The sequence below is a fragment of the Salmo salar genome, chromosome 05, assembly GCF_965601325.2.
Source record: "Salmo salar chromosome 05, fSalSal1, whole genome shotgun sequence".
Taxonomy (NCBI): domain Eukaryota; kingdom Metazoa; phylum Chordata; class Actinopteri; order Salmoniformes; family Salmonidae; genus Salmo; species Salmo salar.
Window position 1 is genome coordinate 65,575,377 of NC_138295.1, and position 288,358 is coordinate 65,863,734.

The 288,358-nt window shown below is 43.2% G+C and overlaps 10 protein-coding genes and 1 non-coding gene across 40 annotated transcripts in view; 6 read left to right on the forward strand and 5 right to left on the reverse strand.

Moving 5' to 3' along the window:
• The window catches only part of LOC106605542 (protein spire homolog 1), a 61,471-nt gene extending 36,644 nt beyond the window's left edge, over positions 1-24,827 (reverse strand). For 2 of the 3 annotated variants that reach the window (XM_014201320.3, XM_014201321.3), the window contains exons 1-3: positions 24,286-24,827; positions 16,035-16,063; positions 1,172-1,408 (exon numbers count right to left, since the gene is read on the reverse strand). In XM_014201320.3, coding sequence (XP_014056795.2) covers positions 1,172-1,408; positions 16,035-16,063; positions 24,286-24,637 — 618 coding nt within the window. In that variant the 5' untranslated portion in view covers positions 24,638-24,827. The remainder of the gene's footprint in view (positions 1-1,171; positions 1,409-16,034; positions 16,064-24,285) is intronic. The other variant, XM_014201322.3, reaches the window with a different exon arrangement.
• Positions 19,849-19,921, forward strand: trnar-ccg (transfer RNA arginine (anticodon CCG)). Its single transcript has one exon. It is a non-coding gene; the product is annotated as a tRNA-Arg (tRNA).
• A 1,744-nt stretch (positions 24,828-26,571) lies between the features above and the next one.
• Positions 26,572-38,628, reverse strand: LOC106605527 (V-type proton ATPase subunit C 1-A). Of its 2 annotated transcripts, none has more exons than XM_014201272.3 (13): positions 38,481-38,628; positions 37,885-38,073; positions 36,019-36,086; positions 32,653-32,738; positions 32,109-32,203; positions 31,762-31,853; positions 31,470-31,568; positions 31,307-31,375; positions 31,038-31,130; positions 30,826-30,919; positions 30,513-30,610; positions 30,222-30,348; positions 26,572-26,684 (listed from the first exon to the last, which is right to left on the reverse strand). In XM_014201272.3, the coding sequence occupies exons 2-13, from the start codon at positions 38,014-38,016 to the stop codon at positions 26,589-26,591; spliced, it is 1,149 nt and encodes a 382-aa protein (XP_014056747.1). In that variant the 5' UTR covers positions 38,017-38,073; positions 38,481-38,628; the 3' UTR covers positions 26,572-26,588. The 2 variants fall into 2 exon arrangements, with proteins under 2 accessions (XP_014056747.1, XP_082831538.1); XM_082975412.1 differs by lacking the exon at positions 26,572-26,684 and adding an exon at positions 27,351-27,482.
• A 3,852-nt stretch (positions 38,629-42,480) lies between these two features.
• Positions 42,481-51,771, forward strand: LOC106605528 (antizyme inhibitor 1). Of its 2 annotated transcripts, none has more exons than XM_045718582.2 (12): positions 42,481-42,689; positions 44,853-44,975; positions 46,342-46,737; positions 47,187-47,360; positions 47,730-47,902; positions 48,033-48,167; positions 49,013-49,094; positions 49,224-49,298; positions 49,529-49,691; positions 49,871-49,986; positions 50,234-50,448; positions 50,722-51,771. In XM_045718582.2, the coding sequence occupies exons 3-12, from the start codon at positions 46,636-46,638 to the stop codon at positions 50,834-50,836; spliced, it is 1,350 nt and encodes a 449-aa protein (XP_045574538.1). In that variant the 5' UTR covers positions 42,481-42,689; positions 44,853-44,975; positions 46,342-46,635; the 3' UTR covers positions 50,837-51,771. The 2 variants fall into 2 exon arrangements, with proteins under 2 accessions (XP_045574538.1, XP_045574537.1); XM_045718581.2 differs by lacking the exon at positions 42,481-42,689 and adding an exon at positions 43,764-44,071.
• A 5,426-nt stretch (positions 51,772-57,197) lies between these two features.
• Positions 57,198-65,689, reverse strand: LOC106605529 (Krueppel-like factor 10). The gene is made up of 4 exons (XM_014201274.3): positions 65,505-65,689; positions 60,968-61,216; positions 59,943-60,804; positions 57,198-59,624 (listed from the first exon to the last, which is right to left on the reverse strand). Exons 1-4 carry the CDS (start codon positions 65,544-65,546, stop codon positions 59,353-59,355), a joined length of 1,425 nt encoding a protein of 474 aa, XP_014056749.2. The 5' UTR covers positions 65,547-65,689; the 3' UTR covers positions 57,198-59,352.
• Positions 65,690-76,803: 11,114 nt separating this feature from the next.
• LOC106605530 (E3 ubiquitin-protein ligase UBR5) lies at positions 76,804-123,395 on the forward strand. Of its 24 annotated transcripts, none has more exons than XM_082975413.1 (58): positions 76,804-77,088; positions 80,154-80,198; positions 80,357-80,438; positions 80,697-80,773; positions 82,941-83,063; positions 83,717-84,011; positions 84,281-84,440; positions 84,750-84,899; positions 85,654-85,865; positions 86,124-86,240; positions 88,164-88,429; positions 88,772-88,889; positions 89,051-89,256; positions 89,484-89,593; positions 89,980-90,092; positions 90,404-90,565; positions 90,786-90,897; positions 91,036-91,190; positions 91,315-91,512; positions 91,828-92,038; positions 92,333-92,459; positions 92,769-93,016; positions 93,202-93,325; positions 93,614-93,711; positions 93,946-94,103; positions 94,244-94,335; positions 94,483-94,629; positions 94,773-94,891; positions 95,030-95,156; positions 95,488-95,626; positions 95,957-96,117; positions 96,342-96,581; positions 96,786-96,909; positions 97,103-97,214; positions 97,317-97,472; positions 99,112-99,144; positions 100,001-100,258; positions 100,493-100,764; positions 101,219-101,436; positions 101,580-101,813; positions 102,049-102,122; positions 112,149-112,321; positions 113,777-113,911; positions 114,292-114,506; positions 114,828-114,948; positions 115,413-115,797; positions 115,956-116,043; positions 116,640-116,750; positions 117,946-118,090; positions 118,332-118,462; positions 118,730-118,790; positions 120,568-120,746; positions 120,928-121,012; positions 121,126-121,281; positions 121,597-121,710; positions 122,035-122,218; positions 122,484-122,569; positions 122,683-123,395. In XM_082975413.1, exons 1-58 carry the CDS (start codon positions 77,027-77,029, stop codon positions 122,893-122,895), a joined length of 8,817 nt encoding a protein of 2,938 aa, XP_082831539.1. In that variant the 5' UTR covers positions 76,804-77,026; the 3' UTR covers positions 122,896-123,395. The 24 variants fall into 24 exon arrangements, with proteins under 24 accessions (XP_082831539.1, XP_082831549.1, XP_082831544.1 ...); XM_082975423.1 differs by having other exon boundaries at positions 122,035-122,179; XM_082975418.1 differs by having other exon boundaries at positions 115,413-115,785.
• Positions 123,396-123,815: 420 nt separating this feature from the next.
• Positions 123,816-136,309, forward strand: LOC106605532 (protein LYRIC). 2 transcript variants are annotated; one of them, XM_014201296.3, is made up of 12 exons: positions 123,816-124,362; positions 124,530-124,652; positions 125,211-125,292; positions 127,034-127,231; positions 128,230-128,292; positions 128,516-128,674; positions 131,001-131,063; positions 131,342-131,475; positions 132,096-132,212; positions 132,423-132,533; positions 132,760-132,877; positions 135,361-136,309. In XM_014201296.3, the coding sequence occupies exons 1-12, from the start codon at positions 124,030-124,032 to the stop codon at positions 135,426-135,428; spliced, it is 1,569 nt and encodes a 522-aa protein (XP_014056771.2). In that variant the 5' UTR covers positions 123,816-124,029; the 3' UTR covers positions 135,429-136,309. The 2 variants fall into 2 exon arrangements, with proteins under 2 accessions (XP_014056771.2, XP_014056772.2); XM_014201297.3 differs by having other exon boundaries at positions 132,099-132,212.
• A 460-nt stretch (positions 136,310-136,769) lies between these two features.
• LOC106605533 (lysosomal-associated transmembrane protein 4B) lies at positions 136,770-147,668 on the forward strand. The gene is made up of 7 exons (XM_014201298.3): positions 136,770-137,204; positions 137,984-138,095; positions 139,227-139,300; positions 139,676-139,798; positions 139,989-140,087; positions 142,907-143,002; positions 146,336-147,668. The coding sequence occupies exons 1-7, from the start codon at positions 137,112-137,114 to the stop codon at positions 146,417-146,419; spliced, it is 681 nt and encodes a 226-aa protein (XP_014056773.1). The 5' UTR covers positions 136,770-137,111; the 3' UTR covers positions 146,420-147,668.
• Positions 147,669-148,694: 1,026 nt separating this feature from the next.
• Positions 148,695-159,476, forward strand: LOC106605534 (matrilin-4). Its single transcript, XM_014201303.3, has 12 exons — positions 148,695-148,837; positions 150,240-150,379; positions 152,160-152,368; positions 153,172-153,535; positions 154,133-154,261; positions 155,231-155,353; positions 155,753-155,875; positions 156,043-156,165; positions 157,172-157,582; positions 157,715-157,867; positions 158,648-158,740; positions 158,985-159,476. The coding sequence occupies exons 2-12, from the start codon at positions 150,241-150,243 to the stop codon at positions 159,038-159,040; spliced, it is 1,923 nt and encodes a 640-aa protein (XP_014056778.1). The 5' UTR covers positions 148,695-148,837; position 150,240; the 3' UTR covers positions 159,041-159,476.
• Positions 159,477-161,381: 1,905 nt separating this feature from the next.
• Positions 161,382-164,936, reverse strand: LOC106605535 (E3 ubiquitin-protein ligase rnf146-like). Its single transcript, XM_014201306.3, has 3 exons — positions 164,851-164,936; positions 163,581-163,643; positions 161,382-163,414 (listed from the first exon to the last, which is right to left on the reverse strand). Exon 3 carries the CDS (start codon positions 163,400-163,402, stop codon positions 162,344-162,346), a length of 1,059 nt encoding a protein of 352 aa, XP_014056781.2. The 5' UTR covers positions 163,403-163,414; positions 163,581-163,643; positions 164,851-164,936; the 3' UTR covers positions 161,382-162,343.
• A 3,166-nt stretch (positions 164,937-168,102) lies between these two features.
• On the reverse strand, positions 168,103-192,913 carry LOC106605536 (R-spondin-3). 2 transcript variants are annotated; one of them, XM_014201308.3, is made up of 6 exons: positions 192,102-192,913; positions 182,617-182,808; positions 182,081-182,224; positions 181,659-181,805; positions 181,165-181,350; positions 168,103-169,194 (listed from the first exon to the last, which is right to left on the reverse strand). In XM_014201308.3, the coding sequence occupies exons 1-6, from the start codon at positions 192,193-192,195 to the stop codon at positions 168,956-168,958; spliced, it is 1,002 nt and encodes a 333-aa protein (XP_014056783.1). In that variant the 5' UTR covers positions 192,196-192,913; the 3' UTR covers positions 168,103-168,955. The 2 variants fall into 2 exon arrangements, with proteins under 2 accessions (XP_014056783.1, XP_082831562.1); XM_082975436.1 differs by lacking the exon at positions 192,102-192,913 and adding an exon at positions 188,171-188,297.
• Between the last annotated feature and the right edge of the window lie 95,445 nt (positions 192,914-288,358).

Consider the following 288,358-nt stretch of genomic DNA (forward strand, 5'->3'; position numbering starts at 1 on the left):
GCTGGGTGGATCTAGTATAGATTATAGTCTCCACTACTGAACATGCTGGGTGGATCTAGTATAGATTATAGTCTCCACTACTGAACATGCTGGGTGGATCTAGTATAGACGATAGTCTCCACTACTGTACATGTAGGGTGGATCTAGTATAGATTATAGTCTCCACTACTGTACATGCTGGGTAGATTTAGTATAGATTATAGTCTGAGCACTACTGAACATACTGGTGCTTTTAGTATAGATTATAGTCTCAACACTACTGAACATGCTGGGTGGATCTAGTATAGATTATAGTCTCCACTACTGAACATGCTGGGTGGATCTAGTATAGATTATAGTCTCCACTACTGAACATGCTGGGTGGATCTAGTATAGATTATAGTCTCCACTACTTAACATGCTGGGTGGATCTAGTATAGATTATAGTCTCCACTACTGAACATGCTGGGTGGATCTAGTATAGATTATAGTCTCCACTACTGAACATGCTGGGTGGATCTAGTATAGATTATAGTCTCCACTACTGAACATGCTGGGTGGATCTAGTATAGATTATAGTCTCCACTACTGAACATGCTGGGTGGATCTAGTATAGACGATAGTCTCCACTACTGTACATGTAGGGTGGATCTAGTATAGATTATAGTCTCCACTACTGTACATGCTGGGTAGATTTAGTATAGATTATAGTCTGAGCACTACTGAACATACTGGTGCTTTTAGTATAGATTATAGTCTCAACACTACTGAACATGCTGGGTGGATCTAGTATAGATTATAGTCTCAACACTACTGAACATGCTGGGTGGATCTAGTATAGATTATAGTCTCCACTACTGAACATGCTGGGTGGATCTAGTATAGATTATAGTCTCCACTACTGAACATGCTGGGTGGATCTAGTATAGATTATAGTCTCCACTACTGAACATGCTGGGTGGATTTAGTATAGATTATAGTCTCAACACTACTGGAGGAAAGACACATACACAACAATTGCAGGCTCCAGTACCATAACCCTGACCTGATCACCACCATTTTGTAGTTGACTGCGCTTGATGGCTTGACAGCAGAAAACCTATTTCATTATTAACCCTGCCATTCACTCATGTAGTGACATTTTGGCTTTTAATCATCAACCACCATCATCCCCCAATCAACAGCTGCCTACCCTCAGGATGTCCCTGTAGCCACGAACATTACAGATGTTGATGGGGTCGTCTTCGGCCTCCTCCTCTTCCTCCGTGGCCTCGTAACCTTCGTCAGGGCAGGCGTCTCTCTCGGCCTCACCCATGTTGGTCATGAGGTCTATGAGCTGCTCCAGGGGTGGGCTCAGCTCCCGCTCCTCGCTCTCCTTCAGCCCGTAGTCCAACGCCTTGTAGATCATGATGCCCAGAGACTCAATCACCTGAAGGACAGGACACAAGCAACAACACACACTGGGTATCATTATATTGCCATCCATATACAGTGCCTTCGGAAAGTTTTCAGACCCCTTCACTTTTTCCACATTTTGTTACGTTACAGCCTTATTCTAAAATGGATTAAATAAAATAGAAATCCTCAGCAATCTTCACACAATACCCCACAATGACAAAGCAAAAACTGTTAATTTTTGCAAATGTATAAAAAAACTAAAACAGAAATACCTTATTAACATAAGTACTCAGACCCTTTGCTATGAGACTCGAAATTGAGCTCAGGTGCATCCTATTTCCATTGATCATCCTTGAGATGTTTCTACAACTTGATTGGAGTCCACCTGTGGTAAATTCAATTGATTGGACATGATTTGGAAAGGCACACACCTGTCTAAATAAGGTCCCACAGTTGACAGTGCATGTCAGAGAAAAAACCAAGCCATGATGTCGAAGGAATTGTCCGTAGAGTTCCGAGACAGGATTGTGTCGAGGCACAGATCTGTGGAAGGGTACCAAAACATTTCTGCATCATTGAAGGTCCCCAAGAACACAGTGGCCTCCATCATTCTTAAATGGAAGAAGTTTGGAACCACCAAGGCTCTTTCTAAAGCTGGCCGCCCGGCCAAACTAAGTAATCGTGGGAGAAGGTCCTGATGGTCACTTTGACAGAACTCTAGAGTTCGTCTGTGGAGATGGGAGAAACTTCCAGAAGGACAACCATCTCTGCAGCACTCCACCAATCAGGCCTTTATGGTAGAGTGACCAGACAGAAGCCACTCCTCAGTAAAAGGCACTTGACAGCCCACTTGGAGTTTGCCAAAAGGCACCTAAAGACTCTCAGACCATAAGAAACAAGATTCTCTGTTCTGATGAAACCAAGATTGAACTCTTTGGCCTGAATTCCAAGCGTCACGTCTGGAGGAAACCTGGCACCATCCTTACGGTGAAGCATGGTGGTGGCAGCATCATGCTGTGGGGACATTTTTCAGTGACAGGGACACTAGTTGGGATTGAGGGAAAGATGAACAGAGCAAAGTACAGAGAGATCCTTGATGAAAACCTGCTCCAGAGCGCTCAGGACCTCAGACTGGGGGCGAAGGTTCACCTTCCAACAGGACAACGACCCTAAGCACACAGCTAAGATAACGCAGGAGTGGCTTCAGGACAAGTCTCTGAATGTTCTTGAGTGGCCCAGCCAGAGCCTGGACTTGAACCCGATTGAACATCTCTGGAGAGACCTGAAAATAGCTGTGCAGCGACGCATTGTCATTATGGGGTATTGTGTGTAGATTGATGAGGGGGAAAAAACGATTTAATCAATTTTAGAATAAGGCTGTAACGTAACAAAATTTGGAAAAAGTCAAGGGGTCTGAATACTTTCCAAAGGCACTGTACGTTCATCATAGGCATCCAAGAATCATGCCAAAACGACAATATCTTCATGTTTTGAATAAATGGATTATGAATAATTTTCCTTGATTTGTGTTATTCAGCTGTTAATCTCCTGGAAAACAACAGTAAATATGGGTTTGTGTCTTCATTCCCTGTTATGTAATATATATAATCTCCTTTCATTATCCTGCACAAGACTGTCCCATGCTTTCAGCTGTAGCATGTGCTACACAAACACATGACCCTTTCATTCAAGTGAACAACCCAACCTTTAAAAGCAAGGCAGACCTTAACAGATTAGTCAGTAATAACGTGACTTGACTGAGCCAGCAGAGAACCATTATAAACTGGATGCTGATTGGCTGACAGCCGTGGTATATCAGATGACAAAACATTTATTTTTACTGCTCTAATTACATTGGTAAACAGTTTATAATAGCAATAAGGCACCTTGGGTTTGTGATATATGGCCAATATACCAAGGCTAAGGGATGTGTCCCAGGACCCTCGGCGTTGTGTTGTGCTTAAAAAATACCATACGCTATATATATTGTTAGGTTCTAATTCTCAGAGTAAAAAACTCTATGGACACTATGAAAGCTTAACCAGGTTTATTCTACCCAGAGGATCAATACAGCTGCATTCAGACAAAACATGTTTCCACCAACACAACTATATATACTCCAATTTAGGCACTCCTCCTTCTCTCCAATCCTTACATCTATTATGGTTCGACAAGAAGAGGAAGTAAGACAAAGTAATAGGGTAATAAACCATAATTTCTCCCTTAAGGGGATCTGACCTGATCTCAACCCCTCATTTGCCTAATCCACAGATGTCCATCTGTATCCCCTATAGCAATCCTGTGACTTCCTCCCATCCACCCAGCACATTCCAAAGCCATCTGGCTCCTACAGATAACCATTACCTTCTGATGTAAAAACCAGTCTCTAGGATAGCAATGTTCCAAGTTTAACCCAGAATTGAACAATATTTAAGATGATAAAAACAACAAATATTCAGGAGCTTCAGAGGAGTGATTTAAATCTTATGCATACATTTATTAAGTCAAGAATATCGGTATTGTTTTATGCTTAAGTCCAGTGCTTAATTTGAGCCGGATCCTCTCCCCCCACCCCCACTTCATCATGTATTTCCTTATAGAATCACAGCAGCGCAAAGGGTTCTGGAGGAGCTGTCTGTTCAGAAAGAAATGAAATAATTCAGAATAGCCTACTTCACCATGGCAAAGCCCAAAATATTGCCACAGAGGATAAATAGCTTATTTTAAAAATAGCCTAGCTGTGGAGTGTAGCCCAATAACAAGGCCTAGCCTACAGTTGGGAATGAGCTGCAAATCTGTCAGTAAACAGCATGCAGACAAAACTGGCCTTTCGCAATATTTCAAATAGCCTACAATCACGGGAAAACACAGGTTGGAAAGCAAATGTCTCCTGCTGAAAAGAGATGACTCTAATCTGTCAGCTGTAGGCGATCAATATACAGTGCACTCGGAAAGTATTCAGACCCCTTGACTTTTTTTCACATTCTGTTACTGTACAGCCTTATTCTAAAATTGATTAAATTGTTTTTTTCCCCCTCATCAATCTACACACAACACCCCATAATGACAAAGCAAAAACGTTTTTTTTTTTTTACATTTTTGCAAATTCATTAATTAATTGAAAAAAAAAGTATTCAGATCCTTTACTCAGTACTTTGTTGAAGCACCTTTGGCAGCGATTACAGCCTCAAGTCTTCTTGGGTATGACGCTACAAGCTTGGGACACCTGTATTTGGGGAGTTTCTCCCATTCTTGTCTGCAGATCCTCTCAAGCTCTGTCAGGTTGGATGGGGAATGTCGCTGCACAGCTATTTTCAGGTCTCTTTAGCCTGTCATTTAGATCGTTTGTTCGGTATTAGGGTGCTTTCAAGACAAATGGGACTCGGGAAAAAAAAGGTTGAATCATGACGTCAGTGATCTTCAGTTCGGAAACTCGGAGCTCTAGCAAGAGGCTAGAGTTCCCCACTTGGAATTCTGAGTAGGATGACCATTCAAAACAAATTTTCCCAGTGGAGCTCGTTTTTTCCCAGATTTCACAAATGTCTTGAAAGCACTGAAGTCTGACCCAGTTTCGATTTCCCAGTTGTATTGAACGTGGCATTAAAAAAGATTATACCAAAGTCTCCAGTCATGTAAAATGACTTAGAATTGCATGAAATGCGTTTATAAAAGGCCAACAATGTTAGGGACCATAGGCCACAAAAAAATGTCCCATGTGTGCAACTTCTGTAAGTGCCTCTACTCTACTGCTCTATGTCACTACGCAAATGTGATGATATGCATGCAATGCTTTATTATAAATGTGATTTTTTTTCTTATGCGTTCCTCAGAGCTCCCCATGTCAATGCTCTCTCACACTCACTTTTTGTTCCTGGACCCCCTGATTTACAAATGAAGGACCGCTTAAGTCCAAATTTAGTAGGTGTGTGAGAAAGATGTTAGCAGTCCCAGTGAATGCAGTGAAGCGGCTTCCCTTTGTTAATCAGGTGAATCTGGCCTCTGAATGGCAGATCATGGAGAATGAGGCCAGAGCTGGCCTAGCGTGCCAAGCCCGAGACAAAAGACTGACTGAGAAATCACACCGGATTACACTGCAAACTTGAATGCTGCTGATGAACAGTGAGAAAGGAGAGAGAAAAAGACAAAGAGGGGGAGAGAGAAAAAGTAATGGAAGGACAGAGAATAAAGATAGATAGAAATAGGGAGGGAGAGAGAAGGAAAGAAAATTAAGTGAGAGAAAGGAAGAGAGAGAAAAAGAGAGCAAGAAAGTAAGAGAAAAGAGGGAGGGGTTTGGTGTGTTTTTGTAGATCAGACTTCATGGGCAAGGTCACAGGACCCTGTTCAGATCAATAGTCATCCAGGAGGATTCATGTGAGTGGATCTGTCCTGACCTCCTCTAGAACACAGAACACTACCCTGGCTCAGTGGGAACCTGGGGACCTCTGCACCCTGACGAGGATAAGCCCTCTTTGTCTGGCTAGACCCCACCCTGCCCTGCTCTTCCCTACCTTCCCTCTGATGTTACACCCCACGTCACTCTCCACTCTCTGCTGTTACACACCCCGCCAGAGACACACAACAACACCATCTCTCCCCTGTGCTATGAGACCAGTCACTCTCAAATCGAAAATACTAAAGTCCGCCTATAAACGCTAAGCAGCTTTCATCAAGACTGCATTGTAGAACAACCCAAAGTGAACCTAGCTCTGATAGGCCCGACAGACACTAGGCAAGCCAAGGTAAGTCAAGATGAACCTCAAGCCTCTATTGTTGAGGTGTGTTTGATATTGTTCCTTGCTAGTCAAAGGTCAAAGTATGAACTATGCATTGCATCCAGTCTGAAGAGCGAAGACAGAACAAAGGAATCAGAACACTGAGAAGAATCCCTCAGAAGAATGATGCACCTAATAAACATGTAAGGAAACTTCTAGAGCATGGACAATAATGACTCACAGTTAAGTCCTTCCGGTTTTCAGAAAAAGACGTATGAATGGGAGGTAGCCTAAATCGTAGGTAGATGCCTAAACATTGACTGTGCAGATTTGATTGATTCCAGCTCTACATAGACAACCCCAGGATCTGAGCAGCTTGTTACTGTGGGGGAAAAAAAGTATTTGATCCCCTGCTGATTTTGTACATTTGCCCACTTACAAAGAAATTATCATTCTATAATTTTAATGGTAGGTTTATATGAACAGTGAGAGACAGAATAACAACAAAAAAATCCAGAAAAACGCATGTCAAAAATGTTATAAAATGATTTCCATTTTAATGAGGGAAATAAGTATTTGACCCCTCTGCAAAGCATGCCTTAGTACTTGGTGGCAAAACCCTTGTTGGCAATCACAGAGGTCAGACGTTTCTTGTAGTTGGCCACCAGGTTTGCACACATCTCAGGAGGGATTTTGTCCCACTCCTCTTTGCAGATCTTCTCCAAGTCATTAAGGTTTCGAGGCTGACGTTTGGCAACTCGAACCTTCAGCTCCCTCCACAGATTTTCTATGGGATTAAGGTCTGGAGAATGGCTAGGCCACTCCAGGACCTTAATGTGCTTCTTCTTGAGCTACTCCTTTGTTGCCTTGGCCGTGTGTTTTGGGTCATTGTCATGCTGGAATACCCATCCATGACCCATTTTCAATGCCCTGGCTGAGGGAAGGAGGTTCTCACCCAAGATTTGACAGTATATGGCCCCGTCAAATGATGCGGTGAAGTTGTCCTGTCCGCTTAGCAGAAAAACACCCCCAAAGCATAATGTTTCCACCTCCATGTTTGACGGTGGGGATGGTATTCTTGGGGTCATAGGCAGCATTCCTCCTCCTCCAAATACGGCGAGTTGAGTTGATGCCAAAGAGCTCCATTTTGGTCTCATCTAACCACAACACTTTCACCAGTTGTCCTCTGAATCATTCAGATGTTCATTGGCAAACTTCAGACGGGCATGTATATGTGCTTTCTTGAGCAGGGGAACCTTGCGGGCGCTGCAGGATTTCAGTCCTTCACGGCGAAGTTTGTTACCAATTGTTTTCTTGGTGACAATGATCCCAGCTGCCTTGAGATCATTGACAAGATCCTCCCGTGTAGTTCTGGGCTGATTCCTCACCGTTCTCATGATCATTGCAACCCCACGAGGTGAGATCTTGTATGGAGCCCCAGGCCAAGGGATATTGACAGTTCTTTAGTGTTTCTTCCATTTGCGAATAATCGCACCAACTGTTGTCACCTTCTCACCAAGCTGCTTGGCGATGGTCTTGTAGCCCATTCCAGCCTTGTGTAGGTCTACAGTCTTGTCCCTGACATCCTTGGAGAGCTCTTTGGTCTTGGCCATGGTGGAGAGTTTGGAATCTGATTGACTGATTGCTTCTGTGGACATGTGTCTTTTTTACAGGTAACAAGCTGCGGTTAGAAGCACTCCCTTTAAGAGTGTGCTCCTAATCTCAGCTCGTTACCTGTATAAAAGACACCTGGGAGCCAGAAATCTTTCTGATTGAGAGGGGGTCAAATACTTATTTCCCTCATTAAAATGCAAATCAATTTATAACATTTTTGACATGCGTTTTTCTGGATATTTTTGTTGTTATTCTGTCTCTCACTGTTCAAATAAACCTACCATAAAAATTATAGACTGATCCTTTCTTTATCAGTGGGCAAACGTACAAAATCAGCAGGGGATCAAATACTTTTTTCCCCCACTGTAATTGATAGCTATAGCATGGTTTAAGTAGGTAGGAGACAGGGTGGTTTTAACAGCAATAAGTGCTATTTATTCCCTCAGTCAGGAGGAGAGCCAACACAAACATGACTGTTCTAATGATTCATCACACTCTCCTTTCTTCGCAGACTTGTGACTAAACTAAGTGAAGGAATCGGGAGGAGGGAGGAAGGAGTGGGTGTCAAGAGATTGTGGATTTTAACTGTGCAGTGAAGCGCAGCCATGAGCAGGTAAAACAACATCAAACAGACTGCCTGTGTTCGTCACATGGCTGTCACAGAGATGACGAGAAAGAGAGCGAGAGCGAAAGAGAGAGAGTCAGCTGATCACGGGGCAGGGAATGGTTCTGTCACACGCATACACGTTTTCTTTACACGCAATCCAGCCTTTCCCTGTAAATACCATACCAGAAACACACCCTTCTGAGGTCAACATGAATATCTTAATGTACCACACCCTACCAAGGTTTGAAATAGTCCAGATAGATAGAACTACTGTGTGTTAGGATGCCTCTGTGCAGCTTTCTGTCATTAAAGCCCCCATGCAGTCTTTGTCATTTATTTTCATATCATCACTGTATGTCATTTATATCACTCTGTGTGTTTATTTAATGAAAATAGCTCCAAAATATATCTTTTGTATAATTTATTTCCCTGACCCTCTTTTGGCCCTTGAAATGCTCCTACACAAAAGGGCATTATAATATTTTTTTCACAATTTCAGTGTTATTTCAACCTAGTGTGGAAATATAATAAAAAAACAGGAAATCCTGTTTTTAACTGCACTGCCCCTTTAACACCTTCTTTGACCATGGAGACTTCTCCCTCAAGCCTCTTCCTAGACCTCGGCAATGGGCTCAACCTGTTTCCTTTCCACAATCCCATTCCATCTCTTACTTTTGATTCCTGAGAAGGGCTACAATGATTGCTGTGGGATAATGGATTTTTATTTTACATAACCCACTGCCATAACGCCCTGGCTTCAGTTTACCCGTGTAAACTAGCATATTGTGTCTGTAATGAATACAATGGGAGACAGAGAGCTGGTTTCAAGCGCAGGGCACAGCAGGTGTTTATTGTAAAGGACCACAGGAGGAGGCAGGTAGCTGGGTCCAGGGGCAGGCAGAAGGTCATACACAGTGGTCCAAAAAGGCAACAGTACAGGCAGGGAAAAGGCTAGTAACGTCGTCCAGGAGATCAGGCAATAGGTTGATAATAGGAAATCCGATAGGCTAAAGTACAAGCAGGGAATAGGTGTCGTTAGTGAGGCAGACATAAACTATCATACACAAGAGGATTAAATTACAGTAAACACAGCACTCCGAATAGAAGTGTGTCATAAAACAAACAATACCTCACAATGATGGGGTGCAAAGAACTGAACTAAATAGTGTGTGATAATGACATACAGGTGTGTGAACAGGTGGTCAGAATTCTGGTGATTGGGATCTGGAGAGTGAGCTGCGTTCAGGGGATCTAGGTGTTTGAGAGTGTAAGCTGGAAAGTGGGCTGGAAAGTGAGCTGTGTTCAGGGGACCTACGTGTTTGAGAGTGTGAGTTGGAAACAGACGTTACAGTGTCAAGTTGTCTTCAGGTTCAGAGTGTTTAATAGTCACAGGGTTGCAGGTGTGATTGCAGGGTACAGTGAAAATCTTAGTCTTCGAGCTCCAACAAGCAGGACTAAGTAAAATAAAATAATGAAAATGGTCATTTAAAAACAACAATATAAATCATTAAACCATGGAGTGGTTATGGTCAGTGGGACTTAATACATTCAAGATCACATTTCATAGTACAAAACCTCAGGTATAAACAATGAATAACTGAAGGCTTAACAAACCACTCCAGTTGGGAGAGGAACCTTTAATCTTGTCTTCCCATATCAAGCCCAGGGTTCTGACAGGAGAGTGAGGGAGTAAAAACACTCTCCTCAGGATAGGTTGTTCTCAGCTTGTCTCTGCTCCACTGGCTGTGAGAATTAACTTTGCATCCCAAATGGAACCCTATTTCCTATGTAGTGCCCTAAATGTGATGTTATTTGGGACGCGACCTACTGTAAGGCTGACAGTTCCACTGCCCTTTCTCAGAAGGCTATGATAGGTCACTAAGTTTGGCTCACAACAAGGAAAGCTGGGAAAGAGTCCTTCATAGGGTTGCAAAAGGAGGGTATGACAGGAGGTTGGTGGCACCTTAATTAGGGAGGACAGGCATGTGGTAATGACTGGAGCGGAATGGGTGGAATGGTATCAAATACGTCAAACATGGTTTCCAGGTGTTTGATGCCATTCCATTTGCTCTGTTCCGGCCTTTATTATGAGCCGTTCTCCCCTCAGCAGCCTCCACTGGAGGTTATATTATTGGAAACTTTCAAAAATTACCAGAAAATACCAGAATATTGATAACTTTCAAGGATTTTATGTAATCTATCACAAGACATCTAGTGACCATATTGGGTATCAACGGCGTCTGTAATTATATCAAATCAAATTGTATTTGTCATATGAGCCAAATACAACAGGTGTAGACCTTACAGTGAAATGTTTACTTACAAGCCCTTAACCAACAATGCAGTTTTAAGAAAATTCCTTAAAAAAATAAAAGAAATAAAGGTAACAAGTAATTAAAGAGCAGCAGTAAAATAACAATCGCGAGGCTATATACAGGGGTACCGGTACAGAGTCAATGTGCGGGGGCACAGGTTAATAAAGGTTATTGAGGTAATACGTACATGTAGGTAGAGTTTTTAAAGTGACTATGCTTGGACCTAGACTTGGCGCTCCGGTATCGCTTGCCATGCGGTAGCAGAGAGAACAGTCTATGACTAGGGTGGCTGGAGTCTTTGACTCTATGTCAATATCTCTTTGTTATAAATATTTTGGTGTCAAACTGGTAACTTTGGTCCCAAAGATAAACCAAAGACAAGATACCGAAGATTCCAATAACTTTGGTAAATTACCGGTAGCTTACTAGCTTTGTAACCCTAGTCCTACACTACAAGGGTGTGTGTAGATATGTGTGACCAAGTGCAAATATGAAATGGCACCCTACTTCCAATCCCTACGCTCTGGCACTACTTTTTTTCCAGCGAGTGGTTGAGAGTAGTGCACTATAGGGTGCCATTTCAGACGCTGACGACATGTAGTAGCCTACATGGTACTTCAGTGCAGGGCCAGAGCTTTGCTATTAGTGTGCTAATCAATTATTTGAATCGGCGCTAAAAGGTTTTAGATAATTAAACTATTGGAGAAAATAATAATTTGGGGAATGAAGGGTTTGCAATTATACCTCTTCATTAGTCCTGTCACAGGAAATAAATCAGACTGCACAGCAGCCCCAGTAAACATGAAGTCCTTTAGCTGGCAGCAACCTAACAGGAAGCCACCGTCAGACCATGTGTTTCTGGTCTGAGTGGTTTTTACATACCATCAACAGTAGTCTCTCCTAATAGAATGTTACAAAAATCTAACATAGTACTTAGCCAGAGCACATAATATTGGGTTCTGGCTTCCAAGAGATACACTACGTGGCCAAAAGTATGTGGACACCTGCTCGTCGAACATCTCATTCCAAAATCATGGGCATTAATATGGAGCTTGGCATTGTGCATGGTGATCTTAGGCTTGTGTGTGGCTGCTCGGCCATGGAAACCCATTTCATGAAGCTCCCCAGGAACAGTTCTTGTGCTGACGTTGCTTCCAGAGGCAGTTTGGAACTCGGTAGTGAGTGTTGCAACCGAGGACAGATAATTTTTACGTGCTACGCGCTTCAGCACTCGGCGGTCCCGTTCTGTCAGTTTCCATTTCACAATAACATCACTTACAGTTGAACGGGGCAGCTCTAGCAGGGCAGAAATTTGATGAACTGACTTGTTGGAAAGGTGGCATCTTATGACAGTGCCACGTTGAAAGTCACTGAGCTCTTCAGTACAGGCCATTCTACTGCCAATGTCTGTCTATGGAGATTGCATGGCTGTGTGCTCGATTTTATAAACCTGTCAGCAACAGGTGTGGCTAAAATAACCGAATCCACTCATTTGAAGGGGTATCCACATACACTACATGGCCAAAAGTATCAACAGTAATACTAAAGATTTCCATCATCACATAATGTGACCCATTGTAAAAACACCTATAACTGATCCATGTGTGTTTTGTCCACCTTTATTTGTGTCAATGTTTCTGAGAAAGGCTACATAAGGGGTGGCCTCCTGTTACAGAGAGACAGTAGGATCTGTCCCAAAAAGCACACTATTCCCTATGTAGTGCATTACTTTTGTAAAGACAGCAGAAACACTGCAGGTGACGTCAGACACAGAAAAAAACTGCCAGCCACCTGCAGAGCTCTGAACTGAACTGCTACCTCGGCTGATTTCTGTTGGGATTATGTCATCTAGTTAGCTCTCCTCTCCTTTCCCTTCCCTTCTCCTCTCTTCTGAATCTTAATCTTCTTCCTTGGGGAGAGAAATCAGGGAGGGCCATCTTCCAGACTTTCTGAAATAAGATTTAATAAAAAGCACACAACTTCACATGGAGGGGGCTGCCTAAACAATGGAGCCTGAACAACATCAGAAGACCTGCCTCCATCTCTCACAATGTGATCGTTTTATAGGGTTGTCATTGGATAGAGAACTGCTAGAGCGTTGAGCCAGTAACCGAAAGGTCACTGGTTCGAATCCTCGAGCCGCCAAGGTGAATATGCCATTCTTCCCTTGAACAAAGCAGTTAACCCCCAAACAACAACTGCTCCCCGGGCGCCGATGACGTGGATTAGGACAGCCCCCTGCACCTCTCTGATTCAGAGAGGGGAAGACACATTTCGGTTGAATGCATTCAGTTGTGCAACTGACTAAGTATCTCCTTTGCAAGAAATCAATCTATACAATACATCATTGATGAATGACTCCACCGCTAATGTCTGAACTTGGTTTGAGGCAGTCAGCAACGGATTGATGTTGCTTTTATTGTTATTGTTTATTTTTAAATATCTGATTTGCCTCCATTGTGTGTGGCTGGCCTGGCCCTGCTGAGAATCTGTGACCATACCTGTCTATATACCTTTGAGCTGTGTTTCTAGGTTCTGGGCCTGGAGCCATCAAGCCTCTCATTGGGAGTGGGTGTATAGGGGGTGGGTAGTGGGAATGTGCACACCTTTGGGTCCCGGGGACCAGGAGTGAGAAGCACTGCCTTTGAACAATGTCAGAATATCCATGACCTTGAATGTACCTGACCCTCTGACCTATTTTAAATGTATGTACATGTAACTGTATGAAGCAATCTGAAATTGTAAATCCTTAAATGTGTAATAACTTGAAATATGAAAACTGGGAGAAAAAAACGTAATGACTAAATATATCAACAACGAAAAAGAGAAGGGATTGATAGCAGAGGAGGGAAGGCAGGAAACCCTTTGATGTTCTTTAATATCATCAGATAAGGGTTTTAGAATAGTTTTGATGATCATTTCATAACAGAGTTTATAGGTAAAGTAGAGGGCCTTGCTTTAGAATCAAAGCGGTGATTTGAGAGAAGGCAAGAGGAGAGACGTTGTGCTCAACCACATGACCTCTGAATCATATGACTGACGTTCAGCGCCGCCTGAGGGTTGGGCCGACACGCCCCCTGATCCCCACACACCCACTTTAACACACATTAAAATTAAACTAAACCCATCAAACTAGTTTCAAGATGGAATGAATGGGAATGTTCATCATTTTTCTGACAAAATATTCAATTATACTATTCAGCAGCTGATCAGAGAAGACAGTTTTTCCTTTGATCGTGTAGTTAATCATTCCATTCAGACTATTTCCAATAGAGTTCTCGTTTACATTAAACACCATGCTGTCTGACTAGTCATTACTATGTTAACTGCCATAATCTTTCCTCCTCCAAACTTCAAAGGCTTACTCTTAAAAATCCCCCTCCCTGAACAGCTGAACTATAACAGAGAAGAGAGGACCAGCCTGCCTGGAACATAATGCAAGTATGAAACATAACCCAGCAGTAAGAAACAGTAAGAGTAGCAAGATCACGACACCAGAAAGGTTTACCAATGCTGGAGGCGTCAACAGTAGTGTTACCCAGAGGACTATCATTCTTCAAGAGTCACAACGGGGTTGTTTCCCCTTTATGTGACGTGTTCTACCCCTGTGCTGAATACCAGGGAAGCGAACCCATGACTAACACTAATCTACACACAAAGCAACGTGCTATCTGCTAGCTAGCCAAAATCCTGATTTGAGTTGGCCTGTGAGCAACATTATTTTAGTTCTCATGGAGGGTGACGTCACTGCACTGTGGGATACCTAGTTATCATCTGCTACATTTATGTGGTTCTACTGTACCTCCACTGTACTCTCAGTGTCTGGAACAAGGGAAAGTGGCTCAGCAGTCTCTGTCTGTCTGTCTTCATGTAGTACATTGTGCCACAACAACACAGGTTCATATAGTTCAGTGTCAGGCAGCAGCATAGTAGAGATTGAATCACGCCAGTGACAGTGTTGGGGAAGTGGTGTGATCCAATCACAACCAATGTTTCTGAACTAAATTGTCCACACACACGAGCTGTAACGTAATAAGACTGCTGGATCTGCAGTGATACGGTGGCAGTCAGAAGAGGATGTTGGAATGAGGATAGACTTTCCAGTATTTTCTTTTCCTCACCCAGGCTCTCACACATCACATCAGACTGACTGCACTAGGATAACCCATTTCTGCCGTAAAGCAGCTTGGCAGGGATTTTGTTGACGCAGTTTCACGGCAGGCAGGCAGGCAGGCAGAGGCAGAGAGAGAGAGAGGCAGAGAGAGAGAGAGGCAGAGAGAGAGAGAGAGAGAGAGAGAGACTCAGTGTGTGTGTTCTATTCTCTCTCCACCTGCTACCAGAGATCCATTACCAGGCAATCCCACACTACTCCAGGACTCCCAAAGTTCCACCCCACTGAAGACAGATTATTGGTGTTCAACAATACATTTAGCCTGCCCTGAATACATGCAACACACAGTAAACTGCAGTCATGTAGGACATTGATGGGAAATAGTTTCCTCATTTTATATGCTCTAATACTACTAGCATCGTGGTAATGATGATGATGAACTAACACAGAAATATGCTAGCTAGCCACATCACCTGATACACAGAGAACAATAGCTATTGCTCCTCTTGAGCAGTAACCTCCTCCCCAGGCTGTGTGCAAGACTACTGGAACAGCACTGCTGTTTGCCCCTGAGAGGATAAATACAATTGTATTGAATGGAATTGAACTATTCCCATCACCATATCAGCTGGAGGAAGAGGCTGAGAAGAGGTTGCTGGGAAGGTACATTACAATATAGCGCTCTAATTAGCCCTTTAGATGTCACCCAGAGACAACATCAATGGGGAGAGCTCGCATGGTGACATTCATTTGGCCAGTCAGTCAGACCAGCTGAGAGCCTACAGAGTCTGTAGTGAAGGCCTATCTATCACTGATCTCCAAATAGACTCCATCATCGCTCCTGTCAGGATTTTGTTCTAGGTGTTATGATATATATTTTTTCCAGATGTTCTTGTTTTAGTGAATGTCTGCTACTGTATTTGAAACTGCTTCACTGTCAATGACAGTCCCATGTTACACATAGTGTAGGTGTGGTCATATCCGTTCTCTCTAGTCTAACCACTGAGCTAGATGCTGTGAATGAGGTGTGCACTGCACAGACAGTGTGGTAAAGTACTAGTAAAACCACCAGCACAATGTCCCTGGCAGCAGGTTGAGTGTCAGGCATGTCATCAAGCAGGATTAACACGCCCTATGCTTGTACAGATAGTACCCATCCACCACTGTGACTGTTGCCGGGCCGGTTTCGCCAGGTATAATTCCATTGGAACACTGTCGGTCCTCCTGCTCAACATCTCTCATTCGTATTATTACAGACATCTTCCCAGAAACAAGGAAGTCAGAGACATGCCACTCACCTCTGTTGATGTGGCTGGGATGGATTTACCTGTGGAGACAAAGAGGAAAGTTGTGATCAACAGGGAATTTATGACTAAAGCAAAGCATCTTAAAATACATTGGCTTGGTTATGAACTGGATGTGAAACTATTTGTGACTGAGAAGGGCTTATGCAAACATGATGAACTCTCAGAGCTACAATAAGATGTTAACAACTGGCCCAGCCAACTCATGACAAAAGAGAGGCATGTATTGTTTCATGCTAAACCTTTACTGTATCTAAAACAGAGGCCACAATTCAATCAATTGCAGGTCAATTAAAATGTGAAAATAATGCCGCTGGGTCACTCAGACTGTTTCCGTACACTGCTTCTGAAGGACAGATGTATGTGTCGATAATTCAATATGACAACGTCTGCAGAGGAAGCAGCATACGAGACGTCAGTTTTAACATGGTTAACAGGTTAACACCTCAGATACAGCCTGAACTTTCTTATTGAACCTGCAGTGTGTTTTCCCCCTTTATCTGGTTTATTGACTTCATCTGGGCCTAATATGTCATGAGATACTGTATGCATTTAGGTCTCGCACATGAACCACTCCTGGGCTGCTGACTGCAGTTGCCATGGCAACTCACTGGGAAGTCAAACGCCCATCAGCCCGAGTCAGAAGGTTGACGAGCAACAAAGGCTCCGGAGACTCCATGATGGAGTCACTAAGTGGCCATCAGCCATGAAGATAATCTGCTCAGTCAAACAAGGTTATTATTATCAGACCATTAGAAAATGAAAGCTGTTTAATCCAGTGAGGCGGAACCACCATCTTGAGCAAAATAGGTAAAGTACAACACAAGTGCATTATAACACAGACTACCATGGGTCTAAACTTGCCTATATGCTCTAGCACAGTAGTTAATAGGGCCAGGATTATTTATATGACCGTAAACCTGACCAGGAAAAACAGGGTCCATGGAAAGAGAAGAAGAAGGAAGAAGATTGAGGAATGTGTCATGAAGACAACATCATTAACTGGGTCACAGTCAATGAAAGCAGCAGTTCATTCTCACCACTTGGTTGGTGGCATGTGACTACTGATGACACCCCGCCTCTGCCTCTCTCACTGCCTCTACATCTGCCAGGCAGTCTCTCTCACTGCCTCTACCAGGCAGTCTCTCTCACTGCCTCTACATCTGCCAGGCAGTCTCTCTCACTGCCTCTACCAGGCAGTCTCTCTCACTGCATCTGCCTCTACCAGTCAGTCTCTCTCACTGCCTCTACATCTGCCAGGCAGTCTCTCTCACTGCCTCTACCAGGCAGTCTCTCTCACTGCCTCTGCTTCTACCTCTGCCAGTCAGTCTCTGTCACTCCCTCTACATCTGCCAGGCAGTCTCTCTCACTGCCTCTACCAGGCAGTCTCTCTCACTGCCTCTACATCTGCCAGGCAGTCTCTCTCACTGCCTCTACCAGGCAGTCTCTCTCACTGCATCTGCCTCTACCAGTCAGTCTCTCTCACTGCCTCTACATCTGCCAGGCAGTCTCTCTCACTGCCTCTACCAGGCAGTCTCTCTCACTGCCTCTGCTTCTACCTCTGCCAGTCGGTCTCTGTCACTGCCTCTACATCTGCCAGGCAGTCTCTCTCACTGCCTCTGCTTCTACCTCTGCCAGTCAGTCTCTGTCACTGCCTCTACCAGTCAGCCTCTGTCACTGCCTCTGCCAGTCAGTCTCTGTCACTGCCTCTACCAGTCAGCCTCTGTCACTGCCTCTACCAGTCAGCCTCTGTCACTGCCAGTCAGCCTCTGTCACTGCCTCAACTTCTACCAGTCAGCCTCTGTCACTGCCTCTGCCCGTCAGCCTCTGTCACTTCCTCAGCCTCTGCCAGTCAGCCTCTGCCAGTCAGCCTCTGCCAGTCAGCCTCTGCCAGTCAGCCTCTGTCACTGCCTCTCCCTCTGCCTCTGCCAGTCAGTCTCTGTCACTGCCTCTGCCAGTCAGTCTCTCTCATTGCCTCTGCTTCTACCTCTGCTAGTCAGTCTCTCTCACTGCCTCTACCTCTGCCAGGCAGGCTCTCTCACTGCCTATGCTTCTACCTCTGCTAGTCAGTCTCTGTCACTGCCAGTCAGTCTCTGTCACTACCACTGCCTCTACCTCTATCAGTCAGCATCTGTCACCGCCTCTGCCTGTCAGCCTTTGTCACTGCCTCTCCCTCTACCAGTCAGCCTCTGTCACCGCCTCTGCCTGTCAGCCTTTGTCACTGCCTCTCCCTCTACCAGTCAGACTCTGTCACTGCCTCGGCCTCTACCAGTCAGACTCTGTCACTTCCTCTGCCAGTCAGCCTTTGTCAGTCAGCCTCTGTCACTGTCTCTCCCTCTACTTCTACCAGTCAGCCTCTGTCACTGCCTCTGCCCATCAGCCTCTGTCACTTCCTCAGCCTCTGCCAGTCAGCTCTGCCAGTCAATCTCTGCCAGTCAGCCTCTGCCAGTCAGCCTCTGCCAGTCAGCCTCTGCCAGTCAGCCTCTGCCAGTCAGCCTCTGTCACTGCCTCTCCCTCTACCTCTGCCAGTCAGTCTCTGTCACTGCCTCTGCCAGTCAGTCTCTGTCACTGCCTCTGCCAGTCCGTCTCTGTCACTGCTTCTACCTCTACCAGTCAGTCTGCTTTACTGCCAGTCAGCCTCTGTCACTGCCTGTCAGCCTCTGTCACTGCCTCTACCTCTACCAGTCAGTCTCCTTTACTGCCAGTCAGCCTCTGTCACTGCCTGTCAGCCTCTGTCACTGCCTCTACCTCTACCAGTCAGTCTCCTTTACTGCCAGTCAGCCTCTGTCACTGCCTGTCAGCCTCTGTCACTGCCTCTACCTCTACCAGTCAGTCTCCTTTACTGCCAGTCAGCCTCTGTCACTGCCTGTCAGCCTCTCTCACTGCCTCTCCCTCTACCTCTGCCAGTGAGCCTCTGTCACTGCCTCTGCCAGTCAGCCTCTGCCTCTACCTCTGCCAGTCAGTCACTGGCCCTGCCTCTACCCGCATACACACAGCTAAAATTAATCAATAGACTTCATTCAAGAAACTTCTGGGTTTGGCCTAAATGTTCCTCCAAGCCACCACGTCATCGTCATGAAATGTTCATTAACTTCAATAACGTGACCAAGCAGATGATTTTTTGATGACCCTCTCCACACACACAATGACAAGCTCTATTGTAATGCAACATCCTGCAAAACAACATGTTCAAATCATTTGCTTGTGACTGCCCCATTCATTGATGAGAAAAAACAAGATGGAAGCCTGATATTTCAGGACGTCAACAAACCTACTCACAACCAATGGTCCTTATTTTCAAATCCAATTTATTTTAGAAAGCCTGTTCTATATGGGAAGATGTCACAAAGTGCTATACAAATACCCAGACTAAAACCCCAAACAGCAAGCAATGCAGATGTAGAAAGAAGCACATTGGCTAGGAAACACTCCCTCGAAAGGTAGGAACCTAGGAAGAAACCTAGAGGAACCAGGCTTATTTTGACACTCAAAGTAAGAAAAAACAATTTGCTTTTGTTACTGCCATGCAGGAAACAGACAACGGACAAATCCTGTTATTCTCACACAAACTGGCTTCATCATCGAAGGAAAGAAATCTGATACAGAGACCTGGAAGCTGATCAATACAAGGCCTCAGACACACAGAGAGAGGAGGAAATCACTTTCCTTTCCACCTTAACCTGTGCTCTCTCTCTCGCTCTCTATCCCCCTCTCTCTCATGCAGTGTATTATCCATCCCACAGCTACAGCGTGACAATCTAAACAACCGCGAGGACACAGTAGACATTATGACAAATGGTGAATAAGTGATCCAGTGGCCTAATGGTTAAGGCATCAGCCTCCGGAGCTGGGGATTGTGGGTTCAAGTCCCACCTGGGTCTGTTGAAAGCAGCTGACCATTAGATCAAAAGTTCTTTCCAAGATCTGCTTGCATGAATTTGGTAGTGTTAATCACTGTCAGTACTAAATTCCTAATTGCCTGATGCAAATAGTGAATTCCAAATGAAAGAGTCAATAGTAGGAGACCAGAAAAGTGACAATTGTGACCTTATGCCTAAACTGCCAGTCCTGTACTTCACAAAACAATCTACTATTTGTCCTTCCCTGTAGAGCATGGTGTTTGCAACACCATGGTTGTGGGTTCGATTCCCATGGGGGGCCAGCACAGGAAAAAAAAAATGTATGAAATGTATGCATTCACGACTGTAAGTCGCTCTGGATAAGACTGTCTGCTAAATGACTAAAATGTAAATGTATCAATCTGGTAAGATCGGGAAATGGAGTAAAAGAGTAGCTAGATCTATTTGGTCAGTAGGAATAGTGACGGGGTTGGTGGGTCTGTGACAAACTGGCTGGAAGAATGCTCTGTTTCTCTGAACACAGCTGATATGCCTTGGGGGAGACCCCTTGCTCTGTAGCCCAGTTAACCAGACATCAGAGTGGTCAGTCCTGAGAATCCATCAAATATGGATATGATGTAACAAATCAGTGTAGAAAGATATTATTATGGATTTAAGGCACCAGAAAAAGAAAGGCGTCGTAAGAATAAAGTTAGTCTATCTACATTAACTCAGATGATTAGCTTTAGTCATATTAATGTAATAATCAGATGGATAAAGTGTAATAACACACGTGATGATACCACATTTAATAACAGCATTGTCTGTAGAGTAGCCATCCTCAGACCAGTAGCAAACCATGCAAAACCTCCCATCCCCAATTACTATTACTGAGTTACTAATACATTGCCAGGCACGTCAAATAAAATACAGTACACCACAAATTTCACCCTTACTATGCAGTCCGTTCATAAATGCCAAAAAGGTCCCGTGTGTCTCTGCTGGCAGAGGATGGTGCTTGCAACGTCAGGGATATGGGCTTGATTCCCACTGGGGACCAGTATGAAAAAGTACGAAAATGTATGCACACACTGGATAAGAGTGTCTGCTAAATGACTCAAATGTAAATGTAAAAAAGCTGTTTAAGCATGGAGTACATTGAGTCCAAAGCAAATATGCCATCAAATTGACTCAGCACACATTGACTCAAGGTGTGTAACTGAGTAAGAGCTAGGGTACAGCTTCCCTGTGACACCATGGGTAAATAAATAAAGACATATTCTGGGTGAAATTGAGTCTGCTTCTGGGAATCTGATTACAGGATACTAGCCAGGGGGAAGACCGACAGGAACTCTCCACGAGCAAAACAAGACACATTACTTGTAATTCATAGTCACTTTCACAGGTAGCCTGATGACTCACAGTAAATTATTTCACTGCTTTGTTGTTCGCTACATACTTTAGTCTGAGACTGTCATCATTGAAATAGTTTGTGGTGACGAGCGGCGTTGTACAAAACAAAGTCATTTGCGATTGGATCATCTTTAACCAATTAAATTTTACATTTTAGTCATTTAGCAGACGCTCTTATCCAGAGCAATTTACAGGAGCAATTAGGGTTACGTGCCTTGCTCAAGGGCAGGTCGACATATTTTTCAGCTAGTCGGCTCGAACCGGCCCAACGGTCTTACCCGCTAAACTACCCGCTGCCCTATCAGAGTATGAAAGCCAATGACAAATATTCAAGCCACCGCTTTACCCATGTTTGTTCTGGCTTTGGCCAACCCATTGGTTTCTGTACCAATCAGACGGCCCCCAATGTGTTCGCATTCGCATAATCTAACGTAGCAGGTGTAAAATGAACGTCTGAAACTAGATCCCTTACATACTGGACCAGACGAGAAGAAAAAAAAACTGTCGTGGAGGTTATATTCTGCACTGTTCAACCAATCCAGTAAATGTGGAGGAGGAGTTAAGATTGTGTTGCCTTGTTAACGTCACAGGCTCTCTTTCCATTTCCTGAAAACCGGACAGAGGCTAGCGTTTGGCCGGAGCAAGGAGGAGTATGGGTAGCCAAGCAGTTCCAAAGGCACACCCAGACTACACACATCACTTGCTGTGTCATATCAGGTGTGACACAAGACAATGTCAACAGTTTAGCTAGGCCCTAGCTGTTAAGGCGTAAGTCCATCGATGACTACAGTGATGATGATATGGCTTGGGGCCATCATGCAGTCATGCCATTGGTTGAGGGTCTTTGTGGCAATGAAAGCACTCCATAAAAAAAGTCCAAAATAACAAAAAAGAAGGTTGATAAGGGGCCACATATTATCAGTCAAGGTAGCCTACTCCACCCCCCCACCCATTGTACAGTGGATTCAGACCCCTTCAGGAAAGTATTCAGACCCCTTGACTTGTACCACATTTTGTTACATTACAGCCTTATTCTAAAATTGATTAAATTGTTTTCCCCCCTTATCACTCCACACACAATACCCCATAATGACAAAGCAAAAACAGTTTTTTTTACATTTTTGCAAATGTATACAAAAAATACTACTGAGTCTCCTCTGCCTATCCTCTCAAGCTCTGTCAGGTTGGATGGAGAGCTGCTCCCGAGTGGTGCAGCAGTCTAAGGCACTGCATCTCAGTGCAAGAGGCATCACTACAGTCCCTGGTTTGAATCCAGGCTGTATCACATCTGGCTGTGATTGGGAGTCCCATAGGGCGGCGCACAGGTTTGGCCGGGGTAGCCCGTATTTGTAAATAAGAATTTGTTCTTAACTGACTTGCCTAGTTAAATAAAAAAAGAGTGTCACTGCAGAGCTATTTTCATGTCTCTCCAGAGATGTTTGATTGGGTTTAAGGCCGGGCTCTGGCTGGGCCACTCAAGGACATTCAGAGATTTGTCACAAAGCCACTCCTGCATTGTCTTGGCTGTGTGCTTAGGGTCATTGTCCTGTTGGAAGGTCAACCTTCACCCCAGTTTGAGGTCCTGAGCACTCTGGAGCAGGTTTTCATCAAGGATCTCTCTGTACTTTGTTCCGTTCATCTTTCCCTCGATCCTGACTAGTCTCCCAGTCGCTGCCGCTGAAAATCATCCCCACAGCATGATGCTGCCACCACCATGCTTCACCATAGGGATGGTACCAGGTTTCCTCCAGATGTGACGCTTGGCATTCAGGCCAAAGAGTTCAATCTTGGTTTCATCAGACCAGACAATCTTGTTTCTCATGGTCTGAGAGTCCTTTAGGTGCCTTTTGGCAAACTCCAAGTGGGCTGTAATGTGCCTTTTACTGAGGAGTGGCTTCCGTCTGGCCACTCTACCATAAAGGCCTGATTGGTGGAGTGCTGCAGAGATGGTTGTCCTTCTGGAAGTTTCTCCCATCTCCACAGAGCAACTCTGGAGCCCTGCCAGAGTGACCATCGGGTTCTTGGTCACCTCCCCCGATTGCTTAGTTTGGTCGAGCGGCCAGCTCTAGAAGAGTCTTGGTAGTTCCAAACTATTTCCATTTAAGAATGATGGAGGCCACTGTGTTCTTGGGGACCTTCAATGCTACATAAATTAGTTTGGTACCCTTCCCCAGACCTCTGCCTCAACACAATCCTGTCTCAGAGCTCTAGAGACAATTCCTTCAACCTCATGGCCTGGTTTTTGCTCTGACATGCACTGTCAACTGTGGGACCTTATATAGTCAGGTGTGTGCCTTTCCAAATCATGTCCAATCAATTGAATTTACCACAGGTGGACTCCAATCAAAATGTAGAAACATCAAGGATGATCAATAGAAACAGGATGCACCTGAGCTCAATTTCGAGTCTCATAGCAAAGGGTCTGAATACTTATGTAAATAAGGTATTTCTGTTTTTTATTTGTAATACATTTGCAGAAATGTCTAAAAACCCGTTTTCACTTTGTCATTATGGGTTATTGCGTGTCTTGATGAAAACATGTTTTTATTTAATCAATTTTTGAATAAGGCTGTAACATAACGAAATGTGGAAAAAGGTAAGGGGTCTGAATACTTTCCCGAATGCACGGTATGTCACTCTGGGCCGCAACAAATTGTGCCATGGAAATATGTTGTTTTTTCATTTTCTCAGTAGGCTATTTTATAGAGTGTGAATGATGAACATGAACATGTGATGTGTGACAGGGATAAAACAACAACACCTGAGCCAGCTGACTAAATGCAATAGCCAACAATTGGAAAGCATGACATATGAATCTAGCAGTCGGTGTCCAGCTGCCTTGTTGACCTAATTTCTACATAAATAAAAAATTATTACAGATTTTCTCATTCTAGGAACTGGTAATATTACCAATGTGTTGGAGAAATGAAAAAAAGACTGAAAAAAATCATGAACGGATTGCAAAAACATCATTACATAATTATTGTACCTACCATCACTGCCTTCATATTGTAATTTGACAGCTCCGTCTTTCTGAATCCTCACATCCCGTGGTCCCTCAATCCTTTTCGGAGTATCCACCACTGATGCACCGGTAGCTGGGCCAGAATTCCTCCTATGTCCCTGAACCAGGTTTATGCAGCATTGGTAACACACTGCCCAAGCCTGCTCTTCGTTTATCGGTTGGCTGTAGAGCATTAAAATCTCCTCCAAAGACAGTTCACTTCCCCCTCTTTCCTCCATTCCGTCCATTTTTGCCATCCCGGGATACGGCGTCTCATCTCGCTGGACCGCAGCAGGGCCGATCAGCTCTCCGCTCTCGTCCGAATCTCGCCGCTTGGCCATCCTTTCATTCTATCGACCGAGAAGGGCCGGTGATGACACTAATAAACGGGGAGCCGCAGATAAACAAACGATCCGGGCAGCGTGAAGACATCGGAAAAGATGCGGTTCCCTTGCAACAGCAGCACCACCACGGACAATGATTATTATTTCCCCCGCCTTGCAGTGTTTTCGTATGGGTACCAGTCATATGACGGATTGTTTGCATGGTCTAAACGCCTGTCAGGTTTCGGTCGATTTCAGAGGAATGCATACATAGGTGACATGCGCAGCTAAAGGTTGTTATTTCCCACTTTCCCTGTTATTTTGTGCCATCTGCTGTCCAATTTGATAGAGTACGGTGTATGTGAATACATCTAGGCTACTCTGGCAATTATGTTATGCTCTCAAACAAATACTATTTCACAATGATGGATTTGGGAGCACATTTCTATTCATATTGAATTCCTCATATTAATGTTTGAAGGCAGGGATTTCTTAAGGGTTATGTACATTCCTACTTCTCTATGGAGGAACTTCCTCTAAGTACTGTGCCCTTAGTTCTGCAGAGGCCAAGCATGACTCAGTCTCTTTCTCTCTCACAACTGTAAACTTGGAAGATTCCTGCAGGGCCTGGCCGTTCATTGTAATATGTCATGTTAACAACCTTACCTACAGATATAGCCTACCAACACAGACAACCTCTAACCCCAATCACAGACAAAATACAGACAATTTTCTTCATATTCACTGTTTTATCTATTCATGGCATTCATAATGCTTACACATACATATATATCTCTTTTAACATCAAATATACACAACATGAGAACACACAAATATAGCATCTTTGTAACACTATTTGTTGCCAAGGTGAACCAATACCCCAGGAACATGTACCAGATGTGCTTGGATGTGCAGGTAAAATAACAAATTGGTCACATACACAAGTATCTATGAATAGTACCACTCAAAGATGTAGCTATCAATATGCACAACACAGATGTGGAATGATTGAAAATGCATAAACTATCATAAATAAATATTTAGAGATCTTATTTGTTTCAGCACACAGTTAAAGGCCCAATGCAGCCGTTTAATCTCAACATCAAATAATTTCTGGGTAACAATTAAATACTGTGATTGTTTTCAATTAAAACATTTTAAATGGTCAAAATGTAACAAAAAATAGAATTTTTGCAAGAGCAATTTCTCAAGCAAGAATTTGACTTGGACTGTTTTGGATTGGGGATGGAAAAACTGTAAACTACATTTACATTTTAGTCATTTAGCAGACGCTCTTATCCAGAGCGACTTACAGTAGTGAATGCATACATTTCATACATTTTTTTTTCTTCCCGTGCTGGCCCCCCGTGGGAATGGAACCCACAACCCTACACCATGCTCTACCAACTGAGCTACAGGGAAGGCTGTTATTGGCAGAGAGGTTGGGAATACTTTCATATTGGTCTATTCATTAATTTGTCACCAGTCAGGCGAAAACTCCATCCCACCAAAACATGCTGAAATTTGAGTCTTACACTAAAATGGCCTTATTCCACAATATCGTTCCAACCTCAGTGTGGAAATCTATATAAAAACACAGGAAAATCACATGTTTGACTGCGCTGGGCATTTAAATGAAGTGTACTTTCATTATGCTGTTTAAAAAGAAATCTGTAAACAAAACCAACTAAATTTACATCAAGCCATTGTTTGTCCTCAGTTTGTACAGATAGAGGGGGTCACTTTAAGTGCTTTAAACCACAAGGAATGAGCATGCACATCTGAGGAGAGCAAGGATAAACAGTATCACCCAGACATGAGCAAAGCAGAGGAGGATTAGAGGAGAGAAGATAGCAGGGCAGAGAATGGAGAAAAGAGCAAGACTGGGAGAAAGATTTACGGGAAAACACAAGTTAGTTGGTACTCAGCATAAAGACAAGAGAACAGAGGGGTCAGGTACAGTGAAAATCTATTTAAAGTCCAGCAGGTTACAGTCTATCTTGTAGTAAACATAAGGGTAGTACTCCTGCTGGCTCAGGTTCAGACCAGGGATATCCATGGCAGACTACAAGAGAATAAAGAAACAGAGACCATTAGCTTACGTGGTAAATAACATTAACACCACAGGGATAATGTGGTTGTCTAACAGGTCTGCTGAACCAGACCATATCAATCTCATTTAGCTAATGTACCAGAATTTTTAATACACAACATTTGTTTGGCATCGCAATGCCTCATTACTACAAAGATACAACAGGTATTCATCTGGGCACAACAGGTATATACACTACCGTTCAAAAGTTTGGGGTCACTTACAAATGTCCTTGTTTTTGAAAGAAAAGCATCTTTTTTGTCCATTAAAATAACATCAAATTGATCAGAAATACAGTGTAGACATTGTTAATTTTTTTAATGACTATTGTAGCTGGAACTGCTGATTTAAAAAAAATATATATATATTTTTTTTTTTAATGGAATATCTACATTGGCGTACAGAGGCCAATTATCAGCAATCATCACTCCTGTGTTCCAATGGCACATTGTGTTAGCTAATCCAATTTTACCATTTTAAAAAGGCTAATTGATCATTAGAAAACCCTTTTTGCAATTATGTTAGCACAGCTGAAAACTGTTGTTATGATTAAAGAAGGAATAAAACTGGCCAGCATCCCGGAGTCGCCTCTTCACTGTTGACGTTGAGACTGGTGTTTTGCGGGTACTATTTAATGAAGCTTCCAGTTGAGGACTTGTGAGGCGTCTGTCTCTCAAACTAGACACTCTAATGTACTTGTCCTCTTGCTCAGTTGTGCACCGGGGCCTCCCTCTCCTCTTTCTATTCTGGTTAGAGCCAGTTTGCGCTGTTCTGTGAAGGGAGTAGTACACAGTGTTGTACGAGATCTTCAGTTTCTTGGCAATTTCTCACATGGAATGGCCTTCAATTTTCAGAACAAGAATAGACTGACGTGTTTCAGAAAAAAGTTATTTGTTTCTGGCCATTTTGAGCCTGTAATCAAACCCACAAATGCTGATGCTCCAGATAATCAACTAGTCTAAAGAAGGCCCGTTTTATTCCTTCTTTAATCAGAATAACAGTTTTCAGCTGTGCTAACATACTTGCAAAAGTGTAGACATTGTTAATTTTTTTATGACTATTGTAGCTTGAAACGGCAGATTTTTAATGGAATATCTACATTGGCGTACAGAGGCCCATTATCAGCAACCATCACTCCTGTGTTCCAATGGCACGTTGTGTTAGCAAACCCAAGTTTATCATTTTAAAAAGCTAATTGATCATTAGAAAACCCTTTTGCAAGTATGTTAGCACAGCTGAAAACTGTTATTCTGATTAAAGAAGGAATAAAACGGGCCTTCTTTAGACTAGTTGATTATCTGGAGCATCAGCATTTGTGGGTTTGATTCCAGGCTCAAAATGGCCAGAAACAAATAACTTTTTTCTGAAACACGTCAGTCTATTCTTGTTCTGAAAATTGAAGGCCATTCCATGTGAGAAATTGCCAAGAAACTGAAGATCTCGTACAACACTGTGTACTACTCCCTTCACAGAACAGCGCAAACTGGCTCTAACCAGAATAGAAAGAGGAGAGGGAGGCCCCGGTGCACAACTGAGCAAGAGGACAAGTACATTAGAGTGTCTAGTTTGAGAGACAGACGCCTCACAAGTCCTCAACTGGAAGCTTCATTAAATAGTACCCGCAAAACACCAGTCTCAATGTCAACAGTGAAGAGGCGACTCCGGGATGCTGGCCAGTTTTATTCCTTCTTTAACCTCTTGGGGCTAGGTGGGACGCTAGCGTGCCACCTGTGGTGCACTCCATCAACAGCAGGTGCATTTCAAGAGCGGCAAATTTGAATCCAAATAAATGTCAAAATTCAAATTTTTCAAAAATACAACTATGTTACACCATTTGAAAGATAAACATCTCCTTAATCTAACCACGTTTTACGATTTCAAAAAGGTTTTACGGCGAAAGCATAAATTTAGAGTATGTTAGGACAGTACATTTACAAGAGTTGTGTGTAATGTTTTGTCAAGTCAAAGACAGGGTCACCAAAACCATAAAACCAGCTAAAATGATACACTAACCTTTTACAATCTCCATCAGATGACACTCCTAGGACATTATGTTAGACAATGCATGCATTTTTAGTTCTATCAAGTTCATATTTATATACAAAAACAGCGTTTTACTATGGCATTGATGTTGAGGAAATCGTTTCCCTCCAATAACCGGCAGTCAAGTCAGCGTCAGAAATTAAATAATTAAAATTAGAAAACATTGGTAAAATATTATATTGTCATTTAAAGAATTATAGATTTACATCTTTTGAACGCAATCAACTTGCCAGATTTAAAAATAACCTTACTGGGAAATCACACTTTGCAATAATCTGAGCACTGTGCCCAGAAAAATACGCGTTGCGATACAGACTAGACGTCATGTTGGGGAGATCTAAAATCGAAAATACTATGTAAATAATCCATTACCTTTGATTCTCTTCATCAGATGTCACTTCCAGGTATCACAGGTCCATAACGAATGTAGTTTTGTTCAAAAAAGCTCATCATTTATGTCCAAAAATCTCCGTCTCGTTAGCACATGATGTAAGCCAGCCGGACTTCTCGTCATGAACGAGGGGAAAAAATATATTTCCGTTCGTTCAAACATGTCAAACGTTGTATAGCATAAATCATTAGGGCCTTTTTTAACCAGAACATGAATAATATTCAAGGTGGACGAATGCATAGCCTTTTATAACGTATTGGAACGAGGGTACCCAACATGAAGTAGCGCGCCAGGTGTCTAATGGGACATCACCGTTCCATGGCTCTTGTTCGGTCAGATCTCCCTCCAGAAGACTCAAAACACTTTGTAAAGGCTGGTGACATCTAGTGGAAGCAATAGGAAGTGCCAAAATATTCCTAAACCCCTGTGTTTTTCAATGGGAGAGGTTTAAAGTCAATACAACACATCAGGTATCCACTTCCTGTCAGAAAATGTCTCAGGGTTTTGCCTGCCAAATGAGTTCTGTTATACTCACAGACACCATTCAAACAGTTTTGGAAACTTTAGAGTGTTTTCTATCCATATATAATAAGTATATGCATATTCTAGTTACTGGGTAGGATTAGTAACCAGATTAAATCGGGTACATTTTTTTTATCCAGACGTGCAAATGCTGCCCCCTAGACCCAACAGGTTAATCATAACAACAGTTTTCAGCTGTGCTAACATAATTGCAAAAAGGGTTTTCTAATGATCAATTAGCCTTTTTAAAATGTTAAAATTGGATTAGCTAACACAATGTGCCATTGGAACACAGGAGTGATGATTGCTGATAATTGGCCTCTGTACGCCAATGTAGATATTCCATTAAAAAAAAAAGATATATATATTTTTTTTAAATCAGCAGTTCCAGCTACAATAGTCATTAAAAAAATTAACAATGTCTACACTGTATTTCTGATCAATTTGATATTATTTTAATGGACAAAAAAATGTGCTTTTCTTTCAAAAACAAGGACATTTCTAAGTGACCCCAAACTTTTGAGAGGTGGTGTATTTCAGGTCTAATTACTCACATCGATGACAGCTGCAGCGCTGCTGTCCAGGTGTTTGTAAAGGTCATTGAGAACCTCCCTCAGTTTCTTCATGTTCTTCTTGTTGGGCTGGAGCAGCATGGCCTGGAAGTTCACAGGCAGCCCATATCTGTGGGAGCATGGTCAGAGCAGTTCAATCACTAACAGCAGGCACAGCACACAGTCAGATATTTTATTTGTATTCAGGTTGACTTCTTGTCACTACAAGCATCTTGTCACTCACTACAAACATCTAACAATTGGACGACTGTTAGTACAGTGTGATCGTCATACCTTAAGACAGACTCCACAAAGACCCTCAGAGCCTTGATGTGAATCCATGCGATGAAGGCCTCACTGAAGTTCACTTTCAGCCATCGCACCAGTGGCCCCTGACAGAGGGAAAATAACACTTAGGGTTAGAGGCTCCATCCACCCCACTGTGTAGCTAGTACTGTCCAATAGTTTCACCCACCCACCCCATCCCAGAATGGTTGCAGGGATGTCCGAACACTAAGTGTACTTGCAATGAAACATTTCTTTACAGTGTAACGTTGCAGTCACATATACTTTGGTCAGGCATCACATTTCCAGTCATATGACTTACAAACTGCTTCTTCTTGTCTGTGGAAAGACGTGTCATCTCCTCTTTGTCAGCATTCATCTCCTGCTCGTTGTACTGGAAGTCCCTGACTGTGTACCTGATAGAAACAGCAAGATAATTACATATTGAGAAGAGTGAGTGTGTGTGTGTGTGTGTGTGTGTGTGTGTGTGTGTGTGTGTGTGTGTGTGTGTGTGTGTGTGTGTGTGTTTCTTACTTGTTCTCTCTGGCCTTGTGTCTGAAGTCATCAATGGCCTTCCTGAATAGGGTGACGCTGAACAGACCACTGTCATGGTCCTCAAACAGCAGGCTGTAATAATGGGACAAACAGAACAGTCAGACAGGCATGATGGACTCACAATGAAATAATTTCCTGAGCAGAAAATACTAAAAGAGATATGAAAGATATGGATTGAAGAGACTATGTACTGAAGTAGTTATTTTAACATGCATTCACCATGGGCTCTGAATCTCCCATATACTTACTTAGTGGATCGGGGTACCACCATTTCAGACAACGTTTCATAGGTCTTCTGCCAGTCAGCATAACTCGTCCTAGAAGGATCCGGAATTGTTAGACAGCAAACAGGTGTTATAAAAAAAACTTAAAATATGACACTGTTGTAAACTGGGAAAAAGTTGTACTTACTTTGGTACAACCACAAGCATAGTGATCAGATACTCTGAGTCAATCACAAAGTCCTCCTTCTTGACAATGTCAGCCAGACTCCTGGTCAGCAGGCTCCCCCTACAGACAACACGGTATTGCATGATATATTAATGATAATGTAAACAAATGTTGAAAGAAACACTTGAACAAAGCAAATATGCATTGGAAGACTTTTCCTCAACACCGGTTCAAATAGAATTCTCAGTGAAGGCATAGATTAGCAACAGTGGAAAATATAGTTATGCCCTCGAGCAAAAAAAAATGGACTCACGCGTTCTTCCTCTCCAAATTCTGCAGGTTCCCTTTCAGGTTGTTGTAGGCAGACGCTCTGGCCTTCAGGTCATTGTCAATCTGGCTTACTTGCTGTAGAGAGGAAGAGGTTAAGTACTCAGAATGCGACCCACGTAAAAACTGTGCACACAGTGTTTAACAACAGATTTACTCAAGAGGTAGAGGAAATACAGTTGATTGATACCATTGAAATATCATTTACTTGTTGATATCTATATACCTTCATGCGCTATCGAAATCATGACAGTTATAAAAAAAAAAAAAGGGGTTCCGTCTAGCTAATTATCAAGAGAATCAGAGGAGGAGGGGGGTAGGAGAAAGACTTGCCTTGGATATGATATCAGAGATGTTCTTCAGTGACTGCTTGATGGGGTACTTGGCCATGTCCCACTGAAACCGTGTGATGTAGGTCACCAGATCCACTAGAGGGAATCAAAGCATTGTTATTGAGGGAAGGACTTGTTAGAATGAAGTTTTTAAATTATGATGCATGGCTTTATGGGTAATTGCAAGATACTCTTATCAACCATTTCTAAATGTGCTGGTAATTCCTTAGTATTAACAGGTTAAAAGGATAATTGCTTAGTCAATCAATGTGCACAGTAGAGGTAGCAGCACACTTCCTGGATTCATTGTTTTTCAGGAGTCCTTTGTATGTGATGATAACTAGCTAATATCTAATGTCCTCCATTGTTTTCACTTGTATGTGATGATAATGATAGAAATAGAATGACTAACTTGAAATGGGAATGGCCATTCTAGTAATTATATGTATGCGATAATAACTGCCTCCATTGTTTTCATACCAGTATCTTGTATGTGATAACTAGCTGTATTGTTTTCATATGAGTAACTTGTATGTGATAAGTACCTCCGTTGGCCAGCAGGTTCTCCTGGACTTTGTCTCGGCTGTCCTCCAACACATCAGCCATGTACTGAGACACCTTCTTCACCACACTGTGAACAGCCAGGGGACATTCACAGTCAGGGCACAGTCAGCAAGCCCTCATCAAAAGGGGATTATAAACTGGATGATTCGAACTCTGAATACTGATTGGCTGACAGCCGTGGTATATCAGACCGTATACCACGGGTTTGACAAAAGTTATTTTTACATTGGAAACCAGTTAATAATAGCAATAAGGCACCTCGGGGGTTTGTGATATATGGCCAATATACCACAACTAAGGGCCGTATCCAGGCACTCCGCATTGCTTCGTGTTAAGAACAAATCAAATCAAACTTTATTTGCCACATGCGCCGAATACAACAAGTGTAGACTTTACTGTGAAATGCTTACTTACAAGCCCTTAACCAACAGTGCAGTTCAAGAAGAAGAAAATATTAACCAAGTAGACTAAAATAAAAAGGAATAATAAAAAGTAACACAATAAGAATAACAATAACGAGGCTATATACAGGGGCACCGGTACAGAGGCAGTGTGCGGGGGTACAGGCTAGTTTAGGTAATCTGTACATGTAGGTGGGGCCGAAGTGACTATGCATAGGTAACAAACAAACAGCGAGTAGCAGCAGTGTACAAGGGGGGGTATCAATGTAAATTGTCCTGTGGCGATTTTTATGAATTGTTCAGCGGTCTAATGGCTTGCAGGTAGCAGCTGCAGAGGAGCCTTTTGGTCCTAGACTTGGCGCTCTGGTACCGCTTGCCGTGCGGTAGCAGAGAAAACAGTCTCTAAAACTTGGGTGACTGGAGTCTCTGACAATTTTATGGGCTTTCCTCTGACACCGCCTATTATATAGGTCCTGGATGGCAGGAAGCTTGGCCCCAGTGATGTACTGGGCCATTCGCACTACCCTCTGTAGCGCCTTACAGTCAGATACCGAGCAGTTGCCATACCAGGCGGTGATGTAACCGGTTAGGATGCTCTCGATGGTGCAGCTGTAGAACCTTTTGAGGATCTGAGGGCCCATGCCAAATCTTTTCAATCTCCTGAGGAGGAAAAGGTTTTGTCGTGCCCTCTTCACGACTGTCTTGGTATGTTTGGACTATGATAGTTCGTTGGTGATGTGGACACCAAGGAACTTGAAACTCTCAACCCGCTCCACTACAGCCCCGTCGATGTTAATGGGGGCCTATTGGCCCGCCTTTTCCTGTAGTCCACGATCAGCTCCTTTGTCTTGCTCACATTGAGAGAGAGGTTGTTGTCCTGGCACCACACTGCCAGTTCTCTGACCTCCTCCCTATAGGCCGTCTCATCGTTGTCGGTGATCAGGCCTACCACTGTTATGTCGTCAGCAAACTTAATGATGGTGTCGGCGTTGTGTTTGGCCACGCAGTCGTGGGTGAACAGGGAATACAGGAGGGGACTAAGTACACACCCTTGAGGGGCCCCAGTGTTAAGAATCAGCGTGGCACACGTGTTGTTGCTACTCTTACCACCTGGGGGTGGCCCGTCAGGAAGTCCAGGATCCAGTTGCAGAGGGAGGTGTTTAATCCCAGGGTCCTTAGCTTAGTGATAAGCTTCGTGGGCACTATGGTGTTGAACACTGAGCTGTAGTCGATGAACAGCATTCTCACATAGGTGTTCCTTTTGTCCAGGTGAGAAAGGGCAGTGTGGAGTGCGATTGAGATTGCGTCATCTGTGGATCTGTTGGGGCTGTATGCGATTTGGAGTGGGTCTAGGGTGTCCAGGAGGATGCTGTTGATGTGAGCCATGACTAGCCTTTCGAAGCACTTCATCGATACCGACGTGAGTGCCATGGGGCGGTAATCATTTAGGCAGGTTACCTTCGCTTCCTTGGGCACAGGGACTATGGGGGTCTGCTTGAAACATGTAGGTATTACAGACTCGGTCAGGGAGAGGTTGAAAATGTCAGTGAAGACACTTGACAGTTGGTCCGCGCATGCCCAGCGGCTTTGTGAATGTTGACCTGTTTGAAGGTTTTGTTCACATCGGCTACCGAGAGCGTTATCCCACAGTCATCCAGAACAGCTGGTGATCTTGTGCATGCTTCAGTGTTGCTTGCCTCGAAGCGAGCATAAAGGGCATTTAGCTCATCTGGTAGGCTCGCGTCACTAGGCAGCTCGCGTCTGGGTTTCCCTTTGTAGTCTGTAATAGTTTTCAAGCCCTGCCACATCCGACGAGCATCAGAGCCGGTGTAGTAGGATTCGATCTTAATCCTGTATTGACGCTTTGCTGAATTTGATGGTTCGCCATAGCCAATAGCCGTGATATATTGGCTATATACCACACCTCCTCTGACCTTATTGCTTAAATACACCATGCTTTCATATAGCACTCTGCTCAAGACATCAAAGTCTAAGCAGACTGTTCATTGGGCAGGGTATGAGTGTTTATCCATCTATATTCTACAGCACCAGACTAACAACTGTGCACATTATACAGTATACATTTGAAAGACCTTTTTAATGGAAAATGGACCTGTAGGCCTACTACTTATTATTCACAGAAATAGATTCTAACTATTTTTTTATTTTTTTTTAGCACTGTAGTTGCCTTCCCTGAACCAAAATGATGCGGATAATACTTCATATGATTACATTCCAATTGATGTGTGATCAGTGGATGACGGAGAAAAACTAAATTCCATGCAATGACAGAATGCTTGATGTCAATAAGCCTCAGGCTTGTTTGTCTACACAACTGACACCTAAAAACGCTGTCAGATTAAGCAAATCCAAAATCAGTCTGTAAAGTTGTTACTTTGGCATAAGCTTTCGCATCTTCAAATTTCCTACAGACGAGTTCCAAAACAAGGCTGATATTGACCTATGAGAGGTAACTGGGTTGCTAATGTTGGCATTTTTTGAGAGTCAATGTCTACAGAGGAAGCAGGGCTTGCTTAGTATGTGTGAATTTTTGGAAGTCAAGATTTTCCAAGGATTATAAATAACTTCAAACCAACAGTAGCACACAAGTCATGAGCGATAAATATGACTGAGTAAAGAGATGCTGGTGTGTCACCAAACTGTAAATTGCTAACTTTAGTCTGTGGGCCTGCTAGCCTCACGTTGGTGTGAAATTCCTTATTGTAGCAAGGTTAGGGCCACGGAGGGATTACAGAATTGACTAGACTCTGAAGACATCAGACTCACACTGGTTTGTGAGGCACTTTGACAAAAATAATATGTCTATCACAACACATTCACAATGGACAAGCTGTATAAATACTAATGAATTTGATATTTTGTACAGTAATCCTGAAGTGATACTTAATGTTCAAAGGGGAAATTGCAGTGTAGTAAAAAGCCTACCCTTCAATAAAGGAGTCCAGTTTGGCCAGGTCATCTGACAGCCCAACTAACACATCTAGCGTCCCCACCTGTTAATGCAAAAAGGACAAAAGGCCAAACATGTCAAAGCTTTGATTCAAACAGTATTTCCGCTACCATCATATACCCAGGGTGAGCCCATTTTATAGATGGGGTGAGCCCATCGGTTTCATTGGCTTGATGCCAGAGGCCTAAATGTTGCTTTGAGGGCCTTTGATCAAACTAGGGCCAACTCAAACTAGAGCAAAGACTGGATGAGAGTCCTGAGGTCAGGGGGTCTGGATGTGCTGCCTGCCTGCGTTTTGTTTTCTCAGTGACATCTGAGAGTCAGTCACCCAGCAGTGACATTCAGGGGCCCGTGTGCTTTGGATGGCGGCGCTTTTGTCGGGACCCCTTCATGCGTTGCAAAATGTTCCGTCGCGTGCCGTGTACACCAAGTGGCAAAAGGGGTCAGTAGGGTCACAGATGCTAACCATCAACCATCCTCTAGGGACTCTGGATACTTTCCCTGAAATATAATGGCCATTGAATTATTTTGGATGGATGGCACTTCTGGAGTAATGAAAGGAGAAAGCTTTGACCCATAGCATTATTGGTGGGCGGCCCTCTCTTGGCAGGTTTGTTCTGGTGCCATATTCTTTCCATTTTTAATAACGGATCTAATGGTGCTCCGTGGGATGTTCAAAGTTTCAGATATTTTTTGGGGGAGCAGTGAGCGGACAATACTTATTTCTCCATAGTTGCTTTTGGAGTAATATGGGGAATATGATTTCATTTGCGAGTAAACTATAGCAATGTTTCATGGATGCCTTGTTCCACATAGGAATGTAGAGGAGCTAGTAAGTATACTGAACAAAAATATAAACACAACATGCAACAATTTCAAAGATTTTACTGAGTTACAGTTCATATAAGGAAATCAGTCAACTGAAATAAATTCATTAGGGCCTAATCTATGGATTTCACATGACTGGGCAGGGGCGCAGCCATGGGTTGGGGAGCCAGGACCAGCCAATTAGAATTAGTTTTTCTAAAGACAGAAATACTCCTCAGCACACTCCCATCCCTTCCTCAGATGATCCCGCAGGTGAAGAAGACGGATGTGGAGGTCCTGGGCTGGCGTAGTTACACGTGGTCTGCGGTTGTGAGGGCAGTTGGATGTACTGCCAAATTCTCTAAAACGGCGGCTTATGGTAGAGAAATTAATATTAAATTCTCTGGCAACAGCTCTGTTGGATACTCCTGCAATCAGCATGCCAATTGCACAACACAATGTGGCATTGTGTTGTGTGACAAAACTGCACATTTTAGAGTGCCATTTTATTGTCCTCAGCACAAGGTGCACCTGTGTAATGATCCTGCTGTTTAATCAGCTTCTTGATATGCCATACCGGTTAGGTGGATGGATTATCTTGGCAAAGGAGAAATTCTCAGTAACAGGGATGAGAGAAATAAGCTTTTTTGTGCATATGGAACATTTCTGTGATTTTTTATTTCAGCTCATGAAACATGGGACCAACACTTCATGTTGCGTTTATATATTTGTTCACTTTAAGTTAGTTGGGCGATATGGCCATTTTCATTCAATAATTTTCTCATTTTTGATGGTATATTTGAGTAGTGCATATTGGATAGCAACAAGTGAATTCTAAGTATTTTATAAAATTCTCAACCAAACTAGGAGAACTGACAGTGAAGTTGTAACTTTTTTGATATTTAGCACTGTCAACATATTGTTATAGACGGTATTGTAAAAATCCATACCGGTATTCACAATCTATCGCCCAGCCCTACAAGTTAGTATGGTAATGTAGTAGCTACTATCTATGGCTATTGCTGCATGCTAACCTTGAGGTCTGGGATGTTGAACTTGTTGTTGGTGGACAGGTTGTTGTTGCGGGTGGTGGCCACCATCATCTGGTCCCATGTCTGCTGGCAGGTCTTCTCTCCAGGAGCTGAGATCAACCAGAACTCTGTCATGGCTACAGCTACACACTGATTACTACAGCCTCACAACAGAATGCACAGAGATGGGTGCTGTAAGACAAGAAAAAAAACATTTCTAACTGTTCAACAGGACTTCATTTGTAGTACAATATTATCAATCACAACGTTATTCTCTATTTCATGTTGATACATCAGTAGATAAATGGTAGCAAGACAACATTGACTGCTATTTAATCAATCTCTGTCTCCCCAAACCCGTCTTATATACGTGTTGCTGATATATCTGGTTGGCTAGCGAGCATGCAAGATAAAGGATATTTGTCTTCCTATGCTTTACATCAAAAGTTGCTAACGTTAGCTAAACCTCACTAACGTTACTGCAAGTGCCATTCTCAGTTAATTGAAACATGACCCATAGCTAGCTAGCTAGCTAGCATCACATGATATCAAGTAGATTTACAGTAAAAATAAAAAACGACAGTTTTCACATTTCTTACCTGAGATCTAATGACAAAACTATTCGAACACTAATCAATTACTACCGTACAATTCCTATGGTTCAATATTCATAATTGCCAATCAAATCGTAAGACTGAAGATCTTTCCAGTAGCATCACATTCATGTCAGCTGATCAGATGAGGAACAGAAAGGCCTCTCGTGGGGGAGGGGAACTTTTTGAAGTCACGACATTTGACAGACGACCTCAGCTGGTTTGGAGGAGATACTACAGCATCGACATTTCAAAACAGAGTAGGACGGTTTTTTTCTTACAGAAATCGTTTACAAAAAGTAGCAGGGTTGGGGTCAGTTGATCCATTTAAATTTAGGAGTGCTATTTATTTACAATTAGTAATTTTAACCATTGAATTGGAATTGTATGATCCCCTCAAGAATGTACTGTACTTCTTGTGGGGGTACAGGCTATGATATTCCATAATCTCAGTGACATTCTTACTATCTTAGTTCTGAGGACACAGACAGTCTCAAATGCCCAGTCAGCTGGAATTTGGGATGTAGACGTTCTATATTTGGACAGGAGTCCAGCCGTTTCCTGACTCTGGGTGTCTCCCTGCTCAGAATTCAAGGAAAACCCCACAAAGGGACATGTTTATAGTTCAGTAGGTCTGGGGTGCATTGTTTGGGATACAATGCCTGGTCTGGCTGGAGCCAGCCGACCAGCCAACCCCTCAGATCAAACGACAGGCCAAGGACCAGGGTGGGCTGCCCACTGTTGGCCGCAGGCCAGTCTACAAGGACATTTCTGGGCACATGGACTGTAATCACTCTCTCATTTGGGCTACAGACACGCAGACTGGGTCTGGGTCATTGAGTGGGGATGATGATGTGAGGAGAGGTATTAACTGAGTGTGTCCTCAACAAAAACTACCTCTAATAGAAGTTAGTCATACAGTGTGAGAGCTCTGAAAAACCTATGGATGAAGGTCATTGCTGCAACTTTGTGTATTTCAAAGATGAATGTCAACATTCTCTATCATTCCCATCTCAGTTACATGGTTTAATATATCCAAAGCATTACACAGAAATAGAGCACCAAGTTTGTTGTTGAGTCCTACCAACAGCAACATGTCACATGCTCCCTCCAGTTCTAATGCCTTGTATACAGTGCTTAACTTTACATATCACATGTTTGAACTTTTACCCATGAGTTTGAGTGACCATGACACTGACATTACATCTTACTACAAAAACATGACATGATTAAACTGTAAATTACAAAATAATATACAACTACACATTCCTTATACTGTGTACAAACTTTCAAGACCCATGTAGTGTCCTCAGTTTCTTTCAGGTTAGTTCTATTTTCCCAGCTAGTTATTCTGAGCCTTCTGAGGGACATTACAGTAAATCTAATCTAGTATGTCTGAATTATTATGGACTGCCTAGGGCAGAAAGGGGGAGCAAGGTTTTAAAGAGGGAAATTGTGTGAGATAAGCATTATCTTGTATTATTGTTTCAGTGGCAGATTGGATCTGTTTGTCAACCTCTCTGATACTAGTGTTACAAGGCCAACATGTCCAAGGCTCGAGTCCAGAATCAGACTCATTGACTTCAGGAAGATGTTAGAGAGACTTGAGGAGAGAAGGATACTGTAGTGCTTTTACAGTTTCCTTTTCAAGGTGTCTATTCAGAGTTGTAACCTGTAAAACACTTTTTATATATAGAATAAAATAGAATACAATATTGGTATTTTATAGTAAATTAGCAGAATGCAGTAGCTTTTATTTACTGTTATTTACTGGATTTACACAGTTTTATATTTGTCCCTGCTCAAAATTCAGCTCAGAGAAAAGGTCTGGGAAGAGGTAGTTTTACTTATCAACATTCTTTGGCAAATGTGTAAGGCTGAAACACCATGGTGTAACTCACAGCATTAGAAACAAGTACTAGATCAAGACCCATTGTATAATGTAGGGACTAATGATTGACTATATTCATTTGGATTTAGCCATTTCAACCTCCCCATATCTCTTCTACACAACAACAAGTGGAGTGATTCACTTGACCTACCAAAGGCCATGTGCTTAGACAACCACTGTGATACCAGTTATTCAATGAAGAATTTCCCACAAATTTTCCACTAGGTTCACTGGTCTTGTGATGTTGTGCTTTGTTGCAGCGTAACATAACACTATCTAAGAACTGTGAGGAATACCTTAATTTGTCCTCAAATGTAACTATTATATTTTTGTTGGGGGTGTAGTGATTTGAAAAGGCAAATAGGATGGATACTAATGAACACAAATAGGTTTCCCTTTTATAGGAACAATAACAACAACATACATTGGTTATTGATTATTTTAAGTCCCACTATGATTTATCATCACAATCCATTGAGTCCTCTGGTAAAATAACATGGAGCTTTCATTGTGTGTAAAATATGTGGTGTTTGCTCATGCAACAGTAATTGTGTTCATATCATCTGGCTGTTGGTCACACTAAATAACTCTGTGTATATAACGTGGGCTTCAGTGGGGTGATATTTTGATGTAATCTGGCCCCGGTTTGCAAATGAGAATTCCAGTTGCACAATGCACGCCACTGGAGTGTTTTCACTCACTGTAGGCGGTACACACTACGACAGCAAGTGTGCTCAGTGTTCTGGGCTATTATGATCACAACAATGGAAATCAAACATTATGTTTTTCTGGAAGCCACTTTAGATGCTATGTGTGATTATGATTAGACTCAATGCATACCCTCATCTACAGTCTTGGAGAACAGACACAAAGCTCGGAACAGATTCTTTTGTGTTGTGGTCCATAGGATAAACTTTCGCTCTCAAGTCTTGACAATTGGCCAAGAAACATTTATGTTTGAGCAAAACAAACAGAACCATTGTGTATTTTTCCCTTACCAATACCCATAGCTCATCTGACATTATGAGTTCACACTCCTCTAACCACCGTCTATCTAAGATAAACAGGCCACATGTGTGGGTTTGGACTTTGCACATAAGCTATGTACCGGTGGCTATTCATAGGAGCTAAGTGCATGTCCTAAGCTTACTCCATCATTATATAATAAGGAATTTAAATCATATTTGGTCCTTTGCAGCTAAATACAAAGTGATCAGGGCCAATTGAGAATCATACGGGACCAATAATAGTCTCATAATTGTTCTTAGATATAAAGAAATGATGTACATTATTACAGTTTGAATTGCAATGTAATGTTTGAATTGTAATGCATAAAGACACATAGTTATCCATATATTTCATTTCAACGTTCATTGTTCCCGCCCTGGATGCCTCCAATTTTGACCAAAGGAACATGTACTGTGGACATTTACTGTGGTTGCTGAAAATGGACATTGAACACAAAACAAGACAGCTTATATGGATTCCTGTAAGACAACGTGTATGAAAATAAGAAAGGGTACAATAACAGTAGCCTGTTTTTATATATTCTAAATATAATATTTAAAAAAACAGTTCCCAGAATATACAATTTAACGAAGTGCTATTTTCATTCTCACATGCACTTAGCCTATCAACTGATAAACACCACTTGTGAAACCAGGTATGGGTGATATGCTGGTGGTGTGTCTAAGCTTTAGGAGCCATGACTAACTTCTAAAGGTGATCATAGCCCATACCACAATGTAAACACATACAATCTCTGTACGCAGAGAGCAGCATAGGTTTGTGGCTGCAGGAGAAGCAAGTTTTAGGATAGTCTGGATGGCTGTTCAGACAGATCCCTGATGACTACACTAACTAATTACTCTATGAATCCATTGTCTGTAAAAAAAGATACATCACAACAAAATGTAACATTACCTACATAACCAAGTTATCATTGAGACAACAGTCAACAGGTAGATAAAAACAAAACCTGTCAAATGAGTCAATTTGCAGGTACTCAGTCCCCCTGTCTGAAATTACATTCATTGAGTTTTTCCAATTTGGAATAGACCTCCTTCTACACCAATAGGCAAGAAGGGTGGCGTGTAAATTCATCTGTGGGTAATATACTCCTTTGCGTCTTCAGAGGGAAGCAAAACTTCACAAACTCTCGGCAGACAAGGCTGAGGTTGTTAAAACACCTGCAATCTAATTTCACTCTGTTGAACTTGAAGCATGTGTTGCCAGAATACAAGATAGGAGTACCAGTGACAATTTGTGGACAACATTTACATTTATCGCCGCGCCATGGGAAAAAGCGTGAAGACGTAACCAAGGTAACAATACTATCTGATTGAGACATTACATTCTCAGAACCATAGTAGTCTATTCTGGCAATAATTGAATATAATATAAAATAATATAAATAATATAATATTACAGGGGAAATCTGCATTTCAAACAATAACAATCCACCTATCCCGCCACTGTTTTGGTAAATAGCTGAGGAATGGGGCTGGAGAAATAAAATTCATAGACAGAGCTATGGATGAAATAAATGGTCTGACCATATAAAAATGACTTTTGAGGCTATACAGTGTTTGTTTAAAAAACATGTGGTAAACAAGCTTATATTTCGGGTTATGATAGGGTAAGGCAGTTGAACTAAGCTCATGAGGCATTTATGAGTTATTTTTCAATAATCGATAGGTAGAGATCGTTCATTTAAAAGTAACAAACATTTTATGTAGCAATCGCAGATTGCTCATTTAAACTGCTTATCCTTAATAAATACAAATAATAAATAATATGAGTTTGATTAAACATAATTCTCAGCATATTAATAGCATAGGTATAATTGTATATATTATCACAAAAACTAGATATCATACATGAAGAAAATTAAATAATGCTTAGAAATAAAATACAAGCCAATTTGCCTACCACTCTCATTTGCTTTGACAGCTCGAAAACCCCGCCCATCTGACGTCATTTTCCGCTCCCCTTTCTTTCCAAAGATTTTTATAACCAAACCAAGATAAACCACAGCCTGTCGTTTCCAATAGGAACAAATGAGTCATAGTGGGCAGAACAAGCAAGGAGGTGGGCAGAGCCAAGCACAACCTAGCGAGATCCTATTTTCCTGTGCTAGCATACGTCTGCATATTTCCGTTAGGGAACTCCTACTGTATGAAGTGCGCGTGTGCAATAACTCAATTCGCCTTTGCACTCCTTATAAGCAAAACGATTTTTAAAAACTTTTACAAAGGGAAAAGTCTACAAAACTTGTTCCACTCTGTTCAAAACAGATTCTAGTTTTGGGAACAGAAAACTGTATTGAGATCAAATGTTTAATCGATGAGAAAATGAGCAGAATTTCGGCCAAAATCCATCTCCTTCCATCTTCTCCCAATGCTGGCCGCTGGGCTTCCTCTCACTACCAGATTTGGTAGTCAGTGGAAACGCCAAGCGAATGCTTCACATTTATACATCCGGTGAAATATCTGTCTCATTGTTCTATCTGTGTTTCTTCCTCTCTCTCGACTTCGGCAGTTTTGCTCGCTGCGTAGCTTCGAAAGGGTTCGATTTAGCTTCAAATCTCGATCTGCACCTCCGCTTTGATGGCATTTTTTCTTTCCTATAGTGCCCCCGCCACTCTTTGAAAATTCCACCTAAAAGGAAAAAACGATCCACCCCAAATATTGGGTTTTATTCTCACGTAAGTACCTTCTCGCTACCTAGCTTGCTTGCTAACTGGCTAGGTAAGTGGCTAACGTTAACTGTTTAAGGAGGGAAATTAGCTAGCGTTAGCCGCAGCTAGCTACGTTAGCTAGTTAGGTAATGCACGAACTAGCTAACGACTGACTGTCATTATTGTCGTCATTCATCAAAGTTATTTAGCTAGCTATTTTAGTTTATTATATATTATCATAGTTAGCTAGCTAACTGTGCTAGCTAGATAATTAACATTAGCTACGATTAATTTGAAAACGTTATCGGGGTGTTTCTAGCTAACTAGCGAATCCTTAGACGCCATATAACTAGCACTCGCAATCTTATTTACAGCCATTTATCACACAGGGTTAGCTAATGTTCGCCTGCTGAGTTGGCATGTAATGTAAGTTAGCTGGCTAGCTATGGACGGTTTGTTTTGACATTTTAGTGCTGTTACTTTGAAAACCACAGTGGTAGAATCAATAGCTATTTAGTTGAGGTTGGAACTTAGTTAACAACATTTAGTATATTCGACTATATAAGGTACAACGTGGCACTTGCATTCATTCATAATTGAGAAATGATTTAGGATTATGAAAACCATAACAACCTAAAAAATAAAAATAAATCACACCTGTTATAGCTATGAAAACCACCAGTCCCTAACAATCAATGAACCTATGTCTTGCTTTCCCATTCAATATTTAATTTGATCTCATCTAATCCTTAGAGCCAGCTTTGCCTCTTTTTCCTCTTGACTCAACTGTATCTTGTCTTCTGTGCAGGTGTACAATTACTACCCAGAGGGCTTAGGGGCGGCTCTCCGCCGAGAGCCGTTCGACTTCAACGCCGAGCCACCTTGGGATCCTAGCTGATAGTGGGGGAGCTCCATCTCCTAACTCGTCCATGTGAGTAGACATCAGGTCGCGTAGGAGGAGTAATGATCTCGGTTCAGTTTAGCCTCTTAGATCATAATAATTATAAAACACTATGGACAGGGGGACCTTGATCCTAGATCAGCACTCCTACTCTGAGACGCTTTGTGAATATGGGTCCAAGTCACGCTGACACCATAATAACCCAAACATGTCCTTGTGGTGACTGTTGAAATAACAATAGCATAGTGTTGTGCTGTGCTACTTTTATCTGATGCTCTCTGTCCCTGTTTTTACTGGTGACTGGTTAGATCCAGTAACAGAGAGGAGGGGCCACTCGGCTATGAGTCATAGTTGTAACACAATGTTTCCCGTCTTCACCTGTAACCTAAATATTCTGATTTCTTTGTGTATGTCATGTTGTAAGCCTACTGTTAGATTTGTGATATGCTTTTATTTCCTCCCAAGTCTTTACCCCAATGAAGTTGGTGGTCTGTGGAGTTAAGCATTTTTCAAAGTTGCACAAACTAATTGTGCATTAACCAAAAAGAGAGCATCATTTGTGTCCTTTGATCATTTGTGTTAATTGTAGTGGGTGTTGTCAGTGTTTTCAGACTGCTGAGATGTTCTGTTCTTAGAGCCATTCCAGCTTGCTATCATGAAGCTGTCTCTGTGTTTTTGAACTGCCAATACGAGGCTCCCAGCCACAGAACAGAGACAGGTATACACAGCACCCTTATGATCACAATAGTCCAACCTGGCTGTGCGACACTGCACCCCTCTGATCACAGACAGTGTTCTGGTCCAGTCCAGCCGTCAGACATTGCAGTCTGTGAGGCTAACCAACCAGACATTGTGTCACTGCACACACCCAGGCCCACAGACCCAGGCCCACAATGCTCTACTGACTGACGTATTATGTAACATTATCGAATGCAGAGATCTGACATCCCATGCCGCTGGTATTGTACGCAGATAATGCCATCAAAAGAAACCTTTATGGGTCACTGCCAGTGGGATTAATCCTAATTGTCGGGAGTAATTGATGGTAAGGTAAACAAACTCCATGCCCCAGAGATCTTGTTTTCACAGTGGCTGTCCAGACACCCAGGGCTTCCCATACGCAGCCCCATAACGTGATTTCCACCTCGACCTCTGATTGGCTGCCCTCACAACTATCTTGGTTCACAGCCGGTTCACAAACCATCCTAAAGGCTTAACTGGTCAAACTAAGTGTAACATGCAGAGAAAAGTAGACCAACTGCTTTTGCCTTTTTCTGTAAAATAATTCCCTTTTTCTTCCCCCTGTTTTTGTAATGATTAGATGGAACTCATTTTCCCCATCCACTTCAATAGTTAGGGCTATATTTCACACTGCCTCTCTTCCTGTGTTTTCCAGTTTGCTGCATACTATCAAGGACCCCAGGGGCTCAGAGAGAGACCACTTCACCCAGGGGCTCAGAGAGAGACCACTTCACCCAGGGGCTCAGAGAGAGACCACTTCACCCAGAGGATCAGAGAGAGACCACTTCACCCAGAGGATCAGAGAGAGACCACTTCACCCAGGGGCTCAGAGAGAGACCACTTCACCCAGAGGATCAGAGAGAGACCACTTCACACAGAGGATCAGAGAGAGACCACTTCACCCAGGCATAATTCTTTATGACTGGCAGATTAGCAGACAACAGTTGAGATGAAGGGACTAGCTGACGAACCAAACTACTCCGTCGCCCTGCTGGATGGAGCCACGGCCCTCAGCGATGTGGTTGAGAATCACATTTATGAACAAACACTGGTAAGTACTGTGAAGAGACATTCTCTGTACATTAAAATACTTGCACATTTTGAAGTCTTGCTACTTTATAGCGTATCGAAGTTGTGCCCTTGGAAATGAGATTAGTTGATTGCCTAATCCAGAAATAGATTGATAAATTCTAGCAATCACCACATAAATAAATTGATTGAGGATGTGACAAGTACAATGCTGCTGTGTAAAACTGTGTGCCAGTCTCGTCCCACTTGGTTGAAGTGGCAAGTTAATGAGTCTTTAATGCTGACCACATTCTATATGCTTTCATTTCACACCAGTGGAAAAATGAGGTTGCGGATCGCTCTTATGTAATTGTGTGTTGGATGAGAGACAGTAAGAATAATCAGTCATTGTGTACTTGACAGATTCAGGTGAATGACATCATAGCATGCGCGCCAGTAAACCTGTCGTGTCATGTTTTTTCTCCCTCTCAGGCTGAGAAGAATGCGTTCTTCGTGGCAGACTTGGGGGTCCTTATGAGGCAACATGTTCGCTGGCGAACCCACATGCCCCAGATGCGTCCCTTCTACGCTGTCCAAGCCAACAGCAGCCTGGCTGTCATTGAGATCCTAGCTGCTCTCGGCACTGGCTTCATCTGCACCAGCAAGGTGCCTGCAGTGCTCTCTCCCACTACTGTCATAACACTGCAATAGCATAACAGACCTGTCCAGATCAAATTGCATTTTAGTGTAGACTAACATACTGGTCTTTTTCCATGGCTTTAGGATGTGTTTTTCAGTTAAATACGTTTTTATAGATTCTTGGCTTACATCAGTTGCAGCTTCTCACAGCTCTGATTACTATTATTTTGTTGGGCCAATTACTGCTTTATAACTGCTTCATAAGTCGATTGGCCTCTACTCACAGAAAATAGGAAGGAGCGCCATCTAGTGGAGAAATGTCTCGCTGCCACAGTGCATTGCTCCTTCACAACTTACAGCTGTAATATCAACGTTGTTGTTTTTGTGTCTTTTCAGTATGAGTTGGAGCTTGTGCAGGGCTATGGCGTTCCCTCTGAAGACATTATCTACAGCGGTGTGTGTAAGCAGCTCTCCCAGATCAAGTACGCCGCTAAGAACGGCATCGACTTCCTGGTGTGTGACAACGAGGCCGAACTACGCAAGATCGCTCGCTGCCATCCCCGTGCCAAGTAGGTGTCCATGTAACTGTTATTAAACCGTTATTTTAAAAGTCTATATTTCATACTCTCTACAATACAACTACAATGGCTATAGATATGAAATACCTGAAAACGATCATCTCCCTCCATCTCTGCTCAGACTGCTGCTGCAGGTGGCCACAGAGGCTTCCAGCGAGGGTGATGAAATGGGCATGGCGTTTGGCTCCAAGCTGAAGGACTGCAGACACCTGCTGGAGAGCGCCAAAGAGCAGGGCCTGCAGGTGGTGGGGGTCAGGTGAGTCCTCCTGCAACGCCACCCTTCCTCTCTAGTCAGAGTTCATTATTATATTCTAGGTTTTTCTCTTTTTTTATTCTCTTTTAATTAAGTGCTAATAAATTAAACTGTATGCAAACAACAGAATTGTATGCCTGTCAGTCCAGTACTATTTTCACCCTGAGGAGAAAATGTTTTACTGTATCATCGGGGATTGACCATTGGACAATTCAGCAGTATTTTTTTTGTTTGCCTGAAGAATATGGTCACTTGAAAATAGTTGTTTACACCCAAATTGCTGTAACTTGTCGGTCACGTAACAATAGGGAGGAAGTAGAGAGATCTGTTTTACGAGCCTGTTACATTGGACGTATAACTTTCGTAGAGTGTGAGACACTCCTATTGTAAGCGTGCCGGCTCCCCAAGAGGTTTGCGCTGCTCGAGCTGAACTACGTTCTGGTTCTATTTTCAAGATTTCAACGTGCAGCTCACAGCCGAGATCAATAGGACATAGTGGCTAGCGCTCTGCGCTCTGACCACACGTCAAGCTTCCAGTTAAGCAGGTCAGAATCTCCACTGTAGCCCCTACGCTTGGCTACTGGAATTCAGTTTTTTATTTTTATCACCTGCCTAATGAAGCTGCTCGGCTGCTGTAAATTGGCCGTCTTTCACTTAAACAATGGAGATGAACCAGACAATCAGTTTTAGGTTTACTGGAGTTTTTAGCAGTTATGTTGTTTAACTTTTTTTTCTCACTTTGGGTGACCTCAGCAGGCTCAACTTGCCCAACTGCTCAGTTTACGTTCCTCAGTCAATCCCTGATTATATGGTATTCTCATGATGTCATCATTATCCCCATGATTCAGGTTCCACATTCCCAGCTCCTGTGACGACCCTCAGGCCTACAGCCATGCAGTGTCTGACGCTCGCTGTGTCTTTGACATGGGGGTGAGTTAGCTAGTGCTTACGTTATGGGACTTTGAATGTGCATAATATGTGAAGGAGACAGCCAGAAATATGAACCACCCTGCTGTTATATTTAGTTTTGGAGTTGACTTTTTGAAATGTTGTTTTCAGGAGGATATTGGCTTCAGTATGACACTCCTGGATATTGGAGGTGGATTCAATGGCTCAGAGACTCAGCTGAAACAGGTCACTATTGTATAATAGTTAGCTCGTTACATAATACTGATTTAGATGGATTACTCAGTCAGTCAAGGGTCACAAACCACTTCACCCTCTTTCTGACGTCAGGCCTGTACTAGTAATGTATTTTTCAAAGGAAAGCCTTCACACAGCTTACCTTTGAATTTGAACAAGCACTCTCTATAGAATGCCTGTTAGGCTGAAGGTGCTGACTGTTTTTTCCCCTCTGGTAACAGATTAACAGTGCAGTCAGGCCGTTGTTGGACCTGTACTTCCCTGCATCGTCTGGCGTCTCCATCATGGCAGAGCCTGGCAGTTACTACGTGTCCTCCTCCTTCACCCTGGCTGTCAACATCATCGCTAAGGAAGTAGGCGCCCGGGATCTTCATGGCAATCACGGTCAGTGGCAGTACCTTCTCAATACCTAGCATATGAAGTCAAATGCATTTCCGTGGTGGGCTGGTCAAAATCAGTGCTATAGTAAACGTGGTTCAGCAGACCTAGATGCTCCAGTAGACCAGCACACACCTTTTCTACTATTGTGTCTCATGACTCTTGTCTGCCATACCTCTTTACAGATGAACCATCTCCCAACGATGAGCCAGAGTTCCTGTACTACATGAATGATGGTGTGTACGGCTCGTTCACTAGCAAGCTAGCAGACAATGTGATTCCAGCCCCGGCTCTGCCCAAGGTGAGTTTTGGCTTCAGGGCTTAGTAAACTGCATGTAAATGACTAGTGAAATGCATGAAATGACAACGATTCTGCATTTTTGTGATTTTTGCATCACCAAGCAAAGTTAAGTTTAATTCAATTTCCTATCTCAAGCACCCTGGAGTCAATATTAGGCTGCATCCCAAATGGAAACCCTATTCCCTATTTATTCATAACCATGGCCCATAAGTCTCTCTAAATGACTCTGTGTCACTGGATGTTCCAGAGCGGTGTGTCCGAGGATCCGGTGTTTGCCAGCAGTCTGTGGGGTCCGTCGGGTGATGAGCTGGACCAGGTGGTGGATCAGTGTCTGCTGCCAGAGCTCAGTGTGGGAGACTGGCTGATCTTCAACAACGCTGGGGCCTATAGCCTGGGCCCTCCGTCCACTTTCACAGAATCACCCAGACCCCCCGTCTACTACACCATCTCTACTGGAGACTGGTAAGAGACAGACGAATGTCAGGCTGGCACTGTCACTGTTTGAAATGGGGAGCTGTTGAGGATTTGATTTGATTTATTGTTTGAGGTGAGTTTCCCCCATTTAATGTATGTAAAGTGCTTTCACCATCTGGAAAAGTGTTACTAATATTTATTTGGGACCTACCGATTTTTATTTTAACAGTTGTGTGCTGCCATTGACTTTTTGCTGCTGTTTTTTTCTATATTGTTTTGGTAGAATTCTTTTCAACAAGCTTTGTTTTTTGTTGTTGACAGGTTTGAGATGCAGGACGCTGGTATCACCCAGGACATCAGCATGAAGAACTTCTCTCTGGTCCCCTACTTCCTCCACTCCAGCCAATCAGACGAAGCCCTGTCGGTCCCAGCTTAGGCTAGCTGAACCAATCCCATGTCTCTGCTGTGCTGACCTCACCTGGTCAACATTCCAATGGGAGGAAAAGACTGAATGGTGCTTGCTGGCTAAAAGCTTTTTATTATTCATTTCATAAGGAATTGAGCTTGGGGGGGGGGTGTGACAAGCCCTATACAGGATGTTGTTGGATCTCTCAAGGAGGTGTTCCTTCCTTTCCACATTCAGTAAAATAGTATGCAACAAAATGGATGAGTCTGTAGGGATGGAACTCCCACCTGTGTGGGTATCCCATGCGGTTACAGTTTACATACAGTAAATACATACAATGGAATTTAAAAGTTAATATTTGAAACATGTATTATATTGCCTATGTCTCCTTTTGCCAGTCTTGTAAATTCAATTGTCTACCTACTCAAAGTGGAGCAGTTAACAAAACCTGATGTTTTAAAGCCATTTTTGGATGCTTTGCTAAAACATATTTATGTTTATTTATGCTTTTGTTGGTTGTTTTTTTTGTGCTATGAATATCTGATCCCCTGGCACTTATGATCAGTCAGTATTTAAAAGGTGGCATACAGTAGCCAATGATGCATCCCAAATGGCACCCTATTCCCTATTTAGTGCAATACTTTTGACCAGATCCCTATCTAGGGAGTAGTGTCATTTGGGATGCATATAACAGTACAGTGCCTCAGATGAAGGGGAACTCTATTTGACTCAAGCAATATGAGTACAGAATATCATTCACCAAACATCTCGTTGATAGGGAGCTTGTGCTCACACTCTAAATATAGACCGTCTTGAGACTATTATCATAATGCAACATTGATGTTTCATTTGTTTTTTAAATCCCTCTTCCTTACATGTCTCTGTGGAAAGAATTGTCCAACATCTGTGAATTGGTCTCCAGTTTTGTCTAAAGTAAATTAATATAAAAGCTCTCTGAATCATAATGTGTATATGTTGTTGTTCTTGCTGGTAAAATGTGGAATTTTCACCCACTGCTTATTCACAGCGTTGTTATACCGGCAACATGAGCCACTATACGCAAACATACTCAGCGGACAGTTTATTAGGTACACCCATCTAGTACTGGGTCGGACCCCTTTTGCCTCTGGAACAGCCTGAATTCTTTGGGGCATGGAAACATTGATCAATTGGTATCAAAATATGTTATTGGTCACATACACATTTAGCAGATGTTATTGCGGGTTTAGCGAAATGCTTGTGTTCCTAGCTCCAACAGTGTAGTAGTATCTAACAATGCACACATGTAAAAGAATGGAATGAAGAAATATGTAAATATTAGATCGAGCAATGTTGGAGTGGCATTGACTAAAATACGGTAGAATAGAATACAGTATATGAGATAAGTAAAGCGGTATGTAAACATTAAAGTGACTAGTGTTCTGTTATTAAAGTGGCAGCAGCCTCTAAGGTGTAGGGTTGCGTAACCGGGTGGAAGCCGGCTAGTGATGGCTATTTCACAGTCTGATAGCCTTGAGATAGAAGCTGTTTTTCAGTCTCTCGGTCCCAGCTTATATGCACCTGTACTGACTTCGCCTTCATGATGATAGCGGGGTGAACAGGCTGTGGCTCAGGTGGTTGATGTTATTGATGATCTTTTTGGCCTTCCTGTGACATCGGGTGCTGTAGGTGTCCTGGAGGGCAGGTAGTTTACCCTCGGTAATACGTTGTGCTGACTGCATCTCCCTCTGGAAAGCCCTGCGGTTGCGGGCGTAGCAATTGCCGTACCAGGAGGTGATACAGCCCAACAGGACGCTCTCAATTGTGCATCTGTAAAAGTTTGTGAGGGTTTTAGGGGCAAGCCAAATTTCTTCTGCCTCCTGATGTTGAAGAGGTGCTGTTGCGCCTTCTTCACCACTGTCTGTGGGTGGACCATTTCAGATCGTCAGTGATGAGTACGCCTGGGAACTTGAAGCTTTACACCTTCTCCACTGCGGTCCCGTCGGTGTGGAGAGGGGCGTGCTCCCTCTGCTGTTTCCTGAAGTCCATGATCAGCTCCTTGGTTTTGATGACGTGAGAGGTTATTTTCCTGGCACCACTCTCCCAGGGCCCTCACCTCCTCCCTTTAGGCTGTCTTATCATTGTTGGTAATCAGGCCTACTAATGTTGTCATCTGCAAACTTTATTGAGTTGGAGGCGTGCGTGGCCACACAGTCATTGGTGAACAGGGAGTACAGGAGGGGGCTGAGCACGCAACCTTGTGGGGCCCTTGTGTTGAGGATCAGCGAAGTGGAGGTGTTGTTTTCTACCTTCACCACCTGGGGGCGGCCGGTCAGGAAGTCCAGGACCCAGTTGCAAAGGGAGGGGTTCAGACCCAGGGCCCCGAGCTTAATTATGAGCTTGGAGTGTACTATGGTGTTGAATGCTGAGCTATACTCACTGAACAGCATTCTTACATAGGTATTCCTCTTGTGCAGATGGGATAGTGAAGTGCGATGGCGATTGCATCGTCTGTGGATCTATTGGGGCGGTAAGAAAATTAAAGTGGGTCTTGGTGTAAGGTAGAAGTGATATGATCCTTAACTAGCCTCTCAAAGCACTTCATGGAACAATGGTGGACATCTTGAAGCAAGTGGGGACAGCAGAAAGGGATAGGGAGAGATTGAATATGTCTGTAAACACTCCAGTCAGCTGGTCTGCACATGCGCTGAGGACGTGGCTAGGGATGCCGTCTGGGCCTGCAGCCTTGCGAGGGTTAACACGCTTAAATGTCTTACGTCGGCCACGGATTAGGAAGACCCACAGTCCTTGGTAGCGGATCGCGTCGGTGGCAGTATGTTATCCTCAAAGCGGGCGAAGAAGGTGTTTAGCTTGTCCGGAAGCAAGGTCAAGAGACCTAACGTGTGCCAGGAAAACATTCTCCACACCATTCCGCCACCATCCTGCACCATTGACACAGAGCCATAGACTCGTGATGCTTACTCGAAATCCTGACTGCCATCAGGATGACGCAACAGGAACCGGGATTCGTCAGACCAGGCAAAGTTTTTCAACTCCTCAATCGTCCAGTGTTGGTGATTGCATGCCCAGTGGAGCCTCTTCTTCTTGTTTTTAGCTGATAGGAGTGGAACCCGGTGTGGTCATCTGCTGCAATAGCCCATTCGTGACAAGGACCGACGAGTTGTGCGTTCCGAGATGCATCCTGCACACCTCTGTTGTACGCTGTTATTTGCCTGTTTATGGCCCACTTTTTAGCTTGCACGATTCTTGCCATTCTCCTTCGACCTTTCATCAACGAGCAGTTTTCGCCCACAGGACTTCAGCTGACAGGATGTTTTTTGTTTGTCGCACCATTCTTGGTAAACCTTAGACACTGTCGTACATGAAAAGGCTAGGAGGCCAGTTGTTTCTTAGATACTATAACCGGTGCGTCTGGCACCGACGATCATAACACGCTCAAAGTCGCTTAGGTCACTCGTTTTGCCCTATCTAACGCTCAATTGAACAGTAACTGGATGCCTGTCTGCCTGCTTTATACAGCAGGCCACATGAATCAGTCTCTGTAAGAGCAAACCAATTTCGGGAAATGTGCTGGTGTACCCAATAAACTGTCCACTGAGTGTATATTCTAATAGAACAGGATGTGTTGTCTATTTTTGACTGAGGATAACAATGTTGAGTAAATGGTTGTATGTTTACACTACACAGAAAGTGAATGCCTCTCAATGGAAGGAAACTCCGGTGAACTCTCACCTACTATTCAACACCGCCTTGAACTGACACAGATACGTGCCCAGATAGAGGAGTATACTACAAAGCAGGATCAATGAGCTTTGGGCAGCTAACTTTAATAAACAACCAGAAATAACAGTTGATTTTCTGGTTCATTAAGAATGCTAAACATAGATACACTTTATATACAAAAGTATGTGGACACCCCTTCAAATGAGTGGATTTGGCTATTTCAGCCACACCTGTTTCTGACAGGTGTATAAAATGGAGCACACAGTTATGCAATCTCCATAGACAAACATTGGCAGTAAAATGGCCTTACTGAAGAGCTCAGTGACTTTCAGTGTGGCACAGTCATAGGATGTCACCTTTCCAACAAGTCACTTCATCAAATTTCTGCCCTGCTAGAGCTGCCCCGATCAACTGGAAGTGCTGTTAATGTGAAGTGGAAACGTTTAGGAGCAACAGCGGTTCAGTAGCGAAGTGGTAGGCCACACAAGCTCACAGAACAGGACTGCCGAGTGCTGAAGCGTGTAGCGAGTAAAAAAACGTACCTGTCCTCGGTTGCAGCACTCCCTATCGAGATCCAAACTGCCTCTGGAAGCAACATTAGCACAATAGCTGTTTGTTGGGAGCTTCATGAAATGGGTTTCCATGGCCGAGCAGCCTCACACAAACGTAAGATCACCATGCGCAATGCCAAGCGTCGGCTGGAGTGGTGTAAAGCTCGCTGCCATTGTACTCGAGCAGTAGAAATGCGTTCTCTGGAGTGATGAATCACGCTTCACCATCTGGCATTATAATGGACGAATCTAGGTTTGGCAGATGCCAGGAGAACGCAACCTGGCCCAATGCATAGTGCCAACTGTAAAGTTTTGTGGAGGAGGAATAATGGTCTGAGGCTGTTTTTCATGGTTCAGGCTAGGCCCCTTAGTTCCAGTGAAGGGAAATCTTAGCGCTACAGCATACACTGACATTCTAGACGATTCTGTGCTTCCAACTTTGTGGCAACAGTTCGGAGAAGGCCCTTTCCTGTTTCAGAATGACAATGCCCCCGTGCACAAAGCGAGGTCCATACTGAAATAGTTTGTCGAGATCGTTGTGGAAGTACTGGACTGGCCTGCACAGAGCCCTGACTTCAACCTCATCAAACATTTTTGGGATGAATTGGAACGCCGACTGCGAGCCAGGCCTAATTGCCCAACATCATTGTCCGACCTCACTAGTGCTCGTGGCTGAATAAAAGCAAGTCCCCGCAGCAATGTTCCAACATCTAGTGCATTGCTATTCAACTCTTACTCTATGAGGTCCGCAGCCTGCTGGTTTTCTGTTTTACCTAATAATTAATCGCACACACCTGATGTCTCAGGTCTAAATCAGTTCCTGATTAGAGGGGAACAATGACAAGAAACCAGTGGAAGTGGCTGCGAGGTCGAGATTTGAGGGATCTATTGGAAAGTCTTCCCAGAAGAGTGGAAGCTGTTTTAGCAGCAAAGGGGAGACCAACTCCATATTAATGCCCATGATTTTAGAATGAGATGTTCGACAAGCAGGTGTCCACATTCTTTTGGTCATGTAGTGTATGTGTTATTGGTTGTTGAGTCAATTAGACCATGCCCATTTCAAGTTTATTTTTCTAGCTGGCTAACTCCTTTATCTTGCTTTGTAGTATACCCCTCAGTTCAGTAACGCAACACATATCCTCTCACAGTGTGGTGCCAGGACAACAACCTCGCCCTCAACGTGAGCAAGACAAAGGAGATGATCATGGACTACAGGAAAAGGAGGGCCGAACGCCCCTATTCACATTGACGGGCTGTAGTGGAGCGAGTCGAGAGTTTCAAGTTCCTTGGTGTCCACATCACCAACAAACTATCATGGTCCAAACACACCAAGAAAGTCATGAAGAGGGCATGACAATGCCCTTTCCCTCTGAGGAGACTGAAAAGATTTGGCATGGGTCCCCAGAACCTCAAAAGGTTCTACAGCTGCACCATCGAGAGCATCTTGACCATTTGCTTCACCACCTGGTATGGCAACTGCTTGGCATCCGACTGTAAGGCGCTGCATTGTGTACAGCCCAGTACATCACTGGGGCCAAGCGTCTTGCCATCCAGGACCTATATACTAGGCGTGTCAGAGGAAGGGCCAAAAAATTGTCAAAAACTCCAGTCACCCAAGTCATAGACTGTTCTCTCTGCTACCGCACGGCAAGATGTACCGGAGTGCCAAGTCTAGGTCCAAAAGGCTCTTTAACAGCTTCTACCCCCAAGCCATAAGACTGCTGAACAATTTAAAAAATGGCCCCCCGGACTATTTACATTGAACCCCCCCCCCCCACACACACCTTTGTTTTTACACTGCTGCTACTTGCTGTTTATTATCTATGCAGTCACTTTACCTCTACCTACATGTACAAATTACCTCGACTAACCTGTAACCCCGCACATTGACTCGGTACCGGTACCCCCTGTATATAGCCTCATTTATTATTATTTTATTGTGTTACTTTATAATTTTTTTACTTTATTTAGTGAATATTTTCTTAACTATTTATTGAACTGCATTGTTGGTTAAGGGCTTGTAAGTAAGCATTTCAAAGTAAGGTCTACACCTGTTGTATTTGGCAGATGTGACAAATAACATTTGATTTGAATTCAACACAAATACAACAAACTAGTAAAGTTTTACACATTTTATTTCACCTGTAACAAAACAATGAAAATGTATATAATTTAGTCAAGTTAAATATACAAACTTTTCTCTAACATTCTTTCTTTGGCCAAACAATTCTCATGAATATTAAATATACAGTGTATTGAACACATTCACTTGGTAGAAAAACAATTAATGTACAAGATCTAATAGTTAAGCATAGTTTTGCTATCCATAATGGTAATTTACTTATTTGGTAGGCTCAGAGACTCAGAAAGAGTCTATTTAAGGCTCTAGTTGTTCACAGATTTGACTTCTACATTTCTGTACTTTGTTCCACACTTTGGAGGTTGCCACAGAAAGAGCAGACAGTTGCCACCACTACAACCACATGCAAAGAGGTTGATCTTGTCTTGTCAGTAGTTTAAAGCACAGTTGTAAACAATAATATTTGTATAATCTTCAACAAGTAAGAGTTGATCAAACTTAATGTAAATGAGTAAAACCCTGCTATCATTCATCACACATTAAACTGCCAATAACAACGTAATCTCAAGTGGACCTGAATGAAATATGAAACTGTAAGTCAAGAAACTTTAAACATGTCGAACAACTTTAGTTTTTTAAAAATTCAACATGTAATTAATTGCATTGATGTGCATTGAAGTCTTCAGTGAGCAGTATCACAGTGAATGAGTTCCTTCCCATCTAATGAAGAAACAGCTTATTCTACAGTGTCTTTAAGGTGGTGAGGGTAAGTAACAACATCTCCACCCTGCTGATCCTCAACACTGGGTCCCCACAAGGGTGCGTTCTCAGCCCTCCTGTACTCCCTGTTCACCCACGACTGTGTAGCCATGCACGCCTCCAACTCAATCATCAAGTGTGCAGACGACACTACAGTGGTAGGCTTGATCACCAACAACGACGAGACGGCCTACAGGGAGGAGGTGAGGGCCCTCGGAGTGTGGTGTCAGGAAAATAACCTCGCACTCAATGTCAACAAAACAAAGGAGATGATCGTGGACTTCAGGAAACAGCAGAGGGAGCAGCCCCCTATCTACATTGACGGGACAGTAGTGGAGAGTTTTAAGTTCCTCGGCGTACACATCACGGACAAACTGAAATGGTCCACTCACACAGGCAGCATGGTGAAGAAGGCGCAGCAGCGCCTCTTCAACCTCAGGAGGCTGAAGAAATTTGGCTTGTCACCAAAAACACTCACAAACTTTTACAGATGCACAATCGAGAGCATCATGTCGGGCTGTATCACCACCTGGTACGGCAGCTGCTCCGCCCATAACCGGAAGGCTCTCCAGAGGGTAGTGAGGTCTGCACAACGCATCACCGGGTGAAAACTACCTGCCCTCCAGGACACCTACACCACTTGATGTCACAGGAAGGCCAAAAAGATCATCAAGTACAACAACCACCCAAGCCACTGCCTGTTCACCCCGCTATCATCCAGAAGGCGAGGTCAGTACAGGTGCATCAAAGCTGGGACCGAGAGACTGAAAAACAGCTTCTATCTCAAGGCCATCAGACTGTTAAACAGCCATCACTAACATTGAGTGGCTGCTGCCAACATACTGACTCAACTCCAGCCACTTTAATAATGGAAAAATTGATGTAATCAATTTATCACTAGCCACTTTATATAATGTTTACATACCCTACATTACTCATCCCATATGTATATACTGTATGCTATACCATCTACTGCATATTGATGTAATTAAATGTATCACTAGCCACTTTAAACAATGCCACTTTATATAATGTTCTCTTACCCTACATTACTCATCTCATATGTATATACTGTACTCTATAACATCTACTGCATCTTGCCATCTTGATGTAATGTATCACTAGCCACTTTAAACAATGCCGCTTTATGTTTCATACCCTACGTTACTAATCTCATATGTATATACTGTACTCTTACCATCTACTGCATCTTGCCGTTCGGCCATCACTCATTTATATATTTTTATGTACATATTCGTATTCATTCCTTTACACTTGTGTGTACAAGGTAGTTGTTGTGGAATTGTTAGGTTATATTACTTGTTAGCTATTACTGCATGGTCAGAACTAGAAGCACAAGCATTTCTCTACACTTGCATTAACATCTGCTAACCATGTGTATGTGACAAATACATTTGATTTGAAGAGTTTATTCAGGGTAGAGGATGAAGGAACGGTGCCGAAAACACTGCATGTGTAACATCACCGCTGTGACAGACTCCCATCTGCCAACAGGGCACCTTCTTGGTGGCCAGGTGTCGACGGGTGTGCTTGGCCAGGTGGTCGCTACGCATGAAGCGGCTGTGGCACATGGGGCAGGCGAAACGCTTCTCTCCCGTGTGGGTTCTACGGTGGCGTGATAGCTCATCGGATCGGGCGAAGCGTCTCTCACAGCCTTCCCACCTGCATTTGAAAGGTTTCTCACCTGAACAGAACACATAGAGGAAAGACTAGTGTTACAGCAGGACACACACACAGTCAGCCATACAGGCTAAGAGGGTGATTACCTGATCTTGTTATTACGGCATGTAAGGTGGTCTTTGAACGTTGTGGCTTTAGTGCAATTACAGCACTAATAAGGTAGCAAGAGGAAGCCAAAGAAAAGAACACTAACTTAAAAAAAAACGGAGATAAGCTATGTTGTTATTCCTACAATATGTAATACTTGTGTTACTTGTAAACAAAAAGGCCACTACCTGAATTTGTAACATTTAAACCAGACTCCCCACCAGCCCTGTCTTACCTGTGTGAGTCCTCATGTGAGCCTTGAGGTGGGAGCTCTTAAAGTAGGTCTTGCCACAGTCCTCGTGGGGGCAGATATGGCTGCGGACTCTGGACACCTCAGCGGGCTGCAGGCTGCTCCGCTGGACCACTGAGGTGAAGCCTGGCGCTGGGGCGATGGCTGGCAGCTTGGTGCCACCAGATGTCAGCACTGACGGCTGGATCCCGACAACTGGCCGGGGAACCAAGAAGATGATAGGGCCCTTTGTCACCTGGTCGCCCATGAAGAAGACTGAAGGAGGACCAACTGCTGCTGACTGTTGTTGGTGACTGGTTGCCGCCACCATGGTGGTGGTAGCCATTGAAATATGACTGTTCGTTGCAATTGGCACAGCAGGTAGTATCTGGCAATAAACCGGAACAGGAGAAACCCTACAGTTGACAGGGGACACCGATGTAGGTTGGTGGAATTTACCAACAGAGGCTGGCAGAGTCACAGTAACCGGAGCCTGGATGGCAGCCGGTTCAGCAGAGGAGTCAAGGGGTGTCATGTTCCCTTTGGAGTCCCTGCCAGATAGCCTATCTGCCAGGGGGTTGTTGATGCTGTCTGGGCTTGGCTGGGGCTGGGGAGGCAGGGGTTGGGTTAGTCTGTGCTCCAGGGGGGCGGCTGGACAGATGCTCCAGCTGCAGTGCTGTGCGTCTGCAGTGTGACGGATCACACTGGTGGCCTGTGATCGGGGCTGGCTGACCATCTGTGGCTGTGTCAAGCCCTGCTGTGCTGGCTGTGGGTTATGGCTCTGGCACCAGGAGGTCTGTACTGTCTCTGGAGCAGGATGACTGTGAATGGCCTCAAAGTTTGGCGGGCTGTATGGCGGGGTCATACACTGAGACGGAGGGGGGAAAAAACCTGAAGTGGTTACAAAACGATATCATCTCTACATTGTGTGAGGTGATATTTATTACATTTCACTTAGTATGGAGGATTATCACAGTGAATGTATGTGACAGAACTTGAGAGAACACACACAAGTATAGCAGGAAATTTACCAGAGACTCACGGACCTCAGCCGGGTCAAGTGAGAGACGAGAGTCATCCTCTGAGAAGTCAGAGGAAGGGGTCAGAGGTCGGAACTGTCTATGCTTGAAGCTCCTGGACGTCCTGGCTTTCCAGTGGGTGTTCATGAACATAAGAGCCTCCACCGCCTCCATGTCTCCCACGGCCATAGGGGGACACTGGGACTCTTCATGGTTCTGACTGCCAGGAAAGTACAGCTCATCAACTTCCATGGTGTCACTCTGTTAACAGATAAAGGAATATACACTGAGTGTACAAAACATTAAGAACACCTGCTCTTTCCATGATATTGACTGACCAGGTGAATCCAAGTGAAAGCTATGATCTCTTATTAATGTCACTTGTTAAATCCACTTCAATCAGTGTAGATGAAGGGGAGGATACAGGTTAAAGAAGGACATTTAAGCCTTGAGACAATTGAGACATGGATTGTTTATATGTGCCATTCAGAGGGTAAGTGGGCAAGACAAAATATTTCAGTGCCTTTAAACGGGGTATGGTAGTAGGTGCCAGGCACACTAGTTTGTGTCAAGAAATGCAACGCTGCTGGGTTTTTCACGCTCAACAGTTTCCAGTGTGTATTAAGAATGGTCCACCACCCAATGGACATCCAGCCAACTTGACACAATTGTGGGAAGCATTGGAGGCAACATGGGCCAGCATCCCTGATACAGGGCTATTGAGGCCCAGTGCGCTACTTTTGGGGGGGAAAAGGGAGGGGGAAAAGTATTTGATCCCCTGCTGATTTTGTACATTTGCCCACTGACAAAGAAATGATCAGTCTATAATTTTAATGGTAGGTTCATTTGAACAGTGAGAGACAGAATAACAACAAAAAAATCCAGAAAAACACATGTCAAAAATGTTATAAAATGATTTGCATTTTAATGAGGAAATAAGTATTTGACCCCTCTGCAAAACATGACTTAGTACTTGGTGGCAAAACCCTTGTTGGCAATCACCGGAAGGGGAAAAAAGGGGGAAAATCTTGGGTGAGAACCTCCTTATCTCAGCCAGGGCATTGAAAATGGGTCGTGGATGGGTATTCCAGCATGACAATGACCCAAAACACACGGCCAAGGCAACAAAGGAGTGGCTCAAGAAGAAGCACATTAAGGCCCTGGAGTGGCCTAGCCAGTCTCCAGACCTTAATCCCATATAAAATCTGTGGAGGGAGCTGAAGGTTCGAGTTGCCAAACGTCAGCCTCGAAACCTTAATGACTTGGAGAAGACAAAATCCCTCCTGAGATGTGTGCAAACCTGGTGGCCCACTACAAGAAACGTCTGACCTCTGTGATTGCCAACAAGGGTTTTGCCACCAAGTATTAAGTCATGTTTTGCAGAGGGGTCAAATACTTATTTCCCTCATTAAAATGCAAATCATTTTATAACATTTTTGACATGCGTTTTTCTGGATTTTTTTGTTGTTATTCTGTCTCTCACTGTTCAAATAAACCTACCATTAAAATTATAGACTGATCATTTCTTTTTAGGTGGGCAAACGTACAAAATCAGCAGGGATCAAATACTTTTTCCCCCCACTGTACCTAGTCCCTGTGATCCATAATTATCCTTTCTCCAAAGACATACAAGCTCATTAGACATTAGTTGAAAGGTGATATTACAAATATCAAAAGTTTAAAGTGAAATATGAAATGATTTTTGTCAATTACTTTTCCGTCCATAAAGAAGCAAAGAAAATGATGATTGGAACAACTGTCATTATTCTTCAGCTGGTTAATAAACACAATGCTCATACTGTACCAGTATCTTTTCTCTATACACTTCAGTAAATCTTTAGATACCTAACATAATTGATTTACTTGTCCACCAATACTAACAGAACATGTAAATCAGGGATTGTCAACTGGCCTATTTGTAGGCTTATGGATCATGGTAAAATTTCTAAATTTGGTTGTGCATCAGCAGTTTTTCTCTTGATATGTCAGTCACTGACAGTCACTCAATTAGCAATGTCAGCTAACAATTTTTTGAGTGGTAAGTTAGTCTAGCCAACTATCTAAACATAGTAATCATGGCCGAATACCAACTGGGTACAGAGGGCACGTACCCAGGGGCCCTAACCTCCAGGGGGCCCCCATTGATTTTGTTAGTCACTGTCACTCAGATATAATATAAACATAGCATTAGTCATTGCAAACTGTGTAGAATTGCAGGAAATTCACTTTCAAACTGCTAAAATGTCTCTCCACTCCATGGCAAAATGAGTAGAACTGCATGAAATTTGTTAGAAAATGTCAACATTTTCTCTCTGCCCTATGAGAACTGTGTAGAATTGCAGAAAACTTGCTTTAAAACTGCAACATTTACTCTATGTTTTTATTTAACTAGGCAAGTTAGTTAAAAACAAATTGTTATTTTACAATGACCGCTGGGCCAATTGTGCGCCACCCTATGGGACTCCCGATCACGGCTAGTTGTGATACAGCCCAGGATCGAACCAGGGTCTGGAGTGACGCCTCTAGCACTGAGATAGACCGCTGTGCCACTCAGGAGCCCCTATGTGCAATGGCAAAATGTATAGAATTGCAATAAATGAACTTTAAAACAAAAAAAATGTATCTCTGCTGTCAAGTAAACAAGTAAAATGTTTTGCTCGCTTAGGGCCCCGAAAAAGCTAGGGCCAGCCCTGGCTAATGGTATAATACATTTACTATAGTTAAGAGAGTTCAGTCATTTAACTGCATAAATGGATTGATTGCTCAAATCAGTTGACTGCATGTGTGGGTATGGATGTGGGTACGCAGACCCGCCAACCACTGCGGCCCCTCATGAGGAGTTCAGAATTTGTGTCTCCCCCATCAAAGTTCAGAATTTTGTGAACTGTGAGTGATCGGCAAGTGTTTCCCAGCACTTTGGCCTTTTACACAGTTACCCAGCAGATGCACAGGGCGTGCTGCTTATACAAACAGTCCCATGCCCCCTCCCACAGGCTATGTAGAGAGATGCGATGGGACTCAAATCTACTGTCCTTCAAATTCAACTAAATCTCAACATCCACTTATTATGTCCGGACCTCTGGCAGTCTCTATGGGTGTGCCACAGGGTTCAATTCTCCGGCCGACTCTCTTCTCTGTATACATCAATGATGTTGCTCTTGCTGCTGGTGATTCTCTGATCCACCTCTACACAGACGACACCATTCTGTATACGTATGGCCCCTCTTTGGACACTGTGTTAACTAACCTCCAGACGAGCTTCAATGCCTTACAACTCTCCTTCCGTGGCCTCCAACTGCTTTTAAACGCAAGTAAAACTAAATGCATGCTATTCAATCGATCACTGCCCGCACCTGCTCGCCCGTCCAGCATCACTACTCTGGACGGCTCTGACTTAGAATACGTGGACAACTACAAATACCTGGGTGTCTGGTTAGACTGTAAACTCTCCTTCCAGACTCATTAAGCATCTCCAATCCAAAATTAAATCTAGAATTGGCTTCCTATATCGCAATAAAGCATCCTTCACTCATGCTGCCAAACATACCCTCGTAAAACTGACCATCCTACCGATCCTCGACTTCGGTGATGTCATCTATAAAATAGCCTCCAACACTCTCCTCAACAAATTGGATGCAGTCTATCACAGTGCCATCCGTTTTGTCACCAAAGCCCCATATACTACCCACCATTGCGACCTGTACGCTCTCGTTGGTTAGCCCTCGCTTTATACTCACCGCCAAACCCACTGGCTACAGGTTATCTACAAGTCTCTGCTAGGTAAAGCCCCGCCATATCTCAGCTCACTGGTCACCATAGCAGCACCCACTCGTAGCCCCCAAAGCCAATTCCTCCTTTGGTCATCTTTCCTTCCAGTTCTCTGCTGCCAATGACTGGAACGAACTGCAAAAATCTCTGAAGCTGGACACTCATATCTCCCTCACTAGCTTTAAGCACCAGCTGTCAGAGCAGATCACAGATCACGGCACCTGTACATAGCCCATCTGTAAACAACCCATCTATCTACCTACCTCATCCCCATACTTTAGTTATTTATTTATCTTGTTCCTTTGCACCCCAGTATCCCTACTTGCACATTAATCTTCTGCACATCTACCATTCCAGTGTTTAATTGCTGTATTGTAATTACTTCGCCACCATAGCCTATTTATTGCCTTAACTTACCTCATTTGCACTCACTGTATATAGACGTTTTGTTTTCTTTTGTTCTACGTATTATTGACTGTATGTTTTGTATATTCCATGTGTAACTCTGTGTTGTTGTGTGTCGAATTGCTATGCTTTATCTTGGCCAGGTCGCAGTTGCAAATGAGAACTTGTTCTCAACTAGCCTACCTGGTTAAATAAAGGTGAAATAAAGAAATAAAATACATTACTAAACAGATATCAAAAAGTTCTGTTTACATTCTAAACGTATTTCAAAGAGATAGATGCACTTTTTTTTAAAGAAAATTTCATCATCCAACATCACCCTAACGTTAGTGGTTTCCTAAATACTTCAGTGAGAATTAGGATTGTAGCTACTTACATTGTTGTGGTGCTCGACAAAGGACGACATACATTTTCTCATATTCGAAGACAATGTATCGAATGTAACTTCACTGTGTTAATGAAGTGATGTGACAGTCGGACTTGTGGTAAATGTTACAATATATGTTTCTCTTTTCCCTTTTCTAGTTCCATTCAGCCATAATTTCAAATACAGTGGATACAGAGGGGCCGGTCTCTACGTTGAGCCAATCAGACACAAATATGTACTAGACAGGAACCAATAGAAGAAGAATCAACGCGTGATCAGGGGCTGATGTGGTCCGTGGAAACAGCGTGGTACACAACAGCATCAGCGTGTGAAAATACCGCTGCGAATCCTCTTTTCCGAGTTGAGTGAGTCACATAAAACCCCTAACATGACGAATTGTCGAATTTTGAAAGATCTCAGTTTTTTCATTCTACTGAACAACATCAGTTGTATACATTAGTTGTTATATTATATTACATTCGTTTACACACCTGATATTGTTATTATATTTTTTTAAACATTCATTTTTTTAAAGTCAAGAAGACTTGATTTATAAAGACTAAATCCAATATTATATAGCAGACAGGTCTCATAGACCAGACATAATATAGTAAACGTAAATCCAGGATACCAAATTTGTATGATATATTACATTTGGTATGGTTACATAAAACAGAAGGAGGGTGGTTGGGTAGGTGTATAACATGAACATCTAGCAACTCAAAGGTTGTGTGTTCAAAACTCATCATGGATCTCTGCAGCATTTTAGCTAATTACCAACTTTGCTACATTTTAGCTACTTTGCAACTACTTAGCATTTTAGCTAACCATTCCCCTAACCACAACCCTTTTAGCTAACCCTTTCCCAAACCTTAACCCTTTTAGCTAACTCCTAACCCCTACCCCTAAAGCTAACGTTAGCCAGCTAGCTAACGTTGGCGTTAGTACCCACCTAGCTAACGTTAGACACAACAAATTGGAATTCGTAACATATCATACGTTTAGCAAATTCCTAACATTGTACATTTTGCAAATTCGGAACATGTTGTATGAATTGCAATTCATAACATATCATATAAATTGTAATTCATAACATATCGTTTGAAATGGATGATGGACATCCACAAATTAACACATACCATACGAAACGTAAGATATCATACTAAATGGATTGTCTCGGATTTACAAACAGATACAGATTAATACGAAATGCTCTGAGACCACATTGCATATATACTATCTGGTTTTGATATCTGGTTTCCAACAACAGGAGAGTTGCTGGTTTGAATCCCAGCTGACAGGAACAATCTGGTGGGAGTTCAAGTGTTCCTGTCATTGTCCCCTTGAGCAAGGCACTTAACTCTACCTGCTACAGACAAAAGCTCTTTTACAATATTCCCTTTAACCTCAAGGGATTTGAACCTGGATAGGTAAAGGCTAAATTGTATTTATCTAGGCAAGTCAGTTAAGAACAAATTCTTATTTATAATGACGGCCTACCGGGAAAGGTTAACTGCCTTGTTCAGGGGCAGAACGATAGATTTTTACCTTGTCAGCTCAGGGATTTGATTCAGCAACTTTTCGGTTACTTGCCCAACACTCTAACCACTAGGCTACCTGCCACCCCAATGTGGCTGTGTACAGAGAGAGACATCACCCTAATAAGTGTCTGTGGTTTTTGGACTGCTGCCCTCAGTAGGTCTGGTAGAGTGTTCTATCCTGCCAACAGAGATGGGGGGGTCTATCTGTTCCCTGTATGGATAAGGTAAGTGTCAGCTGTCTAGACGTTCCTCCATGGGTCAGAGACTGGGAACAATGGGAGGCTGCAGACAGAGACAATAGTGAAACATACACACAGACTGCTTCCCCAAAGGCCTCCTGTTCCCTTAACAATGCACAACTTTTGACCAGGGCCCATAGGGTAGTGCACTATATAGAAAATAGGGAGCTATTTGGTACACAACCACAGCCAGCTGGCACGGCATCTCCAGGCCTCTGGGTGGTGGTACTGTCTATCTGACACTGAATGATAATATTTAACATCTTACCTCCATTAAAATAACTGACTATAAATCAAATAAGAAAATATTTTATTCAGTCCAGTCAGTTGTGACTCACTGGACTCTTTCCATCAAGTACAGTGTTCCTTAAAAGAGTTAACTCCATTACTAGTTCACTGTATCACAGTATCATGTAGTGTCAATGCACGGTCTCTAGACGGCCAGCGGTCTCTAGCTCTGGGTGCCAAGCTTATGTACTGTACATCTCGGCCAAATAGTGTGTCCTAGATTCAAGTTGTAATGCAAATAGATGGGGTCGTATCTGGAGTGTTGGGCTAACTTTGAGGCTTGAGGCAACTGTGCCAGTACAGTATCTTGTGATCAGAACCTAATAGGCTATCTGAGCTGCTGCTGTTCATCTGAGATTATTGCTGGAATGGAGGCGTGGCAAGAGGGCCTGGGCACAGTCCCTGAATTCATCCCTTTTTCTCAGAAGAAGTGACCAGGAAAAGCCCAGCAGCGTCCATCCCTCCCCCTTTCCCACGTATATGCCAGCAGTCACTTTACCCTGAACTCTGAAGCTGGGTTCCTTATGAGATCGTAGTGCATGGGGGTGGAGTAGTGAGAGGTGGTTGCATGCCTCTAGACCTAGACGGACCCATAATAGATTACTAACATTAACACTAGACGCAGACTTATTCTAGTTTATCCCACACTGACCGGTCCTAAACTAAATCTTTAAAAAAAAGTCCCAGCTAGCAGTACAGATGAGTTATTTTAAAGCCTCACTCCTTAGTGAGCTATCTTGTTACTGAGCTGGAAATAACTCATATTTATTGTGCTGGCCTGAGTGACAAGAGCTGGTGTCGTCACAGCTGATGTGGGCTTGTTTAGTGGTGGTGAAATAGCAGTGGAGAGAGGCTCAGCGTTTGGTCTTCAGAGTGTGCATTGGAGGACTGTAAAATGTAAATCTTAAATCCTGGAGACATTGGCACTGTTTACTGATACCTTCCCCCTGTGTGAATGGGTGAGACCTCGTTTCAAATAGTATTCGTTTTCTTTCAAATACTTTTGAGCATTTCAATTAGTCCACCTGGAATGCCAGATGGGTGACGTTTGTACTTTTGGGGCTATTCTATTGGTTCCACTGTGCAAGGCAAGCTCGATCAAGTGCAGCTAAAGTTTTTGTTGTCTATCATTGTAAACAAATATTATTTGAAACCAGGTGTGGTGTGGATTACTTTAAGTAAAGGACATCAGGGTTTTACTCCAAACACTCCCCAACACAATATGGCTCTAACTACAGTATTCCTCCGCTTCTTTACTGCCCCATCAAATTAAGCTTTTAAGTGGCTAGAAAATGGCAGAGGTTGTAATCTGATCTAAATTGTATAACCAATGTGAATGTGAATATGTGAGGTGAAAGTTGAAGGATGTGCACTACATTACTTTGCAGTGGCACAGCAAGTTCCCTGCTGTTTGTTTTATTATCAGTATGTCCATATTGATCCCCATTTTAGGCCATTTGATAACACATTGACCCGTAATCTAAAAATAACAGTGATATTTCTATGTTCTTCTTTGAGTTGGCTCTGATAAAGGGTTACATTTAGGATTAGTGGCAACAGAGAGGTACTGGCATGGAGTTCAACCACCTCAGGATAGGAATACACAGAGGCACACAGTGGATTTCTGGAAAAGCAGCATGTTTTGGCGACAGTTCCACCAGCTATACAATCTCAGTTAAACTCCTGTAAATTATCCTGCAGGTGATATCTTTAGGAAAATGTCTTGTCCTTGCAGTTAGCAAGCATAATCTGCAAAATATATACACTACCGTTCAAAACTTTGGGGTCACTTAGTAATGTCCTTGTTTTTGAAAGAAAAGCATGTTTTTTGTCCATTAAAATAACATAAAATTGATCCGAAATACAGTGTAGACATTGTTAATTTTATAAATGACTATTGTAGCTGGAAATGGCAGATTTTTAATGGAATATCTACATAGGCGTAAAGAGGCCCCTTATCAGCAACCATCACTCCTGTGTTCCAATGTCACGTTGTGTTAGCTAATCCAAGTTGATAATTTTAAAAGGCTAATTGATCACTAGAAAACCCTTCAGCTGTGCTAACATAATTGCAAAAGGGTTTTCTAATGATCAATTAGCCTTTTAAAATGATCAACTTGGATTAGCTAACACAACGTGCCATTGAAACGTAGGAGTGATGGTTGCTGATAATGGGCCTCTGTACGCCTATGTCACGACTTCCGCCGAAGTCGACCCCTCTCCTTGTTCGAGCGGCGTTTGGCGGTCGACGTCACCAGCTTTCTAGTCACCACCGATCCATGTTTCCCTTTTCGTTTTGTTTTGTCTTGATTACACACACCTGGTTTCAATTCCCTTATTATGTTCCTTATTTAACCCTCTGGCTTACCTTTCTGTTTTGTCCGTGATTGTTCGTTGTCAGTGGTTGTTGGAGGTGTTTCTCCTCACACTGTTGTTTCCTGTTGGAGATTTTGCTTGCGTTCTTTTGAGTAAACTAGACTGTTTCACTCAAACCTGTGTCCTGCGCCTGACTCCGCTACGTCTCCAAACCCAGGTCGTTACAGTATCACGGACCATTCAAATGGAGTCAGCAGGCGCAGACAGCCCTCCTCTCCCAGTAGAGGAGCGCGTCCAGCAGCACGCAACCATGTTGCAGAGTCTCGGGACAGCCATGGATCGCGTGCTGCAGACCATGGACAGATGGGAGAGAAGAGGATTTCCCATCGACCCAGCCACACCACTTCCACCCGCACCTCTACCTACACCCATGCCTACCCATCCGTCGTCAGGATCCAGTGGGATTCGGCTCTCGCTCCCGGGAGCGTATGACGGAACAGCTGCCGGGTGCCAGGGGTTCCTACTCCAGCTGGAGCTCTACCTGGCAGCTGTTCAGCCGGCCCCTTCGGGACGCGAGAGAGTGAGCTCCCTCATCTCCTGCCTGACTGGAAAAGCCCTGGAGTGGGCCAACGCCATCTGGGGAAGGGAAGGCCCAACTCTGGATGACTATGATGACTTCTCCCGCCGCTTCCGGGCAGTCTTTGATCATCCACCTGAAGGGAGAGCGGCGGGGGAGCGCTTGTTCCATTTGAGACAGGGGAAGAGGAGCGCTCAGGAGTTTGCGCTGGATTTTAGAACTCTGGTGGCAGGCGCGGGATGGAATGAGCGGGCCCTGATCGACCACTACAGGTGTAGTTTGCGAGAGGATGTTCGTAGGGAGCTAGCCTGCAGGGACACTACCATCAACCTGGACCAGCTGGTGGACTTATCTATCCGGCTGGATAACCTGTTGGCCTCCCGCGGACGTCCGGACCGGGGTCCGTTAGTTCCATCCCCCAGCTCCTTAGACCCAACACCCATGGAGTTGGGAGGGGCTGCGATGAGGGGGGCCGGAGGGGGGACCATTCCCTGCACTAGCTGTGGCCGCAGAGGGCACACTGCTGGTCAGTGCTGGGGAGGTTCTCCAGGAAGTCGAGGAAGCAGGCGGAACACTGGTGGTTCATCTCAGATGAGTAGGCACACAACTCACCCAGAGCCCCCTGTTGCTCACATGTGGTTACCTATAGAATTTCCGGGGTTTTCCCCGCATTCCCAGCATAAGGCGCTAGTAGATTCAGGCGCAGCTGGGAACTTTATTGACCGTTCCTTGGCACATAGATTAGGGATTCCTATTGTTCCCGTTGATGTTCCCTTTCCTGTACATGCCCTAGATAGTCGTCCTTTGGGGTCGGGGCTAATTAGGGAGGTCTCAGCTCCCATGACTATGATAACGCAGGGGGGTCATGAGGAGAGAATTAGTCTCTTTTTGATCGACTCTCCTGTGTTTCCCGTTGTGTTGGGTCTTCCCTGGTTGGCCTCTCATGATCCTATTATTTCGTGGCAACAGAGGGCTCTCAAGGGATGGTCCTGTCAGTGTTCAGGGAGGTGTGTAGGTGTTTCCTTAGGTGCCACTACGGTGGAAAGTCCAAACCAGGTTTCCACCATGCACATTCCCCCCGAATATGCCGATTTGGCACTCGCCTTCTGTAAAAAGAAGGCGACTCAATTACCACCCCATCGACCGGGGGATTGTGCGATAAATCTCCTGGTAGGCACTGCACTTCCCAGGAGTCACGTGTATCCTCTGTCACAGGAGGAGACGGCGGCTATGGAGTCATATGTCACCGAATCTCTGGGACAGGGATACATTCAGCCTTCCACTTCACCTGTCTCCTCAAGTTTCTTTTTTGTGAAGAAGAAGGATGGAGGTTTACGCCCGTGTATTGACTATCGAGGTTTGAACCAGATTACGGTAAAATACAGTTACCCGCTGCCTCTCATCGCCAGTATGACAGAGTCATTGCACGGGGCGCGCTTCTTCACAAAATTGGACCTCAGGAGCGCTTACAACCTGGTGCGTATCCGGGGAGGGGATAAGTGGAAGACGGCATTTAGCACCACTTCTGGGCACTATGAGTACCTCGTCATGCCGTATGGGTTAATGAATGCTCCATCCGTCTTCCAATCCTTTGTGGGTGAGGTCGTTACAGCCTATGTAGATATTCCATAAAAAAATAGGCGATTTCCAGCTACAATAGTCATTTACAACATTAACAATGTCTACACTATATTTCTGATCCATTTGATGTTATTTTAATGGACAAAAATGTGCTTTTCTTTCAAAAACAAGGACATTTCTAAGTGACCGAACTTCTGAAAGGTAGTGTACATCATCTGAATAATCAGTATTTGCTTTTTTTCTGTCATCCAACTATTTTTACAACATCTTAACAATGTATTTAATCACATAAACTAAGCCCCCATATATAACGTGGCTTGCCACTGACAATTCAGAATACAAAAATGCAGATTACCTGAAGTGAAAGTAAAAAACAAACTGTATATTTGTTATAAACCTGTTATAACCATAGACCATAGAGGTTATAAAACAACATAAAAAACTAAAACATGTTCACCTCACATTTACTTTATGTGTACGCCTAGTACCAGACCAATGGCCACATGAACCAGATTTGTCCTCATGTTTTTCTTTTTTGTAGAAACATTTCGCAATACCGCTGAGAGAAATGTCAACCAGATGTACCAAATCTAACTTTACTGAAGAAAGCAAGTGAGTGTGAAGCAGATCACAGCAGCTGACTCTCTGGGAATTTTGCAGTTTATGTTGATGCTGAGGGAATGAGAGAGTCTGTCAGATGAAGGACTCTCTTCACTCATTCACCTCAGGGGCAGGCAGAGAGAAGTGGAGCGCTCTCTATTCCCTTCTTTTCCACTCCTATACTCTAAGGGGCTGTACAGTCATGAATTTCAGAGTATTAGTAATTTCCGCTACTGTATAGGCTGATGAAGAAAGTGATGACAAACAGACAAACCTGTAGCATTACCTATGTGCCTCTGTCATTCAAACGAGCAATTGTATACAGTTTAGATAATTTTATACCCCGAGAACACAGATGTATCCTTTTCCATTTGTGTTGATTTTTAACACAGAGCATATACTGTATCTTTTATTTTTGGAGAAATATAGAAATCTTTATTTTATGTATTAAATTCCTTCATAAATGAATTCTGAAGTACTATTTTTTTAAGAAACAGGCAAATACGTGTGATTTGACAAAGCGTTATCGGGTACTAATCATACGGGTAGGATTAGGGCCCTGTCTCTGGGATACTCAATCAGCAGCCAACAACACACTTCTCAAAAGGTGAAAAAAATCAAATAAAATCCAAATAATTAAAAGGTGAAAAACAAAGCCTGCCATCTGCTGGTATAAAAAAATAACTTCAAGACCATAGGTCTATACTGCTGAAGCTGTCAAAGCTGTTTCTAGATGAGTAGGTACATGCAATCAATGCTTCTGCTACATAATAGAGTTATCTAAAAAACTACACCAGGTCTATCAAAATGTTTTAATTATTTTTCTTCAAAAGGATGTACTGTAACATATAGTCCCACAACACTGGAGGCATAGCAAAAGCCGGTCATGTTTTTATTGCTGTGTGGAAATGTAAAAACAGGCTAAAATAATTATACCATTGATTCCTGCTGCTATGCTTCTTTTGGGGATTCTGCCATAATTAGGCCAACACAGCACTCATATCCAGGGCAACATGAATCAAGCAGCACAGGAGTGCCTTTTACTGTAGCTAGGCTGGCCTAAGGTTACTCTGCTGCTCTATTGTCAATTTCCTTAATTTCCAATTATTTCAGGAAGAGGAACTGCATTTTTAATCTGTATTGTATTTTTAACCCACCATATCCAGTGTCCCTTTGGTTATTCTGGCTCTTTATATATTACATTTTCATGTATAGATATTTAAATATCAATAGGGCCGGATTACTGAACAGGCATGCAGGGCTCTGACCCCCAGCCCCCCCCCCCCAAAGAATTAACAAATTGGGTTGTGCCCCCCCTGTAGGTCGGGGGCCACCCAGAAAACTTATGATAGCAAAATGTGTAGAATTTAGGACTTCAAAATTCTCTCTCATCCTCATGGTAAAATGTGAGCAATAACATTAGATGAGCTATAAAACAGCACATTTTTCTCTCTGACCCATAGAAAAATGTGTAGACATGCAGGAAATTAGCTTTAAAAATGCAGCGTTTTCTCATAACCTCCTGACAAAATGTCTAGAATAGCATTATAAAACAGCAAATGTTTTCAATGTGTTTAAATGGAGGAAGTAATAAATAAATAAATGCATTAAAATACAAAACACTTTTGAAAGAACATAGGACACGTATGATTTTGACAGTGGTTACTGAAGGTCTATAGACAGGTGTTATATCTGTGGACCTTTTTCATTACGCCACTATACCCACTGGGCAAAAACTGGTTGAATCAACATTGTTTCCACATCATTTCAACCAAAAAAATGATTCAGTCAACATATACAATGTGGAAAACTGATTGGATTTGCAAAAAGTCATCAATATAAGAGAATTTCGTATTTTATTCACACAACTTTTAGCTTAAATCCTATGACAGGGTGAAATGTTGGTTGATTTCACGTTGAATTCATGTTAGTTGACAACTCAACCAAATGTAATTCAAAACTAGGCGTTTAATTGAAGTCTGTGCCCACTACGTAATTCCTCTCTTGAGCTGTGGGGATGTCAAACAGCAGAGGGAGCATGGGGATTATACATGGCATGGGATACAGTCATTGGTTAATATACACCTCCACAAAATCCATATTGGACAGTGATCCTCAATCTCCATGTTATAGTATCCACATACACGTTTGCATAATGGAGAATGTTTATTTTTCAGAAAAGTAATGACAGAGTGGAAAGGAAATGTCTGAATGTAAAACGTGATTTTGTTTGCTCTATTGACCCAGTTTTGTCATTGTCAGAGGAAGCACCTATTATCATTGTTTGCTAAATCCCCACAGAGCTCCAAATTTATTATGGATTATCTCAAACATCCTTGGATTTGTTGGCAGCGTTCCTTTGTGCATCCTTATCTTGTACCTGGAGGCATTGTGTATAATCTTCCTTCTTAGGGAGGAGGTCAGAGACCTGGCCGGGTGGTGCCAGAATAACAACCTATCCCTCAACGTAACCAAGACTAAGGATATAATCGTGGACTACAGGAAAAGGAGGACCGAGCACGCCCCCATTCTCATCGACGGGGCTGTAGTGGAGCAGGTTGAGAGCTTCAAGTTCCTTGGTGTCCACATCAACAACAAACTAGAATGGTCCAAACACACCAAGACAGTCGTGAAGAGGGCACGACAAAGCCTATTCCCCCTCAGGAAACTAAAAAGATTTGGCATGGGTCCTGAGATCCTCAAAAGGTTCTACAGCTGCAACATCGAGAGCATCCTGACTGGTTGCATCACTGCCTGGTACGGCAATTGCTCAGCCTCTGACCGCAAGGCACTACAGAGGGTAGTGCGTACGGCCCAGTACATCACTGGGGCTAAACTGCCTGCCATTCAGGACCTCTACACCAGGCAGTGTCAGAGGAAGGCCCTAAAAATTGTCAAAGACCCCAGCCACCTCAGTCATAGACTGTTCTCTCTTCTACCACATGGCAAGCGGTACCGGAGTGCCAAGTCTAGGACAAAAAAGGCTTCTCAACAGTTTTTACCCCCATGCCATAAGACTCCTGAACAGGTAATCAAATGGCTACCCGGACTATTTGCATTGTGTGCACCCCCAACCCCTATTTTTTACGCTGCTGCTACTCTCTGTTTATCATATATGCATAGTCACTTTAACTATACATTCATGTACATACTACCGCAATTGGGCCGACCAACCAGTGCCCCCGCACAGTGGCTAACTGGGCTATCTGCACTGTGTCCCGCCACCCACCTCTGTCCCGCCATACGACCCGCCAACCCCTCTTTTACGCTACTGCTACTCTCTGTTCATCATATATGCATAGTCACTTTAACCATATCTACATGTACATACTACCTCAATCAGCCTGACTAACTGGTGTCTGTATGTAGCCTCGCTACTTTTATAGCCTCGCTACTAGCCTGTCTTTTTACTGTTGTTTTATTTCTTTACTTACCTATTGTTCACCTAATACCTTTTTTGCACTGTTGGTTAGAGTCTGTAAGTAAGCATTTCACTGTAAGGTCTACACCTGTTGTATTCTGCGCACATGACAAATAAACTTTGATTTGATTCTAGGAGAGGAGACTGCTGTAATTATCCTACCTCTTGCATCAGGACCAATATAAAAAAAACAGTAGCAATTTCCTTTAAACTGTAGTCTACTAATCCTAGACATCATATATGAACACATTCTTGTCTATTGATGTTTTGTATTATGTCATTCTGTGTTACGTTTCATGTTTTGTTTGGACCCTCAGGAAGAGTAGTTCCTGCTTTCGCAACAGCTAATGGGGATTCTAATAAAATACCCAAATAACACACACTCAAACTCTGAGTGAACCCTTGGTGTTATTTTATTGTTCATTTTTATTTAGGGTAGATTTAGAGACCTATAATAGGGAGAGGCTCCAGACAGTGTCCCTGGGGGAACTGTTTTTGTCTTACTTGTTAGACTTTTGGCAAAATTGGCAACCAATGTATGTAAAGATGTTATAGAGACAATGTCTGAAACAAAACATAGATCATAAAACTATTGCTTTCTATCCAATAAACGTATCACTATCCAATAAAAATGTTAAAATAGCACGAGCTAGACGTCTACAAATGTTCATTTCCTTTCTCTTCATTGCCTTTCTTCTCTAAACCAATCCCGTTCCGTTTAACATATTCCATGTTTCTGTTCAAGGTCCAACCAGCGTCCAGTTTTCGTGTGTGCTAGCGTTAATCAACATACAGAACGAAAAAGCTTGGTAGAGTTAAGATGGCGGCATGTGGGTGAGGAGGCTGTAGTTCTAAGCTCGGGATTTTTTGTCAAAAAATATTTATATGAATCCATACATATACAGATATCGAGAAAATAACAATTCCCACACACTTGACACATTTGTGTGTTAATTTGGATCGGATCCATGACATCCATACACTTCGTGGTTCACCCGTTGCCCGGGACTGAGGACCAGCTCAATGACAGGTATTTGTTGCGGGCGTGGAAAATAAGGGTTTAAATCAATATATATGTGTAGGGTGTGGTACCCGACGATTATCTATTTGTTTCGAAGAAATATTCATATTGTCATGTGTATTTCAATCGAACGATTTTCGACCACATTACCGTACTTGAAGCAAGGCCCGGCATCTTGAACAAGCCTCTTCAACGTAGCTAACGACGTTAGCTAGCCTGCTAGGTTAACAAGCTAGTTAGCCAGAGCTAGCAGCAGTTAACGGAGCTGTTTCGTTCGTTCTCTGACTCTGCCTGGAATGATTGGCCGATGGTCAAAGTTGAGACGGACAATGCGGGTTGGGGGATGGGGGTGAAAAAGAGGGAACGTCTGTGATTATGGCATTGTAATGATCCGTCATTGTTTGTTTTTTTGCATTTGACAATGTGTATGTCATGTCAACTACCTTTTGGATATCTTATTGTCGACTATCCAGTTGGCTAGCTCAACGGAACCATTGAAGATGTAGCTAGCTAGTTAAGTGGCTAATAAGATAGCTAATATGTTAGCTAGTCATTGCTAGGTAACGTTAGCTAAGCTAGCCACACTTGTGCTAATATGTTTGCTTGCTAGTTAGGTACCGTTATGCAGCCAACCAATTGTAAGTTAATATTGGATTGCTTATTTGCTTCGATTTAGTAATCTAGCCAACCAACGACGTTAGTCGACCAACTAATATTGTTCCTCGTGAATAAACATCAGCTCGTTTTCACCTCATATTCTTAATCTCCAGCATCCAAACCAGTGTCTACATACAGTATGAGAAAACAGCGTTTTTCTATGATCTGTGGTTTAAAAATATAAAGGTCCTACAAAATGATTATCTGTGACATTGCAGATAAGATTAAAAGTAAAAAAATGGTGATTTTTCAAAACCTGCAAAGAGTTTCTAGGCCAAAGGTGTATTTTCTTGGTCCCCATATCACCGCGAATCTCTCACAGTTTGAAAATCACTGTTGAAGATGTCATCGGGTAGCTAAAACTTTAACTTTGTATTATTTTATAAGTACAAAACTTAGAAATGCGCCCTTTTCACATATATGCTGGACATAATAAAAATGAGGTTGAAAGTGGTGGAGTTGGCCTTTAAGTTACAAAACATTTTTACAGACGTTAGTTTGAGAGGCAAGGACTAGCTATGAACAGTAGACTGTGTATTGTGACCTGTATTTTGCTCTGCAGGTGATTTATAGTAAACTTATTTACATCATCTATTGAGATTGAACTGATTTAATGGGCCGTTCTACTTTAAGACAGAGATTGGGACGTTGGAAAAGCACATCTTGAATGACCTTGAATTAAAATCCAGGATATGACATTTGAAGCTAGGATTTTGTACTTGTGTGGAGTCCAGGGTCTGTACTATTGGCCACCTGCTTTGGCCTAATTGACCAAGATGGTTCAGTTGACTTGACTGGTTCCTAATACAATCATGTTCACTCATCTTGCGATAGAATTTGCTGATGTGGAATGACAATCATTCCCCAAGTAAGCTATATCTTTTACAAGCCGCTAGCACAGGCAATGGCATGCATTCACATTTGCTATATGGTCATCATGTGCTAATATATCCCCCTACTGCTCAACTGCAGTTATTTGTCTTACCAAAGAGGTGTTTCTTACCTTAGTTGTCAAGAGGCATACTTTTATCCCAAATAAGATATTTGCTTACAAGAATAGGTTGTGACTCACAATACGCCAGTCTTATGGACTGCTCGTGCCTCGACTGTTCAGGATGTCTTTTCATGACCCGGCTGAGGACACATTCTTCTCTGACCCACATGGATAGAACAGTATTTATTATTTTTGTACAGGTTAGGAGGGGAAATTAGGTTTAGTATACGTGAACACATTTCTTGCAGACTAAAGGAGCCCTTCAGTCCTGTTGATGTTGGTTATTAATGGCTCTGGGTGGTGTGCCTCATATATCAAGACAGTGTTGCTGGCTCATTGTTTATCTTCTGCAGAGGGACTGGTTACTGTCACTGGACAACCGGCTGGGCCATGCCATAAGTCATTGCCATCCATTGGCTTGTCCACTGGGCTTGCTTGACAGGAAATGTCATTTGGCGTAGGCCTATTACTTACATTTTCACCCCTTACATCTTGCATTCAACTGTCTGATAGCCTTTCCCCCTTTGCAACAGGTAATATTGCATCTTTCTGCATCTTTCTGTGGCTGACTTTTTGTATGATAACAGCCTTTGTGTATTGACTTGCTCCCTTGAGTATATGGATTAATTAAATGTTTGTTCATTTCACCTGTTTCCTGTCACCATTAACCATTGTTGTACTTAAGCCATTAGAATGAGAATCAATGCTTTCAGTAGTGTAGCCTATAGCAGTTGAAGCTCTGTTTAAACAATTGTTGATCCTATTTGACCTGTCATTTCATAGCAGGCAAAACGAGTAAGGCATGTGCCTGGTTCACTCATTGAGAGAATAGATGCTAGAGCTGAAACAAGAAGTAAAGCTGTCAGTCTGTCATGTTTTACGTGACATGTTTTTTAAACTTTGCTACAATCAAATATTTTGCTAGTCTAGAATGGTGACAGTTATGGACTTGTACTAAATAATAACTCTGCTCAACTTGTACTAAAAAGAATGGTCACAATAGTACTGGTGTCTCCTCTGTTGGATGTAGCTCCGCGCATGCCCTGTTTCTTTGACTGGGGGAATGACTTGCCCACTAGTATCCTCTGCATGAGTGAAGGCAACAGTCCCAATGCAGTGCAGATGTTTATACACACCATGCTCTAACTGTTTAGCTTTACTGTTATTTAGATGTTATTTTGCAGCTGGTGAGTAATTTTGATACTGTTGTCATCAGCATTCATGTATTTGAGATTCTCATTGGACTTCTTGTTAATGTCGTGTAAGCAGATGCCATGCTCCTTAGTCTACACAGAGTACAGACTAGTAGAAATGTCCTTATTGGCCATGGATTTCCAGACCATGAATTGCTCAAATTCACACCGTGAACGGAAATGAACGATCTCACTGTCAATGTTTTTTATTGAATTTTTATACTTAACAGACTTCGTGAAGTGTCGGAGAAACTCAACAAATACAACTTTAACAGGTAAGACATTAATATTTGTTTATTTTAACTGTGGAATTATCAGCAAATGTATTATTCAGCCATGTCTTTCAGCAGGGACCACACTCCACAGATATATATAGCGATCTTATAGCTTTTCTACATGTTAACATTCACTACATTGTCTGTCTCCAATGCAGTCATCCACACCTCAACCTGCTGGAGCAGGCCACCTTAAAACAGTGTGTAGTTGGACCAAACCATGCTGGCTTTCTGCTTGAGGTAACATCAAAGGATTTATGTATATTACAATCAATAACATTTGAGCTGTACTGCCTCTACATTTGATGGAGATTGTGATTTCAAACGGCACCCTATTTCCTATACAATGCACTACTTTAGGAACAAAGTCAAATGTCCGCTTTAAAAAAAAAAAAAAAGAATAAGAGCACAATAAATAATTATATTTTAGTGTATTTTTATGTGACACGCCATCACCTTTTCTGTTTTGATAATATGGAGAAATGTCTTTCTTTCCAGGATGGACGTGTGTGTCGGATCAGCTTTGCTGTCCAGCCAGATCGTCTGGAGCTGACCAAACCAGATGGCAACGATGGGTGAGACTGTTTACACTAGGAAAATAGTTTCATCCTAATGGAGTACAAGAGAACTTTCTATACCAGGGGTTGCATTAGCTTTCAGAAAGCGGCATTTTCAAAACATATACCATAAAAAAAATCGGCGTTTTAAACCATTTCACCTGCGTTTTTATATTGAAAATCAAGTGTTTGTTTTTTTTGGCTTCAGTAGAGTGATAAGGGGTGTGCAACTACATAGTTTTTCTTCACACAAAATACATTATTGCAACACATTCGGTATAATTTTTTTCATCATATGACCACAGAAGTGCAAAGCTATTTGGCTAGTAAATTAGTTTGCAATGAAAAAGCAAGGTATTTTTTGCAAAAACGATGGGTGGCCATCATATTTGTAATGTTTGTCATAGGAAATGTAGCTGGCTACATTATCGAATGTTTTGTTTGACGTTAATCTTGCTTTGTAACTTGTTACTGTAAATACTACACCGGAGGAAAGTACCGTTCACGTCAGTCAGAGCGCTTCTGGCGATCCACTGAGGGAGAGCAAAGATATTTCATCCGAGTGGAGAAGTGCAACTTAAGCACAAAATGAGTCCTTTTACATTCTTGATTTAGAGTGAACCCTGACTGAAGCCGAGCAGAGTTGACAATAAGAAGCGTTTTAGATCTGCATTTACAAAACGCAGCAAGATATTTTGTCTGCCGTGACTCCTGCATGCTGAAGCCTAGCAATGGTGAGTCCTGCGAGTTACGTTCCACTGAGTTCTTACTAAGTACTACTGCAGGCCTACTAGTAGAACGGGTTCATGATGTTATTACTTGGTCACTTAACACACTATGACAAATGAAAGACCTTCATGGACAATGTATGTTTTATAGATAAGTAATTGGTCTTTTATTCCATTTCTGCAATTTATTGTCCCCCAAAAAACTAGGCAAAACAAAGCTCGCAATGGTATCTTAGCATTTAGGAAATCTAGGCCGCGTTCTGAAAGCCAATTGCATTTATGAATCTGCTCTTTGCTTTTCTTTGTTTTATTTTGTATGAGCAAGAATGCCTTTTTAGCTGTTGCTAGGGTTTGTGTTGGTGGCCAGCATGCATTTGTGAGATTCATTGATACCATATATGTCTTATCAGCAGACCAGCATCAAACTGTGAACTCGGCCCTGTAGTTGCAAAGCATGCAAGTGAATCAGCCTGAGAAAGACTGGTGTATAATGTGACTGGTTTACTTTAAGCTTTTCTGCAGAGCACATGTTTTGTTGCCTGGCACGGTGAAATAAGCTGAACTTTTCAAAAGAAAATGAGATGGTTTCAGATGGTAATAGCTTTGCAGTCAGCCGCATTGTGGGTTACTGGAAAGCCTTACTGTGGAAACGAGCACTGCACATTTTCAATCAGTAGCTTTGACAGCTGACTGAACAAAGCTTCCACTCGGAATACTATCCAGTCACACTCCGCACAATGCATTTCAAGTTATTACAGTGTCATACTTGTGTAATAAATGTTAAACAAATGTACATTTTTACAGGTTATTTATATTTTATTTCTGCAGAAGTCTGCACAGTTCCTTTCATTGTTAGGCCTAGTATACTCAGTTGCTAAATAAAACACTTCTATATTTTGTGTGTTGCTGAAATGCCTAATAGATTTTACTATCTGCATTCTTTCATTGGGAAGCAATTCCCAATATATTGACACACTGTGTACAAAAGAGTCATGGGTTTGAATCTCAGACCGGACAATGCTATTATGGTCAGTCTCAGGCATTGCTCATGATTTGGTGGCAAGTATGTAATGCAATTGACTTAATTAAACGTAGACTGCAGCAAATTCATACATCTATGTACAATAGACATCACATTTAACACAATACACTCCGATCATATCATTATCTTATTGTAGGAGTTAGCAATCGCAGCCCTAAAAAAAAAACAAGAACCTTTAAAAAGGAATAAGTCTTGAAGGCGGAACGAGTTGCAGCCAATTCTGATTCCCGAGGGTGTTGCCATGCTAGCCTCCATTTCCCCTGTTGTTTTTAACCTTAAACATAAAAATGTAAAAGCCCTAGACATGGGCCCCAACCTGGGATTTCCACTCCCAGGTTGTCTTCTTAATCTTTGGTCCCATGTGGGTCTACTAGGTTTGTAGTAACTGATCTGATTTCCCGTCTTTTGTTTCCAGTTCAAAGTTGAGTGGCAGTGGTTCAGGGACAGGAAGGAGCTCCAGGCCAGGCAGGACTAGTGATCCTCCCTGGTTCCTGTCTGGCTCTGACACACTGGGCAGACTGGCAGGCAACACCCTTGGGTAAGTTCTGGCAGTAAGGGCCCTCAGGGAAAAACCTCCCCTAGACACACTCAGGTAAAGTCGTTATACGGCTTCATGTGCATTAGTGCCACTTAGGCCTAGACAAAGACGGCTGCAGGAGGACTGCTGAAGGCATTATTATTATTATCCAGGATTCAGGTATTGTCCATGTAAAATGAGATGGCCCAGTCAAAATCGTCCTTGTACCACAGAGTTGTCCTGGAAATTGGGACCTTCAAACCAAGGCAGCAGCAGCAGCTCTGAGGTTAAAGGCATAAACATAAAATGCCTATTGAGTTTTGATAGAAATGTGCTGTGGGCTGATTTTTGAATGACACTAGGTGAAAGCAATCTACCATCCTCCATTGTTTTTTCCACCTTATTTTTTCTTCTTACCTTACTGGCCCCTTAATTATGAGATTTAATGTGGTCAAATTCATCTCTCAAAAATGACAAACGACATTTGCTACCAAACTATTGCTTCCAAATTGCGGTATGCATAAATACCCTAGGACCTCTGCTCTCTCTGTGAAAGCCAGCTGTCCCACGGATAATTGCTAATCCAGTGTGCAGGCAGGCAGCCGTGTGTTGAGTTGAGACTTTCTGCTGTGTGGCTGACTGCTGTGCCTGACCTTCGCCTTGTGTTATAACAGGAGTCGCTGGAGCTCCGGGGTGAACGGTGGATCAGGTGGAGGAGGAGGAGGAGGTGGTGGTGGTGGCGGTGGCAGCAGCAGTGTAGGAGGTGCAGGGGGAGGAGGTGTAGGAGGAGCTGTCAGTGGAGGAGGTGGTGGTGGAGGCTCCTCTGGGAGGTCGTCTACAGCTGCCCGGGACTCGAGACGTCAGACCAGGGTGATCCGCACAGGGAGGGACCGGGGCTCTGGTCTCCTGGGCAGCCAGCCCCAGCCTGTCATCCCTGCCTCAGTCATCCCAGAGGAACTCATCTCCCAGGTTAGATCCCCTGCCTGTCCTCAACTACATTGATATAAATTCTGGAAGTGACCCCACCATATGAGGGTTTCTTATCACTGAATATACCATTTTAAAGAAACACTTAACAAATCAGATTTGATCGGTTTATTGCTTGACCAGAGCCCCTCATTAATTATAACAAGGTCCTCAACACATGGCCTTCACTTCTCTCTGGTGCTCAGTCACCATCGTCACAACATGGTTGATTTCTGGGTGGTGATCTTCATGTTGCCTCCCCTCTTCCCCAGGCTCAGGTGGTCCTCCAGGGGAAGTCTAGGAGTGTGATCATCCGGGAGCTCCAGAGGACCAACCTGGATGTCAACCTGGCCGTCAACAACCTACTGAGCAGAGACGATGAGGACGGTGACGATGGCGATGACACAGCCAGCGAGTCCTACCTCCCTGGAGGTACCACTTTATTTCAACTTGATGTGTATTCTTCAGCTTTGTCTCATTAAGATAATCTCTATTGCAAGAAAGACTCAAAATGGCAGCTTTGTATGAAGGAGCAGAGGGCTCTTCAACAGTTTGGTCTGACACTGGGGTTATGTGAAAGCTTTATGTAGATAGTTGGTATTTGCCACATTTGTGGAACCAATGGAGTTGTCCCAAATTCTAAATGCAAAAGTCTCTATTAACCTATGGGTTTGACCCTTGCCTGATGGGACAGTAATAGTCATGTCATAAACATCCCTCTCTTTTGTGTTGACCTTACAGAGGACCTGATGTCCCTGCTGGACGCTGACATCCACTCAGCCCACCCCAGTGTCATCATCGATGCTGACGCCATGTTCTCTGAGGACATCAGCTACTTTGGCTACCCTTCCTTCAGACGCTCCTCCCTGTCCCGCCTGGGCTCCTCGCGAGGTAACTGACCACACGGCACTCAGAGCTGCTGCCTAGGGACCATCATCCTCTTCTGTAGTCAGGAGGTTGAGATTGAAATCATATTTCTCTTCCTAAATAATAGTAGTTGTAGTAACAAGTTACCTTATCTGTTACTTAAATGGATGTAAGATTACTTTTCACCATACATAGTATATGCTTTTAGTTCTCTGATAGTTGAGGTATATTGTTAAAGTCAATGCTAGTCTTTCCTTTTCAACCTGTCGGCAAAGCCCGTGTGTGGTGGTGTGAAGGTGTGAAGGTGTGTGGTGGTGTGAAGGTGTGTGGTGGTGTGAAGGTGTGTGGTGGTGTGAATGTGTGTGGTGGTGTGAATGTGTGTGGTGGTGTGAGGGAGTGTGAAGGTGTGTGGGGGTGTGAAGGTGTGTGGTCAGTGTGCTGCATGGCCATAATACCTGTTCTTCAGTGAGCCCTCTGAGAAAGGCCCGCTAGACCCTGTCATTACAGGCACCACTCCACTGCAGCCTTATGCTGTAGGATAAACCCTCTCCCTCGTAATGCATGTCTGTCTTTAATCTATCCTGACCTGTCCTCCTACCTCACATTTCAACATGTGAGCGTGCAGACAGACACCACTATTAACTAACTTTCACCTTTTTACTGCCAAAACCCTCTTATTTGCATAATTCTAAAAACAAATCTCTTTAATTTGTTGACGGGTCTTCCCCAGAGAGTGGCTTACTTTTACCCCACTGGTGTGACCCCATTGCCATACCAGTTCTCCTTCTTCCCTTAGAGCGTGACTCAGAGCTGTTGCGTGAGCGCGAGTCTGTGTTGAGGTTGCGGGAGCGGAGGTGGCTGGATGGGGCCTCATTTGACACGGAGAGGGGCTCCACCAGCCGCGAGGGGGAGCCCAGCCTGGACAAGAAGAACATCCCCGTCCAGAGCCCTGTCTCTCTGGGCGAGGAGCTGCAATGGTGGCCTGACAAGGTGGGAGGATGGGGACATCTATGGAATAATTTGATTAATGGGAAGGTCCACTCTTTATGGTGTTCATTCATTCAGATGTGATGTCAATAAAGCTTGTTCAGGGAACATGACGGCATTCATTTATCACGTTAATGGATTTCCCACTTGGTTCATTTATATCAATATGTTTTAATAGTTTTCGCTAGGTCTACATGCTCAATATTGTTTTGGGTTATATGCACAGATCAGGTTAGCAAATGTTTCTGTGTTTTGGTCCAGGATGGTGTGAAGTTTGTGAGCATCGGGTCCTTGTTCTCTGAGCTGGTGGCAGTGAGCTCTAAGGGGGAACTCTACCAGTGGAAGTGGAGTGAACCAGAACCATACAGAAACACACAGGTAAACAGCAGTACTGTACAACAAGCCAACAGGACTGATTGCATGAAAAATGTGAAGGATTCAGCAGCAGCCGTCATCAAATAAAATTTAAATGATTTATCAGAGACCAGTGCTGTACACTAAGAACACTAGCTCTCCTCCTGATGGCTACTTTGCAAATAAGTGTTTTCATTTAAAAACACGTTTTATTTGCAAACCCACCTCATATATATATATATATATATATATATATATATTAATTACAGTTGAAGTCAGAAGTTTACATACACTTAGGTTGGAGTCATTAACTTGTTTTTCAACCACTCCACAAATTTCTTGTTAACAAACTATAGTTTTGGCAAGTCGGTTAGGACATCTACTTTGTGTATGACACAAGTAAGTTTTCCAACAATTGTTTACAGACAGACACCATCACAATTCCAGTGGGTCAGAAGTTTACATACACTAAGTTGACTGTGCCTTTAAACAGCTTGGAAAATTCCAGAAAATGATGTCATTGATTTAGAAGCTTCTGATAGGTTAATTGTCATCATTCGAGTCAATTGGAGGTGTACATGTGGATGTATTTCAAGGCCTACCTTCAAACTCAGTGCCTCTTTGCTTGACATCATGGGGAAATCAAAAGAAATCAGCCAAGACCTCTTGTAGAAAAATTGTAGACCTCCACAAGTCTGGTTCATCCTTGGGAGCAATTTCCAAACGCCTGAAGGTACAACGTTCATCTGTACAAACAATAATACGCAAGTATAAACACCATGGGACCATGCAGCCGTCATACCGCTCAGGAAGGAGACGCGTTCTGTCTCCTAGAGATGAACGTACTTTGGTGCAAAAAGTGCAAATCAATCCCAGAACAACAGCAAAGGACCTTGTGAAGATGCTGGAGGAAAGAGGTACAAAAGTATCTATATCCACAGTAAAACGAGTCCTATATCGACATAACCTGAAAGGCCGCTCAGCATGGAAGAAGCCACTGCTCAAAAACCACCATAAAAATGCAAGACTACGGTTTGCAACTGCACATGGGGAAAAATATCGTACTTTTGGGAGAAATGTCCTTTGGTCTAATGAAACAAAAATAGAACTGTTTGGTCATAATGACCATCGTTATGTTTAGAGGAAAAAGGAGGAAGCTTGCAAGCTGAAGAACACCATCCCAACTGTGAAGCACGGGGGTGGCAGCATTATGTTGTGGGGGTGCTTTGCTGCAGGAGGGACTGGTGCACTTCACAAAATAGATGGCTTCATGAGGAGTGAAAATGATGTGGATATATTGAAGCAACAGCTCAAGACATCAGTCAGGAAGTTAAAGCTTGGTCGCAGATGGGTCTTTCAAATGGACAATGACCACAAGCATACTTCCAAAGTTGTGGCAAAATGGCTTAAGGACAACAAAGTCAAGGTATTGGAGTGGCCATCACAAAGCCCTGACCTCAATCCTATAGAAAATGTGTGGGCAGACCTGAGAAAGCGTGTGTGAGCAAGGAGGCCTACAAACCTGACTCCGTTACACCAGCTCTGTCAGGAGGAATGGGCCAAAATTCACCCAACTTATTGTGGGAAGCTTGTGGAAGGCTACCTGGAACATTTGACCCAAGTTAACCAATTTAAAGGCAATGCTACCAAATACTAATTGAGTGTATGTAAACTTCTGACCCACTGAGAATGTGATGAAAGAAATAAAGTCTGAAATAAATCATTCTCTCTACTATTATTCTGACATTTCACTTTCTTAAAATAAAGTGGTGATCCTAACTGACCTAAGACAGGGTATTTTTACTCAGATTAAATGTCAGGAATTGTGAAACTGAGTTTAAATGTATTTGGCTAAGGTGTATGTAAACTTCTGACTTCAACTGTATGTGTGTGTTTTTTTAAAATATTTTTTTATATATATTTTAAATCAATTCCTCTTCCAATCAGAACCCTTCTATCCGCCACCCCCGGGTGTCCTTCCTGGGCCTGACCAATGAGAAGATCACCCTGCTGTCTGCTAACAGCATCAGAGCCACCGTGGCCACGGAGACCAATAAGGTGGCGACCTGGATGGATGACACCCTGAGCAGTGTGGCGTCCAAGCTGGAACACAGTGCCCAGGTCTACCCTGAGCTGCAGGGGGAGCGCATCGTGTCTCTGCACTGCTGTGCCCTCTACACCTGCGCCCAGCTGGAGAGCAGCCTGTACTGGTGGTGAGTTACAGCAGTTAATCCTCTCCTCTCGGACAGTGGCACACCTGGGTGCAAATGGTGTTTGTTTTTCTTGAAATAGTTTGTGCATTTTGATTGAGCTTTCCTGAAGTATCAGATTGGCTGGATTTGCACTGGGATTGTGCCAAGCAAACTCAATCAAGTGTAGCTAAAGTATTTGAAAGAAAACAATTACTAGTTGAACTCAGGCAGTGGCTGCCCAGAGGCCCTCGCTCTACTCAAATGTCCAGTGCAAATGTAGAACTCGGTCCTTGGGAGATCTATGCGTACAAGAAGGTTAAGCTGGATGTTAGTGGTTTATGTTTTGATATGTTGTTTCCTCAGGGGTGTTGTGCCTTTTAGTCAACGGAAAAAGATGCTTGAAAAGGCTAGAGCCAAGAACAAGAAGCCAAAGTCCAGTGCCGGCATCTCCTCAGTACCCAACATCACCGTGGGAACGCAGGTGACAAAACATAACATAAATCCAAGACTATTGGAGCATTAGAACCCTGTGTATAAATGTTATTTTCTTCATCCTGAAATGTTTTTGTTCTCTGCACCTGTGAATCCGGTTGGATGTCTGTTGCGTACACTCGTACACTGCTTTTGAACGAATGTGAACAGGTGTTTGTGTCCTCTCTCCAGGTGTGCCTGAGGAATAACCCCCTCTACCACGCCGGTGCCGTTGCCTTTTCTGTCAACGCTGGGATCCCCAAGGTGGGACTGCTCCTTGAGTCTGTCTGGAACATGAACGACAGCTGCAGGTTCCAGCTGCGATCACCAGAGAGCCTCAAGAACATGGACAAGACCACCAAGACACAGGAGATCAAGTGAGTTAGCTTCCATTTCAGAGAGCAGCTGGTCTCAATTCGCTCCCTTTCCTTTTGCCCTAACCCTTCTATGTTTGCAGATTTGCAAATATCAGAGTTAGGCCCAACGGGAAGGGGTATGGAGTGAATTGGGTCCAGCTGTTCCCTTTTTTAAGCCACTACAAATGTAAATCAATGGCCCTCATCTCCAACACTCATGAACTCAGTCCTACCCATTCTCTCCTTAGAACGGAGAGCAAGCCGGAGTTGGTAAAGACTGAGATGGGGCCCCCTCCTTCCCCGGCCTCCACCTGCAGTGACACCTCCTCCATCGCTAGCAGTGCCTCGCTGCCCTACAGTACGTCACATTACTAGCTACTATACTAACCTCTGTCTTGCTCTAATATTGTCATGACTCATTTGCCTTTGAAATGGATGGTGTGGCAATTGCAGGTCTCTTTTTATTTGTATTTATATATATATGTGTCTCTTGTTTGTTTTGTCTCAAGTTGTTGTATCTGATAATGGAATCTGCCATATCGGCTTACAAGACATGGGTTAAATACTTTTTTAGCTTGCCTGGTACAATGGAACCCCAATAGATGAGTGCTAAAAGTGCAAACCCTGCCCATCTTGCACAGCGGACAAGCTAAATCAAGCACACCTCAAGTATTTTACATGTTTGTTAACCCAGGTCTGGTCTGCTGTTGTATAAATATCCTAACGTGTCGTCTGCCCTTACAGAACGAAGACGCTCAACCCCGGCTCCCAAAGAGGAGGAGAAGGTGAACGAGGAGCAGTGGCCTCTTCGGGAAGTGGTGTTTGTGGAGGATGTTAAAAACGTCCCTGTGGGAAAGGTGGGTGTGGCTACAGGAAGGGATCAGACCCTAACACACTCTGGCAGGCTGGGGGATAGACACCTTTGTTTTTATTAACACAAAAATATTTAGTTTTATCACATATTTGATAGTTATTTCTTGAACCTTATAGTCTATATTTTTCAGAGTAATTTTATATTTCTGTTTTCATTTACATTTAATGAAATGCCTAAGAGCAGAACTCAAAGCGGTAGTATCATGTTTTGTATCCTGTGGATTGTTTGTCCGTTGTGTTATTTTGGTGTCTTCACGACGGCCCTATTTGCAACAGCTCCATCTTTTAACTTCAGGTGCTGAAAGTGGACGGTGCGTATGTAGCTGTGAAGTTTCCAGGGACATCAAGCAGTGTGAGCACACAGCCGAGTCTACCTAGTGCTCCAGCTCCCATCACTGACTCTGACCCCTCCTCACTGCTGCAGGACTGTAGGCTGCTCAGAATAGATGAGTTACAGGTACGACTACTGGACGCTCACTTACACTCACATACTTATAACATTATAGTGTAGTTATTACTCCCATACAAATGTGTTATTTCAGTGATGGTTTAATGTTAGTGCAATTATTTAATGAATCTAAGCACAATTTTACAATAAAAGTATCTGTCATTGTTGTATTAGATCTGTTGAATAAATGTTTGTCTAAAAACTGGTGCCCCTCTCGTTTAATCAACAGGTGGTGAAAACTGGTGGAACTCCTAAAGTTCCAGATTGCTTCCAGCGTACACCTAAAAAACTCTGCATCCCAGAGAAGGCTGAGATTCTGGCTGTGAATGTTGACTCCAAAGGTAAGAATACATCTGCATAACAATACAATGTAGTAATTCATGTTGGTGCCGAATGCCGATAATGTATTTGTGTTTTAAGTGTGGAAATTAATGAATTCTATGTGTATTTCTGACTTGCTGTGTTTTCTGCCCCTTCAGGAGTCCACGCAGTGCTGAAGACTGGTAACTGGGTGAGGTACTGTATCTTTGACCTGGCCACAGGCAAAGCAGAGCAGGAGAATAACTTCCCCACCAGTAACCTGGCCTTCCTGGGGCAGAGTGAACGCAACGTAGCAATCTTCACCGCAGGACAGGTCAGCACTACACTACTCAATACAACATTTTCTAATATAGTCATGTATTGCGAGAAGGTTGTGTGGGCAATTGCATATCCAACAATTTCCCCATTTTCTAAGCACATTTTGATTTTATTTCCAGGACTCTCCAGTCATCCTTCGGGATGGAAACGGCACAATTTACCCAATGGCCAAAGACTGTATGGGCGGGATCCGAGACCCTGAGTGGTTGGACCTGCCGCCCATCGCGAGCCTGGGCATGGGGGTGCACTCCCTGGCCAACCTCCCCACCAACTCAACCATCAAGAAGAAAGCTGCTATTATCATATTGGCTGTGGAAGTTAGCAAAATTATTTATAGTTCAATGGGAATTATTTAGTTGATGGTCAATTTGTTACTGGGAGGCTCATAACTTTTGCAGGTTTTCCTAGATTGACCTTACTTCTAGACAAAAACATGCTCAATATAGGATTTACATTGAAAGTGCTTTTTAACCAAGTAAAATACTGTTTTTAACCCAAGGAACCGTCCCTTATTGTATTCTTTTGATGACTAAATGCTTTTTGTATTTTGCATGTTTTTATTCTCGCTGTAAAGTGTATTGATACGCTGTGATGATGCGCATTAAATAACATTCTTCAACTTGTGTTTCCAGAAGCAGACGTTGATGCAGCACGTGCTGCGTTGTGACTTTGAGGCCTGTCGTCAGTACCTGGTGAACCTGGAGCAGGCTGTACTCCTGGAGCAGAGTCCCCACGTCCTCCACTCCTTCCTGGGCCACCGCTGCGACGGCAACCGCAACATCCTCCACGCCTGCGTCTCCGTCTGCTTCCCCGTCAGCAACAAGGAGACCAAGGAGGAGGAAGGTAAACCACGGCTAGAGTGCTGGGTGGTGTATACAGCGAGATGAAACCTTGCTAAGTCAAACAAATGGAGTTCTACCTGAAACACAATCATATCTGTTCTACACAATATATTCCAATCTGAACGTTCTGTGAGGTTACACCAGCGTCGAGACTCCTGAAGTCTCCAAAGACGCAGTGTCAGTTTTGAGCCATCCTCTTATCTTTCCCGTCTCCTGTTTGACTTCCATTATATCACCATTCTCTGCCTCCCTGTGTCTGTATATGTGTGGTAACTGTTGGGCTGGTGCTTTCCAGAAGCTGAACGGTCTGAGAGGAATACATTTGCAGAGAGACTGTCAGCAGTGGAGGCCATAGCCAACGCTATCTCTGTGGTGTCTAGCAACAGCTCTGGAAACAGGACCGGCTCTTCCAGCAGCAGAGGGTAACTAACTTATACAAATCTAAGTGTACTGTTTTTTAAGTTAACTATTTTCTTTCAGGGTACATATTCATGATGAAAAACACTAAAGAACTGGATTAACTGATTGTTCCGTAATGCACAATAAGTGAAATAATTTTACTGAGCCTATTGGCTTTTATCCAATTAGAAAATCAGAATTCCTGTCAGGATGCCATTTAAGACACTTGAGACCAAGAACACTATCTTGGTGCCCATTTATGTCTACATGTCAGTCCCATTGTGTCTTTCCACCACTCATGTAACCTGTTAAGTGTGTTCTGTCTGGTGCAGGCTGCGTCTGAGGGAGATGATGAGGCGCTCTCTGAGAGCTGCGGGGCTTGGCCGTCACGAGTCTGGCCCCTCCTCCAGTGATCACCAGGACCCTGTGTCCCCACCCATCGCTCCTCCCAGCTGGGTGCCTGACCCCCCTCCCATGGACCCAGATGGTGACATAGACTTCATCCTGGCCCCTGCAGTGGGATCTCTCACCACAGCTTCTACAGGGACCAGCCAGGGCCCCAGCACCTCCACTATACCAGGTCAGATGCCTATCTAGATAACGCATTCCTCAACATACAACCACACCTAGCTAGCTACTATACCAGGTCAAGTACCTAGTCTGTGTGGTACTAAATGTCACCCAATTCTCTGTTTAGAACACCTCCCGCACTCTCCCCAATGTCTCTAATGACCTGCTCCATCCCTGTTTCTCCTCCTGCCCCAGGCCCCTCCTCCGAGCCTTCGGTGGTGGAGTCTAAAGACCGCAAGGCCAACGCCCACCTCATCCTCAAACTGATGTGTGACAGCATGGTTCTCCGGCCACACCTCCGCGAGCTGCTCTCCGCCAAGTAAAGACTCATTGTTGTTTTTTTCTTCTTTCTTTAAAAAATGGAAGGAGAGTTCCGTTCTTCTTTTGTCTATGATAGAGGCAGGTGTGATTTGAAGGGGAGATTTTGATGAGATTGAGAGACAAGGCCAGTGGGTCTGGGCAAGCCTTTTTAATTTTATAACACAGTAATGCCTTGTTTCATTAAAATACTGAACTAAACTATTGCTCTCAAGCTCAAAAGATGCTTTCTCTTGTTTGACCCCCTCCCCCCTTTCTGTTGCTGTTCTAAACTCTGTGTGTTTGACAGGGATGCCCGTGGAATGACCCCATTCATGCTGGCAGTCAGCGGGAGAGCTTACCCAGCTGCCATTACTGTTCTGGAGGCTGCGCAGAAAATGGCCAAGGGTACGTCACTCACTACACCGTTCATGTCTTTGGTTGAGAAAGAGGAGACTTTGGCAGTGCTACTAATGGATATAAACGCTGACAAGCTGATGTAAAGACATCTGAAGTCATTCATTTATACACGAAGGGATTTATATATGTGCTGTGTTTAAGGAGAGCAGAATAAATACAAAAAATGGGGAGATACTACCAAAATCCAGATTTTAATATTCCGTTGCAAAACCTGTTGTGTAGTGGGAGAACCCGGCATGACTGAGAAGGTGGATGCAGACTCTGCGTTCATGGAGATGATTTGTCCCTCGGGGACCAACCCTGACGACTCTCCTCTCTACGTCCTCTGCTGCAACGACACCTGCAGCTTCACCTGGACAGGAGCTGAACACATCAACCAGGTGAGGGACACACACACACCAAGTGGGTCACTTGGGAGGACAATGCAACACGCACAACAAATGAGTCAGCCGTTCACACTGGTTTGCCTTTTCACAGATGGGAATCTTTGCTGACCATTTACTCTCTCTGTCCCATCTAGGATATCTTTGAGTGCCGGACCTGCGGCCTGTTGGAGTCTCTCTGCTGCTGCACTGAGTGCGCCAGGGTGTGTCACAAAGGACACGACTGCAAGTATGTACTTCACTCGCCATCCTGGTGTTAGTGGATTTTATTACTTACGTCCTGGTTTTATACTGTTGTAATGTAATGCATCACTGAATCTGATACAGATGATTTGCACCAGGCCTTTAATGTAAATGTTAATGTCTTTCTCCCCAGACTCAAGAGGACCTCTCCCACTGCTTACTGTGACTGCTGGGAGAAGTGTAAGTGTAAGACGCTGATTGCTGGACAGAAAGCTGCTCGCCTGGACCTGCTGTACAGACTGCTCACCACCACTAACCTGGTCACCAGTCCAAACAGCCGGTAAACACACACAACGACTGACTGTAGGCTGTGTTTTGTGTTCGTTGTTAACACATATTGTTTTTAAATCCAATGTTGGATCTCTTCATTCAATCTGGGGCTTTAGTAACGTGTTTTTCCTTTCCTCTCTGGCTGGCCAACAGGGGGGAGCATATCCTTCTGTTCCTGGTGCAGACTGTTGCTAGGCAGAGTGTGGAGCACTGCCAGTACCGGCCCCCTCGCATCAGAGAGGACAGGAACCGCAAGGCTGCCAATGCAGAAGGTGGGTGGAGGTTTACTAATGTTGCCAGGCCTGGTTTCACTTCAAGCAACACTGAAAGTCTAGCATGATGGCTCAATGTTTATTTTCATTCGCATCAATTCTCTATTCTAATAGTTTGTTGTCCTCCCTGTGTGTCAGACTCTGACATGCCGGACCATGACCTGGAACCTCCACGCTTCGCCCAGCTGGCCCTGGAGAGGGTGCTGCAGGACTGGAATGCTCTCAAGTCCATGATAATGTTCGGATCCCAGGAGAATAAAGACCCGTGAGTTCTCTAGCCCTGCCTGCCTTCACCAGCTCAGTGTCACCTCTCAAACCTCTCTCTGTCCATCCCCCCCAACCTCTTCCTTTTTATCCCGCCATCCCTCCAACCTCTTTCTGTCCATCCCTCCAACCACTGTCTGTCCATCCCTCCAACCTTTCTTTGTCCAATCTATACTTCCATTACCTTAACTATTTTAGACAGCTGAAGCAAGCACGCACATATTCTTCAGGAAATGTACCATATCGGATGAGCAGCTGTTTTACCAGGTACGAGTCCTCTTAGCAGTGTCACATTTATAACTCTGGCTTCCTGGTTGTGTTGTGCGTTCTAGGCTGAGTGCCAGCAGCCGTATCGCCCATCTCCTTCCAGAGGAGCAGGTGTACCTGAACCAGCAGAGTGGCACCATCCGCCTGGACTGCTTCACACACTGCCTCATTGTCAAGTGTGCCCCTGACATTACAGTAAGTCGGGTCAGTCTAACCCCCCTTAAATTACTCAGAGCTTCTGGAGTCAGTCAACCACAGTTGTAACACCTCCAGGACGCACCACCCATCTTCTGTTGCAAGTCCTCTCTCTGGGTCGGATTCTCACACAGATTAAGCCTAGTCCTGGACTCCACCTATTTTTTTTGAGAATTGAATTTGGGCCAGAGAAACTTGCCCAGAGGGTACACCACCTCCTATCTATGTGGCAAGTGCAACATTACCCCTCTAGGTGTTCTAACTATGTGGAGTAAACCTTGAAGGTGGTCCGTGTGCGTTAGGTAACTGTCTCTGGATCTTCTCTGTTGTCTCCTGTAGTTTATTGACACCCTGCTGGGGACCTTGGTGAAGGAGCTGCAGAACAAGTACACTCCTGGCCGGAGAGAGGAGGCCATCGTCGTCACCAGGAGGTTCCTGCGCTCCGTGGCCAGGGTGTTTGTCATCCTCAGCGTCGAGATGGCCTCGTCCAAAAAGAAAAAGTATGACTGCCAAATCCAGATTGATCTCCATTTTCCTGTTGTACAGGCTAGTCCTTTAGTCTAGCTGGTTTTAAAGGACTGGACTAGTTCTTTTGTAGATTTAAACAGATTGTATTTGTCTTGTACTGCTCCCCACTCCTAGGTGAATATAAACATAGCAGCAAGGACTGATTTGATACTTCCAGTTGTTTACATCTAATCTCCTTTCTCGTTGTTTCTTCCAGTAACTTCATCCCCCAGCCCATTGGGAAGTGCAGGCGTGTGTTCCAGGCCCTGCTGCCCTATGCGGTGGAGGAGCTGTGCAACGTGGCGGAGTCTCTCATCGTGCCTGTGAGGATGGGCATCGCCCGGCCCACCGCCCCCTTCACCCTGGCCAGCACCAGCATCGACGCCGTGCAGGGCAGCGAGGAACTCTTCTCTGTGGAACCCTTGCCACCGAGACCCTCCCCAGACCAGTCCAGCAAGTGAGTGGTTTTACTCTGTGTTCGCACAGACCGACATGCAGACCGTGTTCCCCAGCTCTGTTGATTTGGAGGTCTTTGTGACCTTCCTCTGGGGAAAATATATCTTGGGAAACACTTCTGCCATGTATAAATTGGTTTAAAGTGGCTTGGATTTAAACATTGGCATTGTTAACTCAAATGGTTTTGTTTGCCTGTATGTGTCAGTTCTAGTCAGACTGCATCGTCCTACATCATCAGGAACCCCCAGCCTCGCCGCAGCAGCCAGTCCCAGCCGGTCAGAGGGAGAGACGAGGAGCAGGATGACATTGTGTCTGCTGACGTTGAAGAGGTGAAGAGTCTCACTAGAAAAGGAACATATCACTTGGGGGGGGGGCGGCGTGAAATCAGGGTTGCTGTCAGTTTAATTGGAATTTCAGTTTACTTCTGAAATAGACTGAATTGAAATGGAATTGAGCCCAACACTTGATTGTCATGTGCTTTCTCTGTACTGATTCCCAGCTGTCTACCTCTGTCTGTGGCAGGTAGAGGTTGTCGAGGGCGTTGCCGGGGAGGAGGATCACCATGAAGACCAGGAGGAACAGGGAGAGGAGAACGCTGAGGCAGAGGGACAGCATGATGAACATGATGAGGATGGTGAGAACTTAGGCTGGACTCCATCTTTTTTCTACCACTAATGTGGTAGAATTTTACAATCTTTCTACAAATGATTAACGATGATGATGATGGCGGTTGAAGAGGGTGATGTCCTTTCCTCTCTAGGAAGCGACATGGAGTTGGATCTGCTGGCTGCCGCGGAGACGGAGAGTGACAGCGAGAGTAACCATAGCAACCAGGACAATGCCAGCGGTCGGAGGAGTGTTGTCACCGCAGCAACTGCCGGCTCCGAAGCAGGTATTATAATTCACACCATTCTTTTGTTTTCACATTTTAGATTAAGTCCTCGTCATTTTAGTTGAATTGAAATTCCTGGGTAATTTTCTTCTGTAATGTGGCCACTGGCCAGCCACCCGTCTAAATGACCTCATTTAACCTCTCTGGGCTAGGCACCCTAGTCAACAGCCAGTCGAATCACGTGGTGCGAAATACAAATACCTCAAAAATGCTATAACTTCAATTTCTCAAACATATGACTATTTTACACCATTTTAAAGACAAGACTCTCATTAATCTAACCACACTGTCCGATTTCAAAAAGGCTTTACAGCGAAAGCAAAACATTAGATTATGTCAGGAGAGTACCCTGCCAAAAATAATCACACAGCCATTTTCAAAGCAAGCATATATGTCACAAAAACCAAAACCACAGCTAAATGCAGCACTAACCTTTGATCTTCATCAGATGACACTCCTAGGACATTATGTTATACAATACATGCATGTTTTGTTCAATCAAGTTCATATTTTTATCAAAAAACAGCTTTTTACATTAGCATGTGATGTTCAGAACTAGCATACCCACCGAACACTTCCGGTGAATTTACTAAATTACTCATGATAAACGTTCACAAAAAAACATCATTATTTTAAGAATTATAGATACAGAACTCCTTTATGCAAACGCTATGTCAGATTTTAAAATAGCTTTTCGGCGAAAGCACATTTTGCAATATTCTGAGTACATAGCTCGGCCATCACAGGCTAGCTAATTTGACATCCACCAAGTTTGGGGCTCATTAAACTCAGAATTACTATTAGAAAAATTGGATTACCTTTGCTGTTCTTCGTCAGAATGCACTCCCAGGACTTAGCGATAATATTCCAACCGGGCAACGTTGTATTCATTCAAAGATTGAAAGAAAAAAAATTGATAAGTCTCGTGACCGCGCATCTCAGTCTCACTCTCCCCAGGCTGACCACTTACAAACTCTTGTCCTATACTTTGCCCAGAGACAGCAGACATCCCATTCCACTTTCTGGCGGCTTTAGAGAGCCAATGGAAGCCTTAGAAAGTGTCACGTTACAGCACAGATGCTGTATTTTCGATAGAGATGCAACAGAAGGACAACAAATTGTCAGACAGGGCACTTCCTGTATGGAATCTTCTCAGGTTTTGGCCTGCCATATGAGTTCTGTTATACTCAGACACCATTCAAACAGTTTTAGAAACTTTAAAGTGTTTTCTATCCAAATCTACTAATTATATGCATATTCTCGTTTCTGGGCAAGAGTAGTAACCAGTTTTTAAATCTGGTACGTTTTTTTATCCGGCCGTGAAAATACTGCCCCCTAGCCCAGACAGGTTAACGATCCTACCTGGGTTCTAGAGACTGCTAAATGGAAATCGCTTTCTGCCTCACCACCCTCTTTAATATTCAGTTGCTGTTCAGGCTAACAAATGTATTTTTCTGTCACATTATCACCAGTCTTGACTGGTCGTCACACCAGCCAGTAAAAGGGAAGAGGCCCTTTTGATACATTGTTCTTACCACTGTTGACAACATGGCTTAAGACTGCAGACAAACTAGTCTACTACTAGGGCTTATTACTCCATGAGTATCATTACTCAATACTCAATGTATTTCATTTGCAGGAAGTAGAATGTCCCTGGCTTTTCAAAGTGTTGGTATGGGCTGTTTTTTACTACAATGCATAATATGTCAGGGATAGAGTGACATTTTTGAGGTGCACACATAGCTTATCCTAAGGAGTTCTCACAGCATTGCCCTCCTCCATCCTTACACATCACCATGGTTCTCATCAACTAATAATGTCTTACTCCCAAGTCTAACTGTCTTGTTGGCGTTTCCCCTTGAATAACAAACTAATCACTATCTTTAGTCTTGCTAACTGGTGTGGGGTTCCTCCCTGGTGTCCATCTCCATTTTGCCTTTCATTCTTTGTTTGTGGTTGCAATTGCTTTTGAAATGGCAGGAAATATTTATAATTATGGTGTCTTTTCCCCTCAGACACTAAGATCACTCAAAAATAAGACAAACAATAGAAATAAAAACCTATGATGGAACCTATGCCTGTGATCGATCTGGATTTAGCTCATCAGATTGGATTAAATGCATAGCTGGAAACAGAATGAATAAAACAAGAGTCCCCATTAAAGTCAATGATTAGTCTGTTCTCTTCATTCTATTTCTATGCTGTTATTCCTATCCTATAGGCGAAATCAGAACTTTCGAAAAAACTGCGCCCTGGTGTAACTGGTACTTTAGCCTAATTTGAACAAGAAGCAGCGTTGTTTGAGCTGAGTTGAGCCTCTTAATGTAGCATGGTAGCTAGCTATCAGTGGTGATATCTGGTCTTGTGGTGGTGTGGAACACTAACCTGCACTCCTGCTACCTGGCAAGGTGAGCAGCTGCTCAAACTCATCTCTCCTCTGTTTCCCCATCCTCTATCTCCTCTTCCTCTATTTCCCCATCCCTCCTCTCCTCCTGTCCCCCTTCCTCTTCCCATCCCTCTCCTCCAAGGTGCCAGCAGTGTCCCTGCCTTCTTTTCAGAGGACGACTCCCAGTCCAACGACTCGAGCGACTCGGACAGCAGCAGCAGCCAGAGCGACGACGTGGACCAGGAGACCTTCCTATTGGACGAGCCCTTGGAGAGGACTACCACCGCCTCGCACGTCAACAGTGCTGCCCAGGCGCCACGCTCCATGCAGTGGGCCGTACGCAACACCCCCAGCCAGAGAGCCACGGGCAGCGCCCCCTCCAGCTCCTCCACCCCTGCTGGTCAGTACTAATACTACTACATGCACAATCTAGGCCGTACGCACCAGCACTCTCATATTGACACATCCAAGATGGACTGCATTTAGGACAGTCTTGCAATGATTTAAAATATCCTTTGTCATTCTATCGCAAGAGCATATTGGACTGAGTCAGTGGGATGTTTTTTGGTGTCATGTTCTGCTGGGTACTATGTTGGTGAGGTCTGTCTGTGCTGACGCTCATGTCTCTGCCCAGCAGCGAGCTCCACAGGTCTGATCTACATCGACCCGTCCAACCTGCGGCGCAGCAGCGCCATCAGCACCAGCGCGGCCGCTGCGGCTGCAGCTCTGGAGGCCTCCAACTCATCCAGCTACCTGACGTCAGCCTCCAGTTTAGCCCGGGCCTACAGCATCGTCATCAGACAGATCTCTGACCTGATGAGCCTCATCCCCAAGTACAACCACCTGGTCTACTCCCAGTACCCTGCTGCAGTCAAACTCACCTACCAGGACGCTGTCAACCTGCAGGTGACACAGACCCACACACAGATCACATTGCGGGGCGGCAGGTAGCCTAGTGGTTAGAGCGTTGGACTAGTAACCGAAAGGTTGCAAGATCGAATCCCCGAGCTGACAAGGTAAAAATCTGTTGTTCTGCCCCTGAACAAGGCAGTTAACCCACTGTTCCTAGGCCGTCATTGAAAATAAGAATTTGTTCTTAACTGACTTGCCTAGTTAATGCAATTTTTTAAAAACCTTTATTTATGTTACCTTCCAATGGTCACATGTTAGTGTCAAAGTGTTTCTGGAAGTATTTTATAGGGTAATTATTCTGTTGTACCTATGGGATAAGAAGCAATACAGACACCTTCCTGAATAAATTGAATCAAACTGTTTTGATGAGATGCACATTTTGACTTTAACACTACACAAGTGTTATTGACGTGACTGAAACAACCTTCTCTGTGGGTTAAACCACCAGAACTTTGTTGAGGAGAAGCTGATCCCTACGTGGAACTGGATGGTGTCCATCATGGACTCTACAGAGGCTCAGCTGCGTTACGGCTCGGCCCTGTCCTCAGCAGGCGACCCCGGACACCCATCCCACCCCCTCCACGCCTCGCAGCACTCTGCCCGCAGGGAGCGCATGACTGCCCGCGAGGAAGCCAGCCTCCGCACCTTGGAAGGACGCAGGTCTGGGTAAAATAAGTATAACCCAAAATAAGAGAATCGAATGCTTAATTGGCAATCAGCAGTGTTTCATAGGCCCCCACTAGTTTGCAATTGTTTATGGATTATATTTCAAGTCACTATCTGTGCTGACGTGTGTTTCTTCCTCCCAGACGTGCGGCCACTCTGCTGACAGTGCGTCAGGGGATGATGTCAGCGCGGGGAGACTTCCTGAACTACGCCCTGTCTCTGATGCGTTCCCATAATGACGAGCACTCTGACGTTCTGCCTGTGCTGGATGTGTGTTCTCTCAAACACGTGGCCTACGTCTTCCAGGCCCTCATCTACTGGATCAAAGCCATGAACCAGCAGACAACTCTGGACACAACACAGATGGACCGCAAGAGGTACTGACTCCCCTGGAATAGATGGACATGTTTACACTGACTCTTTCTCTACTGTCTTTTCTCCATTCCTCCATGGTTCCTCACCTCTGACCTTGGCTTCTTCTGCAATGCTTTTTGAGAAGGACATGAGGAATCAAGGAAAGCCTAATTGAGAAGGAGCCACTGACTCACATTAGAAAATGACCCGTATGTCAATGACCCGCGTGTGATTTAACTCTATTCGTTTACCCCACAGGAGCCGAGAGATTCTGGAACTGGGACTGGACAATGAAGATTCTGAACATGAGAATGACGAGGACACCAATCAAAGTATGAATGATATGCTTTGATATTTGTATGTTCTATTTGAAGTGTTATCATACAGGTGTCTTAACCTATTATTTTTCATCTCAGTTTGATTGAAAGCCGTTTTAAGAGTGAGTTACTAGTCCATTGCTATATGGAGCACTGTTGGGTTGTTTTCTGGTATTGGAAGGGAGACAAGCCAGAAGAAAGACAGTTGGGTAGAAACGAGGCAAAAAGTAGAGGGCAGCTCTCAACGGTATAGTTAAGATTAGACAAACAGTTTTGCCCATTTTGAGTCACTTAAATCTGACAAACGACACTTAAACTGTTAGCTCAATCAGCCACCTTTAGTCACTGTTAGTGTTGTGAAAAAGTATTTGCCCCTTTTCTAATTTTCTCTGCTTTTGCATATTTTTGATACTGAATGTTGTCAGATCTTCAACCAAAATCTAATATTAGATAAAGGGTACCTGAGTAAACAAATAACACAATTACATACTTATTTTATAAACAAAAAGTTATGGAAAACCCAATGCCCTTGTGTGAAAAAGTAAGTGCCCCCTTACACTCAATAACTAGTTGTGCCACCATTCACTGAAATGACTCCAAACAAACACTTCCTGTAGTTGTTGATCAGTCTCTCACGTCGCTGTGGAGGAATTTTGTCACACTCTTCCATGCAGAACTGCTTTATTAACTCAGTTACATTTGTGGGTTTTAAAGCATGCACTGCTCGTTTCAAGTCCTGCCGCAACAACTCAATTGGGATTAGGTCTGGACATTGACTATACCATGTATTCCCAAACTGGAGTATGTGCAATGCCATCAGGGGTACGCCAAATAAAAGTGATTTCACACCAAAAAATATATAAATTCTTCACATTTTCAAACAGTATATTTTATATTAAAAGGAAAGGAGGACCAAGGCACTCTTCATATAATTGATTAAATTATCTTTATTAGTATGGCATGTTCAATAGAAACAATGTTTTAAAAAATCCGACGCGTTTCGGCTGCTTGGCCTTCGTCAGGGAGTACAAAGAAATAATACAATGTTCTCTTTTTAACAGCTTTTCCAATTAACCCTAATTTGAAGAGGGAGTGGTTAAAATTGATTGGACATGCCTAGTAAGCAATACTATACTCACTTTAAAGTGAAATACTGTAGCTATGTTATCATAAAAATGTAACTCCAAGCTAGAAGTATCAGAACACTTAGAAAGGTAGTTCTAACCTTAAATATGGCTGGGAGAAGTGTCAAGAATAAGAAAGCAATATATTCCATAGTACACTAGAACACAGCAAAACATGAACAACAAGAGTCTAAACATAGCTGAGGGCAATTGAGCAAAATGTCCACTAGATGACAGCAAATGGACCCATCACAACCCTACAGGTAGGGTGAGAAATCCATATCTTCATTTAAACCCGGGTATTTAGTGGCCTGTAGTTTGTAAATCCAATAACTTTCCCTTTGGTTTAACTGTTTAAGACGGTCCCCTTTTCTAATAGAGGCCAGAACATGATCAGTACCCATAGCTTGTAGGGAGGCAGGGTTGCCATGGTGTAAGGACTTGTAGTGCCTTGCCATGGGGTAGTCTTCATTGCCTACCCGTATGGCGTACTTGTGTTCCGCTAGGCGATCTTGTGTTCCGCTAGTCAAATAATTAACATCCAATCACATTAACCATTACTCTCTCGCAGGAAACCTTCTCTTGCGCAGACATTTAGAAATGAAACATGGCAATTTGAAAACTAAGCCAATTTTTTTTTGAGCGAGAATAAAGACGACTTTCGAGTAGTAAGACATGTATAAAATCAACATATACCATTAATAAGAAGGTGCTAGAAGCGTCTTATATGGTGAGCTACTGCAAACCCCATACTATTGTGGAGGACTTAATTATTCCTGCTGCTGGCTGGGACAATGCTGGGGGAAAAGGCCTAAAAAAAACTATACAGACAATATCTTCATCAAACACTTTTTCACGACGCATCAGTGACATGGCAGGAGATGTTTTGAAACAATTACTCCTTCGTATACAAGCCAGTGAATTATATGCGTTACAGCTGGATGAGTCAACAGGCGTGGCGGGCCTGGCTCAGCTCCTGGTATATGTCCGTTACGTTTATGGGGGGTCAGTTAAGGAAGACATCCTCTTCTGCAAACTACTGGAAACCAGGACAACATGAGAGGATATTTTTAAGGTACTGGACAACTTTTTGACATCAAATGGACTTTGGTGGTCAAGATGTGTTGGTATCTGTACAGATGACGCAAAATCCATGACAGGGAGACATAGTGGAGTGGTAATGTGCGGGCGAAGCAGTTGCTCCAGACGCCACTTGGGTACACTGCAGCATCCACCAAGAGGCTCTTGCTACCAAGGGAATGCCTGAATGCTTGAAATATGTTTTGGACACTACAGTGAAAATGGTTAACTTTGTTAAAGCAAGGCCCCTGAACTCGTGTATTTTCTGCATTATGAAATGATATGGGCAGTGACCATGTAACGCTTTTACAACATACAGAAGTGCGCTGGTTATCAAGGGGGAAAGTATTGACACGTTTTTTTGGAATTTAGAGACGAGCTTAAAGTTTTATTTACTGACCATAATTTTCACTTGTCTGACCGCTTGCATGATGCCAGTTGTGTTAGAAATTCGTCATATCTGGGTAATGTTTTTTTCTTGCCTGAATGATCTGAATCTAGGATTACAGGGACTCGCCACAACTACGTATATTCAATGTGCTGGACAAAATTGAGGCTATGATTTAGAAGTTCGAGCTCTCTTCTGTCTGCATTAACAAGGACAACACACAGGTCTTTCCATCATTGTATGAGGTTTTTTTGTGTGCAAATGAACTCAAGCTTACGGAAAATGTCAAATGTGATATAGTGAATCACCTGAGTGAGCTGGGTGCCCAATTACGCAAGTACTTTCCCGAAATGGACGACTCAAACAACTGGATTCGTTATCCCTTTCATGCCCTGCCTCCAGTCCACTTACCGATATCTGAACAAGAGAACCTCATCGAAATTGCAACAAGCGATTCTGTGAAAATGTAATTTAATCAGAAGTCACTGAATAGGGCTGCGCTCAGTTTCTTGCCTTGGCAAATCGCGCTGTTAAGACACTGATGCCCTTTGCAACCATGTACCTCTGTGAGAGTGGATTCTCGGCCCTCACTAGCTTAAACTAAATACAGGCACAGTGTGGAAGATGATTTAAGACTGCAATGTTGGATTGTATTGGAGAGAGTCAGAGTTATGTGCATCCTTTCAAGCACACACTTCTCATTAACCTGTGGTGAGTTAGTCACAGTTTTTAATGAATAAGGTTTTATACGTAAGATGGTTAAATAAAGAGAAATGATTTGTGCCCTGGTCCTATAAGAGCTCTGTCGCAACCCGGCTAGTGGGAAGTGACAAACTGACTCTTATGTTTAATCAATGTATTGTATAGTGTGTGTGTGTGTGGCAATGATGGCAAAAAAACATTTGAGTGCCCTGACCCTGGTGCTAGAGGGGGTACGCAGCTGGAGGTTGAATGTTTGAAGGGGTACGGGACTATAAAAAGTTTGGGAACCACTGGACTAGACCATTCCAAAACTTAAAATGTGTTGCTTTTTTGCCATTTTCATGTAGACATGATATAATATAATACATAAATAAAAATCAATTTAGTGTCAAATAAATGAAACATGTTCAATTTGGTTTAAATAATGCAAAAACAGTGTTGGAGAAGAAAGTAAAAGTGCAATATGTGCCATGTAAAAAAGCTAATGTTTAAGTTCCTTGCTCAGAACATGAGAACATATGAAAGCTGGTGGTTCCTTTTAACATGAGTCTTCAATATTCCCAGTTAAGAAGTTTTAGGTTCTTGTTATTATAGGACTATTTCTCTCTATACCATTTGTATTTCATATACCTTTGACTATTGGATGTTCTTATAGGCACTATAGTATTGCCAGCCTAACCTCGGGAGTTGATAGGCTTGAAGTCATGAACTGCGCTGTGCTTCAAGCATTGCGAAGAGCTGCTGGCAAACACAGGAAAGTGCTGTTTGAATGAATGCTTATGAGCCTGCTGCTGCCTACCACCGCTCAGACTGCTCTATCAAACCATAGACTTAATTATAATAACACACAGAAAAACGAGCCTCAGGTCATTAATATGGTCAATGATGTTTATGGTTAGGTACATTGGTGCAACAACAGTTCTTTTTTTCACAAATGCGCTTGTTAAATCATCACCTGTTTGGCGAAGTAGGCTGTGATTCGATGATAAATTAACTGGCACCGGATCGATTATTTGCAACGCAGGACAAGCTAGTTAAACTAGTAATATTGTCAACCATGTGTAGTTAACTAGTGCTTGTTAAGATTGATTGTTTTGTTTTTATAAGATAAGGTTAATGCTAGCTAGCAACTTACCTTGGCTTCATGCTGCACTCACGTAACAGGTGGTCAGCCTGCCACAGTCTCCTCGTGGACTACAATGTAATCGGCGTCCATAAATGCGGATTTACCGGAAAAAACAAAAAATAATCATTTTTTCTTTTTTCTTTTATATATATTTTTTTTTTTAGATTTTTTTTTTTAATGAAAACTTGAAATCGGCCCTAATTAATTGGCCATGCCGATTTTTAATTGGTATACCTCTAATCTAAATATTATGTGTGAAATGCTTGATAGTGTATGTGATGTAAACAGAGGTCTACTTTCTTGGGGGCCTGAATATTGACTGGTTTTCATCAAGCTGCCTGCTCAAGAGGAAGCTTCTTATTGTAACCAGTGCCTGTAATCTGGTTCAGGTTATTAATCAACCTACCAGGGTGTTTACAAACACTACAGGAACACAATCATCCACATGTATCATTCACATTTTTACTAATGCTGTAGAACTTTGTTCTAAAGCTATATCTGTACCCATTGGATGCAGTGATCACAATATTGTGGCTATATCCAGGAAAGCCAAAGCTCCAACAGCTGGGCCTAAAATAGTGTGTAAGAGATCATACAAAAGATTTTCCTGTGATTCTTATGTGGAGGATGTTAAAAATATTTGTTGGTCTGATGTGATTAATGAGGCGCCTCCAGATGCTGCACTTGATGAATTTATTATATTGCTGCTTCCAATTATTGATAAACATGCACCTGTTAAGAAACTGACTGTTAGAACTGTTAAGGCTCTAAGAATTGAGGTATTGAAAAACTGTTTGAAAGAGATGGGGCAAAAGGAGTGGCTAATAAGTCTAACTGTACATCTGACTGGCTTACTTACTGCAAATTGAGAAATTGTGACTGAACTCAACAAAAATAAACTTTATTATGAAGCCAAGCTCAATGATATAAAGAATGATGGGAAAACTTTGGAGTACTTTTAAATTTTAATTATGGTCAGAAAGACATTCGACTCCATCTTTCATCGAATCAGATGGCTTATTCATCACAAAACCATTTGATGTTGCCAATCATTTTTGGCAAAATGGGCAAACTTAGGCAGGAAGTGCCCACGTCAAACAGTGAGCAATTATATTCATGCATAAAAAAAACAAATGATGAAAGAAAAGCAGTGCAGTTTTGAATTTTGTAAAGTTAGTTTGGGAGAGGTGGAATGATTTTTTTTTTTAATGATCCTTAATGACAAACCTCCTGGCATTGACAACTTAGATGGAAAGCTACTGAGGATGGTAGGAGTGGCTATAGTCATATTTTAAATCTGAGCCTAGAGGATAATCTTTGTCCTCAGGCCTGGAGGGAAGCCAAAGTACTTACGCTACCCAAGAGTGGTGAAGCGGCCTTTACTGGTTCTAACAGCAGACCTATAAGCTTGCTGCCAGCTCTTAGCAAACTTGGAAAAAATTGTGTTTGACCAAATAAAATGCTATTTCGCTGTAAACAAATTAACAGACTTTCAGCATGCTTATAGAGAAGGGCACTCAACGTGTACTGCACTGATGCTTGGTTGAAAGAAACTGATAAGAAGATTGTGGGAGCTGTACTATTAGATTTCAGTGTAGCCTTTGATATTATTGACCATAACCTGTTGAAAAACTTAAGTGCTATGGCTTTTCAACCTCTGTCATATTGTGGATTCAGAGCAATCTATCTAATAGAACTCAAAGGGTGTTCTTTAATGGAAGCGTCTGTCAAACATGTGGTGTACCACAGGGCAGCTCTCTAGGCCCTCTACTCTTTTCTATTTTTATCAATTACCTGCCACTGGCATTAAACAAAGATATGTGTCCATGTATGCTGATGATTCAACCATATACACATCAGCAACCACAGCTAATGAAGTCACTGAAACCCTTAACAAAGAGTTGCAGTCTGTTTTGGAATGGGTGGCCAGTAATAAACTGGTCCTTAACATCTCTAAAACTAAGAGCATTGTATTTGGTACAAATCATTCCTTAAGTGCTATACCTCAGTTGAATCTGGTAATGAATGGTGTGGTTGTTGAACAAATTGAGGAGACTAAATTACTTGGCGTTACATGAGATTGTAAACTGTCATGGTCAAAACGTATCGATTCAATGGTTGCAAAGATGTGGGGAGGTCTAGCCGTAATAGAGATGCTCTGCATTTTTGACACCACACTCCAAAAATCAAGTTCTGCAGGCTCTAGTTTTGTCTAATCTTGATTATTGTCCAGTCGTGTGGTCCTGTGATGCAAGGAAAGACCTAGTTAAGCTGCAGCTGTTCCAGAACAGAGTGGCACATTTTGCTCTTAAATGGAGTCAGATGGCTGATATATAAATACTATGCATGCCAGTCTCTCTTGGCTAAGAGTTGAGGAGAGGCTGACTGCATCATTTCTTTTCATAAGAACCATGTTGAAAATCCCAAATTGTTTGCGTAGTCAATTTACACACAGCTCTGATGCGCACACACATACCCCACCAGACATGCCACCAGGGGTCTTTTCATAGTGCCCAAATTCAAGAAAACGTACAGTATTATATAGAGCCCTTATTGCATGGAACTTCTTTCCATCTCATATTGCTCAAATAAACAGCACACCTGGTTTTAAAACGCAGATAAAGCAACACCTCGCAGAAAAACGCCTCTCCCCTATTTGACCTAGATAGTTAGTTTGATATGTTGGCTACGTGTGCCTTTTTAAAAATGTATGTAGTTCTGTCCCTGAGCTGTTCTTGTCTAATGATGTTCTTCTGTATTATGTCATTCTGTATTATGTTTCATGTTTTGTGTGGACCACAGGAAGAGTAGCTGCTGTTTTTGCAACAGCTAATGGGGGATCCTAATAAAATACCAAATACCATCACAGTCACCTAATCATCCCCAGCTTACAATTGGCTCATTCACCCCCCTCCCCTGTAACTATTCCCCAGGTCGTTGCTGTAAATGAGAATGTGTTCAGTCAACTTACCTGGTAAAATAAGGGTTAAATAACAAATAAACATGCTTGACCATTGGTTAAAGTTCTTACTGTGGAATGCAATGTTTGGTTTTTGCCAGGCATAATGGGACCCATGTCATCCAAAAAGTTATACTTTTGACTCATCTGTCCATAGAACATTCATTCTTCAGGTGCTTTTTGGCAAAATTGAGCCAACTTTTTTTCCCATTATGTCTGGCGAAAACCAAACACTGCATTCCACAGTAAGAAACTCCTACCAACGGTCAAGCATGGTGATGGTTTGGGGATGCTTTTGCTGCCTCAGGACCCGGATGACTTGTCTTAATTACATCTAGACGTTCCGCTAGCGGAACACCTGCTCCAATATCCAATGATAGGCGTGGCGCGAATTACAAATTCCTCAAAAATACAAAAACTTCAATTTTTCAAACATATGACTATTTCACAGCATTTTAAAGACAAGACTCTCCTTTATCTAACCACACTGTCTGATTTCAAAAAGGCTTTACAGCGAAAGCAAAACATTAGATTATGTCAGCAGAGTACCCAGCCAGAAATAATCAGACACCCATTTTTCAAGCTAGCATATAATGTCACAAAAAACAAAACCACAGCTAAATGCAGCACTAACCTTTGTTGATCTTCATCAGATGACACACCTAGGACATTATGTTATACAATAGATGCATGTTTTGTTCAATCAAGTTCATATTTATATCAAAAACCAGCTTTTTACATTAGCATGTGACGTTCAGAACTAGCATACCCCCCGCAAACCTCCGGTGAATTTACTAAATTACTCACGATAAACGTTCACAAAAAACATAACAATTATTTTAAGAATTATAGATACAGAACTCCTTTGTGCAATCGAGGTGTCCGATTTTAAAATAGCTTTTCGGTGAAAGCACATTTTGCAATATTCTGAGTAGATAGCCCAGCCATCACGGCTAGCTATTTAGACACCCACCAAGTTTAGCCCTGACCAAAGTCAGATTTACTATTAGAAAAGTTTGATTACCTTTGGTGTTCTTCGTCAGAATGCACTCCCAGGACTGCTACTTCAATAACAAATGTTGGTTTGGTTCAAAATAATCCATTATTATATCCAAATAGCGGCGTTTTGTTCGTGCGTTCAAGACACTGTCCGAAGTGTAAATAAGGGTCACGAGCATGGCGCATTTCGTGACAAAAGATTTCTAAATATTCCATTACCGTACTTCGAAGCATGTCAACCGCTGTTTAAAATCAATTTTTATGCCATTTTTCTCGTAAAAAAGCGATAATATTCCGACCGGGAATCTGCGTTTAGGTAAACAGACGAAAGAAAATAAAGCATGGGGTCGACTCGGGCACGAGCCTGAGTCTCACAGTACTGTGACCAGCCACTATCCAAACGCGCTACTTTTTTTCAGCCAGAGCCTGCAAAGCCACGATTCAGCTTTTTGCCGCCTTCTGAGAGCCCATGGGAGCCGTAGGAAGTGTCACGTAACAGCAGAGATCCCCTGTAATGGATAGAGATAATCAAGAAGGCCAAGAAATTGTCAGACAGGGCACTTCCTGCATGGAATCTTCTCAGGTTTTGGCCTGCCAAATGAGTTCTGTTGTACTCACAGACACCATTCAAACAGTTTTAGAAACTTTGGAGTGTTTTCTATCCAAAGCTAATAATTATATGCATATTCTAGTTTCTGGGCAGGAGTAATAATCAGATTAAATCGGGTCCGTTTTTTTATCCGGCCGTGAAAACACTGCCCCCTAGCCATAACAGGTTAATAGAAGGAACCATGAATTCTGCTCTGTATCAGAGAATTCTACAGGAGAATGTCAGGCCATCTGTCTGAGTTGAAGCTGAAGCGCATCTGGGTCATGCAGCAAGAAAATGATCCAAAATACACAATCAATTCTACATGAAAATGGTTAAAAAGCAACAAATTTTGAATGGCCTAGTCAAAGTCCAGACCTAATCCCAATTGAGACGACATTGTGGCAGGACTTGAAACGAGCAGTTCATGAAGCCACAAATGTTGCTGAGTTAAAAGGTCTGCATGCAAGAATGGGCCAAAATTCCTCCACAGTGACGTGAGTGACTTAACAACTACAGAAAGCATTTGATTGCAGTTAAAGGTGGCACAACCAGTTATTGAGTGTAAGGGGGCAATTACTTTTTCACACAGGGGAATTGGGTGTTGCATCACTTTGTTAACCAAAATGTTTACTTATTTTATTTGTAAGCTCAGGTTCCCTTTATCTAATATTAGGTTTTAGTTGAAGATCTGATAACATTCAGTAGCAAAAATAGAGAAAATCAGAAAGGGAGCAAATACTTTTTCACGTCACCGTTGGTCATGGCTCTCCAAACCTGTTCACGGAGAGCTACCCTCGTCGGTTTTCTCTCCAACCCCAGTTAAGTAACCTGATTCAGATGATCAACTAGCTAATTATTAGAATCAGGTGCGTATGATTACAGTTGCCGTGAACCTACAGGACGGTAGCTTTCCAGGAACTGTTGAAGAGCCCTGATGTAGGTGATGGGTAGTGATTTGAACTATGTATAGTTGTTTTTTGGTCAGTCTTTCCTTGTTGGCTGGTCTTTCCCAGTGGTCTTTTGCAGTGTGGAGAAATGCAGGGAAGCAGTGCTGACCTCTCTCCCTCTCAGGTTCCACGCTCCAGGATAAGGAGGATGACTCGGTCCCTGCTGAGATGGGACAGAACCACCCGTTCTTCCGGCGCTCTGACTCCATGACCTTCCTGGGCTGTATCCCCCCCAACCCCTTCGAGGTCCCCCTGGCGGAGGCCATCCCCCTGGCAGACCAGCCTCACCTCTTGCAGGTTAGCACATTTTTCATTTGCACTGGTCGTTAACAATAAAACGTCACAATACAGTGCAGAGCGTTACGGTCCAGCTCGACTAAAACCATTGACAACTACATGCTGTTTTTAAGGGATTGTAAAATAAATGTTAACTATTTGGTTTTTATATCATCACCTACTGAAGAGTATAGTCAGAACTACACAGTTTAGATTACTCCACATTTAGCTCTATCATCAGAGTTATACAGCAAGTAACTGCATGCTTGTCATGATCAGTCAACGTCAATTGATCATGTATTTTCAGATTCGTCAGGGTAGCCTATCATTTGGCATGTAGCTAGCTAAGTTTCACTTAGCTTGCTTCATCAGAGGTTAGGCTTTTGGAAGAGCTTGACATCGGCAAGTCCTTGTCAAATTGTCATTCGGACTACTGTCTTCACCTCTATAGATGCCAAGTAAATGAAACGATATAGACTTTTAGTTTATCCCCTGAAAGTTAGCTTGTTAACTAGCCATATTGATGTCATCTGTTATTGGCTAGCCAATTTGACATGGTCCATAAATCATGTCTGTTAGCAGCAATTGTGATTAAACACCAAAAAAATGTTAAAGGGTTAATGTTAGGTAACTTCACTAGGTAGGCCTACGTTGGTTGGAGAAAAAAGTACATAAGGTCTACTTACCACTATGTTTAGCCAAGTGTACAAAGTTTGTACCTGTGGCTTGCAAAGTAAGTCATTATCAGCTAACAATAGGCTTACATCGGCAAATGCGCCCTTCTGCTGCTTGACAGGCAGAGCCCACAAAGGATGGGAAATTAACCGAAACCTCTCATACTTATCAGGTATAGTTCACTTCTAATTCAATTATCCAATTAATGGTGGCTAATATTGAGATATTGTGAGTCTACCTTCACGTATCTGAAATTACATGTTCAATTGATGTTTACCGATCATGACAAGCATGCAGTTACTTGCTGTATAACGCTGACAGAGCGAAATGTGGAATAATCTGAACTGTGTAGTTCTGACTATACTCTTCAAGAGGTGATGATATTAAAACCAAATAGTTATAACATTTATTTAACAACCCCTTAAACGGATTTTAGTTGTCAATGGTTTTAGTGGAGCTGGGGGTCTCCTTGCCCCCCGCAGGCAAATCGAACGTTCGGAACCTTGATGTAACATTTGATTGGTAACTACCTATAAGAGAGATTCAAATAACAAAGTGGAATTCAAGTGACATGTGCAGGTGAAGTCCTAACGGGCTCCCAAAACAGCCTGTGTTACGACAGTAATTATGTTAAAACACAGCTATAGAGCTTCTTTGCCTACTTATACCTTTATGGAGCAAGCTGTGCAATCTAGTCTAGAAGTCAATAAATCCACCACTACCAATACGTTGCTAATCTGTTTTTTACTTTGTTACAATAATATGACACTGCAACTTATTTTACATTTTTCTACCTCCCAGCCCAATGCAAGGAAGGAGGATCTGTTTGGCCGTCCTAGTCAGGGCCTGTACTCGTCCTCGTACACAGCAAGCAAAGGCCTGGCCGAGGCCACCCTGGACCGCAGCTGCCTGGAGGTTAACATGGGCTCCTCTCAGGTATACATAACGCACTGCCCGCCCTGACAACACACCAGCCCTGCTCTAATACGCTTATCATGCATCCTTCCTTTATCCCTCATCCCTTCAATCAACATGCATCCTTTCCTCATCCCCCCCCTTCCCTGCTTTCTTGAAAGAATCACTGGTCTAACATGACTGGATTGGTGAAAGCAATGCAATCTGGAAAGCTTGCTAACGCCAATCCATGTTAGATCAGTGATTAGTACTTCATGGAAGGAAAAAGAGGAAGGAGAGATGCATCAAATTATTGGTGCAGGGCCACGGTCTTCACAGTACATTTCCATCCTAAAACAAAAACATTCATTATAGCACCATTCATTATAACCACAGCTGTGTTGTCCCCATGGATCCCACAGATCCTACCCACCAAGATGTCCTACTCAGCCAACCTGAAGAACGTGATGAGTATGGAGACTAGTCAGCGCGGCCGAGAGGACCAGCCCATGGACCAGGAGCTAGTGGCTCCAAAGCCAGGCCCCTCACCCCACGACCTAGCTGCCCAGCTGAAGAGCAGCCTCCTGGCTGAAATAGGCCTCACTGAGAGCGATGGACCACCGCTCCCTTCCTTTAGGTATGGTACACGTGTCTTAGTGGCTAGTAAATAAATGAAAATCCCATCTAGGTTTGCTTTCTCAGTTCGCTCTCGATTTGCTTTAGTAAGGAAACAATGAATATAGTTATATAGTAAGGAAACAATGAATATAGCTTATATAAATAAAAATGTTCCCCACTCAATTCTCTCCCTCTCTTTGCCTATTACAACTGCATATGTAAATGCTCCTTACTCTCCCGTCTTTGGTATTAACAAGAACGTAACATCGTTGTGCCTTCTGTGTTCTCTAGACCCCACTGTAATATTAACCAGGAAGTATATCATCTCTGTCCTCTCCAGACCCCACTGTAGTTTTATGGGGATGGTGATCTCCCATGACATGCTGCTGGGCCGCTGGCGTCTGTCTCTGGAGCTGTTCGGACGCGTCTTCATGGAGGATGTTGGAGCAGAGCCTGGATCGGTATGCACACTCAGGGATTGGTGTTTAAACACTTATATTTACAGTATTTCTCCAACCTCAAACCATTAATACAATGAAATCCACAAAAATATACAGCTAGACACAAAAGAAAGAAAAATAGCATTATCAAGATTGGCTAGAAAGTTTGAATTGCCTGGCTGAGCTGTTGAACAGCGCATTGATCATTCAAATGGAACTGTTAAGGCTTTACCTGTGGATTATCGTGAATAACTAATGGCTATCAACCAATCAGAATCCCGGATCCAAATGTAAGTTTTTATTACAGTAGACGAGTCACTAAGGCACTACAGATTTCTGTCCCCAGATCTTGACAGACAAACATGTAATAAAGAAAAGTACAATGACCAAGATGAGATCAGGACTTAAAAAACATCTGTTAAACATTAGAAACAGTTGAAGATCTAACCAGACATTTAATCCTGCCTGTCTGATCCCGTCCCCAGATCCTGACCGAGCTGGGGGGCTTTGAGGTGAAGGAGTCTAAGTTCCGCCGGGAGATGGAGAAACTCCGTAACCTCCAGTCTCGTGACCTGGCCCTGGAGGTGGACCGTGACCGTGACCAGCTGATCCAGCAGACCATGAGGCAGCTCAACACCCACTTTGGCCGGCGCTGCACCACCACACCCATGGCTGTGCACCGCGTTAAGGTCACCTTCAAAGACGAGCCGGGCGAGGGTAGTGGTGTGGCCCGTAGCTTCTACACGGCCATCGCCCTGGCCTTCCTGTCCAATGACAAGCTGCCCAACCTGGACTGTGTGCAGAGCGTCAGCAAGGGCATGCAGGCCAGCAGTACGTGTCATCACGATTACAACTCAAGTATGACATTGAGTATGAAACTACTAGCGTCAATTTATTAATTAACTCAAATGGCAGTTTAACATGGTGGTGGTGATAACTTACTACTACCACCACTCTGGGGGAAGCAAGAGGAATTTCAGAATAGAACAGAGATGTATATCTTTCCTAAAGTCTCCCTCTGTGTGTAGATCTGATGCAGCGGCTGAGGAACAGAGACCGGGAGAGGGAGCGGAGGAGTGGAGGGCTCCGAGCCGGCTCTAGGAGAGACCGAGACAGGTGAGACATACCTCCCTGCCCACCAACCCTGTGGTTGTAGTGTGTTGTGGGCTATTAGGACATGTTGCCTTTCAGAAAACATTTGACCATCTGTTAATGTGTTAGGCTGGAGTTACACAAAGCCACCTTTAAGCAAATTTAGTTGCATTTAGAGGTCGCAAGTGACGTCTCAAGCAACTTTGCTGATACACTAAGTAACTCAAACGTGATTGAAATTGTGTGCAACAGCCAATCAAATTGAAGCTGCATTGTCATATGGTTTGAGAAGTCGTAACTCACCTAATGTCATCTGCTGCAGTACATCATGATTTTACTAAATTGTTTATCCAACCGCATGGTTATTGTATAAGAATGGATTTGGACAAAATGCTGGCTGTACAATTTAGCTAGATAGTGAAAATGAAAATGTTATTTAGCTAGCTAGCAACGAGCTAACCAAGCTAGCAATGAACGAAGCTAGCTAGTGCAGTTCATGTTGGACATTTTTAGTTGAAACTGGTCTGAGAGGTCTGGGTTCACTTCAAAAATTACATTTATTGACTACCAAACCATGTACCTTAACCATGACTTCCCATAATGCCAATATTTATTTACAGCTCCCGTTTGGCTAATGTCTCTTCTACCAACCTTGATCGCGGTTCCCGCAGCACTGACAGCTGTGTTGACATGACAACTGGGTCGGAGTTCCGAACCTTCAAATGGATCATGTGCGAAGCATTCATTTTGATTGGCTGTTGCTTGCAACTAGTGCACAGAGTTGAATTTTTTGGAACTTGATGCAACCACGTTGTAGATTAATTGCTTATCAGTTGCTGGGGGTGTTACACAAAGCAATCCAAATGCAACATAGTTTGAAAGTTGTAACTATAGCCTTATACATCTCACAACTGAAAAAAAAAAAATGTACACTACTGAGCTGAGCCGAGCCTAGCTGACCTGGTTACGCATCCACCATAGTTTCTGGCCTGCACTGCATTGTCTCACGTCGGATAACATGGCGGCCGTCTGCACTGATCTGTCTGATCTCGCAAACACTCATGGGATAGCTGAAAAGAAGTCCGGCTACAATATGCTGTCCTAACATTCAAAAATGTTACCAAGGTGTGACATCGTCCACTGAACCCTCTTTCATCCTCTAGTCAGTTAATCTTACCAAAAACTATAAACCTGTAGCTAATGTTTAACAAAAATGTAATGAGCAAGTCTTCACAACCTAATTCTATTTCTAGCGAAGGTGTATTGTGGTGGTAGAATCCGTATTTATGAAATTCTATATGTGTACGAACATTCCTAATCCATCCATATGAAAAGACAAGGATGCTGACACCAGTTCACACACTCAATGCTGAAAACTCCCTCTAGCTCTAGCAATGCACATGAGTTTTCGTGCTATCTGTTCTGCTGTGATAAGCGCGCTGAGTTCTACAGCACAGCTGACTGCTCTCTGCAACGTTATCGTGTTGGCCAAATGTTACAAAGTAGCGAGGCACAATGGCAGCTGTCAATCAGATGCATGCAGATTTCTTAGAACAGTTCAATAACTTTGGTTCTGTACTTCATCAACAAGCTGTTAAACTAGCTACTGTGTGACCATTCAAACAAGCTGGTACTGGGCTGTTAGCTGGATCATGGTTTGCCGTAGTAGCCAGGGCGTCATAGCTACCGAGAGCGGAGCGATTTTCAGAATTAGGTACTACTGTTAGGCGGATGAGCAAAATCCAAATTTTATAGATGAGTTCCACGTCCTACAAGACCGATCGGTTGAGGGACCAGCATTGCGTAGGAGTGACGCGATCTGGCGTAAGACAATGGCCTGCACTGGCCAGTTTGGTTCGGGTCGGCACGATGGTGTAGAACGTTTGAGGGTGCTAGCTAACCTTCCCTTCTGTGTGTGTGTTCCAGGGACTCGAGGAGACAGCTGTCCATTGACACCCGGCCCTTCAGGCCAGCCTCGGAGGGGAACCCCAGTGATGAACCTGACCCCCTGCCTGCCCACAGACAGGCCCTGGGAGAGAGGCTGTACCCCCGTGTCCACGCTATGCAGCCGGTACCTACCAGCTTTACAACAATCAAACGAGGGCATAAATTATAGTTAAATTATCTATCATCTGTAAATGCAGTATCCATTCATTATCTATTCTATAATGCGTTTTATTTTGTATATCACACACACACACACACACACACACTATCAACAAGGAATACTGTATGTGATGGGTGGTGAATAAGTGAAAACCTCAGGACAGTCTACATAATGTGACTGACTGGTGTTGTTCCTTCCTCTCCAGGCGTTTGCCAGTAAGATCACAGGGATGCTGCTGGAGCTCTCCCCAGCCCAGCTGCTGTTGCTCCTGGCCAGTGAGGACTCTCTCAGGGCCAGGGTGGAGGAGGCCATGGAGCTGCTCATTGCACATGGAAGGTATAGTACAGTGTCCTATTCACCACTCTAATTTTGTTCTCAAAATGGCACCCTACTCACAGTGCACTACTTTTGACCAGTGCCCCAAATGCTATATAGGGAATAGGGTGCCGTTTGGGACGCATCGTCACCCTACACAATTTCAAGGATGCCCTCTTGGCCAGGTCTCCCTTGTGAAAGTGTTTTTTTTTTTTACCTCCAATAGGACAACCTGGTTTGATTAAAAATAAAGGATACACTGACTAAAACCCCTCTCTCCTTCCAAAGGGAAAATGGTGCTGACAGCATACTGGACCTGGGTCTCCTGGAGGCTCCTGAGAAAGCACAGGTAAGCTTCAGCTCTCTGTCTCCGGTCCCAGCATGCCTCAGCTCTGTGGTCCAGGAACACAAGTCATTAGACATGCCTGAGAGAAAGTTGTATGAAGAATAAAAGGAATGTGGCCTTCAGCCTTAGGACATTAATTTACTGGTTAGATTTCTCTGAATGTGGCTGTTTTTAGAGGTTTACTACAGCATAATATAAATATTCACCTCATGATCACCCACTGATATTATGCTCTAATAGTAAGTGCACTCCATCAACAGCAGGTGCATTTCAAGAGCAGCAAATTTGAATCCAAATAAATGTCAAAATTCAAATTTTTCAAACATACAACTATTTTACACCCTTTGAAAGATAAACATCTCCTTAATCTAACCACGTTTTACGATTTCAAAAAGGTTTTACGGCGAAAGCATAAATTTAGAGTATGTTAGGACAGTACATTTACAAGAGTTGTGTGTAATGTTTTGTCAATTCAAAGACAGGGTCACCAAAACCATAAAACCAGCTAAAATGATGCACTAACCTTTTACAATCTCCATCAGATGACACTCCTAGGACATTATGTTAGACAATGCATGCATTTTTAGTTCTATCAAGTTCATATTTATATCCAAAAACAGCGTTTTACTATGGCATTGATGTTGAGGAAATCGTTTCCCTCCAATAACCGGCAGTCAAGTCAGCGTAACAAATTAAATAATTAAAATTAGAAAACATTGGTAAAATATTATATTGTCATTTAAAGAATTATAGATTTACATCTCTTGAACGCAATCAACTTGCCAGATTTAAAAATAACCTTACTGGGAAATCACACTTTGCAATAATCTGAGCACTGCGCCCAGAAAAATACGCGTTGCGATACAGACAAGCCGTCATGTTGGGGAGATCTAAAATCGAAAATACTATGTAAATAATCCATTACCTTTGATTCTCTTCATCAGATGTCACTTCCAGGTATCACAGGTCCATAACGAATGTAGTTTTGTTCAAAAAAGCTCATCATTTATGTCCAAAAATCTCCGTCTTGTTAGCACATGATCTAAGCCCGCCGGACTTCACTTCATGAACGAGGGGAAAAAATATATTTCCGTTCGTTCAAACATGTCAAACGTTGTATAGCATAAATCATTAGGGCCTTTTTTAACCAGAACATGAATAATATTCAAGGTGGACGAATGCATTCTCTTTTATAACGTATTGGAACGAGGGTACCCAACATGAACTCGCGCACCAGGTGTCTAATGGGCCATCATCGTTCCATGGCTCTTGTTCGGTCAGATCTCCCTCCAGAAGACTCAAAACACTTTGTAAAGGCTGGTGACATCTAGTGGAAGCAAAATATTCCTCAGCCCCTGTGTTTTTCAATGGCATAGGTTTAAAGGTAATACAACACATCAGGTATCCACTTCCTGTCAGAAAATGTCTCAGGGTTTTGCCTGCCAAATGAGTTCTGTTATACTCACAGACACCATTCAAACAGTTTTAGAAACTTTAGAGTGTTTTCTATCCATATATAATAAGTATATGCATATTCTAGTTACTGGGTAGGATTAGTAACCAGATTAAATCGGGTACATTTTTTTATCCAGCCGTGCAAATACTGCCCCCTAGCCCTAACAGGTTAATGTCAACATTTCAGCCTTAGCAACCTTTCTCAAGACCAGTCACTTATATTTTACTGGGTGGCACTGATTTTAATTATTTTACGCTGTAATAATATAATTTGTCAATTATTGTCAATTGTGAATAAAGTTCCTCATTTTCCTGGTTGTTGCAGCAGGAGAACCGTAAGCGTCATGGCTCCACCCGTAGTGTGGTGGACATGGAGCTGGACGACCCTGAAGACGGAGATGACAACGCTCCCCTGTTCTACCAGCCCGGGAAGAGAGGCTTCTACTCCCCCCGGCCCGGCAAGAACACGGAGGCCAGGCTCAACTGCTTCAGGAACATCGGCAGGTAAGTCCTAGTATCCAGTTTCCTTTATAGTGCAACCAGGACCCATAGGGAATAGGGGGCCATCTTGAGTGCAGCCAATATTTACTTGTATTCAGGGATAAAACAACTAAATATTATGTAGCCTACCTCAAAGAATTTCCAAGTATTTAATTTTTAAAAAATCTATTTTTTTCTTCTCCAGAATACTAGGGCTGTGTCTGCTGCAGAATGAGCTCTGTCCAATTACCTTGAACAGACATGTCATCAAGGTGCTGCTCGGCAGAAAGGTAATGAGTACCACTGTTATATGGGCACTGTTGTACACTGCTATATGGAAACCGCTGTATCTGGACTTGTACACGGATATAGTTCTCATCAGTATGTGTGTGTCTGTGAGCAGGTGAACTGGCATGACTTTGCCTTCTTTGACCCGGTAATGTACGAGAGCCTGCGGCAGTTGATCCGTCACTCTCAGGCTGGAGAGGCGGAAGCTGTCTTTGCAGCCATGGACGTGGCCTTTGCCATAGACCTGTGTAAGGAGGAAGGGGCTGGACAGGTAAAGATAACTCATGGGGAGAATATTTCACATAGTCAACTCAGGAAGATTTTCAGTCCCGATTTTTAGTATATATATTTTTTTCGTTATATTCTTGCAATTGCCTCTGACTGCATGCTCTGGTTTTAATGCACTCTGTCACAACTGTCATTTCACTGTACTTGTGCATGCGACATTAAACATTTGAAACTGCAATGTTTTGCATTTATCAGAAGTTGACTGTTTTGAAAAGCCTTCTATTCTGCCGTCTAATTGTGACAGAATGTTATGAAACATGGCATTATATTATTAACATGCTGTCCATGGCTATATCAGGTGGAGCTGCTGTCAGGTGGGGTCAACATGCCTGTGACTCCTCTCAACGTTTACGAATACGTGAGAAAGTACGCCGAACACAGGATGCTGGTGGTTGCCGAGCAACCTCTTCATGTGAGTTGTACAGTAATGTCTCATGTAGCACTGTATACAAGTGAATTACCATTTTCTATAATAAGGGGAACCAAGTGGGGCATTCTGTATTGAGTTAGGTCTAAAGTTAGCCTGGTCCCAGATCTGTTTTTATTTTTGGCATGACAATGACCATAGGAGTTTCCAAAACAGAATATTGGACACCAGTCCAGTCTAAAGCTGGAGAAGGGATAAACCTAGATGTGTACAGGGACCATATTGTAGCGTGTACATGTATAAGAAAGGGAAGGGTGTGTACTGTAATGATGTTGACGTTTAATGTTAATACTGGTTTGTCTCTCTCAGGCGATGAGGAAGGGTCTGTTGGATGTCCTTCCTAAGAATGCCCTGGAGGACTTGACAGCTGAGGACTTCAGGCTGCTGGTCAACGGCTGTGGAGAGGTCAACGTGCAGATGCTCATCAGCTTCACTTCCTTCAATGATGAATCTGGTACAAAGACCTTGGCCCGTATTCACAAAGAATCTCAGAGTATGAGTGCTGATGTAGGATCAGTTTTGCCTTTTTGATCACAATGAATAAGATTATATGGACAGGGAGACCTGATCCTAGAACTGTAAAACCTGGATGTATTTAGTTTTCCTTTGGTTATTGATCCTCACCCTTACACTTTTTTAGCTATGTAGTTAAAAGTCTTGTAACAAAGTTTGTACTTTTACATGACTTAAATGTGTTTTGAGTTTATGGTTGATGATTGAGTCACTTATTTTTGTTATCCCACTCTGAATCTCAACAGGGGAAAATGCTGATAAGTTGTTGCAGTTTAAACGCTGGTTTTGGTCCATCGTGGAGAAGATGAGCATGACTGAGAGGCAAGATCTGGTAAGAAATTATTTTCACTACCTGATGCAGTCCCAGTTTATTACATGTCATTTTTATCTGCACGATCTCTAATATAAATTCCAATACAATCTGATTCCTCTCCCTCTCTGCAGGTGTACTTCTGGACCTCCAGTCCGTCTCTGCCAGCCAGTGAGGAAGGCTTCCAGCCCATGCCCTCCATCACCATCAGGCCTCCGGACGACCAGCACCTGCCCACGGCCAACACCTGCATCTCGCGCCTCTACGTGCCACTCTACTCCTCCAAACAGATTCTAAAACAGAAACTCTTACTAGCCATTAAGACCAAGAACTTTGGTTTTGTGTAGAGGTTGACAAACATGTTTACCTGTTATGTAATATTTACCTAGTTCCATTTTTGTAGATTTGTTTTTTGTCTATACAATTTTATGGAATTTGAAGAAAATACAAAAATGCTGTCGCTCCCCTGGCGGTTATTTTGTTTGTGTTGTGAACACAGACAGCTTGTTCTTATTTTATTTTTAAGAAAAAAATGAGTTCTGAAGGTAATATACATTCCTGCATTGGCTTTGTAAAGTTGAAGCCCTCCGCTCTATTGGCTTAAAACTTTACTTCCCAGGAATTTGGCTCAACAGCAAACTGTGTGCCGAAGCTCAGCCAAAGAGGATCGCAGTAGAAGTATTTAAAAAGTAAAAGTATAAAAAAAACACTGTGATTATGATTTTGTTCCTTGCCCTAAACAGAATACTTACTATCACTGACAGTTCGCTGCTGCCTTGGTGGAAAGTAATTATTTTTCTTGTATAGGGGGAGTAGTGAATTTCAAAATAAACTTGGATGCAAATTATCTCTTTAGTCTCTTGATTGTTGTAGAATGTATTTCTGAATATGGTTTAAATCGATGACCTTCTCACAATAAGTGCTAGGCATGCTGATGACCTGGTTTTGAGAATTTAAGACTGCAATGATTTAGAATGTGCAAATACATCCAAGCATACAATAAAACAGGCCACACACTCCACTTGACCAGGTGGACAGCTAAGGTTCAGTTTGGTTCAAGATATGTGATTTACCATTGAGCATAGCTTTAAATCAAATATAATGATAACTAACCCCAATTAATCTGTTCTAGTCCAGGACCATCATTCTTTGTCTGTATGAGGAAATTCGTCATGATTTCAGAGGGACTCCTCCTTCCATGACGTTGCACCAATCGTAGAGCGGGATGCTGCTAAGCACTGCCTTTTTTTCTGTTGCTCCTTGAAATCAACCTTCTTGCTTTATCAGTGGGCAAGAAACCGGTTCATCAGTCATACGAGCTGGACACAGCTAGCTATACGACGGAATCAAATGTTACATGAGTGACAGCTAGCTAACGCGTTAGCGATGATCGTGGTTTTATTGTTTGCCCTGTCAACCGTTATTTTTAGCCAGCTAACGTTAACTTTTGTATATTCTGTCAATCATTGAGATCAACCCAAATGGCAGAGAACTGGCAGGACGCGACCAGTCAACAGGTCAAGTTGATAGCAGGTCGCCTGAATGAGCTTCTTTCCACTGGCCTAGACCTCTTGCACTCAGAACTCGGGTTGGATTTTGGAGTGAAGCCCGAGATTCCGCCATGGTTGATCTTCTTAGCAGCGTGCATTGGGCTCGTGCTAATGGTGGCTATGTGGGCCTCCGCATGTCGCGGGCTCTTAAAGAAGCGACCGACCATAATTGAAGTTGAGACCGTTGAAAGCACTAAACTAGCTCCTATCAAGGTGGCAAAAGCAGAGGAACCGAAAAAAAAGAAAAGAAAACCTACAGAAAAGGTAACGTTTTCAATGTTGGCTTACCAGCTAATTTTGACAGCTCTGTCACAGTGGCTAGCTAGTAGTAGCCGACATTCGCATGACTAGGCTAGCTAGATTAAACTGTCACATGAGCCAAACTAATATTTGTTTTTAAATTCAGCCTTGTCTTCTCCTTTGCCCCACAGAAATCACAGCCAAATGGTAGTGTAGTTGCTGAGCTACAAGAGGAAGTCAGAGCGACTGAAGAAGACAACCTGCCAGTAGTGCCACATCATTCTCCTCAAATCAAGACAGAAAAGGCTTCTGAGGTAGGCCTAATGTTGCTTGTAGAGGCAGATGCTTGTATGCTATCCTGGGAGACTAGTGAAAGAGTTTAATCTGTTGTATACAAAACAAAGTCCATTGTATGTAAAATAATTTCAGATCTGCTTGGTTATAGTTAACTACATAATATCCCAATTTCTGCACTAAACATGCCTTGAAGATGAGAACCGGCCTTATGGCGTTTGTAGTGGAGTTTTACTAGTGATGATGTGGCTTTTAGACTAGAGGCCTGCCTCCCTTAGGACGCTTACTGTCCTGTGACGTGCCGTGTCTGGTTGCCAGATTTTAATTTGCAGATGTAGCAAATCCTAAAGGATGGGACCGATGGCTTCCTTACTTAGCTAGTGTCAAGTGTGGACGTGTATGTGATTTCATTTGTTTATTTTGACCTAGCTTGACCGTGTTAACTTGATTGAGTGACTTTAATAACATGGGGTTTCAGTTCTAATGGTGCAGGGGGTGATGCATCTGTATGTTACCACTTTCCCTTTCTTTGCCTTGTAGCATTAATCCACCATACATGTTGAATTCTATATGTTTAGGTAAAGAAGACTAAGAAGAAGCCTAAACAGGCAGTAAAGGAGGCTAAGACGGCTTCTTCTCATGGCAAGGAATCAGAGGAAGGTATGTCATAAAGCACCACCACTAATATCACCAACTGTTTCAATCATTTGTGCCTAGCAAAATGCAGTTGGGACTTACATTTACAGATAATTATTACATCCTTGCAGAGAAATGTAAATTATTTTTATTTGTTAGACAAAATCAATCAATCATGCATTCATAGACTATCTGACCAGGATAATTTTTTTGGGGTGGGGAGCACTGCTCTAGGATCTGCGTTCTCCCTTTCCAAACTTACCTTAACATTAGCATTATTCCACAAGACGGATGGATCAGCTCCTAGAGAGATCACCTATGGTTACAAATATCGAGGCGGCTTATTATAATGCTTACCCTATAATGCACTAAATTCAGATTGTGCACATGTTACACCATGAAATGTATAGAAAAATGTATCGGTAGCTTACAAATAGCTAAATAAAACTAAATTGCATTAACATGAAATTGATTTCCATATCATTAAAATATATACAGTTGAAGTCGGAAGTTTACATACACCTATGCCAAATTCATTTAAACTCCGTTTAAACTCCTGACATTTAATCCAAGTAAAAATGTCCTGTTTTAGGTCAGTTAGGATCACCACTTTTATTTTAAGAATGTGAAATGTCAGAATAATAGTAGTGATTTATTTCAGCTTTTATTTATTTCATCACATTCCCAGTGGGTCAGAAGTTTACATACACTCAATTAGTATTTGGTAGCATTGCCTTTAAATTGTTTAACTTGGGTCAAACATTTTGGGTGGCCTTCCACAAGCTTCCCACAATAAGTTGGGTGAATTTTGGCCCATTCCTTCTGACAGAGCTGGTGTAACTGAGTCATGTTTGTAGACCTTGCTCGCTCACGCTTTTTCAGTTCTGCCCACAAATCGATAGGATTGAGGTCGGCTTTTTGATGGCACTCCAATACCTTGACTTTCTTGTCCTTAAGCCATTTTGCCACAACTTTGGAAGCATGCTTGGGGTCATTGTCCATTTGGAAGACCCATTTGTGACCAAGCTTTAACTTCCTGACTGATGTCTTGAGATATTGCTTCAATATATCCACATCATTTTCTTTCCTCATGATGCCATCTATTTTGTGAAGTGCACCAGTCCCTCCTGCAGCAAAGCACCCCCACATCATGATGCTGCCACCCCTGTGCATCATGTTTGGGATGGTGTTCTTTGGCTTGCAAGCCTCCCCCTTTTTCCTCCAAACATAATGAAGGTCATTATGACCAAACAGTTCTATTTTTCTTTCATCAGACAAGAGGACATTGCTCCAAAAAGTATGATCTTTGTCCCTATGTGCAGTTGTAAACCGTATTCTGGCTTTTTTATGGCGGTTTTGGAGCAGTGGCTTCTTCCTTGCTGAGCGGCCTTTCAGGTTATCTCGATATAGGACTCGTTTTACTGTGAATATAGATACTTTGTACCTGTTTCCTCCAGCATCTTCACAGGGTCCTTTGCTGCTGTTCTGGGATTGATTTGCACTTTTCGCGTCAAAGTACATTCATCTCTAGGAGACAGAACAGTGGTCTGAGGCAGTCGTTAAATAACGAGCATTTTCAAGAGCAACTTTAGATATGATGGTTTTGGGAAACAGCTTGGAGATGTAACGGTGTTCCTAAGAAGCTTCTAACGATGAACATAGTCTTGAGATGCTTTTGGGAAACCGGACCCAGAGCCTTGACATTCTAACAGTGGATTTGAACATGAGATGTAGGCCTATTTAACTTGCCCCATGTCTCTATCAGTATCAGGCACCTGGGAGACCAAGATCAGTAACAAGGAGAAGCGTGAGCAGCGCCGTAAAGACAAGACCACTGGTGACGGGTCAGGGAGCCCTGGAGGAGTGGATCCTCTGCATAGTACTCCTCCCACAGAGTCAACCAAGGCCAGCCCTAAAGCTGCAGCCCCTGGGTCTTGCTCTGAGAAGAAAGAAAAGAAGAAAGGTAAAGCTAGCTAGGTCTATTACCTTATGGTATACCTCTGCTGGCAAAAGGCTGCAGCTGAGCAAGCCTGAGCTTGGTTAAAGACTCACACACTTACACAAACCTTCTGTAAACAGCAGTGGTGTAAAAATACTTTAAAGTACTATACTTAAGTAGTTTTTTGGGGTATCTGTACTTTACGTTACTATTTATATTTTTGACTACTTTTACTTCACTACATTCCTTAAGAAAATATTGTAAAAACTCCTTACATTTTCCTTGACACCCAAAAGTGCTCGTTACATTTTGAATGCTTAGCAGGATGGGAAAATTGTCAAATTCACTCACTTATCAACCGAACATCCCTGGTCATCCCTACTGCTTCTGATCTGGCGGACACACTAAACACATGCTTTGTTTGTAAATTATATCTGAGTGTTGGAGTGTTCCTGGTTTTCTGTAAATGAAAAAAAACTAGAAAATGGTGCCATCTGGTTTGCGTAATATAAGGAATTTATACTTTTTATTTTTGATACTTAAGTATATTTTAAACCAAATACTTTTAGACATTTACTCAAGTAGAATTTTACTGGGTGACTTTTACTTGAGTAATTTTTTTTTTTTAAGGTTCTTTACTTTTACTGAAGTATGACAGTTGACCAGGTGGACAGCTAAGGTACTTTTTCCACCACTAGTAAACAGACTAATTTGGCATCCAGGGAGACTGCTACTCTCTGTCTTCTCCTGTTATTAAGTTCTGCTGGTTCCCTGTTGGTCAGACCTGCTATAAGTACAGACCCTGGAGGACTCTGAGCCCAGAGAGAGAGGTGCTGCTTGTCAACTGCTCTGTTTAGCCTAGAATCCAAACTGACATGCGTTTTACCACTGAAACAATAGAAACTGAGCATATCGGTTTGGATTCCAGCCTACTGCTCTTTTTGTGTTGACCTGCTATCCCTTTGCAAATAGGAAATATAAATGTATATGGAAATATAGCTACAGCCTTGTTATTTCCACAGGAGAATCCTCCAAAACCAAAGCTGAGAAAGCAGATGCTGCTGTTGCCGAAGTCAGACCTCAAGGTAAAAATATACATATCCATTAAAATTGGCATCTGATTAAGGGTTAGGAGAGAGGTTCATGAAAGGGTGAAATCAAATCATATCCCATTTTAAGAAAACAAATTAGCTACATGCTCTTACTTGTACAGTACTTGGTTGGAGTCCTTTTCTTTGGCACACTATTTAAAGTGGTGCCAATGTGTGGATGTTCTTGAAGGTTGTTAAATGTGTGTGTTGGTGTCAGCTATCAGCAGTGAGGAGGCTCCGGTAGTGACTGGAGAACGGCCTGACCTGGCTGTGACAGCCCAAGAGGCCCCAGCCCTTACCATTGTTCCTGATGAGGGGCACTGGACCACTTCTGAGAGCAACCAAGACACCGCTGTCTGGGGGCAGGAGACTGAAGGTAATGATAGTAGTAATATTTCCCTGGAATATACACTGCATATATACAGTGGCCAAAAGTTTTGAGAATGACACAAATATTAATTTCCACAAGGTTTGCTGCTTCAGTGTCTTTAGATGTTAGATGTTACTATGGAATACTGAAGTATAATTACAAGCATTTCATAAGTGTCAGGCTTTTATTGATAATTACATGAAGTTGATGCAAAGAGTCAATATTTGCAGTGTTGACCCTTCTTTTTCAAGACCTCTGCAATCTGCCCTGGCAAGCTGTCAATTAACTTCTGGGCCACATCCTGACTGATGGCAGCCCATTCTTGCATAATCAATGCTTGGAGTTTGTCAGAATTTGTGGGGTTTTGTTTGTCCACCCACCTCTTGAGGATTGACCAAGTTCTCAATGGGATTAAGGTCTGGGAAGTTTCCTGGCCATGGACCCAAAATATCGATGTTTTGTTCCCCGAGCCACTTAGTTATCACTTTTACCTTATAGCAAGGTTCTCCATCATGCTGGAAAAGGCATTGTTCTTCACCAAACTGTTCCTGGATAGTTGGGAGAAGTTGCTCTCGGAGGATGTGTTGGTACCATTCTTTAGTCATGGCTGTGTTCTTAGGCAAAATTGTGAGTGAGCCCACTCCCTTGGCTGAGAAGCAACCCCACACATGAATGGTCTCAGGATGCTTTACTGTCGGCATGACACAGGACTGATGGTAGCGCTCACCTTGTCTTCTCCGGACAAGCTTTTTTCCGGATGCCCCAAACAATCAAAGGGGATTCATCAGAGAAAATGACTTTACCCCAGTCCTCAGCAGTCCAATCCCTGTACCTTTTGCAGAACATCAGTCTGTCCCTGATGTTTTTCCTGGAGAGAAGTGGCTTATTTGCTGCCCTTGACACCAGGCCATCCTCCAAAAGTCTTCGCCTCACTGTGCGTGCAGATGCACTCACCTGCCTGCTGCCATTCCTGAGCAAGCTCTACTGGTGGTGCCCCGCTCCTGCAGCTGAATCAACTTTAGGAGACGTCCTGGCGCTTGCTGGACATTCTTGGGCGCCCTGAAGCCTTCACAACAATTGAACCGCTCTCCTTGAAGTTCTTGATCTTTAAAATGGTTAATTTAGGTACAATCTTATTGGCAGCAATATCCTTGCCTGTGAAGCCCTTTTTTTGCAAAGCAATGAAGATGGCATGTGTTTCCTTGCAGGTGAACATGGTTGACAGAGGAAGAATAATGATTCCAAGCACCACCCTCCTTTTGAAGCTTCCAGTCTGTTATTCAAACTCAATCTGCATGACAGAGTGATCTCCAGCCTTGTCCTCGTCAACACTCACACCTGTGTTAACGAGAGAATCACTGAGATGTCAGCTGGTCCTTTTGTGGCAGGGCTGAAATGCAGTGGAAATGTTTTTGGGGGATTCAGTTATATTTGCATGGCAAAGAGGGACTTTGCAATTCATCTGATCACTCTTCATAACATTCTGGACTATATGCAAATTGCCATCATACAAACTGAGGCAGCAGACTTTGAAAATTCATATTTGTGTCATTCTCAACTTTTGGCCACGACTGTACATATAATCAAATCAAACTTTATTTGTCATATGCAGGGGATACAGAAAAGTATACTCAGTATAATTACATTTTTACTGGCAGGAGTTTTTTCACTGAGGTTTTATATTGTAATGTTGTGTTAGGAGGATGAACTGTCAATTTTGCGGGGATAACATCAGGTAATGGACTGACTGTTCTTTGTATACTCCTGGTGTAGGATCACCTTTTGGCCTCTAGATGGCATGGTTTACAGTACAGACAAGTATACTGCCCTAAAGGCAAAATGCACAAACTATGAATTTGGTCAAAATATTTGATCTGTTGTAATGGCCAGGTATATTATCTGATTTAATGTGGTATTTAGCTTTCTGACACAAGAACAATCCAGTTAAACCCAATATATCATGGAGTGACAGATTTTGCAGTAAAAAAATTAAAATAATTAGTTACTGTGTTTTGTCTTTGTAGGGCAGTATAGATATTTAATCAGATTGTATAATATGGAAAAAATGAACTATTAAAGGATTAAAAAAAAATCATATGTCAATATTAGTTTGAGTGTATTGGTGATGGTCTGCCATTAAGCCAAGTCGTTGTGTGCTCTGTCTAAAAACAATTATCATGTGCTTTCACCCATGGAATTAGCTGTTAGGGGTTCAAAGGTTAGGGGGGTGGGATGACCTGAAATATTCTGCTTTCACAAAATGTTATGCTGTTTTCAAATGAAACACAATACCTTGCTCTTGTTAAAGCTTTTAGACGTGATTTGTTTTTAGAACCCCAGCTGCTGTGTCCCAGCCAGCCTAAGCCCCAAGTGGAAGACGAGTCGTCTGGTCTGAGTAAGTAAAACAAACCTTTACACTGGCAATAAAAGTCATAGAGCAGGGATTAGATAACCAATTACGTGCCACGCCCTGTTCTATCTTGATCACAAAATGAGTAGCTATACGGGTTGCAAGGTGGTCTGTAGATCAGTGATTCTGCACAGTCCAACTGCATTGTAGTCAGGAGACTGCTGTAGGAGTGAAATTCATCATCTCTGTCTTTACCATGTGTTGTAAAGGTGTGTATTTGTGATGTGTTTTAACTAGAGCTTTCCTTTTGGATGTGTTTTCAGATGGTGAAGGGTCTGCTGATGCAGCGGACGGGGGCTCTGCCTGGAATAACCCAGGGGAGGGGTGGGGGAACTATGGGGAACTCCCTGCTCCAGTAGGGGCTGCCCTCGAGGAGCCCCTGCCAGAGACAGTCAAGGTAGTCTTTTTAGGTGCCCCTCACAAGAGGTTTCTAACATCAAGGGCCTGTTCCTGGTTAAATAAATAACATGCTTTATATTTAAATACTCTAAATATAATCTGGGGAAGTTGAGGAGAGAAAGAAACCATCTCCAGAGATTTTCCTGGTTAAACAGGACATTTCATCATGGAGAGAGATGTCAGGGATTTTATTTAAATGTTGCATTTAAAAACCTCTAATGCCTCCTTACCTATTACCTTACCTCCTTATGCATATGTGAGGATAGACTGACTGGTAGTGTGCACTACATTCTTGAAATGGAACTAGTTTGACTGCAGTGCAACAGTTGCTTGTAAAGAGACCATGCTCTAACCTCTACAAGGTTCTGCACGGAGTAATATTAGTGATTTGGGGATTTTCATTTTAAAAGCCTCTGACGAACAAAACTGCACATTTGAATATCAGGAGCCTTCTCATGTATAAACAATATCTGCTGCTTACTGTACGAGCTCCCCTTATTATTTTGACTTTTTAAGCTCAAGTTGGGGAAAGGTTGTCAGGTTAAGTTGATTTAGGTTGAGCAGTCTAGATCTGTCAAATATTTGATTTAGTTTTGTACTTTGAATGTTGTTTCACAGCAGGTATCTGATGAAGAGAGAGAAACTGCTGAGCCTGCCGCTGATGGAACTGGTAAATCTAAGAAGAAGAAGAAGAAGAAGAAGAAGCCAGCTGAAGATGCTGTAGTTACTGGCCAGGTAACACCGTAGACTAACCACTTACTGGAATTCCTCCTTAACAACATTACAATGTTACTATAGTGATTAGTCTTATTACACAGGAATAGAGCAACTTAATTTAAACTGTTACCATCACTCATTAGAACTATATTGCTGAGTCCCTCATTGGGTCATTGCTACCTGTGACCTTCCTGATTGGTTCATATTTGGTCTGTCTGTTATTGACAGGAGTCAGAGGAGCCAAGTAAAAAGGTTGTTACTGAGGCCAAGGTGAAGAAGCAGCCAATCCAGGAGCCTGCTGCTCCTACTGTCCAGGCTGTCAACGCTGCTGCTGTGAAGGTTGGTGACACTGTTCTATTGACCTCAATGTCTGGGTCTCAAATGGCACCCTATTCCCTAAGAGTGTACTACTTTTGACTAGGGCTCGTAAGGACAATAAAGGAAATAGGGTGCCATTTGGGGCACTATTTCTATCTGTTTAGGGGATGCCTGTTGGCCCAAGAGCACCCCCAGAGGCAGAAGTTCTTTATAGCCTCTTTAATCCCTAGGTTTCTTCTTCCTGCAGGCAAGAGTGGAGCAACCAGTGGTGGTTCAGAACACAGCCCCCATCACACAAGTGCCACCCCAACCCGCAGAGACAAAGCCTACTGCCAAGCAGAACAGTTTACCTGCTCCAACACATAGTAAGTGTATCAGAACTAAATGTGGATCACACTGGAGTCTGGTCTAGTGGTAGTGCTGCAGACCCTGGACTACGTATCTCCGCCAGCAGCTGGGGTCCGATCCCTGCGTACACCTTACTTCACTTTATACTTTCCTCTATTCTGTATCCCCACTCATTCCTTACTATACTATGATCACAATATTAATATTAAAGAAGGAATAGCCTACCCTTGCCCTCAAACCATTCAGATCTAGACATAATAGTGGGCTGCTTGGTGGTGTTTCTGGGCAGGGCTGCCATGTTGTGTGATTGACTGGGCCACCAAGCTGCCTGCTCACCTTCCTCCTCCTTACCAGATGTCGTCCCCTAGTTGTGGCAACATGTAGCTATTAATTTCTGGAGGCGTAGGAAGCAGCTAGGCCAGGTTATTACTACCAGATGTCCCTCTCTCCATTAAGTTTGATTGGCTATCCCAGCTCTGAACTAGCGCAGCTCTGAACTAGCGCATCAGCCCTTCTTTTTAATGTATCAATCATACGGTTGTAAAATTTCGGTAAGTTTCCCAAAATTCTCAGGATTTCCTGAAATCCTATTTAGAAGATTCCTGGAATTAATTTTGGATTAAGAAGGAAGTCCGAGAATCGTCCAACGAGGGGAAGTTACAGAAATGTTGCAACCCTAAAAACACAAGGCTGTATACAGGCAGGGCTGTTCTCTCAGCCTCCACTCAAACTTCTCTACAGCTGCACTGTTTCTCAATCCACTCCCGCAGGACTACACCTCCACGGGGTTGCACCTTTTTGTTCCACTCCAGTTAATATCCAAGCTAGAGGTTGACTAATTAATCGGGATGGCCGATTTAATTAGGGCTGATTTTTCAAGTTTTCATAACAATCGGTAATCTGCATTTTTTTGGGCACCGATTATGGCCGATTACATTGCGCTCCACGAGGAGACTGCGTGGCAGGCTGACTACTTGTTACGCGAGTGCAGCAAGGAGCCAAGGTAAGTTGCTAGCTAGCATTAAACTTATCTTATAAAAAAACTATCAATCTTAACATAATCACTAGTTGGCTACACATGGTTGATATTACTAGTTTATCTAGCTTGTCGTGCGTTGCGTATAATCGATGCGGTGCCTGTTAATTTATCATCGAACAGCCTACTTCGCCAAACGGGTGGTGATTTAACAATCGCATTTGTGAAAAAAGTACCTAACCATAAACATCAATGCCTTTCTTTAAAATCAATACACAAGTATATAGTTAATATTGCCTGATAACATGAATTTCTTTTAACTTGGGAAATAGTCACTTTTCTTGCGTTCTGTGCAAGCAGCGTCGGGGTATATGCAGCAGTTTGGGCTGCCTGGCTCGTTGCGAACTGTGTGAAAACACTTTCTTCCTAACAAAGACCGTAATTAATTTTCCAGAATTGTTCATAATTATGACATAACATTGAAGGTTGTGCAATGTAACAGCAATATTTAGACTTAGGGATGCCACCCGTTAGATAAAATACGGAACGGTTCCGTATTTCACTGAAAGAATAAAAGTTTTGTTTTCTAAATGATAGTTTCCGGATTTGAACATATTAATCACTTAAGGCTCGTATTTCTGTGTATTATTATATTCTAATTAAGTCTATGATTTGATAGAGCAGTCTGACTGAGCGGTGGTAGGCAGCAGCAGGCTCGTAAGCATTCATTCAAACAGCACTTTCCTGCATTTGTCAGCAGCTCTTCGCTGTGCTTCAAGCATTGCACTGTTTATGACTTCAAGCCTATCAACTCCCAAGATTAGGCTGGCAATACTATAGTGCCTATAAGAACATCCAATAGTCAAAGGTATATGAAATACAAATGGTATAGAGAGAAATATACCTATAATTCCTATAATAACTACAACCTAAAACTTCTTACCTGCGAATATTGAAGACTCATGTTAAAAGGAACCACCAGCTTTCATATGTTCTCATGTTCTGAGCAACGTACTTAAATGTTAGCTTTTTTACATGGCACATATTGCACTTTTACTTTCTTCTCCAACACTTTTGCATTATTTAAACCAAATTGAACATGTTTCATTATTTGAGACTAAATTGATTTTGATGTATTATATTAAGTTAAAATAAGTTTTCATTCAGTATTGTTGTAATTGTCATTATTATATTTATTTATTTATATTAAATTAAATAAATAAACAAATTAAAATCGACCGATTAATCGGTATCGGCTTTTTTTGGTCATCCAATAATCGGTATCTGCTTTAAAAAAATCATAATCGGTCGACCTCTAATCCAAGCCCTTGATTGGATGATTTAGGTGGTAGTACTGGGCTAGAACAAAAATGTTCACTCCCTGGTGATCCTTCTGGAATGGATTCTACACACTTCCTTGTTCTAAAGTCTTATTTGTTTCTGTTTTTTATTTTTTACAACCTGTATCTTGTCTTAAGTCTTACAATATGGGACTCCTATCTCCCTGTGCGTTTTCCCCCATAGAAAAACCTGAAGAGAGCCAGCCTTCCAAACCAGTGATGAAGAAGAAGCGGGCAAGAAGAGAAACATGAATTGGAGTCATGAACATGAAGTGTAATGCAAAATACTTTGGATAAAACAACAGCTGTTCATCCTGTTTGTGCAACATTTAAATCCTTGCCCTTTTAAATTTTTTAAAAAAAAACGGCCATCTTCATGTCCAAAATGCAGCCTGGTCAAGCAGACTGGATCTAGATTAACTGTAAAGCTAAATTCTGCGATTCTGATCAATATCGTAGTGTGGGCACACATGAAAACTGTTTTCCAATTCCAATGAATCTTTCGAACGATCATGTTTGAATAGACATCTAGAAAATGACTAATAAATCCTGATTTAATAGTGATTGGGATGTTGTGGCTTTGAGATTAATATTATAGAGGAAGGGTCAGCTGAGTCACGTTAACATTACAGGCCTTTATTCTGCAGTCTTTGTTTGCTGTTTATATCGTTAACCATATTGGTGCAGTGACTCATACTCAAAAGGTCAAGTCCAACACTATAGGGTTGTGTTCAATAGGACACATGGTAGCAAACCGCTTTGAAAGGGATAAACTAAATAAGCGATTGCTATCTGACAAGTTCAGGTAGTCCTCCCCGTTTCAGTCCATGTCGTAGTGTTTGGTGCCTAATGAACACGACCCAAGAGAATCATGTTTAGCATTTGGATGCAGGTGGTGTTAGTGGTATCTCTGCTGTACATGGAAAAGAGACATACTTTCAGTTACTTGCTGTTATTTTGACCATCAGTGTTGTGCTCAGATGTGTAGTTGCTTCTACCATTGATGGCTGTGTTGTCCTGTCCACCCGTGGTTGATGATTCAAAAGTCCTATACCTTTTGTAACCTCTTTGTAATAAAAACGCTTCAAGCCATATGTAAAAATAATACAAAATAAAGGCCCTTTTCTATTTTATGATTTGTCTATTTCTATTGTTTTCCCATTAATCAGTTAACTCTATTTTTCAGGGGGGGGGGGGGGGGCTACTGACTGTGTAGTGTTTAGTCCTGCTGTAGACAGGATGGTTTCAAACTGCTTTAATCAATGATGTACTTGTAATGATTCAGTAATCAGGAATACAATTTGATGCCTTAATTGGTTGGGTAATGTAGGCATGTGCTCTACCAACAGTTTTAATGTATTGTGTTCTATGTTGGACCATGTTTATTCTGCACCCTGAATCTTTCTCCACTTGTCTTTCTTCCTCTGGAAATGTGAATTGCTTCCATTTCTCCTGATTGGGGACAGTAATGTCTGTTGAATTATTTAAATTGTTTGATACTTGTCCTTTACCTCTGTCTTTATTGTCAGAATGTTCCAAATGCAATAGACTCAAATATGCCCTTTTATGTTCATTTCTACCATAAAGATCATAAACATAGGCATTATTGTGAAGTGTGAATATTCTTATTCAACATATCCCAATAAACATAGCAGGCAGCTACAGTGTAACTATTTAAATTTCCCGGCTTTGGTGAGGGATGATGGGAACATTATTCTCGAAACAACTAGTTACATCACCGGCTCTTGATCCTATCCAGCTCAGGTCACATGCTCCAATGTTTGCTACTTGCCTGAGTTGATCACTAGAGCCGGCGTGAGGCTGTTATCGCTAATTGCCGGAGAAGAAATTCACGTCGATCTATTTTGATTGTTTATCATTAACAGTTAGATATAGATATCTGTGAAGTGCCTCCTCATCCTTGGATTGTAAAATATGATTTCCCCGTGGGACCGATGGCATTCCACCAGATGCTGCCTGTGCTGTCATGTCCGTACGGGCACGGTTATCCTGGGGGTTTGGTATATGGTGAGCATTCAGTCGCTATTATTCACATAACACTTTTTAGATTGGCTCAACAACCAACAAAAACGGTATGTTGTTATTTGTAGGACATTTTCCCATGTTAATTGTATCCAGCAGAAAGTAGTCTCATTGTGATTGACTGCAAGTGATATTTATTTAATGTATTGTTTTGTTAATTATGGACGAACAAGTTATTCCGCTAAGGAGTCCAAGAAGGGGTTAACGTAACCTAACACCAGTGGGGAAAAAACGTTCATGAATTGTTCAGTACACTCAGCCCTTCAGGACAGGTCTTGTGTAAGGTAGAAGCCTTTAGGCTATGGCAATTAATTTTCCATTGTGCACATAGGGCCTAGGCCTATGTAGAATTAATAAAAAAGTTAACGCACCATTACTATCCTTGTGGAGTCTTTCCATCATGTTGACATTACATTGAATGTCAGCCTACATTGCTGAGTTAGAGGTGGTTCACTCAAATTATAAAATGACTGTTTCCTTACCTGGAACACAGCCAAATAGTTCCTAAGTAAGGAATCCTATAAAGTCATTTGGGTGAGCAAGTTATCCCTTTATAATAAAGGCTGAGCTATTATTATGCATCTGTATCCTCCTGTCAGTCTGACTGGTCCTTATGTCTTTGTGTTTAGCTGATTAATGCCATCAAATGCTTGAGCCTTTCCTTCATGTTGTTGAACCTTTCCCTAACTTTGATCTATTCATGTGTATCCTATTCCTATCTTGTTTGTCAGTCTAAATGTCCATATGGTCCTAATGTCCTTTAGCTGATCAATGCGGTGGTGTTGCTCATCCTCGTCACGGCCCTGGGTGATCCTGACCAGTACCATCTGACCAGCGCTGAGCTGGCTAACGACTTAGATGACATGGATGACGCCAGTAAGTAGCCTACAGCTTTATGCTGGGATAGATGTGTGTGACGTTGCAAAAGCCAGCCCACGCCGCCTCAGTAGCCTGACGGGCCAGTGTGTTTGTGCTCTAGCCAACTCCTCAGTCTGTTGTATGTGATGACAACGATGGAAACTACTATTGCGTTACATATCAATGCCAAAACGACTGGTTTTATAAATCACTATATCACTGAAAGCAGCCAATAGTCAGTATTTCTCTCGCTTCACAATAAAGCAGATCAAATCTCTCAGTCCGTGGGCATGCATGTCTAATGTTCAGTTCTGTTGGGTATTTTCACAAACTTGCTAAATCAGCTAGGTCTTGCCCAGGTTGGAAGTGAACTGTAGCGGCATATGCTGGCCAAATTAACATGTCTGCCACCAGCTGTCTGTACAGTAGTGTCTGATTGAAACTGACTGAGTTGACCCAGTTCCGGTCAGATTAAGCGGTCCTGTGATCTCTTTTGCCATTGGTCCAACTGGCCCTGCATTAGGCAGGCCATAGAAATATAATTACTAGAACGGCCATCCCTGTTGAAATCAATGTGCCATGATAGGTGGACCTGCACATTTCTACGAGGCAGGCAGTGATTCAGTTCAGGCTAGTTACAGAACTAAAGCAGACTGGCTTTTGTTCTGTTCTGTCGGAGCAGACTACTGTGTTCTGTCGGAGCAGACTACTGTGTTCTGTCGGAGCAGACTACTGTGTTCTGTCGGAGCAGACTACTGTGTTCTGTCGGAGCAGACTACTGTGTTCTGTCGGAGCAGACTACTGTGTTCTGTCGGAGCAGACTACTGTGTTCTCTGGGCTGTGCACAGATGGACAGGATTACTGTGACGCTGACAGTCGGTGACATAGTATTTCTGTTTTCTGTGAAATCCCCTCAGTGTCATAGTATCAAGATCAGGTTACATCTACACAGAGCAAGTTGGGTCATGTTCACATCAGTGTCAAACTAGGAATGAGCTGAGTTTATTATAAGCTTATAAATTACTGTGAGATGAATTCAATCACCACCCAAGGACAAAACACCAAGTGATTTTTTTTCATCATTTACTACAGTAATTAATTTATTAGAATGCAGACCTTGTATACAGTATGATTTCCCTTCTATTCCAGACATGTGTATTGCTTCAGCGATCTCGTTGCTGATGATCCTAATTTCTGGGATGGCGACCTACGGTGCGTATAAGGTAAGCAAACGTCACGTCAATAGCGTTCTGCTGTTGCTTGTACTGGTATACTATGTCTGCTCTCATAAGAATGAATACAGATGAAGACACTAAGAGGATCGTCCAAATATAGTTTAAACGTTATTGTCCAAATGTAGTTTAAAAAACAACTTTCAAATCAAGATTTACAGACATGGTCTTGAATGGCTGCGTCCCACTGGAGTAAGTTCACCAAACCTCCCACTAGAAACACATTGATTTACGTTTAATGCATCGGTCAGAACGTTTTGTTTGAATCTTTGTTTTTTCAGATAGATATATTAGCCTTTCTTGCAGCTGCAGCTCTTCAGATGCTATTCTCTCGTGGCTAACATGAAACTGTTTTTCCTGTTTCAGCAACATGCTGCTTGGATCATCCCATTCTTCTGCTACCAAGTCTTTGACTGTGCACTGAACACCCTGGTGGCTGTTAGTATTGTGGTCTACCCCAACACCATACAAGATTACCTCCAACAGCTGGTAAGAAGGACTCCGAAGTCAAACTCTTATTCTAATAAAGTGCCTGAAATGACACTCTATTGCATGTATAATGCACTAGATAGTGCACCATATAAGGAATTGGGTGCCATTTTGGATGTAGCCACCACATTCTTTACCCCCAATCTCACTGCAGCTGATTTAGTCTGTCTGTCTGGTGTCACCCTCACAGCCTGAGAACTTCCCCTACAAAGAGGACATCATGGCCATGAGCAACGTGTGCTTGGTCTTCATCGTGCTCCTCTTTATCGGATGCATTCTCACCTTCAAGGTAACTGCTACTGAACTGACACACACAAATATCCCTACCACAGATTCCTAACACATTGTATCATTTGTGTTACTTACTGTATAAGTGACTAAACAGTGCTTATGCTGTGTGAGAGAGGAAAATGGTGCTCATCTGGAGGAGTTATTCAGGTAATTTTTATGGCAGAAACCCTTGCGGACGGACAGAGGATTCTGCAGCAGTTCAAACGCCTGGCAGGAGCCGTTTCACAAGGCTGCTGTTTTCATAACACTATAATGGGAGCCATTGAGGCAGTGCCCTCGTCAGTGTTGCTCTTGGCCCATGCAGGTTAGAGAGCTTTCACATTAGCTCTGACAGACTGTCAGATGATGCCAACTGCCAACGTCCCACCACACTATACAACTCTGTTTTATGGCATTGTAAAAGCCCCTCTAAAAGGCCTGCTAGTTCTATTAGGCTGCTGCTACAGAGCTCCTGTGTCGTACAAAGACCATCCAGATGGAGGGAAACAGATTGAAAGAGGATGTGGTTTATTTTGATAAACTTCAGTAAGGCTCTGTGTCACCATGTAAAACTGTGGAGATGCCTTACTAAGAGCATCTTAATGCAAACATGCTATAATAATGAGGATGACCACACGTTTCTATTACTTCTGGTCCAATCCAAAAGTAAGGGTTGATACCGAGCTCAGCTGTCAGTGAGTGATAATTGTTCTGTATAGATGCTGCTACCTCTACCAGTAGTGACATCCACAGAGGATTGACGATTGTATGTGAGTTTAGCACGTTGAGTATTGTCTTTTGGAATCTCTTACAGAATGTCTATAGACAGTATGTACCATATGGAGGTCTACAGTTTTTACTGCATATTGTTGAAGAGCCCGTGAAATTGACAGAGGTGTCAATTCATTGAAGTTGCGTGTGCAGTGGGATAAACAGTGCGTTCGGAAAGTATTCAGACCCCTTCACTTTTTCCACTTTTTATTCTAAAATTGATTTAATAAAACATTTTCTTAAGCAATCTACACACAATACCCGATAATGGCAAAGCGAAAACAGGTTTTTATAAATGTTTGCACATAAAAAAACAAATACCTTATTTACATAAGTATTCAGACCCTTTGCCATGAGACTCGAAATTGAGCTCAGGTGCATCCTGTTTCCATTGATCATCCTTGAGGTGTTTTTACTATTTGATTGGAGTCCCCCTGTTGTAAATTCAATTGATTGGACATGATTTGGAAAGGCACACACCTGTCTATAAAAGGTCCCACAGTTGACAGAGCATGTCAGAGCACAAACCAAGCCGTGAGGTTGAAGTAATTGCCCGTAGAGCTCCGAGACAGGATTGTGTCAAGGCACCGATCTGGGGAAGGGTTCCAAACATTTCTGTAGTATTGAAGGTTCCCAAGAACCCAGTGGCCTCCACTATTCTCAATTGGAAGAAGTTTGGAACACGTAGACATTTCCTAGAGCTGGCCGCCTGGCCAAACTGAGCAATCGGGGGAGAAGGGCCTTGGTCAGGGAGTTGCCCAAGAACCCGATGGTCACTTTGACAGAGCTCCAGAGTTCCTCTGTGGAGATGGGAGAACCTTCCAGAAGGAGAACCATCTCTGCAGCACTCCACCAATCAGGCCTTTATGGTAGAGTGGCTAGACGGAAACCACTCCTCAGTAAAAGGCACATGACAGCACACTTGGAGTTTGCCAAAAGGCACATAATGAACTCTCAGACCATGAGAAACAAGATTATCAGGTCTGATGAAACCAGGGTTGAACTCTTTGGCCTGAATGCCAAGCGTCACGTCTGGAGGAAACCTGGCACCATCCCTACGGTGAAGCATGGAGGTGGCAGCATCATGCTGTGGGGATGTTTTTCGGCGGCAGGGACTGGGAGACTAGTCAGGATCGAGGAAAAGATGAATGGAGCAATGTACAGAGATCCTTGATGAAAACCTGCTCCAGAGCGCTCAGGACCTCAGACTGGGGTGAAGGTTCACCTCCCAACAGGACAATGACACTAAGCACACAGCCAAGACAACGCGGGAATGGCTTTGGGACAAGTCTGAATGTCCTTGAGTGGCCCAGCCAGAGCCCGGACTTGAACCCGACCTGAAAATAGCTGTGCAACGACGCTCCCCATCCAACTTGACAGAGCTTGAGAGGATCTGCAGAGAAGAATGGGAGAAACTCCCCAATTGTAGATGTGCCAAGCTTGTAGCGTCATACCCAGGAAGACTCGAGGCTTTAATCGCTGCCAAAGGTGCTTCAACAAAGTACTGAGTAATGGGTCTGAAAACATATGTAAATGTTATATATAAATGTGCAAATTCTAAAAACCACATTTTTGCTCTGTCATTATGGGGTATTGTGTGTAGATTGGGGGGGGGGGGGGGTTAATCAATTTTAGAATAAGGCTGTAACATAACAAAATGTGGACCAAGTCAATGGGTCTGAATACTTTCCGAATGCACTGTGTATATATAAAGCTGAGCTCAGTCCTAGTCTGTTTTATAGGAGCCGACTGCTTTACCAGATGGTGTTGTTTGGCTGGACAGAGCAGAACCCCAGAAAGCTACCTGAGCTTGTTTTTGTGCCACTCTCCTGAATGAGCTCTACTATACTATACTATACCTTTCTGCAATGGACTGGACATTGAGTCTTGTAATTTTGTGAATGAATGAAACCCCTCTGCATTGGGCTGGAGATTGAATCTTAACGCTTTCTGAATTAATTATACAGTACCCCTTTGGATTAAGATTCATATTTAGCCTTTGACATATACTGTACCTTAACTTCATCAACAGCTGACATGTCTTTGATAATGGTTTTCCCTTTGCAGGCGTACCTGATAGCGTGTGTGTGGAACTGCTACCGGTATGTGCGTGCAAGAAGCACCACAGAAGTCCTGATATACGTCACTACTAATGACACCACGGTAAGTCACAGGATACAAGCATCTGTTTCAATTGCTGTACAGTACATAAATGACAATTCCTACATTATGACATGGTGGGTTCATTTTTTTTCTTCTAAAAGTCTGCTGTAGTTACTACAGGGTAATACAATGTAGTATATTTCCTCTGTTCAGTTAGTTGGGTTTGAAAGAAACCACCTCTGTGAATGCTAACCACCTTTTTGACAGTTATATTTTTCCACAAATATCGACACTGCATTTACTCCTACAATAATATGTTGTAATTTCCAACTCAAACAGCAGCTGAAAAAATATACTGTTTCCGTTATTCACTCTAACCCTTTGCTTGCGAAGTTGAAAACAATCTCGATGTTTACCAGTGCTGTACTATCATAATATATCTCTTTGTATTCATATGATATATCTCATCTATTCTATAATTACCCATCCTTCCCTTCCTCATAAACTCCCTCTGCTTTGTGCTTTTCATTCTGGAGAAATCTTAAGATAAATATTTTTTTTGTGATAGATTTATCTCGGTGTGACGCTATTGTGTGTTTACAAAGAAAGCATAGAAACCTCACATCCAATGGAAAAAAGATTCACTTATTCCAGGTCACAGATCAGGTTCATATTATGCGTAGGTTAGGTTCCCCTCAAGACGGTGAGGGAGAGCGCATTCCAACAGTAAAGCCATCATGTCAGAGTAGGAAGGAAGTATAAAGTTGTGGTAAGTTGGGCTGTAGTAAGGGGCTTTGCGTGGATGAGGCTCCAGTCCACACTGGCAAACTCATTAATATGGCTACAGTACATTGGCCACCTACTCAATGAAAAGATCTGTGTCTCTCTCCATCTCTATCTATCTCTATCTATCTATCTATCTCTCTATCAATCATAGCCAAAGCTTAGCCACCTGGTCGCTTATCCTCTGCTTCCGCTGCAGATATTACAACGCGTTATCCACTGTTGAACCAGGGGAGGGGAAAAATACAGCCTGAAAACATGGCAAGGATCTGGTTTAGCGATCAGACCATTGCAGCACTGCTCATCCAGCTAGCCTGGGGGAAGAGGACTACTGTGTGATGTCACAATGCAGGTGTAGGAGAGGAGAGTGAGGAGTTGTCAGAACAGTGTTTGTACTTCTACGATGAGAGTCAGGACTTTTTGTTCTACCAGTAGAATGTGTCACTATATAATGTTGTAATTTACAAGTTTGATATCTAAAAGGGATGACGTAGGCTTATGTAAATTAGATTTTTATTTGTCCCCAGAATTTAAACCTTAAATTCCAAGCCACTACGAATGGTTCATGATGCTCATGGTTTGTTTTGAACATGGAGACCACGGGTCGGCTATAGGTGGCCCGCAAGTTTTTACTGTTTCAGCTTAAAATGGACATATGTGATACGATCTCTTTTTGGGCTTAGTTGTGGTCAATTTGCAGTGTATAAATCATTTTTATGTACCGGCCCCCAGACCATCCCCTCCGACCAAAAATCGGAATCTAGTTTTTGTACCATGTTGTGTTGCTACCGTGTTGTTGTCATGTTGTGTTGCTACCATGCTGTGTTGCCATGTTGTGTTGTTGTCTTAGGTCTCTATTTATGTAGTGGTGTCTCTTGTCATGATGTGTGTTTTGTTCTAAATTATTATGTTTTTATCCCAACCCCCGTCCCCGCAGGAGGCCTTTTGCCTCTTGGTAGGCCGTCATTGTAAATAAGAATTTGTTCTTAATTGACTTGCCTATTTAAAGAAAAAATTATTGTGCTAGAAAAACAACATACTGCCTGCCATGCATTCCGTAGGTCTAGGCTTTTCAATTAAGGCTTCCAGTGGGCAAGTGGTCAGAAAATATTCTGGTAGTCCACCAGTCTATGGGAGTGTTCTGATTCTCTACTTCTCTCCTGAAGTGTGCACTCCCTCACTCCCCTCCTGAACTTAAATGCTGTGGATTGAGGGATTTAGAGGGAGTTTCCTACACCAGTCCATTCCTTTTAAATCTATAGTGGGGATTGACCGAGTGCACGCTTCATGTATAAAGGTAGACTGCAGCCATCTGTGTATTATTGACAGGTTATTATAATCAGGGATACTGCATTGCCTTCCGACAGGTGGCGTCACTCCTACACGACACTAAGCCCTCCATCAGAGCAGATGGAGTCGCGCTATCTGACGTAAGACAATAATGGGGATAGCCTACTGTAGATGTGATGTCTTCCACATTAGGAAAGTCGGTATGTCTGGACTGAGCGGAGCCACCGAGTGGGCGGTTTTCCACACACACATTGCTTTTTAGTCCAGGACTGGACCTAATCTGTGTCCGGGAAACCACCCCATAAACTATAGCTTCAGGACATCAAGCACAATGTGTAGTGTTAAATCACTGGTCTGAGATCAGAAAGGTCCACCATGACATGGACTCCAGTCTGGGCTGTAATGCCATTATGCCCCTAACTAGTGCCTTACTGTTGTGTGTGAGGATGACAATGGCATACTCTAACCATATTTTACAGTATCCTCTGCCGGTGTTGTCCATCGAAAATGCATTGAATCATAGATGTTGCCTACAGTATGTCTCTGTGTCAGTAGGAAAACCAGGATGGGTTACATATATCTGAGCCACACACACCACACCACACACACACACACCACACCACACTCACACTCACACTCTTACACTTACTTCACATGATAGTATTTGGTGTGTTTCCCAGAGAGATAGTGTAGTAGTCTGAAGAGAGAACATCTGAGACTGAGTTCTACTTTACCTCATCAAAGACATAGAGGAACTGGCTGACTGAACTTGACTCATGTCAGTCAGATAGGATGTGAATGTGGTCTGCAGTGGACTTTACTTGCTGCCTGAGAACCACAGTCACAGCCTGGAATCCAAACTGTTTCACTTCACTGATTTCAGTCTGGATCTGCTCCAATAGATTTGGACCACATTCATTCATGACCCTCTCTATAGATTTGGCCTCTCAATAAACTTGTACCCTATTCATTCATGGTCTCCCTTTCTCCCTCTTCGTCTTCTCTCATTTCTCTCTGTTCTCCCATCCAGACTATTATATAATCATTACAGATCTGTTTTGAAATCCTCTGTCATCCTCTCTATATATGACCATCGTGTCACTTCTGGGAACTCACACTATTTTCACTTTATCCTCGAGTATATTTGACCAACTGCTGTTAGACCGATATGCAGCCTACTATATTACTGCTTGTAGTCTTTGCCAGTGATGAAAACCAATATATTCTAACCATGTCAAACAGTTAAATAGCACTTTGTGTTCTGTTGTCAGTCACACGTTAGAAGACTGGTCTTGATCACCCTTTATTCTGTATTCCCAGGTACTGTTACCCCCATACGATGACACCATGGCTATTCCATCCAAGAACGCTCCTCCCCCCTACGGGGCACCCTACATAGCATGAAGAACCTGGGCCGCTGTTCTGCTGACCGACTGGAGCCCCTTGTTACTACAGCAACCTGACATTCCAACCAGACCTGGGTCAACAAATATTATTTGTTTTCTTTTCAATACACTATGCTTTTTCTAGTTGGCATTTGATAACTGTCACACTGGGTGTGTGGTGTTAGCAGTATTTGAATGAAGTTTAAAAATATATATACTTTGACCCAGGCCCCAATACTACTGATTCTTTCCAAAACATTTAACCAACACACATTTACTTACTTACCTGTTACTGTGGTACTGTTTAACGTGATACTGTTTAACATTATACTGTTTATTTGGAGTTATTTATTTTCACTGATCTACAGTTGAAACATCGAGCAGGAAAGTGATATGCAACAGAGTTAAAATATGAGAGCGCTAGTAGTGAGTGTAATAGCAGATGTATTTTTCTTGTTTGTACTAAGCTGTGCTTCTACATGTTCTCTACTGTCAGTCCTAGTCCAAAGGCCACCCACCAGAAACGTGTTTCCATGGTCTATGAAGCAAGTACTTGTGAGAGACCTACACAAATCAAATCAGGCACTGCAACCCCCCCCCCCCCCCCCAAATTGTTTTTATTCTTGCCCATGATTTAGTCTGGTCCCAGATCTGTGTGTGTGTTGTCATGTATGGCATGACGATTACAGTCAGAGGAGTTGGCTAAAGCACACACAGATCTGAAAACAGGCAAATGAGGATTGTATCCTCGACTCATGATCACTGTTCGTTGTTGGATTGCCTTTACAAACAACTTCCTTTCTGATAGGGTGCACTGACAGAATGTATGAAGTGTTGCTATGCACGGAAGGATTCCAAAGATTTAAAGCACCTGCCTGTAATCTAACTGACATGATCGAAGAGCAGAAGTCATATCACCAAGTTACTCGTACGTTATTGTTTAGTGTGTGTAGAAAACTGTCATTATCCTGAATTATTACAACAGGACAGTGTTGAGTTGACCTTTATTTTAAAGGTTGAGTTTTAGGACTTGTACATTTGATCTTATGTCTGTGTTGATTCCAATAAAGGAAAAAGTGGTGGTCCTGTTTTTTCAATTAAGCCACTGTAAGTAGATCGGTCTGCTCTGCCGGATGCAGTTATTGGCAAGCTGTTCCCCAAACAGGGGATGTCCTCTGAGGACTCAGTCACATTTAACCGTCTGCTGCTGCAGCATAGAAAGACACTGAAGTTATATTTATTTGTCCATTAAAAACACATTTCATTGACGGACAGATCTTGTGTTTTTATTTTGGATTCATAAGTGTCATGCTGTGTGTATTTACTGTGCATCTCATTGTAATATGTTGTACACTGTCAGTTCTAAGGCAGGGGCTACGGTTCTGTTTTTTAAAAGTGGTTTGAGACAAATCCAGTATAGTATTATTGTGTTACATTACATCATTGCTTGGTAGGCCTATGAGATGACAACCAAAGGGAAAAGTCAAGGACTAAAAGACCTCGTTTTTTATTCAACTGGCACTAATTCTGTCATCCTTTCCTTACCTCATAAACCTGAATAACGGAAATTCTCTAGGAAACTTGGAAACTATTTGGCCATTGACTTTAAGAGCTGTTAGGGCCATAACGTTGTCAGTGTAACACAGGTAGTCTATTTTCAGGATGACTGACGTTAAGAGCACTGAACACACTGCTTTAGACCCCTTTTCCATAAACTGCTGCCTTACTGTTTCCTTCTGTTCAATGTGGAGAGTTCATCCAGACGTCTTCCAGGTACAATAACCTTTCACTGTAGCTTGGACCACCATTGGACCAGGACCACAGTACAGTAGTTGAACTATCTGACCATTGGCAAAACAATACGCTTGTCATTTACTTTGAAAAATGTACAGTTGAGTTGTAGAGACACTTATCGCCTTTTCACAACGCTATTTGTCAGATGTAAGAACAATAGATGGGATATCTGTTTGATTAAGGGTCACTATTTCACATATTTATGGTTACCAAAATGCTTAGTCGGCTCAGTTGAAGATGTCTTGTTTGTGATTCACATACTTAAATGATAGTTTAAACTGATAACCTACTGTATGAAAACATGAAGATTTGATCCATACAATTTTTTTCTCTCCAAATAATGTCTCAAATATGAGGCTTCCCTTCCCAGGTTAGAGCCTGACTGAGGTAAGGCAGCTAAGAGTAAATACAGAAGCAGTCAGTCCCAGAGGAGAGGGGGCAAGTCTAATGCATGTGCAAAGAGAGAGAGGGAGAGAAAGCTAAAGGACATCTGCATATTCTCTGACTGACTGCACAACCACAACAGTCACCAGCTTGACTCACTCGCCCAGGTGGATTTCCTTTTCCTGCTTTACTTCTTTTTAAAACATTTAATTTAGATATACTGACAGATCTTTTCACAAAACTTTATTGTGATATTAAGGTAAGGAGACTTTTGATATTTTGGTGTTATTTTCAATAGGTAGTGATGTCACACTGCAGCATGAAACCCCATGACAGATGTAGTGTTTACCACACAGAATCTGAGCTCGAAGATGACTTACATTTTTTTAATAGAAGTAAACCTATAGTAAACATGATTCAGATTCCACATCAGACTGTGTTTGATTGAGATTCAACATAAGATGACAAGATACAATACGGCCATGACAAAACGAAAAAAAAATACTGTAGTTTGTAATTATGTTTTTTTAGGACTCCACTTGTATATGGTCCATCTTCCTTTTCAAGTTCAGACTGAATGAGTAATAGTAACAGCTGTTGTATCGATCTCTGGCATGTGCTGGCTCTTGTTTTCACTTGCTTTCACGTACCTAATGCTTGTGCAGCTGTGGTAGTTGAACAGGATGTTCCATGAGCGTGTGACCCTGCTTGCTTCAGGTCACTGACAGTCATCATAAACATGTCTAATACACCTTTGCAGCTCAGACCTGTGAACAGACTAAGGAACAACTCAGTGTAATCAGCTTGTCACTCGGGCACTGCATCTCAGGCCCTAAGGCGTCACTACAGATACCCTGAATCCAGGTTGTATCACAACCGGTTGTGATTGAGAGTCCCATAGGGCGGCGCACAATTGGCCCAGCGCCATCTGGGTTTGGCCGGTGTAGGCCGTCATTGTAAATAAGAATTTGTTCCTAACTGACTTGCCTAGTTAAATGGAACACAGGTATATGTGTTCTAGAATGGGCATGGCTATGTCTCTTTAAGCTATGGAACACAACTACTGTATGTCTTCAAGAATGGCCTGTACAGTCAACAGCTGCCTGTGTGTTGTGTGTAGCAGCAGGGTGTATGAAGCGGTCTAAATGGGAACAATAACAGATGGCTCTGCAGAGAGCTGACAGAGGAACAGTTTGCTGTGTATTATGGACCACTTTAAATCACTGCAAACCACCTGTATCACCTAAACATCTCAACTCAGAGTGGAGTTTTGTTCCATGTATTAATAACTCTGTGGGAAGACACCCAGGAGCAGCCAATGTTACATTTCAGCTCATAAAGTGAAGGGAACTGGTGCATGTTTTTGTATTAGATTGTGGACCTCCCTCACTGGTAGCGTGGGTCTGGAATGTGCTGTATACGTTGTAGCTGTAGGCTGCGTCTTAAGTGGCACCATTTTCCCTATAAAGTGCACTACTTTTGACCATTATAGACAATAGGGGGCCATTTGGGACAAAGCCCTAATCGTACTGTACGGCTGTGACATGGCAACCATTCTGGGTTAATGAGGTGACTGGAGGTTGAGTTGGTTGTCTCTGCAATTGTTTTACCAGCTGCTGTCTGTCTGTCCACACATTTGTCCGTGGGTCCCCCTGGTCAAGGATGAGGTCTCTGACCCTCGGGCTCTTTTGCCTGCTCTGCTGCGATGCAGTCCGAGTGGACCCCAGTGACAGACGCCGTCCCAGACCATCCGTCCTGTCCAGAGGACGCAATGACTCGGCCGTCCAGTCCAACTCAGTGGGTAAGACCAGCAGAGATTACTGGTACTAAAGGAAATGTGGGGCTAGCTAAATACTGTGGTTTGTGTCACAATCAACACTATCAACAAGGCAGGTCCTACAGGTCCTAGTTTTGTCACACCTGGACTACTGTTCAGTCGTGCGGTCAGGTGCCACAAAGATGGACCTCGGAAAATTACAATTGTCTCAGAACAGGGCAGCACGGCTGGCCCTTAAATGTACACGAAGAGCTAACATTAATAATATGCATGTACATCTCTCATGGCTAAAAGTGAAGGAGAGATTGACTTCATCACTACTTGTTTTTGTAAGAAGTGTTGACATGCTGAATGCACGAGGTGTCTGTTTAAACTACTAGCCCACAGCTCAGACACCCATGCATACCCCACAAGACATGCCACCAGAGGTCTCTTCACAATCCCCAAGTCCAGAACAGACTATTGGAGGCGCACAGTACTACAGTGGGGGGACATATAGTACAATATAATGGGACATACAGCACAAGATAATGGAATATACAGTACAATATAATGGAATATACAGTTCAATAAATATAATGGGACATACAATAAATATAATGTGATTTACAGTACAATATAATGGGATTTACAGTACAATATAAAGGAATATACAGTACAATATAATGGGACATACAGTACAATATAATGGGACATACAGTACAATATAATGGAATATAGAGTACAATATATTGGAATATAGAGTACAATATAATGGAATATACAGTACAATATAATGGGACATATAGCACAATATAATGGGACATATAGTACAATATAATGGGACATACGGTGCAATATAATGGAATATACAGTACAACATAATGGAATATACAGTACAATATAATGGAATATACAGTACAATAAATATAATGGGACATACAGTACAATATAATGGGACATACAGTACAATATAATGGAATATAGAGTACAATATAATGGAATATAGAGTACAATATAATGGAATATAGAGTACAATATAATGGAATATACAGTACAATATAATGGAATATAGAGTACAATATTATGGAATATAGAGTACAATATAATGGAATATATAGTACAATATAATGGGACATACAGTACAATATAATGTAACATACAGTACAATATAATGGGACATACAGTACAATATAATGGGACATACAGTACAATATAATGGAATATACAGACCATATGTGTGTGCACATGTACAGTATGTATATTCATAATAGGTCTGTATTTCCCCTCACAGTAAAGATAATGTGAAATGAATGTCTGACCAGGGAAACTGGTCCTCTCTAGAGGAATATATGAGAATGTAGAAGTGTTTCTTCTTGTCTTTTCCCAGGCTTAGTTTAGTGTTGACTGACCTACAGATTATTACTGGAGACTAGAGAACTCAGAATCTTTCCTCTGCTCTCAGACTGACTGAGCACACAAAGTAATAATCACTGTCCAAACTCAAAAAGAAAGAATCAACCAGATAGTGTCAGAATTATGTACTACAGTACTTTAAGTAAGACCCAACTTTTGGTTTCTTCATACAGAGAGCCCATGTAAATATCAGTTATATACAGTATAGTAAGACTACTTCCAGTCAGATTATCTGTATGTTCCTCAGAGAGCCCCTGTAAATACTATATTAGAGTTACATTAAGCCTATATACAGTACAATACTTCCATTAAGGCTTTCTTTGTGTTCTCCCCCAGAGAGCCTGTGTAATTATCACATATAGTAGGCCTGGTCTACTGTACCTCCAGTAATGCCTGTGTCTTTCCCCAGAGAGCCTGTGTAAAGGGAAGCCCCTGGATTTTGTGTTCATCATCGATAGCTCCCGCAGCGTGCGTCCCAGCGACTACGAGAAGGTCAAGATCTTCATCACCAACATCCTGGCCTTCCTGGATGTGGGGCCGGAGGCGACGCGCGTCGGGCTGCTGCAGTACGGCAGCGTGGTGCAGAACGAGTTCTCCCTCAACACCTACAGCAGAAAGGTAGTCTAGGCCCTAGGGAACAAGTTATCCCATAACACCTACCGCAGCAAGGTGGCCTGGGGAACGAGTTATGTCTCAACACCTACAACAGCAAGGTACACTCTTAGAAAACAATGTGCTATCTGGAACCTAAAAGGGTTCTTCAGCTGTTCCCATAGGAGAACCTTTTGAAGAACACCTTCTCCCTATACTACACTCTTACTAGGGTTCCTAAAGGGTTCTTCGGCTGTCCCTTTTTGGTTCGAGGTGAAACCCTTTTTGGCTCCAGGTAGAACCATTTTGGTTCCAAGTAGAACCATTTTGGGTTCCATTTAAAAAACCTTTCCACAGAGGGTTCTACATGGAACCCAAAATGGTTCTACGTGGAGACAAAAATAGTTTTTTACTTGGAACCAAAAAGTGTTCTCCTATGGGGACAGCTGAAGAACCCTTCTGAAACCATTTTTCCCCCTGAGAATATAGTTTGGGGAACAAGTTCTGTCTCGACACCAACAGCAACAAGGTAGCCTAGAGAACAGGTTCTCTCTCTCAATGCACTTAGCTGAATAGCCATTGTGCCCTTGAGCAAAGTCCTTCTACCCATCGGGATGTTGCAATGTGGCTGAACTTCCTTCCTCCCAAATGTGTGCCGTGTGGTGAGACTGGGAGCAGAAGAAACAGATGGACTATTCAGGACTGTTCTATTCTTTTTGCAATATGTTTATTTGGTTTTCTAAGTACAGTTTCTCAGAAACAGTTTGTAACAAGAATCCCCAAAAAACTAACCCGCCCACATTAACAAACACAGAACTGTTGTATTCAAGGCAGATGTGGAGCGGGCGGTGAAGGCGATGGACCACCTGGCCTCCGGCACCATGACCGGCCTGGCTATCCAGTACACCATGGAGACAGCCTTCACTGAGCCAGAGGGCGCCCGGCCCGCCGACATGCACATCCCCCGCATCGCCATGATCGTAACGGACGGGCGCCCCCAGGACACGGTGGAGGAGGTGGCGGCACAGGCCCGGCAGGCGGGCATCCAGATCTTCGCCATCGGTGTGGGCAGGGTGGATATGAACACGCTGCGGGCCATCGGGAGTGAGCCCCACTCGGAGCATGTGTACCTGGTGGCCAACTTCAGCCAGATAGAGACCCTCACCTCTGTCTTCCAGTCCAATCTGTGTGGAGGTGTTTTCTCTCTGTTCATCTCTCGATACACTCGTGCTTTAATTATTATATTGATGGAGATTCTAAGGATGTATTATTTGTATGGATGTGTGTGTGTATGTGTGTGTATGTGTATGTATTAGGTACAGACCTGTGCTCTGTGATGGACCATCAGTGTGATCACCTCTGTGTGAGCACCCCAGCCTCCTACATGTGCCGGTGTAGAAAGGGTTACACCCTTAACTCTGATGGCAAGACCTGCCGCAGTGAGTGAGCAACTTAGTCGACTGTGCTCAACTCTATTATAACAGGCTTGACCACATCATTTGACTAAGAACATGGAAATATGTTGCTTTTGGACAGACAAATTCACTAGTGGGGAACAAGGAAAAAAGTCAGTGGTGTAAATCAGAATCAGTGGGGTCTAGCTGGCTGGGTTAGGGTTTGCCTGAGACGGTGCAGTGCTAGGGCTGGTAGAATAGCAGGAGCAGCAGCAGAGGCATAGGGTAAGGGTTAGGGTTAGGGTAAGGGTTAGGGTAAGGGTTAGGGTAAGGGTTAGCTACAGCAGTAGCATTAAATCCTGTCTTTGCCTATGTTGTGGTCCTCCTGGTTCTGTAGCGGAAGACCCGTGTGATGTGATGGACCATGGCTGTGCCCATATCTGTGCCAATGTGCCAGGGGTACCCGGCTACGAGTGCCGCTGCAGGCTTGGGTATGAACTCAGCGAGGACGCGAGAACGTGCCGAAGTGAGATTCTTCATTTTTCCTCTACCGTTCGTTCGCTCTTTATTTATTTATTTTTTGTGGTTATGACTAAAGTTAACATAGAAAAAAACGATGAATTTACTCTGAAAACAAGTAATTTATCTGCTTGTGAAGGTTAACCTGAATTCCAGATTTCCACCTGTCCTTTCATTGCTCAAATCTGATGGTCTATTATACTGAAAACAATAAATAATTTGTTTTGGGTTACATTTCAGTCCATGGACTGGCTCAGTGATGTAACTATGCTTGACTATTGTAGTGTTCACAATCAGTTCTTTAAGCAGTTGAAGGGATGAATGTCCCAGATCAGTCCAACTCTAATACAGTATTTGGTCTATATTGTTGCCAGACGGAGGTCCAAGTCCACCCACATTTGGACATGCCCCTAGTTCTCTAGTGGAACTTCAGACTTCAGAGTAGCATAGGGGAGATCTCCAAGAGGAAGTGTGCTTTTTGAATCATCTCACTGGCTGCTGACATATGGGGGAGTGTGTCCAGGGTGTCAGAATACCAAGGGATCATAACACAGCCAGGCTTCCATCTGGTTTGATCTGTGGAAAGGGTTCTACATGGAACCCAAAAGGGGTTCTTCAAAGGGTTCTCCTGTGGGGACAGCCGAACAACCCTTTTTGGTTCTAGATAGCACCTTTTTTTTCTAAGAGTGTATGTTCCGATGTAAATTGCACAATAAACATTTTTATTAACTTCAGAAAGCACACCTCTTGAGTGTATTACAATCCTAACACATTTTGGATATTGATTTCAGAGTCCTGTGGGTTAATCAAAACTGTAAGCGCTTAAAACAAATAGGCAGAAACAACTGGTATTACAGGGAGAAGAAAAAAATTCTAAATTAAAGGCACCTATTCACTCCTTTATCTCTTGTTAACATCCTGAGAATAATGTATGAATTCAAGCCAATCTATGTGTGTCTCTACCTTTTCCCCTCAGAAATAGATTACTGTGACCTGGGGAACCATGGCTGTCAGCATGACTGTGTCAGCTCTCCTGAGTCCTACATCTGTAGATGCACGAGGGGCTATGTTCTCAACCTCGATGGCAAGACCTGCAGCAGTAAGTTCATCACTCCTCTGGTTATATGAACTGTGTTACTGTGCTATTAACAACACTGTACTCAACCTCCCCCTCCTGAGATGGCAGTGCCAGTACACCTCTAAAAATGGTTTAAAATAGATTTAATCTAACAAATCAACCAATCATAAACTGTTCATTCAACATATCAGTCCCTGGAGGACTCAACAACAGAGTGCTGTGCTCACTGTGTGGGCAGTGTTGAGGAAAACATTTGTAATGTATTTATTTGTTGAATGTAGTGAATATGTGAGTCACTGTTATATTTCTATATAACAGTGTCGAAGTGTTAATTCCCTGAAACAATATTAGTATGCTTTGTCCCTTTCTCTCTCCTGCCTTGTTTCTATCTCTGTATCCGATGTGACTAACACCTCTCAGAGATTGACCGCTGTGCTCTTGGCGACCATGGGTGTGAACATGAGTGTGTGAACACTGAAGATGTATTTTTCTGTAAGTGCCGTGAAGGCTACATAATCAGACCTGATAATAAAACCTGCAAAAGTAAGTCTCACCTGCTTCACATTAGAATAGTGTGTGCTCTCAGTCTCACCTAATACACAGAAATATAATTCCACATTTTATTCAACATTTTACTTAGATTTAAACATACTAGCAAGTCTTGCTTATTGACCTCAACAACTGGGTCTGATCACTTTTACTCACTGCAGAGCTTGATCCATGTTCCCTTGGTAACCATGGGTGTGAGCATGACTGTGTGAACACTGAAGATTCATTTGTGTGTAGATGTCGAGAAGGCTACAAACTCAGACCTGATAACAGAACCTGCAAGAGTAAGTCCATGGCCATGCTTCCATGTCTTACTATCAGCTGTGCGGTAACAGATCTTTTGGACATTGCACAGTAATGAGAGGATCTTCTCTATGCATAATGCTGTTTTGGCCCAATGGATTCACATCCCTTTAAATTGATTTGTTAGAATGAATGTGTTACGTATTAATGGTTATGTGACTGAGGGAAGTTGGACTGCCTTCACATATACACCTAACTGCCTCTTTCATAATAGGTCTGACTGTGACTGAGTGTTTTTCCATCCTGGTATTTATATGTTACATAATTTGGATGAGTGTGATTATGAGGTCATGGTTAATCCTGATGCTCCCTCTAGTCCAGGGTGTTCTTTTCCTGGATTAAGAGGAATATTCCATACTGTTTGACAGTAACAGGCACATGTCATGAAGGAATAAAGAGTAGTTCTCGATAGGTAGGTAGATGGATATTCATGCACATTATTACCCAATGTTGCATTAAAATGACTGTCTTTGGAACCATGAAGCCTGGAGTAGAGTAGAGAACACACATTTCCATTATTAATGAGAATTATCCTTATTACTATTCAATATGACCTGCACTAGGGGCGTAACTTTCACTGGGGATGGGGGGGACATGTCCCCTTCACATTCTGAAATTGCATTCCCCCCCCCCCCCAGTTTTATCATTGGAATGTAATACAAAACAAAACAACAGTGTGCTTTAGGACCATGCGGACGCCTCCGAACGGTCAGGTATGCTGTTGGGAGTGTTTATCTGACTGGATAACAAAATGTAAAAGAATAATAACAATAATATGTCCCCGTCACTTCTAAAACCAAAGTTGTGCCCCTGAACGGCACACAGGTCTTCATTATGTTGGACCATTGTAAAATGAGCCAGTTATTAGCCTATCAGCGACATCGTTTAAGTAATGTAGGCTAGTACTTTCTGCTGCTGTCTTGCCATGGTATAGTTTATTTGGGGCATCATGAATTGACTCAACACTATTTGTCTCTACTATGGCAGAGGCAGTGTGTGGAGATGGAGTGATGGATCTGGTATTTGTAATTGACGGCTCTAAGAGCCTGGGACCGGCCAACTTTGAGCTGGTCAAGAAGTTTGTGAACGGCATCGTGGACTCTCTGGACGTGTCCGGCACGGGCACCCACGTGGGGCTGCTGCAGTACTCCAGTAAGGTCCGCACAGAGTTCATCCTGGGTCAGTATAGCTCAGGCCGGGACATCAACAGGGCCGTGTCGCAGATGCAGTACATGGGCAGAGGATCCATGACGGGTGCTGCCCTGCACCACATGTTTGAGCACAGCTTCTCTGCCAAGGAGGGGGCCAGGCCCGACATACCACGGGTCAGCATCGTGTTCACCGACGGACGATCCCAGGATGACGTGTCGAAATGGGCCACTAAGGCAAAGGATGCTGGTACGGTTTCTTTACGTTGTGTTTGCTGAACTTGATCTGATTGCAGAGATTTAAAGAGCCTTTAATAGAGTACCATCTTCTCTTAAAGGAGTCATTCATTCACTTCCTTCTGACCTGCTTCACCGTCCCCAGGTATCACGATATATGCACTTGGTGTTGGTAAAGCCATCGAAGAGGAGCTCAGGGAAATTGCTTCCGAGCCAGATGATAAGCATTTGTACTATGCTGAAGATTTTAGCAACATGGGAGAAATTACAGACAAATTGAAGTCACGGATATGTAAAGGTACCCAATGAATAAAACACACTCTAAAATAACTTTCTTATTAAAGATCCATCACAGCTACATAATATTAATTATTTCTCACACTTTTCCTGCACAGTACACACATCCTCTCATCTTGAATAAATTATGAATTCTATAAATACATATACTAAAACAAAAATGCCCCAAAACCCATCTAAAGTCTTAAAACGAATCAGATTGTTTATAAAGGTGGTGCTTATAGTCTTCCATATCATGTTTTATACTTAAGCAATAAGGTCTGAGGGGGTGTGGTATATGGCCAATATACCACGGCTAAGGGCTGTGCTTATGCACGATGCAACGCAGAGTGCCTGTATACAGCCCTTAGCCGTGGTATATTGGCAATATACCATAAACCCCCGAGGTGCCTTATTGCTATTATCAACTGGTTACTAGCGTAATTACAGGATTCAAAATAAATGTTTTGTCGTACCCGTGGTATACCACGGCTGTCAGCCAATCAGCATTCAGGGCTTGAACCACCCAGTTTATAATGTGTGTTAGATCGATTTTCTCTCATGCACTGCATTTCAGGAATAATTTATTGAGGAGCCGGTAAGTACTTTATTTTCAGGGGGAAAATGCTGTGCATCTCTGCCACCTGCAGGTGATTTTATGAAGTACAACAGAAACCATACCATTGGAGGCCTATCATTGTACAGTATGTTGTGAGGCTCTGGGAATGAATAATTGTATTGCACTTGATCTGTGTCAGTCTGTTCCTAAAAGACAATCCATACCGTGTCTGCCTGTGAACAGAGAAACCCTCCCCTCAAGATATGTGTAAGTGTGAGAACGTGATGCTCTTCCAGAGGCAGGTCAACGAACAGCTTAGGAGACTGACCCAGAATAATATCCTTTACAGCCCTGTGGTGGTGTACATACTTTAGATAAGATCTTTAATATTGCCATGACATTGAATGCTTTCCAAATGGTACCCTATTACCTGTAGAGTGTGCTACTTTTGACTAGAGTCCTATCAGTCCTGGTCAAAAGTAGTGCACTATAAAGGAAATAGGCTGCCATTTAGGATGCACACAGTATCTTTAAAAATGTGTTTAGTTTAAAATCAATAACTTCCTTAATGTGTAAATACTTGATGTTGTGTCAAAAAGGATGGAGACCCTTGAGAATCAGCTTGGACACAAATGAAGGAAGGACAAAGACATTGTTTTCATCTGTTCGTCCTCAACGGATTCTTCTCAACCGGCCTGCGGTGCAAGAGCATTACTAAAGTTCAAGGGAAAACTTTAAGCTATTTCAACAAGCTACACTGAAATATAATATGGAATATTTTCTACAGTAACTGCTACTTATATTCTGAACAAAACTATGCATTTATGCATGTGGCTGTGGACTGGATTAAGTGAAGCCAAAAATACTGTATATCTTTGCTACATTCAGGTATCATGTGTTTATTTTTAAAAGTAAAATGTTATTTGGCAGACAACTGCAATTTATAGATCCAAATACAACTCGCATAAGATACAGTACAACATTTTGTAATGACAAATCAAAGTAAAATCACTTTGTATTTCAAGCTAAATACTTTCTATTGCTGTTCTGAATAAAATCCCTGTTGATCTTGCTTGTATTGTACTTTTCGGAACACCAAACCCGACAAGGTTTTTGTATAAAACATTAGAAACAAACATAGTGGTCTTACTGCTGCAATTTCCAACCCCACCCCCAAGACTGAGCCGAACAATAGCACACACAGAGAGATAGTGAGAGTAACAAGAAGAGGATTCTCTATCCAGCCCACTACAGTGGGGAGTTCTCGTTCTCCAGTTAATAGACTAGGTCATATAGACCCATCTATAAATTCATCAAGAGACCTCAATACCACACAACTCTCTACCAACTACAGTAGATGCCCCACTACTTTATCTGTCTCTGATAACTATTTGCAGGCCTGAGGAAGAATTCTCCATCTGTCCTGCTGTTCCAATAAATGTACAATGCCGATGGTGTGTTCTTTTTCAACCAGGGAAGGAGATCCATGACATTCCAATTCATGTGAATTCTGAATAATCTAACAATGAAACTTTCTGTGTTTATCCTGCTGCATAGATCTAGGCTAGAGTCAGCCGCTCCTTTTCCCTCCCTGATAGATCAAACTTCACTATGGTGTGAACCTAGCCGGCAGGTATCTGGTCCCTGGATAACACACCGCCAGGGGTACGTCCCAAATGGCACCCTATTCCCTACATAGTGGGCCCTGGTCAAAGGTAGTGCACTAAATAGGGAGCCATTTTGGATGCAACCCACCAGGCCTTTTGTCTCCTCTCCCGTCGCTTTACAAAAGTCATGTGTTTCCTGTTCCTGGCCAAACACCAGGCTTTGGTGTTGCTTACAGATACACTGTGATCAGAATATCAAACCAGGGTGTGAGATGAATTCAGAGAGGGTTGGAACCTGTCCGCTGAAGTAGGTACGCTACACTGCACCAAGTGGAACTGTGCAGGGCAGGAACAGCAGGTGCATGGTATTAGCAAGTGGTGAGGTACACTACATGACCAAAAGTATGGACATTAATATGGAGTTGGTCCCCCCTTTGCTGCTATAACAGCCTCCACTCTTCCGGGAAGGGTTTCACTAGATGTTGGAACATTGCTGCGGGACTTGCTTCCATTCAGCCACAAGAGCATTAGTAAGGTTGGGCGAATAGCCCTGGCTCGCAGTCAGTGTTCCAATTCCTCCCAAAGGTGTTTGATGGAGTTGAGGTCAGGGCTCTGTGCAGGCGGGTCAAGTTCTTCCACACTGATCTCGACAAACCATTTCTGTATGGACTTCGCCTTGTGCACGGGGGGCATTGTCATGCTGAAACAGGAAATGGTCTTCCCCAAACTGATCGAAGGCTTGTGTGCCGCTGCTCAGCCATGGAAACCCATTGAATGAAGCTCCCAACTAACAGTTCTTGTGCTGACGTTGCTTCCAGAGGCAGTTTGGAACTCGGTAGTGAGTGTTGCAACCTAGGACAGAGGATTTTTACACACTTCAGTAGTCCCGTTCCGTGAGCTTGTGTGGCCTATCCCTTTGCGGCTGAGCCGTTGTTGCTCCTATACGTTTCCACTTCACAATAACAGCACTTACAGTTGACCTGGGCAGCTCTAGCAGGGTAGACATTTGACTTGTTGGAAAGGTGGCATCCTATGATGGTGGCACGTTAAAAGTCACTGATCTGTTCAGTAAGGCGATTCTACTGACAATGTTTGTCTAAGGAGAACGCATGGCTGTGTGCCCAATTTTATACACCCGTCAGCAACGGTTGTGACCGAAATCCACAAATTTTAAGGGGTGTCCACATAGTTGTTTATATAATGTAGAGTTGTCACATGAGAAATATCAGGGGGAAAAAATACATTATGAACAGATTTGATACAAGACAGATTATTTCTTGCAGTATTTTGCATGACGTCGCTAGTTGTGTTGGCATGTGATCAGCTCGCCTTTTGGCTTCATCCAACAAAAACAATACTTCCAATCAACGTTTTGGGTTGATGAACACACACATTTTATTTAAAATGACATACCATGTAAAAGATTACAAACCAAAAATCATTACAGAAAGTAAAGGTTATTATAATGATAGTAAAATTGAGCTGAACAGATGACAATGACATTCAGCTGGTAAGAAATATAAAAACAATAACATTTAAAACTTCAAATGTTTTGCAGGAGACAGCCAGCAAGCCACCTAGCAACCGTTGCTCTTCTCTTACCGTCTTAGTAATCACACAATAGAATTTACAACCATAGGTTAACAAAGTAAAAACAAACAGTTAAACTAAAGTCAAAAACACCAGTCCTCTTCTTCACCAGTAGTGTTTAAGAATCCAACCCCTCTCTTAGAACACATGCACACGTTATGAAACAGACTAGCATTTCAGATGAATAAATCGGCAACTGAACACTATGAACATGCTTCACTTTTGAAACAAATGAAAATGTTGTCTACTGACCTTTTTGATCAGAGGTCATGGAGCATGGTGTTAATCACTTTGGAGCAGCCTAGAACTCAACACACCAAGCTGCTGCAGAGACAGGAAAACACTGAACCACTGATCTGATCAAAACAACTGTTGATTAGCTGATAAGAGGCCGCTACCTGATTCAGTTAAATGCATGTCTTTGAAAATAATAAGTCTCCATCTTTCAACACGGCTGCATCACACACTGTCTGGAGGCATGGGGACATTCAAACATCCCAACAACTTACACGAAACAACAATTCAACGCTCAATTAACAAGTTGTATGGGTAAAGACTTTGTTACTAATGCCCACCAGTAAATTTAGACTATAACAAATTTTCATCTTTAAAGTCTAATATAATGGGAGTGTCTCCTTGCCTTGAGATGGTTGTATGCGGGGGTTGGTTTGAATCTGTTTCAGAGTCCTATGTTAGCTGAGAATGTTAGCTACAGTGCAGAGAGGTTCATGATGAGTTGAGCTCACACTTCAGTACACTGGCCGTCAGGCCTTCGCGACCTCACACTGCTGCTGTTGCTGGAGGCCTCAGCCCCAGGGGGGGACCGGTCCTCCGGGCTCTCCCCCAAACGCAGTCTCTGCTCCCGGGGCTCCACTGCCTCCCCATCCCCCTCCTCCTCATCATCGCTCCAGTCCCCAGACCCATCCATAGAGGTGTTAGGACCAGATGACATGGAGGGTGTGGCGGTGGCCTCCTCTTCCCCCTCCTCTCCCTCCCCGACCTCAGCCCTCTCTGGCGCATCTGTGGGGCTGATGTGGAGCAGGGCCAGGGTGTCCACCAGGGAGGGGCTGCCAGGTTGGCCCCCCAGAGAGGTGGGAGGCCTGGCAGGAGCAGACAGGACTGTGGAAGCAGCTGGAGCTGCTGCAACCTGCTGCACTGAGGCTGCTGAAGTATCAGCCCCGTCTGCAGAGTTCCCTCTCCCGGCCGCAGCGGACCCCTGCGTGCCGCCCTCGGTGTCCAGACGGAGGCCCGCCACCCCTTTCTTAGGTATGTCCACAACGTCCCGTTTTATCTTGCGGCGGCGGCCGTGCTCATTGCGCCGGTACTGCACCATGTTCTCCAGGTCGGCCACGTACAGGAACCCGGCTATCAGCATCTCGGCTGTCTTCTTGCCCTTGGAGAAAGCGTCCTCCAGCTCACGGCTGGTCCTCTCGTCATACTGCCACCAGCCGTTTCTCCCCTCGTAGTACCAGGCGTTGTCCCCTGTGGCACCCCGCCCTCCGGTCTTAAGCTCTTCGGGGGACAGCAGAGTGGGGTGCTCCAGGAAGTCCTCGGGAACCTCCTGTCTACAGAGAGCACAGCGCTTGCTCTGCCAGGACGCCCCTTTCACACACAGGAAGCAGAAGACGTGGCGGCAGGGTAGCTGGACAGGGTGGACACAGCTCTGCAGGCAGATGGCACACTCTGGGGCAGGCAGGGCAGGTGATGAGCCACTGGAACCAGAGCAGGTAGAGTCACCACTCCCCTTCTTACTGGATGGGAGCGAGCTCACAGAGTGGTCAACCTCACCGCAGCTAGCCATCCTTAGGAAGTACTTTGGGTGGGGGGGAAGAAAAGAGACCATTATGGACACAAAAGGATGTTAATACGAACCACTAGCATCATAGTTGTCAAATTAAATCAACCAATACACTGAACAAGTTAAAGCAGTTTATTTAGCTACACACAGGACAGGCAGAGATTCTGTAGTAGCTACTTACTGTAATATCTGCTAATGTTGCCGCTGTAGCATTAGGCTTATTGGTGGTTGTTCAAATGTCTCACTGCCAAAAGGAAACAAAGGTTATGGCACAGATTTTTTTTTTTCATTGATATATGAACTTCCGATTCCGGGAAACACAGTAAATAGTACGGGAATGATGATATCAATAGTCGATTGTTTTTGGATAATTGAAACACTATTTTCAACTAAATCATGAAAAGAAGTCCAGAACAGGGTCCCGATACCCTAGCGAGTTAACAATGACATGGGGCAAGCTTAGCTAGCTAAAATGAAACATGTGGTTATATGCTCCTAAAAACCAATGAGGAGATGGGAGAGGCTGGACTTTAGCATCATAAATAGAACCAATTATTATATTTTAGCATCTGGCCACGCAGACCTGCGCGAGCAGTGTGGATGCAATGATTTAATAACATGTATGTCTACATTTATTTTGCAACGCGAGCAGTGTGGTCAGTATGTGAGCTAGCTAACTGACAATACCTGTATCGCGATACTCGTTAGTATCGTGGCATGGAAACAAAACAAATTGCACTTATTTTGGAAAACAGCCCTAATGTTGAAAACATTGTTGTCATCCAGTGACACATTTATTTATTTATTATCCAGTGTAATATTTATTTTCTAAGCTATTGCTAACTATTTTACATACAGCTGGTTAGTAAAGGACCAAAAAGTTGAGTCTACTTCATGTTAATTTTTCACATAGAAAAAAATATCGTGATACAGTCCTACCAAAAACGAAGATAACTAGCGAACAGTAGGTGTTTTGTTCTTCGAGGGTAAGCCATCGTCAGCAAGGTAGCTAGCTAACGTTGGCTAATCTCCGAGCTAGCAAACTCAACAGCATTCTCCTTTTACATAACATTAACGTACCTAGCTACGGCCACAATATTTTTGATATATTTGGTGTTGTTATTCGCATTGAAACGGCGACAAACTGACGTTAGCTAGTCTGCTAACTTTGATTTGAACTAACGTGACCCACCCTCAGAAGGAATCAAAACAATGAGACTTGTTGTATCCAAGTTTCTAGGACTGACAACATAGCTAGCTAACGTTAGCCTGCCGTCTCAGTCGAGAAAGACAGAGCTAGTCACTTCTCTCTCTTAGCCGATACTGTCATTTCGCATGTTAGATTTATCGGTCATTGTGTGCCTCTTGTATTTTTAAATATTACACTGATTATAAATCATACACATGTATCTAAATCAGCTGAATGGCGAGAAATGTTATGTTAAACTCACCCGTCTGTTTTCCTCCTTCACAAAAAGCAACGTAGTAAGTTCAGCCTGTTAACGTATGATGACTACGTTTATTGACGTAATCACGCACAGCACACGCACATTACAATATTCTCGACTCAGCGGAGACATTACTGCAAAATGAAGTAATTGCAGACCGCAATTCGGGGCGTTTCTCAATGTGGGCGTTCCTTGATATCAGAAAACGCCCATTAGTGTAAACCATTGGTCAGTCCACAGATTTTTTTTTAACCTTTATTTCACTATTTCACTTATTCCACATGCTGACTGGTTTTCTGATCCACTCCCCAATTAAAAAAAAAAGGTATCTGTGAACAACAGATGTAGGTCTGTATTTCCAGTCATGTGAAATTAATAGAGCCTAATTCATTTATTTCAATTGATTGATTTCCTTATATGAACTGTAAAGAATCTTGAAATTGTTGCATTTATATTTTTGTTCAGTGTAGTAACACACACAGCACTTTTACCATACAATGTTTTCAACTTGCATATTTGATACACGTTGACTTATATGATCACACTCTGCATGTTAATTTATGAATAAATTATTATCCAACATGTCCTCACCTGGGATTTGAACTCACAACCTCTTGGTTCATAATATTCTAATTTTCCGGCTATACCACCATGTCTGTGTCAATCAGCATCAATTAATCTGATTTATTTGATTTACTTATTTAAGCAATTTTAGATGTTTCTGTGTCTAATGTTGGTGGTGCTTACCGCTCCCGAGTGGCGCAGCAAAATAAAATAAAGAGCAACACATCACGAAGTGTTTTTAGTGGCAAGAAGCCATTGGTTCAAAGTGTCTTCTTTAGTTCCATGAATGCGAGAAGTTGAATGCTCCATATAAATTGCATACAAAAAAATGTAGGATCGAGTGACGGATAGAGAGTGAGTGTGGAGGCTTCCATCGTACTGCAATCATTTTTTTGCAGCCGTTAGGCCAGCGAGAAAAATGCGCTTCTGACATAGAGATAAATGCAAAACAGATAAATCATTCAAAAGTAAAACAAAAGGAGATGCAGGAATATTTTTTGACAACAGAGTGGACAAATTCAAAGCTATTTAATCCAAGAATATAGATACCAGACGGCATTCCCAAACCATGTGTATAAAGGCACCAGGTTCATTAAGATGGCACAATGTACAGGAAGCGTCATTAAAAATGTTCATATCATACAGTTTACGAGGAGTTTGATAAATGCTGTGTACAAAATTATAATGTATCCGTTGGTGATCAGGATACCGAGACGATTGTTTAGACTACACGGGGTCCCAACTAAAACATTGATCCAAACCTGGAAGGTCTCTATTCCACTGAGTATAGAGTGAAGAGGTTTATAAGAAGTTGACAGTAAATAAATGATACATTTTGGAAACCCTTTGTTTCGATCTTAAATTCAAAATCTTATGCATAGGATGTAGCGTCAAAACTGACTGCCAAGGAACACCATGAGCCCTAACGGCAGACCTAAATTGTAGATAAAAGAAAAATGATAAGCCAGATAGTTTTAATATATTTTAGGATCTTGGAATGAACAAAGGCCGTCATTCCCTAAAACACAGCTGAATACGTTAACGACAAAGACATGGTGGCGTGGCAGGAAGTTTGGAATGCTGTGAACCAAGAGGTTGTAAGTTCAAATCCAAAGTGGATATAATAATATAATTACTGTAGAAATTAACATGCAATCATGTATGTCAGATATGTTATTGACACAGACGTGGTGGCATAGCAGGAAAATTGGTATGCTGTGAATCAAGAGGTTGTGAGTTTGAATACCAATTACTGTTTAAATTAACATGCCCAATGTAATCAGCTGTCAGATAAAGAAATGAAATGCACTGTGCCTGTAGCTATTTACACAGCCTCTTTCTGTTGGTAAAATAATACTTTTCTAGTTTACATATGAGACAAAATTGAGCAAACACATTTTAAGTTGACTGAATTTTTGCCTACGTTTTCTCATGTTGGAAAACAAAAAATTAAAAGTTGCGTAAACCAACAAAAAAAAGGATGTGGAACCAGTTAACAATATTTAGTTACAGTGTACCCAGCCCTTGAGTTCTCAATTGAATGTATGGACAACAGCTGGATCAATGACTACAATCCCAACACTCTGTTTTAATGTTTAGAAACGTTATTAATCCTTCTAGCAATACGGTTCTATAAACCGTTGGAACTTCATTTTCATGTAAGCGAGAAAGATTCTTTCAATTGTATTGTTATTAAATACAAAAGATACATTTACTGTGATACACTTAAGTGCTACCACACGTCCTCTCACCTTGCGCTCTCATTTCCATTGGTCCATTCCATTCCACATTTCCGACTGGATCGCATGTATTTCTCAAAATACAACTGGGTGGAACTTTCCTAAACTGCGTACAGTAAGTGTATCTTTTGGATATAATAAAATATTTCTCTATTATATGAAACTTAAATTCCAAATGTTTCCGAAACTGTATTTGCGTTCAGACAGAGCATTTGGCCAGGGTCGGAGCGTCGGGCCATTCCCCACACAAGGCTAAACGGGACGTGTAATGGAATGGAATTGGATTCATGAATAAGGGTTAGTAAGGTTGTGGTGGGTTTGATTCAGCATGTCACTGACAGTTCTTTGACTGCCTATGACCATCTATTTAATGCAATTTATGTGAAGGCCTATATAAACTTATAAACAAATGTGTTTAGGATGGATATATCTTCAAAAGACTTGCAAAAACTAAGCAACAGTGAATCTGAAATTAGAAAGGCAGGTCCCCGGAGAGAATTTATTGATTAGTTGACAAATAATAAAGGCGCGATTTCATGCCAGCGTGTCCCGACAATATTTCTCGTGTCCCGACAATCTCCGATTGTTCTAGCTTCATATGGGAGTAAAGATGTTTGATATGTTTTTTAGATTTGTATCACAAACAATTTTGGGGGGGATGAAAGTGGCCAATTCGTCCCTTTTAGACATATAGATGTCCCCTGTAAGACCCTATGATCCATGAACTGTACATGATACAGACATCCTGGTGTCATTATACTCCTGATAGTGTGCTCTAAAATATGGAGTATGTCTTGATTCTGAAATATATATATTTTTAGGAATTGTCCACTTTTATAATGATTTTCCCCCAAATGGTTTGTGATACAAATTTTAAAATGTGAGAATTGCCAGAACAATCTGAGATACCAAAAATATTGCCCAAAGATAACAAATGAAAAACAAAGACAAGTACAAACCCATTATAGTTTATTTGACATACAGATGCTTTTGATTTCTGCTCAGGTGGCTTTAGTGAAAGCACAGATCCTGCTTACACAGATAGGCAAACTAGCACTTTGTCCAGGACACTTCTGAACAAACATGATCAATAAGAAGTTGGGAGGAAAACACTGGGGTCCGTCCTCATTCTGTCACAAAATCAATTCAGTCGGTTTGTCTCATATGTTTACTATACATCTGGATGCAGTTACCACATCTGACTGTCTGTCTTTCTGTTACTGATATCCCATGATAATTTACTCAGCAAAAAACAACAAACAAAAACATAAAGACATTTAAACAACAACAACAATTCTACATAATGTCACAAATTAAACCTACATTCAAACCAAGACGCAACGTTTGTTTCTAACTGGGCGGGACCCTTTTAAATAACCGATTCAACAAGCATTTACATTGTCCCGACTCCCAATGACAAACACATCATCCCCATATTGTCACATTTTAATGTCTCACTCCTCTCTGTACAGTCCCATCCAATCACAAGAGCAGTTTTGTACATTCCCATCCAATCAACAGCAGTCTTGGGTCTCTCTGGTCTGGTGAAACTAGAGGACAGGACAGGATGGGGGAGGCGGCCTCTCAATGGTGTGTGGTGGAGGGGGGCAGGTAGGTAGGTAGGTAGGTATGTAGGGGAGAAGTCCTTAGAGTCTGTAGTGGCCCGATCGAGTGACCCCATCTCTCTTGTGCATATACAGTATATATTTAAATAATACAGGTAGCAGCAGCACCCCTTCAGCAAGGAGTTGAGGGGGCGAGGGTGACAAAGAAGGGGTGGAGTGAGAGGGCTCCTCCAGGCTCTGTTACTGTTCAGGACCTCCTCCCTCAGGTGAGACAACAAGGTCTCTGTTTTGGCCTCTCCGGCGTCTTTGCTCTGTCTTGTTCCTGTTCTCAGAGTCCTCCCGGTCACCTGTCTCCCCCCTCTCCCTCTCTCTGTCCTTCTTCCTCTCCCGCCGGCCTTCCCCCTGGCTGTCCTTGTCCCGGCGGTTGTCCCGATTTCTCCTTTCGCCCCGCCGCTCACCCTTCCTCCCCTTGCCTTGCCCTAGAGATGGAAAAAAACACAGAACAGAAAACACTTGTTAGTCAACAGCTCAATCTCTCTTTATAGTGATTTCTGTTGTATTTTCAAGTGATCTACATTATTTTACACAGAGAGCTGGTTGAGGGTCATGGCAGGAGGTGCACTTTCAGATGAGGATATACAGAATAAGATGAATATGAAGAGAGAATGGGTATGACGATGATGCCAAATATCTCTTTTGCATACCAATTTATCAGTGTGCTCTAGTCTTGGTTATGTACCTGCTGGCTGTCCAGGGAGTAACTCTGTAATATGGCACAGTACAAACATGTTCCCCCTATTCACCACTAGAGGTCAGTCTTGCATCACAGACAGTGGCCACACCCTGTGAGCAAGGTCTAGTTCAGCTGTTGCAATTCTCCGCTGATAGGCTTTGTCAAAAATAGAAAGCCTTTAAATAAACTTCAGTTTATCTGCTCTTTCGCCATCTCATAAACAAATCAATTTCATGGAATGTTGTAGAGTTTACCACTGAAAGCTGAAAAGCACCACATCATTAATATAAAACACCCCCCAGAGAGAGAGAGAGAGAGAGAGAGAGAGAGAGAAGACAGATCGACAGATTGAAACTGGCCCTATTCGTGTTGTGCTGTCCATGTGTAAGCAGCAGGATTGCGAAACTGCTGAGGTAGGCACGGAGCCTCTCTCTCCCCCTGGCCCCCCTTCAGCCTGTGACCATTAATCAGCCCAGCCATGCTCTGAGCTCTGCTCCGTCCTAACCAGGCAGAGAAGGGCTCGCAGAGCATGCCAGCCCAACGCTGACCTACACATTCCTGGGGTCCAGCCAGTGCGATATAGGGCTCTACCATCCAACTCTGTTTAGTCTTCCCTGGCTCTGGTCTGCAGGAATTATGAAAGCCCACCAGCCTCAAAGGTGTGACAAAACTGGCACTGGCTTAGGGCTAGCTCTCCCCAGCCGTAATCTGTATCTGAACTATCTGAGCTCAGGGCAGGAGAGGAGAGGCCCCCATACATCCCACAAGGCCAGGCAGATTGTAGTGTCCAGTGTGTGTTTATGGCATGTGTGTGTGTTTGTATGGTGTGTGTGTGTGTATAGTGCAGTGTGAAAGAGGCATTATTGAAAGGGGTTTGGTGGGTTGCTCTTGCAGAAGAAGTGTAGGGTCCAAACAATGTGCGTGGGTGTAGAAAGGGATAGAGAGAAAGTGAGAGCAAGATAGAGCGAGAGATAACTAGATCGTGAGAGAGTGAGAGAGCGAGAGAGCGAGAGACTGGATCAGAGACACAGAGAGCAAGAGCGTGACAGAGCGAGTGAATGATAGAGAGAGAAATAATGACAGACAGACAGACAGACACAGAGAGAGAGAGAGAGAGAGAGAGAGAGAGAGAGAGAGAGAGACAGAGAGACAGGGAGATAGAGACAGACACACACACACAGAGGGAAACAGAGAGAGAGACAGGGAGACAGAGACACTCAGAGAGACAGGGAGATAGAGACAGACACACAGAGAGAGAGAGAGAGGGAGACAGAGACAGAGAGAGACACACAGAGAGACAGGGAGATAGAGAGACACACCCAGAGAGAGAGAGAGGGAGACAGAGATACTCAGAGACAGTGACATAGAGACAGACACATACACAGAGAGAGAGGGAGACAGAGAGAGAGACAGGGAGACAGAGACACTCAGAGAGACAGGGAGATAGAGAGAGACACAGAGAGAGAGAGAGACAGAGAGAGAGACACAGAGCGATAGTGAGATAGATAGAGAAACAAGGAAAGAGAGAGACAGGGAGACAGGGAGTAGAGAGAGACACACCCAGAGAAACAGGGAGAAAGAGAGAGAGACAGGGAGACAGAGACACTCAAAGAGACAGGGAGATAGAGAGAGACACACACGGAGAGAGAGAGGGAGACAGAGAGAGAGACACAGAGAGACAGTGAGATAGAGAAACAAGGAGAGAGAGAGACAGGGAGACAGGGAGATAGAGATACACACAGAGAGACAGGGAGATATATAGAGAGACAGGGAGACAGAGAGATACTCAGAGAGACACACAGAGACAGGGAGATAGAGAGAGACACACACAGAAAGACAAGGAGATAGAGAGAGAAGGGGATGGAGAGAGAGACAGGGAGACAGAGAAAGACACTCAGAGAGACAGGGAGACAGAGAGAGACACACAGAGAGAGACAGTGATATGTATACAGTTGAAGTCGGAAGTTTACATACACCTTAACAAAATACATTTAAACTCAGTTTTTCACAATTCCTGACATTTAACCTGAGTAAAAATTCCCTGTCTTAGGTCAGTTAGGATCACCACTTTACTTTAAGAATGTGAAATGTCAGAATAATAGTAGAGAGAATGATTTATTTCAGCTTTTGTTTCTTTCATCACATTCCCAGTGGGTCAGAAGTTTACATACACTCAATTAGTATTTGGTAGCATTGCCTTTAAATTGTTTAACTTGGGTCAAATGTTTCAGGTAGCCTACCACAAGCTTCCCACAATAAGTTGGGTGAATTTTGGCCCATTCCTCCTGACAGAGCTGGTGTAACTGAGTCAGGTTTGTAGGCCTCCTTGCTAGCACACGCTTTTGCAGTTCTGCCCACATATTTTCTATAGGATTGAGGTCAGGGCTTTGTGATGGCCACTCCAATACCTTGACTTTGTTGTCCTTAAGCCATTTTGCCACAACTTTGGAAGTATGCTTGGGATCATTGTCCAATTGGAAGACCCATTTGGGACCAAACTTTAACTTCCTGACTGATGTCTTGAGATGTTGCTTCAATATATCCACATCATTTTCCTTCTCATGATGCCATCTATTTTGTGAAGTGCACCAGTCCCTCCTGCAGCAAAGCACCCCCACCACATGATGCTGCCACCCCTGTGCTTCACGGTTGGGAGGGTGTTCTTTGGCTTGTAAGCCTCCCCCTTTTTCCTCCAAACATAACGATGGTCATTATGGCCAAACAGTTTTATTTTTGTTTCATTAGACCAGAGGACATTTGTCCAAAAAGTACAATCTTTGTCCCCATGTGCAGTTGCAAACCATAGTCTGGCTTTTTTATGGAGGTTTTGGAGCAGTGGCTTCTTCCTTGCTAGGCGACCTTTCAGGTTATGTCGATATTGGACTCGTTTTACTGTGGATATAGATACTTTTGTACCCGTTTCCTCCAGCATCTTCACAAGGTCCTTTGCTGTTGTTCTGGGATTGATTAGCACTTTTCGCACCAAAGTACGTTCATCTCTAGGAGACAGAACATGTCTCCTTCCTGAGCGGCATGACGGCTGCGTGGTCCCATGGTGTTTATACTTCAGTACTATTGTTTGTACAGATGAACGTGGTACCTTCAGGTGTTTGTAAATTGCTCTCAAGGATGAACCAGACTTGTGTAAGTCTACAATTTCTTTTTCTGAGGTCTTGTCTGATTTCTTTAGATTTTCCCATGATGTCAAGCAAAGAGGCACTGAGTTTGAAGGTAGGCCTTGAAATACATCCACAGGTACACCTCCAATTGACTCAAATGATGTCAATTAGCCTATCAGAAGCCTCTAAAGCCATGACATCATTTTCTGGAATTTTCCAAGCTGTTTAAAGGCACAGTCAACTTAGTGTATGTTAACTTCTGACCCACTGGAATTGTGATACAGTGATTTATAAGTGAAATAATCTGTCTGTCAACAATTGTTGGAAAAATTACTTGTGTCATGCACAAAGTAGATGTCCTAACCATGTCCTAACCGACTTGCCAAAACTATAGTTTGTTAACAATACATTTGTGGAGTGGTTGAAAACGAGTTTTAATGACTCTAACATAAGTGTATGTAAACTTCCGACCTCAACTGTGTATATATATACACTGCTCAAAAAAATAAAGGGAACACTTAAACAACACAATGTAACTCCAAGTCAATCACACTTCTGTGAAATCAAACTGTCCACTTAGGAAGCAACACTGATTGACAATACATTTCACATGCTGTTGTGCAAATGGAATAGACAACAGGTGGAAATTATAGGCAATTAAAGTGTGGTTTTCCACTTTAATTTTGAGTGTGACTCCAAATCCAGACCTCCATGGGTTGATAAATTGGATTTCCATTGATTATTTTTGTGTGATTTTGTTGTCAGCACATTCAACTATGTAAATAAAAAAGTATTTAATATGATTATTTCTTTCATTCAGATCTAGGATGTGTTGTTTAAGTGTTGCCTTTATTTTTTTGAGCAGTATATATATATATATATATATATATATAGATATAGAGAGAGAGAGAGAGTAAGAGGGAGATAGAGAGAGACAGGTAGATAGCGAGATAGAGAGAGACAGGTAGATAGAGAGAGACAGGTAGATAGCGAGAGAGAGACAGGTAGATAGCGAGAGAGAGACAGGTAGATAGCGAGAGAGAGACAGGTAGATAGCGAGAGAGAGAGACAGGTAGATAGCGAGAGAGACACACAGAGAGAGACAGGTAGATAGCGAGAGAGACACACAGATAGAGACAGGAAGATAGCGAGAGAGAGAGACAGGTAGATAGCGAGAGAGACACACGGAGAGAGACAGGTAGATAGCGAGAGAGACACACGGAGAGAGACAGGTAGATAGCGAGAGAGACACACGGAGAGAGACAGGAAGATAGCAAGAGAGGCACACGGAGAGAGACAGGTAGATAGCGAGAGAGACACACGGAGAGAGACAGGTAGATAGCGAGAGAGACACACAGAGAGAGACAGGTAGATAGCGAGAGAGACACACAGAGACAGGAAGATAGCGAGAGAGAGAGACAGGTAGATAGCGAGAGAGACACACAGAGAGAGACAGGTAGATAGCGAGAGAGACACACAGAGAGAGACAGGTAGATAGCGAGAGAGACACACAGAGAGAGACAGGAAGATAGCGAGAGAGAGAGACAGGTAGATAGCGAGAGAGACACACAGAGAGAGACAGGTAGATAGCGAGAGAGGCACACGGAGAGAGACAGGTAGATAGCGAGAGAGACACACGGAGAGAGACAGGTAGATAGCGAGAGAGACACACAGAGAGAGACAGGTAGATAGCGAGAGAGACACACAGAGAGAGACAGGTAGATAGCGAGAGAGACACACAGAGAGAGACAGGAAGATAGCGAGAGAGAGAGACAGGTAGATAGCGAGAGAGACACACAGAGAGAGACAGGTAGATAGCGAGAGAGACACACAGAGAGAGACAGGTAGATAGCGAGAGAGACACACAGAGAGAGACAGGTAGATAGCGAGAGAGACACACAGAGAGAGACAGGAAGATAGCGAGAGAGAGAGACAGGTGGATAGCGAGAGACACACAGAGAGAGACAGGTAGATAGCGAGAGAGACACACAGAGAGACCCAGGTAGATAGCGAGAGAGACACACGGAGAGAGACAGGTAGATAGCGAGAGAGACACACGGAGAGAGACAGGTAGATAGCGAGAGAGACACACGGAGAGAGACAGGAAGATAGCAAGAGAGGCACACGGAGAGAGACAGGTAGATAGCGAGAGAGACACACGGAGAGAGACAGGTAGATAGCGAGAGAGACACACGGAGAGAGACAGGAAGATAGCAAGAGGCACACGGAGAGAGACAGGTAGATAGCGAGAGAGACACACGGAGAGAGACAGGTAGATAGCGAGAGAGAGACAGGTAGATAGCGAGAGAGAGAGACAGGTAGATAGCGAGAGAGACACACAGAGAGAGACAGGTACATAGCGAGAGAGACACACAGATAGAGACAGGAAGATAGCGAGAGAGAGAGACAGGTAGATAGCGAGAGAGACACACAGAGAGAGACAGGTAGATAGCGAGAGAGACACACAGAGAGACCCAGGTAGATAGCGAGAGAGACACACGGAGAGAGACAGGTAGATAGCGAGAGAGACACACGGAGAGAGACAGGTAGATAGCGAGAGAGACACACAGAGAGAGACAGGTAGATAGCGAGAGAGACACACGGAGAGAGACAGGTAGATAGCGAGAGAGACACACGGAGAGAGACAGGTAGATAGCGAGAGAGACACACGGAGAGAGACAGGAAGATAGCGAGAGAGACACACAGAGAGAGACAGGTAGATAGCGAGAGAGACACACAGAGAGAGACAGGTAGATAGCGAGAGAGACACACAGAGAGAGACAGGAAGATAGCGAGAGAGAGAGACAGGTAGATAGCGAGAGAGACACACAGAGAGAGACAGGTAGATAGCGAGAGAGGCACACGGAGTGAGACAGGTAGATAGCGAGAGAGACACACGGAGAGAGACAGGTAGATAGCGAGAGAGACACACAGAGAGAGACAGGTAGATAGCGAGAGAGACACACAGAGAGAGACAGGTAGATAGCGAGAGAGACACACAGAGAGAGACAGGAAGATAGCGAGAGAGAGAGACAGGTAGATAGCGAGAGAGACACACAGAGAGAGACAGGTAGATAGCGAGAGAGACACACAGAGAGAGACAGGTAGATAGCGAGAGAGACACACAGAGAGAGACAGGAAGATAGCGAGAGAGAGAGACAGGTGGATAGCGAGAGAGACACACAGAGAGAGACAGGTAGATAGCGAGAGAGACACACACAGAGAGACAGGTAGATAGCGAGAGAGACACACAGAGAGAGACAGGAAGATAGCGAGAGAGAGAGACAGGTAGATAGCGAGAGAGACACACAGAGAGAGACAGGTAGATAGCGAGAGAGACACACAGAGAGACCCAGGTAGATAGCGAGAGAGACACACAGAGAGAGACAGGAAGATAGCGAGAGAGAGAGACAGGTGGATAGCGAGAGAGACACACAGAGAGAGACAGGTAGATAGCGAGAGAGACACACACAGAGAGACAGGTAGATAGCGAGAGAGACACACAGAGAGAGACAGGAAGATAGCGAGAGAGAGAGACAGGTAGATAGCGAGAGAGACACACGGAGAGAGACAGGTAGATAGCGAGAGAGACACACGGAGAGAGACAGGAAGATAGCAAGAGAGGCACACGGAGAGAGACAGGTAGATAGCGAGAGAGACACACGGAGAGAGACAGGTAGATAGCGAGAGAGACACACAGAGAGAGACAGGTAGATAGCGAGAGAGACACACAGAGAGAGACAGGTAGATAGCGAGAGAGACACACAGAGAGAGACAGGTAGATAGCGAGAGAGACACACAGAGAGAGACAGGAAGATAGCGAGAGAGAGAGACAGGTGGATAGCGAGAGAGACACACAGAGAGAGACAGGTAGATAGCGAGAGAGACACACACAGAGAGACAGGTAGATAGCGAGAGAGACACACAGAGAGACCCAGGTAGATAGCGAGAGAGACACACGGAGAGAGACAGGTAGATAGCGAGAGAGACACACGGAGAGAGACAGGTAGATAGCGAGAGAGACACACGGAGAGAGACAGGAAGATAGCAAGAGAGACACACAGAGAGAGACAGGTAGATAGCGAGAGAGACACACAGAGAGAGACAGGTAGATAGCGAGAGAGACACACAGAGAGAGACAGGAAGATAGCGAGAGAGAGAGACAGGTAGATAGCGAGAGAGGCACACGGAGAGAGACAGGTAGATAGCGAGAGAGACACACGGAGAGAGACAGGTAGATAGCGAGAGAGACACACAGAGAGAGACAGGTAGATAGCGAGAGAGACACACAGAGAGAGACAGGTAGATAGCGAGAGAGACACACAGAGAGAGACAGGAAGATAGCGAGAGAGAGAGACAGGTAGATAGCGAGAGAGACACACAGAGAGAGACAGGTAGATAGCGAGAGAGACACACAGAGAGAGACAGGAAGATAGCGAGAGAGAGAGACAGGTAGATAGCGAGAGAGACACACAGAGAGAGACAGGTAGATAGCGAGAGAGACACACAGAGAGAGACAGGTAGATAGCGAGAGAGACACACGGAGAGAGACAGGTAGATAGCGAGAGAGACACACGGAGAGAGACAGGTAGATAGCGAGAGAGACACACGGAGAGAGACAGGAAGATAGCGAGAGAGACACACAGAGAGAGACAGGTAGATAGCGAGAGAGACACACAGAGAGAGACAGGTAGATAGCGAGAGAGACACACGGAGAGAGACAGGTAGATAGCGAGAGAGACACACGGAGAGAGACAGGTAGATAGCGAGAGAGGCACACGGAGAGAGACAGGAAGATAGCGAGGGAGACACACAGAGAGAGACAGGAAGATAGAGAGACAGAGAGAGACAGGGAGATAGAGAGAGAGACACACAGACAGAGAATGATAGAGAGAGAATGATAGAGAGAGTGAGAGAATGACAGAAAGAGAAAGAGATGAGCAGCATTCTGAATCTGACTGCACCCCATCCCACCCCACCTCTGGCTCTTTCAACACAGGAAGTCCCCTCTACACACATTGTTTTGTTTGTCATAACCATTTAAAGATAAGCGGCTTAGTCATAATCTCTGGGTTTCCTAAAACCCAAGGCACAACTTTATCTGGGCTCGTGTTGAGGTGATTACTGGGTATGTTTATCAGAGAAGGCTTTTGTCTGTCTGAACTGTGTCTATGAATTCTATAAACTGTCCAGCAATGCAGTGGACCCGAAGGAGACACTTGAATTAAAACACTCTCAACAGAGATTTAGCACATTCTTACCAGCATGGTCATCACCGCTACACTGCAGTGGATGACAGGCAGTGTTTTTGGGATGGTTTGTGTGTGTGTGTATGGGGGTGCGGCTATTGTAAAACTAATATTTTGATGAGACGTGTGTCCACGTAAAGTATGATCAGGTTCAGGCATGTGGTTTATATAAACTGTAAAATAGAACTGTGAAAAATGACTGTAAAAGTAATATCAACAGAGCTGGATTATAAGATTACTGTAACTAAGGACAGCTTTCAAAAGTGTTGCAACTTCACAAGAGTTTATGCAAGTGCTTGGCTTTCACGTTGCTTAGCCCTAGCTAGATATCTCAGCTGAACTGATACTTTCATTGAACTGTCATCTGGCATTGATTATTTACAATTTTAACATAGAGTTGGGGTGAAAAGGGGAGAGATAGACAGAGAAAGAAAGAGAGAGAGGTGAGTGTAAGAAAACAGCTGGAATTGTCCCTCGGATCACCCTCCAACACACACTCCTATGCAGTGCATTTACACTGATAACCCTACAGTGCATTGGTTGCGTAAAGTACTAGACATCATGCTGCTCAGTGCTCAGCACTCTTCACTGGAGGGTTAGGGTGCCTGTGTGTGCATGCGGGGAAACAGTTTGGCCCGCTGTCAGAGAGGGGATGTGCAGGAGCATAATTAGTCTAATGACGCAGAGGGGGCAACATCCTCCATGGCAGGCACACTGTCGTCCAGGGGGCTTTTGGCGGGAGCCAGGCTGGGATTAAAGGCTCTGAGCTGTCCCACAGGAGAAATGCCCGGAGCTTTGAAGGCTACGGGGCGCCTGTCCCGCTCCCCCTTACTGAGGGACAGGAGGGGGCTACCTTCTAGCTGGGTTAGATAGATAGGGGAACCGTGGTTTGGAGGACAAATTAGCCAACGTTAACACAAAGGAGACAGCAGGCAGGTGGGCGAGGACATGTATGTAAACATTTACGACCACCAAGCATGTTGAAGGAGGGGGAGGAGGACACTGTACACTGAAATGACATGACACCTCTGGCTACTGTAGCTCAACAGAGCTTACTAGAGATGAAACGACCAAATCAGAGTTGTGTTAAAGAGGAAGAGTGAAAGTGAGGGTTCTTGCCCCGTGATTCATTCAGTGACATTCCATATTTCTCTATGTACTGGACCTGTTTAAAGTCCAGCTCCTGTTGTCATTTTTGTGGATAAGGAGCGTAAAACCTCCTTGATTCATATTGAGAGTTCCTGCTCTCTGATTCATAAGGAGGGGGAGGACTGGGGGTGACATGGAGGTTACAAAGTTCTGTTTAAAAACAGAAAAGACAGATGGAGAGAGCCAAAAGAGAAGAAGTTAGAAAACAACAGCCATTAGGGAGAGCTGGAGGGAGCGGGGAAGAGAGAGAGGCAGGGGGAGAAAAGAAGCAGGGGGAGAAAAGAAGCAGGGGGAGAAAAGAAGCAGGGGGAGAAAAGAGGCAGGGGGAGAAAAGAGGCAGGGGGAGAAAAGAGGCAGGGGGAGAAAAGAGGCAGGGGGAGAAAAGAAGCAGGGGGAGAAAAGAGGCAGGGGGAGAAAAGAGGCAGGGGGAGAAAAGAAGCAGGGGGAGAAAAGAGGCAGGGGGAGAAAAGAGGCAGGGGGAGAAAAGAGGCAGGGGGAGAAAAGAGGCAGGGGGAGAAAAGAGGCAGGGGGAGAAAAGAAGCAGGGGAGAAAAGAGTCAGGGGAGAAAAGAAGCAGTGGGAGAAAAGAGGCAGGGGGAGAAAAGAGGCAGGGGGAGAAAAGAGGCAGGGGGAGAAAAGAAGCAGGGGAGAAAAGAAGCAGTGGAGAAAAGAGTCAGGGGAGAAAAGAAGCAGTGGAGAAAAGAGGCAGGGGAGAAAAGAGGCAGGTGAGGAAGGGGGAGAAAAGAAGCAGGTGAGAAAAGAGACAGGTGAGAAAAGAGGCAGGGGGAGAAAAGAGGCAGGGGGAGAAAAGAAGAGATAGAGAAAAAGAGTGAGAGCTCTTTCTAGAGAAAGACGAAACTTGGCTGGAGAAATAACAAATAAACCTGGTCTGGGGATGGACAGAGGCCCTTGGGGAGCGATGGAGGGAAGATGGAGGGGTGAAGGGATAGAGGGAGGAGGATGTATCAGTGTCTGAGGGGCTGGTGGGGATTAGTGCGAGCTGGCGGAGGTCGGACCAGTGACCCCGTGGCGTATGCGAAACGTAAACACGGAGCGGAGGGGACGCGCCAGAGCAGATAATTAGCTCTGCTCACTGGATGTTCCAGGAGCCGGCTGGCCGACCCGGGGGAAGCAGCTGGGTAATCACACGCAGGGCAAGGTCGATAACCGTGTGTATGTGTGTATGTGTGTGTGTGTGTGTGTGTGTGATAACCAGGCCTCCGTCTGCAGTGTGTAACACGCATCCACCCACCCACCTACCCACCCACAGCTCTGGCCTGCCTCCACCCGCTCAGGCCCGCCAGGCGGATCAACACAGCACCGACTCCACACTAAGCCCCCCACTCCACCACGGGACAGGGGAACAGGAGCCCCATTCAGGAGGAAGGAGGGGTGGTGTGTTTTCTTTGGGTGTGCAAGAGAGAGTATCAGCAGGGTGGAGAAAAAGGGGAGAAAGAGAGAAAGACGACAGACAGGGGGAGGAGCAGAGGCCACATTTCACAGCCTAAATGACAGATTCTACCCAACCAGGACTCTTTACAAATTACCACCTATGGGTTTTAAAGGGACAAGTTGATGTGCGTGTGTATTCAGATCTGTGTGTGTGTTGGCAGCTGCTGTTATTAGTCTAAACTAATGCTGATTCCCCTCGTCGCCTCATGGCTCCCCAAGGGAGGATGTTTGAGGAGTCTGTCTGTTTCTGCTTCACAGTAAACTTTTCTGCTGAATCACTACTGAGGGGTTGTGTTTGTGCTGTAAGTAAGGCTGCCTGGAGGCCCTGGAGGGCTGGGGGCTGGGGCCTGGTGGGCTGGGGAGCCGAGGGCCTGGGGCGCTGGGGCCTGGTGGGCTGGGGAGCCGAGGGCCTGGGGGGCTGATTTCATTAGAAATCATCAGATCAATGTTTACGTGGAAAATCATATGTTTTGACATATTTTTATAATCCGTAAAGTCTGGATTCGAAGCGTTGGAGCAACAACACACAGGCATTTCACCATTATCCACTAACCACAATGCATATCCTTAAAGTCAACAATTCAGGCCCCTTAAGGAGAGGAGAGGAGTGGCAGATGACTGACCAGTCATTTCAGATTATAGTCTAGAGACAAAGTTGGTTCTGGAACGCTAGCCTACAACTGTACTCACAATGGAGATAGTGACCTGTCACACTAGTGATGATAACTGTATAGTTCTTAGTATTTACCTGGACATCGCCTCCTCTTGAGGACACACTCTTTCTTTTCCCAGATGGGGGGACAGGGTTTTCCGTAGGCGGAAGGGAACTGGACAACTTCCCGGGTCCTCGTCTCTTCACCCCATTTAAATCCACAGGTTTTCCCTGACCGGGAGCAGGGGCTCCACTCGCCCCACTCACCCACCTCGCAGTGCACTGCACAAATGATTAAGAAAGAGGGGGAGACACACACTGTATGTTACAAGAGGCAGAGTCCAAAGATATTCACAACCAAAACTCACGTATAGAAGGGCAAAGACACTGTAAAGCATTTGAAGTAAACACCAGTGGAGGCTAGTGCCACTTTAAATCGGAGTTTGGGCTTATCGTTTTGGCTAGATACTAAACACACCATGTGTTTGATGTGTTCCATACCTTTCCATTCCGGCCCAATGAGCCCATCCTCAGATTTCCCCACCACCCTCCACTGGTAAACACTCTCTCCTCCTTGTTCTGGAGCTCACCTTGAAGGGAACACTCCATGAGTTTGTCGTTTGGTTCAAACTCGTCTGGACAGACGTGGTGACACTTCCCCAGCAGCAGGTACAGGCCTGGTCTGCACCTCGTACATGTGTCATTGATCAGACAGGCATCACAGTCCGCAGGACACTCTGAAACACCAACACATACATAATATTACACCTGCACTGGAGTCAAATCACATCAACACACACAACAAAGACCTTTACAATTACATTTAACTGCATTCTTCCATTCGAAGAAAACCAAATGCAATACGATATGTTATTTTAACTCCACATTTTACATCATGTGATTGAGACAGAAACAAATATGTAACGCTAATACACTACACTGTCCCCTCTTTGTAACGTCTCTAACACCATCAGGACTTGATAATAACGTAAGAGTCTAATATTCTACTCACTGGGAACACATTCCCTTTGTGTGTCGCTGCAGACCAGGCTCTCTGGGCAGCTCTCCTGACACTTGCCCAGGTGGAGATAGTACCCCGCTCGGCACCGCATGCAAAGGTTCTTATTGAAGCAAGAATCACACTCCGGCCTGCACTCTGAAACACCCAGTCAGTCAGTCAACAGCCTGCACGTTTATGTTGCTCTTGAAGTAATTTGTTGAACATGCAGTATGTTAGAATGAGCAGCACGCTAAAACAGGACAATTGGCTGCACATAGATGCACATCTCTTTATGAGATTTTAGTGTACAAAATAATAGAAAAGAATGTATTTGGAGTGACTGGCATGCAGTGCTACCAAATAGACTTCATACATACACTAAAACACAGATTAAGCCTAGTCCTGGACTAAAAAGCATGTTCAATGGAGATTCTCAGTTGAAATAGCTTTCAAGTTAAGGACTAGGCTTAATCTGTCTATGTAAACCGTCCCTTAGTGTAAAGTAGAGGTAGGCTATAAACGTCTTTGGTAATAGCCATGCAACTTACTTGTGCATGTGTTTCTGTCTGGCGAGCGGGTGCCGTAGAAACCGCTGGGGCAGGAGGGCAAACACACTCCGATCTGCCTCATCCCATTTCTCTCCAGGAAGATAAAGAGGCGGGGCTTACAGGACAGACAGCCATTGTAATCAGAGCAGGTCAGACAGCCTCCCTGGCACCCTGAGCTCACCCCTGGGATCTCTGCAGGTAAGACGGAGGGAGATGATGTGGCACAGAAGGACAAAAGTCAGTTTAGACATTTTACTTCGTATGTGTCTCAAATGGCACAACATTGACTTTATAGATCACTGCAGAAGTAGTGCACTATATAGGGAATAGGTTGCCATTTGGGACGCAACTATACAATCAGTTAGCACAATCACATTTTGATCTGCCTGAAGTGCCCCACTCCTCCTGTACAAATGATCGTTAGGCATATGGGCCCTTTCCAAGTACCCTGTGTACAGGCCAGGTTGGCAGGTACCCTCATGGGGTACTGCTACCCAAAGATGAGAAGCATTGATTTAGCAAAGACTCTTATCCAGAGTGCCTTATAATAACATAAGTGTATTGAAATAAATTAACTGAGACAACAACATGATCATTGCAAAAGGCATTGTCTTGTGGCGTCACTCCTATATTACTGAGACAGATGGTGTTAACCAACACTGCAACTCAACACATCACAAGTCAACATATCACAAATCATCTACCCCTCACTCTCTCTCTCTCTCTCTCTCTCTCTATGCCAATTAAATAAAGAGGGACTACTGCTTACATTTAAACAAATATAGCTCTTCAGACTATATGAACTGTTTGTAGTCTTCTAAATTGTGTGCATGAAGTGTAGAATTGTATTAAAGTAATGACTTCTATCCATCTACCGCAACGAGGATACCAGATAGCCAACAAAGTGTTTGGATGGTGACAAAATGCCACAGATTTACATATTTTTCTGGGAACAGTGACCATAGAAGAACTCAATAATAGACATGACTGGCAACAAGCAGGCCTGTGGACTCTCTCGGCTGGAAAAATAATCAAATGAGACGTTTGCACGCGACGCCAGAAACTGCGCACTTCTTATTCTCGCTCTTTCCGCAGAAAGAGTACAGTTTATTCATTGTACTATGACTAAAAGGACGAAACAATTTGGCAAAATTATCAATATTCAGACAGACCTCCAGCTGACTGTCTGGCCATGACAATGCGAACACGGCCAAATGAGTAAGATGAGTAATCGGCACTGGCACTGACAACTTTGCAACATGTCTCAAATTCATCTTCATTATGCTCCGTGTCGAAGATAAGCCTATCTGTCGACCCACATGGTTCACACTGTGTTAGAAACAGGGAAAGGCTGAACTTTCATTCTTTTTATTTGTAATTTTTTTTATTTCACCTTTATTTAACCAGGTAGGCCAGTTGAGAACAAGTTCTCATTTACAACTGCGACCTGGCCAAGATAAAGCAAAGCAGTGCGACACATACAACACCGTTACACATGGGATAAACAAACGTACAGTCAATAACACAATATAAAAATCTGTATACAGTGTGTGCAAACGAAGTAAGGAGGTAAGGCAATAAATAGGCCAATAGTTGCGAAGTAATTACAATTTAGCAATGTACACTGGAGTGATATGTGTGTAGATGAGGATGTGCAAGTAGAAATACTGGTGTGCAAAAGAGCAGAAAAACTAAAACAAATATGGGGATGAGGTAGGTAGTTGGATGGGCTATTTACAGATGGGCTGTGTACAGCTGCAGCGATCGGTAAGCTGCTCTGACAGCTGATGCTTAAAGTTAATGAGGGAGATATAAGTCTCCAACTTCAGTGATTTTTGCAATTCGTTCCAGTCATTGGCAGCAGAGAACTGGAAGGAAAGGTGGCCAAAGGAGGTGTTGGCTTTGGGGAGGACCAGTGAAATATACCTGCTGGAGCGCGTGCTACGGGTGGGTGTTGTTATGGTGACCAGTGAGCTGAGATAAGGCGGAGCTTTACCTAGCAAAGACTTATAGATGACCTGGAGCCAGTGGGTTTGGCGACGAATATATAGCGAGGACCAGCCAACGAGAGTATACAGGTCGCAGTGGTGGGTAGTATATGGGGCTTTGGTGACAAAACTGATGGCACTGTGATAGACTGCATCCAATTTGCTGAGTAGAGTGTTGGAATGACATCGCCGAACTCAAGCATCGGTAGGATAGTCAGTTTTACGAGGGTATGTTTGACAGCATGAGTGAAGGAGGCTTTGTTGCGAAATAGGAAGCCGAGTCTAGATTTAACTTTGGATTGGAGATGCTTAATGTGAGTCTGGAAGGAGAGTTTACAGTCTAGCCAGACACCTAGGTATTTATAGTTGTCCACATATTCTAAGTCAGAACCGTCCAGAGTAGTGATGCTAGTCGGGCGGGCGGATGCGGGCAGCGATCGGTTGAAGAGCATGCATTTAGTTTTACTTGCATTTAAGAGCAGATGGAGGCCATGGAAGGAGTGTTGTATGGCATTAAAGCTCGTTTGGAGGTTTGTGTCCAAAGATGGTGTCGTCTGCGTAGTGGTGGATCAAAGAATCACACGCAGCAAGAGTGACATCATTGATATATACAGAGAAAAGAGTCGGCCCGAGAATTTAACCCTGTGGCACACCCATAGAGACTGCCAGAGGTCCAGACAACAGGCCCTCCGATTTGACACACTGAACTCTATCTGAGAAGTAGTTAGTGAACCAGGCGAGGCAGTCATTAGAGAAACCAAGGCTGTTGAGTCTGCCGATAAGAACACAGTGATTGACAGAGTCGAAAGCCTTGGCCAGGTCTATGAAGACGGCTGCACAGTACTGTCTTTTGTCGATGGCGGTTATAACATCGTTTAGGACCTTGAGCGTGGCTGAGGTGCAACCGTGACCAGCTCGGAAACCAGATTGCATAGCGGAGAAGATACAATGGTATTCGAAATCTGTTTATTCACCTGGCTTTAGAAGACTTTAGAAAGGCAGGGCAGGATGGATATAGGTCTGTCACAGTTTGGGTCTGGAGTGTCTCCCCCTTTGAAGAGGGGAATGACCTTGGCCACTTTCCAATCTTTAGGAATCTCAAATGATACGAAAGAGAGGTTGAACAGATTAGTAATAGGGGTTGCAACAATGGCGGCGGATAATTTTAGGAAGAGAGGGTCCAGATTGCCTAGCCCAGCTGATTTGTAGGGATCCAGATTTTGTCTGGATTTGGGTGCAGGGCCAGGTGCTGCGGGGGGTGCAGGGCTGTTGGCCGGGGTTGGGGTAGCCAGGTGGAATGAATGGCCAGACATAGAGAAATGCTTATTGAAATTCTATATTATCGTTGTAAAAATCAGTGGTGACAGTGTTTCTTAGTCTCAGAGCAGTGGGCAGCTGGGAGGAGGTACTCTTATTCTCCATGGACTTTACAGTGTTCCATAACTTTTTGGAATTAGTACTGCAGGATGCAAATTTCTGTTTGAAAAAACTAGCCTTTGCTTTCCTAACTGACTGTGTGTATTGGTTCCTGACTTCCCTGAAAAGTTGCATGTTATGACTGATGGTAGGGTTAGAAAGGGATTGCAAACGGCCTGGCTGTAGGCCTATACATCCTACTCAGATAGCAAGCCTTGTGTCAGAGATATTTCCATATGCTCAGAAAAAAGCCCTGCCAGAATGTGAATAACATCCAATTTCTCTGTTGGTTGGTGTGGAGGTTGGCCCCTGCTCAGGTTGAAATTATTAACATTTTATGTATGCAAAATGTTTACAGGAAAGTGTTATTATTCAGACTTCTCCAAAATGTTGGTCTCCAGGTTAAAGTCCTGCATACATGTGTCCAGTCTCTACTATAAGGAGGCTATAAAATGCCCAGGGTAGGACAGTGTCTTTGAAGGAGGTATAGTGTCATCACAGTATGTGAGAAGTCTACAGACAAATGGGGAACTGAGCAGCGCTGCATTACCATAAACTGTCATCTTGGACTGGGCACAAGTGAAACCTCATGCGTCCTGACTGCTGCTGCTGCTGATTTAAGCCATGTGTGACTGACTTGTAGGGCAGCATGTCAAACGGCTTAACTCTCAACTCTTGTTGATTTACAGAGCTTGACCTCAGAGGACAGAGGAGATGAAGACAGACTGGTTGAGAGGAGAAGAGGTTGGGTATATACCAGGACTACCAGCAGGAGCTGCAAGTGAGTACCTGGCTGAGGAAATATATAGCCATTTCACACTACTGAGCCAAGCTGAATTGAGCTGTATTGTGCCTGGTTATGCATCTACTGTACCATAGTTGCTGGAACCATGCAGGAAAGGACATGTGAAAAGATGATATCTGAGCCAGCACATTATGGTTTGGTTTGGCACGATGTGAAAAGGATACTAGTGGGTGGCTCTGGATTACTTTAAACCAGGGGTGCTCAAATTGTTGGGGTTGGTGGGACAAAATATAATCTGAGAGGTGGGCCAAACAAATTGACATTATTTATTTAAAAACATTTAAGGTAAACAATACCTTTTTAGAGTCATGAAACAATAGCTTTTTTGAAGGTAATTATAAAATGTCACTTCAAACATTAATCAAATCATAGCCATATAACTTCACCCAAATTCTGCTTACCACCCACTGGGCAAAAACTGGTTGAATCAACATTGTTACCATGTCATTTCAACAACAACATTTTTTATGTGATGACGTTGAATTAACGTGGAAATCTGATTGCAAAAAGTCATCAACGCAAGTGAATTTTGACTTTATTTTACACACATTTTTACTGAAATTCAACTATGTGGTGATTTTTGTTGTTGTGGTTGATTTCACGCTGAATTCACGTTAGCTGGCAACTCAATGAAATGTAAATCAAAACTAGACGTTGAAATTACTTCTGTGCCCAGTGGGCAGATGTATTAAATGTTTTACCATTGTAGCATAGAAACTGCAACTAAGTTTCTATGTTCATAAGGCTAATGACTTTAATGTGTGCAGGTTTTTGGGGGCCCTAAGCCCCCCACCTCGCAGGCAAAACATTTTAGTGGCCCCCCTCTTGGCGGCGGAGATAAAATATTTGCAGCTTTAAAGTTAATGGCATTTTGCCATGGGGGGGAGAGAAAATGCTGCAGTTTTAAAGCAGATTTTCAGCAATTCTACAAATGTTTCCATGGGGCAGACAGGAAATGTTGCAGGTTTTTTTTCAGTGCTACAATGGTAAAAAATGTAATACATCTGCCCACTCAAGAGCTGGGTTAATGGCCAGAGAATGGCATGCATAGTACCTGATGCAATGACAGGGAGCACCTGACTGAGTCAGATATTTTGAGCTCATTTAGTACAGATTGGATTACTACTGCTAGAGCTAGACACTAGTCTATGGTCAGTTTGTAATGATTTCCCTTGATGGTTAAGGTAAGGATTTGGGGAAGGTATGCAGATCCTGTATCAGTTCTTAGGGGGAACATCTTAGGGGCAACTTCTGGAATTGCGACACATGGTAAGAGCTAGTCTCAGTATTCACCACTGCAGAGCTACGCAAGGAGCATATCAGTGTGTGCAGTAGGTGTTTTTACCTCCTAGTTGTCTTGCATATCGTGCCGTGGGTGAGTTGTTGGCCTTTTTTCCCTCCTTCACTTCAGGGTTAGCTGCCAGATTGCAATAGATCACAGAGATTGTGTTTGACATATCTTAGCAATCTTTACAACTGCTGTCCATTTGCCCTCATGTGTTCCTGCCAAGGCCCCCTAATTCACAGAACCCTTAACACAGAGGAATTTTGCCTGTCCTTGCCTACAGTAGCTCGCACTGACACAACAGGGAAATCCCATGGTAACAGAATTATGCTAATACTCCGATTTCTATCTTTAAAATGAATGCCAAACAAAAACCATTGATTTCAAAGTTTAACAAAGATAGAACTCTATGCATAATGATTTTTTTGAACAATTTACATAGGAATTGTTCAAAATAAACATTTTCTGGAAAAACTGTGCAGATGCAAGTTTTGGTAACAGAATTAAAATCTCAAATTTACATCTGCACAGTTCTTCCAGGAAATGGGTTTTTGTAACATCGTCAGTGAAACTTGTTAAAAGTAGTCCTTGTGGATATGATTTGTTAAACTTTGAAATCAGTGGTGTGAGTCTCAGCGTTATTCTGTTACCATGGAATTGCCCAACATCAATTGAGCGGCTTGCATACCCATAACACAAATGTTCCTGCATGAGGTCTGTACTGTGAGGTCTGTACTGTGCGGTCTGTACTGTGAAGGCTGTACTGTGAGGTTTCAATTGCCTAAACTGCTTGAACCACTTGTAAAGTTAAAATCATTGACCACAAGATGAAAACAACCATGATTATTTTGAGCATCATGTGTAGATATAAACAAAACGGCTAACAGCAGAATGATGAAGACAAACACGCAAGTCATAGGGCACAGACCTAAAAAAAAGAAGTTTGCTTTTCCAATATGTTTTCTTCATCAAACGCTGTGGTGTTGAACCTCTGCATATATCCCCCCTCCTTTTATTTCATGATCTGTCCTTCTTTCCCTTTATTAGGAATCCAATCTGTTCCAATCACACCTAGAGTCTATTTTAAACACGTCTAGACCCGCTAGAAATCATTCTGGCCTCTATTCTAGAACACCTAGAAATCATTCTGGCCTCTATTCTAGAACAACTCGAAATCATTCTGGGCTCTATTCTAGAACACCTCGAAATCATTATGGGCTCTATTCTAGAACACCTAGAAATCATTCTGGCCTCTATTCTAGAACACACATAAATCCTTCTGGCATATATTCTAGAACACCTAGAAATCATTCTGGACTCTATTCTAGAACACACAGAAATCATTCTGGCATCTATATTCTAGAACACCTAGAAATCATTCTGGACTCTATTCTAGAACACCTCGAAATCATTATGGGCTCTATTCTAGAACACCTAGAAATCATTCTGGCCTCTATTCTAGAACACACATAAATCCTTCTGGCATATATTCTAGAACACCTAGAAATCATTCTGGACTCTATTCTAGAACACCTAGAAATCATTATGGGCTCTATTCTAGAACACCTAGAAATCATTCTGGCCTCTATTCTAGAACACACATAAATCCTTCTGGCATATATTCTAGAACACCTAGAAATCATTCTGGGCTCTATTCTAGAACACCTCGAAATCATTATGGGCTCTATTCTAGAACACCTAGAAATCATTCTGGCCTCTATTCTAGAACACACATAAATCCTTCTGGCATATATTCTAGAACACCTAGAAATCATTCTGGACTCTATTCTAGAACACACAGAAATCATTCTGGCATCTATATTCTAGAACACCTAGAAATCATTCTGGCCTCTATTCTAGAAATCATTCTGCTATCTTGTGTTTGCCCTCAGGCATTCATATCTCTCATTTGTGGAAACATCAAGGTCAGAAGGAAGTGGACTGTTTTTAGCCAGTTGATTGCATGGTCAGGTCCCTGACTGAGAGCTCATTCACCCTGCTCTCTCTGTCTGACTATCACAGATAGTCATATGTCAGGTCGGCCTCCTTCAATTAGCACCAGCTAAGTAAGCTGCAATGCACGAGGGGAGGCCCACAGTTTGTCTATCTGGAATGCACCCACAAACCAATGTGGACCCACAATTTCTACGCAGGCATGTAGGGTTTAGATAAGAAGACGATATATCGTGTTGAAGAAGTGGTTCTTAAGACGTTAAACACGCACCCCAAAACACCACTATTGTTTGTTACTAGCCTACCTTTCCAGATAACAATCCACCTGGCAACAGGTGATGCATGCAATACTCAACCATTCTACTAAGGCAGAAGAGCACATCTGGAAGCACATCTGGAACTTAAATATAGCGCAGAGAGAGAATAATAAAGCAAGCTCCATGATACTACTGACAAGATACAGGGTGAGACCTGTGGAGTTACTTGACACAGAACATGACATATATTAGGCTTAAAGAATGCTGCTGAACGGATACCTTCATGCAGAGTTCTCCAACTCTGGTCCTGGAGAACTACTGGAAGTGCTTGTTCCAGCCCAGCACTAATACACAGGACCGGGGTTGGAGAACCCTGCCATGGTCAATGCTGCTGATACTCTGAACATCTAGGGAGCAAAAAAAAAAGTAAAGTGTCTACTGATTTACCAGAGCTTCTTTGTTGTGTTTTGGATATGATGATAGTTTTGCTTCAGAGCTTTGAAATACTCCGAATTTCTAACTGAAAAATGTTTGTATTCTGAATTGCCTACTAAATATGAACAGTTCCCGCTTCCATTTTTTCAACACCACAAAATATTATCGCCACAGAAAGTCACAGTTATGGTAAGCAAAAAAAGAACGCCCTTTGAAGATGAAAATGGCCAGGCTTTCATGTATTTTCATATTAGATGCACAATCTTATATTCTACATGTATTACAATCAAGAAGATAACTGTATCAGCATCCTCGAACAGCGGTTAGATGGCACGCGCTGCCACGTGCTCAAAGCTTCTACTCACTGTTGCACGGAGTTTGTCAAGGAAGCACAAGCACTGCAGACATTCCATAACATCAGTGAAATGAAAATATAACACACTTCAGGTGAACTTTGTATGTAATGAATAATTTAGATCAGAAAGTTATAACATACTTTGTCGGCAGACATGCCGCGTAAAAAGTGCTCTGCCACTGGCCGCTAGAGAGCGATGGGAACTAGGAGATACAGCGCACACTGCTGGTGGAGCTCTGTGGAATACACTTCTAAGAAAACTATCAGGGAACAGTGACTGGTTGAATTTTATCAGTAAAAAATGACAACCCCGAGGGTCATGTAATGTTGAACGCCATGCAGTCCAATGATTGACTGCGGTGTGGTTGAGGACGACATGTGCGTAAAATTGGCCGCTGCATAGAGTAAAGTGCGCCTGTTGCTTTTGTAGACACAATATAGTGAGTTCCGCAGACGCACTCAGTCTCGCCTAGTGATTAAAATACACGTTTATTCATTTAAATTCCATATTGATCTGATAACAACACATTTTTAGATTGGTCGAGTTGCCTTTGATTATAACTAAATGCGGGCTGTACTTAAAAACTGTATCATATTATAAATTATAGGCTACCCAACCTATCAACGTTGTTTTGACACATTCATATATGGGAAGTTTCATATGTTGTAATAGAGATTGCACCACAGGACTATGTTATTACATCTCCACCTCAACCAAAAAGCATTCCACCCCAATTAGGCATATTTCCTAAAGCCATGCTATGATCTTTCATTGTAAATTTCATTGTCAAGTATGAGTTGTTCAAATCATATCGGTTAACCTTGATACAGTACCCATATTGTTCTGTTATTTATATATCTACACGAAAAGATGTATGTCATATGGTATGATAGGCACTACAACACTACAGTCGGGTTGAATGGAACCGACACCAGGAGCATGTGTGTGCGCGCGAGCAACTCACTGCATGCGCGGGCGCTCTTTACTCACGTTTATTTTGCCGATGCCTGGAGGGTTGCTGCTGACAATCAGTGTATTCCATGCAGGTCAAGATCAAAACAAAGGAGATCAGTTGTAATTGCATAGTAACCCGGAGATGGTGACTTGTATAGCCAATGTCAATGTCCTCCAGAAAAGTGCAGCTTTGATTCCACTTTTTTGAGAGGGAATGTGTTGTCTTATTCCTGGAAAGAGCAGAATCCCCTGCTCTGCGAGAGTGATGTCTGATTTACGATGGCCCAATGATACCTGGGCCGTTTAGACAGTAACATCCTTAATAGAATCCTCATGTGTGCCACAAAGCGAGACCAAATCAGGTATCCGTAGTGAGCATATTCCCACAATCAAACCGTTAGATTATCATCCACTGCGGGAAAAAGAAGATACTCAAAGAAAGAAAGTGTAGATCATATAATGGAGGCTGGCATATTGATACAGTTTCAGTTGTCCTCTTCCTGTATCTTCCACTGATACTCTCTCGTAGTTCGCTGCACGTCCAGGTGTGAGGGCTACTTTATTGTGCCCTGCGTGTAGGAGGTCATCGCGTCATCCCCATCATCTAACCGAGTAGACCAAAACTGGGAGCCGCGCGCGTCACTGGCAGCAGCAGCAGCAGCAGCAGCACCGAACTGTAATAAAGTAACACGTTTCGATGAGGTGAGAATGTGTTGGTTCTCTTGATTGTCGCGCACCTCTCGTTGGTCGACAGTTATAGCAAAAATAATCTGCGCAGTTTCAGCTCTTTTCAGTTTTGCGTGCAATACTCATTCCCCCACTCCAACTCGCTCTCTTATGACTTCAGCCCTCTGCTGACTCAATCGAAAGTTTATTTAGAGGGCAAGCCCCCCACGTCAGATTTCCTTTGCTTTTGACCCCTCGGTTGAGAAGCCTTTTACTTTGCATGGTGTTGATAATGTATCATTGGGAAATTGCGCTCTTTTACGCACGTAGTATTTCTATGAAATTTCAGGTATTCACTGTTTATGGCCAAATAGTCCTTTTAATTTCGATTTTATGATACACTTTTATTATGTTTGATTACTGTTATTTCTGGCTACAGAGAAACACACTTTAAACGTTTTAATTGTTTGTAGATGGCACTAATTGCAATCATCAAGAACACAAAAAAGGAGTGCACTTGTGCCAGAAAGCATTATTGCATGCCGTGCTGTTTAGTTTGTGTTGTTTTTGATGTACAATCACTTTAAACTTCAAGAGACACGTCTCCCATTCTCTGCTCATATATAACACGCGAGCTTGGTCTAGTGCGCAGCGAGCGGAACCTCTGATGGGCCTGTGGTCGAGTAACTCTCACAGAGAGAGAGAGAGAGAGAGAGTGAGAGGGAGGGAGAGAGAGACATTTCCTAGTATAGCCTAATCTGGTTTGAGGGGGCCTGTCGAGTAAAGTGTGGTATGCAATTAACACAAAGCCAGGCTCCGCCTTAATTCGCGTCTTTTGAAGATACTGAATATATTCCATTTTAGTCTGACATAATTCTCCACGGCAATTATGACTCTTGAGTTTGTTTATAAATTTGTGCACTTTAGAGATAAAATACGAGAAGACGATCAGTAAGCAGCTCGAGGGAGTCAGCATGGGGACCCTCTCTAAAATAGTCTCTGTATTGCATATATATGCTGTCATTACGCGCCCTAACCAGTTGGCTATGCAGAACAGAGTACGCATGTTTATGTAACGAAGCTCTTTGGACAATGGCATATTTTTTTCTTGAACCTATTTGTTATTGTATGGTGTTCTTGTTAGAGAAGGCCTCCAACAAGGGGAGCTTAACTGAACATCTGTAGGTAGGCAGTAGGCTTGCTCATTGCCATACCGTGAGGAGAGGAGAGGAAAGGAGAGAAGCAGTTTGTCCCATCGCCTCTAGAGGGGGTCAGTGCCATAAAAGCGTCTGTCTGCAGTGATTCATATCAATGGAACAGGTTTTGAGCGCAGCGTTGTTTAGGAAAACCTTGAGAGGTCCACTTCCATTCTGTGTGGGGATGGTGACACTAAGACAAATATATGTACTTGTATGTTCTATCCCAACAACAACACCAGTGATAGGAGGGATGCCATAGGGAGAGAGAGGGGAGAGAGAGTGTTATATACATGTATTTTCCCTTTTGTAATTGAACTATTTTCACATCATTACAACACTGTACATAGCCATAATATGACATTTGAAATGTCTCTATTCCTTTGAAACTTTTGTGAGTGTCATGTTTACTGTTAATGTCTGATCATTTATTTCACTTTTGTTTATTATCTACAGTATTTTACTTGCTTTGGCATTGTAAACATGCTTCCCATGCCAATAAAGCCCTTTGAATTGATTGAATAGGGTGGTTCCTCTGCTGCTTGTCTCATTCCAAGAGGAAGGGTTATTTACATGTCTGGCACTATTAGTGGAAGCCTCTAACCAGCTCTAACTGTTGATGTTTAGAATAATATAATGCAGACAAATACTTCCCTCCATTGTGGCTGCTACGTCAATCACACTCATGTACAATATAATGTAAGCATTGTGTTGGTTCTTTTTACTGTAGGAGCGTGAACTAAAGTCTCCATTGTCAGCTGCACCTACACAGAACTAGGCCATGCAGTAGTATTACAGATGGATTTGTATAATGTTGATTCATTTCTCCTCTAGTCTGAATATCAAATACTTTAACCGCAGCTAAAATGCAAAGGACCGACCTCAACCATGATATGTTCACATCTCCAATTGTATTTGTCACTGATAGTGTGCGGACATTGTATTCAAAATCCATGGAATGAAGATGATAGCTAGGTCCCCAAGATGTTGAACGTAAGGGAGGGTTAGGTTAGAAACAAGCACCTCTTTGTACCCCCCCAGCCCCCCTCATAGTGTTGTCCCATACAGAGGGGTGCTGCCTGGGAGGGCAGAAGAGGGGGTGGGAGGGGGAAGGTTGCTTGGTCACTCCCTGTGACTGCCTGCGAGGATCCATCAACACCCTTAAATGAAGTCTGCCAGGTGCGTGAATCAACCACAGAACAGTGGGCTCCAGCTGACAATGGGGCAGTAGGGAAAATCAAACTCCGAGCCAGGGAACTGGGAGGAATTATCATGTTTTATTGGATACTTCTATTTGTCTGAACTAGTCTGCACATGTCTGTTGTCATCCCATCCATTGTGATCTCTGCATGAATGATTATTTGGACGGTAACTGAGGTTGCCCCAAATGGCACCCTATGGGCCCTGGTCAAAAGTAGTGCACTATGTAGGGAATAGGATGCCTTTTAGGAGGCAGCCACTGACATTCTCCCCAATGATGATGCCCATGTGCAGTAGTTCATCTTCATTGTCTAACCATTATGATTCAGTCACCCTGGATGGCAATGGAGATGGAGATTCAAAGTGGGCCGTGATGGTGAGCCATGGAGAGCCTGTGAAAACACACAGCACCCTCTCTGTCCTTATAAGCATGTTTTCTAAGGCAGCAGCAGCTTTCCATTTTAGCAGCCTGTGTCCTGATGATAATCCCAGGTTCACACTGATCCAGGACATTCTCTGAACATGAAGTAACCAGAGTGTGCATGGATGGGATGAGGAGAGGGAGAGGAGTGGGTATGGTGTCAGCCATATTGAATGTGCCCATGAGGGCACTGTGAAGCGCTGTGCCCACATTCTTATCTTGGTACAGTCAGATTACCGTGGTCTGAAGGGCTTTGTCTGTTCTTGTAGTTCTATTTCTATGATGTCACCCTCACAGTCAGAGCCTCCAAATAAATGGACGTTACTTCATGAGATTGTCCTATCTGGAGGCAGAGGGCTTAGATCAAACTACTGCGGCATGCATGAGACAGATGCTTGTATCGAGGTTGGAGGGGGGGATCATGTCTGAGTAAAGGGGATTCAGGAGTTGGCTAAGGACAGATAATCAAGGATCAGTTCAGCTGCCTGCCATGCAGAGTGAAAACACAGCTAGGTGAGGAGAGGACAGAGAGAGCCACGTCATGTGTCATTGATAGAGACACACAGGAACGCACGCACGCACGCACACACACACACACACACACACACACACACACACACACACACACACACACACACACACACACACACACACACACACACACACACACACACACACAGAGAGTGGCGTTCGGCCCTGGGTTGAGCCTCCCTGCACCTGCTGCTCCTCCGAAAAACCTTTGTTGCAGCATTGGGATGGTTTCACAAGCGTTCCCCAGGCGTTGGTCAGACGTTTTTACAGGCACTGAGCTCCGGTCGTTTTCATGATGAAATCAACCCCGGAGGAATCCCTCGGCAGGCCTAACTAATTTGACCGTGATTGTGGCATTAAGTACGCATTCCTTCTAAGGCGCGCCTCTTGTCGGTTGGACCGAAATGTTGAAATAAATTTAATCTAAGATGAAAAGAAACCGGGATCTGTGGCTGACAGGACCTCAATTTATGTATTCCCTCCATTTCCTCTCAGTGCATGACTGTTGCCTGTATGACTGTCTGTCAGTTTAGACACATCATGAAATCTATCCAAACCCCCCCAAAAAGTACTCTGAGAATTATCAGAGAAATCTGGGAAAACTCGCTGAACAAAGACAGCTACAACTGAGATGAGTTCCCACCTAATACGTTCTTCATTCTCACCATGGTTTTTCTGGAGGGACAACACCACTCATGCACCGAGGGGTCAAACCCCCTGACCCCAGGAGATTTAATCATAAAAGTTCCAACACCTTATTCTCATCAGTTGTTGCCAGGCAACGTGTGCAGCAGCCCCATGCAGGCGTTCTGGAGGGAGCGGAGGGATCTGAGTCTGTAAAGAACCATGGGTTTGTATTCATCTGCATGGGGGTCATGGAGATTCCTTCACTTTGATGAAGTTTTTTTTCTTCCTTTCTTAACAGGTGGCCTGTGCTGTCTGCCCCAACCTTTGTGTCACAGTAACCACTCTGCTCTACAGAGACAGAAGTCAGGGAGCAGGGAGGGAATAGCTCTTCAGTTTGTGTGCATGTGTGAGACGGAGAGCGCGAGAGAGAGAGAGAGAGAGAGAGAGAGAGTCTGCGTGTCTGCGTGCATGTACTATGTGTATTCTTGTGTTTTGGATGGCAGTTTCTCTACTACCGTTGTTAAAAGGTAAACATTGTGTCTTGTGATTGTTTATTTGCACCTGCTCACTAATTACAGCAGGTCTTTTATGAAGCCACACGTCATTTTATTCCCACTGTTAAAAGGTTGGCGTGAGGGCGACAAGGGACACACGGAGACACTTACATTCTGGCAGTTCAACTTCAATGACAAGCTAAATAGTTTAATCCAGACTGATGGACTGGTAGAATGGTTCAGGAGAACATTTGGGCACCGTTTCTGACCAGCATAGATGTTTTATATCCTCGCTAAGTTAAGCGATACTCTGTGCTTGAAAATCGAACTGTAGGTCAAGATGTGGGTCCCGTTGGTGCAGTAAATATAGCATTATTTTACAACTGAAAATTTGGTGAGAAACTATCAAAGGGATGGACGTGCGAGAACAGAGAGCACCTGGCTGGTGGGATTAGATAATGCTGGATGACCACTAAGCATTGTTCTGATGAAGTCACAATATCAGCCCTCGGGATAAGATGTCATGCAGATTTAAACAGTGTACAAGTATCTAAGACCCTCGTGCTCATGTTTTCTCATACACTACTTATTCCCAAACACCTCTATCTTAGTTTGCACACTAATTTAAATGATGCATACAGCTAAATACAAAGCCTATACTCTTTACACAGTATTATAGGATAGTCTGAGATGGTTCTTCTACTCACTATCAAACCAAGATGGGAGGGCTTGAAGTAAATTCAACACAAGGCAGATGTAGGGAGCTTTATTTCTGTAGTGAACAATTTCCTTTCAATCTAGGGGCTTCTAATGGAAAGTTCTTGAATTAAAACACTTGTGAAAGCACAATTTACCTTTTTTGATTTCTGTTGAGGCAGAACAACTTCGGGTGCACTGCGATGAAGTAAAAAATAACCTTTATAACGCAAATTAATTCAGACTTTTTCCATTCTATAAAACTAGCCCCTTGCCCCCTCCAATCATGGCTGGTGTAAGGCACATCTGTTCTTCTGAAGTTAGTGGTGGGTAACGCACCCCTCTGAATGAAGACTGCGGAACTCTAACAGATTCAGACAGACATAACCACTCTGATCAAACCTGATTATCCTCAACACAATTTTTTTTTAAATGAAAAAGTCTACATTTAAATCCTGAGTGTGGAATATCTCTTTAGGAAGCCAACCAGTGATTATCAACCAATTCCAATGGAAGCATTAGCCTATGTCCTCCAATCACTGAGCTTTGGTGAATGCTTGGCATGTTCAATTAGATTCCTCTGATTTAAAGTTAGTCCACTATAGCTACTTATTAAAAAAACACATCTAATACCTGCTTACTCACAGCAGTGAGATAAAACTTCAATGGGTTTTATTTTAGCCAAGTTGTCATATCTAACAAAGAAATGGAATTCTGCCATCGCCACTGACAGGCACCACTAAAACTAACTGGTGTTGATTAGACTACAAACATCCATTTAACGTCGTTTAAAAAACCCAGTCACATAAAAAATACTCAGGACCTATAAAACAGTATGATTCAGGTGCGCGTTTAGTTTAAAGCCAAAGCTTTTCCCTGCTAATGACCACTGGAGTGGTCTCGTTGGTTGGTGTGGACCCATCTATAACAGCAAGCCAGTCTGGGCCAGAGCAGAGCTGATCGTCACAAAAGAAATAGCACATGTGTTTAGCGTGTGTTTAGCACATGAAGCCTGTAAAATATACATGATTCTGCGTCGGAGCTGACTGAGAGCGTGGGGCGACTCTTGGCTGTTTATAGCGAGTGATAATAGCCCCTCTATAAAACCAACCTTGGGCTAATTGTGCCTATGGTTTTGAGACAATGTTTTAGCAGCCTGCAGTTCTACTGGACTGGAAGGCTGTAGCTGAGTAGCCCCCAGAAATCTCCGAAAAATTAGATAGCGATGGCTAGTACTGTGCCATCCAAGAGTGTGACCGACGTCAGGTCAATGGCAAGAAGAAAAAAAAGCCTCTCTAGTCCTCACCGGATTCATACTAACATTGAGGGGAACTGATAAAAAAAAAATAATCCCCCTTCCTTTTGCATCCTAGCCAGTTGGCCCTGAGCATGTCTGTCCTGTCCACATGTTAGACACGCTCCGCCATTAGAGCTTATTGGGTTTCCATTGTGTTCATTGTTCTAATTAGAGGTAGGACAAGACGGAGCAGAAGCACGCTATCCTGTGGATCCTACCCTCATCCATTCCAGCCATACAGGCTGTCTCTCTGGCCCTAAACTCGAAACCCTAGCCTGGTCCCCGATCTGTTTGTGCTGTCTTGCCAACTCCTATGCTCTTACAGATGTAGGATCTTAATTTGATCACCCTGTTGCAGGATAACTTTCCTGCAATGCATGAAATGTAAAACTTGTAGTGTATTTGAGGTTTTAAAAGGGCTTCTGAAGTTTGTAATTTCCACTTTGAAATTTCAGACTTGATTGTCCCTTATGAAAAATGTATCAACCCCTACACAAATATCCATGAATTATAATAACTTACAACAGTGTTTCCCATCCTCGGAGTGATGATGCCAAAAGAGTACATAATGCAAAAAGGTGCCTCAGTTTTGTATCTTTCCTATTTTTCGCAAATGTGCGGGTTCCCTTCTTTCTAAGTATTCCTATTTTTGATACCTACACACCTGGAGCTGACACAATTTGTTAAAAAGGACCTTTAAAGAGCACAGACGGCCTCTCATCATTTCATTAATTATAATCCACATAATAATTCAAATTTCCTGCGGCTGCAGGATTATTTTCCTGCTGTAGCAAACTGGCTCAAATTAAGATCCTACATCTGTATGGTCATAATGACCATAGGAGTTGGCAAGGCAGCACAAGTAGATCTGGCACCAGGCTGCTAGGCTAAACCCTGAACTGGCCCTGGTCGAAAACAGCCATGAACCCAGTGAAACACCGGCGATATACATCCAGGGTTGTAGTTGGAGTGGGTTGTGAAGGGAAGGCTAACGCAGTATATATCCAAAGTGCTGAGGGATCCCACTCTGATATTTTGTTAGCAGGTTTGTTATGTTTAGATTGTAAGTTTCTGGCATATACATTCTTCACATCCTTGCCTTGCCTAGAATAGCTGCAGTTGGATTGCTGTAGTTATAGACAACCATTTCACATCAAAAAAGACTACTCCCTTGGCCTTGTTACTCACCTGGTATACAGTCGTGGCCAAAAGTTTTGAGAATGACACAAATATAAATTTTCACAAATTCTGCTGCCTCAGTTTGTATGATGGCAATTTGCATATACTCCAGAATGTTATGAAGAGTGATCAGATGAATTGCAATTAATTGCAAAGTCCCTCTTTCCCATGCAAATGAACTGAATCCCCAAAAAACATTTCCACTGCATTTCAGCCCTGAAACAAAAGGACCAGCTGACATCTCAGTGATTCTCTCGTTAACACAGGTGTGAGTGTTGACGAGGACAAGGCTGGAGATCACTCTGCCATGCTGATTGAGTTCGAATAACAGACTGGAAACTTCAAAGGGAGGGTGGTGCTTGGAATCATTGTTCTTCCTCTGTCAACCATGGTTACCTGCAAGGAAACATGTGCCATCATCATCGCTTTGCACAAAAAGGGCTTCACAGGCAAGGATATTGCTGCCAGTAAGATTGCACCTAAGTCAACCATTTATCAGATCATCAAGAACTTCAAGGAGAGCGGTTCAATTGTTGTGAAGAAGGCTTCAGGGTGCCCAAGGAAGTCCAGCAAGTGCCAGGACCGTCTCCTAAACTTGATTCAGCTGCGGGATCGGGGCACCACCAGTACAGAGCTTGCTCAGGAATGGCAGCAGGTAGGTGTGAGTGCATCTGCACGCACAGTGAGGCGAAGACTTTTGGAGGATGGCCTGGTGTCAAGAAGGGCAGCAAAGAAGCCACTTCTCTCCAGGAAAATCATCAGGGACAGACTGATATTCTGCAAAAGGTACAGGGATTGGACTGCTGAGGACTGGGGTAAAGTCATTTTCTCTGATGAATCCCCTTTCCGATTGTTTGGGGCATCCGGAAAAAAGCTTGTCCGGAGAAGACAAGGTGAGCTCTACCATCAGTCCTGTGCTATGCCAACAGTAAAGCATCCTGAGACCATTCATGTGTGGGGTTGCTTCTCAGCCAAGGGAGTGGGCTCACTCACAATTTTGCCTAAGAACACAGCCATGAATAAAGAATGGTACCAACACATCCTCCGAGAGCAACTTTGGTGACAGACAATGCCTTTTCCAGCATGATGGAGCACCTTGCCATAAGGTAAAAGTGTTAACTAAGTGGCTTGGGGAACAAAACATCGATATTTTGGGTACAGGGCCAGGAAACTCCCCAGACCTTAATCCCATTGAGAACTTGTGGTCAATCCTCAAGAGGCAGGTGGACAAACAAAACCCCACAAATTCTGAAAAGCTCCAAGCATTGATTATGCAAGAATGGGCTGCCATCAGTCAGGATGTGGCCCAGAAGTTAATTGACAGCATGCCAGGGCGGACTGCAGAGGTCTTGAAAAAGAAAGGGTCAACACTGCAAATATTGACTCTTTGCATCAACTTCATGTAATTGTCAATAAAGGTTGTCAATAAATGCTTGTAATTATACTTCAGTATTCCATAGTAACAGCTGACAAAAATATCTAAAGACAGTGAAGCAGCAAACTTGGTGGAAATTCATATTTGTGTCATTCTCAACTTTTGGTCATGACTGTACAATCCTACTGATAGTCTTAGCACAGCTGCAATATTACACTTTTTTTTTTTTTACCACAAATCTCTTGTACACTTCCAAACACTAAATGTAGTAGGCACACATACACCCTGATCCCCTCTAAACGGAATACAATACAATGTTACAGTGAGGGAATAAGTATTTGATCCCCTGCTGATTTTGTACGTTTGCCCACTGACAAAGAAATGATCACTCTATAATTTTAATGGTAGGTTTATTTGAACAGTGAGAGACAGAACAGAAAAATCCAGAAAAACGCATGTCAAAAATGTTAGAAATTGATTTGCATTTTAATGAGGGAAATAAGTATTTGACCCCCTCTCAATCAGAAAGATTTCTGGCTCCCAGGTGTCTTTTATACAGTTAACGAGCTGAGATTAGGAGCACACTCTTAAAGGGAGTGCTCCTAATCTCAGCTTGTTACCTGTATAAAAGACACCTGTCCACAGAAGCAATCAATCAAATTCCAAACTCTCCACCATGGCCCAGACCAAAGAGCTCTCCAAGGATGTCAGGGACAAGATTGTAGACCTACACAAGGCTGGAATGGGCTACAAGACCATTGCCAAGCAACTTGGTGAGAAGGTGACAACAGTTGGTGCGATTATTCGCAAATGGAAGAAACACAAAAGAACTGTCAATCTCCCTCGGCCTGGGGCTCCATGCAAGAGCTCACCTCGTGGAGTTGCAATGATCATGAGAACGGTGAGGAATCAGCCCAGAACTACACAGGAAGATCTTGTCAATGATCAAGGCAGCTGGGACCATAGTCACCAAGAAAACAATTGGTAACACACTACGCCGTGAAGGACTGAAATCCTGCAGCGCCCGTAGGTCCCCCTGCTCAAGAAAGCACATATACATGCCCGTCTGAAGTTTGCCAATGAACATCTGAATGATTCAGAGGACAACTGGGTGAAAGTGTTGTGGTCAGATGAGACCAAAATTGAGCTCTTTGGCATCAACTCAACTCGCCATGTTTGGAGGAGGCTGCCTTAGAACCCAAGAACACCATCCCCACCGTCAAACTTGGCGGTGGAAACATGCTTTGGGGGTGTGTTACGAATCCCTTTGGCCTTGCAGTCTGTGGGAGATGGAAACGAGACCCGTAACATAACTCATGCAAATCATAATAGTGAAAAGAAACAGTGAGAACTAATAACCACAGACAACTTAAATTTACTGTCAAACACTAATGGTTTATTTCTTTAAACACACGATAATGGGGTGTGGGAAAAGGGGCTGAGCTGAACCCAAGGAAAGAAACAATAATACAAAACACCCCTAAGCTAGACTAGCCTACTTCAAGAACAGCTAGCTAACTAACCAAAAATACAGTGGGTGGTCCGCCCAGTTCTAACTAGGGTACTTAGACAAAGTATTCCTACGGGTAATGTAGGCCCATGGGCGACTTGTCTTGGTACCCCCTTTTCCCACCAACAAACAAACAACACTTTAACCAAAAACAATACTCACAGGCTGACGGACAAAGTGACATGTAGTTGCAAAACAAAAGAGAGAACTGTATTCAAAGAGAGAGCGAGAGAGATATAGACACAGAGCGATTGAACACAGAGCGCTTGAGCTACAGAGAGTGAGATTCAGAGACCATGAGTTAGAGAGAGATTGAGCGGGGTTTTAAACCAAGGGAAAGGGGTGTGATTGGTTGAGGGAAAAGGAGCAGGTGTCTTGGTTGGTGACTGATTGGTGACTGATTGGAGAATGATGATTGTCACCTGTGAGGGGAGAAGGAGAGTAAAGAAACACACACAAAGGATACCTGTATCCGTAACACTCCCACCCTTAAAAGAGCAACCCTAGGGGGGATTGCGAACAAAGTATTTACAATGAATACTCATAATTAACACAAACAAAGTCAACCTTACAAAACATACCAAAAATCATTTTTAAACACGAGACAAAGCATCTGCGAACACATGATCAGAACCCTTTTTGTGGCGGATCTCCAGATTATAATTCTGCACAATAAGCGCCCAACGCATAAGGCGCTGGTTCTGGTTGTACATACGGTGGAGAAACACTAATGTGTTATGGTCAGTATACACGATCACTGGTAGGGCACTGGAACCAATATACACTTCAAAGTATTGCAGAGCTAACAACAAAGCTACAGCTTCTTGCTCGATGGTTGCATAGTTTGCTTGACATTTGTTAAATTTTCTTGAAAAATAACACACAGGATGATCCACTCCACTCTTATCCTGCTGCAGTAGAACAGCACCAGCACCTCTGGCACTAGCATCTACCTCAAGTTTAAACGGTTGTTCAAAATCCGGAGCTGAAAGTACAGAGGTATTACATAAGAGTGCTTTAGCAGTTTCAAAAGCTACCTTACAATCCGGGGACCACAAAAACGATCTTGCCGGACTGAGCAAATCGGTCAATGGAGCAACTACCGCAGAGAAGTTTTTACAGAAGCTACGGTAGTAGCCAACCATCCCTAAAAAGCGGCGTAGCTCTCGTCTGGTGGAGGTGCAGGGAATGCAGTGATAGCCAAGACCTTAGCATCAACAGGGCGCACCTGTCCATGGCCGACCTCTTTGCCGAGATAGGTAACAGTAGCCTTCCCAAACTCGCACTTTGCCAAGTTCAGGGTTAAAGAAGCAGCTGCCAAACGTTCACATACTACCCTTAGAGATTTAACATGATCTGACCACTCAGATGAATAAATCACTAGATCATTAAGATATGCACTACAATTGGGAACGCCCGCTAATACTGCGTTAACCAGTCGTTGGAAAGTGGCTGGTGCATTCCGCATTCCGCATCCCAAAAACCATGACTGAGTATTGTAGGAAGTTGTCTGGGGTCACAAAGGCAGAAATCTCAGAAGCACGTGAGGTTAACGGAACCTGCCAGTAACCTTTTATTCTGGCATTGTGACAGAATTTACCTTTCGATAATCCGTACATAACCTGGACGTACCATCAGGTTTATGAACCAAAATGCAAGGAGAACTCCAAGGGCTTGAACTTGGTGTAGCCAGGTCATTCTCCAACAATACCTGTATCCGTAACAGGGTGTTTTTCTGCTAAGGGGACAGGACAACTTCACCGCATCAAAGGGACGAAGGACGGGACCATGTACCGTCAAATCTTGGGTGAGAACCTCCTTCCCTCAGCCAGGGCATTGAAAATGGGTCATGGATGGGTATTCCAGCATGACAATGACCCAAAACACACGGCCAAGGCAACAAAGGAGTGGCTCAAGAAGAAACACATTAAGGTCCTGGAGTGGCCTAGCCAGTCTCCAGACCTTAATCCCATAGAAAATATGTGGAGGGAGCTGAAGGTTCGAGTTGCCAAACGTCAGCCTCGAAACCTTAATGACTTGGAGAAGATCTGCAAAGAGGAGTGGGATAAAATCCCTCCTGAGATGTGTGTAAACCTGGTGGCCAACTACAAGAAACGTCTGACCTCTGTGATTGCCAACAAGTGTTTTGCCACCAAGTACTAAGTCATGTTTTGCAGAGGGGTCAAATACTTATTTCCCTCATTAAAATGTAAATCAATTTATAACATTTTTGACATGCGTTTTTCTGGATTTTGTTGTTGTTATTCTGTCTCTCACTGTTCAAATGAACCTACCATTAAAATTATAGAATGATAATTTCTTTGTCAGTGGGCAAACGTACAAAATCAGCAGGGGATCAAATATTTTTTTCCCTCACTGTATTTGACAGTGGAAAAAATTGGGGTGTTGGACTGAACAGAAAGGCCACCAGGGAGGAAGCAGTTCAGATGGTTAAAACGTGAGGGAGAGAGAGAGAGGGAGAGAGAGAGAGAGAGAGAGAGAGGGAGAAAGATACCTTTTACTAACAAGTCAGAAATCAACCACCTCCATAATAGATGAGTAATATTTCTCTTATTCCTGGAACAGACAGAGAAAGAGGAACCAAAAGGACTCAGCAGCAAAATGGCAGAAAACACAAATGTGGTAACACTCTACCTTCATGGTAAACATTCTCCATGATTGCACGTGTGTGTGTTTGTGCGTGTGTTTGTGTGAATGGGGTGTGTGTGTGTGTGTGTGTGTGTGTTTGTGGTGTGTGAGATTAGGGATTCTCTCTACAGGGCATTTCCTCTGTGGCTTGGGCGAGCCCTCTGAACCCTGCTATGATCGGAAACACTGCGACCCCCAAAACACAGATCACTCTCCCCACTCACGCTGTGGCGGCTGGAAACCACACGGCTAACGCTCACACGCCACTATAACATAACAGACAGGCATAACACTGTTAGTGATAACATATCATAAGATAACATAGCATACCATAACATAGGCCTAACATAACCCAGCGGGTAACTACTGACATCAAATCAGTGGGGAAACAAACAAACCCCAAATGTAGATCTATCTCGACAATTGAGCACATTAAACCAGTTTACACTTCACACATGAGATGCTTCACAGTGCAGTTTTGCAACCTTGTAGTAGTAGTTTCTCCATAGCCAACAACAGCTCCCTCCCCCCTCCCTCCCTCCCCTCCCTCCCTCCCTCCCTCCCTCCCTCCCTCCCTCCCTCCCAGGGTCTCTGGTCACTGTAGTTTAACTACTGCAGTGTTCTGTCAACAAATTATACGTCGTTTTCCCCTCTCCACCTATCAGCTTAACACTGGAACAATAAGTGCTAAGCCCAGCCTGTACAAACCTTCCAATCCTGACTGAGTGTTACTTTGCTGTGTAACTATTTATCACTTTACGAAAACAAATTGCTGAAGTAGGCTACTAGGCCTTCCAAAGGATTCTTGCGGAAAGCGTATTGGTTGACTCATGTGTTTGTTATTAGAGTTAAGTCAAAGTTATGACACTATAATCATTTTACAAGTCAGGACAGAATAGCTGTTTCACACTACTGACTCAAGTCTGATTTCTAACTGAGGGAGTTTATGGTCTCTGCATTGCAGGTTATTCATCTTGTTTGAGTTTTTATATCGTTACTCCTACACACAGAAAGGGTTTACAGACAGGTCTTTTAAAACACACTAACTGTTTTGTTTAGAAGTGCGATCCAGCCAATGTATCATCACTGGATTCACTTTACATTGTCAAACAACTGGATGTACACTAGACAACTTGTAGCAGTTGAACAACCTTCATTCTGTGAGACATTCTCACCAAGCTCTCTGTAGTGGAGAAGAGAGGACCCATGACTGAGCTGCCTGCCTTCCATCCCACAGGCAATAGAATAAAACCACAGCAACAAAACACCCACAATATCCTTAAAGTAAGATCAACTTAATTAGGTAAAAACATACAAAAGGGAAATACTGTGTCTTTATACCAATATACTATAAATGAAGTCATAAATTACTAATAGGTTGGACAATTAAAAACACAATGAAATGTTCATTGCTTAAAAACATCCCAGCCAGGTGATGAGAAGGAAATGTTCTTCATTTGGTGTTAGATCCCCAGAAAGCCTTCACAGACCTCACTAACACCCCAGATAAAAGCTGGACTGGCCATGAAGACTTATTTTCACATTCTAACATCAATAATGTAGTCATCTTCCAACTATTTAAACTGGGACATTTTAATGTAGGTAGTTATAGGGTAGATTTACAGTTGTAAAGTGAAGTGTTGCATGAGAACGGAAAAACAGACTCACTGAACCCCTCACTGTCTCCCTCTCCTCCTCAAACTGACCAACGGTCTCCCCTCGCTCTCTCTTAATCCCCTTCTCTGTCAGTTCCTTCTTTATTTATCTACTCACTCACCCACTCTCTCTCCTTCTCTTGCTCTCCCCCCCCCCCCCCTCTCTCTCTCTCTCTCTCTCTCTCTCTCTCTCTCTCCCTCTCTCTCCCCCCCTCTCTCTCTCTCTCTCTCTCCCCCCTTCTCTCTCTCTCTCTCTCTCTCGCCCTCTCTCTCCCTCTTTCTCTCTCTCACCCTCACTCCCTCTCTCTCTCCCCCTCTCTCTCTCTTTCTCTTTCTCTTTCTCTTTCTCTTTCTCTCTCTCTCGCCCTCACTCTCTCTCTCCCCCTCTCTCTCTTTCTCTCTCTCTTGCCCTCACTCTCTCTCTCTCTCTCTCCCCTTTCTCTCTCTCTTGCCCTCACTCTCTCTCTCGCCCCCCTCTCCCGCTCCCTCTCTGTCCCCCCCACCACTCGCCTGCTCTTTCTCTCTCTTTACCTCTCTCCACTCTTTTTACTGCAGCACCAAACTACTTCAAGAAGGAATATTAGCCCATCCATCCACCTTTCCCAACGAAACTCATCAGCCCCTTTAGAAAGCCCTCATAAGCAGCTTCACCCTAGCTGACTGACACATCTCTGCTTTGGAAAAACCAGGGCCATAAATATGTCTGAGGCCATTTTGTAATGACACGACCGCTCACTGTTTATATCAGCAACAGAGTAAACAAATACACAATCTATTTCACTGGGAACGGGTGCTCCCCTAACAAAACACCACAAACTCACACACACACACACACACACACACACACACACACACACACACACACACACACACACACACACACACACACACCACACACACACACACACCACACACACACACACACACACACACACACACACACACACACACACACACACACCACCCACACACACACACACACACACACACACACACACACACACACACACACACACACACACACACACACACACACACACACACACACACACACACACATGCTGTCTTTGAAACCCAACCCGATAAACAGTATGTATAAGGGGGTGGAGGAGGTGTGTGTGTGTGTGTGTGTGTGTGTGTGTGTGTGTGTGTGTGTGTGTGTGTGTGTGTGTGTGTGTGTGTGTGTGTGTGTGTGTGTGTGTGTGTGTGTGTGTGTGTGTGTGTGGTGGAATACCCCTGGGGTGCAATGGGAAGCTCTCCACACAGGGACCCATAAACACCTCAGCATGTGAGGAGTGTCGCGAGCAGCCAAGCCCAGCAGACTCTGTTTACACACCAGCAGCACAGGCCAGGGACTCCCCCCCACCCCCCCCTGTGTGTCTGTCTGTCTGTGTCTGTCTGCCTCGTGGCTGTTGCAGGGATTTTACTCACACACTTTAAGAGCTTTCAAATAAACAAACACCACAATCCCGCAGAGCATTCATTCAACACACTCATGCGCGTGCGTACACAGACATACACCCACACGTGCACCCACACACATACACACATTGCAGTGCCACAAGGACAATTCCAGTGTCTGAGTGACAAATGCGTGGTGTTGTAAATGCAGAAAAAAAGAGGAAGAATGAATGAGAGTAATTGAAAGGGAGACATTTAAAGAGAGGTGTGATAAAGAGAGAGAAAGAGTGAGAGAGAGAATTGTTGTTGATGATGATCGAGATGATATCATTCTAGTGATTCTATTTATTATGTGATGAGGATGATCGTAGAGGTGATATCATTCTAGTGATTCTATTTATTATGTGATGAGGATGATCGTAGAGATGATATCATTCTAGTGATTCTATTTATTATGTGATGAGGATGATCGTAGAGGTGATATCATTCTAGTGATTCTATTTATTATGTGATGAGGATGATCGTAGAGATGATATCATTCTAGTGATTCTATTTATTATGTGATGAGGATGATCGTAGAGGTGATATCATTCTAGTGATTCTATTTATTATGTGATGAGGATGATCGTAGAGATGATATCATTCTAGTGATTCTATTTATTATGTGATGAGGATGATCGTAGAGATGATATCATTCTAGTGATTCTATGTATTATGTGATGAGGATGATCGTAGAGGTGATATCATTCTAGTGATTCTATTTATTATGTGATGAGGATGATCGTAGAGATGATATCATTCTAGTGATTCTATTTATTATGTGATGAGGATGATCGTAGAGGTGATATCATTCTAGTGATTCTATTTATTATGTGATGAGGATGATCGTAGAGATGATATCATTCTAGTGATTCTATTTATTATGTGATGAGGATGATCGTAGAGATGATATCATTCTAGTGATTCTATTTATTATGTGATGAGGATGATCGTAGAGATGATATCATTCTAGTGATTCTATTTATTATGTGATGAGGATGATCGTAGAGGTGATATCATTCTAGTGATTCTATGTATTATGTGATGAGGATGATTAGGCTGATTATCATCATGACAACAATATTTGACCATAATGTCATACACATCCATGTTGACGGTGACGATGGCGCTGTTATACGTCGATGACGACTGACTGAGACACCAGACAGATCTCGACAGTGAAAAGCCCCTTCTCTTCTTTTCCCTTCAGACGGGACAGGGGCTGCACGCTGCAGCTAACAGGCAGGTTAGGTTCTCCATGGTGACTGAACATAGTGTACATTTCTCCTCACTGGAGAGGGAGGTGAGGTCTGGCTTCAAATAGTATTTGCAATCTTTCAAATACTCTTGAGTGTTTACTCTAGCCTGCCTGGAGTGCTAGGTGGGAGGTGTTTGCCCTTTTGAGACTTTTCTATTGGTTCCTTGCAACAGGCAAGCTCAATCAAGCACAGATTAAACTCAGAATTTAAAAATGATTTCAAATAGTATTTGAACTCAGGTCTGAGGCTGGGCTGTTGCTCTGTGGTTTAGCTCTGCAGCCGATAAGAACGGAGCGAGCGACGGAACAATGACATCGATTGTGTACTTAAAGCCTGTGGGTTGAGTGAGGAGTCATGCAGGTATGCAAACAGCCGTCAAAACTATGAAAACAAACAACTTTTGGATGTGGTTTGGTTTTATCTCTCTCTCCTGGAGCTCTTTGACTTGACAACCCGAGTGCTTCTCTAAAGACATCAGATGCGTTACTTTGTTTTAATCCCACAGTTCTGTTCTGGATAGCCTCCTCTCTCTGCTCACCTCACTCAGTCTATACTAACATCTCAGACCAAACAACAAAGTGAAATACATGTCAGTCTAGAGAAGAATGTTGTATATTATTGTAGATGTTCTCTGTGTATTATTTTATGTATTTTATAACTGTCAATTGTAATTGACAGTGATTGCTGCCTCAGTTGAGTTTAAAACAAGTTTTAATGTATCTGCAGAGGGAGATGGACCCCGGTGGTTGTGTTAAGATGACGTCTACTTGACTATTGTACTGTACACATTCCACAGAGAGACAGCAATCTCTGAGTACCTTATCTGTCCAACCACTTAACCTGGGGGATGAGAGAACAGTCGCTGTGTCTGTCTCTGTGTAAATCTTCAAGAGATAAACCTCAACTGCTTCCCTTTGTGTGAAGACGAGACACCTCACCATGGGGGAGATAGAGATGAGAGATTCCCTTTCAACACAAAACAGAAACAAACAGACAGATGGCTTCCAGTTCCACGATCCTGCTACGTGCTCTCTGGGTTTCGCCATGAGGGACTCCTCTAAACTTTGAGTCAACCATTGATTGACTTGCTCTTTGGGGTTTAGGGGCAGGGTAAGTGTAAAGCCCTATGTGACAACTGCTGATGAAAAAAAGGCCTTTGATTTTGAATTTGATTGACTGAACCATGCTTCAGTTCAGACCAGAGATAGGCAGGAACCTGAGCATTAAAAGAGCCTCTGCTAAATCAGTGGTGGTGCGTCACGTGGGGCAGGTGGGGCCGAGCCCTCCAATATCCAGGAGATTTGCATGCAATTCTGTTATTTCATGTCACAACAACATAGCACATCAGTTAGCAAATTTTTTATTTTATTTAAACAATTGCTTGATAAAAATAAGCATATGTGGTCGCTTTCCCATTGTATTGTTGTTTTGGTAAATTTTCATTGAGTAAGGCAGCTCCAAAATGCAGTTGTTTTATCCTCACTCTGCTTTCTGTGGTGGAGGGGCAGACAGAGAAAGCACAGAGCGTATGCGTTGTTGATCTTCTCTGGCTGCACGTGATTGGCTCAGGGTGCTGTCACTCATGGGGACACTACGTCACCGCAGCATCTGCTTGGAGAGCTAGCCAGCAAAAGCCCCTATTCTGTGCTCCATTGATTCACAGTAGAAGGGACCGCCCAAGAAGGCTCATTGTCATTGGCCACAGATAAATCAACGTCTTATGCTTTGATTGGCTGTTCAGGGGAGGAGGGCAAAATAGCGTTTTGGGATAAAGACAGAGGTTTGATGGGGGTGTCATAATCCGCTTCATTCCTATAGGGGTTGCGTGAGTGGCCCCCTGAACCACGTACACCACGTCCCGCCAAACAGTCCACAGCTGCGTGAGCCACGTACCCCTAGACTGGGACGCTTCACTGGGGTCAGACTCTGGATGTGTCAGTAACGGGACCCTATTCCCTTCACAGAGCACTACGTTTTACTATGGCCCTGGACAAAAGTAGTGCACTATAGGGATTAGGGTGCTATTTGGGACGCATACTCTGTCTGGACTCTCACCATGTTCACAGCAGTGGAACAGCCAGGGGATTTCTATGGCTAAACAACACTGTTGTACGATGCCTCAAATAGTGCACCTGTGGAAGGGTATTGCGATGCAAAAATGCAGAAGTTGTTGAAGGTCATGTTGATGTACAGTGCCTTCAGAAACTATTCATACCGCTTGACTTATTCCTCATTTTGTTGTGTTACAGCCTGAATTCAAAACGGATTCCATATTTTGTTTTCTCATCCATCTACACACAATATCCCATAATGACAAATTGAAAACATGTTTTTAGAAATTTTAGCAAATTTATTGAAAATGAAATACAGAAATTCCACACCTGGATTGTGCAACATTTGGCAATGATTTTTTTTTTATTCTTCAAGTTCTCTCAAAGTTGTCATTGATTGATCTTTGCTAGACAACCATTTGCAGGTCTTGCCATAGATTTCCAAGTAGATTTAAGTCAAAACTGTAACTCAGCCACTCAGGAACATTCACTGTCTCCTTGGTAAGCAACTCCAGTGTAGATTTGCCCTTGTGTTTTAGGTTATTGTCCTGCTGAAAGGTGAATTCATCTCCCAGTGTCTAAACCAGATTCCCTCTAGAATTTTGGCTGTGCTTAGCTCCATTCTGTTTATGTTTTATCTTCAAAAACTCTCCAGTCTTTAACGATTACAAGCATACCCATAACATGACGCAGCCACCACTATGCTTGAAAATATGAAGAATGGTACTCAGTAATGTGTTTTATTGGATTTGTCCCAAACTTAACACTTTGTATTCGGGACTGTATTACTTTAGTGCCTTGTTGCAAACAGGATGCATGGTTTGGAATATTTCTTATTCTATACAGGCTTTCTTCTTTTCACTCTGTCAATTAGGTTAGTATTGTGGAGTAACTACAGTGGTGATCCATCCTCAGTGTTCTCCCATCACAGCCATTAAACTCTGTAACTGGTTCTCAATAAACTCCTCTCTGGCAACTGAGTTAGGAAGGACACCTGTATCTTTGTAGTGACTGGGTGTATTGATACACCATCCAAAGTGTAATTAATAAATTAATACCATAAATTAAAACCATGCTCAACGGAATATTCAATGTCTGCTTTTTTTTAACCCATATACCAATAGGTGCCCTTCTGGGTGATGTACTGTAACTTCTCCCTGGTCTTTGTGTTTGAATCTGTATTTGAAATTCACTGCTCGACTGAGGGACCTTACAGATAATTGTATGTGTGGGGTACAGAGATGAGGTGGTCGTTCAAAAATCATGTTAAACACTATTATTGCACACAGAGTGAGTCTATTATTTTACTTGTTAAGCACATTTTCTCTCCTGAACTTACAGTATTTAGGCTAACGAAGGGGTTGAATACTTATTGACTTTTTCTTTTTTAACCGCTTTTCATTTTTAATTCACTTTTTTTTGGTTTGTTTTTAAACATAATTCCACTTTGACATTATGGGGATATTGTGTTTAGGACATAAAAAAGTCAAGGGGTTTGAACACTTTCTGAAGGCACTGTATATGTTTTTTTGGAGGGCTGTCTTTTTGAGTGTTCTAGCTTGTACTATTGATAGGTTTGATCTCAGGTCAGTCTGTCTTGTATTGTTGCTGTGATGCGTTCCTCTCAGACATTCCTGCTCTGTTTTCTCACATCAGATTTATTCTGTGCTCTGTGACTCATTCTGTGCAGAGTGCAGGCAAGGTGTCTGCTATGTGTTGGTTATAACATGGGATGGGGAAGTACAAGGGATGAGATGAAAGTGACAGAGTCACTCCAGAAGGGTCTCTTTGCTTAGAAACGCACACTGCCCCATTCATAAAGAGCTTCACTTCAAAGATCAAACACAGGCATCTCCGGTATGAACAGAGGAAACGAGGAGCCTTGTTTCTCATACTTGGGCTGTTTGTCCTAAATGGCTCCCTATTCACTATACAGTGCACTACTTTTGACCAGGGCCTATATGGATCTGGTTGAAAGTAGTGCACTATATAGGGATTAAGGTGCTATTTGGGACTCAGATATGGTCTTCGATCCTCAATGGATCTCCTCTATTCATTCATAAACACACACAAACTCTCCACGCAACACTGAATTACTGAGTGATCCACCAGATCTGGAAGGTTCAATTCTCCCACTACTGATCTAGGCCCTGGCTGTATCTTTTTACTTTGAGCACTGCTGATTATACCCAAAAAATATAATTACAAAGGAAAAGGCTATAAGCTGAATCATCGAACCTACTCTGTTATAATTCACGTTCCACCACAGTTATCCCATTGGTAACAATATTTGTGTGTTAAATTTAAAGGAAGGAAGAAACAATTCTGATTGGATTAACCCTGATCTACCCCTCCCACTGACTACAGACTTTCTCCCTCTCTTTGTTGATTCAGAACCCTGACATATCCTGACAGACATATCCTCCTGGACCTACATGTCCTCTGCATTATCTCCCACATTATCTCCTCAGGCTGATTGGCACTTCTCTATGGCCATTATCAGATGGCTCAGCCAACCGGCATGCATGTGATCTGCTGCCCGCTGCTCATCCATGGTGATGATTCCGGAATGATCCATGGCATGATTCCGGAAATGGAGGCAGAATAAGTTGGTGCTGGTGGCGTCTTAGTTGTGGTACAACTCTTCCTTCTTCTTGTGTCTAGTCTCACCAAACCCAACCCAAACCACCACTCAGCCACCCAAACTAATCTCCAATATGAAAGCACACACTGGAGACCTTCCTGAGTGTTTTTCACTCTATGGGAGACAGTAGGCCCTTCACCCCTATTGTAGAATGAAGAGGAACAGTCCAAGTGGGGGCAGTTACTGTTAATTTCTCCACTGAGCGGAATCCTAATTTTTTTTACCTCTTCAGGGGTCTCAGTAGTCACCATTCACCAGACCAGTAACAGAACAGCCTCTCTCTCTCTCTCTCTCTCTCTCTCTCCCCCTCTCTCTCTCTCTCTCTCTCTAATCTAATCTAATGTTTTGCTTTTCTCTCCCAAAGAACATGTCTTAATGGCTGACGTTGATGAATGCATGTAAGAGATCTGCTGCAGGTAGGATAGGGTTACAGGCTGAGCTAGGAGAGGGAGGAGGGGGGAGGTGAAGGGGAGGGGTGTTTGTGTTGTAGGGGCAGGATGTTTGTGTTCCAATGAGGCGTGACCCTGGGAGAAAGAGGCGGGGCCGCAGAGGGTTAGAGCATCCTCACAGAGAGGTCCTCAGAGCAGGTGAGGAGCAAACAGGACTTTGAGAGGGTCCAGGGGGTGTACTTGTACATCAAATCAATCAAATTGTATTTGTCACATGCTTCGTAAACAACAGGTGTAGACTAACAGTGACATGCTTATGTACAGCTCTTTCTTACAATGGATAGTGAAAAGTAGAGACAAAATTTAACTCATCAAAAAAATAAATGTCCTCTCACTGTCAACTGCATTTATTTTCAGCAAACTTAACATGTGTAAATATTTGTATGAACATAACAAGATTCAACAACTGAGACATAAACTGAACAAGTTCCACAGACATGTGACTAACAGAAATTGAATAATGTGTCCCTGAACAAAGGGGGGGGTCAAAATCAAAAGTAACAGTCAGTATCTGGTGTGGCCACCAGCTGCATTAAGTACTGCAGTGCATCTCCTCCTCATGGACTGCACCTGATTTGCCAGTTCCTGCTGTGAGATGTTACCTCCCTCTTCCACCAAGGCACCTGCAAGTTCCCGGACATTTCTGGGGGGAATGGCCCAAGGCTACACCCTCCGATCCAACAGGTCCCAGACGTGCTCAATGGGATTGAGATCCGGGCCCTTCGCTGGCCATGGCAGAACACTGACATTCCTGTCTTGCAGGAAATCATGCACAGAACGAGCAGTATGGCTGGTGGCATTGTCATGCTGGACGGTCATGTCAGGATGAGCCTGCAGGAAGGATACCACATGAGGGAGGAGGATGTCTTCCCTGTAACGCACAGCGTTGAGATTGCCTGCAATGATGACAAGCTCAGTCCGATGATGCTGTGACACACCGCCCCAGACCATGACGGACCCTCCACCTCCAAATCGATCCCGCTCCAGAGTACAGGCCTCGGTGTAACGCTCATTCCTTCGACGATAAACGCGAATCCGGCCATCACCCCTGGTGAGACAAAACCGCGCTTGGTCAGTGAAGAGCACTTTTTGCCAGTCCTGTCTGGTCCAGCGACAGTGGGTTTGTGCCCATAAGCGATGTTGTTGCCGGTGATGTCTGGTGAGGACCTGCCTTACAACAGGCCTACAAGTCTTCAGTCCAGCCTCTCTCAGCCTATTGCAGACAGTCTAAGCACTGATGGGGGGATTATGCGTTCCTGGTGTAACTCTGGCAGTTGTTGTTTCCATCCAGTACCTGTCCCGCAGGTGTGATGTTCGGATGTACCGATCCTGTGCAGGTGTTGTTACATGTGGTCTGCCACTGCGAGGACGATCCGCTGTCCATCCTGTCTCCCTGTAGCGCTGTCTTAGGCATCTCACAGTACGGACATTGCAATTTATTTCCCTGGCCACTTCTGCAGTCCTCATGCCTCCTTGCAGCATGCCTAAGGCACGTTCACGCAGATGAGCAGGAACCCTGGACGTCTTTCTTTTGGTGTTTTTCAGAGTCAGTAGAAAGGCCTCTTTATTGTCCTAAGTTTTCATAACTGTGACCTTAATTGCCTACCGTCTGTAAGCTGTTAGTGTCTTAATGTCCGTTCCACAGGTGCATGTTCATTAATTGTTTATGGTTCATTGAACAAGCATGGGAAAGAGTGTGTAAACCCTTCACAATGAAGATCTGTGAAGTTATTGGGATTTTTAAGATTTATCTTTGAAAGACAGGGTCCTGAAAAAGGGACGTGGAATAAATACACAATGAGTGACGATTACTTGGCTATATACACGGGGTACCAGTACTGAGTCAATGTGCAGGCGTACAAGGTAATTGAGGTAGATATGTACATATGGGTAGGGGTAAAGTGACTAGGCAATAGGATAGATAATAAACACAAGTGTGTGATGAGTCAAAAGAGTTAGTGCAAAGAGCAGATAGTCCGGGTAACTATTTGGTTAACTATTTAGTAGTCTTATGGCATGGGGGTTGAAGCTGTTCAGGGTCCTGTTGGTTCCAGACTTGGTCCATTGGTACCGCTTGCAGTGCGGAAAGCAGAGAGAACAGTCTGTGATTGGGTGGCTGGAGTCTTTGACAATCTTTAGGGCCTTCCTCTGACACCGCCTGGTATGGAGGTCCTGGATGGCAGGGAGCTTGGCCCCAGTGATGTACTGCGCCATACACACTACTCTCTGTAGCGGATGTCGGATGCCAAGCTGTTGCCATACGATGCGGTGATGCAGCCAGTCCAGATGCTCTCAGTGATGCAGCTATAGAACTTTTTGAGGATCTGAAGGCCCATTAAGGTGCATCACAGTACAGAAACAGGCTCCTACCCTATGGGTCATTCTGGCTTGGACAAGGTTTACACATGATCATTAGTACTGATAATTACATTGTTCTTGACAATTTCATTGTTTACATTGACTTTTTCTCTTGCGAGCGTATATGGAGGGGTGATCTCCATTTCCTCTTCACTTGGGGGGAGATACAGTGTGACATTACAGTACAGTTCTTCTTTCAGTCATAGACAGTCATAAGACTAAGTGCTTTGTGTCTAAACCACATGAAGAGAGAGAGAGATGTCCACGGACAAGACAATAGAGAGGATCCCTATAGTTATTAGGAACATTCCCTGGATAAAGGAGAGCAGGAGACAGAAACAGAGGCATAATGTGCTTTGATATTCCCTGGATTTGGGCACAGAATCAACATGCAGCTGAACACAGAGCGAGCAGGGGTCGTCTTTGTGGTTGGATGGTTTGCATCAAATTCAAAACAGGCACTGACTTTAGACAGTACAAATAAGCAACTGCAAAATGTGTGTGGCTGGGAAAAATTGTTAGGAAAATCAAAAATGATCCCCTAGAAAGGACTAAAATTACCAAAATGAGACTAAAATTCTCTGAAAGTACAGAGGTATGCAGTTTCCTTTGTGGTCTGTTGATAACTTAAAAGGATAAAGTTTTGGTTCAGGTTTTTTGTAGATAGAGGTGATGGTAAATTGAATTTGTTGTTTTACTGTAATACTACACAGGCCTCTCCAATTTAAATGAATGTGGATGAATTAATGAATTGATGAATAGATGACTGACTGACAGAAATTTTTCACATACATTGCATATCTCTTGTCCCATAACTGTTCAAATCCTTCCTTCCTGGAACTGTGAAGTCACCTACCCTGAAGCAGTCGACCCCCACCCCACAGACGCACCAATTTAGCCATACATGGGTCAGCTGAACCTCTAAGAGGGGAAATTGAAAAGTAATTCTTCACATTTCCCCTTTAAAGTAGCCTCTGTCTTTCCATGGTCCTCTGGCAACGTTACAAAAATGTCCACACATGGCCCACTCCAGAGGGGCTGGCGTTTATATGGGCTTTATATTGGATTTATCTGAAAAATGATGCGGAGTAGCTGTGCCAGCCAAGCCCAAGTTTTCTGTTTCCAAAATTGCAAGCAGGTGTTCCTTCCTTCCTCCATCCATCTCTCTCTCCTCTTCCTGCACCGCTCCATGTCCCCCTGGCCTGTGTAATTGCGGAACATAAGTTCACAGTGTACCAAAACCTTTTAAAATGTTTACTATTTATAATCTAAACATAGGTATGTTGTTTCTGATATGCATGTGACATGCACACAAACAGGTAGTAGTAAATTAGATTATTCTCTCTCTCTCTTCTGTTTCTTTCTATGCTTGGAAGGAAAAAACCTGGGGGAGAAATGCGAGTGGACGATGTGGCATTTAACGGCTATCCAGACAGGGATGCAGGTGATTTACAACCAAAGTGAAGGGGTATAAGAGGAAAGCATTCCACAGGCTTTACTACACTTCAGATGAGAGTGGAGGGAGGGGGAACACACCCACAACACAGCCTAGACCAGCCTAGAACTTCTCTCATTGAGGCTGCAGTAGCAGTAAGATAGAGACACAGAGAGAGAGAGAAACACAGAGAGAGAGAGACAGAGAGAGACACAGAGAGAGAGACACAGAGAGAGAGACACAGAGAGAGAGAGACACACATAGAGAGAGAGAGACACAGAGAGAGAGAGACACAGAGAGAGACAGAGAGAGACATATGGAGAGAGAGAGACATATGGAGAGAGACATCCAGAGAGAGGGAGAGAGAGACAGAGAGAGACAGAAAGCGAGAGAGAGAGCGAGCGAGAGAGACACAGAGAGACACACAGAGAGAGAAACAGAGAGAGACTCAGAGAGAGACAGAGACAGACATATGGAGAGAGAGAGCCATACACACACAGAGAGAGAGAGAGAGAGAGAGACATACAGAGAGAGAGACACACAGAGAGAGAGAAACAGAGAGAGACACAGAGAGAGACAGAGAGAGACATGGAGAAGACAGAGAGAGACATGGAGAGAGAGAGAAACATACAGAGAGAGAGACATACACAGAAAGAGACACAGCGAGAGAGACACAGAGAGAGACATATATAGAGAGAGACAGAGAGAGAGAGACATACACAGAGAGAGAGAGAGACATACACAGAGAGAGAGAGAGACATACACAGAGAGAGCGAGAGAGAGATAAACAGAGAGAGAGAGACACACAGAGACAGACAGTGAGATACACTCAGACAGACAGTGAGAGATACGCACAGACAGTGAGATATACAGAGAGAGAGAGAGAGAGAGAGAGAGAGCAGGGAGAGAAAGAGATACATTGAAAGAGAATAAAGCAAATTGAATTGATAGGCAGAGAGCGAAAGAGATTGACAGAGCCTGTGTAGTGTAGGGGTTTCCCTGTCGAGTGAGAGAAAGAGGTGAAACGTGTGAGTCTCCTCTTTAGTATGCCCTGAGGGTACAGCTGTAATAACCTGCTGGGTTACCTGGTCTTTGTGTTAACAACATGCTGACAATACAGCTCATCAAAGCCTGCACAAAGCCTGTGTTGTTGTATTCAAACTAACCAAGCTGACAGACACACTTAACCTGCCTTAATTCACTTTCTCTAGCCCTTCTGATCCTCTGTCTATCTCAGTTTGTTTTCCAGTCATTTTGTATATCTGTGTCCAATACTTTTTCACATTTTCTGCCGCTCGTTCTGCAAGGTAGTTTAACCTTCTTCAAAACTGTGAATCATAACTGGGTATGGGATGGTTTGGAACCAACACTTTCAGAAAAGGAAGACTATAATCTCCTGTCTTTCTTTCTTTCTTTCTTTCTTTCTTTCTTTCTTTCTTTCTTTCTTTCTTTCTTTCTTTCTTTCTTTCTTTCTTTCTTTCCCTCTGTCCTCCTTTTTTAAATCTCCATCCCTCTGGCCTCCTTTTTTAAATCTCCATCCCTCTGTCCTCCTTTTTTAAATCTCCATCCCTCTGGCCTCCTTTTTTAAATCTCCATCCCTCTGTAAACTGTGTGTCTCTCTGGAGCTCTCAACTCCACCGTGTATAACTGGTCTCTCTCCTTGTCTACTACCCTCTCGTGGCCCTGAGGAACTCAAACAACCTCTTTGCTCCTAGATAACCACCTCTCTCTCTCTTTCTCCCTCTCTCTCCCGCTCTCTCTCTCTCTACTGCTCCCCCCATTCCTACCTCACTCCCTCCCTTCCTCTCAATTTGTCTTCACATATCTGGGTAAAGCTCTCCAAAAAGCACTTGCCAGATCTCAAGGGTTTGGAAAGCTCTGGTCTTTTTCCACCCCTGTACCGTGAGATTGATGGGCTGCCTAAGTGCTCTGATTTCCTCCAGTTATTAAACACATTCATCACACGCCTTCCTCTCAATTATTAAGATGAGAGAAAGAGAGAAAGAAAGGTATAGAGTTGATAAGTCAGTAAGTGCTGTATGGCAGGGCTGCTGCTGAGGCTCGCCCGGCCTCGCTCGCAGTGATTAAATAGCATTTAAGAGGGCCATGCAGGCTTCCTCTCATTCTCCTCCTGTTGCCCTGGCCTGGGATGGGAATGTGATGCTGCATTTAACATGAAGGAGAAGCTATCATCAGGATGTTTATGTATCTTAACGTCAGGTCCAACTTCAGACTTATTACATAATTTTATCGGGCCCGGCCACTAATTCAACCTGTGATTAATTGCTGGGTTGATTGAGTGTGTGTGTGAGTGTGCTGGGTTGATTGAGCCTGTGAGGAGAGTTTGCTGTCTGCCTCATTTCCTTTAGACCACTCAGGCACAGTGTTCTTTTTTCATTAACACCAGCCAGACCTGGGTTCAAATACTATTTGAAATGAATGAAAATACTTAAGCTGTGCCTGATTGAGTTTGCCTGGCACAATGAAACCAATAGAATAGTGCCAAAACCTGCCCAACGGGCACTCCAGACAGGCTGAAGCAATAGCTGAAAGTATTTGAAAGATTTGAAATGGTATTTGAACCCAGGTTTGAGACAAGCACAGGTAGAGTATTGGGTTTTAATGAGATGCTGAACTAGACTAGTGCCTTAAATAGATGATGTAGTCACATTTTAAACAAGTGACATATGCTGGAAGCAATTAATACTATGTTTCTCCAAATGCTTCAACTGCCATTCATGTAAATGGTGGATATTTTAAAAGAGCTGGTTCAGGTCATCTGAACGTTAATATATCAAAATGTTTTTTTTAAGGGCAGCTGCAGCTACAGTATTTTCTGTATGAACCGTTGCTCCACTTTATGAAGTTATTTACATTTAGCATCAAGTTAAATCAAATCAAATTGTATTAGTCACATGCGCCGAATACAACAGTGAAATGCTTACATATGAGCCACTAACCGACAGTGTAGTTAAAAAAAATATGGATAAGAATAAGAGATAAAAGTAACAAGTAATTAAAGAGCAGCAGTAAAAAATAACAATATATACAGGGTGGAACCGGTACAGAGTCAATGTGTGGGGGCACCCGTTAATTGAGGTAGTATGTACATGTAGGTAGAGTTAAAGTGACTATGCATAGATGACAACATAGAGTGGCAGGTGTGGAGGTGTGGAGAGGGGGGGGGGGGGAGCAATGTGAATAGTCGGGGTAGCCATTTGGCTAGATGTTCAGGAGTCTTATGGCTTGTGGGGAGAAGCTGTTTAGAACCCTCTTGGACCTAGACTTGTGCTCCGGTACTGCTTGCCGTGTGGTAGCAGAGAGAACAGTCTATGACTAGGGTGGCTGGAGTCTTTGACAATTTTTAGGGCCTTCCTCTGAAACCGCCTGGTATAGAGGTCCTGGATGGCAGGAAGTACTGGGACGTTCGCACTACCCTCTGTAGTGCCTTGCGGTCGGAGGCCGAGCAGTTGCCATACCAGGCATTGATGCAACCAGTCAGGAAGCTCTCGATGTTGCAGCTGTAGAACCTTTTGAGTACCTGAGGACCCATGCTAAATATTTTCAGTCTCCTGAGGGGGAATAGGTTTTGTTGTGCCCGCTTCTCGACTGTCATGGTGTGCTTGGACCATGTTAGTTTTTTGGTGATGTGCACACCAAGGAACTTGAAGCTCTCAACCTGCTAGACTGCAGCCCCGTCGATGAGAATGGGGCGTGCTCGGTCCTCTTTTTCCTGTAGTTCACAATCATCTCCTTTGTCTTGATCATGTTGAGGGAGAGGTTGTTGTCTTGGCACCACACGGCCAGGTCTCTGACCTCCTCCCTATAGGCTGTCTCGTTGTTGTCGGTGATCAGGCCTACCACTGTTGTGTCATCTGCAAATGTAATGATGATGTTGGAGTCGTGCCAGGCCGTGCAGTCATGAGTGAACAGGGAGTACAGGAGGGGGCTGAGCACGCACCCCTGAGGGGCCCCTGTGTTGAGGATCAGTGTGGCATATGTGTTGTTACCTACCCTTACCACCTGGGGGCGGCCCGTTAGGAAGTCCAGGATCCAGTTGCAGAAGGAGGCGTTTAGTCCCAGGATCCTTAGCTTAGTGATGAGCTTCGAGGGTACTATGGTGTTGAACGCTGAGCTGTAGTCAATGAATAGCATTCTCACATAGGTGTTCCTTTTGTCCAGGTGGGAAAGGACAGTGTGGAGTGCAATAGAGACTGCATCATCTGTGGATCTGTTGGGGCGGTATGCAAATACAGTGGGTCTAGGGTTTCTGGGATAATGGTGTTGATGTGAGCCATGGCCAGCCTTTTCGAAGCACTTCATGGCTACAGACGTGAGTGCTACGGGTCGATAGTCATTTAGGCAGGTTACCTTAGTGTTCTTGGGCACAGTCACTATGGTGGTCTGCTTAAAACATTACAGACTCGGACAGGGAGAGGTTGAAAATGTCAATGAAGACACTTGCTAGTTGGTCAGCGCGTGCTCGCAGTACACGTCCTGGTAATCTGTCTGGCCCTGCGGCCTTGTGAATGTTGACCTGTCTAAAGGTCTTACACACATCGGCTGCGGAGAGAGTGGTCACACAGTCTTCCAGTACAGCTGTTGCTCTCATGCATGTTTCAGTGTTATTTGCCTCAAAGCGAGCATAGAAGTAGTTTAGCTCGTCCGGTAAGCTCGTGTCACTGGGCAGCTCTCGGCTGTGCTTCCATTTGTAGACTGTAATGGTTTACAGGCCCTGCCACATCCAACGAGCGCCAGAGCTGGTGTAGTACGACTCGATCTTAGTCCTGTATTGAGGCTTTGTATGTTTGATGGTTTGTCGGAGGGCATAGTGGGATTTCTTATAAGCTTCCGGGTTAGAGTCCCTAAAGCGGCAGCTCTAGCCTTTAGCTCAGTGCAGATGCTGCCTGTAATCCATGGCTTCTGGATGGGGTATGTACGTACGGTCACTGGGGACAATGACGTTGTGGGGACAACGTCATCGATGCACTTATTGATGAAGCCAATGACAGATGTGGTGTACTTCTCAATGCCATTGGAGGAATCCCGGAACATATTCCAGTCTGTGCAAAACAGTCCGGTTGCTTAGCATCTGCTTCATCTGACCACTTTTTTATTGATCTAGTCACTGGTGCTTCCTGCTTAATTTTTTGCTTGTAAGCAGGAATCAGGAGGATGGAATTATGAGCAAGAGAGGATGGCTTTCATTTAAAATCAATTGCTCAGTTTCTATTATAATCAGAGTGATATTACTGGAACAACATTTACAGCATATTAATGCTTGAGTAACTCCCCTTATCGCAATCTCTCTCTCTCTCTCTCTCTCTCTCTCTCTCTCTCGCTCTCTCATGCCCTTTCTCACCTTCTCTCTCTCTCTCTCTCTCTTTGTCTCTCTCTCTGTCAGTGATTTTCATTTGCTCTTTGTGGCCTGTTTGCCATACATTCTGCAGCCTTCCATGAGCGCAATTTATAGATTTTATTACATTTCTTAAGACTTATGCCTTTGGCACTGTCGGATCAGGTTTGTTAAACGCAGGACACACACACACACACACACACACACACACACACACACACACACACACACACACACACACACACACACACACACACACACACACACACACACACACACACACACACACACACACACACACACACACACACACACACACACACACACACACACACACACACACACACACACACACACACACACGCATGTATCAGTTCCATCTGACTGTTCAGTTCAGGGCCATGATGGCCAGAAGCAGCCTGGTCTAATTGAAGTCTAGGCCCTCAGTTTGATGGAAGGTAATGATACGTAGTATCTACTGCTTCTTTGATCCAATCAGGAAACTCAGCGGGACATGTCCCTTCCAACCACTGCCAGAAAGAATGTCTGCTTCTCATACTTTTGAAAATACACCAGATTGGTTCTGTTTTTTGATTACCACATGTTTAACAGTTTCTCTTGGACTGCCTACTAGCGTTGCCTGCCTCTCACTACAAAGTTCTCCTCTTGCAACAATTGACTCTGTGTTTCAGCTCTCAACATGCCAACACCCGCTCCTGCGACCAGTCAACCTCCATGGCGATCTCTCTCCGCTTTCTCCTCTCTCTCCCTCTCTCTCTGTCTACCACTCTCTCTCTCTAACCCTCACACTCTCTCTCTCTCTCTCTCTCTCTCTCTCCCCCTCTCTCTCTCTCTTGCTTTCTCTCTCTTGCTACTTATGTCTGCCACTCAAGCAAAGCCTCGTATAGTCATCACCTCCCTACATAAAGCTCTGGGTGGTCAAACAGAGCAAGTAGGGGGAATCTGGAGCATCAGAGAGACAGGGAGAGAAAGAGGGAGAGAGATGAAGAGGGGAGACTACTGGGTGTATGTGTGAGAGAGAAATTGAGAGAGCTGGTGAGGGAGATGGAGAGAGATATGGATGGATAGAGTGAGAGATAGAGGCCAAAGAGAGGACGTTGAGTCAGAGAGCATTCTGTTGTTTCACACTACGGGAATGTGAATGTCTGTCTGAGTCCCTGGGACCTGCAGATGACCTGGTGTGTTAATGTAGCCGACTCTGGAGAAGATTGATTTCATTCAGCAGGCCATTACACACTGTCCATGAGAACATGCTCTCACACAAACACAGGTTGCCCCGAAACCCACCTCAAGCCACCGTCACCATCGCAATGCCTTCTGAACTCTTTGATCTTCATTTGACGTGAGGGTGACACATAAAGCATAAAGTGCCCAGGGTGGTACTAAAGACTGGAGAGGGAGTGGCCTGTCCCATCCAACCACAGAGCAGCTGTTTCATAAAAGACATCCATAAAGTCTTCATGGTCCGCACATGCTTAGTACACCACATCATCACAACAACCAAAACAGATGGTAAATGTTTTACTACTGAAATAAACCTGGATTGGGAGTTCTGGCGATATAAAGAATGAATGGGTGAAATTAAGAAAAAGGTTTGCGCAGCGATCAGCTGTGAGTCTTTCTGGGTAAGTCTCTAAGATCTTTCCACACCTGGATTGTGAAACATTTGCCAATTATTGTTTTTCAAAATTCATTGCTAGACAACCATTTTCAGGTCTCGACATAGATTTTCAAGTACATTTAAATCAAAACTGTAACTCGGCCACTCAAGAAAATTCACTGTCTTCAGTGTAGATTTGGCCTTGTGTTTTAGGTTATTATTCCACTGATTGGGGAATTTGTCTCCCAGTGTCTGGTGGAAAGCAGACTAAACCAGGTTTTCCTCTAGGATTTTGCCTGTACTTAGCTCTATTCTGTTTATTTTTTTATCCTGAAAAACTCCCCAGTCCTTAACGATTACAAGCATACCCATAACATGATGCAGCCACAACTATGCTTGAAAAGGCCAGCATCCCGGAGTCGCCTCTTCACTGTTAATGTTGAGACTGGTGTTTTGCAGGTACTATTTAATCCAGTTGATGACTTGTGAGGCGTCTGTTTCTCAAACTAGACACTGATGTACTTGTCCTCTGCTCAGTTGTGCACCAGCGCCTCCCACTCCTCTTTCTATTCTGGTTAGAGCACAGGCAGTTAGAAACGCCAAGGCTAGCTTTTTCAAACAGAAATTTGCTTCCTGCAACTCAAACTCTAAAAAGTTCTGGGACATTGTAAAGTCCATGGAGAATAAGAACACCTCCTCCCAACTGTCCACTGCACTGAGGATAGGAAACTCTGTCACCACCGATAAGCCCACTATAATTGAGAATTTCAATAAGCATTTTTCTATGGCTGGCCATGCTTCTCACCTGGCTACCCCTACTGCATTCAACAGCACTGCACCCCCCACAGCTACTCGCCCAAGCCTCCCCCATTTCTCCTTCTCCCAAATCCATTCAGCTGATGTTCTGAAAGAGCTGCAAAATCTGGACCCCTACAAATCAGCTGGGTTTAACAATCTGGACCCTTTCTTTCTAAAATTATCTGCTGAAATTATTGCAACCCCTATTACTAGCCTGTTCAACCTCTCTTTCGTGTCGTCTGAGATTCCCATAGATTGGAAAGCAGCTGCTGTCATCCCCCTCTTCAAAGGAGGTGACACTCTTGACCCAAATTGCTACAGACCTATATCCATCCTACCCTGCCTTTCTAAGGTCTTCGAAAGCCAAGTCAACAAACAGATTACCGACCATTTCGAATCCCACCGCACCCTCTCCGCTATGCAATCTGCTTTCAGAGCTGGTCATGGGTGCACCTCAGCCACGCTCAAGGTCCTAAATGACATCGTAACCGCCATCGATAAGAAACAATACTGTGCTGCCGTATTCATTGACCTGGCCAAAGCTTTTGACTCTGTTAATCACCACATCCTCATCGGCAGACTCAGTAGCCTTGGTTTCTCAAACGATTGTGTCGCCTGGTACACAAACTACTTCTCTGATAGAGTTCAGTGTGTCAAATCGGAGGGCCTGCTGTCCGGACCTCTGGCAGTCTCTATGGGGGTACCACAGGGTTCAATTCTTGGGCCAACTCTTTTCTCTGTATACATCAATGATGTCGCTCTTGCTGCTGGTGAATCTCTGATCCACCTCTACATAGACGACACCATTCTGTATACTTCTGGCCCTTCTTTGGACACTGTGTTAACAACCCTCCAGACGAGCTTCAATGCCATACAACTCTCCTTCCGTGGTCTCCAACTGCTCCTAAATACAAGTAAAACTAAATGCATGCTCTTCAATCGATCGCTGCCTGCAACTGCCCGCCTGTCCAGCATCACTTCTCTGGACGGTTCTGACTTAGAATTTGTGGACAACTACAAATACCTAGGTGTCTGGTTAGACTGTAAACTCTCCTTCCAGACTCACATCAAACATCTCCAATCCAAAGTTAAATCTAGAATTGGCTTCCTATTTCGCAACAAAGCATCCTTCACTCATGCTGCCAAACATACCCTCGTAAAACTGACCATCCTACCAATCCTCGACTTCGGCGATGTCATTTACAATATAGCCTCCAATACCCTACTCAACAAGCTGGATGCAGTCTATCACAGTGCCATCCTTTTTGTCACCAAAGCCCCATATACTACCCACCACTGCGACCTGTACGCTCTCGTTGGCTGGCCTTCGCTTCATAATCGTCGCCAAACACATTGGCTCCAGGTCATCTACAAGACCTTGCTAGGTAAAGTCTCCCCTTATCTCCGCTCACTGATCACCGTAGCAGCACCCACCTGTAGCACGCGCTCCAGCAGGTATATCTCTCTGGTCACCCCTAAAGCCAACTCCTCCTTTGGTCGTCTCTCCTTCCAGTTCTCTGCTGCCAATGACTGGAACGAACTACAAAAATCTCTGAAACTGGAAACACTTATCTCCCTCACTAGCTTTAAGCACCAGCTGTCAGAGCAGATCACAGATCACTGCACCTGTACATAGCCCATCTATAATTTAGCCCAAACTACTACCTCTTCCCCTACTGTATTTATTTATTTTATTTATTTTGCTCCTTTGCACCATATTATTTATATTTTAACTTTGAACTTTCTTCAAATAACAAATCTACCATTCCAGTGTTTTACTTGCTATACTGTATTTGCTCTGCCACCATGGCCTTTTTTGCCTTTACCTCCCTTATCTCACATCATTTGCTCATATTGTATATAGTCTTATTTTTCTACTGTATCATTGATTGTATGTTGTTTTACTCCATGTGTAATTCTGTGTTTTTGTATGTTGTCAAACTGCTTTGCTTTATCTTGGCCAGGTCGCAATTGTAAATGAGAACTTGTTCTCAACTTGCCTACCTGTTTAAATAAAGGTGAAATAAATAAATAAATAAATAAAAGAGCCAGTTTGCGCTGTTCTGTGAATGGAGTAGTACACAGCGTTGTACGTCATCTTCAGTTTCGTGGCAATTTCTTGCATGGAAAAGCCTTCATTTCTCAGAACAAGAATAGACTGACGAGATTCAGAAGGAAGTGCTTTGTTTCTGGCCATTTTGAGCCTGTAATCAAATCCACAAATGCTGATTTTAATTTAATTACATTTTTATTTCACCTTTATTTAACCAGGTAGCCCAATTCAGAACAACTTCTCATTTACAACTGCGACCTGGCCAAGATAATGCTAAGCAGTGCGACAAGAAACAACAACACATGGGATGAACAAAAGTACAGTCAATAACAATAGAAAAATCTGTATACAGTGTGTGCAAATGGCGTAAGGAGGTAAGGCAGTAAATAGGACATTGTTGCTAAGTAATTACAATTCAGCAAATTAACACTGGAGTGATAGATGTGCAGATGATGATGTGCAAGTAGAAATACTGGTTGTCAAAAGAGCAAAAAAGTAAATAAAAACAATAGAGGTATGTAGTTGGATGGGCTATTTACAGATGGGCTGTGTACAGCAGCAGCGATCGGTTAGCTGCTCAGATAGCTGATGCTTAAAGTTAGTGAAGGAGTTATAAGTCTCCATCTTCAGCGATTTTTGCAATTCATTCCAGTCATTGGCAGCAGATAACTGGAAGGAAAGGCAGCCAAAGCAGGTGTTGGCTTTGGGGATGACCAGTGAAATATACCTGCTGGAGTGCGTGCTATGGGTGGGTGTTGTTATGGTGACCAGTGAGCTGAGATAAGGCAGAACTTTACCTAGCAAAGACTTATAGATGACCTGGAGCCAGTGGGTCTGGCAATGAATATGTAGCGAGGGCCAGCCGACGAGAACATACAGGTCGCAGTGGTGGGTGGTATATGGGGCTTTGGTGACAAAACGGATGGCACTGTGATAGACTGCATCCGATTTGCTGAGTAGAGTGTTGGAGGCTATTTTGTAAATGACATCGCCGAAGTCGAGGATCGGTAGGATAGTCAGTTTTACGAGGGTATGTTTGGCAGTGACAGTGAAGGAGGCTTTGTTGCGAAATAGGAAGCCAATTCTAGATTTCATTTTGAACCGTCCAGAGTAGTGATGCTAGTCGGGTGGGCGGGTGGGGGCAGCGATCGGTTGAAGAGCATGCATTTAGTTTTACTAGCGTTTCAGAGCAGTTGGAGGCCATGGAAGGAGTGTTGTATGGCATTGAAGCCCATTTGGAGGTTTGTTAAAACCTCTTTGGGCTTGGTGTCCCGCTGGCGTGCCACTACGACAACATCCGGTGAAATTGCAGAGCGCGAAATTCAAAATACAAAAATCGTAATATTAAACATTCATGAATATACAAGTGTCATACATCATTCTTTAGCTTAGAATCTTGATAATCGAACCGCTTTGTCCGATTTACAATAGGCTTCACGGCAAAAGCATAGCATTTGATTGTCTGAGGACAGCGCCCTGCATAGACCCGCATAAAAATATTTTTCAAACCAGCAGAGGCGTCACAAAAATCAGAAATAGCCTTAAAATAAATCACTTACCATTGAAGATATTCCTCTGTTTGCAATCCCAAGGGTCCCAGCTACACAACAAATGATTGTTTTGTTCGATAAAGTCCTTCTTTATATCCCAAGAAAGTCTGTTTAGTTGGCACGTTTGATTCAGTAATCCACCCGTTCAACTCATTCAACATGCAGACAAAGGAATCCCAAAAGTTACAGGTAAACTTCGTCCAAACAAATCAAACAACATTTCCAATCAATCCTCAGATACCCTAATATGTAAATAAATTATCAAATTTAAGACAGAATGTAGTATGTTCAATATCGGAGATAAATAACAAAGTGCGTGCCCTCATTCACGCGCGCCACAAGACTAGAGTCCTAATGAGGGACACCTTGGAAAAACGACAACTACTTGTTCATTTTTCAAAAAACAAGCCTGAAACCTTTTATAAAGACTGCTGACATCCAGTGGAAGCCATAGGTACTTCAATCTGGGTCCTTTCTGGTTGGAAAGTCAATAGGCCAACAGGAATGGCCTGGGAGCTCAAAAAAAAAAACATTCCGGATGGATTTTCCTCGGGTTTTCGCCTTCCATATCAGTTCTGTTATACTCACAGACATTATTTTAACAGTTTTAGAAACTTCAGAGTGTTTTCCATCCAATCCTACTAATTATATGCATATCCTAGCTTCTGGGCCTGAGTAACAGGCAGTTTACTTTGGGCATGTCAGACAGACGGAATTCTGGATACTGCCCCCTAGCCAGAGAGGTTAACATAGTGTCCAAAGAAGGGCCAGATGTATACAGAGTGGTGTTGTCTGCGTAGAGGTGGATCAAGGAAACACCCGCAGCAAGAGCGACATCATTGATATATACAGAGAAAAGAGTCGGCCTGAGAATTGAACCCTGTGGTACCCCCATAGAGACTGCCAGAGGTCTGGACAACAGGCCCTCCGATTTGACACACTGAACTCTATCTGAGAAGTAGTTGGTGAACCAGGTGAAGCAGTCATTTGAGAAACCAAGGCTGTTGAGTCTACCGATAAGAATACGGTGGTTGACAGAGTCGAAAGCCTTGGCCAGGTCAATGAAGACGGCTGCACAGTAATTTTAGAAAGAGAGGGTCCAGATTGTCTAGCCCAGCTGAATTGTACGGGTCCAGGTTTTGCAGCTCTTTCAGAACATCTGCTATCTGGATTTAGGTGAAGGAGAAGCTGGGGAGGCTTGGGCAAGTAGCTGCGGGGGGTGCGGAGCTGTTGGCCGGGGTTGGGGTAGCCAGGAGGAAAGCATGGCCAGCTGAAGAGAAATGCTTATTGAAATTCTCGATTATCATGTATTTATCAGTGGTGACAGTGTTTCCTAGCCTCAGAGCAGTGGGCAGCTGGGAGGAGGTGCTCTTATTCTCCATGGACTTTACAGTGTCCCAGAACTTTTTGGAATTAGTGCTGCAGGATGCAAATTTCTGTTTGAAAAAACTAGCCTTTGCTTTCCTAACTGACTGTGAGTACTGGTTCCTGACTTCCCTGAAAAGTTGCATATCGCGGGGACTATTTGATGCTAGTGCAGTATGCCACAGGATGTTTTTGTGCTGGTCGAGGGCAGTCAGGTCTGGAGTGAACCAAGGGCTATATCTGTTCTTAGTTCTACATTTATTGAAATGGGCATGCTTATTTAAGATGGTAAGGAAATTACTTTTAAAGAATAACCAGACATCCTCTACTGACGGGATGAGGTCAATATCCTTCCAGGATACCCGGGCCAGGTCAATTAGAAAGGCTTGTTCGCAGAAGTGTTTTAGGGAGCGTTTGACAGTGATGAGGGGTGGTCATTTGACCGCGGACCCATAACGGATGCAGGGAATGAGGCAGTGATTGCTGAGATCCTGATTGAACTGGGTTAACCTCTACATCACCTGAGGAACAGAGGAGGAGTAGGATGAGGGTGCGGCTAAAGGCTATCAAAACTGGTCGCCTAGTGCATTGGGAACAGATAATAATAGGAGCAGATTTCTGTCCGTGGTAGAATAGTTTCAGGGCATAATGTACAGACGGGTATGGTAGGGTGCGGGTACAGTGGAGGTAAACCTAGGCATTGAGTGACGATGAGAGAGGTTGCATCTCTGAAGGCACTATCTATGCTAGGTGAGGTCACCGCATGTGTTTGAGGTGGGACAAAAGAGGTATCTGAGGCATGTTGAGTGGGGCTAGGGGCTCCGCAGTAAAATAAAACAATGATAACTACCCTAAACAACAGTATACAAGGCATATTGACATTAGAGAGAGACATAAAGCAAGGCATAAAGCAATCACAGGTGTTGATTGGAAGAGCTAGCTAAGACAACAACTGGTAAGACAACAACAGCTAATCAGCTAAGACAACAACAACAGGTAAAATGGCGATGAATGGGCGGAGAGGGTCAGTTAACTATATACAGGGTCTGAGTTCGAGACTGGGGCCGACAGATAAACAAAATAAAGAAAATGGAGTACTGTGATTAATGAACAGTCCAGTAGGCATCAGCTATGTAGCCAGGTGATCATAGGGTCCAGTGAACAGCAATAGATGAAACGTGGAAGCCGTTAGGTAGTCGTTACTACGCTAGCAAGCGGGAGACACGGCGTTCATAAAGATAGCAGGCCGGGGCTAGCAGAAGCGTCTTCACCGACGTCCGGCAAAGGGCGGTTGAGGGCACAACGGACGGAATTATGTCGGCAGACCAGTCGTGATGGATTGGCGGGGCTCCAAATCCTCAACTAGTCTTAAAAGGCCCGTTTTATTGCTTCTTTAATTAGGACAACAGTTTTCAGCTGTGCTAACATAATTGCAAAAGGGTTTTCTAATGATCAATTAGCCTTTAAAATGATAAACTTGGATTAGCTAACACAACGTGCCATTGGAACACAGGAGTGATGGTTGCTGATAATGGACCTCTGTACGCCTATGTAGATATTCCATTAAAAATCAGCCATTTCCAGCTACAATAGTCATTTACATTATTAACAATGTCTACACTGTATTTCTGATCAATTTGATGTTATTTTAATGGACAAAAATGTGCTTTTCTTTCGAAAACAAGGACATTTCTAAGTGACCCCAAACTTTTGAACGGTTGTGTATATACGTGTGAATAACTAGCTTACTAACAATTACAAATGTGGTATTAATGATTAATAAATGCCGAGCAAACGGTTTGTAAATGGCTGGTTTTGCTTGTCAATACTTTTTTAGTTTTATTACAAACATTTTAAAATTTTTCTAGTTTTAATGGTTTATTATGGACCCTTAAAATAAAGTGTTACCATAGGATGTTGCTGGGCCCAGCACAGGCAGTGTGGTCCCCTCTTCTACTGGTCCCAGTGATACTAGGCTTACAATGCAAATCAGCCAAAAAATTGTAGACCTCCACAAGTCTGGTTCATCCTTGGGAGCAATTTCCAAACGCCTGAAGGTACCACGTTCATCTGTACAAACAATAGTACGCAAGTATAAACACCACGGGACCACGCAGCCATCATACCGCTCAGGAAGGAGACGCATTCTGTCTCCTAGAGATGAACGTACTTTGGTGCGAAAAGTGCAAATCAATCCCAGAACAACAGCAAAGGACCTTGTGAAGATGCTGGAGGAAACAGGTACAAAAGTATCTATATCTACAGTAAAACGAGTCCTATATCGACATAACCTGAAAGGCCGCTCAGCAAGGAAGAAGCCACTGCTCCAAAACCGCCATAAAAAAAGCCAGACTATGGTTTGCAACTGCACATGGAGACAAAGATCATACTTTTTGGAGAAATGTCCTCTGGTCTGATGAAACAAAAATAGAACTGTTTGGCCATAATGACCATTGTTATGTTTGGAGGAAAAAGGGGGAGGCTTACAAGCCGAAGAACACCATCCCAACTGTGAAGCACAGGGTTGGCAGCATAATTTTGTGGGGGTGCTTTGATGCAGGAGGGACTGGTGCACTTCACAAAATAGATGGCATCATAAGGATGGAAACTTATGTTGATATATTGTAGCAACATCTCAAGACATCAGTCAGGAAGTTAAAGCTTGGTCGCAAATGGGTCTTCCAAATGGACAATGATCCCAAGCATACTTACAAAGGCTTAAGGACAACAAAGTCAAGGTATTGGAGTGGACATCACAAAGCCCTGACCTCAATCCTATAGAAATTTTGTGGGCAGAACTGAAAAAGTGTGTGCGAGCAAGGAGACTTATTGTGGGAAGCTTGTGGAAGGCTACCCGAAACGTTTGACCCAAGTTGAACAATTTAAAGGCAATGCTACCAAATACTAATTGAGTGTATGTAAACTTCTGACCCACAGGTTATGTGATGAAAGAAATAAAAGCTGAAATAAATCATTCTCTCTACTATTATTCTGACATTTCACATTCTTAAAATAAATTGGTGATCCTAACTGACCTAAGACAGGGAATTTTTACTAGGATTAAATGTCAGGAGTTGTGAAAAACTGAGTGTAAATGTATTTGGCTAAGGTGTATGTAAACTTCTGACTTCAACTGTAAGTATTCAGACCCTTTTCTCAGTACTTTGTTGAAGCACCTTTGGCAGCGATTACAGCCTCGAGTCTTCTTGGATATAAGGCTACAAGCTTGGCACACATCTATTTGGGGAGTTTCTCCCATTCTTCTCTGCAGATCCTCTCAAGCTCTGTTAGGTTGGATGGGGAGCGTTGCTGCAAATGGCCATCCGGACTATTTACATTGACACCCCTGCTTTGTTTTTACACTGCTGCTACTCACTGTTTATTATCTATGCGTAGTCACTTTACCCCTAGCTACATGTACAAATTACCTTGATTAACCTGTACCCTCGCAACATGACTAAGGTACCGGTACCCTCTGTATATAGCCTCGTTATTGTTATTTTATTGTGTTACTTTTTATAAAAAATTTTACTTTAGTTTATTTAGTAAATATTTTCTTAACTCTATTTCTTGAACTGCAATGTTGGTTAAGGGCCTGTAAGTATTTATTGTATTCGGAGCATGTGACAAATACAATTAGATTTGATTTGATTTGCACAGCTATTTCAGGTCTCTCCAGAGATGTTCGATTGGGTTCAAGTCCGGGTTCTGGCTGGGCCACTCAAGGACATTCAGAGACTTGTCCCGATGCCACTTCTGTGTTGTCTTGGCTGTGTGCTTAGGGTCATTGTCCTGTTGGAAGGTGAACCTTCGCCACAGTCTGAGGTCCTGAGCGCTCTGGAACAGCTTTTCATCAAGGATCTCTCTGTATTTTGCTCCGTTCATCTTTCCCTCGATTCGGACTGGTCTCCCAGTCCCTGCCAATGAAAAACATCCCCACAGTTCGATGCTGCCTCCACCATGCTTCACCGTAGGGATGGTGACAGGTTTCCTCCAGACATGACGCTTGGCAATCAGGCCAAAGAGTTTGATCATGGTTTCATCAGACCAGAGCTATCTGGTCTGAGAGTCCTTTACGTGCCTTTTGGCAAACTCCAAGTGGGCTGTCATGTGCCTTTTACTGAGGAGTAGCTTCCATCTGACCACTCTACAGTAAAGGTCTGATTGGTGGAATGCTGCAGAGATGGTTGTCCTTCTGGAAGATTCTCCCATCTCCACAGAGGAACTCCGGAGCTCTGTCAGAGTGACCATCAGGTTTTTGGTCACCTCCCTGACGAAAACCCTTCTCCCACAATTGCTCAATTTGGCAGGTGGCCAGCTCTAGGAAGAGTCTTGGTGGTTCCAAACTTCTTCTATTTCTTGGTGACCTTCAATGCTGCAACATTGTTTTGGTACCCTTCCCCAGATCTGAGCCTCAACACAATCCTGTTTTGGAGCCCTACGGACAATTCCTTCAACCTCATGGCTTGGTTTTTGCTCTGACATGCACTGCCAACTGTGGGACCTTATATAGACAGGTGTGTGCCTTTCCAAATCATGTCCAATCAGATGAATTTACCACAGGTGTACTCCAATCAAGTTGTAGCAACATCTCAAGGATCATCGATAGAAACAGAATGCTCCTGATCTCAATTTTGAGTCTCATAGCAATGGGTTTGTATACTTATGTAAATAAGGTATTTCTGCTTTTTATTTTGTAATACTTTTGCTCAGCTGCTGCTGCAGCAGTCAAGTGTAGCGGACATAGGGAGAAAACACAGAGAGAGACACACACTGACACATGTACTGCAAGTTTATTGATATTTTGGCTCTATATTATGTAATAGTTTTTAACCCTTAAGACGTATGATAGCAGGGCACTAATATTTGCAATATAAGTAGTTCGGCTTTTAAAAGGTATTATGAGCAAATGGTCACCTATTAAGAATTTTTTCAGTGATCTTTATTTTTCAAATAAATATTTTTATTCCTTCACAACTTGGATGTTGCTGGTCCCAGCACAGGCAGTGTGGTCCCCTGGTCTTCTGGTGCCAGTGCTGTGGGAAAGGATGCTTAGCAGAGACAGCTCAGAGGTGACTGCAGTAGGTAGCAAGAAAACAGAGAGACACAGATGTACTGACAGTTCCTTAATATGTTGGCTCTATATATAATAGCAATCAACACTTAGGAGCATAGCTACGGGAAGTAGGGGTGCTGCAGCACCCCCTCTAAAAAATAAAAATAATTAAAAATAAAAATGGCTTTTTATTTTTTCAAGAAAAGTAACGCACAGGACCTTTACTAGCCCTGTATTAGCTGACTGATATAGTCATCTGTAGCACGGGCAAAAACAATTATTCTGCGCCCCCCCTTTCCGCAGCTATGCTTAGGAGTGACAGACAGGCAGACAGACAGACAGACAGACAGACAGACAGACAGACAGACAGACAGACAGACAGACAGACAGACAGACAGACAGACAGACAGACAGACAGACAGACAGACAGACAGACAGACAGACAGACAGACAGACAGACAGACAGACAGACAGACAGACAGACAGAGTGTGCACATGGTGATGTGGGTTTGTGTGGCTGAAATGCCAAGGCTGAATTTTTGTCCCAGTCTGCCCCTGATGCACTGGACCAAAACAGAGACATTTCCTTTCCATGAGAAACATACTATTTAAATATATAAGTGGACCAAGCCGACCAAATAAGAGTATTTTCCACTTGGACTACAATATGTAAATAGATACACATACTTTCCCCCTCTCCAGAATGCTCTCTCCCCTGCAGGGCATGTCAAATAGCATAGCAGAGGGATGACAGGGCGACATTGCTGAGAGTTTGTTCAGCGCAGGCCGTCTACTAGTCCAACCACAATCACTGACACATGTAAAGGTTTAGATGCATAAACCCCACTGTGCAGTGCTAGCTCCCACAGATCTAAGGTACACCCAGGGCCCAAAATGGCTCTATTCAAATGTAGTGCACTATACAGGGAATAAGCTGCCATTTGGGACCAAGCGCTGGTGAGAGTGAAGGCTACTGTCTGCAGTATCAGCTGGTTCTACAGGGCTGTGGAGATCAAAGGTTGAACTGGTGTACTGTAGACCACGGTTGGGGTCAATTCCATTTCAATTCAGTAATTAAGTTATGTAATTGTAATTGAATTGACACCATCCCTGATATAGAATGAGTACCTGTAGCCAAAATGCAATGGGCACAGCTAAATACTAAATTAATTTTTTTTTAACCTTTATTTAACTAGGTAAGTCAGTTAAGAACAATTTCTTACTTTCAATGACAGCCTAGGGACAGTGGGTTAACTGCCTTGTTCAGGGGCAGAACAGCAGATTTGTACCTTGTCAGCTCAGGGATTTGATCTTGCAACCTTTCAGTTACTAGTCCAACGCTCTAACCACCTGCTGCCCCAATGCAGTGGAATTGAAATATCACTATATGCTTCACCGTAGGGATGGTGCCAGGTTTCCTCCAGACGTGACGCTTGACATTCAGGCCAAAGAGTTCAATCTTGGTCAATGGTCTGAAAGTCCTTTAGGTGCCTCTTGGCAAACTCCAAGCGGGCTGTCATGTGCCTTTTACTGAGGAGTGGCTTCCATCTGGCCACTCTACAGTAAAGGTCTGATTGGTGGAATGCTGCAGAGATGGTTGTCATTCTGGAAGATTCTCCCATCTCCACAGAGGAACTCTGGAGCTCTGTCAGAGTGACCATCGGGTTTTTGGTCACCTCCCTGACCAAGACCCTTCTCCACAGATATCTCAGTTTGGCCGGGCGGCCAGCTCTAGGAAGAGTCTTGGTTGTTCCAAACTTCTTCGATTTAAGAATGATGGAGGCCACTGTGTTCTTGTGGACCTTCAATGCTGCAGAAATGTTTTGGTACCCTTCCCCAGATCTGTGCCTCGACACAATCCTCTCGATGCTCTAAGGACAATTCCTTCAACCTCATGGTTTGGTTTTTGCTCTGACATGCACTATCAACTGTGGGACCTTTTATAGACAGGTGTGTGCCTTTCCAAATCATGTCCAATCAATTGAATTTACCACAGGTGGACTCCAATCAAGTTGTAGAAACATCTTAAGGATGATTAATGGAAACAAGATGCACCTGAGCTCAATTTCGAGTCTCATAACAAAGGGTCTGAATACTTATGTAAGTAAGGTATTTCTGTTTTTTATTTTTAATACATTTGCAAAAATGTCTTAAAACCTGTTTTCACTTTGTTATTATTGGGTATTGTGTGTAGATTGATGAGGAAAAATATTTATTTAATTGATTTAAAAAAGGCTGTAACGCAACAAAATGTATGAAAAGGGAAGAGGTCTGAATACTTTCCGATTGCACTGTAACTAAATATAGGGTGTCTCATATTTTGGAGTTCTGGTAAAATGAGGTGGGAAGGTGAGCTGTGTCTACAGAGAATGTGTAATTGTTGTTAAATGGGTAATTCTATACATCAGTATGTCCAGAGCCAGGCTACAACAGTAACCACATGTTAGTGCCTGGCCCTGTTCCCCTCTTTGTTTAACTTAGTGGCAAAAATTCCTGGGGCTTTCCTTGCTTTCCATAACCCAAGCAAGCTGACTGCTTTTGGACAATAATTTTTTTTACCACTTTGTTTTCTTTATGTATTTACGTGTCCTATTTTAAATATATTCAACTCGGCAGATCTGGTCTCTAACAAGCCATTTTTGCTTTTCATATTTGATGTTATAGCCCATTTTATATTCAAGTTGGTATTATGGGCCTTCTGTGCTGAGGTATAGCATTAAGGCCATATGAAGGAGCATGGATGGATTAGGCATTAGACCCTGAGGGGTAGATGGAGTCGGGATACAGAAGTTACTGAGGATCGACTGGTGTACAGAACTGAATTGCAGCATACTGGTTTCTCTCTCTCTCTCTCTCTCTCTCTCTCTCTCTCTCCCTCTCTCTGTCTCTTTTTCTCTCTCTCTCCTCTATCTCTTTCTCTCTTTCTATATCTACTGTTGTCTTTCCCTCTTCTCTCTCTCTCTCTCTCTCTCTCTCTCTCTCTCTCTCTATGTTACATCTAAAAGTACAAGTTCAGTACACTTGAAGTTTTGGTGTCTAGGTATTTGACAAATGTTTGTACCAAAACAAACACTTTCCATCTGTTCTGGCTGGTTGTTTGAAGGCAAACATTTAGGTAATGACAGTAATTGTGACTGAAATTAATCTGTTGGTTTTGTGCTCAGTTTTATGACAGCTTTATTAAATATTTTTGTAATGATTAGTATCATACTGAGAATAATACAAATGATTTAATATGTTATTCAACTTCAATGAAAAAGTTACATTTTTTTTCTAAACTGAGTATATCTGTTTCCCATCAGTTGTAATTCAAACAAACAGGAATGGTTTCCTTTCCTCACTGCGGAGAAAACTAAACTTCTAAGTGTGGAAGGTTGCCAAAAAAACTTGCCCTTGGTGTTTTGGCCCTGGCGTTTTCTCTCAAGAGGTATTCATTTCATTTGTGTGAAAATGTGATCAATTCAATAACATCAGTCACAATCAGTGAAAAACAATGGGAAGATTGTTGTTGAATACAACAGTGAATAGATTGTTATCCAGTATAGGCTCAAACTTGACCACACCACTCTCATCACTCAGTCAAATGTGTAAGAGTGCATGTTTTAGTGTATAACTTATGTGTATCCTTGGAAGCATCCCAAATGGCACCCAATTCCCTTCATAGTGCACTACCCTACTGTTCAAAAGGTTGGGGTCACTAAGAAATGTTCTTGTTTTTGAAAGAAAAGCACATTGTTTGTCCATTAAAATAACATCAAATTGATCAGAAATAAAGTGTAGACATTGTTAATGTTGTAAATGACTATTGTAGCTGGAAACGGCTGTTTTTGAAATAGAATATCTACATAGGCATAGGGAGTAGTACACAGCGTTGTACGAGATCTTCAGTTTTTTGGTAATTTCTTGCATGGAATAGCCTTAATTTCTCAGAACAAGAATAGACTGACAAGATTCAGAAGGAAGTGCTTTGTTTCTGGCCATTTTGAGCCTGTAATTGAACCCACGAATGCTGATGCTCCAGATACCCAACTAGTCTTAAAAGGCCCGTTTTATTGCTTCTTTAATTAGGACAACAGTTTTCAGCTGTGCTAACATAATTGCAAAAGGGTTTTCTAATGATCAATTAGCCTTTTAAAATGATAAACTTGGATTAGCTAACACAACGTGCCATTGGAACACAGGAGTGATGGTTGCTAATAATGGGCCTCTATACGCCTATGTAGATATTCCCCAAAAAATCGGTTGTTTCCAGCTACAATAGTCATTTACAACATTAACAATGTCTACACTGCGTTTCTGATCAATTTGATGTTATTTCAATGGACGAAAAATGTGCTTTTCTTTAAAAAACAAGGACATTTCTAAGTGACCCCAAACTTTTGAACGGTAGTGTACGTTCGACCCTATGGGTAAGCCCTTTGGGACTTGCTCGAAAGTTGTGCACTAGGGAACAGTGTGACATCTGGGACACAGACTGTGTATTTGCCTATGGCCTATATATGTGTGTTATGTCATGTCCCCAGCCACCCCGTGTCTGGCTTCGAGAAAAGGAGAGATGGTTGCGTGATTCTTAGGATAAGATTGTCATGTCTGTTTTGTTCTTAGTGGTCCCAACGGGAGCCTTTGAGTCATTACAAAATGTCCAGGTAGTAAAACTTAATTTCACTTTTCTTCTCTGGAATTGCAACCAGATTGCACATAGACTCACAGTCATTTTGTTGTCAGATGCATCACTACTCTTTCATGTGCTATGTTTGATTTGTGTGGGATCCTAGTACTAGTTGCATCAGAACTTTGAGTTAAATATTGTTATGTTCATCTGATGTCACGCTATCTGTATCTGGTGGGAAAGCTCTAGTGCAGTATCTTGCTGAGTGTTTACAGAAAACACTGTAGTGTTTTGTACGTTTCATTAACTAGTTAATTGGCTGCAACAGTATCTTTGACTAGCGTCCATTGATATTAGCAGTATATTGTTGGGTGCTGGTGTATTTCTAACAGCAGTCTGGGTGTTATATTGACCCCTGCTCCTGCCTCCATCTCTCGCTCTGCCTCAGTCTCTCCCTCTGTCTCAGTCTCTGTCTCTGCCCCGGCATCTGCCTCTACCTCTGTCTCCCCCTGACATGTTGAGCTGCTGGGATGCTCCGTTAATTCAGGTGAGGACCAGGCAGCCACAGTGGCTGTACAAACACACACGCCGGACCCATGTTACTGTGAACAAAGCCTTACTAAGTGGTTAAACCACGTGCCTAAAATTAGAGCCCCATAAGCTTATTATTGCGTTTATTCAGCTTTTAGTAAGAAGTGTCCTGGAAAATAATGTTGGGGAGGAGTGTTGAGAAGTTACTAGCCCAATAATATTTACTATATCAGAATACGTACTGCTTTAAATGTTTATTCTATTCTACGGAGCCATTTACTTTATGTTCCTATTCTTATCTTTTCTTATTTGTTATTATTGTTGTGTTGTCGAGAATGAACCTAAGCAGGGGCCTCCCAGGTGGCGCAGTGGTCTAAGGCACTGCATCGCAGAGAGCCCAGGCTCTGTTGCAGTCGGCCGCGACCGGGAGGCCCATGGGGCGGCGCACAATTGGCCCAGCGTCGTCCGGGTTAGGGAGGGTTTGGCCGGCAGGGATATCCTTGTCTCATCGCGCACTAGCGACTCTTGTGGTGGGCCGGGCGCAGTGCACGCTGACCAGGTTGCCAGGTGTACGGTGTTTCCTCCAACACATTGGTGCGGCTGGCTTCCGGGTTGGATGTACGTTGTGTCAAGAAGCAGTGTGGCCTGGTTGGCTTGGTTGGCTCTTGACCTTCGCCTCTCCCGAGTCCGTACGAGAGTTGCAGCGATGAGACAAGACAGTAGACACTACCAATTGGATACCACGAAATTGGGGGTAAAAAAAAAAAGAAATAAAAGAGAATGAACCTAAGCATTTCATTGGACGGTGTATACTATGTGTATCCTGTACATATGACTAATTCAACTTTAATGTGAACATTATGACTCAAGGATAAACACAGACCTATAGCTCAGAGGTTAGAGCAGTCTATTGTTCCTAACTGTTCTGAACCTCAGGCTAACTGAGAAGACTGAGGATGCATGCGTCCACACAGCAACCACTTTAAATCAATCCCTCCAACTAAAGGTTACTGAAGGTTGTTTAGTTTACACTAAATGGCATGAAATTAACAAGAGGTTTTCTGTGATGTATTCAAATCAAACAACGTCAGTCAATACAGGCTATCACTGGTCTGATTACCTACCAAGACTACCATCTTCACAGTAGCTGTGTAACCCACATTCCAAAATATCTTTCAAATGATAACTCAAGTCATGGAAAGTGCTATCAGCTTGGAGGTTAAGGGAGAATGGGATCCTCTCCAACAGCAGACCAGGGTTATCACCATCAGCAGCACCCATCCATGCAGTCTGGCCTGCCATATCGTAGCGTATCTACCGTTCGGTCCTCTACGGAAGATCCCAGGCATGTCCGGATCTGGGGCTGATGTGCTAATTGAAGAACAATGGGCATCTTGTTTAGTGTGAGGACCATGAAAACCCATTCTCAGTTCTTCCAACTAAACCAGACCAAAAGCACACAGGCTTGGCTTCACAGGGCTTCTCAGAGCTTGGATTTTGAGATTGCAGTCATATGTAAGAAAAACATGATTCTGCAAGGAGCCATGGATTCCTGGCATTCCTCAGAATCTGTGAGAAGGAAGTAGGAGAGGTTTCTGGGGGAGAGAGAGAAGGAGAGACAGAGGTAGAATTGGAGGAGGTGGAGTATGCGAGAGAGTGGTGTTGGATGACTAAGAGGAGGCGAGAAAGAATTAGGAGTGTTGTAGGAGAAAGAGTTGAGGTGTGTGTGAGAGAGAGAGAGAGAGAGAGAGAGAGAGAGAGAGAGAGAGAGGGAAGGGGAGGGAGGGAGGAAGCTGGGTCCTCTCAAAACAAACCATGCTCTCCCCACACCCCACAACCCTCACTCCACACCCCACAACTATGCCCTGGGACAGGAAGGGTGTTGCCCTGCCCGGTGGGTCACCTCACAGGTCACCCCTGTTACTAAGACGACCATTAATGCACTGCACCAACTCTAGGATACAGTGAGTCGTTTATTCACTATGGCTGCGTCTGAAATGGCACCATATTCCCTATTTATTCCCATAAGGCTCTGGTCAAATGTGGTGCACTCCATAGGAAAAAGGGTGCCATTTCGGACACACCCCAATGTGTCAGACCCAGCATCAACACTTCCTCATCACCCTCAACATCATGGCAGCGATATTATGATTTATAGTTATAGGGGCAGGTCTGAATGTCAGCAGTGTAATTACTGTCTACTGCTCCTCTCAAACAACAACAGCTGTGGCCAGGAGCTCCATGGTCCACCCTGCTGAACTGACAGTCAAAAGTTCACTTCTGCTCCATAGAAAATCAGACCTGAAGGGCCCATAGGGCTCTGGTCAAAAGTAGTGCACTATATCAGGAATAAGGTTTCATTTGGGACTGACAGCCTTTCTGTACTCCAAAACCCTACATCACTACTGTACTATACTGTACTGAACTGTACTGTACATTACAGTGAATGGGTATTGGATGGAACCTGAAACAAGTAGGAGATAGTTGAGCTAGCCAATGAGAGGTCAGTATAGAGATGATGGAGGAGGATCAAACCAAAAGCAAATCACACTTTTTTCGGCACCTGCTTCGTGAACAAGAGTGAAATGCTTACATATGACGGGCCCTTCCCAACCAACAATAGAGAAATAATAAAAAAGTAAAACATGTAATAATAAATACACAATGAGTAACAATAACTTGGCTATATACACGGGTTACTAGTACCGAGTCGACGTGCAATTACGAGGTAATTGAAGTAAATGTACAAATGTACATATAACTAGGAATAAAGTGACAGATAATAAACAGTAGCAGCAGCATATGTGATGAGTAAAACAAAGTTCCAAAAAGGGTCAATGCTGATAGCTATTTGGTTAACTATTTAACTAACTATTTCTAACTAACTAACTAACTAACTAACTAACTAACTAACTAACTAACTAACTAACTAACTAACTAACTAACTAACTAACTAACTAACTAACTAACTAACTAACTAACTAACTAACTAACTAACTAACTAACTAACTAACTAGTCTTGTGGCTTGGGGGTAAAAGCTGTTCAGGGTCCTGTTGCCCCCAGACTTGCTGCATTGGTACCACTTGCAATGTGGTAGGAGAGAGAACAGTCTATGACTTGGGTGGCTGGAGTCTTTGATCATTTTAAGGGCCTTCCTCTGACACCGCCTGGTATAGAGGTCCTGGATGGCAGGGAGCTCGGCCCATGTTGTACTGGGCTGTATGCACTACCCTCTGTTGCACCTTGCGGTCAGATGCCAAGCAGTTGCCATACCAAGCAGTGATGAAGCCAGTCAAGATGCTCTCAATTGTGCAGCTGTAGAACTTTTTGAGGATCTGAAGGCCCATGCCAAATCTTTTGAGCCTCCTGAGGGAGAAGAAGCATTGTTGTGACCTCTTTGAATGCTGAGCTGTAGTCAATGAACAGCATTCTCATAGGTGTTCCTCTTGTCCAGGTGGGAAAGGGCAGTGTGGAGTGCAATAGAGATTGCGTCACCTGTGGATCTGTTGGGGTGGTATGCCCCAGGGTGTCTGGGATGATGGTGTTGATTGTGAGCCATGACCAGCCTTTCAAAGCATTTCATGGCTACAGATGTGATGGATACGGGGAGATAGTCATTTAGACAGGTTACCTTGGCGTTCTTGGCACAGGGACTATGGTGGTTTGCTTGAAACATGTAGGTATTACACACTGGGTCAGGGAGAGGTTGAAAATGTCAGAGAAGACACTTGCCAGCTGGTCAGCGCATGCTCTGAGTACGCGTCCTGGTAATCCATCTGGCCCTGCAGCCTTGTGATTGTTAACCTGTTGAAATGTCTTATATCGGCTACGGAGAGCGGGATCACACAGTCATCCGGAACAGCTGGTGCTCTCATGCATGGTTCAGTGTTGCTTGCCTCGAAGCGAGCAGAGAAGGCATTTATCTTGTCTGGTAGTCTCACTTGTGAGTTTCCCTTTGTAACCCATAATAGTTTGCAAGCCCTGCTACATCCAACGAGCATCAGAGCCGGTTTAGTAGGATTCGATCTTAGTCCAGTGTTGACACTTTGCCTGTTTGATGGTTTGTCAGGCGTTGTGGGATTTCTTACAAGTGTCCGACAGCTATAGCCTTTAGCGCAGTGTGGATGTTGCCTGTAATTTATGGCTTCTGGTTGGGATATGTACTGTACATACAGTCAATGGGTATTGGATGGAACCTGAAACAAGTAGAAAATAGTTGAGCTAGCCAATAAGAGGTCAGTATAGAGATGATGGAGAAGGATCAAACCAAAAGTACTTATTAATGAAGCCGGTGACTTATGTCATCGGATGAATCCCGGAAAATATTCCAGTCTGTGCTAGTGAAACAGACCTGTAGCTTAGCTTCCGCTTCATCGGACCACTTCCGTATTGAGCGCATCATTGGTACTTCCTGTTTGAGTTTTTGCATGTAAGCAGGAATGCTGAGTTCGGTGGGATAACAACACTTCATCTGTTCCTGGCATCCTGATTGGCGCTGCAGAGCACAGATGATTTGTAATGTGGATGGTGGGTTTGGGGGGAGGGAGGGAGAGATGGAGTGAAGGAAGGAGGGTTTAACAGCAGGCAGGAGGCTATTGTCTTCGGGAATGACTTACAAGAAGAGTAAAAAAAATATTTTGGCTCTGCTCTCTCTTGCCCATAGTGTGCTGTGTACAGCCGGATCTGGAAACCTCAATAGATTCCATTCGTGTAGAACAAGGCGTGGACCTGAGGATCTTCCCGCTCACAGAGAAACTCTTTCTCTCTGCCTCACTCTGACTCTCAGTCTGTCTGTCTGTCCCAGATCAGCACCCCGTCAAGCAAACCAGGAGAAAACCAGAGTAATTATTTTTAGTGAAGCCCAATATTTTCTGCTCTGCTTTTTTTCATATTTTATCCGCAAAACAAGAAGTAAAAGCAGATGTTTCATTTGTTTTAGACATGCAAAGCATCCAGGAATGGGATGGGATGGGATGGGATGTGTGTGATGTCCCAGGAGGCCGTGGGGCTGCTACACATTCCTCTGGATGACTACCTAACTACTAAACTACTACAACACTTTATTTTCCAGATAAGCCCAAATGTGAAACATCGGCTTTTAATGGACAGTACTTAGCTGTGTGAGTGTGTGCATTAGTGTGAGAAAGATGCATTCTCTCCAGTCTACATCAGCCCGCGGATGAGACAGTTCAGACACTGTTACATTACTGTAAGTTATGTATTGATGACTCAGTGTTTTCTGGGATTGTGTGTGGTGGTCGAACACACATCACTGTTGTCTACTCTGTGCCCTCTGTCGCCCAGCCCATTGGCAGAAGCCCTCCCTCCCATTACTAGTGGAAAAGTCAGTCCCCGTCACACCTTGTCTCCATTTATACTGTTTGAAGATTAATGAGTGTATTCCAGATTTGACATCCATCCATTTGACTGTCATTACTGCCAATTAGCAATTTATCAGTTATAAATATGTCATTTAAATGAGGAGTTTGCTGTATAGTGAATAATGACAGGCTGAACCATGGGCGTTACTGTGGATCAGTAATAAGTTAGGAATGTTGGGAAAGAAAATAGACTCACAGACTCCTTCAGTTTTACTGACTTGTCAAACGTTGTTAAGTCAGACATTTGACGCCTAATATATCACTTCTCAAGATACAAGTTTTGGTCACCCTTAAATAAACTCAATAAACTTCATAATACCACACTCAGTCAGTTAACAATATTTGAATTACAAACACTATTTATCAAAATCCAAAGAAATCAACAAACTGAAAGGTTTTGTATGCCTTCCAATTGAACCAGTTATTTTTCAATTTGGACAAATGTTTTTGAGAAACTTCAAATAATACAGCAATGTGTCATACATCATGTCATAAAACAAGAACAAGAAGCATCCAAAAAGGTTAAAAATTAGTGATTCTGAATTCCTGGTGTCCTAGTCAGTCATTCCGGGTCTCTCGCTCCACACATGAAGCAGGATGGATGAGCTTCTGTCATCTGGTTTCAATGATTAGGAGACACTCTGTTTGGTGAACTTGTTGAAGGGCTCTCCAGCATAAATCTTTCTCTATCTCCGTGCCTCTCTCGCTCTTGCTCTCTCTCTCTGTCTCTCTCTCTCCCTGTCTCTTCCTGTCTCTCTGACTCGCTCTCCGTATCTCCCTCCCTCTCAGTATCGTTCTCTCTCTTTTGTCTCTCTCTCGTCCATCTATTTTTCTCCGTCCCTCTCTCCCCGTCAATCCCTCTCACGTCAATCCCTCTCTTTCTCTTTCTCTCTCCCCATCCCCCTTTCTCTCTCTCTCTTTCTCCTCTCTCTTCCCTTGACTAAATAAACAGGAAAGAGAGCCTTGTAACCAGAGCTTCACATACAGGGCCAGTAAGGCTGGGGCTGTGGCAGGCCAAGGGTTCAAGCAGCATACACATATTCACTGCTCCTCCATCCTCCATCCCACCATCCTACCATGCTACTCCTGCCACAGAGCGCGTCTGTAAGCAGGTTTGCATGTCTGTGAGCAGGTCGTTGACAGCATTTTTCTTCATGAAGTCTTTCTAAAACTTAAACTCACTTAGTAAAGCTGACTGACTGACAGCCCCAAAGATGAAAAAATAAGGACTGACTGACTGATGTACTGACTGCAGAACGTACAATATAATTATTCTGAATAGAAAAAAACAGGCATAAAGCACCATTGAGCAAAATCCACACGAGATTGATTAGAATAAATATTATTTTACACTGAACAGTAGTTTCCTCTAGAGCTAGCTCAGCTTCTGGTTAGCACTGTACTGACTTGTGATTGGCTGGCTGGGGTTCTTGTGGAGTTGCCCTCGGATGATCAGAACCCATTGGGCTAAATGCCACGATGGTTCTCTGTGGGATCTGGGAAAGGGTGTGTGTGTTTGGGAAAGTGTGTGGAGTGGAGTAGAGAGGAGGGGAAACTGAATCATGTATGGTTTCTGGACAATGAAGTTACTGTTTTAATCTCTCCAAAACCATATGAGGGCACTCTTTCTTTTACCCATGTCTAAACAGGGTCTGTCCTGTCATCACCTTATCCATGGCCACTGAAACACAGGCTTAATTGAAAGAAATTCCACCAGAAGCATTAGTTTTCTATGGACTCAAGGAATCTGTTGCTGAAAACCCCAATAAAGTCATTAATTTAGAGAGAATAATAAATAATCTGTAATGCTCTTAACGCATTGTGGTTCAGGATCAATTTACTGGTTGTCTTTACTTAAACCCTACAAATTCAAGTCACCCCCAGGCCCCATATTAAACCTTTTGGTTTTCGCCTTGTTTTTTCTTGGCTCATAGAAAATCTCTTTCAGTTCTGAGAATGATGGAGGGGTGGATGAGAGAGAAATAAAGAGATAAATAGATACAGAGAGAGAGAGAGGGAGGGAGAAAGAGGCATGGAGGGTTCCCAGCTGTGCTCTACCCCATATGTGGGGTGTGTGGGTGTGCATACGTCCCCCTCACAGACAGTAACAGAGTGTGCTCATGCCAGGTCATGGGTCAAGGTGGCTGAGGCAGAGAGGCAGACATATTTATATGGTGGTATGGAGGGGAGGAAGGCTAAGGCTGAGAGACTGACTGGAGGGCCAGTGTGTGTCTGTGTGAGTCTGTGTGTGTGTGTGTGTGTGTGTGTGTGTGTGTGTGCGTGTGTGTGTGTGTGTGTGTGTGTGTGTGTGTGTGTGTGTGTGTGTGTGTGTGTGTGTGTGTGTGTGTGTGTGTGTGTGTGTGTGTGTGTGTGTGTGTGTGTGTGTGTGTGTGTGTGTGTGTTGAGCGAGTGGATGAGTTTGCATTCTGACATACTGGGACCACTAAGGCTAATGGGGACAAACTCCTTGACCCACCTACACCTTTCTTCTTCTGCCTTTATTACCATCCTCTGTCTATAGGCTACATTCCATCCATCCACACTGCCTCTGCCACCCTCCACTGTTTTATCCCATCGTCATTCCACTGCCTGTTTCCCATCCATTCTGCTCTCTCACCCTGGGCCTTACTCTCCAATCCTGCATCCCTCTCTCCCTGCGCTCACTGCTCTCTTCTTATCAGTGTCGTCTGCAACCCTCCTGGTGAGACTAATTTGCTGTCTGTCAGTGGCTGTGTGTGTGTGTTTCTGTGTGTGTGAGTGTGAGTGTGTGCGTGTGTCTGTCAATGGCTGCGTAACTGGAGACATTTAGGAGGTCATTTCATCCAGGTGGGCGGGGGCCGGAATGTGTGACGGACCAGGAACCCTAGCTTCCCACGCCTGTTCCACCCCAGAGCCATGTCGGAATCATCTCATCTCATAGTATATAGAGGGGCATACATAACCTAACAAATTATTAGGCATACGCAACCTGGTGAAATCTTAGGCATTTGGCAAACACTACACTAAAACACTACAGTTTTAGAACACCTACTCATTCTAGGGTTTTTCTTTATTTTTTACTATTTTCTACCTTGTAGAACAATAGTGAAGACATCAAAACTATGAAATAACACATATAGAATCATGTAGTATCCAAAAAAGTGTTAAACAAATCAAAATATATTTTATATTTGAGATTCTTCAAAGTAGCCACCCTTGATGACAGCTTTACACACTCTTGGCATTCTCTGAACCAGCTTCACCTGGAATGCTTTTCCAACAGATAGAGTTCCCAGATATGCTGAGCACTTGTTGGCTGCTTTTCCTTCACTCTGCGGTAAGACTCATACCAAACCATCTCAATTGGGTTGAGGTCGGGTGATTGTGGAGGCCAGGTCATCTGATGCAGCACTCCATCACTCTGCTTCTTGGTAAAATAGCCCTTACACCGCCTGGAGGTGTGTTGGGTCATTGTCCTGTTGAAAACAAATGATAGTCCCACTAAGCCCAAACCAGATGGGATGGCGTATCGCTGCAGAATGCTGTGGTAGCCATGCTGGTTAAGTGTCCCTTGAATTCTAAACAAATCACTGACAGTGTCATCAGCAAAGCACCCCCACACCATAACACCTCCTCCATGCTTTATGGTGGGAAATACACATGCAGAGATAATCCGGTCACCCACACAGAGTCACACAAAGACACGGCGGTTGGAACTAAAAATCTCCAATTTGGACTCCAGACCAAAGGACACATTTCCACCGGTCTAATGTCCATTACTTGTGTTTCTTGGCCCAAACAAGTCTCTTCTTATTATTGGTGTCCTTTAGTAGTGGTTTCTTTGCAGCAATTCTACCATGAAGGCCTGTTTCACACAGTCTCCTCTGAACAGTTGACGTTGAGATGTGTCTGAACTCTGTGAAGCATTTATTTGGGCTGCAATTTCTGAGGCTGGTAAGTCTAATGAACTTATCCTCTGCAGCAGAGGTAACTCTAGGTGTTCCTTTCCTGTGGTGGTCCTCGTGAGAGCCAGTTTCATCATAGCGCTTGATGGTTTTTGCAACTGCACTTATGAAATAAACTTTCCATATTGACTGACCTTCATGTCTTAAAGTAATGATGGACTGTCATTTCTCTTTTCTTATTTGAGCTGTTCTTGCCATAATATGGACTTTTACCAAATAGGGCTATCCTCTATATACCACCTCTACCTTGTCACAACACAACTGACTGGCTCAAACTAAATTCCACAAATTAACTTTTAAGAAGGCACACCTGTTAAAACTGAAATGCATTCCAGGTGACTACCTCATGAAGCTGGTTGAGAGAATGCCAAGAGTGTGCAAAGCTGTCATCAAGGCAAATGGTAGCTATTTGAAGAATCTCAAATATAAAATATATTTTGATTTGTTTAACACTTTTTTTGGTTACTACATGATTTCATATGTGTTATTTCATAGTTTGGATGTCTTCACTATTCTACAATATAGAAAATAGTAAAAATAAAGAAAAACCCTTGAATAACTAGGTGTTCTAAAACGTTTGACCGGTAGTGTATATAACCTACATAGTGAATTAGGATCATTAGTACGCACTAACCACCTAGTTATATTTTATACAGACCATGTAAGGAGTCATGACATGTTATTATAAAACTCACACATCTTAGGTTGGACTTAAGAACAGATTTAGGAGGTCACTAATAAAAGTAATACAGTGTATAATGTAAGTCCATCCAATAAACACCTGTCATGATCTCTGTCAAACCTTTATAATTAGATTCATTCACTTCATGATAAATCCTGACATGACTTGACATGGTTATCTTGATGGAGATTGGTTATTATTTATGAGAATTGTCAGCTTGAGTGGCCAGGACTCCCCCACTTTGTTTTTGTGTTCAGAACTTGTGTTGTGTTGGGTTTCAGATGAGCTTTGCGATAGCATTTTTCACAGATGTAATTGCTAAGGCTTGGGAGAGTCTTACCCTTGAGTTGCATGCGTTGTGTCAGATGTAATTATTGGGATGGGGTTTACCCCGTGTAGCATCTCATGCTGCTGTGGAAAATAGCAGAGAACGGAAGACAGTGTAAATCGACAACAGACAGCAACATGAGGTTCATTTGATTACATTTGTGAAACTGCTGTGCAAAATAACCACCAGAGTCTCCCAAATGCTATTGTTAGCTAAGTCACAGAACCGGGAACAAAAGTGATCTATACTGTTCCGGAACAGAACTGATATTTTTAAAAGCATGGGAACTGGTTAGTAACAGTCTTTTACGTTCTGGGCATTTTTTCTCAGTCCCACAAAAAACACAACAAAGCACCTATGCAAAGCCCTCACTCTGTCACTCAGAAACATATTCCAGTGTCTGCCCGCCAGCTGAAAATCTTTGCCAGTGTGTGTGCATGTAGGCTACCTGGCCCTCCCCCTCCAAAATATACTAGCCTACTGATGGTACAAGCAGGATTCAGAAATTAGGGAGAGACATTTTTTATTTGAGAAGAATAGATTCACTTTTTCAAGACTAGTTAATGATATTATAGTTATTACGTTTCACATTGGATTTATTAACTACACAAAGGTAAGATGTGTTTTTATTTTAATTCTGCTGCTGCTTTGCACATACAAGCTTGTTAGTTAGCACTAGCTCGCTCTGGTCTAATGGTAAGCCTACTCTTGGATGTTCAAAGACAGATCCACTCTTCCGTAGGTATAATTCTGTGGGCCTAGTTCAGATAATGCATGTCATCATAACAAGATGCCTAGCGCTTTAACCCAAGCCTCCTCCTCCACCCTCTCTCACTTGCAACAAATTCAAATTGCGGCATGGATTCTACATGGTGTCAAAAGTGTTCTACAGGGATGCTGGCCCGTGTTGACTCCAATGCTTCCCACAGATGTGTCAAGTTGGCTGGATGTCCTTTGGGTGGTGGACCATTCTTGATACACACGGGGAACTGTTGCAGTTCTTGACAGTTCACCTACTACCATACCCCGTTCAAAAACACTTTTGTCTTGCCCATTCACACAAACACAATCCATGTCACAATTGTCTCAAGGCTTAAAATTCCTTATTTAAATTTAAACTGTCTCCTCCCATCATCTACACTGAATGAAGTGGATTTAACAAGTGACATCAATAAGGGATCATTGCTTTCATCTGGATTCACCTGGTCACTCTATGTCATGGAAAGAGCAGGTGTTCTTGATGTTTTGTACACTACATATTTCATATTTCATATATTACATATTTCAGTGACATAATGCTTTAGATGTTAAAACTATGTTTTTATTGGTCTATCTCAGGCAATAAAGCATTAGACAACCCTAACCCTAACCCTAGCTTCATGTCCACCTCCCAGTTCAACCATAACCCAAAACATGGCTTTATTCTAAGTGGCACAGTATGCTAGTTAGGTGGGCACATTGGAACAAAGGACACGTTTTTGGACTGGTGGTCTCAACATGTAAGATAGTGATGGCCTGACCACAACTCCCACCCTACATCAACCTGAAGGGACACTCCCATTGCATCTAGTTCAGATGTCAGTGAAAGGGGGGGATGGGGGGCATGGGCGTGCTTACTCATATCTTCCCTGCCCGTCCCGTGTGTCATGTCCACGAGGGTGATGACAGGGGTGTTGGACGGTCTGGTGGGTTAGGGGGGGCTGGAGTCCACTCCCTGGGTTGAGGCGGTTCTCTCTGAAGTGTCCTAGTGACAGTAACTAGATCCCTTGTAAGGCCGTCTAGCCGACAGACAGATCAGTGAGCACCGAGCGGCTACCTGTCAGAATCATCAACAGGACCTCTAACAGAGAAAGAGACACAGAGAGAGAGAGCCTGTCACTGTGCGCTGACCATGGAGACGAGTTCACTGACGGGGTCGTTGTAAGTGACCACCCACCACCCCACTGACAGTGCAGATCACAGAGCCCATCTCTAACTTCTCTCTCCTTCTTCCCTCTCTCTCTGTATCTCTCTTTCTCTCACTCCTCTCTCTCATAGGGCACTTATTGAAAAGCAAAACGCCTGTAGCAAGTAGAAACAACAACTGCAACAGCAGTGCTGTAGTACTGACCTTCTGGTCAATGTCTCTCCGTCTCTCTGCCTCCTCAGAGAGAGTGTTGCATCATGGGTTGTAACCCCCTGTGTGTTGCTTGTGAGCTTTTTCCCCCTATCCACAGGGTAGTTATTCTGCTCCTGCCCTGCTGGCCCAGACCTGCTCTTAAATTCCAGCACTCGGCAGTATTGGATTACGAGCTTGTAGTGGGAAAAGTAAATACCTGCTTTATTGCTGCTCATCCATTTGGTTTATGTCTTATTAAATTATGGAGCAGGAAGGCCAGTAACAGGTATGTCAGACATGTCCCCCCCTCCAAGTTTATATTGTCTTAATTTCAATATGCTGGGAGGACTTGTTTTCACTAAGCGTGTGTGTTGTTTTTCCCTGAGGACCAACACTAGGTAGGTCAGTAAACTATAGGGAGAGTCTGTCTCTGTGTACCTAGACACTCTCAAACCCAAACGACCCCACATCTAGAAGCCTCTTCACCAAATAAAAGAAGAGGGTCTGTGTGTGTGGGGACATTCTACTTCACTGAAATGAGTTAATACTTTCTTTGCTTATTCGTGTGATTTTTCAGCCTTTTCACTTTCTACGATTTGAAAATGACAAATGAATACACAAGTGTCAAATTGTCAGACTCCCTTGAGGCTTAATAATATTGGAAATACAACCTCAAACATCTTTTGGGTACAATTTGTGCACATACAGTAGCTGTCTAATAAGTTACCCTTGCAAACATGTTAAGCTGAAACAAATATGAACACGCTGAACTGCAGAATAAGTCAGTAATAAAGAAGTGAATTTCTTAAAATCAATCCAAAATAACTTGACGCCATAATGAATGTTCCTGTGTTTCCTCTTCATGCTAATGGTGCTAGGTAGGATGTTGAGATAAACAGATATATAGGTCATGACGGCTGTCTGCCCTGCATGGGACGTTTAACCAAACACCTTATCTATGTGCAACCGGCTGATATCTGAGGTGTTATCTGATGGTTTGCTGCTCTTACCTGTACACTCACTAGAGAGCTGAGGGCTCTGTAGGCTACCACAAGAGCAAATGAAGAGTTTCTTTCCACAATGATGTATATACATTTTCAGAAAAGTTGGTAAATGAGCTTTTATTGTTTAAAGATCATATGAAAGAGATTGTGTTTTTTCACTATCTAATCATGGCATGGGCTTGTTCAATGACAGACACATATTTGTTTGAACTCACTGGCTGGTTTCATTTCAGAGAGACAAATAATCTTGTGTATTTAGCAAAACACATATTTGCCCCCCACTCTCAGAGAAATAAGTAGTACTGCTAGGTTTTTACACAATCAAATGTAACAAATAACTCCTTTTTTTTATACAGAAATGTACAAATTATACATTTGTGACATTAAATGTTTATTAATACATTAATATGAGATCTACATGTAAAACATTTACATTTGAGATTTTAGTCATTTAGCAGATGCTCTTATCCAGAGCGACTTACAGTTACTGCATTCACCTTAAGATAGCTAGGTGAGACAAATCCATATCACAGTCAAATATGCAGTATACGGGGAGCAAAAGAAAAGAGAGTATAGATAGAGTCATATTTCATCCACATGCTTCCACAGGTCTGACCTCCTCAGTGTATCAATGTTGTCATTAAAACTACATTTCATGTCTCAGTGGCTTTCTCCATAATATTTACTCTCGTGTCGCTGCAGTTCAAGAGAATTCTTCCCGTATATGATATCAGGACAGGGAGAATTCAAATAAACATGCAGTTGGAGGTAACAGGTTAAAGATGTCACAATCAGATACACATCCATCATGGCTGCCGCCAATAGGCCAGCGTGTCGCTGTGGGTTACCAATAACAGGAAACCAGGAAGGGGGATACATCAGTGAAATTACACCACGTGTACACAGGCTGTGTCGTTCCTCACTCAGACATGGGAATAATTAGCCAAACAGTAAATATAGTGAAATAAAATAATATACAAACGGTAACACTGAGACAGATGTACATCAAGACAGTTGCAGTGGCTGGTAACTTTGGGAGAGAAGTGGAGAGTACTATAGGCCTAGTTTCCCCTGCTGCTGTTGAATTACAGGACTATACAGTCTGGCTGTGTCCCAAATGGCACTCTATTCCGTATATAGTGTACTACTGTATGTTTCAACAGAACCCTATGGTCCCTGGTCAACAGCTGAGCACCATGTAGGGAATATGGTGCCATTTGGATTGCAAACTATGTATCAGCTAGCTACTGAGCCCCTTCACTACTACTATCCCCTGGGAGTTAGACAGGAATTACTGCCAGTCAGATAAGGTCACGAAGTCTGTTCTTCTTCTCTTCCTGCGAGTCATATTTTTACAGTTTGAATTATCTGACTGATTAAAAGTCTCCAAATCTCCTCAGACGTTTTTATCTGCAGTCCGTTGGGAGTGAGGAGAACCTAACGTGGTGAGTAGTTCCTCCTCATCCTCCCCTTCTCCTCCTCCTCCTCCTCATCTTCCTCCTCCTTCACCTCTCTCTCTAATGGCTGTATGTCCCACAGAGTATAAACATGTCAGGCCAGAGGCCAGCAGAGCAGCAGACACCCCCCGCCTCTTATCACCCCAGGAGTGATATTATCATGTCACCGTGACCACGGCAACAGCCATTGCTCTTCGAGAACAGAGACGGAGGACACGAGGAGAGGCGGGGAGAGGTGGGGAGGAGAGAGTAGGAGGCGGAGGGGAGTAGTGTAGTCTCATCTAGTAGGGGATCAAAGAGAAATAGGAGCGATAACACTGACTAACTTTTATTGACCTTCAGAGATTCTTGTGGAAGGAATATGCTCCAGAAAGTGACATAGTACTTCATGCCACGAACAGTAAACAATATGACACTGTCTGCGGGAACACCTGCTAAAACACTGAAACATGGATCTTATTCCAAGAAACTTGTCCAAACCAGTTTTTCACAGACAACTTGATATTGATAAGTTTGGTTGACTGCTTCAGAAATGTTCAGCACTAAACAGAGTTAAAATGGCAATAACCATCATCACTATTTATCCAACTAGATGTCGCAAAAGACACTCTGTACTACGTTTGGCCAGAGCCCTATGGGCGCATACCCTAACTAGCCCTATGGGCCCTAGTCCAAAGTTGTGCACCATTAAGGGAAAAAGGTGCCATTTGGGATACAACCACTGTAGTCGGTAGAGAAAAAGGGCACTGTGTCAGATGATGTATAGCTAACAGACGGAAAACCAACAAACCATCAAAACATTTCCATTATGCCAAAGTTTTCTGTCAGCCTAGGTCAACCAAAATAGATCTCCACAAAAAAAAGGAAAATTGTTGCTATGACAGCCTTTCCCCGGCCTGCTCACCCAACGTATAAATCCACATGATTATGATCCATGTCTGGCCAGAGAAGCTCTGCGTGTTTCCCCTCGGCCCATTTGACCAATAAGTTATCTGGATATAGTGGAGGCGAGGAGTGCACCTCAGGCCCAATACATCCAACCACATGTCTCAGGCATGTCCCGCTCACACGGCTCACACACGGCTCGCTCGCACACGGCTGGCCCACACACGGGCTTGGTCCTTAGCAGTGACCGCGGGGGACGGCGGGGATAATCGCAGCCACATGCTCCAGACAGTTTTTACTGTAAATACACTTTCACACAGAAAACAGTGTGAGAACTTTTTCACCAGCACGTCTCAGGCACCCATCCTCATTCTCTCTCTCTCCCCCTTCTCTCACCCCGACCCCCCTCCCCCGCTTTTCTCTCCCCTCCCCCACCTTTCTCCCACCTCCCTCTACCCCTCTCCTAGCTGTTCCCCATATGTGTAGGTTTGTGTCCTGTAACTATTGGACCTTACCTGGAACCATGGAATCATGCCTAGCTACTCCTGGGAATTCTGGAAGCATGCAGCCTGCATGCAGCCTTAGATAGTAAACAGCCTGGTGAACAGGTCCTGCCCTGCACACCGTACCATTACATGGGCAGCACAGAAACTAGACAAACAAAAGGTGTAATGGGTCAGCACTCAAAAAGATGTCGCATAAAGCTCACTTCATTTTTTTCTATTATTTTCACTGCATCAGGGATAGCATCCAAAAATCTACATCAGGGATAGCGTCCAAAAATCTGCATCAGGGATAGCATCCAAAAATCTGCATCAGGGATAGCATCCAAAAATCTGCATCAGGGATAGCATCCAAAAACGCACACACCACCACCACCTTCACTCGGCTGATATGACTTTTGACCTTAGGGACGTGTTGGAGAGAAGTCGGGGTGAGGGCCTGTCACGGCCGAGGCGGCCAGCCGAAGCTTGCAGGGCAGGGGGGTTATGGGTAATGAGGGAGACCCGGGGAATTGTAGCTCATTTAGAGTTAGAGTGACCTGATCGTTTATCACTGGTGACAAAGTGTAAAAGTCAGCTGGGGGGATATAATTTACACTCAGGTCGTAAATCAAGACATGGCAGGGTCTCTAACACTCTCGCTCTACTCTCTCCTAATCTCTCTCCCCCTTCTCTCCCTCCCTCTAAACTGCTCCGCCCTCTAAACTGCTCCGTCTCTCTATCCCATTGGTAAGGAGGAATCTAAACATATGCTACTCAACAACTGAGCTTGGTTTTGCAATTTCCTACATGAAGAACACAGCACTTATGACTTGCTGTAGTTTTGCTCTTATTAAATGAGTGACATCTTTGCTTGTAGGGAGGAAGGCTGGGCTGAGATGTCTGAAAGTTCTCAAACCCTCTCTTTTCCTCCCATCTACTCTTCTTTCTGGCACCCCTTCAGAAGAAGTAGGAAGGGAGAAGGTCTGAGGCTGAGCTGAGAGGGAGAAAGTCTGGGTTGAGAAGGAGGAATTTTGGGTTGAGAGGGAGAAAGGCTGGGTTGAGAGGGAGAAAGGCTGAGATGTCCAAGTGCTCAGTGACCTCTGTGGGGGCCAGTAAGCATCCAGACACTAATAATAATTGTTATAATTTACATTTTAGTCATTTAGCAGACTCTTTTATCCAAAGTGACTTACAGTTAGTGCATTCATCTTATTAAGATAGCTAGGTGAGACAACCACATATCACAGTCGTAGTGAGTATATTTTCCCTCAATACAGAAGATATCAGCAAAGTCAGAGCTAGTTCTTATTAGGCTTCGCTGTACCTTTGTTTCCAAGTGCCCTCGAGGAAAACAATCTAGCACATATTCGCTAGCATCATGATTGTACCATTACCACAAAACACGTCTTGTTTCTAGCCTCAACATTTCAGAAGATATGACCCATATTACCGGCGCAGCGTTTTCTTTCTTACTATGGCGGATTGGCGAGCCGCATTTCACATTCATAAACTGTTCTAAAAAACTACTTGTGGGCCATTTGTTTACACCTTGTTCAGCCATGTTATCTCATTACCTAGCTAAAAAGATGGTGGGCTTATTGCAACCATCGACGGCCACCAAATTATCGCCACCTGATCCCTCTTTAAACCATCAATACGCATTAAATTCACCTGCACAATTGATCTCAATTGCAACCATTTTTGGTCACTTTATTACCGCTCCCTAAAAGCTGAGTGTTACCTTAGTCCTGCTTGCTTCCAAAGTCTTTCAAGATATGCTCGCCCGCTGTTGGGTATTATCATCGGAACAATTTAGACAAACTTTTGGAGCAGACTAAGGGTGATTTATCTATATGACAATCATTCCATACAACTGAAATAAAGTATTTATTCTTTTACCATGGCAAATCTTCTGTGGCAATTTACCGGCACGTTGTATGAATGGAAAACTAATGTTGTACCCCACTGTTTTATTGTATTTGTTTCCAGTGTATGTAATCCATTAAATACATCTGTCTTTAAAATAAAATCGTCTGGTATAGTTATTTTTTAAAATCAAGATCAGGGGTAAAACATTTTTAAATGTGTTACTAAATCCAGTAAATCGTGATTGAGTTATATAAGAAGCTAAATCACTGGTTTATTCTTGTGGATTTTTTGTTGCAATCAAGCTTATTTTAGCACACAATTTCATGTAATCTCCTGTTCGTGTTGTTAAATGAAAACCTGCGCTAACACGGTGCTCCAGTTCTGCCTCTTCGTTTCAACCCACATGGTAACTTTACTACTAGGCTATTAGCTGAACATTTGGGGACACAGAAGAAAGAAAGGAAAAGGGATAGCTTCTTGAAGAAATCAATGATCATAGCAATGAATGAATTGGCGCATTCCTTTGCCCAGGCGTTGATGGCACATGCCAGCACTTACAATGCCTGGATAGCTATTTTATGTACCAGCTAAGCACATCATGTTATAGTAATCTGGTGCCCGACAGCACAGTCGATGACGTAGCATGCAACCATTGGTTGATTCATGCAACATCTGAGCAGGGGAACACGACCATCTCTTGCATGTCATCGCTCACAAGATGTTCTTAAAGAGGCAGTGTACAATTTTCAATGTAATGCATTTCAATAGGAAAATAGTGCTTTTACACAATGTAGAAACCTAATATTCTTGGTTTAAATTTGTGATGCTGTTCTTGTCCATTTGTGTTCTGTTTTTTGTCATTTTTTTGACAAATCTAAAAAAAAAAAAAAATGCCAAAAAGGAATGACTTTTTAAAATGTGTGTTTAGTTTTGGAGGACTTCTCAGTCAGAGAGCTGCACTATTTCCCACTGTTTGTTTAAAACAATCAAATCAAATTTTATTTGTCACATGTGCCAACAAATAATTAAAGAGCAGCACTAAATAACAATAGCTAGGCTATATACAGGGGGTACCGGTACAGAGTCAATGTGTGGGGGTACCGGTGTCGAGGTAATTGAGGTAATATGTACATGTAGGTAGAGTTATTAAAGAGACTATGCATAGATAATAACAGAGAGTAGCAACAGCGTAGAAAAGCAGGGGGGGGGGGGGCAATGCAAATAGTCTGTGTAGCTATTTGATTAGATGTTCAGGAATCTTATGGCTTGGGGGTAGAATTTTTAGGGACTTCCTCTGACACCGCCTGGTATAGAGGTCCTGGATGGAAGGAAGCTTGGCCCCGGTGATGTACTGGGCCGTACGCACTACCCTCTGTAGTGCCTTGTGGTCGGAGGCCGAGCAGTTGCCATACCAGGCAGTGATGGAACCCGTCAGGAAGCTCTCGATGTTGCAGCAGTAAAACCTTTTGAGGATCTGAGGATGCATGCCAAATCTTTTCAGTCTCCTGAGGGGGATAGGTTTTGTCGTGCCCTCTTCCCAACTGTTTTAGTGTGTTTGGACCATGATAGTTTGTTGGTGATGTGGACGCAAGGAACTTGAAGCTCTCAACCTACTCCACTGCAGCCCCGTTGATGAGAATGGGGGCGTGCTCAGTCCTCCTTTTCCTGTAGTCCACAATCATCTCCTTTGTCTTGATCACTTTGAGGGAGAGGTTGTTGTCCTTGCACCACACCCTCAGGTCTCTGACCTCCTCCCTATATGCTGTCTCATCGTTGTCGGTGATCAAGCCTACCACTGTTGTGTCATCGGCAAACTTAATGATGGTGTTGGAGTCGTGCCTGGCCGTGCAGTCATGAGTGAACAGGGAGTACAGGAGGGGACTGAGCACGCACCCCTGAAGGGCCCCCATGTTGAGGATCAGCGTGGCGGATGTGTTGTTACCTACCCTTACCACCTGGGGGCGGCCCGTCAGGAAGTCCAGGATCCAGTTGCAGAGGGAGGTGTTTAGCCTTAGGGTCCTTAGCTTAGTGATGAGCTTTGAGGGCACTATGGTGTTGAACGCTGAGCTGTAGTCAATGAATAGCATTCTCACATAGGTGTTCCATTTGTCCAGGTAGGAAAGGACAGTGTGGAGTCCAATAGAGATTGCATCATCGGTGGATCTGTTGGGGCGGTATGCAAATAGAGTGGGTCTAGGGTTTCTGATATAATGGTGTTCATGTGAGCCATGACCAGCCTTTCGAAGCATTTCATGGCTACAGACATGAGCGCTACGGGTCGGTAGTCATTTAGGCAGGTTAACTTAGTGTTCTTGGGCACAGGAACTATGGTTGTCTGCTTGAAACATGTTGGTATTACAGTCTCAGACAGGGAGAGGTTGAAAATGTTAATGCAGACACTTGTCAGTTGGTAGCACATGCTCGGAGTACACGTCCTGTAATCCGTCTGGCCCTGCGACCATCTGAATGTTGACCTGTTTAAAGGTCTTTCTCACATCATCTGCAGAGAGCGTGATCACACAGTCGCCCAGAACAGCTGATGCTCTCATGCAGGTTTCAGTGTTACTTGCCTCGAAGCGAGCATAGAAGTTATTCCTGAGGGTTATTCCAGACTCCAATGAGTGCCAGTTTCAGGATGATCTAAGTATCCTATTCAGTAAGGTGCCTTTCATATGCATGCCTTTCCTACGCACTTCTCAGTAGTTGCTATTCAGACTTACCTAATGCAGGTGCTTAATGGGCTTTGCTGGCATGGTTCCCTTGCACGCGCTGAATACATTTAATTAAACCGCTGAAAATCCTCCCACTTGCTGGCCAACAGATTTGAATTCAATAGGGTTTTCAGTACATTTATCTTAAGCCATCCCTTTAAATACTGTGTACCTTTAATTGACATTTTGTCGACAGACAAAATACATCGAGAGAACAGGTTCAGAATATTAGGGATCAACGAAAGAAAGCCATCTAAATACATGCATATTCATCTTTTGGGAATACATGCATATTCATCGTTTGGGGAGCCTTTACGCAAAAAATATATTGAGGAATCAAAAATACAGTGATTTGATTCATCTTGGAAGTTGTCATACTCAAATCCAAACCATGAAATATTGGAAGGTGGAAAAAAGTGTACAATAAGAGTTGAACAATAGTCCTATGAATGGTTTAACCTGCTACTTGTGGCCTGAGTTCTGTAATGATTCAAATAGACTACATGTCCCAAATTCTTGCACAACGTTAGCCTAATATGATCCACTAATGCTAGAGACCCTCAGGAACAACTACACAGATGTGACTGAGGAAAGAAAGGTCAACGGAATGGAATGGAATGGAATGATGCAAAATGTAAGCTACACATTGAAGAATACTAACACTTTAGTGACAGTTCTAAATGTATGTCGGTATTACCGATGGTGGCTCACCGATAGCAGCTAATATTTAAAATGATACAAATTGTAAAATGAAACTGAGAAAAGCCTGGCATATACATGTATCTGTAGACACACCTCCAGAACACCTTCATTTCTTAGATCTCCACCCCAAACGAATAGCGTTTGAATAGCTTGCTATTCTCATGCTTAAGTTCAAGGTCAGAATACGCATAGAGAGAAAAGTGCATAAAAAGGTAATTAAAATCAATTTACGCGTGCTTAACTCGTGTCAGAATCGGCCCCAAAGAGTGTGTTTGGTTTGGCTACAAGGAGCGGATACTTGGTGTGGTTCTGGCTCTTTGTCCCTACTCAAATAAACCATATTTTATGATATTTATCTGTGTCCTCCTTATATCAATCCTACCTCATTTAGGTTTCTTTTGAATAACAGATCAGACAAAAAATGGTATGTCCTAAGAATGTGAGGATGTGAAATGAATTTGATTGCGTCATCATGTACTGACAGCACAGTACATCATACGTTTTATTTTGACAATGAGTCACATTCCTGATCATAGCAATGGAAGAAATGCATCATAATATGCCTAAATGTTATTCTGCTCTGTATCTCCCACGTACACTCATCCTTTCTGTCAGGAAACATGCTGAGTTTATTTACTGTATCCAAGAACACTGTCTGGGGCTCACTTTCTCCCCTTCTCTCTCTCGCTCTCTCTCTTTCCCTCCTCTCTCTAACCAAGAGGCAATTAGGCTTACAGTATAAAGAATTGCATTTGTGTTGAATTCAGGCCTCAAATCTTAAGCTTTAGTAAAAAATGTAACCTACCTCAGACAAAGCCAGTGTTGAAATGTTTTGGTACAAACATTTGTCAAATTCCTAGACACCAAAACTTCCAGTGTACTGAACTTGTACTTTTAGATGTAACATAGAGAGAGAGAGAAGAGGGAAAGACAACAGTAGATATAGAAAGAGAGAAAGAGATAGAGGAGAGAGAGAGAGAAAAAGAGACCCAAGCCAGGAGGAGAGAGGCTCAGGCTGGGTTCAGAGGGAAATGCACACCCTCGGTCTGCCCACCCGGAGATGGATTAATGAATACTTTATTTTTATATAGTGACATTTTACATACATACATGCTCAAACAGACGTATACACTGAGTTTACAAAACATTAAGAACACCTGCTCTTTCCATGACTGTAACGGCCGTCGTCAGAATTAGACCAAGGTGCAGCGGAGGATGTGTTCATCATTAGAATTTTTATTGAAAAAGAGAACACTACAAAAATAAACAAAAGACAACAGCAAAACAGTCCTGTCAGGATTAACTCTACACAGAAAACAATCACCCACAAAACCCAAAGGAAAAACAGGCTACTTATGTGTAACTCCCAATCAGCAACAACGAACTACAGCTGTGCCTGATTGGGAGCCACACATGGCCAATCCAAAGAAACCAGCCAACAGAAAAATGAACATAGAATGCCCACCGAATGTAACACCCTGGCCTAACCAAAATAAAGAACAAAAAAACCCTCTCTATGGCCAGGGCGTTACAATGACATAGACTGACAAGGCCTTGTTGATGTCACTTAAATCCACTTCAGTGGATTTAATCAGTTTAGATGAAGTGGATGAGACAAGTAAAACATATATTTTTAAGCCTTGAGACAATTGAGACATGGATTGTGTATGTGTGCCATTCAGAGGGTGAATGGGAAAGACAAAATATTGAAGTGCCTTTGAACGCGGTATGGTAGTAGGAGGCGCATTGGTTTGTGTCAAGAACTGCAACACTGCAGGTTTTTTCACGCTCAACAGTTTCCTGTGTATCAAGAATGGTCCACCACCCAAAAGACATCCAGCCAACTTGACACAACTGTGGGAAGCATTGGAGTCAACATGGGCCAGCATCCCTGTGGAAAGCTTTCGACACCTTGTAGAGTCCATGCCCAGACAAATTGAAGCTGTTCTGAGGGCAACTCAATATTAGGAAGGTGTTCCTAATGTTTGCTATACTCTGTGTGTACGGGTATACTGTGGCTGGTGGGTTAAGGTTTATAGTCCTGTGTTGGTTGGCATGAATTACTTGCGTGCCTGGAGACTCTTCCTCCAGTGAGTAGCTGTTGTACAGAACAGTAGGCTAACTCTTTCTCCAGTATTACGGTGTGTACGGTGTCCATTTCAGGACAGCCTAACTCTCAGTGTGGATGTCTCAGTAAAAAGGAGTGAAACAACAACCAAGCTAAAACCAAGCATTAACATATCGGCTATCACAAGATAGGCCTGGAATTCACTTCAAAACTGGTCAATCTTTATTGTCCCCCAACAGAGTGAACGGTCGAGATAGGGGCCCAACTAGAAATGTCTTCAGTTGGCCACGTCCCAACAGTCACAATACTTTGGAGATGTATGTTTCTATTTGGGTCTGTTCTTGTTCAAACACAAAATGATGTTTAAGCTTAACTTGTATTGTATTGCTTAAGATTACTCTCACTGGTCATCTCTCATAAACAATGATCCTTCTCTCTTGCGGGAAAGTAAAGGACTCATAAGCAGATCATCTTTCACATTGTTTAGGGAGAGTCATTTAGGGCGAGCAGGGAGCTTCAGGGGTGAATTTGTGAGAGGTCAAACCCGTCAGACAGAAACACAAATCAGATCGGTAGCTACTGTGTAATAACAAAAACAAATGACTAACATTCCAGAGGGTGTCATTACGTAACTATGGTCACATTTCAAATGGTCTTCTCCATTAAAACATCCTCTCCCTGAGTATTACCTTAGTCACACCAACTACATGCCCTCAGTGCCAACCAGATGCCCTAATCTCGTCCAGACTGAGCTATATCTGCCCTGCAAGATAAAAAAAAAAAAGGAATGCTAGTGAATAGCAGAAGCTAAGTTGTTTGATTTCTGTGGTGACCAAACCCAAACACGAGGGTGGGATTCCTCAGTTATATGATGATGATGACCTTACAGAGTCTTGCATTGGACTTGATTGGCTGAACTATCCTGTTCTCTTAGGGTGCATCTGAAATGACATCCTATTCCTTTATAGTGCACTACTTTTGACCAGGGCCCACAGGACTCTATAGGTAATAGGGTGCCATTTGGGACGCACACTTTTAATGATTTACCAGCTGGAGAGGTCAACGGTTAAAGGTGGACTTCACAAGACGGGGTCAAGGCAGATGATGGCCAGATCAGGATAGCCACTTAAAGACTCTTTGACCTCTGTATCAAAGTGTTATTGGTCAGCCAAGCAGCCTCACTCTCCTCGCCACAGCTAGGAGTATAGCCTGGTCCCGTCAGTCAGTCACTGGGTTGCCTTAGCCTCAGTTTGTATTGTTTTTCTCTCCTCCTCCTCCTCCTCTCTATTCCTAGGTGTTGTGGATCCGAAGGAGCCGTAAAAAGGGCAATTCAAAGCTCTCAGCCATAACAGTAATAGGTCCTGAGTGTAATGTTACACAGCCATTAGGCTAATGGGCCCTACTCTAACGGCCCTCTTTGGGTTTCAGTTGCAGGGTGAAGGGCCCCTGTACTTCATATTGATATAAACATGGTGCAATGAGTCACGTTTATAAAGCATTAAATAGACCTGGATGGCCGCTCTCAGGTAAACATAATTAAACCCAGGTGTCGGTTGATATATACCTCCCAAGACAAGTTGTAAACCCTTTTCTGATCCTGATTCCATGCCACCTGAAAAGGATAGGTACAGTATGCTAGTAGTTGGTCCACTACTCTAAGTTGAACCCTAACTGTTCTAAACACTAGGGCTGCAGTCAGTCTTCTCTCAGAGACACATAGCCTACAGTACAGGTCTCAGTTACAGCCTCCTGCCCTCCTCGTGAGAACAGGAAGCCAGGCACGGCTTTTACAGTCAAAACCATTTTCTGTGTTTTATCCCTGCTTAGCAGGGCAGCACGCACACACAGACCTACCTCAGGTGGAGGGAGGGAGAGTGGGAAAGGGGTAGGGAGGGAAAGAGAGAGGTAGAGAGAGAGAAAGAGAGGTGGGCGGAGAGGAAGAGAGGGGAGGATAGATGGGAGTAGGGGTGAGAAAGACAAAGGGGGAGAAAAAGACAGAGAGAGAGAGATATTAGTGCCCCTTCCCTCTCTCTCTCTCTCTCTGCTCTGTTTGTTTTTACCAGAGAGCGAATGATAGCGTCCTCAATTAGAGGGGAAGTGCTTTTTTTATGGGGCCTTCTCTGGTGGTGCAGTCCCAAAAACCCTAACCCCAAAAACCCTAAACCTAACCCTAAACCTTACCCAAACCCAAAAACCAAAAACCAAACCCTTAAGCTTAAAATAACATTTGAACAAACTCAGGACATGAAAAAAGTTATATGATGATGATGACCTTACAGAGTCTTGCATTGGACTTGATTGGCTGAACTATCCTGTTCTCTACGGGTGCATCTGAAATGACATCCTATTCCTTTATAGTGCTCTACTTTTGACCAGGGCCCACAGGACTCTATAGGTAATAGGGTGCCATTTGGGACGCACACTTTTAATGATTTACCAGCTGGAGAGGTCAACGGTTAAAGGTGAACTTCACAAGACTGGGTCAGGGCAGATGATGGCCAGATCAGGATAGCCACTTAAAGACTCTTTGACTTCTGTATCAAAGTGTTATTGGTCAGCCAAGCAGCCTCACTCTCCTCGCCACAGCTAGGAGTATAGCCTGGTCCCGTCAGTCAGTCACTGGGTTGCCTTAGAGGGGAAGTGCTTTTTTTATGGGGCCTTCTCTGGTGGTGCAGTCCCTAAAACCCTAACCGCAAAAACCCTAAACCTAACCCTAAACCTTACCCAAACCCAAAAACCAAAAACCAAACCCTTAAGCTTAAAATAACATTTGAACAAACTCAGGACCTGAAAAAAGTTATATGATGATGATGACCTTAAGCTTAAAATAACATTTGAACAAACTCAGGACCTGAAAAAAGTCCTGACGTTTCAAAAAAGTTATTGTTTTCTGACTTTTTACATTTTAGTAGACACTCTTATCCAGAGTGACTTACAGTTGTGAATGCATACATTTCATACATTTCTTTTTTCCGTACTGGTCCCCTGTGGGAATTGAACCCACAACCCTGGCATTGCAAACACCATGCTCTACCAACTGAGCCACACAGGACATTAAGGTGAAATGTTATGATATTGGGGTCCTAATAATGTAGCAAAACAAGTGTACACACACACACACACACACACACACACACACACACACACACACACACACACACACACACACACACACACACACACACACACACACACACACACACACACACACACACACACACACACACACAGTGGGGTTGAGGAGATGGGAATTTGAGCTGCATCTAATGCTCTTGTTACCTACAGCAAATTGAATTAGAGCTCACCTATGGAAAGTTTGACTTTTGTCCATGTAATGTCCCGACATACTCCCTCTGGGTTAATCCCAAATGGCACCCTATTCTCTGGTCAAATGTAGTGCACTATATAGGGAATATGGTGCAATTTGGGACTGAGACTCTCTCTGCAATTCAAAGGAATACTCTGGGGATGTGGAAGCAACAAGTCTCATGCACACAGTAAGTAGGGTGTTTTCAGTACATGGCTGCACACTGTCACAGTGCTTCTACATCAGCCACAACAGGCTGAGCGGTACTCAACCTGTGAAGGCACTCCTTACGTAAAGACGTGCACACACACACAGACACGTATACCCACACGTACACACACTCTGAAAACCTGCACAGGAACAAATGCTCAGAGTGCCCTTGGATAACTAGAGAGAGAGGGAGAGAGAGAGAGAGAGAGAGGCCAAACCACACAACGAACAACATTGGACACTTGATGGAACACAAAGCCTTCACCATCACTATCTCATCCTGGAATATACAAGGTCTGAAGTCATCTGACTTTGGCCTAAAGAGCAGAAACCTCAACATCACCGAATACAGAAATACAGAGATTGTCATCCTACAGGAAACATGGTATAGAGGAGATGGACCCACTGGTTGCCCTTTAAGTTACAGAGAGCAGGTAGTACCATCCACCAAACTACCAGGTGTGAAACAGGGAAGGGACTCAGGGGGTATGCTAATTTGGTACAGAGTAGACCTAACTCACTCTATTAAATTCATCAAAACAGGAACATTTTACATTTGGCTAGAAATTCTAAAGGAAATGATCTCAACAGAGAAAAATATCTTCCCGTGTGCTACCTATATCCCCCCACTAGAATCCCCATACTTTACTGATGACAGCTTCTCCATGCTGGAGGAGTAAATCAATCATTTCCAGGCCCAGGGACATGTACTAGTCTGTGGTGACCTAAATGCCCGAACTGGACAAGAACCTGACACCCTCAGCACACAGGGGGACAAACACCTACCTGGAGGTGACAGTATTCCCTTCCCCATATGCCCCCCTAGGCAGAACTATGACAACATAACCAACAAAAACGGGTCACAACTCCTGCAGCTCTGTCGCACGCTGGGTATGTCGATAATAAATAGTAGGCTCCAAGGGGACTCCTATGGTAGGTACACCTATAGCTCGTCTCTTGGCAGTAGTCCTGTAGACTACTTTATCACTGACCTCAACCCAGGGTCTCTCAGAGCATTCATAGTCAGCCCACTTACACCCCTATCAGATCACAGATCACAGTCTAATTGAACAGAGCAATACTCAATCATGAGGCATCAAAGCCAAAGGAAATGAAAAATAATAAGTAATGCTATAGATGGAAGGAAATTAGTGTGGAAACCTACAAAAAAAATATTATTCAACAACAAATTCAATCCCTTTTAGACAACATCCTGGACAAAACGTGTCACTGTAGTAGTGAAGGTGTAAACTTGGCATTAGAAAAACTAAACAGTATATTTGACCTCTCAGCTCCCCTATCAAATAAAAAAATGTCAAGCTGAAAACCTAAGAAAATGAACAACAATGACAAATGGTTTGATGAAGAATGCAAAAACCTAAGAACGAAATGTAGAAACCTATCCAAACAAAAACATAGAGACCCAGAAAACCTGAGTCTACGCCTTCACAATAGTGAATCACTAAAACAATACAGAAATACACTACGGAAAAAGAAATCAGCTCAATGTAATTGAATAATCCATAGACTCTAACCACTTCTGGGAAAATTGGAAAACACTAAACAAACAAAAACACGAAGAGTTATCTATCCAAAACTGAGATGTATGGATTAACCACCTCTCCAATATTTTTGGACCTATAACAAAGAACAAACAGCAAAAACATATACATGATCAAATACAAATCTTCGAATCAACTATTAAAGATTACCAGAACCCTCTGGACTCTCCAATTACATTGAATGAACTACAGGACAAAATGCAAACCCTCCAACTCAAAAAGGCCTGTGGTGTTGATGGTATCCTACATGAAATGATAAAATATACAGACCACAAATTCCAATTGGCTATACTTAAACTCTTTAACATCATCCATAGCTCTGGCATCTTCCCCAATATTTGGAACCAAGGACTGATCACCCCAATCCACAAAAGTGGAGACAAATTTGACCCCAATAACTACCGTGGGATATGCGTCAACAGCAACCTTGGGAAAATCCTCTGAATTATCATTAACAGCAGACTCGTACATTTCCTCAGTGAAAACAATGTACTGAGCAAATATCAAATTGTCTTTTTACCAAATTACCGTACGACAGACCATGTATTTATCCTGCACACTCTAATTGACAAAGACACAAACCAAAACAAAGGCAAAGTCTGTTCATGCTTTGTTCATTTCAAAAAAGCTTTTGACTCAATTTTGGCATGAGGATCTGCTATACAAATTGATGGAAAGTGGTGTTGGGGGAAAAACATACAACATAAAATCCATGTACACAAACAACAAGTGTCCGGTTAAAATTGGTAAACAAATACACACATTTCTCTCCACAGGGCCGTGGGGTGAGACAGGGATGCAGCTTAAGCCTCACCCTCTTCAACATATATATCAACAAATTGGTTAGGGCACTAGAACAGTCTGCAGCACCCGGCTTCACCCTACTAGAATCTGAAGTCAAATGTCTTCCGTTTGCTGATGATCTGGTGCCAACCAAGGAGGGCCTACAGCAGCACCTAGATCTTCTGCACAGATTCACAGACCTGGACCCTGACAGGAAATATCAATAAGACATAAATAATGGTGTTCCAAAAAAGGTCCAGTTGCCAGGACCACATATACAAATTCCATCTAGACACCGTTGCCCTAGAGCACACAAAAAAACTATACATACCTCGGCCTAAACATCAGCACCACAGGTAACATCCACAAAGATGTGATCGATCTGAGAGACAAGGCAAGAAGGGTCTTCTATGCCATCAAAAGGAACAGAAAATTTGACATACCAATTAGGATCTAGCAACAAATACTTGAATCACTTAATGAACGCATTGCCCTTTATGGTTGTGAGGCCAACCAAGAATTTACTAAATGGGACAAACACCAAATTGAGACTGCATGTCGAATTCTGCAAAAATATCCTCTGTGTACAATGTAAAACACCAAATAATGGATGCAGAGCAGAATTAGGTCGATACCCGCTAATTATCAAAATCCAGAAAAGAGACGTTCAATTCAACAACCACCTTAAAGGAAGCAATTCCCAAACCTTCCATAACAAAGCCATCACCTACAGAGAAATAAACCTGGAGAAGAGCCCCTTAAGCAAGCTGGTCCTGGGGCTCTGTTGACAAACACAAACAGACCCCACGAAGCCCCAGGACAGCAACACAATTAGACCCAACCAAATCATTAGAAAACAAAAAGAGAATTACTTGACACATTGGAAAGAATTAACAAAAAACAGAGCACTAGAAGGCTATGTGCACACTGCCCACAACATGAGGTGGAAACTGAGCTGCACTTCCTGACCTCCTGACAAATGTATGATCATATTAGAGACATATATTTCCCTCAGATTACACAGATGCACAAAGAATTCGAAAATAAACCCAATTTTGATAAACTCCCATATCTATTGGTTGAAATACCACAGTGTGCCATCACAGCAGCACGATGTGTGACCTGTTGCCACAAGAAAAGGGCAACCAGTGAAGAACAAACACCATTGTAAATACAACCCATATTTATGTTTATTTTTTTTCCCTTTTGTACTTGATCTATTTTCACAAAATATGACATTTTAAATGTCTTTATTCTATTGGAACTTTTGTGAGTGTAATGTTTACTGTATTTTTTTCTTCTATTGTTTTTTTCACTTTTCTTTATTATCTATTTCACTTGCTTTGGCAATGTAAACATATGTTTCCCATGCCAATAAAGCCCTTAAATTTAAATTGAATTTAGAGAGAGAGAGATGGGAAATGAGAAATGAGTTTCCCATCAGCGTGCTGTGCTCCATCTCTCCAGTCAGTTGGACCCCTGAGTGGAGACTCCTAAAGCCCATGGAATAAACCCCAGAGACATGGGAAACCAGTTTCATCAAACTCTCTGTGTGTTCCATAGAGTCTGGGTGGACCCCTGCTCCCCTTCTCCCCTCCTCCCTCCTCGCCCATTAACAATGAGGGGGATGTGTGAGAAAAGAACCAAGAAGTGTGGTTCTCCCTCCCCTCTCCGTCAGGCCAGGGGTGTAAATTCCATCCCTACCCAGGGGCTCAGGATGAAGGGTTGGCTAAGACCTGTGTGCCCCCTCCTCTCCCCAGCAGGAGCCCCAGAAAGTAATGAAGGCTGGGGCGGCAAGGCAGCTGGGGACCATTGGGGGGGCGGTCGGGGCTAGCGGGTTAGAGGATTCCAGCCTGATGGTGTGGAGAGGGTCTTTCTGTAACTCTCTGCAGGTAGCCAGGAGCACAGCCCTGAGGCAGGGATTCCTGGGCCTGCTCCCCTCATCACCTCTGACGACCGGGGTCTTAATCACACTGTTCACACACTCACACCTCACCCTGCATTTCCTCGCCCTCTCTTACTCACTCCCTTCTGTCTCCGACCCGCTCTCTCTGCTCTGTCCCCCTGCTCTGTCTCCCCACAACACTCTGTCTCCCACCGGCACTCTCTGCTCTGTTCCCCTGTTCTTTCTCCCCACAACACTATGCCTCCCTTCTGCTCTCTCTGCTCTGTCCCCCTTCTCTGTCTTCCCAAAACACTCTGTCGCCCTTCTGCTCTCTTTCTTTACTCTCTTTCTTTCTCAACCTCTTTTCTCATCCACAGCAGCTAACTTCCTCTAAAATCCTTCTCAGTCTGTCTTGCTCTCTTCTCCCAAACTGTAACCAATTGTAATATACTGTAACCAACTATAATATACTGTAACCAACAATAATATACAGTAACCAACTATAATATACTGTAACCAACTATACTTTACAGTAACCAACAATAATATACAATAACCAACTATAATATACAGTAACCAACTATAATATAATGTAACCAACTATAATGTACAGTAACCAACTATAATATAATGTAACCAACTATAATGTACAGTAACCAACTATAATATACAGTAACCAACTATAATAAGCACACATAATAGTCCTCCAGGATAGTTGCTGTGAAAAACACCAAGCAAGTTATATCACCTTGCAAACACACACCCAGACAATTCAACCATACCCCCCCCCCCCCCGACCACCAATGGATCCCCTCTCCAATCTACCTTCCATTATTAATTTGCACCCCCCCCCCCCCCCCCCTCGTCACAGCTCTCTCCAGGAGATAGAAGCCCAGCCCCTTGCCACTGCCCCCCCCCCCCCCTCCCAATCCCACTGACTGCAGACAGACATTGGCCTGGACCAAATAAAACCTCATAAAGGCTAATGTTGCATGCCACTTTCCAGGGGTGGGCCATGTCAGGTCACGGTTTGGAATATAGCTGGGCGCACACCAAAGTTAATTACACTCTCACCGGGGCAGTGAGACACACACACATGCACATAAGCACACACACGCAGGCATGTATGCATGCACGCACACACACAAACACACACACACACCGGGTGGGGTGATTCCCGTTCCCGGTTTGTTAACTCCCTCCGGGCTATAACGTCTAATGTGCGGACGACCCATGGAGCCACAAAACGTCAGGAAGTGGGTTTTTATTTCCTTTATGCCTATCTGATTACCCACAAATCCCTTTGGGCTTCTTCAGACTCAAAAAGTCTCCCTATCTGCTCTCTACGTCTCTCTCAGCCTTAGAGGAGAGAACAGATCTCCATAACTCATCTAATATAATAGAGAAGAATCTCTGTAACTCAGAAGAGAACCCTCTGACTTCTGACGCCTGGGTCACTTGGCAACAGCATGAGATTTCCTTCTTAAAATATCTCCACATTGTCTGCTGTAAAAGGGAGTGTTGCCATTAGTTAAATTGTTGTACACAAATGGAGGGTTTTCCAGACCCAGGATATTAAGCTTTACTCCTGGACTAAAGCACTTTTAAGTGCTTTTCTCTATTGAAAATGAAGTCTAGGAGTATAGGCTAATTTGTCTGGGTTTGGGAATCCATCATGACTGGTGGAATGTTGCATATACATACAGTGATGTGAAATGTATTTGCCCCCTTTCTGATTTTCTCCATTTTTGCATATCTTTGATAATGAACGCTATCAGATCTTCAACCAAAACCTAATATTAGTTAAAGGGAACCTGAGGGAACAAATAACACAAAGATTAAATATTTATTTTACAAACAAAGTTATGCAACATCCAACGACATGGGTCCTATCACTGCATTCCACGGTAAGAACCTCATACCAATGGTCAAGCATGGTGGTGGTAGTGTGATGGTTTGGGGATGCTTTGCTGCCTCAGGACCTGGACGACTTGCCTTAACCTGTTAGGGCTAGGGGGCAGTATTGACACGGCCGGATAAAAAACGTACCCGATTTAATCTGGTTACTACTCCTGCCCAGTAACTAGAATATGCATATAATTATTGGCTTTGGATAGGAAACACCTTAAAGTTTCTAAAACTGTTTGAATGGTGTCTGTGAGTATAACAGAACTCATATGGCAGGCAAAAACCTGAGAAGATTCCAAACAGGAAGCGCCCTCTCTGACAAGTTGTTGTTCATCTTGGCTCTTTTTATTGAAGACTGAGGATCTTTGCCGTAACGTGACATTTCCTACGGCTCCCATAGGCTCTCAGAACCCGGGAAAAAGCTGAATGATATCGAGGCAGCCTCTGGCTGAAACACATTATCGCGTTTGGATAGTGGCTGGTCAGAGTACTCTGAGACTCACGCTCGTGCACGAGGGCACGAGATGTATTTATTTTCTCTCTCTTTGTACGTATACAGGCTTTCCCGGTCGGAATAGTATCGCTTTTTTACGAGAAAAATGGCATAAAAATTGATTTTAAACAGCGGTTGACATGCTTCGAAGTACGGTAATGGAATATTTAGAATTTTTTTGTCACGAAATGCGCCATGCTCGCCACCCTTATTTACCCTTTCGGATAGTGTCTTGAACGCACGAACAAAACGCCGCTGTTTGGATATAACAATGGATCATTTGGGACCAAACCAACATTTGTTATTGAAGTAGCAGTCCTGGGAGTGCATTCTGACGAAGAACACCAACGGTAATCAAACTTTTCTAATAGTAAATCGGAGTTTGGTGAAGGCTAAACTTGCTGGGTGTCTAAATAGCTAGCCCTGTGATGCCGGGCTATCTACTGAGAATATTGCAAAATGTGCTTTCACCGAAAAGCTATTTTAAAATCGGACATATCGAGTGCATAGAGGAGTTCTGTATCTATAATTCTTAAAATAATTGTTATGTTTTTTGTGAACGTTTATCGTGAGTAATTTAGTAAATTCACCGGCAGTGTTCGGTGGGAATGCTAGTCACATGCTAGTCACATGCTAATGTAAAAAGATGGTTTTTGATATAAATATGAACTTGATTGAACAAAACATGCATGTATTGTATAACATAATGTCCTAGGGTTGTCATCTGATGAAGATCATCAAAGGTTAGTGCTGCATTTAGCTGTGGTTTGGGTTTATGTGACATTATATGCTAGCTTGAAAAATGGGTGTCTGATTATTTCTGGCTGGGTACTCTGCTGACATAATCTAATGTTTTGCTTTCGTTGTAAAGCCTTTTTGAAATCGGACAGTGTGGTTAGATTAACGAGAGACTTGTCTTTAAAATGGTGTAAAATAGTCATATGTTTGAAAAATTGAAGTTTTTGCATTTTTGAGGTATTTGAATAACGCGCCACGGGATTACACTGGCTGTTGAGTAGGTGCCCATAGAGGTTAATAGAGGAACCATGAATTCTGCTCTGTCTCAGAGAATTCTACAGGAGAATGTCAGGCCATCCGTCTGAGTTGAAGCTGAAGTACAGCTGGGTCATGCAGTAAGACAATGAGTCAAAACACTCAATCAAGTCTACATGAAAATGACTAAAAAGCAACAGATTTTAAGTTTTAGAATGGCCTAGTCAAAGTCCAGAAATAATCCCAATTGAGATGTTGTGGCAGGACTTTAAAACAAGCAGTTCATGCTTGAAAACCCACAAATGTTGCTGAGTTAAAGCAGTTCTGTATGGAAGAGTGGGCCAAAATTCCTCCACAGCGACGTGAGATACTGATCAACAACTACATAAGCGTTTGGTTGGAGTCATTTCAGTGAATGGTGGCACAACCAGTTATTGAGTGTAAGGACCAATTACTTTTTCACACAGGGGCATTGTGTGTTGCATTTATTTACGAAATAAATGAAATAAATATGTAATTGTTTATTATTTGTTCACTCAGGTTCACTTTATCTAGTATTAGGTTTTAAGGAGTGGGGAAAATACAGTGGCTTGCGAAAGTATTCACCCCCTTGGCATTTTTCCTATTTTGTTGCTTTACAACCTGGAATTAAAATAGATTTTTTGAGGGGTTGTATCATTTGATTTACACAACATGCTTACGACTTTGAAGATGCAAAATATTTTTTACTGTGAAACGAACAAGAAATAAGACAAAAAAACTGAAAACTTGAGCGTGCATAACTATTCGCAGCAATTACAACTGCAAGTCTCTTGGGGTATGTCTCTATAAGCTTGGCACTCTGTCATATGTAAAGAGAAAAGAGGACAGGGCCTAGAACCAAGCTCTGGGGGTCACCAGTAGTAAGAGTACGTGGTGTTGACACAGATACTCTTCACGTCACCTGGTTGGAGCAACCTGCCAGGTAGGATGCAATCCAGGAGTGTACAGAGCCCAACCCTGAGAGGGTGGAGAGGAGGATCTGATGGTTCACTGTGTCAAAGGCAGCGGATAGATCAAGGAGAATGAAAACAGAGGAGAGAAAGTCAGCTTTGGCAGTGCGAAAGCCTCCGTGACACAGAGGAGAACGGTCTCAGTTGAGTGAGCCGCCTTGAAGCCTCACCGGTTAGGGTCAAGAAGATAGTTCTGAGAGAGAAGTGTTTTGGAAAGAAAAGAAAGAAGGGATACCGGTCTGTAGTTTTTGACATCAGAGGGGTGAGTGATGGTTTTGAGTGTTGGTTTCTTGAGGAAGGGAGCGACTCTGTCCATCTTGAGGTCAAAGGTGACGCAACCAGTGGTCAGGGATGAGTTGATGAGGGAAATTATCTGGAACGGGAGAAGGTCTCTAGAGATGGTCTGGAGAAGGGAGGAGGGGATGGGGTCAAGTGGGCAAGTTGTTGGGCGGCCAGACACTAGTCGCAGGATTTAATCTCTTCTCCTCGCATCCTCCTCTGTGCTCAGTAGCTGACCTTGCTGTCTCAGACAGACAGACAGGTACAGTATTACCGGAGTCTCTCTGTCCCTCAGTCTCTCAGAGACACCACATACATATGGACAGATTAATATCAAAACTTTTTTTTGACTCCTTAGTATCTGGCTGTACATCAGCTGAGAACGTGGTCCGCCAGGTATCCTATGGGTTTGTGTTGTGTGGTCCATCAAAAGGAAGTGAGGTTTATTTTTATTTATTTTATATTTAACCTTTATTTAACTAGGCAAGTCAGTTAAGAACAAATTATTATTTACAATGACGGCCTTAATCAGAGCAGGAAGTAAGTGGGATATGTGCTGTATGCTAACACACATTGATCCTCTTGCAGTTTACTTAATTTCTTTGTTTTCCTTCAACTCTGGAGGTAGTAAACAAATCATTTTAATGTTTCCAGCTGTAAACATGGTATATAATGGAATTAGGCTAGTCAGTGTGTGTGTGTGTGAGTGTGAGTAATAAACGCGGTCTCGCTCATTTGTTCCGCTGTGCGGGGTCATGGTAGTAAAGCTCTCTTCCTCTCCGTAGGGTGTGTGTGTGTGGTGTCCCACTCCCAGGAGGAAGTATCCGTGTGACCTCCACGGCTGTACGGTCACCAACCTGACAACCAGGGAACAACCATGGAACCATCTGCCTAGGGACAAGTCAACCACCACCATGGACTCTCTCTGTGATGTGAGTGTGTGTGCGTGCCTGCCTGGTAATATAATGTGTGGGGTAGAGCACATGCTGTGTCCTAAACACACCGTTTAGATGACATCATAGCTCTTTGGAATCTAGAGCAGACAGAGAAACTTAATAGCAGGTAATGCACATTGGTTGCATCCCAAATGGCAACCTATTTCCTACATAGTGCATTACTTTTAACCAGAGCCCTATGGTCCCTGGTCAAAAGTAGCGCACTATTTAGGGAATATGGTGCCATTTAGGATGCACACATCCTCTCTGACCTTCACTTCCCAAAGCTGCCCCCCACACATTATAGTATATGACCCTATAAATGACAAATTCTTAGAAGAACGTATTGACAACCTGAACAGGGAACTAATGTTGAACTAAAAAAAACATGTTTGGACCACCAGACAGAAACAGAACCGTTCAACATAGACAGTGTCTGGTCTGGAGGGAAGGACCTCTATTTCAGGTGTGCCCTAAATTCAGCCAGCTGCATACCTTTATAATGAGAGGAATATCCAGCCAGCTATTCCAGCTCCGCCACAGAGAATGGCGCTCCCTCTTCCAAGAACAGCTAAGCCCTGTTGTTCTCCTTCTTCTTCCTTCATAAGCCGTGTTGCAGCCAGCATGACTAAACTACAGCAAAGACTCTTCTCTCCTCTCCTTTCCTCTTCTCTACTCTCTCCTCTCTACTGACAATGTGCTGGTTCTCTTTCCCTGTCTCACCAGGCCAGACTCACTCGAACTGCGTAAAGCTCCGCTCTGATCACACAATGAACCCCGACAGACAAACTGCCATGGGAGTTTGGGAAACTGCCGCGCTGGAACATGTGTAGTCGCCGATACGGACTCATCGCTGAGTTTCCGTGAGCGCTGCTCGGGGCGATGGGTGGCATTTCTTCCCCACTTTGTCCTTCACTGCTCCTAGGGGAAAATTCAGTGACGTGAACTCAGTGGAGTGGTACATAATGGAGTCATCATTTGACTTCCTTCTCTCTAAACTCCAGAGAGAGAATTGGAGGACAGTTAACCGACTGCAATCTGCAATCATCCACATCTGCCTTATTTAAAAAGGACCAAATATAGAATAAGAGTACAACTAACACATTTAGTAAAAATCACTGATGACAACCATTTGTATCTCTTAAAGGGTGAATGCAGGCTTAGGAAACAGATCAACAGATCAACTGAACTGAAGGACAGAAGCTACATTACAGAATAGGCCAAAAAGAAAATGAGCAACAAATAGTTTTGAATGACTGATTATTTAGTTTCTTTGCAAGTCACTTTGAAAGTAACAGCCACGCCTTGCAGATGCCAGAACTTCTCTCTCTCTCTCTCTCTCTCTCTCTCTCTCTCTCTCTCTCTCTCTCTCTCTCTCTCTCTCTCTCTCTCTCTCTCTCTCTCTCTCTCTCTCTCTCTCTCTCTCTCTCTCTCGCTCTCTCTCTCTCTCTCTCGCTCTCTCTCTCGCTCTCTCTCTTTCTCTCAGAATTGTCAGTCCGGTTGGCGGACAAGGACCAGAGACCCTTATTGACGTCACAGCAATGGTCTCTAAAGACAGATCCACAGCTGCTCAAGTCAGGTGTTTGTTTTTGTTCAAACCAGGAAGAGGAAGCAGGTATAACTCTGTGTGCATCTCAAATAGCTCCCTATTCACTATATAGTGCACTATTTCTGACCAGAGCCCTGTTGGCCCTGGTTAAAAGTAGTGCACTAGATTGGGAATTAGAGTGCCATTTGTGACGCACATTCTTTCTTTGAAAACACTGGGCAAAGCTTCCTGGCTGGAGAACCACAGGCCAGACAGATACAGCTCAACCTGTCATTCTGTCAAACAACCTTTTCTCACTCTGACTCACTTTGCACTCACACAGACATACACACAGATTGATGTTTACACGCTCGCATAGACAACACACACTTGTATACACATGCACACAATTGTACACATATACACACCTTGTTTGGCCCTAAATCTGGGATTCACAAAAGTTTCTGTTTTGTGTGTTATGCTAATTTGTGCATTAATAGCTACTATCTGCGTTACTAGCTGACTGATTCCTAATTGTGCATACCATCAGACATGATGGCATGCATGAGTAAACACACCCTCAGTTCATGTTCTTAAAGGGAACAAACAAACAGTCCTGGCGCTCCTACAAAAATAAACACTCTCCTGAAAAAAAAAATCCCCACAAAAAAAAGAAGCTGTTAGACAGTGAAGTCTAATTTTCAACACCTTCCTTCTTCCGAAGCCTGTTGGTTTCGGAGTCACAGGAATCTGACCTCATCAACGTCATCCTGGGGGAAAAAAGACAATTACACAGGATATCATCTAAGTGCGAGTAATACATGTAGCATAAAGAGCTGGAGAAGAAAGGAATTTGAGGGGAACTCATTGGCTGTAGCTTTGAACAGGGCCTTCGGAGCGTTCAGGCCCTCTCTCATGACAGCCAGATGGCATCCTCTGATAATGGCTGTTCATCATCACCTTCATGAACACACACACACACACACACACACACACACACACACACACACACACACACACACACACACACACACACACACACACACACACACACACACACACACACACACGCAGGCACACACACTATATGCAGGTACACACACACACACATATACACACACGCAGGCACACACACATACGCACGCATACATTCAGGCAGACATACATGCACGCACGCACAAACAACAATGATGAGACAGCCTACAAGGAGGAGGTGAGAGCCCTGGAGGAGAGGTGCCAGGAAAATAACCTCTCCCTCAATGACAACAAAACTAAGGAGCTGATCATGGACTTCAGCAGACAGCAGATGGAGCACGCCCCATCGACGGAACTGCAGTGGAGAAGGTGAAAAGATTCAAGTTTCTCGGCATACACTTCACCAAACAGACAGTGTGGTGAAGAAGGTGCAACAGCGCCTCTTCAAACTCAGGAGGCTGAAAAAATTCAGCTTGGCTCGTAAGACCCTCATAAACTTTTACAGATGCACTATTGAAAGCATCCTGTTAGGCTGTATCACCGCCTGGTACGGAAACTGCACCGCCCGGAACCGCAGGGCTATCCAGAGCTATGGATGCAAGGACTGACCATCCATGATATATCAATTATTGTTTTAACCTTGCCATGAGGCCATACAGTGATTGATTGCATTCACAATATTTACAAAAATTGGAGAAAAACAAGCTTATATTTTGGGTTCTGATGGAGGGTGACAGTTGAACTAAGCTCATGAGGCATGTATACGTTTATCCTTCAAGAATCAATGGATATATACACTTGAAGTCGGAAGTTTACATACACTTAGGTTGGTGTCATTAAAACTCGTTTTTCAACCACTTCACAAATTTCTTGTTAACAAACTATAGTTTTGGCAAGTCGGTTAGGACATCTACTTAGTACATGACACAAGTCATTTTTCAAACAATTGTTTACAGACAGATTATTTCACTTATAATTCACTGTATCACAATTCCAGTGGGTCAAAAGCTTACATACACTAAGTTGACTGTGCCTTTAAATAGCTTGGAAAATTCCAGAAAATGATTTAATGGCTTTAGAAGCTTCTGATAGGCTAATTGACATAATTTGAGTCAATTGGAGGTGTACCTGTGGATGTACAGTGGGGGGAAAAAGTATTTGATCCCCTGCTGATTTTGTACATTTGCCCAATTACAAAGAAATGATCAGTCTATAATTTTAATGGTAGGTTTATTTGAAAAGTGAGAGACAGAATAACAACAAAAAATCCAGAAAAACACATGTCAAAAATGTAATAAAAGGATTTGCATTTTAATGAGGGAAATAAGTATTTGACCCCTCTGCAAAACATGACTTAGTACTTGGTGGCAAAACCCTTGATGGCAATCACAGAGGTCAGACGTTTCTTGTAGTTGGCTACCAGGTTTGCGCACATCTCAGGAGGGATTTTGTCCCACTCCTTTTGCAGATCTTCTCCAAGTCATTAAGGTTTCGAGGCTGACATTTGGCAACTCGAACCTTCAGCTCCCTCCACAGCTTTTCAATGGGATTAAGGTCTGGAGACTGGCTAGGCCACTCCAGGAACTTAACCTCTATGGGCTAGGTGGGACGCTAGCGTCCCCCCCGTGGTGCACTCTATCAACAGCAGGTGCATTTCAAGAGCGGCAAATTTGAAACCAAATAAATGTCAAAATTCAAATTTTTCAAACATACAACTATCTTACACCCTTTGAAAGATAAACATCTCCTTAATCTAACCACGTTGTCCGATTTCAAAAAGGTTTTACGGCGAAAGCATAAAGTTAGATTATGTTAGGAGAGTACATTGACAATAGCTGTGTGTAATGTTTTGTCAATTCAAAGACAGGGTCACCAAAACCATAAAACCAGCTAAAATGATGCACTAACCTTTTACAATCTCCATCAGATGACACTCCTAGGACATTATGTTAGACAATGCATGCATTTTTAGTTCTATCAAGTTCATATTTATATCCAAAAACAGCGTTTTACTATGGCATTGATGTTGAGGAAATCGTTTCCCTCCAATAACCGGCAGTCAAGTCAGCACCACAAATTAAATAATTAAAATTAGAAAACATTGGTAAAATATTATATTGTCATTTAAAGAATTATAGATTTACATCTCTTGAACGCAATCAACTTGCCAGATTTAAAAATAACCTTACTGGGAAATCACACTTTGCAATAATCTGAGCACTGCGCCCAGAAAAATACGCGTTGCGATACAGACTAGCCGCCATGTTGGGGAGATCTAAAATCGAAAATACTATGTAAATAATCCATTACCTTTGATTCTCTTCATCAGATGTCACTTCCAGGTATCACAGGTCCATAACGAATGTAGTTTTGTTCAAAAAAGCTCATCATTTATGTCCAAAAATCTCCGTCTTGTTAGCACATGATCTAAGCCCGCCGGACTTCACTTCATGAACGAGGGGAAAAAATATATTTACGTTCGTTCAAACATGTCAAACGTTGTATAGCATAAATCATTAGGGCCTTTTTTAACCAGAACATGAATAATATTCAAGGTGGACGAATGCATTCTCTTTTATAACGTATTGGAACGAGGGTACCCAACATGAACTCGTGCGCCAGAGTCTAATCGGCCATCACCGTTCCATGGCTCTTGTTCGGTCAGATCTCACAGTGAAAGACTCAAAACACTTTGTAAAGGCTGGTGACATCTAGTGGAAGCAATAGGAAGTGCCAAAACATTAATCAACCCCTGTGTGTTTCAATGGCATAGGCTTAAAGGTAATTCAACACATCAGGTATCCACTTCCTGTCAGAAAATGTCTCAGGGTTTTGCCTGCCAAATGAGTTCTGTTATACTCACAGACACCATTCAAACAGTTTTAGAAACTTTAGGGTGTTTTCTATCCATATATAATAAGTATATGCATATTCTAGTTACTGGGTAGGATTAGTAACCAGATTAAATCGGGTACGTTTTTTTATCCAGCCGTGAAAATACTGCCCCCTAGCCCCAACAGGTTAATGTGCATCTTCTTGAGCCACTCCTTTGTGGCCTTGGCCATGTGTTTTGGGTCATTGTCATGCTGGAATACCCATCCACGACCCATTTTCAATGCCCTGGATGAGGGAAGGAGCTTCTCACCAAAGATTTGACAGTACATGGCCCCGTCAAATGATGCGGTGAAGTTGTCCTGTCCGCTTAGCAGAAAAACACCCCCAAAGCATAATGTTTCCACCTCCGTATTTGACGGTGGAGATGGTGTTGTTGGGGTCATAGGCAATTCCTCCTCCTCCAAACACGGCAAGTTGAGTTGATGCCAAAGAGCTCCATTTTAGTCTCATCTGACCACAACACTTTCACCAGTTGTCCTCTGAATCATTCAGATGTTCATTGGCAAACTTCAGACAGGCATGTATATGTATTCTTGAGCAGGGGGACCTTGCGGGCGCTGCAGGATTAAGTCCTTCACGGCGTAGTGTGTTACCAATTGTTTTCTTGGTGACAATGATCCCAGCTGCCTTGAGATCATTGACAAGATCCTCCCGTGTAGTTCTGGGCTGATTCCTCACCGTTCTCATGATCATTGCAACTCCACGAGGTGAGATCTTGCATGGAGCCCCAGGCCGAGGGATATTGACAGTTCTTTTGTGTTTCTTCCATTTGCGAATAATCGCACCAAATGTTGTCACCTTCTCACCAAGCTGCTTGGCGATGGTCTTGTAGCCAATTCCATCCTTGTGTAGGTCTACAGTCTTGTCCCTGACATCCTTGGAGAGCTCTTTGGTCTTGGCCATGGTGGAGAGTTTGGAATCTGATTGATTGATTGCTTCTGTGGACAGGTGTCTTTTTACAGGTAACAAGCTGCGGTTAGGAGCACTCCCTTTAAGAGTGTGCTCCTAATCTCAGCTCGTTACCTGTATAAAAGACACCTGGGAGCCAGAAATCTTTCTGATTGAGAGGGGGTCAAATACTTATTTCCCTCATTAAAATGCAAATCAATTTATAACATTTTTGACATGCGTTTTTCTGGATATTTTTTGTTGTTATTCTGTCTCTCACTGTTCAAATAAACCTACCATTAAAATGATAGACTGATCCTTTCTTTATCAGTGGGCAAATGTACAAAATCAGCAGGGAATCAAATACTTTTTCCCCCCACTGTATTTCAAGGCCTGCCTTCAAACTTAGTGCCTCTTGCTTGACATCATGGGAAAATCTAAAGAAATCAGCCAAGACCTCAGAAAAAGAATTGTAGACCTCCACAAGTCTGGTTCATCCTTGAGAGTAATTTCCAAACACCTGAAGGTACCACGTTCATCTGTATAAACAATAGTACGCAAGTATAAACACCATGGGACCACGCAGCCCTCATACCGCTCAGGAAAGAGACGCATTCTGTCTCCTAGAGATGAACGTACTTTGATGCAAAAAGTGCAAATCAATCCCAGAACAACAGCAAAGGACCCTGTGAAGATGCTGGGGGAAACAGGTACAAAAGTATCTATATCCACAGTAAAACCAGTCCTATATCGACATAACCTGAAAGGCCGCTCAGCAAGGAAGAAGCCACTGCTCCAAAACCGTCATAAAATAGCCAGACTATGGTTTGCAACTGCACATGGGGACAAAGATCGTACTTTTTGGAGAAATGTCCTCTGGTCTGATGAAACAGAAATAGAACTGTTTGGCCATAATGACCATCGTTATGTTTGGAGGAAAAAGGGGGAGGCTTGCAAGCCAAAGAACACCATCCCAACCGTGAAGCACGGGGGTGGCAGCATCATGTTGTGGGGGTGCTTTGCTGCAGGAGGGACTGGTGCACTATATAAAATAGATGGCATCATGAGGGAGGAAAATTATGTTGATATATTGAAGCAACATCTCAAGACATCAGTCAGGAAGTTAAAGCTTGGTCGCAAATGGGTCTTCCAAATGGACAATGACCCCAAGCATACTACCAAAGTTGTTGCAAAATGGCTTACGGACAACAAAGTCAAGGTATTGGAGTGGCCATCACAAAGCCCTGACCTCAATCCCATAGAAAATTTGTGGGCAAAACTGAAAAAACGTGTGCGAGCAAGGAGGCCTACAAACCTGGCTCAGTTACACCAACTCTGTCAGGAGGAATGGGCCAAAATTCACTCAACTTATTGTGGGAAGCTTGTGGAATGCTACCCGAAACATTTGACCCAAGTTAAACTATTTAAAAGCAATGCTACCAAATACTAATTGAGAGTATGTAAACTTCTGACCCATTTACATTTACGTCATTTAGCAGACGCTCTTATCCAGAGCTTCTTACAAATTGGTGCATTCACCTTATGATATCCAGTGGAACAACCACTTTACAATAGTACATCTATATCTTTTTTTGGGGCGGGGGGGTTAGAAGGATTACTTTATCCTATCCCAGGTATTCCTTAAAGAGGTGGGGTTTCAGGTGTGTTCGGAAAGCTAAAATAAAAGCTAAAATAAATAATTTTATATTATTTTAATGGACAAAAAATGTGCTTTTCTTTTTTATATATATATATATATATATATGTGTGTGTGTAATTTATAAGTCCAAAAATGGACGTAGCAACAGATACCCCCTTTAAGGTGCATCAGGCCTATGGATTTTTTTTTATCAGCATGAATTAGAGTGGCAAGAAAAAGTATGTGAACCCTTTGGAATTACCTGGATTTCTGCATACATTTGTCATAAAATTTGATCTGATCTTCATCTAAGTCACAACAATAGACAAACACAGTCTGCTTAAACTAGTAACCCAAAAACAATTATACGTTTTCATGTCTTTATTGAACACACTGTGTAAACATTCACGGTGCAAGGTGGAAAAAGGTATGTGAACCCTTGGATTTAATAACTGGTTGACCCTACTTTGGCAGCAATAACCTCAACCAAACGTTTTATGTAGTTACGGATCAGACCTGTACAACGGTCAGGAGGAATTTTGGACCATTCATCTTTACAAAACTGTTTCAGTGCAGCAATATTCTTGGGATGTCTGGTGTGAACTGCTCTCTTGAGGTCATGCCACAGCATCTCAAATCGGGTTGAGGTCAGGACTCTGACTGGGCCACTCCAGAAGGCGTATTTTCTTCTGTTGAAGCCATTCTGTTGTTGATTTACTTCTGTGTTTTGGGTTGTTGTCCTGTTGCATCACCCAACTTCTGTTGAGCTTCAATTGGTGGACAGATAGCCTAACATTCTCCTGCAAAATGTCTTGATAAAATTGGGACTTCATTTTTCCGTCGATGATAGCAAGCTGCCCAGGCCGTGAGGCAGCAAAGCAGCCCCAAACCATGATGCTCCCTCCAACATACTTTACAGTTGGGATGAGGTTTTTATGTTGGTGTGCTGTGCCTTTTTTTCTCCACACATAGTGTTGTGTGTTCCTTCCAAACAACTCAACAGTAGTTTCATCTGTCCACAGAATATTTTGCCAGTAGCGCTGTGGAACATCCAGGTGCACTTTTGCAAACTTCAGATGTGCAGCAATGGTTTTTTTGGACAGGAGTCGCTTCTTCCGTGCTGTCCTCCCATGAACACTATTCTTGTTTAGTGTTTTACGTATCGTAGACTCGTCAACAGAGATGTTTGCATGTTCCAGAGACTTCTATAAGTCTTTAGCTGACACTAGGATTCTTCTTAACCTCATTGAGCATTCTGTGCTGTGCTCTTGCAGTCATCTTTGCAGGACGACCACTCCTAGGGAGAGTAGCAACAGTGCTGAACTTTCTCCATTT

Bases quoted from the DNA above. Each gene is read 5' to 3' on its own strand.
- LOC106605527 (XM_014201272.3), bottom strand. From the start codon at position 38,016: ATGACAGAGTTCTGGTTGATCTCAGCTCCTGGAGAGAAGACCTGCCAG. The intron at 32,739-36,018 runs GTAGGCTTTTTA...GGCTGTTCACAG, and splicing joins CTGGACTCCTTTATTGAAGG to TGTGGTGAAGAAGGTGTCTC. The intron at 31,854-32,108 runs GCAAGTCTTTCT...TCCTCTCTACAG, and splicing joins TCTCTGATATCATATCCAAG to CAAGTAAGCCAGATTGACAA.
- LOC106605528 (XM_045718582.2), top strand. From the start codon at position 46,636: ATGAAGGGACTAGCTGACGAACCAAACTACTCCGTCGCCCTGCTGGAT. The intron at 49,692-49,870 runs GTCAGTGGCAGT...ACCTCTTTACAG, and splicing joins GGATCTTCATGGCAATCACG to ATGAACCATCTCCCAACGAT. The intron at 49,987-50,233 runs GTGAGTTTTGGC...TGGATGTTCCAG, and splicing joins CAGCCCCGGCTCTGCCCAAG to AGCGGTGTGTCCGAGGATCC.
- LOC106605529 (XM_014201274.3), bottom strand. From the start codon at position 65,546: ATGAGAAAATGTATGTCGTCCTTTGTCGAGCACCACAACAAT. The intron at 61,217-65,504 runs GTAAGTAGCTAC...ATCTGTTAACAG, and splicing joins TTGTCGAGCACCACAACAAT to AGTGACACCATGGAAGTTGA. The intron at 59,625-59,942 runs GTAAGACAGGGC...TGTTCTGTTCAG, and splicing joins TCACATGAGGACTCACACAG to GTGAGAAACCTTTCAAATGC.
- LOC106605530 (XM_082975413.1), top strand. From the start codon at position 77,027: ATGACATCCATACACTTCGTGGTTCACCCGTTGCCCGGGACTGAGGAC. The intron at 94,336-94,482 runs GTATGTACTTCA...CTTTCTCCCCAG, and splicing joins CACAAAGGACACGACTGCAA to ACTCAAGAGGACCTCTCCCA. The intron at 95,627-95,956 runs GTCAGTCTAACC...TGTCTCCTGTAG, and splicing joins CTGACATTACAGTAAGTCGG to TTTATTGACACCCTGCTGGG.
- LOC106605532 (XM_014201296.3), top strand. From the start codon at position 124,030: ATGGCAGAGAACTGGCAGGACGCGACCAGTCAACAGGTCAAGTTGATA. The intron at 124,363-124,529 runs GTAACGTTTTCA...TTTGCCCCACAG, and splicing joins AAAGAAAACCTACAGAAAAG to AAATCACAGCCAAATGGTAG. The intron at 131,476-132,095 runs GTAGTCTTTTTA...GTTGTTTCACAG, and splicing joins CCCTGCCAGAGACAGTCAAG to CAGGTATCTGATGAAGAGAG.
- LOC106605533 (XM_014201298.3), top strand. From the start codon at position 137,112: ATGATTTCCCCGTGGGACCGATGGCATTCCACCAGATGCTGCCTGTGC. The intron at 137,205-137,983 runs GTGAGCATTCAG...AATGTCCTTTAG, and splicing joins TCCTGGGGGTTTGGTATATG to CTGATCAATGCGGTGGTGTT. The intron at 138,096-139,226 runs GTAAGTAGCCTA...CTTCTATTCCAG, and splicing joins AGATGACATGGATGACGCCA to ACATGTGTATTGCTTCAGCG.
- LOC106605534 (XM_014201303.3), top strand. From the start codon at position 150,241: ATGAGGTCTCTGACCCTCGGGCTCTTTTGCCTGCTCTGCTGCGATGCA. The intron at 150,380-152,159 runs GTAAGACCAGCA...GTCTTTCCCCAG, and splicing joins CGTCCAGTCCAACTCAGTGG to AGAGCCTGTGTAAAGGGAAG. The intron at 157,583-157,714 runs GTACGGTTTCTT...CACCGTCCCCAG, and splicing joins CACTAAGGCAAAGGATGCTG to GTATCACGATATATGCACTT.
- LOC106605535 (XM_014201306.3), bottom strand. From the start codon at position 163,402: ATGGCTAGCTGCGGTGAGGTTGACCACTCTGTGAGCTCGCTCCCATCC.
- LOC106605536 (XM_082975436.1), bottom strand. From the start codon at position 188,282: ATGTCAAACACAATCTCTGTGATCTATTGCAATCTGGCAGCTAACCCT. The intron at 182,809-188,170 runs GTAAAAACACCT...TCTTACCTGCAG, and splicing joins ATATGCAAGACAACTAGGAG to AGATCCCAGGGGTGAGCTCA. The intron at 181,806-182,080 runs GTGAGTAGAATA...TTGGTGTTTCAG, and splicing joins ACAAAGGGAATGTGTTCCCA to AGTGTCCTGCGGACTGTGAT.